General features: G+C 39.3%; 5 protein-coding genes and 1 pseudogene across 6 annotated transcripts in view; 5 read left to right on the top strand and 1 right to left on the bottom strand.

Moving 5' to 3' along the window:
- ero1a (endoplasmic reticulum oxidoreductase 1 alpha) overlaps positions 1 to 3,592 on the top strand; it is an 11,005-nt gene extending 7,413 nt beyond the window's left edge. The window contains exons 11-15 of the mRNA XM_053315002.1: positions 550 to 796; positions 1,552 to 1,621; positions 2,299 to 2,385; positions 2,538 to 2,674; positions 3,494 to 3,592. Coding sequence (XP_053170977.1) covers positions 550 to 796; positions 1,552 to 1,621; positions 2,299 to 2,385; positions 2,538 to 2,674; positions 3,494 to 3,554 — 602 coding nt within the window. The 3' untranslated portion in view covers positions 3,555 to 3,592. The remainder of the gene's footprint in view (positions 1 to 549; positions 797 to 1,551; positions 1,622 to 2,298; positions 2,386 to 2,537; positions 2,675 to 3,493) is intronic.
- Positions 3,593 to 5,777: 2,185 nt separating this feature from the next.
- Positions 5,778 to 63,592, top strand: pacsin3 (protein kinase C and casein kinase substrate in neurons 3). Of its 2 annotated transcripts, none has more exons than XM_053315004.1 (10): positions 5,778 to 6,165; positions 34,613 to 34,713; positions 35,979 to 36,135; positions 37,428 to 37,663; positions 38,095 to 38,250; positions 39,602 to 39,777; positions 43,803 to 43,923; positions 54,080 to 54,225; positions 57,174 to 57,349; positions 61,501 to 63,592. In XM_053315004.1, exons 2-10 carry the CDS (start codon positions 34,660 to 34,662, stop codon positions 61,614 to 61,616), a joined length of 1,338 nt encoding a protein of 445 aa, XP_053170979.1. In that variant the 5' UTR covers positions 5,778 to 6,165; positions 34,613 to 34,659; the 3' UTR covers positions 61,617 to 63,592. The 2 variants fall into 2 exon arrangements, with proteins under 2 accessions (XP_053170979.1, XP_053170980.1); XM_053315005.1 differs by lacking the exon at positions 5,778 to 6,165 and adding an exon at positions 18,746 to 18,808.
- Positions 63,593 to 68,866: 5,274 nt separating this feature from the next.
- On the bottom strand, positions 68,867 to 103,792 carry LOC128384128 (Golgi apparatus protein 1-like). Its single transcript, XM_053343746.1, has 26 exons — positions 103,475 to 103,792; positions 93,291 to 93,320; positions 88,497 to 88,583; positions 87,509 to 87,724; positions 85,810 to 86,013; positions 84,893 to 84,964; positions 84,596 to 84,782; positions 83,519 to 83,736; positions 82,646 to 82,767; positions 82,170 to 82,271; positions 81,353 to 81,506; positions 80,435 to 80,572; positions 79,623 to 79,709; positions 79,468 to 79,530; positions 78,326 to 78,439; positions 76,722 to 76,810; positions 76,397 to 76,514; positions 74,622 to 74,714; positions 74,289 to 74,426; positions 74,073 to 74,196; positions 73,251 to 73,393; positions 73,042 to 73,143; positions 72,813 to 72,920; positions 71,735 to 71,855; positions 71,454 to 71,560; positions 68,867 to 70,489 (listed from the first exon to the last, which is right to left on the bottom strand). The coding sequence occupies exons 1-26, from the start codon at positions 103,790 to 103,792 to the stop codon at positions 70,322 to 70,324; spliced, it is 3,423 nt and encodes a 1,140-aa protein (XP_053199721.1). The 3' UTR covers positions 68,867 to 70,321.
- Positions 103,793 to 105,357: 1,565 nt separating this feature from the next.
- Positions 105,358 to 112,647, top strand: LOC128362255 (troponin I, fast skeletal muscle-like; annotated as a pseudogene).
- Positions 112,648 to 113,279: 632 nt separating this feature from the next.
- On the top strand, positions 113,280 to 120,093 carry aph1b (APH1B gamma secretase subunit). Its single transcript, XM_053315206.1, has 6 exons — positions 113,280 to 113,550; positions 114,970 to 115,140; positions 117,283 to 117,356; positions 118,165 to 118,287; positions 118,446 to 118,573; positions 119,366 to 120,093. The coding sequence occupies exons 1-6, from the start codon at positions 113,438 to 113,440 to the stop codon at positions 119,531 to 119,533; spliced, it is 777 nt and encodes a 258-aa protein (XP_053171181.1). The 5' UTR covers positions 113,280 to 113,437; the 3' UTR covers positions 119,534 to 120,093.
- Positions 120,094 to 123,278: 3,185 nt separating this feature from the next.
- otog (otogelin) lies at positions 123,279 to 198,785 on the top strand. The gene is given in 57 exon segments (XM_053323138.1): positions 123,279 to 123,339; positions 125,133 to 125,197; positions 125,405 to 125,604; positions 126,943 to 127,000; positions 129,112 to 131,128; positions 133,180 to 133,281; positions 134,640 to 134,797; positions 136,473 to 136,594; positions 136,852 to 137,060; positions 138,282 to 138,412; positions 139,056 to 139,162; positions 140,846 to 140,955; positions 142,105 to 142,230; positions 142,399 to 142,507; positions 142,958 to 143,004; positions 144,063 to 144,208; positions 147,570 to 147,702; positions 149,510 to 149,691; positions 151,378 to 151,519; positions 152,029 to 152,241; positions 154,166 to 154,331; positions 156,051 to 156,125; positions 157,463 to 157,506; positions 158,162 to 158,327; positions 167,807 to 167,914; positions 168,613 to 168,751; positions 169,562 to 169,696; positions 169,794 to 169,940; positions 171,100 to 171,219; positions 171,413 to 171,529; positions 172,074 to 172,230; positions 172,556 to 172,582; positions 174,267 to 174,437; positions 177,455 to 177,733; positions 180,084 to 180,201; positions 180,856 to 180,935; positions 181,204 to 184,031; positions 184,323 to 184,500; positions 184,608 to 184,759; positions 184,861 to 184,950; positions 185,060 to 185,246; positions 185,474 to 185,694; positions 186,026 to 186,164; positions 186,684 to 186,872; positions 187,115 to 187,324; positions 187,454 to 187,558; positions 188,028 to 188,132; positions 188,248 to 188,349; positions 188,821 to 188,919; positions 189,925 to 189,965; positions 190,686 to 190,761; positions 190,952 to 191,130; positions 191,989 to 192,093; positions 193,017 to 193,136; positions 194,935 to 194,980; positions 197,759 to 197,838; positions 198,585 to 198,785. Coding segments are annotated over 57 exon segments (11,940 nt in total).
- The last annotated feature ends 31,215 nt before the right edge of the window (positions 198,786 to 230,000 follow it).

Consider the following 230,000-nt stretch of genomic DNA (forward strand, 5'->3'; position numbering starts at 1 on the left):
TTAAACTATACAGACTAGTGAAGTTAAAAGTGCTTTATAGTTACAGCTGATTGACAAACTGATAATAAGATAAAACACAAAGTTAAAAAATAAAATAATAATAACATTTTAAGACAAAACTGGAGAACAATGCACGCAAAAGAAAATACAAAAAAAATATATTTTTTTTAATAAAATAAGTAAAAATAAATAATAATAAAGTAAAGTAAAAAAAAAAAGTTTTAAAAGGAGTTAAAACATGGGTTAATATAGATTAAAAAGACAAAAGAAAAAGTAAAATAGAAGATGAAGTTTAATTAAAGCTGGACCACAACTAAACTAAGACAGATTAAAAAGACGAAAGAAATAGAAAATACAATTGATAAGAAGATAAAACTATAGAATGATAATAATAAGATAGTGTAAAATAAAGTAGACAAAAAATGAATAATTAAATAAAAAAAATAAAAAAAATTAAAAAGTCGGTTTCTTTCAAATTAGGATATTTGATGCTTGTAAAATGAGCCAAACAACAGAGTACAGTATTAATAGTCGTGTTCTTCTCCACAGACAGCTGGTTTCAGAGGAAGTGGGGTCACAACATGTCAGAGTTCATGCAGCGTTTCGACTCGGAGCTGACGGACGGCGAGGGTCCCAAGAGGCTCCGTAACCTCTACTTCCTGTACCTGATCGAACTGCGAGCGATGGCCAAAGTGCTGCCGTTCTTCCAGCAGCCGTCGTTCCAGCTGTACACCGGCCGACCGGAGGAGGACCGGAAACACAAAGAGATGCTGCTGGAGATCCTGGAGCTGAGCAGGTAGAGTCTGAGGCACCAGGTTTTACATTTAAGATGCATAGTGTTGGTAAAACTTATTTATTCATTTATTTTAATCAGAAATGTCGTTATGCATATCCTTGCTATATAAGTAGAGCTTTATAAAAGACATCAATACATATTTAGCATTTGTTAGATTTTAGATTTAAGTTGCATGGTGTTGGTAAAACTTGTTTGTTTATTATTTATTATTATTTTTATTATTTTTTGTAAACTATATAATCAGATATTTCTATATACTGTACATATCCTTGCTATATAAAAGATATCAGTAAATATTTAGCTTATGTTTATTATTTTAACATTTTTTTACATGCCTTTATTTTTTAATTTATTATTATTTTTTATTTTATTTTTATTTATTATTTTTATTATTATTATTATTATTTTTATTTTATTTGTATTTATTATTATTTGTATTTTATTTATATTTTATTTATTATTATTTTTATTTTATTTTATTCATTATTATTTGTTATTATTTTTACAAAAAGATACATTGCAGTATAATTGTTTTTTAGCATTTATGTTTATTTGCCATTCATTTAGTTTGGGTCATAGTTTTTTGGTACTTTATTGACTTTTTAAAATCCAGTAGTAAAGGTAATATATCCTTGCTGGTTTATACAATAACCTGTTACATTAACATATTAACATTTCTCATTATAGTAACTTGTTGTGTGCAGCTGTTATATTTCTAGTGTAACCTGACTGTGACTGTTTGTTGGCTCTTTCAGATCTTTCCCTCTGCACTTTGATGAGACGTCTTTGTTTGGTGGGAATGAAAAAGAAGCAGCCAAACTGAAGGTTGGCAACAATTACAAACTCTGTTCAGTCTTAAAATGTAGAACTAAATACAGTACGGTACAGTTTAGTTTATAACAGATAGTTTTTTAGGGAAATCACCTTGAGTCTCAGTACTTCATTACAGTCTCAGTACAAAGACATTTGATTGCTTCATTAACACCAAGGCTTTCTTCATGTTCACCCTTCCTCAAAGAAAAGAGAACTAAAGGACTAGTTCACCCTATAATTAACATCCAATCATTATCTACCGTCCTCATTTGAAACTCCACTGAAGAGTGTACTGAAATGAAACACATAGTGAGGACATGTTTGGTCTTCCTCAACTTCTAAAATATATCGACTTCGATGCTTTTCTTCTGTTTTGCATCAACCAAAAATAACCATAAAATGTCTGTAAACAGATGCAGAAACATGGTTGATTACTATTATTATATATACTGTAAGCTATTATTAATTACTACTACTAAAACTACTAATACTACTATCACAATTACTACTATGACTACTACTACTACTAATTTTATTTGTATACCATGTTGCTTTACAAACAAAAGAAATTCAAAATCTTCTATAAAGTCAATAGAATTAGCCTTTTTTTCTTTTATTATGAATCAGTTTCTTTCTTTTACCGTCAAAGTGAAACGAGTGTCTCTTTTCTTCTATGGTGTTACCGTCAGGAGGACATCAGACTGGCCTTCCTCAACATCTCCAGGATCATGGACTGTGTTGGCTGCTTCAAATGTCGACTGTGGGGGAAACTGCAGGCAAGTGGCTAAAAACCTTGATGCTTTTATATTAATAATGTTCAGTATATAATGAGAGGGTAAAGTTTAAATAATACTAATATATTATAATGTGTTGTGTGAGTGTATTGTGTTCTCTGCTCTGCTCTGATCCGTGTCTCTGCTCTCATCAGACTCAGGGATTAGGCACGGCGTTAAAGATCTTGTTTTCAGAGCGACAGATTGAAGCTTTGCCCACATCCAGCGCCCAGCGACCCAGTTTCCAGCTCAGCCGGCAGGAAGTCGTCTCACTGTTCAACGCCTTCGGAAGGTGAGAGTCTGTCGGCAGCGTAGAATAATAAAAACCATCTGTCAATATACCTTTTATTTATTTTACTTTTAACCCTCCTGTCGTCCTCCCGGGTCAAATTGACCCCATCTCTTTTGATTGTTCCTTTCCTTCCTCCCTGCCTCCTTACTCCTTTCCTTCCTTCCTTCCTCCCTCCTTTCCTTCCTCCCTCCCTCCTTACTCCTTTCCTTCCTCCCTCTTTTCCTTCCTCCCTGCCTCCTTCCTCCTTTCCTTACTTCCTTCCTCCCTCCTTTCCTTCCTCCCTGCCTCCTTACTCCTTTCCTTCCTTCCTTCCTTCCTTCCTTTCCTTCCTCCCTGCCTCCTTCCTCCTTTCCGTCCTTCCTTCCTTCCTCCCTCCCTTCCTTCATTCCTTACTCCCTACCTTCCTTTCTCCTTTCTTCCCTCCCTTCCTCCGTACTCATTTCCTTCCTTCCTCCCTCCTTACTCCTTCCTTCCTTCCTTCCTTCCTTCCTTCCTCCCCCCCTTCCTCCCTCCTTACTCCTTTCCTTCCTTCTCTCCTTCCTTCCTTCCTCCCTTCCTTGACCTGAGGACAACAGGAGGGTTAAAGACAGTCAGGACTCAAACTGAGAACACAGAGAGATAACACATGAACTATGAAATCAGTTGATTTATAGTGAACCTCTGACTTCATCTTAACCTTACGTGAAACTGAGCCAACGTTTTATATGTAGGTGTAGCAGCAGTTTCTAGGTGTTAGCTATGTGAGAATATGTTAGGACCAAATATTTGTGTTCCTGCTCCTGTGTGACTGTGACTGTCTCTTCATTAAATGTCTCTCAGGGTTTCCAACAGCATCCGGGAGCTGAAGAACTTCAGATCGCTGCTGGCGGAGGAGCGGTGACGGCGACGGTGATGAGAGGAGTCATCTGTCAACTCTTTAGGCCCTCGACTTCAAACCTAAACTTTTGTTTGTTTTCTGTTGCCATGACAATGAAAGTAGCATAACTTTAAGGAAGTATAAATCTTTATCACACCTTAATCACAGAAGTGTCACATCATAAAATATCATTATTAGCAACATATCAGGGTCCTATTGGTCACTATGGAGATCGTCACTATGGCAGCTAAATGGTGTCAGTGTAACTATGGGTCGTTTGTTTACCGGCTGAATTTTAGGCCTGTACTTGATTGTTGGCTGGGGTCAGTTTTCCACTTCAAATCTAAACTTTTGTGACCACTATAAGTCTCGGCTTGACCGTCCCGACTGTCTGAGTCCTGCTGAGAAGTCACTTAGATGAAAGTCAGAGGTGATGGTTGGTGACTGTGGGTTTTTTTTTTTTTTAGAATGAAATCTGACAAGTCGTACTGCATGTGTGAAAACCTGCTTTGAATAATGATTTCAGATCAAGTTAATTAATTAACTGCAAGTCTGCTTCAACGATCGTCTGCTGTTGTTGTTCAGTGTAGAGTTGAAACTGTTAATTGAATATATTAATTAGATGTTCGACTGAAAATTAATTAGCAACTGAGTTTTTGTTTCAGATTTTTTTTTAAAGCACAATTACTGACATTTGATTTCAGCTTCTTACTTGAGATGATTTGCTGTTTTTCTTTTTTTTCATAAATGAAACTGACTTGAATATTTTATAGTTTTGGACTGTTAGTCTCACAAAACAAACATATTGAAGACATCACCATGACCTCTGAGAAACTATTATCTATAGACTAAATGACTAAATGAGATATTATGCAGATTAATTGATATTGAAAATAACTATTAGTAGCAGTAAAGTGGTACTTCCTGTGATCATGCTGATGGGGGCGCTGTTTGTACAGAAAACTGATAAATATATTTTTCATGATGAACTCACCAGCACAGGTTAATGCAAAATATAAATTAAAAAAGCCTTGGAAAGTCTTCGGGAAAGATTTAATATAAAAATATATTCAGTGTTTTATGGTGAACAACTGAGACTGAAAAAAAGAGTATTTATTTATTTAAAAATGTTTTTATGAATGTTTTTATGCTTTTTAATGATCAATAATCTATCGTAAATTCTCATGTGATCATCCTCCTGCAGCTTTCATTGACTGCTTGTGTTTATGAACATTAACCCACTTCTGTCACTGGGTTAATGGTGCCTTCAGGTACACCGGGAGAACTCAGAGCTCCTTGTTTAACCTGTTTCTTTGACTGTTATTCACTTTGTTTACCGTCTGACATTTCACTATGGACCGACCAATAAAGGCAAACATGCCAAAATAAATAAATAAATGACTTTACCTGTTTTAATAAATCTGTGTTGTATTTTATAGAATCAATATAGATATTGATGGACCAGCTTATAATGAATGGATATTGAATTATTATGCAAATTAAAGAGCTATTTTCTGATACATACGTACATTATCAAACGGGGGGAAAAACAAGTAAATAAATAAAAACAGGAAGTGAGGAAACACTGTCATAACTCTCATGAAAATATGTAAATAATAATAATAATAAAGTCACTATAGAATAATGTGATTACAACCAGAAATGTAAGGAGAGGAAAGAAAAGATCAGACGAAAATAAAATAATAAAACAGACATAAAAGTTGGGTTGTGAGGAGGAAAGCAATCAGGAAATAAAATATAATATATAATATAATATAAAAAATATACCTGAATAATAATAATAATAAGAAGAAGATGCTTTATATATATACACAATTCAGAGTCATATCAGAATAATTACAACCAAATCAAGAAATAAACAAAGACAATAAATAAATAAATATGAAGTCACCCTACCTCCAAATTATACTGAACTACAATAGGCCTACTTGTTTACCTTCCATCACTGTACACTGTGTCTCCAGACTGTGATAGCGAGTTTTCCCACCGTCCTGGAAGGCAGCATTAAGCCTCGCAGCAGACAGTGAAGGGTTAAACTCTGTAATAGGATGAATGGATATTGTGGTGAGCAGCATCTGATTACACAGAGACGCCTGTAGGCATCAGGGAGAGAGAGAGAGAGAGAGAGAGAGAGAGAGAGAGAGAGAGAGAGAGAGAGAGAGAGAGAGAGAGAGAGGACACTTCACTATCCTGCAGCCTCAAACAGCCTCTGAGTCTCTGCTGCAGAGGAGGAGACGCAGTTTACTCCTCATCTGTCTGTTTCTGTGGAGGAATAAAAACTTTTCAGCCTAGCAGAGAAGGAGAAGAAGAAGAAGAAGGAGGAGAAGGAGGAGGAGGAACTACTAAACCGATGATTATCTGCTGGCTTGGTTTTGGTGCAGGGGCTTGAAGTCGGATCTTGTTGTCGTGTAAATGGCTGCGGGGGGCCCCGGTGGAATAAACTAACAGGATGTCGCAGTTTCTGAAGGCATAAAGGAGATTTACTGCTTTATTTTTCTACTTTTTAAACATTTATTTTTAAACACACAAAACCTCCTACCTACCTACCCTGACAGGAGAGGCAGCAGAGCGGCTGCAGCTCCAGGTGGATCCCGCTGTTGGCTTGTTCCTCCAGGTAAGAGACCTCACCTGTCTGCTCCAGCTCAGCATGACACAGCTTTTATTATTATATACACCTTATCTCACACTTTTTGTTGTTGCTGTTGTGTTTTTGGCATCAAGTATCGAGTTGTGCTGATGTAACACTGCTGACAGATGGTGATTAATGAGATTGTTGTCAGTATTGATCAGATATCAGCTCATTTAAACTCCTTTCTTTTTTCATTCCTGTGTGTTTTTGGATGGTAATGATCATGTTTGGTTGTTTGTGTCAATGCATTTTTATATACACTGATGCTCAGGTCAGTATTTTGAGTATTAGGCTATAGATTAGATTAGACTGCACAAATATACTGCATAGGAAGAGTCACATTTAACACATCCTCAGTTAACAAATAGTTTAATATGTTGCTGATATGCTCCAGTTGTGGTTTCATGATGGATTAACTTGTAAAGATGATGTTATTTCTTGGGATTTATTTATAAAATACACCAAAATAGTCCCTTAAAAGCTGCTATACAGTATTTAAAACTTAGTTAGAGTCATCAGTCTCCTTTTCCAGGCAGATAATGGTGTAAAATGAACCAGTTTTAACTCATTTTTAAAGCTGCATTGATATTGCCAGATACAGCCAGAAGCACATGCCTGACAAACAGAAAGCTTAAAGGACAAGTTCACAAGCTTCTCAAAACAACAGTCAGGAGCTCAAATGAACATTAAAGCTGTGTTTCTTGCTGTAATCATTCCTCCTGTTCATACTGACCATTACAAGATCCCTTTATAATAAACTTATAATGGAAGTGATGGAGGACTAAATCCACAGTCTGTGCTTAAAAAATGCATTTAAAAGTTGATCTGAAGCTAATATGAAGCTTCAGTGTCCAAATGAGTCAAATCTTCATCTTCTATGTTTCAGCGTTACAGTGTTTTTAGTAGCAAAGTCTTTTTGTTACTATACTTCCACCACAGCTCAACAGGAAACACTAAGAGGGAATCTGATGCTAAAAAGACTGTAAATGTGTCAGATATCACTTGATATGACTAACTCACACTGTTACCATAGTAACTATAATAACTATAGTAACTCACACTGATGAAGCTCAATAGAAACGGATCATCTACTTTTAAATGACTGTGTGGAAACACTGTGGATTTTGGCTCCACTATGATACTAAAAGCACATTTGAAAATCTTTTAATAGTCAGTATGAACAGGAGGAATGATTACAGCAAGGCAAATCTCTCTCACTGCTCATATTGATACCTGACTGCTGTTTTTGACCCTTCAGTTCTTTCACTGATGTTTTCTCTCCATGCTGGCACAGCCTTGAGATACCGTTAGCTTTATCAGCTTGTTATGGCGAACATGTCGAGCAGCCTTCGACCTTATTATTTCACAGCAGTCAGGCTGCCACCAGCTGTTTTTTTAGATGAATTGATTGAGTTGTTTGGTTTATAAAATGTCAGAAAAGTGTGAAAAATGTTGAGTCTGATGTTTTTTTCTGTCCTGACCAAAAGTACTACCCAAATATACTGAGTTTACTCTCATAGGTGACTAAAAAAACAGAAAGTATTCATGTTTAAGAAGCTTGAAATACAACATGTTCTCATTCTCTGCTTAAAAAATTACTCAAAATGATCATTCGGTCATAAAAATAGTTGGTGATTCATTCTCTGACAGTCAGCTGATCATTAAACCCTTTGACTTGTCATAGTGTGGAAAGCTCAGGTGTTACTAATTATGACATTAACGATGTTCAGGTGTCTCTGTAACCTTTTGATTTTCCTACTCTTGACATTTCAAACTGTCTTCTGGTGGATTTGAGTCCATCTGATGAACATAAGTCCAGCATTTACTCTCCTTTTTAGCTCTGTTCAGTCCATGCAATAGTTGTTTCCTTCACCAGTCACTAATGTTTTCTATCTGTCATGTGATGCTCTGCAGGTAGCCGACAGCGCACCTTGTTTTTGTTTGTCCATTTGCATCGATGCAAAAAAAACCCCAAACAAGGTGTCTGTATGAGAAATGAATAGAAGATTAAATTATAGAAGCTTAAAATAAAATATAAAAGGAATCATTCAGTTAAAAGCAGATCCAAAAACTGATGAGACTCATTTTGTGGCTTCGCCCGAGAAATAAATACAAACAACAGTCATCGTCTGTGCAGCCTCTGGAAAACACAGATCAAAGCTGATGACTTCCTCCTGCATGGTTTCGTGGTTGTGAATGATGCTAAATAAGCTGAAATAGTAAAGATGGAAGGCAGAGGACTGTAGTTGATTCAGAAAGCATTGGGCATTGATTGATTGGAAACATTTACGTTTACATGCACAAAATATTCCAGTTTTTGCCTTTTAATTTGTAAAAGGTGATATTCATACTAAGCTGTTAACATGACTAATAGTTGCTAATGGTTGTTTATCACATCAAAATATGGAAAAGTTGAACAGCTGGAGCCATTTTTAGTTTGAAAATCAGAGTTTTCCACTGGTGGCTGACCTTTACGATCATGTGAACACAGACTCCTTCTTTCATTTGTTCACCTTCTTGAAAAGGTCAGGCATTGTGATATTTGTGCATATCCCGAAAAACCTGTTGATACCCAAGTCTTTCAGCGTGTTTCTGCTTCCGACCAGAAATGTGGGCTTTTCTTTTAGACATGAATCTCTAAACCAGCCAACACAGAGCTGACTGTAAACAGGCGAGAAGCATATTGTGAATGTGCTCTATAATTAGGGCTGGGTATCATTTTAAAAAATTACAATACCAGCACCAATCTAAATACCCTTAAAGTGATACAGATAGCAACTGAGTACTTTATTCAATACCAGTCATGTGAATAGAAACATTAAATTACATAAATGCCACCAACTCCTCCACATCTAAATGATTAGATCTTTACATTAAAGCATTGTCAAAGTCTTCAAATTGTTATTTATTAAAGAAGAACGCTTGTGTTGATTGGCTATGAGCAAGTCTGTAGAAATAGTCATATGTTCCAGCTCTGGGTGCAAAAAGGATCGATTGCAGGTATCGTTTGACGGGAGACGTTTCAATACTACTTGGTATCAATGATAGCTTTAAAAGGGGGGAGCAGCTCACAGCTCTATGTTCTCTCAGTTTAATAATAAAATAAAGAATTTCACCTGTCTTTCAAGCATTTTCATAGATAAAAAAACAACAATATGTTAAGTGCTTTAGGGAATGGCCATACCTGTGCTGTGGGAACATAGGGCTTACTTTTAATGGGAGGAAAATTCCTTAGAAATGGGGAAACATAGTGCTGACCCCCTTTAAGGTATCAAATACTGATACCCAGCCCTATGTGTAAATGGAAATAGAATGACGTTAAAACCTGAGTAATATCAGCATATCTGACATGTTTTAACCACTTAACATACGCCCCTGTTTTTAGCCTAAACGACATGCCCAAGTTGTGAGCAGCACAGATCCCACATAGTTTGAGACTCAGAGATGTGTCTGGTATCATTGGAAAGGAAACACTCTCAGGATTCTTGTAAAAGTGTCTGTGTGATTCTGTGACTTACTGACAAAGAGTGGCAGAGGTTACAATGATGGGGTTGTTTACTCGCCCATAGGTTTGCCTTTACAATGACATGTGTACAGACATTCAGGGACCTCTCAGCAGGATATAGACACAATGAGGCCACAGCCACAGGTCTTGGCTTCATGCAGTCCAAATTTGGAGTCAAAAGACCAAAAGATGAATTTTGAGTTATTTTTCAACAGGTATGTCCATGCGTTTTCCTCAGGTCCTTTTTGGAGACTCCAAACACTTGGTTACCAAAGCTGTATAACCGCAATCAAACACCTATAACTTCACATCCCCTTTGCCTACAATCAAAATCTTGGTCTCTAATGAAAGCTGACGCCATATTATTATTATTATTATTATTATTATTATTATTATTATTAATAGTATTATTATTATTATTACATATAACCATATTTTTTTGTTTGGCCATATCTATCTATCTATCTATCTGTTTATTTTGGTATAAGTCATATGTCAAGTCGAAGAAGAACCAACCATGTACCAAAATGCCGAGTGCGTAATGATATATGGTTCAACTCTTTTACGCACAGGGCGCACGCCGGGCGGTTACGCTTGGAGTTTGTTTATGGACAGCCAAACCTGATAGCTTAGTGTCATACACTGTTGAAAACCTCGGACTATTGGCTAAAAGGTTATCAACTTCATTTCACCGAATATTTCCATAGGCTGGAACAGCTGTCAGTCAAAGCCATGTCCTTTGGAGACATGTACTGCCTAATCCTAAACACCGATTGGCTTGTGTGTGGTGTCGTCAGAAGCAGAAGAGGCTCACGGTCGTAAACATCTAGTCACGTGTACTCTGAGATGGACGTGCAGGTCAGGAAATGACGTAAACGGACCGTATATGGTTTGTTATTTGTGTTATTACGTTACGTGTTGGACTAAATACATGGACATATTGAGGAAAGTATTCCGGTTTTATGGAAACGGATTTCATATTTCACAAGAATGGATACTTGGCGAGCTGTACAGAAAGTCCTGAGTCATAAGATGATCGTTGTGGATAAAGGGAAGACTTTGAAGGTATGTAGGCATTATAGCTTTTCTCACTTAGCTGAGTGGCTAGCCGAGCTAATCGCTAATACTATTACGGCTGTGAGCAACCATATAAGTCGTGAGTGGTCTTGAATGAATCAGGAAGATCTAAGCTTTCCAACAATGCACAGCATGAATATATATGTTTAAGGGTTGGTGTTTAAAACATTCAGAAGAACTTGTGGCTACCTCCTAACATCCGTCCCGTCCCGTAGACGGAACAGCGTGCGTTAAGAGGTTAATGGGAAAATGCTACATTGAGAATAAAGCCTAATATGGATTATCCAAAAGGAATATCCTGTTTATGTGACCCAATCACATTTGGAGTATTGTCATATTTAGAACAATAGTGTAATATCAGTGTGCATGTAAACACAGTCAGTGCCACCTTCAGTTTTAAATATATTGGTGAGAGTGAGACTGAATCATACAGTCAGTGTGCTATAAACTCAAAACAGTGAGTTTAAAGAGGCTCTCAAAAAGCTGAGTAAAGGTTTTAAGTCATCAAAAAAGTACAGAACCACAGAATGAGGATGTAATTTGCCTCTTGGCCTCATAAAAAAGATGCGAGAAATGTCACTTACTGCCCTTCAAACATCCTTCTTATATGTATTTAACATTATAAAACATGTTCTTTGGGGTTTTGTGTAATTATGGTGACATAAATTCATTGATGTGCTGAAGCAGTCACATTTCTTATGACTGTTACTTTGACCAAGCAGACAGCGTGGAGCCCTCCAACCTTAAAAACCTCCATGTGAAGCTTTTCTGTGTCGTACATGATAGAAAAGTGAATATTTTTTAGATTTTAAAAGTGCTGATCAGGCAAAAAAAAAAGACATTTGAAGATGTAACCATGAGCTCTAACACTCTTTTCTTCATGCTTTCATTGAGTGTTGAGTGTGAGCAGACCTCTCAAGATTTTATCAGGTTAGACTCCTGCTGTCTTACAGTATATGAATCCACGTGGGGGGTTTCTGGGGGGCCTCTCTCTGACAAGCAGCAGTATTATAGCTGAATCCATAGGGGAGCGGTGCAGGGAGGCAGAACCGCCATACCCCCCCTCCCTCCCCCCCGCCTCCGAGCTTCAGGCTCTAAATCCTGCCAAGCAAGTGGAATTTTTATGGAAACATGAAATATGTCAGCGCTCAACGTTAACACTCCCACCCACTCTGTCAGCTCTGCTCTGATTGGACCACCTAGCTGCTCGTGCTTTTTAAAATTACACCTTTTAGAAAGTGAGTGAGGGTCATCCTGGGACAGCTAGGGCCAATTTCTACTTTATGATGAGCCAACACATGTATATTTATTATTTCTAGAGTTAGTTTAGGGAAGGTTGCTTAAGTACTATGGGGCATTTTAAACTCTCTTTGACCTATTAGAGTTGCTATAGTGACAGACATTTTATGTTCAGTGCAAAATAAAGGGTAATACCACCATTATTGTAAACTGAAAACTATGTAAAAAAACTCATTGATTTCTATAAAATCAAGAAATACTTCAGAAGTAATAACAAGAATGATTCCTTTAACCTTACATTCATATATTTGGTATAAAGCGATCACTTCAATCCATGCTAGATTATAATCTGATGTTTTTGCCACTTTTTTAAGGTTATTGTTCATATTTATAGCGGTAATGATGAGCTGATTAATCAATGATTCAATCGACAGCAATTTAATCTGCAACTATTTTAGTTTATAGCCAAAAACATGAAGAAACAAGATTGAACAGATTCCTTTAACGTCTTTAATGATCACTTCAATCCATGCTAGTTGCTATCAATTAGCCGATTAATCCATTATTCAATTGACAAAAATTTAATCAGGAACTATTTTGATTATCCAGTAGCGGTTTTAAACATTTTTTAAAGCAACAATATTGATACTTTGTTGGTTATAGCTTCTTGAATGTGATGATTTGAAGCTCTTCTGTGTCGTACATGATAGAAAATTGAATATTTTATATTGCTGATCAGACAAATATGGACATTTGAGGATTTCACCGTGGGTTCTTACAAATTATCATCTTTTTTTTGTCTATTTTCTGACATTTTATAGACAGATCATTCAGTAATTGATGTGAAAATAATAATACATCCCTATTCATATTATTAAGACCTTTTAGCTTAAGTCATGTTTTGTCAGAGATAAGTGAAGTCCTGGCTTTGTGCGGTCATACTGGACATGATGAGTATGAACAGCAGGTTCTGGGTTAATCTTTGGCTCTGCAGCGTGCCACGTGCAACAGATCCCGTTTGCAGCCTGCAGAGCTCGGTGCAGAGCTGGCATGGAGGCAGCACTGGCCCAACATGGCCTCACTGATGTGGTCACGGCTAGAGACGAGCTGGGAGAACAGCTGTGTGTGTGTATGTGTGCATATGTGTGTGTGTGTGTGTGGGAGAACAAGGCTGAGTTGTCCCTTTCTTGACTCAGTGTCCGGTGCTTCTCTGTGAGCTACTTTCGTTTTGTCTTCTGTCGCCTCGCCTCGTCTCTGCCGTCACACGGTCGGTCGGCAGGTAGACTCAGAGGCTCGGCTGTCAGACGTTAGGGGCGGTTGGGGCGAGTAGGCGTTTGAAAAGTTGACTAAGGAGCAGTTGTGTTCAGAGTAGGGTTTGGCAATTAATGGAAAAAAAATAATTGAAACCGACATTTAGAAACTCTAATCAACTTCATCTTGCTCATGTCAGTTAATCGTGGTATTCACTGTTGCCATGACAACAAAGGGTGCATATCTTTAAAGGGATATGAAAACTTGTCTCCAGTGATCATTTTAACTCAAACCATGATCTTTACATAGTTCTAATCAAGTAGACTAGACATTAACCACAGCTTCCTTCCTTCTGCTTTTCCTTTCTTTCTTCCTCCCTCCTTCTCTCTTTTGTTCCTTCCTCTCTCTTTACTCCCTTCCTTCTGTCCTCCCTTCCTCCCTCCTTCTTTCCTTCCCTCCTTCCTTTCCTCTGTCCTTCTTTCCTTCCTTCCTCCCTTCCTCTGTTCCTTTCTCCCTCCCTCCTACCTTCCTTCTTCCTCCCTTCCTTCCTCCTTTCCTTCCTTCCTTCCTCCCTCCCTCCTTTCCTTCCTTCTTCCTCCCTCTCTTTCTTCCTTCCTTTCCTTTGTCCTTCTTTCCTTCCTTCCTCCCTCCTTTCCTCCCTTCCTTCTGTCCTCCCTCCCTTCCTCCCTCCCTCCATCTTTCCTTCCTTCATTTTAACCCAAACCATGATCTTTAGTTTTTAATCAAGTAAACTAGACATTAACCACAGCGTCACACCTTAAAACATCTTTATTTTCACTCCCTAAAGATACTCGTGTGGGAAAATATCCCAAAATATTGTGTTCATCAAGGGTGGAGATAATCGTCCATTAATCATAATCGAGGTTAAAAGTTCAATTAATCGTGATTTAGAATCATAATCGCCCAGCTCTAGTTCAGAGTGATGCTGACATTGAAATCAAATATTGCAACATGCTGTCATGGATGTGATACTGCAGGAGCAATTACAGGTGCTTTGAAAACTGTCACCAATAATCATGTACAGGCGGAGGTAGAGCGGTCTTCCTCCAATTGGAAGATCGGTGGTTCGATTCCCGGCTCCTCCAGTCCACACATGTTGATGTGTCCTTGGGCAAGACACTTAACCCCAAATTGCTCCCGTTGCTGTGCCAACGGTGTATGAATGAGAATGAATGGTTAACTTCCCCTCCTGATGAACAGTTGGCACCCTGCGTGGTAGCTCCTGCCATCAGTGTATGAATGTGTGTGAAAGGGTGAATGACATGTGATGTAAAGTGCTTTGAGTGGTCGTAAAGACTAGAAAGGTGCTATATAAGTACAGTCCATTTGTGATGACCAAAGAGATTCTCACTCAGTTCAACTTCTATTAAACTCCAGTAAACCACAAAGTACCCTTGATGTACTGTTGATGTTCACCCACTGAGCACTTTATTAGGACCACCATACTAACTCTGGGTAAGACCTCCCTTCGCTCTCAAAACAGCTTCAATTCTTCGTGGTTCGGACTCTGCAAGACGCTCCTCTGAGATTCTGCTCTGTGTTGACACGATTGCATCACATCATTGTTGCAGATTGGTCAACTGCACAGTCATGCTGCAGACCCCCCCCCCCCCCCCCCCCGTTCTACCACAATGAACTCACAGTCCTGTTCAATAAACCCAGTTTGAGACGACTTTCCCCTCGGTGCATTATCGTGCTGGAAGTAGCCATGGGAAAGCGGGTAGATTGCAGCCATAAAAGGATGCGTGCCCGGTCAGCAACGATACTCGGAGAGAGGCCGCGGCATTCAGACCATGTTTTATTGGTATTAAGGGGCTCAAAGTGTTCCAAGAAAACATTCCCCTTCACGTTACACCACCAGCATTAGCAGCAGCAGCAGCCTGGACTGTTGACTCAAGCCAGGTTGGGTGCACAGATTCATGCTGTTGATGCCAAATTCTGACCCTACTATCTGCGTGCGTCAGCAGAAATTCAGATTCATCAGACCAGGCTTTGTTTTTCCAGTCTCCAACTGTCCAGTTTTCGGTGAGTCTGGGCCCGCTGCAGCCTCAGGTTTCTGTTCTTGGCCGACAGCAGTGGAAGCAGACATGTTCTTCAGCTGTTGCGGCCCGTCCGACTCGAGCTTGGACGTGTTGTTGTGCGGGTTGAGATGATTTTCTGTTATCTGTTGTTGTTGTTGTTGTTGTTGTCTTAACCAGGCAACAGTCTCAGCAGGCCAGGACTAAAGAAACCAGGAAATATTCAAGTTTGAGAAGCTGAAATGACTCAAAATGATTAGTCAGTTATCAAAATAGCTACCAGTTAATGTTATAGTTGGCAAATGATCAAGTTATTGACTAATAGTTGCAGCCCTAATGTGACCTGTCTCTGCATGCATTGTATTGCATTGCACTGCTGCCACGTATTTGGCTGACAGGTGTGCAGGTGTTCCTAATAAAGTGCTCAGTAAGTCATAATATCATAGTATTGATATTTAAAAGCATATTGACTGTTTCTATTTGGCCACTGGATTCAAGATCAATTAATTTGGATTCATTAACTATCTGACTTAAGTCTTAAATAAACATGCAATATAAAAATGAGACAATCTTAATTTTTGAAGAGGGTGAAAAAATAAACATTTCATAGAAGATTAAAGAAACCAGAAATATTCATATTTGAGAAGCTGAAAGCTGAGACTTTCTTTCTATAAGAAATGACTCAGTGATAAGTTAATTATTAAAATAGTTGCCAATGAATTTAACAGTTTGCAAGTAATCGAGTAGTTGACTAATAGTTGGAGCTCTAATGTGAACATTAACTGAAGCTTTTGACCCGTATCTACATGATTATATGCTGCCACATGATTAGATGATTTCATTAATAAGCAGGAGTTCAGGTGCTTATAATAAAGTGACATTTAAGCTTCATCACAGTATTGCAACAAGTCATAATTTCATAATATTGATATTTGACAACATGTAGTCTGTTTCTAATTGGTCATTGGAGTCAAGACCAACTCATTTATATCAATTAACTGTTTGACTTAAGTCTCAAACATGCAATATAAAAATCAGATATCTTTATTATAGTAGAGGATGAAAAATAAAAAAGATTTAGCAGATTACACTATCAAACGTGATCCTGTTGTTATTTTCATTTGATTAAAAGCTTTTATTTTTATTACCTTTTGAAGCCAGACTGACTCACTGCATTTGATTTTTATCAGGATCGCTGCAGGTAACGATCCAATGAATCACTTTTTATTCCCAGTTGATGCATCACTGCAGCGGCTGACAGACGAAGTGAGCGAATGTTTTGCTTTTGGTTTTCTTTAAACGGGTCCTTCGTCACGCCTCGCTTCTCCTGTGCCCTCGCTGCTCTCTAATGTCTAACCTCATGTCGTGCAGCAGCTTGAGTGGATGTTCTGTGTTATTTGATGTGATGTTCGTTACTGATGATTGTTTGCACTGTGGGAGAGAGAGAAGAGGAGGAGGGGTGTGTGTGGGGGGGCTTCATAAAACATTCAACATGAAAAAACAGTCATTTAGAGCAGTTCTGTCTGAATGTGTTTATCATATAAAAGATAAAGGAGCTATTTCGGTAGTTATAAGTTAAGATTTATAGTTATCTAATGATGGAAATCCCAAGTTTGGATCATCACCAAAACCAAAGCAGACGCTCCTCACTACAAAGTTTGTTATCGCAACAAGACTGTGTGATGTTTTTTTATTATTATTCGTCATATTTTGCATCATCATAACTAAGTTGGAAATTTAACCCTCCTGTTGTCCTCGAGTCAAGCAAGGAAGGAAGGAAGGAAGAAGGAAGGAAAGGAGGGAGGGAGGGAGGGAAGAAGGAAGGGAGGAAGAAGGAAGAGAGGAATAAGGAAAGAAGGAAGGGGGGAAGGAAAGGTAGGAAGGAAGAAGGAAGTAAAGGAGGAAGGAATGAAGGGAGGAAGGAAGGAAGAAGGAAGGGGAGGAAGAAGGAAAGAAGGAAGGGGGAAGGAAAGGAAGGAAGGAAGAAGGAAGTAAAGGAGGAAGGAAGGAAGGGAGGAAGGAAAGAAGGAAGGAAGAAGGAATGGAGAAAGAAGGAAGGGGGGAAGGAAGGAAGGAAGGAAGGAAAGAAAGAAGGGAGGGAGGGAGGAAGGAAGGAAGGAAGGAAGGAAAGAAGTAACAGTCAAACATACCTTCCAGACATGTTTTAGGACATTAAAAAAAATGTCTGCTTGGAATAATAAATTGTGTCTGACATGTTCAGTTACCTTGTTAGAAAATCTTAAAAATGACATCTGCTCCTCCTTCCTTGCTTAGAAGTTCATAACTTTATGAATATACACACATATTTCATTTTAAGAGTTTAATTAATGTGGGCATTGTTTGTGCAATGGAGGCTTCAAGTTTCCACATCACACTTGTGTAAGTAGAGGACTCGATCAAGATTGGCTCTAAACTAGCTAGTAGACCCTCCCCTTTAAACTCAGACCCTCAGATTAATGTGGAAATAAACTCTGCACATATATCATGCTGCACGGAGAGCCTCAAACATCCAACTGAAGGAACAAGAGGCAAAGTGGAAGTCATGAATAGCATAAGAAGTGAAATTAAGAAAGACATTGAGATAAAGAGAGAGAGACCTTTTTTTTCTTTTATGAGTATGGTCCGCTTTCTTCTGCATCATCTTAACTATATTCTACATTTACACATTACATATTTTCTCCACATCATGCAGCCCCATTGAAAGCCAGATTTTGGGATAATAAAAGATGAACCCTTGTTACTTACTACAGGCCAATTTAAGACTACCACAGTTTAATTACAGATTTTTTTTTGTCTTCCGTGCAGATATCGGCAACGCCTCATTTAACAGCGGTATTAAAATGAACTTGTACAGACTGGAAACATTTTTGAGATGGGCGATCCATCAGGGTTTGCTTTTATTTTTGCCTAAATGACTTTATAATTGTGTGTATTTACTTGTAAGAGGGAACTGATTTGAAAACAGTTTACCCCTAATCTGGAACAAACATGTGAGAATAAAAGCAGACTTGACATCTCGAACATGTTTTGAGTGAAAGTGAAACACAGAGAATAAATTAATAATACATTTTAATGCAAAATCACTGATGCGGTCTTTTTTAAACCTGACACCTCCCTCCCAACTCATTGCCCCAGCAGGTAATTTTAGAGGTGTGAGCTAACTGCTGTGACCTCCTCTTATAGGGGCCGCTGCTCTCTTGCTGTTTTATTAGACTTCCACTACAGGCTCCATGTGTGGCATTTCACCGAGACTCCCAGAATGTGCCACCTTCCAGCCGAGCCTTATAACAGGCGGCTGAACCAGTGTCTGTCTGCAGGATGAGCTAACCGCATGCTGCTGGCTACACCGCTGTTTAACAATCCTCTCTGTGTTTTCCCCTTTTTTTTTTTTGCTGTCGCATCTGCTCCTGAGGGATCCTTCTTTTCCTCCGTCTCTCCGTCTCTCTCTCAGGCCCGGAGACAAAAAGGCTGTCTTCTGTTTGGACATCTGTCCATCTCTGTTTTCGTCTCTGATAAGGTAAGATCTGCTGCTACGCTAAGCTTCTTCTCTTCTGGCTGACTTGTGTGTGATTCTGTGCAACATGTGTTATTTCTGCTGTGTATTCTCTGTATGTAATTATGTGTATTGTGATGCAGTAACTTAAAATCAGCACTACCACACATTAGCATGACAGCAGCAGCAGCTTGAGTCCTCAGTCTGCCTGTACAGGATGTTTTCAGGGTGCTGAGTGTTGGTCCGAGTGCACAATATTATCACCGTCCACATGTGTAAAACAGGAGAAACTACACTTGCAGTTCAGAAATATGCTTCGGGATGTGGTTATGTGCTTAAAGTGGGCGTTACTCAGCCTGTGTAATATCAGATGACTGAAAAACGCAGCTGAAACATCTCATGGGCAAAAACCAGCCTTAACATTTAACATACTGCAATTATGATTTACCAAATAGCTTTGTGTTTTGAATCCAGCATCCACACACACACACACACACATCTATTTTTATAGGCTAGAAAACCTCCTTTAACATGTGATTGAACCTGACCTGATTCACGTTGCACCAATCATTGAACAGTGGCATGTTTGCAGAGCGTCACATGACTCAAAACTAAAAACACTGTGAGCCGACCAGATGTTAAAAATATAAATTAAGGGATCAAGAACTCTACAAATGTAAGCCCTCCTGTATATTTTATGTCAAGCATGTCGGATTGGAAAAACCTGATGTTTCCATATTGTAGCAGCTGCAGCGGTTTTACAGTTTGGAAATCAGAAGACGGCGAAGGATGTTGAGTTTTGTCCAGTCAGATGTTGTAAGGATTGAAGTTGATGATGTCTGAGTGAAGCGGAGAGGTATCTATCATCCACTGACATCTGTTTCTGAAGCCTCGTCAGAGTCACAATGAGCAAAGCGAGACTCTCAGTTGCTGAATGGTGAAGTTAATACTGGCAGAATACTCCTCTAGTTACTAAAATTGCAGTTTCTACGAGCAAAGTGACACTGATAGTGTGAAGGAAGGAAGGAAGGAAGGAAGAAAGAAAGGAAGGAAGAAAGGAGTAAGGAAGAAAAGGAGGGAGGGAGGGAAGAAGGAAGGAAATGAGGAATGAAGGATGGAAGGAAGGAGGAATAAAAGGAAAGAGGGAGGGAAAAAGGAAGGAAATGAGGAAGGAAAGGAAGGGAGGAAGGAAAGAAGGACAGAGGAAAGAAGGACAGAGGGAAGAAGAAAGGGAGGAAGGAAGAAGGAAGGGGGAAGGAAAGGAAGGAAGGAAAGAAGGTAGGGAGGAAGGAAGGAAGGGAGGAAGAAAGGAAGGAAGGAAAGAAGGAAGGGAAGGAAGGAAGGAAAGAAGGTAGGGAGGGAGGAAGGACAGACGGAAGGAAGGAAAGAAGGTAGGGAGGGAAGAAGGACAGACGGAAGGAAGGAAGGAAGGAAGGAAGGAAGCTCACAATGAGCAAAAGGAGACTGTCAGTTGCTGAATAGTGAAGTTAATGCTGGCCTCTGTTTACTAAAATTACAGTTTTTATGAGCAAAGTGAGACTCTGATAGCTTCAGTTTGTGCAGGCAGATCAAACAGATGAACTCCACTCAGCTTTGTTCACTCAACTTGTCCGAGTTTCGTTTTGACAAACATGATGATGATGTTGTTGTTTTTGAACTTCACATATTTTTCCGTTCACTTCAGTTGAATTATAAGTGGAACAGGTTTTTTAGGGAAATGTTTGGTTCCCGTTGGTGACTCTGAGTCTCGTCTGTTTATCTTCTGATGACATTTAACAGAAACAGTGAGTATCGGGGGGGATTCACAGAACACTCACAGTCTGATAAACTCACAAACAAATTAAAACTGGGATGAAAACAAACAGGATGAAATCAGGTCATGCTGCAAAAAAAAAAAAAAAGAAGAAGCAAATATAGAACTCCAAAATGATAAAAAAGTAACTCCTAGAAAGGTTTAAGTTAAAAACAAGAAGCATATGCATTAACTTGGTTGTAGTAACGTACTTTAAACACTTATATCTAATCTAATTGAATCTTTTAGAGGTGCTGGTAGGCATGTTATACCTTTTGGATAAAGCCAGGCTCAGTGTTTCTAGTCTTAAATGTAGCTTGTATGTATTTTTCTAAGTGCCAACAAATCAAATGTGCAATTACTTTAGCTTTAAACTAGTAACACTGATCCCATTTTCATTCTCCAGAGAGTAGTTCTGTGTAAAGAAGACACCACCGAGCATGTTACAGAGCTTCGTTAGCTTGTTGTGCGACATTTCATAACTTCTTGACTTTGCTCTGAAGTTTTTGAGAACAAGTATTGTGTGTGTGCATCATCCAAAACCTTATATATATCTTGTTTCTCTGTGTCGTAGAGCTCCATTATTGTTCATAAACTATTTAAAAACACATCAGTGAGCCACAGAGTTGCCCTAGGTGATATGGTCCTCTGTCACAAACAGATTAGGCACATTCATTTGTTAAGAAACAGCTTTAAACTAGTAACACGGATCCCATTTTCATTCTCCAGAGAGTAGTTCTGTGTAAAGCAGACACACCGACGAGCATGTTACAGAGCTTTGTTAGCTTGCTGTGCTACATTTCACAACCTCTTGACTTTTATTCTGAAGTTTTTTGAGAAATTTAAAAAGGTCAAAAGGTTGTTATACTGTAGCGCTAACGTCCTTTAACATGCCGATACCGTTGGCAAGAAAGCGAATAAGGAAAGTGTTGAACTATTCCTTTAAACATCAGAATCCTGCCGAAGGACCAAAGGCTTGTCAGCATGTTCAGGCAACAGTTGAGACCTCTTTGATTGAGTTTAATTGTCCCCTCTGGCTTTTATTTAAAAAGAAATGGTAGCTGTGTTGCGAGTCAAGACTAATTAGTTTTACTTACAAAACTATTTTTCACCTCTTTGACACTTTGTTTGACAGCACGTCTGCATTCGACGTTTGAAGGTGATGGTGGTATATGACTTTAATGTTCCCTCCTCTTGGCTGTTTCGTGTGTGTGTGTGTGTGTGTGTGTGTGTGTGTGTGTGTGTGTGTGTGTTAACCTCACATTTGCGATGTTACCGGTGCTGATGAAGAAGTGAGTCCTGTTGGCAATTTAGTGAAGCTTCGGCTGCAGCTAAAGCCAAACACCAGAGTGGGTTGTAACATGGAAACAGGGCTAATAAAACAGCTTGTGGGCATTTCTCCAAACTCATCCAAGAAGGGCTTTTTTTCCAAAACACCACATTTACATTTACAAACTCCTTTTTAAAGAGACTTCACTTCCTGACGTGCCTCTGTTGCCATTTTTTCTCCCCGATGTCAGATGTCTTGTTTCTGCAAAACGAAGCATGATGATGGCTTTTAAAAGTAACCCATAATGTGGTTTATTTTTTGTCAACAGCAATCTTTTTGTAATGGTTGTGAGCAGGGTTATCTGTTTTTCTTCTTCTTCTATTCTTCTTTGAACAATACGTTTCTCATTGTGGAGAGAGACACAGCAGCTCTCTGGTCCACAGCTGCTTCTCAGGCTTTGATATAAAGCCAGCTGTTGGCAGAGTAGCAGCAGCTGGAGCAAAAAAAAAGAGAAGTATCTTAAAGAGCTTCTGTTTATTGATGCCTCTAGGCCCCCGATGTGCACCTACATACCCTCACAAACTCTGCTGGAATGCAGACGTAGCAGAGGAGCTTACAGGCTAATGCTGTTTGAGGCCTCCACGTGCTCCAATATGTAGAAGCATATAGGCTGCAGGGAAACTGTTGGTGTACATTAATCAGATTAATGACCGTGAGGTTTCCAGTGGGGCTTATGAGGTCTGGACCTGCCTCTCTATCTGTCACTCCCTCCTCCTCATCCCTCCCTCAGCTGGTCTCTCCCCTCCTCCTCTTCCTCCTCCTCCTCCTCCTCCTTTTTGGCCTGACCCACTTCTCTCTAAACCAACAACCAGGATGTCCTCCTGCCTCACCCTGTCTCTCTCTCTCTCTCTCTCTCTGTCTGTCCCCATCACACACCTCTTTAACAAGCATGAAGTAGCTGCAGATCTCTCCAGACTATGTATTACATGACAAAATTGACAGTGTTTCATGTCCGTGATCCTCTTAGTGCTTGTGAACTGAGATGTCCGGTCATGTTAAACAAGACTAGGTCCAAATATAGTATATGGCTGTACTGTGTTTGTGTCAATGTGTCGCCAGTTTAGAGGGATAATCAGTTAAATGGTAAATGGACTGTACTTATATAGTGCTTTTATAGTCTTTTTGACCACTCAAACCGCTTTTACACTGCATGTCACATTCACCCATTCACACACATTTATAGTGCTGGTGCAGCCATCAGGAGCAATTTGTGGTTGAGTATCGTACCCAAGGAAACAGTTGTAGTGTCTTTTCTGCAGTGGTCCCTGTAATATTTGTTGTTAAAGTGTATCGAAGTAACACTTTATTATAGCCTAACTACTCAATCTGTTGACTCCCATCTGCTCTGCATCTGTTTCTATCTATAGATTTCTGTAAAAACATGGTATCATCCATATGTTTATGTAGGGTTAGCATGCTAGGCTAACTGTCCGTCAGCTAGTGCGACTTTATATCTGTGCTGTGCCGTCTTTCAAAGTTACCCCTTATTTGTGTGCAGTCTGTGGGCTACACAGTGCAACACGGCTATGTTTAATGATGCTAGCGATGCTATCCAGCAGCTAGCCACCATGCAGGCTGGTGAAATGGATCCGTCACATCTCTTTTTTATTTGGTTGGTGCTCCTGTCAGTGTTGAAGCCTAAATATGAGATGATTTGCTTGGTACATGTGTGTTTTTAAAACTTATTTCGGGCCTCTGCTGTGAACGCCCCCCTGAGGATGTAATAGAAACTAGCTAACTATGTTTAATCATGCTAGCGATGCTATCCAGCAGCTAGCCACCATGCAGGCTGGTGAAATGGATCCGTCACGTCTCTTTCTTTTTGTATCCACGGGTTGGTGCTCCTGTCAGTGTTGAAACCTAAATATGAGATGATTTGCTTGGTACATGTGGGTTTTTAAAACTTATTTTGGGCCTCTGCTCTGCTGTGAACGCCCCCCTGAGGATGTAATAGAAACTAGCTAAACTAACTTCATCACTCAGTCAGACAGATAGACATTCAGGGTTACAGGGTCGGCCCAAAAAAAGAATTAAACTAAAACATAAATAGTGGTGTAAATCATAGTGTACATTGAATTGGAAATGACTGAATCACTTGTGGGTTTTTTTCTTTTTTTTTTCTTTTATATGTTTTTATTGTCACTTAACTGGCATCCAATGGTACCGGGTGTAGAAATACTGGAATTTGTTCTGGTGGTTCAGTCTACAGAGCTACAGCTGCACTGCTGATTTATAGCTGTTAAAAAAAAAAAGAAAAAGAAAAAACGTCCACGAAGAAAAAACACTGGAAAAGTTTTGTGCCAACAGAAACTTAAGGCAATAAAACAGATACAACCACAACATTTAAAGGACAACGCCACTGAAAATGTCTCTTTAGCATCATTGTCTCATCTTCTGTCGGTAGTTTGTTGCCTCACAGAGGACGGCAGCTATCGTCAGTTTGGATTCACTCCAGTTAACCCTTAAACAGGCAGGAGTAGAAAATGAGATGTAAAAAACATAATTTGATGTTACCAATTATTGCATTTGCACCTAAAGTGAAACATTTCGACACATATTTATGATATATTTTGGATTTTATGTGTTGTTTCTCCATCAGGATACGTTGCCCCTATTAAGGTATAACAATGGTCATACTGGTAAAAACAATTAAATGCTTTATTTAATAAAGAGAAGTGATACATCATTGCTTTCTCTGGTCATTAATATCACACACTGATGTTTTATCATTTTATATCAAAGTATAAACCTACTACAAGCTTCAATTCTACCAATCTAGTCCTCCCAATTCAAGGCACATACAATTAAACAATCACTTTAACCAATCATGCTGGGAGTTTAACGGTCTGTATCTCCTGGTGCACGTTGCCTGTTTAAGGGTTAAAAATGATTCACATGAAGAACCAGAGTCATGGCTAAAATGTGATAAGCAAACTTGTCTTTTCTTTATTTATTGTTTGGGTGGATGGGGTTATTTATGCCTCAACCAATCAGCACAGAAGGATGTATCCTGATGTCATTTCTAGTCAACACCAAGCCGCGTTATTGTTTGCTAGCTGTCAATAGAAAGTGAGAAATATGTAGATTGAAGAGTTGTTATTTCAGTGAGTCAACTTACAACAACTTCTCATATATCCTTGTTGATTTTTTGTTTCTATTTCTCTGTTGCTATGTTTGGAGCTCTTGCCAACGAGACTTTGTTGTTTTTTCCTCCCAACGGTGGAAACAGCCGTCAATGTTTATCTTAATGTGGAACTACTGCTCCGTGTGTTTGTGTGCTTAAATTATGTTTTATGTGAATGTCAGTGTGTTTTATCCACTGTATGTTTTCTTCTTGTGCACAGGTCTCTCTCTCTCTCTCTCTCTCTCTCTCTCTCTCTCTCTCTCTCTCTCTCTCTCTCTCTCTCTCCTCTCTCCTCTCTCTCTCTCTCCTCTCTCTCCTCTCTCTCTCTCTCTCTCTCTCTCCTCTCCTCTCTCTCTCTCTCTCTCTCTCTCTCACTCTCTCTCTCTCTCTCTCACTCCTCTCCCTCTCTCTCTCTCTCTCTCTCTCTACCTGTTTAAATAAGGATAAAATAAATGAAATGAGCTCAACGATCAGACCTGTTGGACACGCAGAAGATTGATTTTTGGTGTAGTATTCCTTTTAATTATACTAGTCTATGGGATAAGAAAGAATTTGTGGTAAGACAGCCACACCTCAGTACACAAGCACAAAAGGAAAGTGGAGGTGTACAAATTCTGTTGGGAATGACATTTGATAAGAGATTTATTTATTCGGCTGGTTTTCCGTGTGACTGACTGCATCCGTATTTTATGCACACATGTGCTTCTGCTTCATTGATTTGAGCTCGACAAACCAGCTCCACATGCCCCTTTAAGGCGAGCGGTGTTGCTGTGTGACAGAAACCACATCAGACGAGTGCTTGTGTGTGTGTGTGTGTGTGTGTGTGTGTGTGTGTGTGTGTGTGTGTGTGTGTGTGTGTGTGTGTGTGTGTGTTTGTGTTGTTGTGCTATCAAACCGCCTCCTCTTCCTTCTCGCTGCCCTGCTGTGTCTCTTTTTTTAGCTTGTTGAACCTTTGTTTTCCAGCGAGGGAGCTGATATATGTGTCTGTTTCACCACTCGGCTCATCCCAAACCTCAGTTTGTCTTCTCTTGCACATCCCTCATCTCGTTGCTCATCCACCACATGCCTCGCTCTCCTCTCTCGTCTTTCAGTTACTCGCTCTTTGTTTCCTCTCATTCCTTCTGCCCTCTTTTCAACAGTACCTCTGTCTTCTGTCGGTGAAGCCTGACAGGTCCACTGGCCTGTTTTGGATCAAGGATCAACCCTGTAGCTTTTAGATGCCTTCACATACTTAATGGACTAGATGGAAATGAGAGCAGGGGGCCAGCATGACTCCAGAGAAAAGTACACGTTTTAATGAAGACAGGTTTTGATGATTTAAAGAGTATTTTCTTAAGATCACAGAAGCCCCATCACAGCAGAGTTGTAAAATGGGTTATAACAAGAAAGTATGGGTAATAAAACAGCTTGTGGGCATTTATCCCAGTCAAATCCATGAAGGGAGTCAGTCCAAGGCAGGTTTGGAGAAGTATCGGCCCCATATCACCATTTTGAATGACAGGTAGTTAAGTGACAGGTAGTTAAGTGACAGGTAGTTAAGTGACAGGTAGTTTATAATTCCTTGCAGGATTTTGAGATAATGTGTGTGGTTAAACATTACATATGCCTAATTTAACATCTCCATCTTCACACTGCAAAAGCAAAATTTCTACTCTGCTTTTCTACATCTGTGCAAACAAGTTGGTGAACTTGAATATCAGAAACTCCCGTTGTATCTAATTACATCAAACTCTTTGCAGTATCTTCAACAGTTTGATGAACTTTTGGCCTCTTTTATTCTTTGTGTCGTGGAAATCTTTGGAGACTCTGGTAGGAAAATGTGATGTTGGCTTGAATCTGAAACCTCATATTGGCAAAACTTAATTAGGCCACATATTTAGGGTTTCCTTGTTTTTAAGACTTTGTTGTCTCCCCTCACGGCCCATATGTGAGTTTTCAGAAGTGATGACCCTGGTTAGCTGTCATCCTCCAGATTATCTCTCGTAGTTGATCATTTATCACCTTTACATCACCCCTTTGATGTCTATGTCCTCAAACATACCCCTGTAGCCTTACCCAACCCCTCCGCCCTCTTTCGGCATATTATTTATTTACACCTTCAGCAGGTCCCTGACCTCCAGGACGGTCTGAGGTTCTGGGTGATGTGTAAGAGACTGTGTGTGTGTGGTTAAACTGAGGGGACTGAACCCAAGTTTACGAGTAGTGACCAGGGGAATATAAACATCTCCAGGAAACACACACTTGCATAAAAACACCCACTCACATGGTAACGGGAGGGATGATGTCTCATGAGTGATGTCATTAACCACCGTGGATTAACTTCTGTTACGAGCACGTTAGTAGTTGGGCTCATTAAGAAACGAGAGCAGATGATGTGAAACCTCAAATGATGCAGAACCATGTGGAAAGTGTGATGTATGTTATTTACACTATATTTACACTGCAGGTTTCCCATTAACCCCTTGCATCATCAATGAATCCGGCTTAATGGTTTATGTCACAGTTTTAAAGGTAGCCAACTTAGCCAGGTGTCATCTACAATTAGCATGAAGTTAAGCTTGGTGTGCATGTTGTAATAACTCAATTTCGTTGATATATATTCGTTGATACAATGTTGATATTTTAGACATCAGGCAAAAATGAGAGCAGAACTAGCCTCACTTTACACTTCATCTAGACTCACAGGTCAGTCTCTAAACACTTCACTCATTAAGACTGAGGACGTTAGAGTTAGAAAAATAACCTGTGACGCAAAACCACTCCAAAATATTTAGGGTGGCCCTTCTAATAGGGGAAGAACAAGGTGTTTCTAGCAAGGTGTGTCATTTTCCAAAATGTAAGGGGTTGAAGTTTCCGTTCTTGCATTTAGAAATCCTCACACTTGGGTAGGCGGGGATCTCACATTGTCACTGGTGTCATTGGTGTCACTAGACTACACTGCATTCATGTCTAATGCAGATTTCTTAAACCTGTTATAGAGTTGGGTCTGTTCCAGGATGGTTTATCTTTTTTAGCTTTTAAACCTCCATGTTGTCTTAACAGTGAGTTCATAACCTGGATAGATGCTGCTTACTGCTGCAGTCATTCAGTATTCACCTCAGGCTTCTTTGTCTAGCTAATGAGTGTCTCAGACAGACTGTAATCCCTCTACTGCTGGCTGTGTGACTGTGTGACTGCTGAACACACACACAACCACACACACACACACACACACACACACACACACACACATATATATACACGTTGGACTCTTCTGTTCTGATCTTCCTTTATTTCTAACGGAGGCTGAGGGCTGTTTATCACTTTGGATCTGATAGTGGAGGCATCAGATAAAAATAAAAATCACCAAATCAAGAAATGTCGGTGAACTATAAACGTCTTTCAGTTTCGTATTTGTAGCATAGCAACTGTTAAGTAAACAAACACACTAGGTCAAGTATTGTACATAAAGGTGCTCTCTCTTTCTAAAAATACATCTGTGAAGGTACATAAAGGTGCTCTCTCTTTCTATTCACCTTTACAGCATATGAACTGATAATAGCAATCTTGTGACCTTTTTATAAGATAAAAAATAACATTAGTAAATCCTCTTTGAAGTCTCTCACTCTCACCAATATCTGAAATGTAATTTACAAGCTTGTCAACATCAGATGAGGCAGAAATGTAGAGCTGTAAGTCGTCTGCATAACAATAAACATGAATACTGTGCTCATACATGATGTACATACACATCTTCTTAAAAATACACTAGAAAACTTTGGTGCGACCATGAGGTTGACATTTTTAGTTTTTCATTCAGTCTAGTACAAACATTCATGTCCACCTCAAAGTAAACTGATCCCTTCACTTTTCTTCTAGTCTCAGTTCTCCTTTTTGTTTAGTAGCAAAAGTTAGCATGCTAATACGCAACACTAAAATGGTGAAGGGGTTAAACATTACACGCTAAACATCGGCATATTAGCCTTGTCATTGTGAGTATGCCTGTTACGATAATTACTTTTGTTGAAGTGAATATCTATTGGATGAACTTTATGACTTTACGATCATGAGGTTGACATTTTTGTTTTTTAGCGAAATGTCTCAACGGTTGTTCGATGGTTTTTCATTCAGTCTAGTACAAACATTCATGTCCGCCTCAAAGTAAACTGATCCCTTCGCTTTTCTTCTTGCCTCAGCTCTACTTTATGTTTAGTAGCAAAAGTTAGCATGCTAATATTGGTGAAGGGGTTAAACATTACATGCTAAACATCGGCATATTAGCCTTGTCATTGTGAGTAGGCCTGTTACGAAGCCCATAGACATGATGATGTTGGTCCAGCTCTTGTAACACAGAGCTGTTTGTGTTTTAAAGCTAGCAGACCGTGACAGTGTTTTGGTGTGATATTCTGGTTGAGTGGGAGTTTTTTGTGAAGACGCATGTTATAAAAGTGATGAAGTAGTTTGTAGTGAACTCTAGCTCTCTCTTGACTTCTGTGGTCAGTGTCTGCTCTCCTTCAGCAGGTAATACTGTAAGGCTAATACAAGTGTAGGCAGCCAAGCCTACTTGCTTTCAATGAGCCGCACCCAGATACTCTCACTCAGAAACACACACACACACACACACACACACACACACACACACACACACACACACACACACACACACACACACACACACACTGCTGTCCTGTAGGAAGTTGGAGCAGTAATTAGCGATGCATGGTAAAGTCAGTTTTCTCATACTCCCTCATGTTCTAGCATGCTGGTGGCAGATTCCTCCGCCGTTAGCATACTTTCCTTCACCTGTGACACACACACACATGCACACACACACACACACACACACACTGTCCTTCTGTTGCTTCCCTCTGTGCCGTACAGTCTTTACAGTGTGGGAGAGGAAATTAGAGCTGGGCTGCCTGAAGGAGATTAGTTACAGCGTCTGGGAAGTGTGATGTCGTGCTGTTGTGTTAATTAGCGTCAGCGTTTAATCTTGAATGTCACTCGTCCCATCATACTCACACTCACACTCACACACACTCACACACACACACCTACAAACACATTTTAGAACTGATCTCTTGTATTCAAGGCTCAGCCTGATGTGAGTAAGTGGCACAAGTTAGCGCTCGTCCACTCGTCAGTTTTCCAGTCTGATGTTGAAGTCTTGTAATGTGTTGTGTTTTAGTAAGAGGCCTCCTTCCTTGTTTGATCTGCTTCAATTTTTAACTTTTTAATTTTTTAATATTTAATTTTTAACTTTGAACTCAACACTTACTCCATTAGTTTCACATGAAAAGCCTGAATGCCAACGCCTTCACTGGCAGGTATTGATTATTCACCTGCAAGTAGGGATGGGCTTCAGTAGCATGTTTTTGGCTCAGCAAGTAAAAAGGTTCAAATAACTACAACTCAAAGATGTCCAACCAGAGACGGCGACTACAAGTAAGAAGCTACAGTATCTGTTTTTTATAGTTCTTTGCTAATGAGAAAGAGTGAGGATAGATAAAATAAAAGAAGAGATTAGTTAGCATCAGAGTTAAACAAATCTGGATATTTTCCAGACTGCAAATCAGATCCAAGATGAAAGCAGCTATTTGAATTAGAGCTACAAAGATTAGTTGATTTGGTTATTATTGAGTCAATTTATAACTATTAGTTTAGAGTAATGTTTTAAGGCAGGGGTGTCAAACATGCGGCCCGTGGGCCAGATACGGCCCGCCGAGGGGTGCGATCCGGCCCACTTGCCATCCTGTATTCTTTTCCTTCCTTCCATCTGTCCTTCCTACCTTCCTTTTTTCCTTTCTTCATTCATTCGTTCCTCCCTTCCTTCTGTCTGTCCATCCTTCTTTTCTTCCTTCCGACTGTCTGTCTGTCCTTCACTCTGTCCTTCCTACCTTTCTTCCTCCTTCCTTTTGCCTGTCTTTCCTTCCTTCCCTTCTTATTTCCTTCCTTCCTCCCTTCGTTCCCTCCATCTTTTTAATGATCCGGCCGACATGAGATAAAATTGGTCTATATGTGGCCCTCGAACGAAAATGAGTTTGACACGTCTGTTTTAAGGGGAAAAATTGAAGATTCTCTGATTCCAGCTTCTCAAATGTGAATATTTTGGTTTCTTTAGTCTTCTATGACAGTAAGCTGAATATCTTTGAGTTGTGGACCAAAACAAGACATTTGATCCCACTGGGCTACGAAACATAATTTTCAGACATCAGACCAAACAATTAACTGATTAATAAAGAAAATAATGAAAATAAACATTAGTTGCAGCTCTAATTGGAACCTAGAAGAAGTTTTTAGCTTCATAAACAGCTCAGATGTTGATCTTAACACCCAGAATTAAATCATTCTGGGAGTGAAATCGTAGTTTCTAAATTTCTCCAGTAAGGATTCAGATGATGTTTTTGTAGTTTCTTCCACAGTCTACAATCTGCAGATGCTCCAGAGACTCCGGAGGTTTCTACACTGATAGTAATAGCACACAGGCTTTCACCTTTAACTGGCTTTTATCAAAGAGACTTTAAAGAGACGAGACTTGAGTGTTTCTGGTCAGTGTGGAGCAGCAGGGTTCTGGTTTATTGCAGATGGAGGGTAATGTGCACTCAGTCGGGCCTGGAGCGGTGCGTGTTTTCCCTCTTAGGTTGTTGTGTCTTCTGCAGGAAGTTGTCTGGCCTTGAAGCGGGGTTCTCGTCCAATAGGAGGGCGGCAGGGAGGAAGTGGATGTATAGAGAAGTCAGGTCATGGTGAACCGTGGACAGGGTTCATCAGCAGATTGTGTGAAGTGCTGCTCAGCTGAAGACGTCTTTAAATCATGATGTTTGAGTGCAGCTGAATTTAAAATGGCAGGAAAAATCAGAACCCAACAGGTAAGAATTAATTCATATATAAATTTAGGTTTTTTTGTTTTGGCTTTATGTAAGTGGCCGCTTTCAGTGTCTTACCCAGCTGGAGAATGTCTTTACATAAAGGTAATTAAATGAGGTTAGCTGTTTTCTGTCTGTTTGAAGTCTTTGCTGGCTGTACCTTCATATTTAACAGACATTAGAGGTGTCAATCTTTATTCCTCACCAGGAAGAAAGAAACTGTTTTTTTCTAACGATTCTGAGGCCTGATGTTGTCAAATTTACAAGAAAGTCGCAAAATCCAGAGAAAAGCTGGTGAATTTCTTTACATATAGGTAATTAAATTAGATTAGCTGTTTCTGTCTGTATTGGAGGTGTCAATCTTTCATCTAATTCTCCAGCAGAAAGAAATAAACAGGTTTTTTTGTAGCAATTCTGAGGCCTGATGTTGTCAAAATCACAAGAAAATCCCAAAATCCTGAGAAAAGTTAGAAAAACTGAACAAATTTTTGTGTAAGAGAAATATATTTTTCTTTATTTTTTATCCTTTTTAATCGTTTTGAACATCTGACCTGTCCAGACCCCAGAGTTAAGACCCCCTGCTTTAATTATAATAATGATCTAAACAGTAGATTTTGAAATATCTGGCTGTGAAAAAGTATAATTTTGTCATTTTGATTGGACTTTAAGGTGCAGTAGAGTCTTCTGTCTGTTTGAAGTCTTTGCTGGCTGTACCTTCATATTTAACAGATATTAGAGGTGTCAATCTTTATTCCTCACCAGGAATTAAGAAACTGTTTTTTGTAACAATTCTGAGGCCTGAAAGTCGCAAAATCCTGAGAAAAGTTAGAAATCCTGAACAAATTGTGTGTAAGAGAAAACATTTGTCTATATTTTTTATCCTTTTTAATTGTTTTGAACCTCTGACCTGTCCAGACTCCAGAAGTGAGAACCCCTGCTTTAAAATTTCTGGCTGTGAAAAAGTATAATTTTGTCATTTTGATTGGACTTTAAGGTGCAGTAGAGTCTTCTGTGTCTTTGCTCAGACGGCTTGTGTGAAGTTTGATGACATATGACATAACTAAAAAATCATTTGTATCTGTGAGTTATTATCAGCAATGATTCTACGTAATTGATTGTGCGTCGTCTTTTGCGATCAATGAGGTGTGTGTGTGTGTGTGTGTGTGTGTGTGTGTGTGTGTGTGTGTGTGTGTGTGTGTGTGTGTGTGTGTGTGTGTGTGTGTGTGTGTGTGTGTGTGTGTGTGTGTGTGTGTGTGTGTGTGTGTGTGTGTGTGTGTGTGTGAAGCAGGACACGCTGACACAGATTCTTCTTGCCCCAGTAATGGAGCGGATGTGTTTGTCGGACACAGACGCTCCAGTTGTGGTTGGAAGAAGAAAAACTGGACAGCAGCGTGAGGCGAATGGCTCTGTGGGCAACGAGTGGGGAAGACTCTGTAGCTTCTCTGTGTCGGCTGACGTAGAGCTGCTGTTTGCCAGATGTTGAAACTGTAAAGCTGTGAGGTCACGGGTTCGATGCCCGAAATGCCAACTGTAAACTTTAAGATATATAAATATAAAAGAGTCATGAATTAGTGAAACTGTAACCTCTCTTCATAAAATGCATGTATTTATATTTCACGACATTCAGATTCAATTATTTAAGTTATATTTGTATTACTACTAGCATTTTTAAAGGGGTATTCCACCTATTTTACATATTGAGATCAGTAAACTATCCACTGGAAGGACTGCACAGCCTATCAGTTGTATATTATTGTACTACTGTGGTGCTAGAGGAGCATTGTTTAGTCTGAGAACCTTGAATCTGACTTTAAAACTATGTATGTGGAGTTTGAAAAGATAACATTTTTGGAGCTTAGCCCATATCGAAGATTAAAGGTCATGATATAAAGCACAAGTCCCCCAATTTTATAGAAGTACAAAGTCTTCCTGGAACAAGTAGCTATTCATTGATCTCTTTTTTTTAATTAAAGCTAGAATAAGTAAGATTTGCTGTTTGCAGGTTGTAAACACAACATTTAAAGTTGGCCCCTCTTCAGAATTGCATGTTCGTTAGGTTGATGTAGAGTCGCACCCTTCCCGCTGTTATTGGCTGGAGGTTACACACCCACTGCCCAAAGGTTGACACCCACATATTAAATGCAGAAAAATACACCTCCACATACTTCTACTGGGTCAGAAGTGACGATTGAAAGTAGATAATTATGTGTTGATTTTTAGAAATACCTTCCAGCTTTAATTTGTTAGTTAATTGACTGAAAAATGAATCAACACAAACATTGTCTTTTTCCAGCTTTGAGGATTTGGTGCTTTTCTCTTCTTCATTACAATTTAAAGTTGAATATCTCCTAAAATATGATGGCCATTTTGCACTATTACCTTTTTATATTTTAGACTAAATAACTAATCAATTTATAACAAATGATAGATTCATCTCAGGAAGTAAGTGCTAGTTGCAGCTTGAGTATGTCTCTGAAATCTTCTTTTTGAGTATTACCGTCCATCAGTTTCTTCAGTCGTTTGTCATGTTTTGACTTCAGCTTGAGGAAGTGTTTTCTCCTCTGAGGGTCAAGTTCAGTCTGTTGCTGGATTAATACAACATTAAATGATCAGTCAATCAGTAACAGAGCTGTTTTTTATAACCTGCTGTGTATAATTAAAGGTTTTTACATCCTCCTCTCTCTCCTTCTCTCTCTCTCTCTCTCTCTCTCTCTCTCTCTCTCTCTCTCTCTCTCTGCAGCTTCGTCTCTAGCCGCCATCATTCCGTGCTGTAAGGCCGACCCCAAAATGTCTTCCAATGGAGACCTGACCGACCTGGGGAGCTCTGACAGCTTCTGGGAGGTACAGCGGGAACACACACACACACACACACACACACACACACACACACACACACACACACACACACACACACACACACGCACACAACCTGCCTTCAAAAAAACTATTAACCTTGCATCTCATTTTCATGGGTGATAGTTAGCAGCTTGATCTTTGCAGAGCTAAAAGAGAGAAGGAAGAGTTAACCGTGAATTACAAACAAACAGGAGTTTCAGTATTAGTAAATGAGCCACAAACTGTCTGGTTTGTGTCTCGTCTCGTCTACTTGATGAGTTTATCAGAGCAGATGAGCGACTGCGTCTCTCTGCCATATTTATATAGAGACAGACACATAATGAGTCCCTGATGACGGACTGCTGGCTTCACGGCCCATCACTCGGAAAAACTGCACACCTTCAAATCCACTCACTATCTGCTCTGTCTGTCTGTCCTATTTTCTCCTTATTTCAGTCTTCTGCTGTCTTTTGTGTTAACATGTTTATATCTTACTACACCAAGCGTGGAAGTATAATAACCTTCGAACATTTAGGGTGATGGCATTGATCTCAAAGAGCAGCTGAGGCTGACCGGATTTCTGATGTTACATTTTAAAAGACATCCTGTCATGAATTGAACTGAAGTAAAGCTGCTATTATTAGTTATAAATTAATTGACAGTTCATCATTGACAGTTCATCTGCTAGCCTATTAATTATTTTAGTCACTTTTCAAGCAAAAAAAACCCTAAAATGATGGGTTTAGCTTCTCAAATGTGAGAATTTGCTGCCTTCCCATTAAATATCTTAGCTTTATGGATGGTTAGACCAAGAATAAAGATGATTGATCTCAAAGAGCAGCTGAGACATTTAAAGAGACATCCTGTCATTAGTTATGAATTAATTGACAGTTCATCTGCTCGCCAATTAATCATTTTAGGTTTTAGCTTTAGCTCAAATGTGAGAATTTGCTGCCTTTCCATTAAATATCGTGTGGATGGTTAGACCAAGAATAAAGAGGTCTCATTGTGTCCTTTTACCTCCAACACTGTTTTATAGAGGAAGATTAATCACTAATGAAAAGTATCAGCAGCTGCAGCCTTAAACTGAAGTGATGATCATGTTGATGGAGCTACTGGAAAAGTCAAACTTTCACCGTACGGATTCATCCTGATTTAACAGTAGAGAGGACTTTAGTGTGTGACTCCACTTCAGTATTGTTTCTGTTCTGTCGTTGTGTGTGTGTGTGTGTGTGTGTGTCTGTGTGTATTTGTGCGTGTTCACCGCGTAGCCGGGAAACTACAAGAGGACGGTGAAGCGGGTAGACGATGGCCACCGGCTGTGTAACGAGCTGGTCAGCTGCTTCCAGGAGAGAGCGAAGATAGAGAAGAGCTACGCTTTACAGCTGAGCGACTGGGCCAAGAGGTGGAGAGGCGTCGTAGAGAAAGGTGAGTTAAAATTTAAAATGTGTGCAGTTTTCAGCAGAGCATCAGCTTCTAATAGGAAGATAACACCTAATAGCTTCAGGGTTTGCTGCAACTAATGTATATATAATGTTTTTATTGGATTTTACTTTACACATACAGCACGAGAACATCTAGAGACACCACACACACACACCACACACACACACACACACACACACACACACACACACACACACACACACACACACACACACACCATAAGATCCATAAAAAATTATAATAATGAAAATAAACTAAATTAAATGACTAAAAATATTAGCGATAATGACAATAAACAAAATAAGCAGACATACCGACAAAGAAGTGCAAAAATAGCTGCACAGACAAATCGGCTACACAAAACCGATAAATAGATGAAAAAATAAATAAATAATAAATAAATAAGATAAATAAATAAAATAATAATAATAAATAAATAAGTAAAATAAAAAAATCTATAATAAATTAAAAAAAATAATAATAATAATATTAAAAATTAAACAATGAATAAATTCTTGCTGCAACTAATGTATTAATTATTTCAAATTTTTATGGAGCTTCATGTTAAAGGACTTGAATCCTGGCAACATTTTTTTTTCTTAATAAGACCCTCTGGAAAAACATCTGTTGTGTTGGAGCGGACAAGTTTAACATAAACTAGAAAATGTAATTGCTCATTTTCATTCAAGGGCCACAAACAGACCAATTTGATCTCATGTGGGCCGGATCATTAAAAAGATGGAAGGAAAGAAGGAAGGAAGGAAGGAAGGAAAGACAGGCAAAAGGAAGGAGGGAAGAAAGGTAGGAAAGACAGACAGTGAAAGACGACAGACGGAAGGGAGGAAGGAGAGACAGAAGGAAGAAAGAAAGGGAGGAAGGAAGGAAGGAGGGAAGGAAGGAAGAAAGGGAGGAAGGAAGGAAGGGGGGAAGGACAGATGGAAGGAAGGAAAAAAGGAAGGGAGGGAGGAAGGACAGAAGGAAGAAAGGAAGGAAGGAATGAAGAAAAAAAAGGATAGATGGAAGGAAGGAAGGAAGGAAAAGAACACAGGATGGCAAGTGGGCCGGATCGTACCCCTCGGTGGGCCGTATCTGGCCCGCGGGCCGCATGTTTGACACACCTGGTCTACAAACATGTCTCATTCACTCAGGAAGCACAGCATCACTAATTAAACATAATTAAGGTCAAAAGTCCTGCTGATGAATGATGACATCACACACCGATAAAGTAGCTAAATTGGACTATAAGAGTATCTATCTCTGTGTTTGTGACTCAGGGCCTCAGTACGGTACGCTGGAGAAGGCGTGGCACGCTTTCATGCAGGCGGCCGATCGGCTCAGCGAGCTGCATCAAGAGCTTCGGGAGCGGCTGGCGGGCGAAGACAGCGAGAAAATGCGCAACTGGCAGAAAGACGCCTTTCACAAGCAGATGATGGGAGGCTTCAGGGAGACCAAGGACGCCGACGACGGTTTCCGCAAAGCCCAGAAACCCTGGGTCCGCAAACTGAAAGAGGTGAGTGGTTTCTGATGTCGGTAGCACCCAAATATCAGTTTGAGCATCACCACTGTAGAAACTCAACAGAAATGAGAAGTTAATGTGAATATTTGCATTTTAAAGAGTTTGTGAAGGAATGTTTTGCAGTTTCTTTGCTTTGCTTCCTTGCTCATCATGAAATGGCTTTAAGATTTGGGATAGGATGCTACTTTGAATGGAGCAGTCGAGGCAAAGTTAATTACATTTGAAGTAATATTTTAGGGTTGTGTAGTGGTTTTGAGTGAATCATGTTCCTAAATTGAGATATTATTAATACCAGATGCATTGTGGAGTAAATATTACTATATTTAAAGAAAGATATGAGATCTTGTGAATGTAATAGGTGCTGTATTGATGTCAGTGGTAAATCAAAGTGTTAAATGTGTGTGTGTGTGTGTGTGTGTGTGAAGTTGGAGTCCAGCAAGAAGGGCTACCATCAGGCCAGGAAGGAGGAGTGGACGGCCGTTACCAGGGAAACGCACGCCAAGACAGACCCATCCAAGTCTCAAGAGGAAGTCCGCAAGTACACTCTCCGGGTGGAGCGCTGCAGCCAGGAGGCCGAGAAAGTACAAACACACACACACACACACACACACACACACACACACACACACACACACACACACACACACACACCGATACACACACACACACATAAATACAGAGTCCCATGCGTAACTCCACTTGTACTAGTCGGGGTGTGTCTGTGAGTCCAGAAAAACATACCTGTGTGTGTATGTGTGTGTTTTTGACTGTGAAACATGACTGGGCTTGTCTCCTCTGCTCTCCAGGCAAGGAAAGGCTGCCGGTCCTGGAGAGGGAAGTGAGCAACAAAAAACAGGGAAATCCTGAGACTAATTCAGTATCAGTCCGTGTTAGGCGGCCAAAAATGGTGCCCATTCAGTCCCATAAGTATTTCTTGGCTGGTGCATATCAGCATGCGGCAAACAAGGTTCCAAAGTGCCAAAAAAGCCCCCAAAAAAAGGCCCATTTAATATGTGCAGTAGTGTTTCCCCTTTGACCCCGCCCCGCAAGTTCCTGCTTGGCCCACAGACTTTACATTATAATGACTTTGTGGAAAGTTTTACAAATATTAAAACCTCCATGGATCCAAAATTCATAACAGAAAGAGTCATAATTGAGCTTCTCTGCTGTTCGAGGTGACCTGACAGCAGTTTTACAACTTTTTTTTCTTTTACAATGGTGGTCTATGGGAGAAGTGGTTTTTGGGACGCAGGGGGATTTTTCAGGGGGAGTGGCAACTCGGGCAATTTGGCTAATAGGCTGAGCGACAGAACCTTATACTTCCATGGTAAAAATGCTTCCTGTAAGTCAAAAGCAAGGGGCTCAATCTGCTCTCAATGCTTCATTTGTAATGTTAGTATCTACTTCTTCCTCCTCGTGATGATGTCAGATTGTCCAAAAGCCTTTGTCACTTAAGTTGTCTCTAAGGTTGTTCACTTTGTTGCATAATTCAGATTGATTTTGGGCTCAAACATGTAAAGATGCATTTGAGAAGTTTCCATTTACAGTTAAGGACAAGAATCAGGACAGCAGGGGCTCATCAGGAGGGAAGGCCTTAAAGAGACAGGAGCTAAAACGGCCTGTTTCAGACAGAGGCTGAACTGAGTGGCTGCATAAAGAGCCAGTATGAGATAAATAAGGAGTTTTTATTAACTATAAATCATGCAAAGATATTCCAGTAGAGCCCCAGAATATAAAGATAGACCTAGAAAAATGTGCCAATAGATTCCACATATTTCACTCCTTTGTCAAAGCATGAGTATTAGTCTGAAAATCACCTCCGACTTTCTGCAACATGGAGGCACATTCATATTACTTCATCTTTATTAGTGACTGTAGGGTGAACGGGTTCTTCAGTATCTCACTATGTGCTGCGTTTCGTGTGTGTTTCAGGCGAAGGATCGTTATGAAAAAGCCCTGGAGGAGCTGAACCGCTGTAACCCTCGCTACATGGAAGACATGGAGCAGGTGTTCGACCTCACCCAGGAGGCCGAGCGCAACAGGCTGCGCTTCTTTAAGGAAGTCCTGCTTGACATCCACACACACCTCGACCTGTCCAGCAAAGAAGGGTAAGACGCACACACACACACACACACACACACACACACACACACACACACACACACACACACACACACACACACATAAATCCTGAGGGAAAAAGGGTGATTAGATGATTCATGACCCATGACTCAGAACGAAGGCATGTAGAAGTGTCTCAGGTGTGTGTGTGTGTGTGTGTGTGTGTGTGTGAACATTTGTGTATGTACACAGGAGTTAATGGAAAACTCCCGCCGCTGTTGTCCATTAACTATTGACCTCTCATTCTATTTAAACAACCCTCTGTAACCGCGGCAACCGTGATTGGTAAAGTCCAACAGAGTCTAGAGATGAACTTCACATCTAGCTGTGATGAGATGTCCACTTCTGATCGATAGATATATTTACTGTTATGCACACATCTCCGTACTGTGCATACAAAGGTTTTATCACTACATACCTGGAACGGTCAAAAAGACTAATAAATAGTTAATATATGTTCTTTTTTTATTGTCTTTTTAATCTTTTAACTTTTTATCAACCCCTTATTGTGTGTTGGCCTTGTCACTACTCTTTGTATTGTGCTGCCGTTTCTTTGTCTGTCGAAGCCCTCTATTTTAAAAGGTGCTATAAAAATAAAGTTAAGTCTTTAAACTACCTAAAACTAACCTAAAACTTTCTAAAATGTGTATATTATCCACCGAAGTGTGCTGTACAGTATCTGTGACTGGATGTTGTAGGAGAATGACCAAAATGGGATTGCGAGGGCGTTGGGGTCACATGACATGATGCCTGCTCTGTTACTGACGTCTAAGGGGTTAAACGTAGGAAGACTGATGAGTTTAGAAGCAGTACGTGTAATTTAGGACGGCGTGTTCTTGTTGGAGAGAAAACAGGGGCGAGCATTAGAGCAGTATGGATTAAATGGAGCAGTAACTAAAGGTGGAGGTCAACAGAGAAGGACGGCATCTGTGGATGACAGCGGTTTGTAGGTCAAAGCTGAGTTTATTGTACCAGGTGATTTAGAAAAAGCCATGCAGTGATTTTACTGTATTTATTTGAATTGGTTTGTTTGCTTCCTACTTTTAGTGTAGCGTTGTTTGTTCTCCATAATCAAAGTGTACAGTTCAGTATGGAGAGCCCAGCCCAGCTAATGACCACCTGCCCTCCTAAAGTCCTAAAATCCAGACTGTCACAAACATCACTTAACTCTATTATTACCTGAAGTCAATTACCATGCATGACGTAGTAGTTTTAAACCTTTTTTTAAGCTCTTCTCCTCTCAAAATGAAGCAGCACCCACTCACTGCCTCTAATCACAGGTTGCATGCAAAGAGATTTTGTCTTTTTCATGTAAATAATTGTTAAAGGTCCCCAAGAGTTAGAGCAAAGCAGCATTTCAAGCAAAGGAAAGGCAAAGATAATAGAAAAGTTAGAAAAACAAATATAAATGTACACAGGAGAAATATGTTTTTTATCATTTCCTTTTCTAATAATACTTTCCGGAAGCCTCAGATTGACTGTTTGGCCTCATGTGGGGGTCTCGACCCCTTTGGGACCAGAGTTTATTTTAGTTTGAGTTTATTTGGTTTATAAAAGGACAGTGTGCTGCTTGGACATTAATCATTTACGAGAAATAAGAAGATGATTGCTCCATATTTAGAAGCTAATTTAACATCTGTTTTCCTGCAGTAAACAAGTAACCACGATAGTACACAGAACACAATATATAATCCAGTACATAAAGAGTTATAGAGCAACTAATAAGAATGCATAAAGTTTTATATGCCCTGAATAATTGTGAAGCACTGGTGGAATATAATTTGTGTTGACATAATGCTTCCCCTCACGTCCCCTCATCCCTGAGTATGAAAAACATCTCCCATCTGATTTATCTTGAAAATCTTTTAAAAAATGTGCATATTTGAAGTGTGTTTGCTACTGAATATAATCAGCAGGCTTTAAAAGGAAGTTCATCATTCAAACAGCCTTCAGGCATCTACCTGCAGCTCCTGGCAGTAGATGAATGGATACAAGTTTTTCCCTTCGTATCATTATCTGAGTGTAAACACACCAGCACAAAGCTGATAGAAAAACTGGCTCAGAAATATGAAACATACAATACTGTTATCTGAAATTCCACCTGTTAAAGAAAGCTACAGGAATTTAAAGGTGCAGCCCCCTGAACACACAACGTGTAACCAGAAGCTGCGTCTGGTAAACTACACTGAAATACTAACAGGAGAGCTGCAGGTCAGAGCAACATGTGAGGAAAGCCACAATCATGACTTTCAGCTTAGAGTTTTGGTTTTACAACAAATGTATGGCTTCTCATCAACCTCATTTGAACCAGGAGAGACCAGAGAATCAGGCAAAAAGAGTTGTTTATTATCCAGATTATATTGACGATTAGGTATTGTCAAAAGTCTCTGGCGCTTGGACTCTGCAGAGAGATTTTGAATTGAAAGACTTCAGTCCTGAGCAGCAGTAAGATAGATCAGACACTGGTGGTGGTGGCTGATGACTTCTGCTGATACTGATCAGGCTGACGAGGTTGATGAAGTGACGCCCTGATAAATATGAAGACTGGGTGGTGATGTGGAGGTAGCGGCTCATGACAAATGGCATCAAGAAAGCACTAAAGCAGAGAAGATGAACATTTAAAAAGATAGCTGCAGTATAATAGGCTGTCAATGAAGGTGTGTTGCTGTGGTAGTGGTTAGATGTGACTGGTTGATGTGAACAGCTGACGTCTTAATTGATGCCCCAAAAATGACAGCAAGGAAATTATTAGTGAGCTGTAAGAGGGATCAGAATGAGCAAAGGATGAGAAATTAAACTATAGACATGAACATACAAAAAAGAAAGTCCTGTCTGAACTTTCACTAAGCTTCATTTCCAGCTGCAGCAGACAGATGTTTTCAGCAAATAAACTCACCAATTCTGCTTCTCTTAATTTCTCTTTTTAAACATGATTCATACATAAATCAATTCCAGTTGTTTCTTCTTTGCGAGACTCGTGACAGATGTGCAGTCAACACTTTATGATGTTTATCCACATTAAAGGCAAAACTATTAATGAAAGCTATAAAACCTTTTAAAGGGGAACATTCTGGAGAAAGTGTTTAATTCATGACAGATTAACATTGTTCAGTGTAACATGCTGACGTGACTCTTGACTGATGGGATTATTGCTGTAGAAATGGACATTATACTGAACTGATGTTAACAGGAGTTTAACAGGGAGGATGTTTGAGTTTGAATTAACTGGGGATCAAAAATCAAAAGATAAACATGAGCCTGTCTCAAATAAAGGCCTGGTTCTCTCTTCCACTGACGTGAATGAAGGCTGGGGCTACGTTAACCCTCCTGTTGTCCTCAGGTCAAGGAAGGAAAGGAGTTGGTAGGTAGGTAGGAAGGAAGGAAGGAAGGAGTAAGGAGAGAGGGAGGAAAGAAGTAAGGAGAGAGAGGGGAAGGAAGGAAATGAGTAAGGAGAGAGGGAGGAAAGGAGTAAGGAAGGAAGGAAGGAAGGAAGTAAAGGAGTAAGGAAGGAAGGAAGTAAAGGAGTAAGGAAGGAAGGAAGGAGTAAGGAGAGAGGGAGGAAAGAAGGAAGGAAGGAGTAAGGAGAGCAGGAGGAAAGGAGGAAGGAAGGAAGGAGTAAGGAGAGCGGGAGGAAAGGAGGAAGGAAGGAAGGAGTAAGGAGGGGGGAGGAAGGAAGGAAAGGAGTAAGGATAGAGGGAGGAAGGAAGGAAGGAAGCAAGGAGGGAGCAAAGAAAGAGGGGAGAAGGGAAAGAAGGAAGTAAAAATTTAAAGAAAGAGGGAGGAAGGAAGGAAAGAAGGAACAGTCAAAAGAGACAGGGTCAATTTGACCCGGGAGGGGGGAAAAAAAGTATAAAGCTGGAAAAACTGGTTAACTGCTATTACTGTTAATATTATATGTGTGTGTATGTGTGTATATTAATGTATTCATGTTAATAAATCAGAATCAAATCCACTAATAGCAGCATTTAAAGAAGGAGGCGGGTGACTGACTCACTCTCACTTCGTCCAATAGGTTTAAAGACTTGTACCGAGACCTGGGTCAGACCATCCGAGCAGCCAATGACACGGAAGATCTCAGATGGTGGAGGAACACCCACGGACCGGGCATGAGCATGAACTGGCCACAGTTTGAGGTGTGACACACAAATACACACACACACACACACACACACACACACACACACATACATACACACAGTCGTAACCCTCAGAAATGTGTACTGACTAAATATCCTCATTTTCCAATAACATCCACACTGTCAAGGTCTAAAACTTGAACTAGTCAGAGGACAATGACGCACAAAATCCAGTATGACCCCCCCCCCCCCCACACACACACACACGCACACACTCTTCTGGTTGCTTTCACTTTCAGGATTATTTACTGTACATAACTTCATTCATTCTTTTTTTTCTCTTCAACATTTTCATGAAAACGAGTCATGTGCAGGCAGGACTATAATAGTTATTCATTTTGTGTGTGTGTGTGTGTGTGTGTGTGTGTGTGTGTGTGTGTCAAGAGAGACAAACTGAATATTAAACAGGCCTCTAGTGAAAGCCTTGTTGTGTGACTGAGAGTCCTGAGTGGGGTCAGGAATGTTGGAATCCCCACACACACACACACACACACACACACACACACACACACACACAGATCACACAGGTCTATTTAGTTGTCGGTCTGCAGCTCCAAAGTGAAATCTGTACATATCCAGAGTCAATAAAGACACGCAAATATTTACTAGTGTGTAGAAAACAAAACAGATTCTGGGAATGAGAAGCAGAGAGGAGAGCGTCTATTATAGAGTTTAACCCTCCTGTTGTCCTCGAGTCAAGGAAGGAAGGAAAGAAGGGAGGAAGGAAGGAAAGAAGGAAGGGAGGAAGGAAAGAGGGAAGGAAGGTAGGAGGGAGGGAGGGAGGGAGGGAGAAAGGAAGGGAGTAAAGAAGGACAGAGGAAAGAGGGAAGGGAAGAAGGTAGGGGGGAGGAAAGAAAGAGAGAAGGAGGGAGGGAGGAAGGAATGAAAGAAGGAAAGAAAGGAAGGAAGGAAAGAAGGAACAGTCATAACAGGCGGGTCAATTTGACCCTGTTGGACGACTGGAAGGTTAAATATGTTTTTTCTTTGGATCCTCTCTTGTTTTCTTACTCAGGAACATCAGGTTTATCTATCAGCTGTTATTTTCCTGCGTGTCATAAATTCTTTACTTTATTTAAACTTCATTGAGATATTTACAACGTCAGAGTGTGATCAATACGACTGGTGTGTGTGTGTGGGGGGGGGGGGGGGGGGGGGTGGTTGTTTACTTTAACTGCGTCCTTGCTCTTGCTTAGTGGCCTCTTCCTGACATTGAAATACCTTCCAGAGAGTGAAAACCTGATGCTGTTATTAGCTTTTTGAAGCAGCTTCTAAACAAAATACAGTAACCAGGCTCTCTGGGGACGAGAAAACAGTCAGCCAGGGCAGCAGTGTGGCTCATCGACGTGTTTTTAATAGTTTTTGCACAACAAGAGAAGTCTACAGCATAGAGGAATACGATATATCAGAGTTTGATACACACACGACACAATATTTGATAGTTAATCAGTTGATTGTTTATTTGACTCCGCACAAAAGATTTGTCGACCTTATGAAAAATAGAGGAAATCAGCAGACTGCTCCTTTAAGAAGTGATGTCGTCTTTTCTCAAGCAACTGATTTATTTGCTGTTTTCTTGACTAAAGACAAAAGTTTTAACCCAATTCAACAAGTGTAGGTGCTACTCAGTCATCTAAGTCAGGGGTGTCAAACATGCGACCCGAGGGCCAGAACCGGCCCGCTGAGGAGTGAAATCCGGCCCACTTTCCTTCCTGTGTTCTTTTCCTTCCTTCCCACCTTTCTTCCTTCTGTCCTTCCTACCTTTCTTCCTTCTGTCCTTCCTCCCTTCCTTCCATCTGTCCTTCCTCCCTTCCTTCCATCTGTCCTTCCTTCATCCGTTCCTTCCTTCCTTCTGTCCTTCCTCCCTTTCTTTCTTCTGTCCTTCCTCCCTTTCTTCCTTCCTTCCTCCCTTCCTTCCATCTGTCCTTCCTCCGTTCCTTCCTCCCTTCCCTTCTTATTTCCTTCCTTCCTTCCTTGCTTCTTTCCTTCCATCTTTTTAATGATCCAGCCCACATGAGATCAAACTGGTCTGTCTGTGGCCCTAGAATGAAAATGAGTTTGACACCTCTGATCTAAGTTATCTTACTAGGGATATTTTTATGATGTAATATTTTTAATGTCTTATTTGGCCTTTTTATTATTAGACAGCTGATGAGTGCAGAGAAACAGGAAACTGCTAGAGAAGAGCACTATGCATACATGTATTATGCAAATGAAATGGTAAATGAACTGAGCTTATATAGCTTATATTACACTACATGCTTTTACCCTTTCACTCACACACTCATACGCTCATCAGGAGAAGTTTCTAATCATTCAAACACTGATGGCAAAGCCTTCGGGAGCTATTTAGGGTTCAGTTTTTGCCCAGGGGACACTTGAACATGTGGACTGGAGGAGTCTGGGATTCTTCTGATTAGCAGTAAATTAGGAGACTCATGCAGGCTGTTATAGGAGTTTAGGGCATGGTGGCTGATCTGGTGTGCTGGATTGAACTGTAACGGAGCTCTGAGGCATGAATAATGTATTTCTAATAATCGTAGGTACTGTAAGGTGTGTTTAAGAAAAAACATCACTAATAATGTTGAGTACTGATTTAACCTTCCTGTTGTCCTTGAGTCGAGGGAGGAAGGGAGGAAGAAGGAAGGAAAGGAGGGAGGGAGGGAGGGAGGAAGAAGGAAGGAAAGGAGGGAGGAAGAAGGAAGAAGAAGGAAAGGAGGGAGGAAGAAGGAAGGAAAGGAGGGAGGAAGGAAGGAAGGAAGGAGAAGGAAAGGAGGGAGGAAGAAGGAAGGAAAGGAGGGAGGATGGGAGGAAGGAAAGGAGGGAGGGAGGGAGGGAGGGAGGAAGAAGGAAGGAAAGGAGGGAGGGAGGGAGGGAGGAAGAAGGAAGGAAAGGAGGAAGGGGGGAAGGAAAGGAGGGAGGCAGGAAGGGAGGAAGAAGGAAGGAAGGAAGGGAGGAAGAAGGAAGGAAAGGAGGGAGGGAGGAAGAAGGAAGGAAAGGAGGAAGGGAGGAAGGAAAGGAGGGAGGATGGGAGGAAGGGAGGAAGAAGAAGGAAAGGAGGAAGGGAGGAAGGAAGGAAGGAAAGGAAGGGAGGAAGAAGAAAGGAATGGAGGGAGGAAGGAAGGAAGAAGGAAGGAAGGAAAGGAGGGAGGAAGGGAAGAAAGGAAAGGAGGAAGGAATGAAGGATGGAGGAAAGAAGGACGGAGGCAGGATGGGAGGAAGGAAGGAAGGAAGGAAGGGAGGAAAGAAGGACAGACGGAAGGAAGGGAGGAAAGAAGGACGGAAGGAAGGAAGGAAGGAAGGAGGGACGGAGGGAGGGAGAAAGGAAAAGAGGAAAGGAGGAAGGAAGGAATGAAGGATGGAGGAAAGAACGACGGAAGGAAGGAAGGAAGCGAGGAAAGGAGGACAGATGGAAGGAAGGAAGCGAGGAAAGAAGGACAGAAGGAAGGGAGGAAACAGTTAAAACAGACTGGGTCAATTTGACCCGGGAGGACGACACAAAGGTTAAAACAAAAAAAGAAGCTAGATAGATGATAAAAATCTCAAAAAATGAAGCATTTGAGGCTCAACCACATGACACATGAATCATAATGGAGACTCAGAGTGATTTTGAGAAGATGGGCGTCTTCAGATTTATAAATTAAGCAAATATCCTCTCTATTCAGACGATAGAAATAGAAAAACAATGAGAAAACTATTTTAAGTTCTTTTTCATTTCCTCACCAAGGTTTGTGAGTTCTTGCCTGAGGATGATTTAACAGATTGTGATCATTTCCACGCAGGTCGTCTTTCCGCACCCTCCTCACCCTCCTCACCCTCCTCACCCTCCTCACCCTCCTCACCCTCCTCACCCTCTCTGCTGATGACTCACAGTTTGTTTCTATGTATGAAAAGCTCTGCTGGAACCAATTGTCGGGGTTATAATGGAGATAATAATCACCTGTATCCCTGCCGCTCCCGCGCCGATTCTAGTGTTGGCAGGAACACACTGGCTGCCGATGTGTTTGTCTGATCCTCAAATTTCAAATCATACAAAAGGAGTCGACACATAATACTCAAAAAATGCAGGAAGTAGAGCAGGGGTGTCAAACATGCGGCCCGCGGGCCAGAACCGGCTCACTGAGGGGAGCAATCCAGCCCACTTTCCTTCCTGTGTTCTTTTCCTTCCTTACATCTGTCCTTCCTTCCTTCCTTTTTTCCTCCCTAGCTTTTTTTTTTCCTTTCTTTGTTCCTTCCTTCCTTCCTTCTGTCCTTCCTTCATTTCTTCATTCCTCCCTTCCTTCCTTCTGTCCTTCCTTCTTTTCTTCCTTCTTACCTTCCTTCTTTCCTTCTTTCCTTCCTTCCTCCCTTCCTTCCTTCCTTCTGTCCTTCCTTCTTTCCTTCCTTCCTTCCTTCCTTCCTTCCTTCCGTGTCCTCCCTTCCTTCCCCTTCCATCAGTCCTCCCTTCCTTCCTTCTGTCCTTCCTTAATTTCTTCCTTCCTCCCTTCCTTCCTTCTGTCCTCCCTTCCTTCCTCCCTCCTTCCTTCCTTCCTTCCTCCCTTCCTCCCTTCCTTTCTTCCTCCCTTCCTCCCTTCCTTCCTTCCTTCCTTCCTTCCCTCCTTTCTTCCGACTGTCTGTCTGTCCTTCACTGTCTGTCTTTCCTACCTTTCTTCCCTCCTTCCTTTTGCCTGTCTTTCCTTCCTTCCTTCCCTTCTTATTTCCTTCCTTCCTTCTTTCCCTCCATCTTTTTAATGATCCGGCCCACATCAGATCAAATTGGTCTGTATGTGGCCCTTGAATGAAAATGAGTTTGACACCTCTGAACTAGAGCAACGGATCTTTTTGTTTTGAAGATTTCAGATGTTCTCAAATTCACTTCAGAAATCAGCTATCAGATGGTTGAACTGAAGGTGAGTCACTCCTTTAGCAATGACCATTTTTGAGTTTCGAGTGGTAACACGCTCCTGAATCTCCTTTTCAGCCGGTCTTACTTATTTAAGTTACAACAGCTGCATGTATGAGTGTTTTAATTATAAGTTCAGCACGGCGTAAACAGCTTAAAGGATAATTCAGCTGGAGGTTTTTTTTTCTTTGCTATGAAGTCAGGTGACGGTCAGGTGGCCGTTTAGTCTCAGATTAATGTACAGTGCACAGAGATTAGGATGTAGGCAGGTTACGAGTTCAGCTGTAACACAACATAAGTACAAACTGTGTCAAATAAGTAAGTTACAACACTTTAAGTCCACATATATAACATTTTAAAACCAATATATAAACAGTTAAATGGTTTATAACTCACTAAGATAACATATAAGATATTCCTTTATTAGTCCCAAGGTGGGGAAGATTACAGTGTTGCAGCAGCAAGTGGAAAATAGAAAGAGCATCAATAAAAAGAATGAAAGAACAATAAATAATAAGTGAGTACAAAGTTGCAAAAAAATGCTATCTTTATGCACAAGAGTAATACATACCTGAGTCTGAAATTGATGTTGCACAGATTTTAAAGTGAAAAACACTATAATGAAGTTGTTAACCCTTGTGTCCTCCTCCCGGGTCAAATTGACCCCGTCTCTTTTGACTGTTCCTTCTTTCTTTCCTTCCTTCTTCCCCTCCTCCCCTCTTTCTTTGCTCCCTCCTTCTTCCTTCCTCCCTCCTTACTCCTTCCTTCCTTTCTTCCTTCCTTCCTCCTTTCCTTCCTCCCTTCCTTCTCTCCTAAATTCCTTCTTCTTTTCGTCCTTACTCCTTTCCTTCCTTTTTTTCCTTCTTCCCTCCCTCCTTACTCCTTTCCTTCCTTCCTTTCTTCCTTCCTCCTTTCCTTCCTCCCTTTCTTCTCTCCTAAATTCCTTCTTCTTTTCGTCCTTACTCCTTTCCTTCCCTCCTTCCTTCCTTCCTTCCTTCCTTCCTTAACCTGAGGATAACAGGAGGGTTAATAGATATAAGAATAGGTTTGTCTGTCAACTAATATTAAGCTGTCTTTTTTGTCTACTAAAGCAAAATATCTACTTGTCCTGTGTCAGGCGCCAAAAGAAAGAGATGTATATTTTAAAGTGTTTGATTTCATGATGCTGCCGTCTAGCTTTGCATTAATTTGATGAAATACTGCTCAGTCATCTGCTTACATAGCTGGAGTCTCTTTTTCCATACAGCAAACCAAATCTTTTCATAAAGCAAGAATGTGTCATTCAGAGCAGACGGTCACACTGAGCCTGATTGCATCCTGCTACACAACAGCAACACACTCTGAGCAACAAGCTACATCAGCTTTCCTGCTAAAGTCTCTTTCTCATCTTACATACAAACATAAACACACATCTTGTTCTGCACCTCAGCGCTTCATGAATGAGCCACTAAACAAACAGTCACGGGGGAAAAGTGCTCCTTTAACATCAGATGTCAGGCTAAACAGCTAAACAGCTAATTATCTGCTCAGCTGCGGGGCATTAAACAGCACGTAAACGTCAGACCTGTTGGATCTGCGTTTGGTTGTTGCACTTCCCTGTAATCCCTGTTAGTGATTCACTGTCTGTCCATGACTTGTAGCTACAGCAGTTTATTTACTTTGTCTCTGTGCTGTACGATGTGATACTGTTGGCCTGCTAGCTAATGTCAATCAAACAAAGCTCTGAGACAGAAAGGAGCATTGTTCTTTTTTCTTTTCTCTGTTTTTCTAACTCTCCTCTCACTGCTGCTCAACAGGTGTCTGAAGCCTTATTTAAGCTTAAAATTAACTTTTAAATACATACAAGGAAATAAAGTAACACAAAAAATGACTTTGGTACTAAAAAGACTGTAATGTTGAAATATATCTACTTGATTTGACTCATTTGGACGGCTGAAGCTTCATATTAGCTTCAGATCAACTTTTCAATACATTATGCCAAGGGTGTCAAACATGCGGCCCGTGGGCCAGAACCAGCCCGCCGAGGGGTCCAATTCGGCCCACTTTCCTTCCTGTCTTCCTTCCTTCCTTCCTTCCTTCCTTCCTTCCTTCCTTCTTTTCCTTCCTTCCACCCATCCTTCTCCTTTTCTTTCCTTCCCACCTTCCTTCTATTTGTCATTCCTCCCTTTCTGTTTCCTTCTTTTCCTTCCTTCCTTCCTTCCTTCCTTCCTTCCTTCCTTCCTTCCTTCTTTTTGTTCTTCCTTCCTTTCTTCCTTCCTTCCTTCCTTCTTTCCTTCCTTCCTTCTTTTTGTCCTCCTCCCTCCCTCCCTCCCTCCCTTCCTTCCTTCCTTCCTTCCTTCCTTCCTTCCTTCCTTCCTTCCTTCCTTCCTTCCTTCCTTCCTTCCTTCCTTCCTTCCTTCCTTCCTTCTTTTTAATGATCCGGCCCACATTAGATCAAATTGGGCGGTTTGTGGCCTTTGAATGAAAATGAGTTTGACACCTCTGCATTATGCACATAACTTTGTATTGAGGACAGTTACATTGTAATCACATTAGCAGTGGATCTTATAATGGTCAGTATGAACAGGAGGAGTCATTACAGCAAATCCAAACCTGTTTCCTGAGTTCATACAGGCACTGGATCATTTAATTTATTTATTTAAAGTAAAACATATCCTTTAATGTGTGTTGTTAACAACTGTAACTCCTCCTGTGGGCAATCATAAGTGAAGGTCTTTAAAATATAATAAGATAATAAAAAGACAATGAAAGTAAAAACACAGTTATAGTTATAAATACGGTATGACGTCATAGGAAAAGTTGTAACTGCCGACAAATACTTCACATAATCTGCTTATCACTACGAAACTAAATACCTTTATATCTGCTTATGACCACTTTAGTGTGTTTCTAAGAATACAACTGCAGTTTGACATCAACTTCAGATGAAATTAGATTTTTGAATTCTTTATTTTCTTCATTCTGTGCAAAGAAATGAGTATGATGGAGTTTCTATAGAAGGAGAGAGATGGAGAAAAGGTTGACAGACAGAAGACGAATCTCATCTGTCCTCTGAGGAATCTCCAGGCGTTCCCACAGCGCTGCCGACATGCAAACAGAGAGCCTTTGTCCTTTATACACACACACACACACACACACACACACATACTTGTATTTCTGTACTTGTGAGGACTTTTTGTAAACTATATATTCATTCATAACTCCCTCCGCTGCACACTGAACCCTATAATGTATTTTTAGTATGTAAAGAGTAATTTAATGTTCTCACTCTGGAGGAAATCTTGTTCTCTTGTGCATGTGTGTCGTTATTTCTAAATATGTGAGGATATTTGATTAAGAATACACACACACACACACACACACACACACACACACACACACACTCTCTCCTGTACATTGAATAGGTCGTTCTATGCTCCACTCCAGTTACCTTCTTCTGTCCTCATGTGTTATTATGGCCGATGGGAGCTTGTGTTGGGTAGTTTTGTCTGGGTTTGTGATCTGATGGACTACATTGATTATCTAAGACAAAAAAAATGTACATTGGCGTTATCAGATTACATAACTTTATCTCTTCACAAACAAAAGAGCCACAAATCAGACGGCTCACACCTGACAATTGTGAGATAAATATGGAGAGGAGGGAGGAAGGGAGGAAGGAAGGAAGAAAAAGGAGTAAGGAAGGAGGGAGGGAGGAAGGAAGAAAAAGGAGTAAGGAGGGAGGGAGGGAGGAAGGAAGAAAAAGGAGTAAGGAGGGAGGGAGGGAGGAAGGAAGAAAAAGGAGTAAGGAAGGAGGGAGGGAGGGAGGAAGGAAGGAAGAAAAAGGAGTAAGGAGGGAGGGAGGGAGGGAGGAAAGGAAGTAAGGAAGGAAGGAAGGAAAGGAGTAAGGACAAAAGAGGAAGGAATTTAGGAGAGAAGGAAGGAAGGAAGGAAGGAAAGAAAGGAGTAGGGAAGGCGGGAGGGAGGAAGGAAGGAAAGGAGTAAGGAGGGAGGGAGGAAGGAAGGAAGGAAGGAAGGAAGGAAGGAAGGAATGACAAAAGAGGAAGGAATTTAGGAGAGAAAGAAGGGAGGAAGGAAGGAAGGAAAGAAAGGAGTAAGGACGGAGGGAGGAAGGAAGGAAGGAAGGAAGCAAAGAAAGAGGGGAGGAGGGGAAGAAGGAAGGAAAAATTAAAGAAAGAGGGAAGAAGGAAGAAGGAACAGACGAGGACGACAGGAAGAGCCATGCACTGTCCCTGTTAAATAAACAAATAAAATAAATAAATAAATAAAAATCTCTTCACAAACAAAAGAGCCACAAGTCAGACGGCTCACACCTGACAACGTATTACACCGTGGGATTATGTTCTCTCTGTCACAGTGGTGAGATAAATATGGAGAAGTCTTTGGTTCAGTGCCATATACTGTACCTCACTGTTAGACTTGAACACAACAGCGGAGAGTCAGAAATACAGGATCTGATTCTCAACATGTGACTGCTGCTATGATCCACGTCTATAAACCAGCTGATCGGAATAAGACCTGAAATGACACAAAATACACTGAATGCAGTTTAGAGGGAAACACACTTGTTACCTTTAATACATCATAGCACATAAAAACCAGCATGATGGATGTGAAAGGAAAAATAAGTTTATGTGCAGATGGATGACGAGCTGATGACATGTCGCTGCTTTCACTTTACTTTCTTCTATTTCTGTCGTAACGCTTTGAGTCACCACACATTCATCTCACATTCATCTCACATTCATCTCACAGTCTGACACAGATCACAGATTTTATTGCAGGCATTTTCACACAATGTGACACGCAATGAACTAAATAATCATTGTCGTCACACAGTCTTCTCACACTTACTTATTGTTCAGTGTCAAATTTGAGCTGTAAAAACACCCAAAATACCCAATTCCTTTTAGCCAGACTTTTCTTAATGTGACCGACCATATACACAAATATGGAATTAAAATGCATTGTTTTTAAATTATTGTGCTGTTGATACACATTTTGATATATGCAAATGTAAATTTGACACCAAATCAGCATTTTAACATGTTCAAATGTTCTCCTGGACTATAAAATAGTGATTGTGAAAGATTCAAGATTCAAGATTCAAGATTCAAGATGCTTTATTTGTCAGTCATCATCAACATGTGAGCGAGATATAGTACTCAGGTCTCAGATACTAAAATAAATTAAATCTAATTTAAAACAACCCCCCCCCCCCCCGTCTATTATTATCATTATTAAACAACAGTGTGTGTTTGTGTGTGTGTGCAGGAATGGTCTCCGGAAGCGAACCGCTCCATCAGCAGGAAGATGCGAGGCACACGCTCCGAGGAGAACGTGGTCACCCTCACCAACATCGTCTCCTCGGGGGGAAATGACATCCCACCCAGCCCCATCACCATCACCCAGGACAGCAGGTAGACAACCGCCTCCACGCCATCCTTAATGTCACGTTGATTCAGAGCCTATAATAATTGAATCTGTATCTATAAAAAGATGCTGAGTTTATTTTGAAGGGTGAAAGTGAGACTAGAAAGTGTTAAAAAAGAGTTTCTCTCTCGTCTTTCTTTTGCATACACACGCAGTACTAAAACACAAACACATGCACTAATTAAAAAGAACAGACTGCTTGCGTGTGTGCATGCAGGCCCTTACACACACACACACACACACACACACACACACACACACACACACACACACACACACACACACACACACACACACACACACACACACACACACACACACACTTGTTTTTGTTAAGTTTTAATACAGCGCGTACCTGTTGCCTATTTAGCCCAGACTGAACACACGACTACAATTATCTCTATTTGAGCCACCTGTGTGTGTGTCTGTGTGTCTGTGTGTGTGTGTGTGTGTGTCTGTGTGTCTGTGTGTGTGTCTAGTTTAGTTATATAGTTACCTGGTAGTCACCCTGAGGAGTTGACATCCTGCACATAACACACACTCTTAATTAGTAACTAGAAAGCTGACTCATTCTCATGCGAGTTAGAGACGCTGTTTAAATCTCCCTGCAGTTTGTTCCTAAAGAGCAACACCACTGCACACGTTTGGCTTTAAATCAGTTGCTCTACTTCTTCTAATCTAATCCCATCGTGTCTGAGTCTGAAGATCTGAACTCAGCACAATCTCTTCTTCAGCTAGAAACAGGCACTGAAGCCAATTTAAAGTCTGTAAATATGATTCTTTTGTATTAGAAGCTATCTGATGATGTTATCTTGATACATGTGACTGGTTAAACCATCCAGTTGATTCTTGTGAGGGAGGGAGGGAGGAAGGAAGGAAAGGAAGGAAGGGAGGAAGAAGGAAGGAAAGGAGGGAGGGAGGAAGAAGGAAGGAAAGGAGGAAGGAAAGGAAAGAAGGAAGGTAGGAGGAAGGAAGGAAAGAAGGAAGGTAATGGGGAGGAAAGAAAGAGAGAAGGAGGAAGGAAGGAAGGACAGAATGAAGGAAGAAAGGGGATGGAGGAAAGAGAGAGGAAGGACGAAGAGAGGAAAGAAGGAACAGTCAAAACAGACGGGGTCAGTTTGACCCGGGAGGACGACACAAAGGTTAATTAGGTTGTTTTGCCAAACTGTCCAAAACCTTCAATTTATTGTCATATATGACAAATAAAAACAGCAAATCACCACATTCAAGAAGCAGGAACCATAAACATGTGGCATACTCACTTCAAAAATGACTGAAATGACTGAAATGACATCATAGTTTATCAAAATATTTGCTGTTTAATCGACACATCTATAAAAAGTGTAGTCATGCATACAGCTCAATGTTTTCCTTCCATTCGGGAAACGTTTGAGGTCACTTCATAGATTGATCACCTAGCCTATTTGCTACCTGAAGACATATATTTATTGTCCACCACATTATTTCAGTTTCTCAATGTTCAATTTAAAGATTTTAGTGTCCTTATAAAATTCAGTAAATGGAACACGAGATAATATGTTTTCCTAAAAATCAGTGTTTGTACATTTCTGTACTTTTGTGACGAAGGCGGAAAAAGGAAGATGTCTGAAATCTCAGTTTACTGCTCACAATAAACTCACCTACTCTATGTTAATATGTGAGGAAATGGTGAATAGACTTGTTGTCCAATGCAAAATTAGAAGTTGGACACAAATAAAATAGCATAAAGTGAATACAATGAACTCTGTAGCAGACAGGAAGTGATTTCAAACACAGTCATTGTTATTTACTGTGCAGCTTCCTCCTCGTGTGTATAAATAAGACTCGTCTCCCTCGGAGTTCACCGTCGTACCCTGAACTCAGCGTCTGTGGTGTCTGACTGATACACACACACACACATACAACACACACATACACACACACACACACCCCGAAGCTCTACTGCTCAGACCTTTTCACACACTCAGGACGTCCATGATGACGCTCGCTGCGGTTGCCAGGGGCGACGTGTGACGCAGCTGCGAAGCCTCTGTTATCTGATTTACAACATCTCCAGTGAGGTCATGTTAAGTTTGAAGGAGGACATGTGATGCACGGTAACACAGGGAGACAGGAAAACACCAAAAAATGAGAAAATGAAAAAAAAGAACATTAAATTATTATTAAAACGTGTAGATTAGAAAGTAGAAACACTTTAATTGAAGAGGATGTTAATGAGATTTCTACTATTTGGCAATAATTGGTGTTCTTCATTAACTTCATGATGCTGCATTCAGGTGCTGTTGAAATAATAGGACAACACAAACCACCTATCACAGAAGCTTTTTCAGCATCTGGTTGCTGTCAGCTGAAAATATTGACCTCTCCGTCACCTCCGTCCTCTCTCTCCTCTTGCTCCTCTCTCTCCTCTCTCCTCTCCTCTCTTCTCTCTCCTCTATCTCCTCTCTCCTCTCTCCTCTCCTCTCCTCTCTCCTCTCTCCTCTCTCTCCTCTCTCCTCTCCTCTCTCCTCTCTCCTCTCCTCTCTCTCCACTCTCTCTCTCCTCTTTCTCTCCTCTCTCCTCTCCTCTCCTCTCCTCTCCTCTCTCTCCTCTCTCCTCTCTCCTCTCTCTCCTCTCCTCTCTCTCCACTCTCTCTCTCCTCTCTCCTCTCTCTCCTCTCTCTCCTCTCTCTCCTCTCTCCTCTCTCTCTTCTCTCTCTCCTCTCTCCTCTCTCCTCCCTCTCCTCTCTCTCTCCTCTCCTCTCGCCTCTCCCCTCTCTCCTCTCTCTTCTCTCTCTCCTCTCTCCCCCTCTCTCCTCTCTCCTCTCTCCTCTCTCCTCTCCCCTCTCCTCTCTCTCCTCTCTCCTCTCCTCTCTCTCCTCTCTCCTCTCCCCTCTCTCTCCTCTCTCCTCTCTCCTCTCTCTCCTCTCTCTTCTCTCTCCTTTCTCCTCTCTCAGGATGAAAAGCTATTCATCAGAATGGTCCGACGAGGAAAGCCCTAAGAAGGTTTTGGGCGTGAACGGCGTCGGGGAGGTGGAGGACGAGGAGGAGCAGGAGCAGGTAGAGGGGGTGCCAGTTCGAGCGCTGTATGATTACACGGGCCAGGAGGCCGATGAGCTCAGCTTTAAAGCAGGTATTAACCCGTACTAATGCTTGTAGAGGAGAGGCATCACAGGGGAGACGTACTGTAGGGTGATTTTTGATTTGTGGCTGCTGTTGTTTCATAAAATGTGCAAATCAGACAATAAAACAACTTTAATTTAAAGTTAAATCCAATCCACAAACTCTGTAACATCCTGTGCTTGTGAAAGTTGAAATGAGTAAAGTCAGGTGCTGATTTGAGTATTCGTTATGGTAATTTTTAAGATCTATTATCCCAATATTATATCTCAATGATCTTATTGTTATTATATCAAGATATAAAATATTTTTCTCTAAATTGTGACCAAAATATTTCATCTTGATGGGCTTCTATACAAATTAATGTCATCATGGTATTAACAGAAAGATTAAATACACATAATATTACAGTTAAAAGCATGATAACAAAAAATCACTTGGTAACAGTTCTGAATAACAAAGCAATGAAATAAATAGTTATTTTTTCATCTCTGATCCCAAGATAATTGAGTACCACAAAAAACTTGTTTTATATAGAAAATGTAATAAATTGCTGTTAACGATTATTTTCAGACAATCTGACAATGAATTTATGAATCATGTGTTATTCACTGCTACTGTATATTAAAAGAAAAAGAAATCCAGCAGTTATTCACATTTGAGGATCTGAAGCCAGCGAATGTTTGGCATCTTTTTTTTATTATTACACAAATGATTCATTAAGTATCAGTAAAAAATAATTGCATGCTAAGCCTCTATGCATGGTCTACTTAATGAATCAACTAATTGATTTAGCTCTAGTCGTGATTGAGTGAAAATAGCTTTGAAATATAAATATCAGCATTTTCTCTCAGCTTGTGTAGATGTTGTATTAAAATGAAATCCTGAAAAGCTAAAAGTTAAGAAATCAGATATTTTCCGGAGTGATTTTGTAGATCATGTAAAACTCCCAAATAAGCACAAACAGCCTCAAGAAATGTACGACAGATTTGCACATTGTTATGAAATCACAGCTGAAAATAATAAAAGAATAAATGTAAATTAAATAAAAATGTTCCTTATTTCAGTTCACCTGTGATGCCTCGTCTTAACACATTCACACACACACACACACACTGTCAGACATGAGTAATGATGATCAGACGCAGTAACACTGTGTTGCTATGGGAACACAACCATAACACACACACATTACATCTTAGCTCAGTCTGCATGTCAGTTACTGCTGTGACCAGTTCAACCAGTAGAAATGATCCCAACCCAGTCACAGAGATAGCTCCTCTGATTTTTACTTTTTATCACATGAATGTTTAACCCTCCTGTCGTCCTCCCGGGTCAAATTGACCCCGTCTTATTATTCTTTCCTCCTTTCCTTCCTTCCGTCTGTACTTCCTCCATCCCCCTTTCTTCCCTTCTTTCTCCCTCCTTTCCTTCCTTCTTCCTTCTTTCCTTTCCTCCCTGCCTGCCTTCCTTCCTTCTTCCTTCTTTCCTTTCCTTCCTTCTTCCTTCTTTCCTTTCCTCCCTTCCTTCCTTCCTCCCACCTTTCCTTCCTTCCTTCTTCCCTTTCCTCCCTTCCTTCCTTCCGTCTGTTCTTCCTCCATCCCCCTTTCTTCCCTCCCTTCCTTCCTTTCTCCCTCCATTCCTTCCTTCCTTCTTTCCTACCTTCCTTCTTTCCTTTCCTCCCTTCTTCCTTCCCTTCTTCCTTCCCTCCTTCCTTCCTCCCTCCTTTCCTTCCTTCTTCCTTCTTTCTAATTCTATGTTACAGTGAAAGATAAAACTGGCTTATTTCTGTGACTTTAAATGGATCATCTGTACAAACATTCAATATAATATTTAAAATCCCTGATAGCATGACAACTGTGTGTTTATTCCTCATTTAATGAATGATGTGAGCAGCTCAACATCATCGCTGCTTATCTGTTCTGTTTGAATCTAAAACTCAGAATAGATAGTCGAAGGATTGATGATTTCATTTTGACAGACTCATTTGTTATTGCAGTTTTCTCCTCCAGTTAAAAGTTTAAAAAAACCTACCTTATTAAATACTGACACAGGAAATAAAACCTATTGTGATGGGTTTTATCTTCTTGATATACAGAATGATTTTACATCTATCTGAATATCAAGAATGCTGCAGTGTGGTTATATTTTAATTTGAAGGATTATCATAGAATAATCTGATTCACACTAATATCACACGTTTATCAGGTAAGTATTTTATTTTGAAAGAACAAGAGAACAAGATCAAGAGGTGTTTTTTGTTTTTCTGTCATTTTCTGTCTTTAAGTTATTTGGTATAAGTATATTTTATTTATATGGTTCAAAATCACAAATTTGTCTTTTGACTGTTTCTGTCCAGCATTATGAAACCTTTTGTCATGTTTTGTGCTGGTTTGTGCTTGGTGCTGATTATAGTGAAGGTACACAATGTTTTAATTGGTTTACTTCCAATTAGTGTTTTTCCATTATAATATAATTTGAGTCTTTTATACTGTAGTCAGTGCACAGCAGATCAGCTGAATATAGATAAATGCATACAATTCAATTTTATTCTTCATATATGGATACAAAGAAGTTTCCTATAATAGATGAATAACAACTGAATATTTAACTTTGAAGAAAACTCTTATTATATACTATAATTACAACCCAGTCTCATGATAGTTTAATGTGTAGATTTATGTATAAAGACATGAATTTTCCATTTTTTTTAATTTATATTGCAATGAGAGGAATCTGAAATGGGAAAAGTTGTGTCCATGTCCACTTGGAGACAAAATAACTTTAAAATCACCTCATGAAGTTAAGTTTTGAAACATATCTCATATTTACACCTCACAGAACCACCCAAAATCCAACATTCAGCCTCTTTTCTCCAACTCCAGAGTAGTCATTCCGACTCTTCAGCTGCTAAATGTTTCACTTTGTCCACCGGCTGGTTGATCAGAGCCTGTTTGCTCCTGCTGAGACTGAACATGACATTAAATCTGCTGTCAAACCAAAATAATGAGCTGGAGGAGCAGCACAGTAGGTGTTTGGTTGGTGGGGCGTAGTCCTGGGTTTGGGTTTGGCCGAGGTTAACCAGGCTGCTCTGTTTCCGTGGTAACGCTCTGACCTGGTTCACATTGTCTGAGATTGAGTCCGTTAGTCCGTCCTCTGTGGGCATTCGTGCTCTATGGGGGATTAAAGGACATACTACATGGGGGGGTGGAGGGGTAAAATACCAGAGAGAGAGAGGGGGCATTAGATATTCAGGAGGGGGGGCATTTTACAGTAACATACCAGAGAGAGGGCATTGGACATTGGGGGTGGAGGGGGGTGGGGGGGGATTAATGGGACCTGCTGGGACCTGATGGGACCACAGAGGGAAAGCTCTTAACCCAGCTCAGCTCTGCTTAACTTAAACCAGGATCCCTGATCAAGTGGGACAGGTCACCTCTACTCTTTCACCTTCACCACCTCCTCCTCCTCCTCTTCCTCCTTCACCACCTCCTCCTCCTTCACATCTCCTTCAGCTCCTTCTCCTCCCCATCTTCTTTCACCTTCACCTCCTCCTCCTCATCTACCTCCCCCTCTTCCTCTTTGACATCCTTCGGTTCCTTCAACTTAAACTCCTCCTTCACACCTCCTTCACCTCCACCTCCTCCCCTTTCTTCACATCCCCTTTCCCTTTTCTTCCTCCACCTACTCCCTCCTCCTTCACCTCCTACATTTTTGTCATTTCATTTCATCACAGTCAGTGAGTTTTCTTGGAGCCACCAACCTTCACCACCTCTCCTCCTCCTCTTCCTCCTTCTTCACCTCTACCTCCTCCTCCTCCTCCTTCACCTTTATGTCCACCTCCTCCTTCACCTTCTCCTTCACCTCCACCTCCTCCTTCACCTCCTCTTCCTCCTCCTCCTCCTCCCCCTCCTACATTTTCCGTAGATTTCATCACAGTCTTGAGTTTTCTTGGAGCCAGCAGCCTTCACCTCCTCCTCCTCCTCCTCCTATGTTTTCAGTAGATTTCATTACATCTTCTCCAGTGTTCACCTCCATCATGAATGTCTTCTCTCCACTTTGTGCTTGTGTAATATATCAAATGTGACTTTTCTCTCCTCCTCCTCCTCCTCCTCCTCCTCCTCCTCCTCCTCCTCCTCCTCCTCCTCCTCCTCCTCCTCACAGGAGAAGAGCTGCTGAAGCTTGGCGAGGAGGACGAGCAGGGCTGGTGTAGAGGACAGCTGAGCAGCGGCCAGGTCGGACTCTACCCCGCCAACTACGTCCAGCTCGTCGCCTCCTGATGACCCGCCGCTCCTCCCTCTCTCTCTGGTCACCATGCCAACGGTACAACCACACTCAAGATGCCAGGACCAATCAGAAGCTCTTAGCGCTGACATGTAGACACGCCCTCGGTTTTGGGGTTAAAGACTGTAAAACTCGTCACTGAGTTTGTTTTCTGTTTTGTTTTTGTGTTCTTTTTTTTTTTTTTAGCTACATGAAAGACACTCTGGTTTAAAAAAAAAAGCTTTACAGGCAAAGATGAAACTCTGCCGACACGAACAGAAAGCAGACTGTAGAGAAACACGTCAACCATCGATATCGAACTCTGGACTGATTGACGTTAGTTTTTTTGGTTTTTGGTGACGAGAATAAAAGACTATCCATGTTTCATGAAAGGAGGAGGACGAGCTCAGGGAGGAGGGAGCTGAGGAGAAAAAAACACCACCGCTGGCTGTGATTGGCCGAAACACCTGTCAGTCAATTAAATAGACTCCAAAATAATAGTGTGACTTTTTCTGAAAATACGCTTATTTGCTCCTCCTCCTCCTCCTCCTCTTCCTCCTTCATCTTCACCTCCTCCTTGACTTTCAGTTCCTCCTCTTTCACATCCTTCACCTTCACCTCTTCATCCTCCCCCTCATTTCACCTCCTCCTCCTTCTCCCCCTCCTCCTCCTTGACTTTCAGTTCTTCCTCCTCATCCTCCTCCTCCTTCACATCCTTCACCTCCTCCTCCTTCTCTCCCTCTTCCTTCTTGACTTTCACTTCCTCCTCCTCTTCCTCCTTCACTTTCTTCTCCTTCACCTCCTCCTCCCTTTCTTTTAACCTTCTACCCCTCCTCTACTTCCTCCTCTTCCTCCTTCACATCCTCCTCTTCCTTCACCTCCTCCTCCTCTTCCTCCTTCTTCACATCTTCCTCCTTCATCTCCTCCCTCTCTTCCTCTCCCTCTTCTTCCTTAACTTTCACCTCCTCCTATACACCCCCCCCCCCCCACACACACACACATTTTCAGTAGATTTCATCACAGTCTTGAGGTTTTCTTGGAGTCAGCAACCTTTCACTTCCTCCTCCGTCACCTCCTCCTCCTTGAGTTTTGAGTCAGCATGTTGAAGGAGCTAAGACCTGAGACTCTTCATCACGCTCTTCTTCATTTTCTCCGCGGTTGAAACAAGGTCACGAAACGACTGTCAGTGCCTTAGAGGACGAGGCCAGAGACGTGTAGCGCCGCCCTGCTGTCTGACGGAGGAATTACAGCCTCCAGTCCGACCTCCTGACAGTCACCTGGACTTTACCTTGTGCTCCTCGCAGCTCCTGATTGGCTGTAAAACCTTTTCATCCCGCCTCCGAGTTTAATTAGCTTCACAATAAAATGCTTCAGTTGTGTTGTTAGATGTTTTAGGAGTGACACTGAAATCACTTTTTTCCTCCTCTTTTCTTTTTCTTTTATCTTTTTTAAAGTGATAGCTGTAAGTTTATATCAAGTCATGGACGGTGGAAACTGTTGCTACCTGTTTCTTTTAATTTTTTTTTAAAGAATTTTACAGTCGAACTTTTACTTTCTAATTATTTTTTTTCTTCCTCTTTTTAATTTAGCGCTTCTTCGTGCTTCATTTGAACTAGACTGACTAAAGCTGGGGGGGGGAGGGGTTATTTGGATCATTTAATCTGTGGAAGGTGGCTTGTTGCTAGTTTTGGTTTTGCTACGCAGAGATCGTAAAGCACCTCAAGTCTCCTAAAATCATGTGTTTTATTTTTTTCAGGGGAGGGGAGGGGGGGGTTCATGTTTTAAGTTTGTGGTTTGTTTGTAAGGGAGTCTCCTTTCCCCCCCCCCTGCTCGGCTAACCCACGTAGACGTCCAAAAAAATAACGTTAGAGAAGTTAAAGCTACTGTGCTGCTGCTCCTTTTTTTTTTTCTTCCTTTTCTTCCCAAAAAATTGTAACCTGTACAGTACATAAAGTTGAGGGAAGCAACAATAAAGAGCTTTCTACCGGTAGAAGTTTTACAGACTTTTGCTTTGTCTTCATGTCAGTTTTAATAACCTGCATTTAACCCTCCTGTCGTCCTGGAAGGAAGGAAGGAAGGAAGGAAGGAAGGAAGGAAGGAAGGAAGGAAGGAAGGAAGGAAGGAAGGAAGGAAGGAAGGAAGGAAGGAAGGAAGGAAGGAAGGAAGGAAGGAAGGAAGGAAGGAAGGGAGGGAGGGAGGGAGGAAGAAGGAAGGGAGGAAGGAAGAGGGAAGGAAGGAAGAAAGGAAGGGAGGAAGGAAGAGGGAAGGAAGGGAGGAAGAAGAAAGGAAGGGAGGAAGGAAGAGGGAAGGAAGGGAGGAAGAAGGAAGGAAGGGAGGGAGGGAGGAAGAAGGAAGGAAGGGAGGAAGGAAGGGAGGAAGGAAGGGAGGGAGGGAGGGAGGGAGGGAGGAGAAGGAGGAGAAGGGAGGAAGAAAGGAAGAAAGGAAGGTAGGAGGAAGGAAGGGAGGAAGGAAGGAAGGAAGGTAGGAGGAAGGAAGGAAGGAAAGGAGGGAGGAAGGAAGGAAGGAAGAACGGAAGAACGGAAGAACGGAAGAAAGAAGGAAGGGAGGAAGGATAGACAGAAGGAAGGAAGGACATAGGGAGGACGACACAAGGGTTAAACATACATACTAAATAATTACCTTATACTTTTGAGTGTAAATCTTATCGAGTTGAGCTAAAGCTGCTAATTTATCATCCAGCAGCGTCCCAATACTTTAAAGGACAGATTCAAAAATGTTCAAGTCTGTCTTCAATCAACAGTCAATCACTGAAACATGTTTTTCTTGCTGTAATCATTCCTCCTGTTCATTACGCTCCAATCATAAAGACATTAGTGAATAAAACCGTTTCCCATTATAAATCAATCTGAGGATCTTTGCATTTAAAAATACGTTAATATAAAGTTTTAAATTATGCTTATGTTGGAAATTACAACTTAAGTCCATCCAAAATTTGATTGATTATAAGGTTACATTGGAAAAAGTGTTGAGTGATTAATGTTTAAATATCGACATCAGCAAAAAGTAAAACATTTGTTGAGGTAGAGGGTTTTTAATTTCACCCTGTAGCTTTTTCCAGAGCTTCCAGTCCTATCCTACAGCTGTCTACAGTCAATAGAGGTTAGGTAACATCATTACGTGACGTGTAAATGGGAGCAGGAGGAGAGGAAGTTTAGGGGGTTTCATGGCGATACCTGAGTAACTTCCACTCACTGAAGAAGGTTATAAGATCTGGTCAAAAGCTCTGGAAAAATCTATGAAACTCTGGAAATCGGCTAAAATGCCAAACTTTTTTTTTTTTTTTATGCATCAGGACCAATTGATATTTAAGAACTCCCTATAAACATGTTTTAATATGTATTATAAATCCTCTGATTGGAATAATACATTGTTTTTTATATATATATATATATATATATATATAAACAAGTTAAGACTCATTGGAAATCAGTCAGAATCTATTGATATGTAAATACTGTTCATTTCAAAACTGCTGATACAAGCTGTAGTTGTACAAGTTTCCACGTCATGCTTATGTACATTGCATCATGGACCAAAACTGGCTCCGAGCTAGGTGTAATGTCACAGATCCTGCTTGTAAGTACACACTAAAACTCAAGTTTGAGAGAGATGAATGTAAAAAAATGAATCTGCTCATACATCATTCTGCACAGAGAACAAGAAAAACACATTTTTGAGTGGAAGGGGACTTTAAAAAATATAGTTATCAATATTGTTTCCATTGATGTTTGTCAGTGAGACAAAGGTCAACCTGTTGGGTTTGGTTTAAGAATTGAAAACCACTTACAGTATTTAACACGATCACAGCGCCCTCTGGTGTATTAAATTGCTTCTACTGTAGTTAGGAGCTGAACTCTTCCCGACTGTCTCTGTTACGCCTGAATAATTCAGTGTGACACGAGTTTTTCACAGCAGGCATTTTGACTTGTCAAGTTTAATAATAAAACTTTCATATAATGGCTCATTTAAAGTGTGTAAAGCATGTCAGTGAGCCAGCATACATGAAACTCAGCAGTTAGAAACATTTATAGCTCTGTATTAAATCCTCTCTGTGCAGTTAAAGGACAGGTTTATTATTTTATATGAACAGTGAAAGATGTTCTCCCTCTCTGTAATCATTCCTCCTGTTCATACTGACTAAAAGATTTCCTTCAAATGTGCTTTCAATGTAAAGTGATGGAGGACAAAATCCATTTTAAAGTAGATGATCAGCTTGTATTGAGCTTCATCAGTGTGAGTTACTATAGTTATTATAGTTACTATGGTAACAGTGTGAGTTAGTCATATCAAGTGATATCTGACACATTTACGTACAGTCTTTATAGCATCAGATTCCCTCTTAGTGTTTCCTGTTGAGCTGTGGTGGAAGTATAGTAACAAAAAGACTTTGCTACTAAAAACACTGTAACGCTGAAACATAGAAGATGAAGATGAAGACTCATTTGGACGCTGAAGCTTCATATTAACTTTTAACCTTTATGTCGTCCTCCTGGGTCAAATTGACCCGTCTGTTTTTACAGTTCCTTCTTTCCTTCCTTCCTCCCTCCCTCCGTCTCTTTCTTTCCTTCCTTCCTTCCTTCCTCACTCCCTCCCTCCTTTCCTTACTTCTTCCTCCATTCATTCCTTCCTTCTCTCCTTCCTCCCTCCTTTCCTTACTTCTTCCTCCATTCATTCCTTCCTTCTCTCCTTCCTCCCTCCTTTCCTTACTTCTTCCTCCATTCATTCCTTCCTTCTTTCTTTCTTTCCTTCCTTCATTACTTCCTCCCTTCCTCCCTCCTTTCCTCCCTTCCTTCCTTCCTTCCTTCCTTGACTTGAGGACAACAGGAGGGTTAAGGACATTTTTTTAAGCACAGAAGGAGGACTGTGGATTTTGTCCTCCATCACTTCCATTGTAAGTTTATTATGAAGGATCTTCTAATGGTCAGTCTGAACAGGAGGAATCATTACAGCTGTTTTTATTCCTTCCAGACCTCCTGAAATTTCCTTTTTACTGACAAATGCCTTCACTGAATTGATTTAATACAACTCTGTTTCATTTTAAAAACACTAGCCTGTAAACCAAGAACATGACGCTCAGTATTTAAAAACACTCATGTTGAGACGAAGATATGAAAATCAGCAGACAGTTTTATTAAATTGACAAATTTTTATCTGTACAGCAAAATCAAATCTCACAATGATAAATCTGTTACATCTTCATATTACATAGCATAATCTAAAAAGAAACAAATTGCACACCAATAAAGTTTGTACACGTAGAGACTTACATACAAAACTGGTTATGATAGCTGTTTTTTAATCGCCTGTTAAATCGCTCCGATTCAACATCCGGCTTCAGCTGACGCAGACAGAAACAAAAGGATCATTTTTAGAAAAGCTCAAAGCAGCGAGCTGTCGGTTTCTATCTGATGACTGATCCGCTCTGCTCTCACTTAAAAGACATTCCTCTTTATTTTTTTCACAGTCAAAATCCTTCGAGAATGAGTCCACAAATTATTTTTGCAACTTGAGCTTCGTTGACGTTTGTAAATGAGCAGAGAAAGTTTGACGGCTTTTTCTGCTTTTCATCATTTACAGAAATTAATGTGCAAGCTGCAAAATATTTGCAAAAAAGAAAAGTATGGTTATTTCTTTTCTTTTTTTTTAGAAAGTACATGAAATGCATTACATAAAGAAAGAGTCGACACTTAGAAAAAGAACAAAATTGCAACAAGAACAAAAAAAGAAAACAGTATAATTTCAGTCATCTTCCTGCAGCACAACTATCTGTTTATGGCTCTAATATCTGTAAAATACTGGCCGAGGGAATTTCTTTTGATTCATGAAATGTTGTGATATCAGAATAAATCCTTCAAAAACGTCCCTGCATCTGATACATCTTTCTTAATTTGGACAACGTCAGTTTTAAGGGCACTAAAACTCTGATACTTGAGTTGATGTTTGGATGGAAAAGCTTCTAAAAACCATGACTGGAGACTAAACATGATTTAAAAAATGTGTTATTTAATTGCAGATACACATGAGATATTAATCAGCTCAGGCTTCAGGTTGATGGTCACACACTATGTGGAAATAAATCACTTCTAAACACACACAGCAGCTTCTCGGTGGTCCACAGATCTCGCTCATTGTCTCAGCCTTGGGAAGTATAACTGCAGATATGACCATTTCTGATTACTACAGCAGTCCAACTTGTGTACCGCTTCATTCATAAAACAAGGAAGTACTCTAGTATCAATTTAGGACACGGGGAAGACATTATTCTTCTTTGTTAATATTAAAAGTAATGTTAAATATGAAAAAAGCAAGTATAAACCTTTTTGTAGGAGCTGTGTGAAAACTGATAAATGTATCTGTTGAGGCTGAAGACTACAAATTTGAAAATGGAGCCAGAAAGAAGTGAAGCTACTAGACATCTGTAGCTCGCTCCTCGAGGCTATATTAGCCACTATTAGCATAAAACTTTAACGGTCAGCGATCAGGTTGATTTGTGGGTAATGTAGGCGCAAGTTTTTGACAAGAAAGAACAATGTGCGGAATAAAAAAAGACAATATATCTGGATCTGCTGCATTAACTCTGATACTAAATGATCCATTCTGAGTCAGATATTATTAAATGTGATGCTAAATTAGAGGAGAACTCTTTAAAAACTGCTTTAATTAAATGTTTTTTGGGCTCTTTTGGGGCAGCAGAACAGGCAGGTAATGTACGTTAGCTTAATAAGAGCTGGAGCCAGGAAGCAGTTAGCTTAGCTTCACATAAAGGCCGAAAGCAGAGAGAGAAAAACAGCTAACGTGGCTCCGTCCAAACTAAATAATTCATCTGCCAGCATCTCTAACGCTCACTAATTAACATGTTGTATCTCGTTTATTTAATCCGTAGAAAAACAGACAACTGTGGTTTTTGGAGGGAGTTACATAGAGAAATTAGTGTCACCTGGCAACCTCACCATAGCAACAAGACTCCAGGAAGTCAAAGCATAGTTACAGCTTATTGTTCTAATTCATCACTTTTTGTCTTTTTCTCCTCATGGCTTAAAATGTTGAGAATAAAGACATTTTTGTAGTTTTTTGGACAATTGGACTGACTCATCTGGATATGTAATTACTCAAAACTTGCCCGGAAAAAAAGAAAAAAAGAAGGAAGAAACAACTCTACGCTGTATTTCAGTAGGTTAGCAACTCAGTGCAGGTTTAGGCTCAATAAATAAATGATCAGATATTTTAAGAAAAGAGAAAAAACTGCTTCTTTTTTTTTTTTACACACAAGTCTCATCTTTAAAAAGTCGATATGATCCACATGATCCATCATTTCCTCTGGAGCTGCACAGATTAGTCAACTAATTAATAAGTTAACTTGATCAACGAAAAAATAAATCAGCAACTATTTTTGATAATCGTTGAATCTTGTGCTAAACATTCTTACGTGCTTTTTCTTTATCTTACATTACAGTGAATTGAATGTATTCAAGATTTAAAGTGTTGGTTGGATTAAATAAGACATCACAATTTTCCGAACCGTTAATCAACAGATTAATTGATAATGGAAATAAAAGATTAGTTGCAGCTCTAACTTCCTCCCTCCATAAATCAAAGATGGCTGCTCATGTCTGTGCTGCTCTGTTTATGTGGCGAGTTGAGTCTGTTCATTAAAAAGGCAACACAAATAGTGACTTTTATCGTCTTTACAATCCAACAATTGAGATGAATAAAACATTTTGGCTTCCACTTGTGTAATCTGACCTCTCACAGCTGCTGACTTTCACCTCAGCAGCTGTGTTTAAGCTGCACAGCAACACACATAAAACTCATCCGAAATCAAGAATCAGTCATTAATCAACAATAAATAAGGCATAAAAATAAAAAAAAGTGCAAAGATTTAATTATTAGCATTTAAATGAAGTTATAAAAGAATAAAATTGAATGTGCACACAATGTTTCTGATAATAGAGACCAGCTTAACCTTCATGATGTGGGTCATAACTGGTCTAAAAAAGATGTTAAGAGTCGTACCTGGCGAGCTGGATGTGAAGAGGACGGGATTTTCATGAAGGGTGAGGAAAAAAAGAACAAAAAACATTTCAACAAGCAACAAGTTGATCTCAGAATTCAACCTTTAAAAGTTTGCCTCAATTTTCCAAGTAGCTTCTTGTGCGATTCAGGCAGCCGCAGTCACTTATAATGAAACGATTTCTTGTTGCTCTACATGCTCCAGTCTCCATTAAATATGACAAAAAAAACCCCCAAAAAGCTTCAGGATCTAACGCAGGGAAAGGGGGGGAAAGAAATCCTAACCTCAGCGAGAGAGAAGCAGCATCCCTCAGTCACACCATGAACAGCGCTTATTTAAGAAAACGGAAAAGATGCCTGACGATCTCGCATCCAACTCCAAACAAACGTCATTGGAGAAAAGCAGAATTTGCTCGGAGGAAGAAAAAAAAAAAAAGTACAAATGCTCCGATCAGAGAGACGATCAATCGAGGTTTGGAGATGCCCAAATGGAGATTTTAAAGGTTTTTCTTCGTGAGATTCGGGGACCGAGGAGGTCTAGATGTGAGCTCTGGCGTTGGCACTGTGCAGGTTGGCTGGTTACAGACCAGGCATCTGAGAGAGGAGGAGGAGGAGGAGGAGGAGGAAGAGGAGAGATACAGGGAGGTGCGAGGAGTCAGTCTTTTTCCGAAGGCGTCGAAGCGCTCGTCCTCTACCGGTCCTTCAGCTCTCTGGTCACCCGCTTGGTGATGCGACCACACAGCAGCCCCACCAGGAAGAGGATGCACACGCTCAGAGCGATCATGAGCAAGATGTAGTTCTTTGAGGGCGACAACATCACCTGTACGGCCAGGTCTGAGAAGCCCTCCGCTGGTGCCACCTACAGGACAGACGGAAAGATTAACACAGCGAAACTAAAGATGCTCAACTCGTTCCTTTCAGATCACAAGTGCCTAACATCTAAGTAAACTAATTGAGATGTCAGCACTCACAAATCACTGTATACAGGGGCATCACCGGGTATCTTGGGCCCCTTGAAAAGATATCACATCGGAGCCCACCACCACACAAGTCAACCATGCACTATTTCTGTAATCTGTACCCTAACACCTCTATCTAAGAAGGTGTGCAACTCTCTTGTAGTCTAAAGGCCCATTTATGCTCAACGTTAAATACGGATACGGACGGAGCCTTCTGTCCGTGCTCTGCGTTCATTTCGTCCGTATTTCTGCACGTTTCCATAAAGCTTACAGATACGGACCAAACGGAGCAGTACCACCAGAAACCATGGGGGGCAGTGTTGCTGTCACTACTCGATACGTAGCTCTAGTGAGACACGAAGAAGAAACAATGGAGGAACTTTTTGAGGAAAGGTTGTACGAGTTGGTTAGAAACTTTAAACATATGGTTTTTGTCTTTTATGCAAGAGGAACATTATCAATATCTCCTCCACAGTCGCCATGTTTGATTTTGAGTTTGTTGTTGTCATAAACGTTTGACTCGGTGCTGCCCCCTGGTGGATGTATTGGTGAACATCCATGCCAACGTAAAGGACGCATGGAAGTATGTGAGCAGTGACGGTAACATTGTTTGAAACGGACGGATACATTTTCGTATGTACGTTGAGCATAAATTGGCCTTAATACTAACTGTACAATATTTACTGACATTGATCTGTGATAATATAACACTGTGTAGTCATGCATGCAACATTCTGCATACAAATACAGTGTTAGTTTAATGCATTAATTTAATTGTGAGTAGCAGCCAAAAAAAACAATAAACAGCTTAATACAGGGAATAAAACATCTTTTTAAGAGGAGATGCTTCCTCCTGGTGTTTACCTTGGCAGCGTAGCTCCACATGTCGATGCGGTCTTGAAGTCTTTTCTTACACTCTGGCTGCAGACGGACTCTTTTGTCCTGCAACGCCTCCATCAGACACGACATCTCTGGACGGTGAGAAAGAAAGACAAATGTAAAATATGCAAACACACTCTGAAAGGTGTCAATCCTATGTGTTAATCGTCAAAGGTAAAGCCAGTAAGTTGATACATCTTTATGAGTCTGTACAAACACGAGAAACAACTAAGATGTGGATAAAATGATTGAATGAAAGCACCCACGTCTTCCTCTGCCGGGAGTGATGGCAGCACAGTGGTGTTTGAGGTCCAGAGCGCAGGCTGTGTGGAGGACCGGGTCCACAAAGATGTCCGCCTTACTCTCCTTCAGCATGTTCAGGACTTCCTGCACACGAGAAGAAGAAATGAAAAAATAACTTCTATTCAAACCAATGCCAAATCTTTTTTGAACTGAATCATCTAAACAGCTTCTAGATACAGATAATGATTCAAAGTCCAGGTTGAGTCCAATCTGTGAGACATGCTGGACATTTTTGAAGGTGAAGCCTCTTTTTTAACCTTAATAATATGTTTTATATTTGACCAGGAGAGTCTGTTGAAAACAGAGTCCTGCCTAAGATTGCTGAACAACTGTATTACAGACCAGCATTCACTAAAGAAATAAGAGTAAGGAAAATAAGTAAAAGCACTTATAAAACACAAAGGCAGTGTGTCACAATCTACTTTTGTGTTAGCTGAAATATGAAGTTGCATTTGTAAAATCTTTGACTGCTTTTAGATTTGTTTGTTTGTTAAACGTTCAAATTTAGCATCAGTTTCTATGTAGAGTTGTGATTTGGACTGTTTTACCTCTGAATTGGTAAGCTGACTTTCATTGTGGTGTTTAAAATAAGTTTAAATAAGTGAATCAGAGAGAAAAAAATGAATGCAAAGACACTTAAAACCTTTGGAATAAATGTCCAAAATCAAAATATTGGTCATTTAAAACATTTTTCCTACAGTTGTCAGACACCTGAACACACCAACAAGATGGATTTTTTTAATAGTCCCTGTTGGTGTAGAAACTGTATTAAAATAATGTAATAATGCAACTTTAATAAGATTTATAAGATGAAATGTGATGAATTAAGTCAAGTAGTCATCTATTTAATTGTCTTCAAAGTGTGTTAAGATGACCTGAAACCTGCAGCCTGCTTTTGAAAATATGCACAAGACTTTTAAAAAACATTATATCTTCCAATCTGTGTACTGACTGAAGATTTTTAATAAATATAAAAAGAAAAAAATCACATTTAGAGATACTTTTAGTCAAAGTAATCCTCAACTAGTGCAGCAAACGTACCTTTTTACAGCCCTCCTGTCTGATCTTCAGCAGGTTGACTTTCAGACATTCTTCCACCTGACCAGTTTGCTCCTGAGCTGCTGCCTCCTCTGCACACAACCTGGAGATCTGGAGGAGCGGGAAAACAGGAGGAGAGGACACGTGAAGGGAGGAGGATGTGTGTGTGTGTGTGTGGTGTGTATGGTGTGTGTGTGTGTGGTGTGTGTGGTGTGTGTGTGTGTGTGTGTACCTCGTCGGAGCAGTGCATCTGCAGCTGTGGGTCCAGCCTGTAGTCCAGCGCTGACTCCTGCAGGATTACTCTGATCTGGTCTTCACAGTCTGAAGACAACCTCTGAACCAAACACCAGCCAGGAAACACACAGTTTAACACGACAATCACTAAATATCACTGTTTTAAAGCCTCCTAGGAAACACACTGTGATGTCATTGAGGTCTCACCTGGTCTGCGTATTTGAGTTTGAGGCAGGCGATGACCTGACCCTCCAGCTCGCTGTCCTCGCCCGCCTTGTTCAGGATGGACTGGCAGAACTTCGGGATGTCGGCTCGACAAGCTTTCCTCAACACCGGGTTCAACCTGTAGTCTGGAGGAGGAAGAAGAGAGGATGATGATGAAGGTGTCAGTAAGGTCAACGTGGAGATCAGGTTATATGACATCTTGCATATTCCAGATGTTTTATAAACGTGTGTACCAGGCGAGGAGCTCCAGTCCTCTGAAATGAGGCCAACGCGGAAGTAACTTAGAACTGTATTCTATCAAAAGGCCACCAGGGGGCGACCGTTTTGGTGTCAAACGGACTTCCGTCTCAATACAAGTCAATGGAGAATTCACCAACTTCTCACTTGATTTCTAACCTCAGTAAACGTTTTCAAAATGTGTTTATGGTCTCAACCGCTAGTTTAAAGCCTTCTTCAATGCAGTATGATGTTCATTTGGGACATTTTGGCCTCCCTGATTTTATATGTGATGATAAAGCAGGGTATGCATTAGGGCGTGGCTACGTCGTGATTGACAGGTTGATTGACCAATGTCCCCGAGATCCAGCCTTCGCAACCATAGCAACCTCCCCACTCCGCCCATGGCCCCGCCTCATGCCCATATAAGTAGAATCCATGTTTTTATTTTTCCCAGCATGCACCTGAAATTTTCAAGATGGCGCTGCCTAGATTCGAAACTATTGGCTTCCGAGCAGCAGTCCACAAACCAATGGGTGACGTCACGGATGTTACATCCATTTCTTTTATACAGTCTATGGTGTGTACCTGTGTTCTGGGTGATCTGCCTCTTGGTGATCATCTGTTTACACTTTGGATCCATCAGCTCGCTGTTCTTGTTCTGTTTCAGACACTGAAGAACATTTCTGGCGTCGGCTTCGGTGCAGAACCGCTGCAGGAGAGAGTTTCAGTCAGTGACATCGCTCCACTTCCTGTCTTAAATCACAAGTCTTTTATCTCTCTCCTCCTCCCCCTCCTCCTCACCTTGATCATCTGCTTGCAGACTCTCATCAGCTGGTAGTCGAGCTCGGGGTCGGTCATCTCCACCTCCTGCAGCCGGAAGATCCGCTGGTGGCAGCGCTGACTGAGCTGCTTCTTCTGCTCCTTCAGACACTCGATCATCTGAGGAGGAGACGAAAGGAGGCAGATCAGAGGGAAGAGGGAGAGGTGGAGAAAAGAGAGAAGAGAGGGGGGAGGAAAAGATCAGACGGAGGGAGGGACAGAAGGAAAGATGAGAGAAGTGTTTTAAACATTTCTAGTATGTCTTCATATTTCTAATGTTTGCAGTGTGTTCGTAGTCCGTCTGATGTTTCTTACCTGAGCGTTACCGAAGGCCACGTTGGGACACAGGCGACTGATGTCAGACTTACAGGGATCGTACAGCTCTGGTTCCAACCGAATATCCTCCGACTGAGAGGAGAGGAGAATGAGGAGTTGTAAGTTTAACATAATAAAGTAGCGACAAAGTTTCATGGTGTTACATAAGCGAAAAACTTTACGGGAAAACAAAACTGCTGAAACTGGTCAAGAGTATTTTCACACTTGGCCTGATGTTACAGTTTTTTTAAGTATTATTAACAATATTTCTCCAGGATTAAAGCACGTTCGATGAAGTCTGTTAAATTAAACACTGTGAGTCAACTACAAAACATTGGTCTGAAGTTTGCTTTGAGTAAACTCTGGTGTGGACTCTGCACCAACTGGCCCATAAACTAAAAGTTAAACAACATAAATGGACTGAAATACACATTAACATTATCTGTCATTGCATGAAATCCTTTATTTGTTGATTTGTTTTAAGATATCAGGAAAAGTATAATTACATTTTTTTTATAATTAGCTGTTTCACAAAGTAAGTCAGAGCATTGCAGACCTCATATTATAACCTGCAGAGTCTACAGTCTTGCTATCAGCTGTGTGACACTGTGTGAACTTTGACACAGTGAAGCTTTGAGCTAACATGGTGATTTTAAAAGGAAGTGTAATGTTTACCATGTTCACCATCTCAGGTCAACCTGTTAGCATGCTAATGTTTGCTAATGAGCTCTAAACACAAAGTACAGCTAAAGGGGGGATGGCAGTGTTATTAGTATTGGAGGCATTTGGTCGTAAACTAAAGTAATAGAGACACTGAAACTGATTTGATTATGGTTATTATTACAATCCATCTGAATTTGATGCCAACTCATGCAGGAGGTGGATTTTATTCTTGTAGTGTTTCACTTCTGAGCATTTTATTTATTATTTTATTATTATTTAATTCACCGTGATCTATTCCTTCTGTGCCTCTGTCTTTATCTCTGTGCTCTTCATTGCTTACTTTTATCTGCCTCGTTTGGTTTTATTTCTTCTGTAAAGCACTTTGTAACTGTGTTAAGAAAAGTGCTATATAACTAAAGTTTATTATTATTATTACAAGTTCATGACAATCCATTCAATAGTTGTTGATCAATGCTGATCAATGCGGCTAGTGTGGCTAAAAAAAAACCTTTATCAGGACTGAGCACAATAAAAAATCAGTCATCTACTTAAAGCCTGTTAAATGCATGACGTAAGTATAGTGTTGTCATGGAAACCTGCAAAACTAATCTAGACTCAAGTATTATCTAGATGGAGTGTTTAAATTTGTGCTGAAATTTCAGATGAGTGGCAGTGAGTGAGACTTTGTGTGTGTGTGTGTGTGTGTGTGAGAGACATGACTGTTTTTATTGGTGTGTGTGTGTGTGTGCTTGCTATGAAGACCCAAACAGTTGCATTAATATAAGGTGATGAAAGTATAGTGTTGTCATGGAAACCTGTCACACAACTAATCTAGACTCAGGTGTTATCTAGACAGAGTGTTAAAATGCCTTTTAATCTCAGATGAGTGACAGTGAGTGAGACTTTGTGTGTGTGAGTGTGTGTGTGTGCGCAATGAAGACCAAAAGGCTTGCATTAATATTAGGTGACGTAAGTATAGTGTTGTCATGGAAACCTGCAAAACTAATCTAGACTCAAGTATTATCTAGACAGAATATGAGTGACAGTGAGTGAGACTTTGTGTGTGTGTGTGTGTGTGTGTGTGTGTGTGTGTGTGTGTGTGTATGAAGTACCATCTCCAGCTCCTCCACCCGCAGCTGTTTACGACACTTGAGAGAAACCCGCTGCTCTCTACCCTCCTGCAGCGTGTCGTTCCTCACTGTGGTGCTGAGACAGATGACCACGTCCACCCTGAAGGGTCAAAAACATCAAACATATAAGTTAGTTAAAATCAGATCTAATGGATGCAGAAAATGACTTTCTCACTAAGTGTTCTGCAGAGAAACAAAGAGGGGGAAAAAGAGCATCAAATGTGAGATTAATTCCACATTTAGGTAAAGACTCATACACACTTTCTTCTAATTCACCGAAATGTTCAACCTTTTCTGTCAAACTCACTTCTTTTTGATGTTTGGACACAGGCGCAGAACGTCCTCCTTACAGGCCATCTTGAACTTATAGGAGAAGCGGAAATCCTTCATCTGAATCTGTAAATTGGGAACAGGGGTAATGGAGATTAGATGAAGTCGCTCATTATACAGACGCACCTGCAGCAGAGCAAAACGCTGTCCAAATCTCAAACTCTTTCTCACTAGTTTTTATTTTTTCCATCTTTTATCTTTGTGCTGAAACTTCATTTCCTAAAAGGAGATAATTGTAGTTTCCCACTCCTATGATTACTTTTAACTTCTAACCCTCCTGTTGTCCTCCAGTCATGGAAGGAAAGGAGGAAGAAGGAAGGAAAGGAGGAAGGAAGGAAGGAAAGGAGGAAGGAAGGAAGGAAAGGAGGGAGGAAGGAAGAAGGAAGGAAAGGAGGGAGGAAGGAAGGAAGGGAGGAAGAAGGAAGGAAGGAAAGGAGGGAGGAAGAAGGAAGGAGGGAAGGAAGGAAAGGAGCGGGAAGGAAGGGAGGAAAAAGGAAGGAAAGGAGGGATGAAGGAAAGGAAAGAAGGAAGGGAGGAAGAAGGAAGGAAAGGAGGCAGGAAGGAAGGAAAGGCGGGAGGAAGGAAGAAGGAAGGAAAGGAGGGAGGAAGGAGGAAAGGAAGGAAAGGAGGGAGGAACGAAGGGAGGAAGAAGGAAGGAGGGAAGGAAGGAAAGGAGCGGGAAGGAAGGGAGGAAAAAGGAAGGAAAGGAGGGATGAAGGAAAGGAAAGAAGGAAGGGAGGAAGAAGGAAGGAAAGGAGGCAGGAAGGAAAGGAGGAAGAAGGAAGGAAGGGAAGAAAAAGAAAGGAAAGGAGGGAGGAAGGAAGGAAGGAAGGAAGTAAGGAAGGAAAGAAGGAAGGAAGGAAAGGAGGGAGGGAGGAAAGAAGGACAGAGGAAAGAAGGAAGGGAGGAAAGAAGGACAGAGGAAAGAAGGAAGGGAGGAAGGTAGGGGAGGGGAAAGAAGGAGGGAGGGAGGGAGGAAGGAGGACAGTAGAAAGGAAGGAAAGGAGGAAAGAAGGAACAGTCAAAACAGACGGGGTCAATTTAACCCGGGAGGACGACACGAAGGTTAAAATAAATAATGACTTGCTTCTTTAAAATGACTGTAACAGAGGTAGTTAGTTGTAGGCATGATAAACTTTACCTTTAAGTAAAAATAATTTGATATTAGTTATAAGTAAGCACTCATAGAAATACATCTCTGTTAAAGTTGAACAATCCTCTAGATTTATATTAATAAGAGAAAAATATGCAGAAAACTTTAAATCACATTCAAAATCAATTATTTACGCCTCAGCCCAATTAATCTCACAAGTTTTGAAGATATGCTACTACATAACGACCAACCAACCAGGACTGAAAAACTCCTTATAGTGAAAAGCAAATAGCTGAGAGCAGATTCATTTGGATTTATCTCCCAAATTAGTTCAGTTAAAAAATGTAATGAAAGTATTTCTGGTGAGACTGGAAAAAAAAACAGCAAGAAAGAAAGAATATCTACAGTATCTATCTACAGTATCTATCTATCTATCTATCTATGACGAGAAAGTATCTATCTATCTATCCATCCATGTTGTAACTGACCAGCTGGAAGTGCGTAACGCCGACTGAACACTTGTCGTTCATTTCCTTCTGATGTTTATTCTGAACCAAACACTCCATCAGGTCACCGGTGTCGATCTGGTTATCAGCGAAATCCTAGACACACACACACACACACACACACACACACACACACACACACACACACACACACACACACACACACACACACACACACACACACACACACACACACACACACACACACACACACACACACACACATATAATTATCTATATATCCAGAAAGGCAAAGTTAATAACTGGACTTGCTTTAGATTCATGAAGAACTGAAGGAGTGTATTTAATAACTAAAGAAACCTTTTGGATGAGAAGCAAAGCAAGTACATTTGCTGTTGATTTTTTATACAATACTTTGACCTGTGCAAGATGGATGAAATGGACAATGCTTTTGTTGGAGTAGGGACGGTGTTCAGGGATTGCCAGTAGGGATGGGTCACGATTTTCGAATATTCAAATATTCGTTACATTGTAAAAAATCGAATAGTTAATGCGACTTAAGCATAAATAAATATATGAACTATCGTCTTTTTATCTCCTCCTTTTTTGGCGTGCAGTTCGGCTCCTATCCGCACGAGGGCAGTATAAGATTAGCTATAGCGGTGTGGATGGGCTAATGTCATAGGGCTAACGTTAGCTAAATGCTCTTCCACAAATGGAGAAACATGCAGAGACTAGTACAGCCGTCAAAAAGTTCTGTGTGGAACAACTTCACTCAGGTATGTTCAGAATTTAGATGTTCAAAATCATTAAGAGTATCATTATGAGGTCAGCTCATTTCCCAATTTATTAAGCAGTTTGTGATGCTTATTGAAAGTTGTTTTAACTCGCACAAGCAAATTTGGACCTAAAGTAAACTATTAAACTATTTAAGAGTGTTTAAAAATGTAATGATATATGAGCTACAAATGAAGTAATACTGTGTTGAAACCCCTGTCCAAAACTCATACATAATGTAAAGATGTAGAGGATGTCAAGTGCCTGACCATGATGTTTTGTTTTTATTTATTTTATATACTGTGATGATTGATGTAAGTATAAACGAAATACTATGACCTGAATGAGAAACTTCACAGTGTAATGGAGCCTTTGTGTGTACATACATGGCAGTGAGTCTGGATGACGGGCTCACAGGCTCTGATCAGCAGCGCGTCGATCTGGATGTCCTGAACAACAAGACAGTTTACAGGTGAGATAAAGAAGCTTTTATATCATCAGCACCTCTCAGCTACTCAGGTTAATACCGACGAGCACTGACCTCTGACTCCAGCTCTGTCAGGTTGCCCACGACTTCCCTGCAGGTAGAGACCAAATCCTCCAAATGATCCTGCAGACACTCCAACTCCTGCACACACAAAACACAGATGTGGGAACTAGTCAGTCAGCAGAAAGTAGAGCTGGGTAATTAATGGAAAAATAATCCAAACCGACATTTAGAAACTCTAATCGACTTAATCTTGCTCATGTCAGTTAACCGTGGTGTTCACTGTTGCCATAACAACAAAGGTTGCATATCTTTAAGGGATTTGAAAACTCCAGTGATCATTTTAACCCAAACCATGATCTTTACATAGTTCTGATCAAGTAAACTAGATGTTAACCACAGCTTCCTTCCCCTTTTCCTTTCTTCCTTCCTCCCTCCTTCTTTCCTTCCCTCCTTCCTCCCTCCCTTCCTCTTTTCCTTTCTCCCTCCCACCTACCTTCCTTCCTCCCTCCCTCCCTTCCTTTCTTCTTCCTCCATCCCTCCCTTCCTTTCTTCTTCCTCCCTCCCTCCCTTCCTTCCTTCCTTCCTCCCTCCTTCTCTCTTTCCTCCCTTCCTTCTGTCCTCTGTCCTTCTTTCCTGCCTTCCTCTTTTCCTTTCTCCCTCCCTCCTACCTTCCTTCTTCTTCCCTTCCTTCCTCCGTCTTTCCTTCCTTCATTTTACATAGTTCTAATCAAGTAAACTAGACATTAACCACAGCGTCACACCTTAAAACATCAGTAGTGTAAACAACCAGCAGAGGGCGCTTAAAGATCAATCATCTGGTCAAAGCATCAGTTACAGTAGATATCAGCATTTATCTGCCCCACCTGTCCAGCCTCCGTCTTCTCGCTGCACCACTTGCCGAGGTCCGTGATGCATCGCTTCTGCAGCTCAGGGTCCAGCTTCACGTCTAGCGCCCTCTGGTGGAGAATCCTCTGCACCTCCACCTTACAGTCCCGTGATAACTGCACACACACACAAACACACACACACACAAACACACACACACACACAAACACACACATTAGTACTGGAAACAGATACTAGATTGATACTGAGGCTGATGTGATATTGATGTCTTGGATTGATTGTTTGATGTGAATTCTTTAAACTAATTGTGTGATTTTATTTGCTGATGTTGGGAAGCTTCTGCATATTTAAGCAGACAGAGTGATAAACTGGCACTGCTCGGCCTCGCTGTGGAGAAGGAAGTCACACACACACACACACACACACACACACACACACACACACACACACACACACACACACACACACAGTCTCACTCGCTTTTAACACTCTGTCTAGATAATATTTGAGTCCAGATTAGTTGTGCGACAGGTTTCCATGACAACACCATACTTACGTCACCTGATATTAATGCAACCGTTTTGGTCTTCATAGTCATGTCACACTCACACACACAAACACACACACACACACACAGAATCACCCCGGTTTATCAGTCAGGCACAGATTAAAATCTCATCTCAAACTGGATTGTCGATGTCATTTTCATCATCATCATCATCATCATCATCATCATCATCATCATGATCATCAATTAACCCCTTCACCAGGATCAATACTGACTGATTGCGGTGAACCATCGACCACTTACCTCCTCGTCAGTTTTTACCTGTCAAGTTTAAAAACATGAAAGTTGTTACAACAATAAACCGACTGAAAAATCACAACGCATTTTTTAAGAAGCAGCGAGAGCGATCACATGTCAGACATCGTACCCTGCGGCCCTGCTCCTCGGTGCGGTACGCGTGGCGGTAGAGGCAGGAGAAGACGGCGCCCGGAGGCATCAGCTCGCTGGTCTCGTTCCAGCTGTGCGTGCGGCAGAGTCGGGCAGCGTCGCCCTGACACTTCTTATACAGCATGGGATCCAGTCTGGGAGACAGAGAGAGGAGATTCATCTGTATGGGGCTATTGTCTCCTCTACTATACACTTTAGTTTGTAAAGAAAAGGCTGAACTACAGTATGAACACAAAGTTTCAGTATTTTAAAGGGTATAAAGGAAGGAAGAGGACTTATTCCAGTTGTTGTTGCTAGGTGATATCACTGGAGGCAATGGAGGACGTAAACCTCAGTCTTTGGACAGAGGACCAAACCATAATCTTAATCTTTGGGGAGATGGCTCGGTTCAAGTGAAGCTCGAGGGTTTGTTGTTGCTGTCTATGACATCACACAATACATGCTAGATGACGCCTCCGCTCTGACAACGTTGCCACGGCAACCTGTCAGATTGGTCATTAATGTGGCCCAGTCTGAACAGAGCCAAATCCGATTTGGACACTTGCTAAAAACAGTGTGGACAGTCAGGCCTAAAAATCAGATTTGAATCAGATTTGCCTGCAGCGTGAACGCAGCCGAAGATGTTTATATTGTTATTTATCCAGGAATGATCTACCTATGAACTATTATTTGTCATGCCAATATTGTTGATAACTGTTTGTGTAAACTGTCGCATTTAAATCAACTAACTGCTGCGATGATTTAAAAGCAGCTCTAAAGTGAAGAGCAGAAACTTCACTGCTGATGGATGAACTCACTTCCAGTCTCTGGATATGAAATACTGCAGCTCCAACAGCCGATGTTCACAGTCCTCCACCATCTTCTCTGTGTACAGATGCTCCATCAGGCACGACAGGATCCTACACACACACACACACACGCACACGCGCGCACACACACACACACACACACACACACACAGAAATACAGACACACACACACACACACACACACACACACACACACACACACACACACAGAATGAAAGACAATGAATTTGTGTATATTAGGAATTTATCACACAATCAAAACAGCCACTGATCATAATTTAAAGCGATATTTCAGAGGTTTCCATGACAACGCTATACTTACGTCATCTGATATTAATGCAACCGTTTTGGTCTTCATAGCAAACGCACACACACACACCAATAAAAACAGTCATGTCACACACACACAAACACACACACACACACCACTTTTGACTTAGCGTTTGTGTGTTTAACCGGCTCACATTGGGTCTCCGTTGCGGATGTGTTTGCAGGCGGTCTGGATGACGGACTCGCAGGCCTCGTTGAGCGCTCGGTCGATGCGGTAGTCTGCGCCGGGGTCGGCCGACTGGATCAGAGTCTGCAGCTGCAGCGGAAACAAAAGGTTCAGGAAAACATGTCAGCAGCAGGAAAAGTGATTTACAGCCTCAGTTACAGCCTCTACATGTAAATTAGAGTTTAAATTATAAGTTCATTAATCAATTAGTCGTTTCATAGAAAATTAATCAACAACTATTTTGATTGTTTGACCATTTTGGAGTGTGGGAGTCGCAGCAGAGCCGTGATTGATTCCCAGTTAAGACACTCTGGTAAGAAATGTTTTACATTATGGGCTTAAAACTGCCTTGAAATGTAAAATAACAGGATTTTAAACATGCAATTCAAAACGCGATTAATCGTGATTAATTACAGCAATTCTGTGATTAATCGCGATTAAAAAATTAATCGTTTGACAGCCGTAGTAAAAACATAATTTTGGGCTCTTGGGGATTATAATACACATTTTCACAGACAATTGTTCAAGAAAATAATCAGTAGATGAGACCATAATAATAAATAGTCATTAGTTGCATCTACAAAACTATTATATACCATATAAACCTATTCTGAATTGTTGAATTATAATTTTTTTACACTAACACTTATACATTTAAAGTAGTAGATTAGCACTAAAGTGTGATTCTGCATCTTTGACTGCTATAATTGGTCCAACAACAGAGAAATAGAGACTCTAACCAACCAAAGCAAACTTAGACATATTTTTCTCTGCTGGATTGAGACTGAACTACAGTATCTCTAGTAGAAAATCACTATAAAATTGACTCCATCCAACTTACAGCGGTCTGGCAGGCGTTGTCGACGGTGGTGCTGCGGTCGCCGCGTCCGATCTTCATCAGGCAGTGCAGCGTGCGGCCTTTGCGGTGCAGGCCGGAGCAGTGAGCCTCGATCTCAGTCCGACAGTGAAGCACGATCTCCGGACTCAGAGAGAAATCCTCCATCAGCATCCGCCGGTAGTCCAGCATCTCTCCCTGACACTCTCCGCTCACCGGACGACCTGCGAGTAAAATCAGATTATTATATAAAGAAAGTTGGTAGTAGTTGGTCATGATTTAATCACAATACTTATTGACTCCTGATGAGATGTTTTATATTTGCTTTCTGTCTGTTTGACATTGTGTGGGTATTTTTGTGATAGTTTTATGTTAGTTTTTTGTTGTTTTTTCTTTTTTTATTTATTCATTTTTTTAAATTATTATTTATTTATTTATTTATTATTATTTTGTTTTATTATTATTATTATTATTTTCCTTCTAATTTATTTTCTTTTTTATTTATTCATTTTTTATTTTCATTTTTATTTATTCATTTTTTATTTATTTACTTATCTTTTATTATTATCATTTTTATTTATTTTATTTTATTTATTTTTTTCCTTCTAATTTATTATTTTCTTTTTTTATTTATTAATTTTTTTTAATTTATTTACTTTTTTTATTATTATTTTTATTTATTTTATGTTATAATTATGATTATTATAATTAATATTATTATTATTATTATTATTATTATTATTACTATATTTTTTTCCCCCTTCTAATTTATTCTTGGTTATTGGTATGTTTTGGGTTTTTTTTTGGTGTCTAGATGTTTGTGAAGAAAAAGTTCATACCTTGTTTCTGTGTATTAATCTTAAAATCAATTTTTTAAAAAAGTGAAAAAAAAGAAAGGATGAACATAATAAAATATATATCTATTTATCTAAAACTGTATCTATCTGTATCTCTAGTTTAGTAGTTAACTGGACATTTTCAGCCTCAATTTTATCTTACTTTACTTTAATGATTTGGATGACTGAGTGAGGCGGGAACGGAAACAGGAAACAGATAACAGAGTAAGTCATGGTGGATCAGAACCTCGGTGCACGGCGGCCTCCAGACACAGCAGCAGGTACGACAGTCGGGCCTCGCGGGCTCTCGGCAGGTTGGTGTCCAGACTGCAGCGCTGCTTCCTCAGGTCCACTTTACAGGCTTTAGCCAGAGAGTAACTGACCCGGTAGTCCTGAGAGATCAGCTTCTGGCGGGTGGTCAGAGCGTCTCGGCACTTTTGGGGGGAAGAGAGGAGAGGAAGAAAGAGGAAGAGGAAAAGGGGAGTATTAGTTCATGAGTCTATGAAAGTCCTCTTTCGGGTGTTAGATGTTGAGTCTGTGTTACCTTTTCTGACATCGCCTCTTCAAACTTGTGATTGAACAGACACTTGTAGACTTTTCCTTCTCCTGCCTGAGTCTGAGGAGACAAGGAGCGAAGAGATAGAAACACTTTTATATCATTTTAAAAGAGAGTACTGATGGTTTTCATGCTTTGTTATAACTGTTCAAACATGTTTAGACTAATTTCACACAGGAAGCTATTAACTTTTACTCTTTTTTGTTTATCACAGCAGAAAATCTACATGCATTTTCAAGCTCGCTTAACAGAAACTGCTTTTACTGGATATATTATTTTCTATCAACATATTTGTATGAAAATCTAAAGATATCATCATCAAGATAAAGAAATCATATGTATCAGTTATATTCACACTCATCCAACGACCGTATTTATAAAACTGTATTTTAATTGCAAAAGATCATAAAGGAAAAAGACTATTAAAGTATTAGAGACACTTTAAGAGCAGCACTACTAACATTTAGCAACAAGGTAAATAATGATTAATAAATTAGGTTATACGAATTATTCATTTGTGAACATATCACCAGTTTTTGGTGCTGATTCAGCAATTTTTAAACAACTGAAACAAAGGAGATTTTTAACATTTCTCACTCCCACGCTTCGAAGTTCAATGAAAGTTAAATGTGTTTATTTTGATGCAGATTGCAAATATTCATAATTAAATTAAAGAGGCATAAACACTACAGAGTCTACTTTCTGATTCATCTATTTTCCAACAGCCAGAATCTACTGCTAGTAATTGTGGTTAAAAAAAATTATTCATATGTACCATTTGTGATTTCATACCTCCTAATTTGCTTATGAATTTGGATAGAAACAAACATGTTAATGAATGATACACATTTTGAAATCTTAATAACGTCTTCATATAATCTTTAAAACTGTATAATCATCCTTACGTTCTGACAGAATCTCTCCCTGTCGTCTCGGCAGGAGAAATAAAGATGTCGGTCGAGGTGGAAGTCATCTGACGACAGCTCCGCCACCCTCAGGATCGCCCTCTGACACTCCTCTTTGATCTGATGAGCCCGATCCCGCTGCTCCGCCTGCTTCACCAACTCCTTCTCCAGACAGGAGATCACTTCGCCCTGAGAGTGAACGTCCTGACAGCACATGAAACATCGTTCAATCAAGTGTAATAACTCAATCATCAGTCTGAGAGGTATAGCGACTCTTTGCTACACATGAAAGGAACAGAAGCAGACCTGTAGTTTAATGCTGCCGTCACCATGCTTCACTGTAGAGATGCTATCTAACCAGATGATGAGCGGTGCTTTGTGCAGAAGTTGAATCTAATTTATACTAAAAGTTCTGCCTAAAGATTTCAATTTTTGTCTCATCAGACCAGAAAATCTTCTTTCCTCTTGCTCTCAGAGTCCTTTTAAATGCTGTTAAACTCAAAGCAGGCTGTAATTATACTGGTGTAGAGTGGTTTCCGTCTAGCCACTCTATCACAAAAGGCCTGACTGATGGGTTGCGGCAGACGATTTCTGTACCTCAGTTAAAGGTTTTTAATCGCCTCCCTGACCAAGGCTCCTTTTTTTGGATTAATCTCAAGAATAATTTAAGCAAACACTTGATCATACTATGGGGGACAAGGGCCTTTAAAACCTGTAAATTCAATGAGACATCACAGTTTTTGATTTTTAGTGAACAAAAATATAGGTTTTATCCAGGCGCAGAGTTCCAGTCCTCTGAAATGAGGCCAACGTGGAAGTAACTTAGAACTGCATTCTATCAAAAGGCCACCAGGGGGCGACCGTCTCTATACAAGTCAATGGAGAATTCACCAACTTCTCACTTGATTTCTAACCTCAGTAAACGTTTTCAAAATGTGTTTATGGTCTCAATCGCTAGTTTAAAGCCTTCTTCAATGCAGTATGATGTTCATTGTGAAATTTTGGCCTCCCTGATTTTATATTTGACGATAAAGCAGGGTATGCATTAGGGCGTGGCTACGTCCTGATTGACAGGTTGATTGCCCAATGTCCTCGAGATCCAGCCCTCGCAACCATAGCAACCTCCCCGCTCCGCCCATGGCCCCGCCTTATGCCCATATAAGTAGAATCCGTGTTTTTATTTTTCCCAGCATGCACCTGAATTTTTCAAGATGGCGCTGCCTAGATTCGAAACTATTGGCTTCCGAGCAGCAGTCCACAAACCAATGGGTGATGTCACGGATGTCCATTTATTTTATACAATTAAACCTACAAAACAATAAAGAGTGCATGATGTGGAGGAGTCTGAATACTCTGTGTACATAGATCTAAAAATGGCTCCTACAGACATGTTTTGCAGGTTGCAGTGACTCCTCCGCTGCTAACACAAAAATAACACCTGAAATTGGATTTAAGAATAAATAAATCTATAAATAAGATTCAACTTCTGTAATTTAAGCAAACTTCCTCTGCTGCTAGACTCTCAGTCTGCTCAGAAGAACTATAAACTAAACTCCACTGAGCTTTTCATTGATCACCATCCTCTTCTTTGTAGTTCTGGTGTAAAAGAAAACGTCACACACACACGCACGCACGCGCACACACACACACACACACACACACACACACACACACACACACACACACTCTCTCTCCTCACCTTGTGTCCCACATTGATGCTGCCACACTGCAGGACGTTGATGTCGTCTTTACATTTGTCCATGAAGCCGCAGATCAGTCGGAAGTCGCTGAAGATGATACTGGTCATCTTGGTGATGTACTGGTTGCACTGGTACTCGCTGACGTTGCCACGGTGATCCACCAGGCAGGACACCAGGTAGCCCCGCCCACGCTCCTCCTCGTTACACTCCTTTATCTGAAGGCGTAGGATGAGGATGAAGGAAGCAAAGTTAGATTGAGCTGAGGGTGAAGAAGCCTAATCAATAACTGATACTTTAAAACTAAATATATTAAATTACTTTTTTTTTTTTTTTTTTTTTTAAATCAAGAAAAACTCCTATGGCAGAAAATAATGACCTTAAAAATTTGATTCTTAAACTTGAATATGTGAATAACTGTGAATATAATCACTCCTGAATAGGAATGAATGAAATTAGAGCTGCAACGATTAGTCAATTAATCAATTAATAATATAATAAACTTTATTTATAGAGCGCCCTTCATATAAAGGGATGTAGCTCAAAGTGCTTTACAGAGAAAAGTTAAAATACAATACAATAACACAACAGCAAATATACAAATTACATTTAAATTAATCAATTAGTCAATTGAAAAACATTAATCTGCAACAATTTTAATGATCAAATAATAATTTTAGTCAATCTTATGCCAACTATGCCAACCTGACTAATGCCAAAAACACACTGGTTAAAACTTGACTTAAATGTGACAATTTTCTCATTTTTGAATTAATATCTTTTTTAGACTGTTAGTTGGACAAAATAAGGAGATTAAATGCATCACCATGAGTGCTAAGAAACAGCAACCTTTTCACTATTTTTCAGCTTCAACTTTGACTTGACGATTAATCGATAATGTAAATAATCATCAGCTGCAGCTCCACAGTAAATAACTTCATTTAACATCACAGGAAACTGAACCCCGAGCCTCGTGTGGTGCAGACTGACCTCAGCGATGGTGCTCTTGCAGACCTCCATGGCCACCGACTCAAACTTGGGATCTGTGGTCAGGTTGAGTTTATAGTTCCACAGGAGCTGATGGAGGAGAAGGAGAGAGGGAGATATTTACTATTTCATACATGCACACAGTAATGACATCCAACATCTGTCATAAATTAGCAATTAATCTAATTCATCTGGAAATAAACCAAACAAACTTGTAACCATCAACAGAGCAGAGCGTGTGAGGACAGCTGATCCCCACAAGGTGAATTATTAAAGTTCTGGGTTAAGATGTGTGTCTTGGTTAAAGTTAAATTAAACACATAGTGGTTGGTGTGATTGGTTAAAGCACATATCACATAACAGCAACGTCTGTGGTCTAACTCTGCCTGGAGACCTTTAATGTATGATATGTGATGATTTGTGATCATATTATTTTCTGTTATATTGTGACATTTTAACATTTTTTAGGTGGTAGGTTTTCAATAAGCCTATTATTGAATGAATTTGAATTTGTGCAAACTACTAAACTACTGTAAACTAAACCTCTCCCTCTGCACCTCTTGTATTTGTCTCACTTTACACTATTGGCTATCAAACACACACAAGTTTGGACACACATTCCCAATCACATGAATAATAATAAGAGTCTCCAAACTATTGACTGATACCTTTTAATACCTCTCTTCACATTTCTGGTTTTACCCACTTTAGTCTATAGTGACTTTAATTTATTTTATTTTATTTTTTTAAACAAATATGTTTATTATGATTTTCCATAAACGTACAAACACTACAAACAGTGGCCACAAAAGTTACACATCACGCTGAAGCCCACTACCTACTAGAAAAGGTAATTGCATACAGTTGTATAGGTATACAGTGGTAGGTGTCATAGCACCTATATAAACATAAGCAGATAGGAGCACTCAGTCCATTACAACTGACAGTGATGCAACAATTGACAGTCTTTTTTTTAAAGTATATTTTTTGTGCTTTTTGCCTTTAATGTACAGGACAGTGGAGATAGACAGGAAACAGGCAGAGAGAGGGGGAATGACACGCAGGATAAGACCGCTCGGCTCGGGATTCGAACTGGGGTCACCCGCAACGAGGACTATAGCCTCAACACATGGGGCGGGAGCGCTACCCGCTGAGCTATTCTCAACCCCGCAATTGACAGTCTTGACAAAAAAATCTAATCAAAAGGATGCATACTTTCAAAATTAAAGTATTTAAAGTTTTAAAAATGTCATCCTATAATTGTAGGAGGTGTATTATCAATCCATTTAAGCAATATATTTTTCCGGGCAGCGAATGTGAGAATATTGAACAGCCTTCTTTGATAAGAGCCTTTAATATGAGGGCTAGTCAATCCAAGGAGCAGAACCTCAGGCACAGGGTCAAGATGGACATCAAAAATCAAATTGAGTTTATCAGTAATTTTACCCCAGTACAATGACTTTATTTTATTATTTCTTCATTTTATTTCTTTAAATCTTTTATTACCTTTTATTTTATTTGGTGTCTTCCTACTTCTTACATTTTTTATCCTACCTCTGGGGTTTCCTCACTGCAGATTCATGAGAGTTATGATAGCGTTTCCTCCCTTCCTGTTTTTGTTGAGTCTTTTTTTTGTTCGCTCTTATTTTATTTTTATGATTTTTTTTTACCTCCTAAATGACAAAAACAAGTCTTTAATATTTTAGTAAAAGATTTTCTCCCTACATGCTCCCTACAAGATTCATTATATAAAAATCTCCTGGCAGGAATAATAATAAAATGTCTTCCTGATAAAGACCCACATCTGTGTGACTCAAATCATAATCTCTTTTATGATCCATTTATATATTTTTTTTACAGTTAAGATCATATACTTTCAGAAACTTTCTCCCTCTTGAGCATTAAATGCATCAAACGTCATGAAAGCAGCATGGAGCCGGCTGTGATGCAGAGACATTTAAGCTCCCTGTGATTAGAGTCGAGATGATGAGAAGAAGACAGCATCTTTTCATCCCACACACAAACAAGACATGTACTCGTTCAGATGCTGCTTTCACAACAACAGCACTTAAAGGTGCAGTACGCTCATAAAATGTGTATTAAAAATGTTAATATGGGAATGTTCAACCATTAAGACATGAAACAAGGTGCATGTTTAATTGGGTGTTTCCATTAGTTTTAGATTGAGGACATTTCAATTTGACTTATTTAAAGCAATTGTGATGTTTTTTTTCCACCACTAGAAATTAGTCAGTACAGTACTGTTGTCCTTGAGTCAAGGAAGGAAGGGAGGAAGAAGAAAAGAAAGGAGGAAGGAAGGAAGGAAGGAAGGAAGGAAGGAAGGAAGGAAGGAAGGGAAGGAAGGAAGGAAGGAAGGAAGGAAGGAAAGAGGGAAGGAAAGAAGGAAGGAAGGAAAGAAAGGAGGGAGAGAGGAAGGAAAGGAGGGAGGGAGGAAGGAAAGAAGGAAGGAAGGACAGAAGGAAGGAAGAAATGGGGATGAGGAAGGAAAGAAGGAAGGAAGGGAGGAAAGAGATAGGAAGAAAAGAAAGAGAGAAGGAGGGAGGAAGGAAAGAAGGACAGAGGAAAGAAGGAAGGGAGGAAGGCAAGAGAGAAGGAGGGAGGAAGGAAAGGAAGGAAGGAGGGAAGGAAAGAAAGAAGGTCGGACAAAAGGAAGAAAGAAATGGGGATGGGGGAAGGAAAGAAGGAAAGAAGGAAGGGAGGAATGAAAGAGAGAAGGAGGGAGGAAGGAAAGGAAGGACAGAGGAAAGAAGGAAGAGAGGAAGGAAAGAGAGAAGGATGGAGGAAGGAAAGGAGGGAGGATAGAAGGAAGGAAGGAAGGAAGGAAGGAAGGAAGGAAAGGAAGGAGGAAGGAAAGGAAGGAAGGAGGGAAGGACAGGTTGTGAATATGTGTCTAATAACTTATTTTACATTATATATATTTTTAATTAAATGACATTCAGTTTTCACCGTGATATGAGAGGTTTTGTAAATTCTTGTCAAAAAAGTCAAATTACATTGACCATGACTCCCGTTTATAAAAGCAATAAAAGGGGGTGAATGCTTTTTATAGGCTCTGTAAAATATGAAGAGAGTTTGGATTTAAAGTCCATGGCAAAGTCATTCTTCCATTTATTTTAAATGTATAAGACTCTCTCTGGGTCATTAACACAACATGATATTTTAAAGAAGAGCCACACGGGAAATAAATAAACCCGCTAATCCAGATCAATTTAAGCAGCTGAACATCAATCCTGCACATCTTCTCACAGCATCACTACCAAAACTAAGAATATCAGTCACTTTAGATTTATTTATTGATGTAGAGAAGTTTCTATAAGCCTCATTTTCCCCCTTCAGATTCACTTCTTTCTTTCTTTCTTTCTTTCTTTCTTTCTTTCTTTGTCTTTCTTTTTAAATTTGTGTGTTTATTGTTTTTCTGCCAGCGAGGCTCCAGCTGCAGCAGCCGCAGATAACGTCTGACAGTCAGGCCGACAAAACAAGAGAGTCTGTGTGTGTGTGTGTGTGTGTGTGTGTGTGTGTGTGTGTGTGTGTGTGTGTGTGTGTGTGTGTGTGACATGTTAATCGAACCAAGTGCTTTCCGCTGCTGTAATAGAGACAGTCCCAAGCACTCCATTAACCTTGTGGTGTTTCATAAACCTGTCTGCCATTAACTGCTCTGAACTCTGAACACTGAGGGTTTATCATCTGGAGGACGCTGCTGAGACGAACAGAGGGAACTTCTTATAGCGCAAAAAATAAAGAAAAACCAGCAGACGACTTAAGTCTGTGAAAGTTTTCAGGAAATAAAATGAGTTCAAACCTACAGAGCTGCTTTTATATTCGAATAAAGATCCAAAAGTTTCTAAAAAAACTCCACTTTGATATTTTCATTTAACCCTCCTGTTGTCCTCGAGTCAAGGAAGGAAGGACAGGAGGGAGGAAGGAAAGGAGGAAAGGAGGGAGGAAGGAAGGAAGGAAGCAAAGGAGGGAGGAAGGAAGGAAGGAAGGAAGGATGGAAGGAACGAACGAAGGAAGGAAGGATGGAAGGAGGGAAAGGAGGGAGGAAAGAATGAGGGAAGGAAAGAAGGAAGGACAGGAGGGAGGAAGGAAAGAAGGAAGGGAGGAAGGAAGGATGGAGGAAAAAACAAAGGTAGGAGGGAGGGAGGAAGGAAAGACGGAAAGAAGGAAGGAAGGGAGGAAAGAAGGAACAGTCAAAACAGACAGGGTGACCCGGGAGGACGACACAAAGGTTAAAGGAAATATGAATAATAGTGCATGAGGCCATAAATAATTAATCAGTTTACATATTTCCATCAATGTACGAGTCATCCAGTATTTCCTCAAGGAAGTGTTGGAACATGTAAATAGAGAATTTAGAGATATTATCATCCAGTGTGAGAAAAGGGCAAATTTAAGGGGAAATTTAAGGGGAAATTTGAGGTTGAAACTCCTCCGTGTCACAGGTACTGTAGAGGTCCTTGTGTTCATATTATATAAAATCCTGTTTCACTAACCTACAAAGGGATTTATGTCAGTGTGACGAATATAAAACGCTCCGCTCTTCTGTTAATTATTAACCTTGGAACAGTAACACTACATGTGATATAGCATGTTCACCGTGGCAACACCGGTTAGAAAAAGGTCGTAAATCACCCATTTCCTGCCTGCCTGTCCTTTAAGTTAGCTAGTAAAAATGTTCTGTGTGTGTGTGTGTGTGTGTGTGTGTGTGTGTGTGTGTGTGTGTGTGTGTGTGTGTGTGTGTGTGTGTGTGTGTGTGTGTTTTAAAGCAATACTCACATGATTGCAGTCAGGAGCAATCTCACTTTGCTGCAGACAGAGAGAGAGACAAGAGTCAAATGTAGTCTTCTATCAGGTGAATTCAAACATTTGTAAACACACAGTTAAAATAGAAACAAACATGATCATTTTTGATTGGATTCCTCATCAGGAAATTTACTTCTTGACATTTTGAATGTGTGATTAGACTTCTCACACAATGCTCTCAGGTAAAAACAGTGTTTGGTGCCAGTGAGGTGATGCTTGAGATGTTTAAACCAGTGCACAAACACCTGGAATTAAAGGATTAGTTCAATATTTTATTATAGAAAATATACTTATTTGTCCTCTTTTTGGGATTGAGCTATACCTAAACCAACTCAATCCAAAATGTAATCTTTATTTAATTAAGCAGTCTCATTGGGATTAAGATCTAATTTTAAAAGAGACACACAAACTACACAACATTAAAACATGAGATAATAAAGACTTAATATCTTCAAGAGGAATACAAGACTGTAGCTTAAGGGCAGTTTGCAGTTTGCATAGTACCTGAAACCAACTCTGCCATCATTAGTGCGATCATGTGATATGTAAAGTTAAGTAATTACTGGATGTAAATGAGAGAAGAAATGCAAATTAGTTTGGAACCTTATAGATGAATATTTGTCAGGAAGTCCATCCAACCGTGAAATACAGAGAAAAATGACGAGTATCAGATTTTGTCATTAGTGATAATAAAGTGTATGATACAGAGGTCCAGGTGTGTTGTCATGGATACTGACATGATTTATAAGGGAGATCATTTCTTATAAAGCAACATTTATCTCTCATTTGAACATTTATTCATTAGTTCATGTAGATATTAGAATATAAAATAAAGATATTTGATGAATAAAGTGGATTTAATTGGTACTGTGACTCCATTTAAGTCCATGTGTGCTCCTAATAAGGCCATATCATGATTTATTGACAATATATGAAAAAAATATTAACTTCAAAGAATTAAAAACAGCAATATATGTATTAAGTAACATGTTAAATATTAAAAAATGAGGAAAAGAACCCTCCTGAGTAAAATCTTAAAGACTGTGTTAAGTGAATTCAGACATTTTCTTCTAAACACATTAAATAGGTCATAAATGTATTTCTAAAAAAATGTGTAAAAAGCATTTCAACCATTTAGATTTGAATTGTGGAGCTAGGCTTCACAAACTGTGTTTCAAGATTTCTGTGTTCAGGATTTAGTGCTGTCGAACCTGTCCCCGAAAATGTCCCTGATTTTGACACCGAATGGGGGGGGGGGGGGGGGGGGGGGTGCACACAGACTCAAACGTCAGTTATTACGGTAGACATTGAACGCATCGCCAGAGAAGCCATTGTATGACGTACAGACGTTATCAAGACGCACGACCAGAAGCAGCAGTGTCAACAGCAACAACAATCTAGAGGCAGCAAAAAGAAGAGAAAAGACCAACGGCAGCGATAAATGGTATGTTGTGTATGAACTTATCATTATTTTGTGTGAACTGGCAGTAGACTTGGCTGTGTGTGTGTGTTTGTGTGAAGTGACGTGGGCAGGTCTGACAATCACAGCGGCGTTAGCATAAACCCGCCCCTGCTGCTGTAGCGGTATAAATACATTCAGCGCACACTACTACTATTCAGTCCACAGTTAGCCAGTTAGCTGAGTTAGCCGCCGAGCTAGCAGCGGAGTTAGCAGCAGAAAACTCTCAACCGTCTCCTCCATGTTTCTGCTAGAGGTGGTGACTTTGATTGACAGGTGACACTTGACAGGGGGCGTATATTTGGCAATTTTTTAAATTTTTAATTCTTAATCAAATTTGGCAGGGTACTTAACAACACACTTTTCTGTGGTGTGTCGAACACAGAAAACATATTTATTTTTACTTTACACAGACTTTAAAGGCCTGACTTCAGATGTAACCTCCTTTGTAATCATCAGCATTTTCAGCAGTAACTGTAAAGGATCACAGTTACAGTTATTTTGATATTAAATTACATAACACTGTGTCTCCAACACTGCCAATCAACATGTTGTATCTCATTTGTAGAGACATCAGTGGGATGAAGCTTCCAGACGTCTTATCATCACTGAGAGGTTTCCAGCTTTAGTATTGCAGAGACTGTATGAAAGGTAACAGGCAACACACACTACAGTCAAATAAAACTACACACAGATGTAAGGCTGCAACAATTACTTTCAATATCAATTAAACTGCAGATTATTGTTTCAGCTCATCCTTTTGTCTAAATTTTAGTTTGCATCATAAAGACGACAGCAGCCTCACTATGATCCAGTGTATCAGGAGAAATAGTACCAATATCACACCAAAGCTTTTTTTTTTCTTTTTTTAATTCCTAAATAGCAGCAGTTTAACACGAACGCAGCAGTGACAGCTCTCTTCTTTGACTCTCCCACAACATCCTCGACTATCAGAGGAAGCCAGCAGGAGAAGCTGTTCTTACAGCTTCACACCACTTTCGCTGTGAAAAGACATGAAAGCACTTCATGTTAACTCTGCTCTGCCCACGGGAACAGAGACACACACACACACAAAAAATAAAATAAAATAAAAAAAGCCTTCTTCTGACTTCAAACCGTCATTTGCATTAAATGTTTCAGAGACAGAGGAACAAGTGTAATGAGGAAACAGACTCTCGGCAGCCTCCGAGATAAAAAAAAATTAGCAATTAGTAAGACTATGAGTTATTAATTAAAATAGAGCTGCTCCGTTCAGATCAAAGGCTTCTGAGACAAGCCCAGATTTATTAGCTAAACTGATCAAACTGAAGTGATAACAGAGACTAATTGTGTTTGGGTTAAGATGATACTCAAGACCAAATATGAGAGATTTGAAAGTTCACAGTGTGAAACAGAGCTGCTTGATATTGGAAACTATTCACCATTATCACCGTTTCTCTCTGTGATATATATACAGGAAGTTACACCAGATACATTCAACCTGTTATTCAAGTATAATTATTATTATTAAATATACAATTAACAATCATAATTATATTTTTTGGGGTAATTTAAAAGTTTTTCCTAGTCTAATTAAAGGAAAAATACACCAAAATCTATTTATTTCTATTCTAATATCAAAATCCAATCATGCTTTCTTCCTGTAAAATAAAATATTGACGTGTACTTAAACGTAGGCTTGAACCGACCAATTTCAACCAATAATATGACGTCCAACCCATCAATTAATCTTTAACTTTGAGCTAAGATTCATTATGAAACGCCCACTTTTCAACCTTCAAATCAAACTCCTTCACTCAGAAATACCTCACCATACCGAGGAGGTTTGGATACTTTTGAAATGCACATTAATCATCACCTTAATATTTTAATTTCTCATTTTGCCAGCCGCTCCAGGATTTCTTCATGTGTGATTATTGTGGCTAGAAATGCTTGATTTTGTAGTGCTTTATGGGCTTTTTTATGCTGTAAAATTGTACCTAAAAAGGAAAATACTATTTCTTTCTACCAATGAAGAGTCATATGTAATCACCCCCTTAAATAAAAGGCATACTGCACACCACAGAAACAACTATATGTCAGTGCTAGTTGTTCAATCTATTTCCTGAACAATAAAACAATGAGCTCAAAGCTTTATATGAAAAAGAAGGATGGAAAGGACAGAGGAAGGAAGGAAGGAAAGGAGGAAGAAGGAAGGAAGGGAGGAAGAAGGAAGGATGGAAGGGAGGAAGAAGGAAGGAAGGGAGGAGGAAGGATGGAAGGGAGGAAGAAGGAAGGAAGGAAGGGAGGAAGAAGGATGGAAAGGAGGAAGAAGGACAGAGGAAGGAAGGAAAGGAGGGAGGGAGGGAGGAAGGAAGGGAGGATGAAAGGAGGAAGAAAGACAGAAAGGGGGAAGAAGGATGGAAAGGACGGAGGAAGGAAGGAAGGAAAGGAGGAAGAAGGAATGAAAGGAAGGAGGGAGGGAGGAAGAAGAAAGGACAGACAGAAGGAAGGACAGACAGAAGGAAGGAAAGAAGGAGCAGTCAAAACAGACGGGGTCAATTTAACCCGGGAGGACGATAGGAAGGTTAATGAGTTAATTAATCAGAGGTGGGCTGAAGTTATAAAGTGGTATAAAGGTTTTAAATTTGATGTAACTTGTATATTTTATTTTGGTATAAAAGCCAAACTAGGGACTGAAGCTGGAAAGTAGCAACAGCTATAATAATCTCTGTAAGCAGAACATTAGTAGCACTATGTTAACTTTCAAATAAAGTGAATAAAATAAAAAGATAAATTATTTTGTGAAGTGAAAATTAAATCTCAAGGCTTGTCTATAAGAATCTTTAAGTGAAAACCACTGAGTCAGCCATCATGTTGCTTTCACTGAGCCTGAACATTAAATACTGTCTCATTTTCTCTTTATTAATGTGTTTTTCCAGCTTTCTTACTTTGCTAGTGCTTTTATTTAATTGTACACAGGGCGTTGGTGTAATAGCATGTATGCTCAGGGAACCCGATCTGTATAAATTGTTTTATTTTGAAAATATCTAGAGACCTGAAGAGAGAAAACTGTACAATACTGAACTAAAAAGAGTGGAACAAAAGTCTCAAATAGATGATGATAGTGTGAATCAAATCAAGTATGGCAGAACAAAGTGATATCTTACATCAGTGTGTAGTGAAACAACCACAGTGAATCAAAATGAATTAATTTGACACAAAGTAAAAAAAAAAAAAAAAAAAAGCTGCAGTGACAGAAAACAGAAAACAGCCTCCTCTGTCTCTCTGGCTGAGAGTCTGAAGCTGCTCCGCTCTCTAATAGCATCCTTTTCACGCCGTCAATCCAGAGTCAGTTAGTGACAAGACTGACGCAATGACCACAAATAAAAAGTGTCCGTGGCCGCCGGCGCGTTTGTTCGGAGGCTAAATGACTTCCTCTCTAAGCAGTTGGCTCGTAACTGCAGTGATGCTTCTCACACGTTTCTCAAATGTTGGATTTTGGGGCTCAAGACCACCACAGATAAATAACGCTGTACCATAACCACACGCTGCTTTGCTTTAGGCTCTGCTGCTGCTACTGTGTGTTTGTGTTTGTGTGTGTGTGTGTGTGTGTGTGTGTGTGTGTGTGTGTGTGTGTTTCTCTGGAGAGGAGGCAGATTTATAGGAGCCATTTACCTCTTCAGGAGGCCGCAGCTGTTATAGAGTTGAAGCGATGTAATTATCTCAGTAAAGAGGGCATCGCTCAGGGCGGGTGGAGAAGGAAGGAGAGTATGTGCGTGTGTGCGTGTGTGTGTGTGTGCGTGTGTGTGTGTGTGTGTGTTTGACGTCAGCATGGTGGAGGAAGACGGATGATGACAGCATGGTGGTGTGGTACCAGAAGTAAAGGAAAACACACCAGGTAAAACCCAGAAGGATAGCGAGGTTTTCACATCCTTTCAGTTTGTTTACACACATATTAGTGAATTTATAGCTGCAATAATTAGTCAATTAACTGATTAGTTGATTGAGAGAAAATTAATCTAACTCTTTTGATAATTGATTTATTGTTTTAGTCATTTTTTAAAGCAAAAATATCAAATATCTGCTGGTTCCAGCTTCTCTGATTTGATATTAAAGTGAATATCTTTGGATTTTAGGATTGTTGATCAGACAAAATATGACATTTGAAGATGTCAACATGAGCTCCAATGAATTGTAACAAGCTATTTTCATAACTATCTGACATTTTACACACAAAACAATCAATAAAATCAACGGCAGATGAACCAATGATGAAAATAATCTTTAGTTGCAGCCCTTACTGAGAGTTACTGAAGTAAAACACATTAAAGTGACTGTTTAAGATTATTATTAAGAGATGTATTTTAACCTTTTTCCTCCCTTCCTCCCTCCTTTCCTTCCTTCCCTCCTTCCTTCCTTCTTTCCTTCCTCCCTCCCTCCCTCCCTCCTTCCTTTCCTTCCTTCCTCCCTCCCTTCTACCTTCCTTCCTTCCTTCCTTCCTCCCTCCCTTCCTTCCTCCTTTCCTTTGTTCTTCCTTCCTTCCTCCTTTCCTTTGTTCTTCCTTCCTTCCTCCTTTCCTTCGTTCTTCCTTCCTTGTTCCTCCCTTCCTTCCTTCCTCCATCCCCCTTTCTTCCTTCCTTCTGTCCTTCCTTCCTCCCTCCATTCCATCCTTCCTTATTTCCTCCCTCCCTTCCATCCCCTTCCTTCCTCCCTTTCTCCCTCCCTCCCTCCTTTCCTTCCTTCCTCCCTCCCTTCTCCCTTCCTTCCTTTCCTTCCTTCCCTTCCTTCTTCCTTCCTTCCTTCCTTGACAACAGGAGGGTTAAATAAATCAGGAGCCACGATGATAGTGAAAATATGATTGACAGAATATAAATTTTGCATTAAGATGTTTTACTTAGATATAAAAATGCTTATTTCCGTATCACATTTAAACTCCAAATGTATTCAGACAGTGAAGAAAGGCAGAGAGGATCTATTCATGACAGGTACTACAGCTGTGAACACCTTGTAACTCTCATTCAAAAAGGATGAATGCCAAAAATGTTCTTAAATCACTCGTACAGGTATTTTCTCCATTGTGAGTCTACCAATGTCATAGAAGTGCAATGCTTAAATAAGTGCAGCCATCTTTTAACATGAGCATATAACATTAAAACAAAAAAGGCACCGCTTCTTCTAAATTACCTCCAACATATCTCTGTCGCACCTGTGCTGAATTATTCACCAACGCTCAGACACCAAAATATCTGTGATAAGCTAAAAGTGGCTTCCGTGCAGAGTAACTAGATTTCTGCATCGCTCAGGGCCGATGGCGGAGGAGGAGGAGAAAGTAAATGTGTGTGTGTGTGTGTGAGTGAGTGAAAGAGGGAAAGCTACAAAGAAAAAGAAAGCGAAAAAAAATGGACAGATTAAACTGGGTCATCAGACTTGTCATCGCCACATCTGATATCTTCCCCTAAAGATCAGAGTCCAAAACAACTGCAACATTCAGCTAAATATCACAACAGGATTATTTGTACAGTATAGTGACACACTTCTCACTTCTCACATTTAACACCTTCACAGTTTTTCAAGTGTCTTTAAAAAACAGCAGTCAGGTGTCCACAAGAGCTTTTTCCCTCGCTGTAATCACTCCTCCTGTTCATACTCACTATTAAAAGATCTCCTTCAAATGTGCTTTAAATGTAAAGTGACGGCAGCCAAAATCCATATTTAGTGTGAAAAATGGATTTAAAAGTAGATGTGAAGTTTATATTGAGCTTCAGCAGTCTGACTTAGTCATATTAAGTGATATCTGACACATTTCACTGTTGAGCTGTGGTGGAAGTATAGTAATAAAAAGACTGTAACTTCTTTCCTTCCTTCTTCCTTTCCTGCCTCCCTTTTTACTCCTTTCCTTCCTTCCTTCCTTCCTTCCTTCCTTCCTTCCTCCTGTCCTTCCTTACGCCTTCTTTCCTTCCTTCATCCTGTCCTTCCTTCCTCCTTTCCTGCCTCCCTCCTTACCCCTTTCCTTCCTTCCTGCCTCCCTCCTTCCTCCTGTCCTTCCTTACGCCTTCTTTCCTTCCTTCCTCCTGTCCTTCCTTCCCCCTTCCTGCCTCCCTCCTTACCCCTTTCCTTCCTTCCTTCCTGCCTCCCTCCTTACTCCTTTCCTTCCTTCCTTCCTTCCTGCCTCCCTCCTTACTCCTTTCCTTCCTTCCTTCCTTCCTTCTTCCCTCCCTCCCTTCCTTCCTCCCTCCCTTCCTTCCGCCCTGCCTCCGTACTCCTTTCCTGCCTCCCTCCTTACCCCTTTCCTTCCTTCCTTCCTTCCTTCCTTCCTTCCTTCCTTCCTTCCTTCCTTCCTTCCTTCCTTCCTTCCTTCCTCCCTCCCTCCCTCCCTCCCTCCCTCCCTCCCTCCCTTCCTCCCTTCCTTCCTCCCTTCCTTGATTTGACTCATTTGGACGGCTGAAGCTTCACATTAGCTTCAGATCAACTTTTAAATACAATTTTTTTTAGGACTGTAGATTTTGTCCTCCATCACATCCATTAATAGTATGAACAGGAGGAATGATTACAGCAAGAAAAACAGGTTTTAATGTTCATTCAGGCTCCTCACTGTTGTTTTAAGACACTTGAAAAACTTGGGAATCTGTTTTTTTGTCATGTGGGCAGCAGATCTGTAAATAGATTGTGTGTGAAATGTATAATTTTAAATCACAAAGTTTAAAAAAAAGAAAAAAAGAAGAAGCAGAAGTCGACCTCAGGAAGGTTTGTGGTTGTGGTTGACCTCACCGCCAAAGTCATGTGACAGCCGGATGACTGAACACGCACTGGCGGCCGAGTTGCACCTTATACTCAGGTTGATAATTAGTGAAGTGAGGAGCGTTTATAGAGCACAGCGAGGTTTGTTCTGCACAGTCTGCAACTCAAAACAAACTCAAACCTTTGTCTTAAGAGAGCTTGCTTCTATTATGATGTTACTGTCAGCTGTTTTTAAGGCCAACATAAAAAAACACACATACAACTAACATCTAAAGTCAGAATCTACTTTGTTTTTTGACGAATTACTTCCTTGTTTAGTTTGGAGAATTTCAAAATAAAATGACAAAAGTAATTTTAAGTTTGTTGAGTTTGTAAGTTTAGAAAGGTGTGTTTTTATAACCTTTCTTTTATGTTATTTCTGCTTTTTCTTTTTCCATTTTCTTCCTGTAAATTGTTGATTCTGTGTCACAACATCTTTCTGTCACTGGAGGCAGAAACTCTTTTTCTCTCTCTCTCTCTATAAAAATAGATTTGATGTCGAGACACTTACAACAATAAAATCACTTTTATTTACCAGCTCCAGGACTGAAAAGATCCATTTTAGTAAGTAAGAATGAGAAATACTGTTTAATATTGCAACATATTATTATTATTTTACCAATGAATCCATCTGTTTATTATTTGTACAGTTATCTGAACAAATCCTTTGGTTAATAAAATATCAGAAAATAATGAAAACTGTCCATCACAGGTTCCCATACGTATTCAGATTGTGTTGCTTTGTCTTGTTTTGATCAGCAGTCAAACATCTTCAGTTTACTGTGATGGAAAACAGAGCAAAGCAGCAAATCCTCACATCTGAGAAGCTAAAGGATCAGATCATGTTTAGCAATTTTAATCAGTTATTGTTTCATTTTCTGTCCATTAACTAATCAATTAACCCATTTCTACTCTAAAACTGAGCATTTATTCAGCTGCATTTGCTTTCTTGGCAAAGCGATCAGAGCTTCATGCTGGAAAACATGTTTACAGGGAATCTGAGCGGTCAATTTAATAAATAAAATATTTACAAAATCAATATAATTAACACAGATTTCATTTGTTTGACTAATGACCATGTTTTTTCCCTAAAATCTTGTATACAGCTGGTTGAAAAGTCTTTTAATATATACTGACATCTAAACATATGAGAGATATGAGAGTCTTTTGTTACCTTTACTCTTTAAATTAGTAATGCTTTTAAACTCAGCAGTAAAACAGAACCATATTTACACTATTTATATTGACTGCTGGATTAATTAATATAATCTCAATACTGCAAGTAAGTAAAAGTACATAAACATAAAAACTGCAAATCACACTCCTGTAAATTGAATTTTGGACCAGGATTGGCTTCCAAAAAAACAAACCATGACCTCAGACACACGCCCTAAAAATCAGATTTTCACTGAGCTCAGATTAATTTTCCACTCTAGGAGAAAGAGATAAATGTGGAAAACAAACTCTGCACAGAGAGGCTCAAACATGCAACCACAGGAACGAGAACAAAAACAGATTTTAGAGTGGAGTAAGTAAATTACTCCTCAGTGATTATGCTTAATTGTTGTTTTTTGTAGTTTCTAGCTTGTCACACACAGCTGTGAAATCAGGAGGATAACACGAATGACTTGATCTGGAGCTAGTTTACTCTACTGTGTGTGTGAGTGTGAGCTATGTGTGTATGTGTGTATGTGTGTGTGAGAGAGAGTGTGTGTGTGTGTGTGTGTGTGTGCAGCTGGTGTAACCCGGGCAGTGGTGCAGGTGATGGAGATGTTCACCTCTGCACCAGCGTGTAGCAACGTACAGATGTTCACCTCTGCACCAGCGTCCAGCCGGGTGTACATGTCTGACCCACCGGGGCGACACACCCAGCTGATGCTCCTCCTCACTCCTCCTGCAGACCGGAGCTGATCATGCAGCTCTGCGGGACGCTCCTTACCTCTCTGCGGTCTTGCAGACACTCCAGCACGGCCAGGTTGTTGGTCCAGGTGTGTTTGGGGCAGAGTCGGGTCAGGTCCTCCCTGCAGGCCTCCTCCTCCGACAGCTTCCAGCCAGTCGCCCTTCGAGGCTGTGAGGCCCCAGCACCGGCGGCCGGGGCAGGTGCATCCTTTGCCGGGGGGTCCACGGCTCTGATGACGGGCGGGTTGGGGGGCTCTACGGGGCCGCTGGCTGCCTTCAAGCCCAAAACGGAGCCGAAGCTGCAGAGACACACTGACGACAACAGCAGCAGCAGCGGAGAGCGACTGTACGCCGCCATCTTCACACCACTGTCAAGCTCGCACTAATTAAACTGAGGCGCTTCCGGTCAACAAATGCAAAATAAAAGCCCGAGTGTCCGATACTAAACAGCACTTCCGGTGACATTATGAAGGCTCATGTCATCTCGCATGATAATAAATTAAAACAAATGTCTTTAAACCATTTTTTTTTAACAAGTACACTGTTAGGTTGAAATATAACGCCATTACATATACTACAGTAAGGGTGAGAGGTGTATGGAGTTAAAACATGACAACATTTCAGGAAATACCACATTTCCCAGAACAAAAGAGGGTTTTTTTTTTTTTAAATGTTGTGTTTTGCACCTCAGGGACACCATACTGAATTTCTTAAAGGTGCAGCATGCATAATTTAGTGGCATTTAGCAGCAACGACTCGGCAGAAGTGGAATATAGTGGAATATATTCATAAGTATGAGTTGCCTAAATACATCTAAAATATCTGAGGTATAGAAATGAAAAAAAAGTGCATAACAGTTCATGTGTGTGTATTGATCATTTGCAAGTGTTTAAAATGTTAATTGCACTTGGGATAAAAGACTAAATATATATAAATATTCCTGGTTGTCAAAGGAACTCTGTAGCGTAAAAGCTCAGACTGGTCAAAGAGAGGATGAGAGCTGTCAGCGACAATACTCCTCGCTCTTCTTCGTCCTCTCATTGAACACAATGGACAAATTTAACACTGACTCTGAGAGTTTCACAGCTACCTGAAGTTCTTTTATACACTTGCAAGGTTCAGGTGAGGGGAGTAGGTATTCAATTGGTTGCAATCTACAACATCAACACTATATGGCACTAAATCCTGTACACTGGTTCTTTAAAATCTTCAAAGTCTTCAAACATTGACTCTAAAATCTTTACCCCTTTTTTTTTTTAGATGAGTAACCCTCCTGTTGTCCTCGAGTCAAGGAAGGAAGGACAGGAGGGAGGAAGGAAGGAAGGAGGGAAAAGAGGGAGGAAGGAATGAGGGAAGGACAGGAAGGAGGAAGGAAGGAAGGAAGGTAGGAGGGAGAAAGGAAGGAAAGAAGGACAGAGGAAAGAAGGAAGAGAGGAAAGAAGGGAGGAAAGAAAGAGAAGGAGGGAGGGAGGAAGGACAGACGGAAGGAAGGAAAGAATGAACAGTCAAAACAGGTGGAAATGAATGAGGGGAAGGAAGGAAGGATGGAGGAAAGAAGGAAGGTAGGAGGAAGGAAGGAAAGAAGGACAGAGGAATGAGGGAAGGACAGGAAGGAGGAAGGAAGGTAGGAGGAAAGAAGGACAGAGGAAAGACAGAGGAAGGAAAGAACGAGAAGGAGGAAGGAAGGGAGGAAAGAAGGAACAGTCAAAACAGACGGGGTCAATTTGACCCGGGAGGACGACACAAAGGTTAAAGTATTAGAAAAGTTTATTTTTGTTTTGCTTCATTTTACTTAGTTTATTTCTTCAGTTTAGTTTTGATGAACACAAAGCAGAGAAAACTTGATCCTTTAATAGTTTAAGAGTGTTTGTGTATCTGTTGTGTGCATATCTGTCCTTCCTGCCAAGGGTGCAGCTAAATATAATGGGAACCAGTTAGAGCAATAAATCCTCCCAGTTTAGAGCTGACAGCTGCTGGGAGGCTTTTTCTGGTTCTTCACCAGCTACACACCCATCATGCTCTCATTTACAAGATATTTTATGGCATTACTGTAGTATATTACTGAGTATTTCCACTTTCTGCTGCCTTTTTCTTCCACTCCGCTACACTTCAGAAGGAATATTGTACTTTTTTACTCCACTACAGCTACTGGTTACTTTTTAGATTAAAAAATTTAAACAAAAACACATCGCACAGGTTCATAAAATTAAACACATTTTAAAGATTAAACCAATATTTCACAACTTTTTTAGCTTTGCAGTCTATGAGCTGTTAATTAGTTATAAAAGTTCCTCTAAAGCAGGGGTGTCAAACATGCGGCCCGTGGGCCAGAGCCGGCCCGCCAAAGCGTCCAATCTGGCCCACTTTCCTTCCTGTCTTCTTTTCCTTCCTATACCCTCCTGTCATCTGTCCTTCTTTCCTTCCTCCCTTTCTTACTTCTTTCCTTCTTTGTTTCCTTCCTTTTGTCTTTCCTTCCCTCCTCCCTTACCTTCCTAATCCTTTTTCCTTCCTAATCCTTTTTCCTTCCTTCCTTCCTGCCTTCCTGCCTTCCTGCCTTTTGTCTTCCCTTCCCTCCTCCCTTGCCTTCCTAATCCCTTTTCCTTCCTTCCTTCCTTCCTTCCTTCTTTCCTTCTGTCTTTCCTTCCCTCCTCCTTTACCTTCCTCCACCCTTACCTTCCTAATCCCTTTTCCTTCCTTCCTTCCTTCCTTCCATCTTTTTATTGGTCCGGCCCACATGAGATCAAATTTGGCTGTATGTGGCCCTTGAACGAAAATGAGTTTGACACTCCTTTCTCTAAAGAGTGATTTCGTAACTACATTAACTTGGAAAAACTTTCTAAAATTAAAATTAAATTAAATCTGATATTTACATTTATAAGAAAAAAGGCGCATATTGTGTTGTCTTTGATTATATTACTTTTACTTCCATTCAGCAAGATGTTTTCGTTCCTCTTCAATATAAAATTTTAACCACTTTTTAACGTCACTATATACTGTAATGTGAATAAAGCAAACTCCAGAGAGATGAAAGCAGCAGTCAGTTGTTACAGACTGCAGCTGAGTTGATTAACGCTGATTCAGCAGAAATCCCTCCAAAAAGTGAGCTGTCATTGCCTTTTATAGAGCGGTGTGTTGGCTTTATTTTCTCTGGTGGGGCTAAAGGCCAAATATTGCAGAACAAAGACCTTCTTCAACATCAAACACTATATCTCAGACATATATTTTAAAAAGGTTCAGTAACTTCTTAAAACAGCTGGTCACGGGAGTTTTATAGGAAACGTCACTCAAACAGAAGGACTTGTTATATAGGGACTATTTTCAGCTGCGGATTAACACACATTTGGTGCTTAAGTGAGTATTTCTGGCTGCAGGATGGATGTGTTTGTGGTGATGAAGGAATAGTGGTTTAACCCTTGTGTCGTCCTCCCGGGTCAAATTGACCCCGTCTCTTTTGACTGTTCCTTCTTTCCTTCCTTCTTTCCTCTTTCTTTAAAATTTTACTTCCTTCTTCCCCTTCTCCCCTCTTTCTTTGCTCCCTCCTCCTTCCTTCCTCCTTTCCTCCCTCTCTCCTTACTCCTTTCTTCTTTCCTCCCTGTCTCCTTACTCCTTCCTTCCTTCCTTCCTTCCTTCCTACCTACCTACTCCTTTCCTTCCTACCTACCTACTCCTTTCCTTCCTTCCTTCTGTCCTTCCTTGACCTGAGGACAACAGGAGGGTTAATAGTTTTCATAATATTACATATCATATTATAATATCACCAGTTTTATCCTTTAAGAGAACATAATTTAAGATAAGTCCAATCCTAAAAAACCTAAACTAATAACATGTAGAGCTCTTGTTATGGCTGGAGATGCTTCCTGAAGAAAATTCCTGGAGGATTTGTGTTTCAGGCTCAGCTGCCGCCGTCGACCCTTGTGTCTGGTATTCAACCGACAGCTTCTGAGGACAACTGCTGCTGGTGGATTACACACACACACACACACACACACACACACACACACACACTGAACCGACATCTATAAAGACACCCTGAAGCATTTCCATTCATCTCTTTTCTCTCCTTCCGGCCCGCAGGCAGGAGTCAGCTGCAGTCAGGATGGCAGAGTAAGTTCTTCATCACATTGACTTTCTGAATCCATAAAAAACTCACAGACAGACAAACTCTAATCTTTGTCCTTATGTTTTCATTTTTCTATATAAAGAAAAAAGATGTCGACCAGCCGGAGGATGCATCTCAAGGTACAGTAACATGGTGTCGATGAAAACATTGAGCTTTTAGAGTTTCAGATTTGGGCTTGGTATTTTGTTCTCCTGTCAACAGTCAGTAATGAAATATCATCATCATCATCATCATCATCATCATCATCATCATCATCATCATCATCATCATCATCATCTTCATCATTATCATCATAAATTAAACAGTCAACTTTTGAAAACAATACAAAATAATACAAAAATATCTTTAAAAATAGTTTTAAAATGTACATTTTGTATTTTTGTTGGTTTTGCATCATTTTTTACCAAAAAACTGAATGCTCCTGAAAATGTCAAATGGTGTAACCACAAAAGAATGATACATATTAAATATTTTATCTACCTAGAGTGTATTTAAGTGGACTTATACTAATAATTACTTCATTTAAAACATGTAAATGTTTCCTGATCTCCATGGTTACCCAGATTAAATGTAATATTTAGAACAATTGTTTTCTATTAGCTTTATTTAATATAAAAAGTTATAATGTAAGATCATGCCAAACTAGTTGATATGGTGTTTTATTGACTATTTACTGTTTTTAAGCAAGTTGAATTATGTGGTACAAAGTTTTTATGGTTACACCACTTAGACATTTTTGCCATAATCCTCTAATATATTCTCTCAAAATGGATTAAAAGCAGAAATTTTATGCTGGGTCCACAAAAAAAAGGACATTTATTTTCACATTTGAACAACTTTAAATTTGACTAAACCACATGGACACAAAAAAACATCATTGACAGACAGTCATATACAGCGCTGTGCAAAAGTGTTAGGCACTAAAAGTAAAGTGAGGAGGGTTTCAAAAATAAAGCCATGAATAGTTTTTATTCATCATACTGTATAACTACAAAGTTCAGTAAACAGAAGAAACCTAAATTAAATCAATATTTCTAGTGAGCGGCTTTGCCTTTAAAACAGCAGCAGTTCTACACCTACACGCAGTTTTTCAGGTACTGGGTTGTTACCACAGTTGTTCTTCTACTATGGATTTCGGCGTCTCAGCTGCTTCTGTCTCTTCATGTAATCCCCGACTGACCCCATGATGTAGACATCAAGGCTCTGCGGGGGTCAAACCATCTGTTGCAGGACTCCTTGTTGCTGAAGATAGTTATTTATGACTCTGGCTGCATGCTTGGAGTCGTTGTCTTGTAGTAGAATAAATTTGAGACTCCTCCCTGTTGGTGATGCCTCATGGATAAGAATCTGAACATCTAAAGTGCCCAAAACTTTTAAACATTATTGTATAAGTTCATTGCCCTCAGAGGATTAGAAACGTGTTTTTCTTCTTATTCCTTCAGTTGGATGTTTGAGCTTCACCGTGCAGAATTAATTTAATATGTGTACCTACAGTATGAGCATGGTTCGTTCCTCTTCCTCCTCAGAGCTTGCTGCTGCAGATCGGAGATGCGATGCTGAAGGAGGAGGCACAGGAGGCCGAGAAGGAGAAGATGAGGTACGTGGAGGAGAAATGTCCCGACCTCTCCATCCCAGGCTGCATGCAGGAGCTCCAGGTAAACCTCGACCACATGGATGACAGAAACACTCAGATGCTCACAAACATGACTGATGTTGTTGTTAACAGGATGAGTGCTGCGACTGAATGATTTAGAGTTTTAATTCAAGCTAACTGGGTACATACTGTACTTATCAGTTACATCTAAACACTTTATATTCTAACATAGCTTTAAGGTATCGACCAAAATGCATTTGTGTAAAAATCAAATCATTTAGATGATGATGAGTCGTGGCATTTTATGCAATTTAATGCTTCTATTCACATGATGGGAATCGTATAAAGTACCCAGTTGGTATCGGTATGACTTTAATCCTTTGTCTGCTCAACCGTTTGGTGGAGGTCCCTTTGTGTCATGATATCTGGTCAAAAACAAAATCTATTTAACCCATTAAACTTTTTGGGCCAATCTTTACCACTTGTATGAGGAATGTAATGCACAGACAGAGCATCAGATTGTTCTATGGTTGCTATAGATACAGGTTGTTCTATGGTTGGTATGGATACAGGTTGTACTAATGTATAAATGAAGAATAACACAAATCACTGCTGACATAAGAGATTCCTGCTGGAGACATATTTGAACTTGAGTTTCATTTTTTCATCTTGTACACGAACAGAATGAGTCTCTAACATGTTTTTTTTAAAGGTTTTGAACAAATGAGGTCTGTAGAGGTCTGTAAAACATAACATTTAGGGTCAATCAGAAAAAAAAATCCATGTTTTATGTTGTCATGGCCTCAAAGAGGTAGGAAAAGCAAAAGACTGATTTTTTTAAATAGCACTTTCTTGGTGTGACCTACAAAGGGTTAAGGGTACTGGGATTGGTACTGGTATCGTCATTTTTTAAACAATGCCCAGCCCTGATTATCAAGCATTCCACAGCAGCTTTGACAAGTCTTTGAAACTGTGCCATGGGTTGAATGCTAAAACAAAGTAGTGTTCAAATGTGTTCAGTCCAAACAAACTGGTGAAAATCTGTGTTGTGTTTTAACTGGAAAATACAGATATATAAAATCCAATGAAGATGTTTTTCAAAAATCCATTTTTTGTTTACCCAACTCCTCACTTCACACATAGTTTGACTAAATTGCACACTGTATGCTGTAATACGTTTTTTTATCGCTTGCTGTGTCAATCACCACCACTGTGCATTGATTTATAGAAAATAATCCTACTGTCATCTCCCCTGTAGTGCAGCAGTACAAATATCTTGGTACTGTGATCAACGACAAACTGTGCTTTGAGCTCCATGTTGATGCTGTGTGTAAAAACAAACATCAGCCTATGCATTTTTATCATAAGCTTCACAGTTTTAATATCGACAACACTTTTATGTTTTATTCCTGTTTTATTGAATCTGTCTTTAGCTTTTCCTTTATCTGCTGGCATGGGTCACTTTCTGTTCAACAGAAAAATCGCCTGCAGGGTATTGTAAAGGTGTGCAGCGAAATTACTGGTACATCATTGGAAGACCTCCATGACCTGTATAAGGTCAAGTCCTTGAAAAAAGCCCAATCAATCTTGGTAGAGCCGACCCAATCCCCTGTGGTATAAATTCATGCTGCTACCATCAGGACAGAGAAACCATCTGACACCATGCAGAACTAACAGGTTCAAGAGGTCATTTATTCCTGCTGCTATCAGCCTTGTAAATGACACTCTTAAAATGTCATTTGTATTTGGTTTGTTGATGTATTTATGTCTGCTAGCTAGCTGTGAATCAAATTGGCCCCAGGAGGTGATAATAAATATACCTTGAACCTTGAACCACACCACTGTGCTCTGTCTGCAGACTTTCTCATTGGTTGACTTTTATATACAGCTCTCTCTGGGCTGGATCCTCTTTATCATGTGTAGAAATCAAAATCAATATAGTCTGTTCTCGCATGCTATATCACACGTTAGGATGCAGCTGGGCAAAAAAAGCTTTTGAATGAGTTTAAAAAGTACTAGTAGGAGGCAGAGTCAGGATGTGTGCAGGTGTACTGGGTGCCATCAGGAACTATCCACTAGTTGTATGAAACCTATTAGTTCTGTTAAGGAGGAACAGATCTGTATATTCAAGAACAGGTTAGCATTAATCCCTATCACACAACATCACAGGTGAAACAGACATGAGGATTTCATTCCAGGCTAATTTTTCTACTACAATATGTTGCCCTCTCCTCCTTGAACATGTGCAGTAGAGACCAAAACAGAGCTAAAAAGAGAGTGAATGTTGGAATTGTGTGTGGGTGGATAGACTCTTAACTGCAAATGAAATACTAATGTTATTTTGTGTTTTCCGGTTTGTCTATTGTTTGCTAACACATCAGCAATTTCTTAAGGAGATATGTCGGTCTTGTGTTCACTTGGTTCTGCTGCCCCCAAGTGGCCAAAAAATGAACCCCCCCCCCCCCCCCCAAAAAAAAAACATGAATGTAGCTTTAATCTAGAAGTCTTGAGAACAAAAAATCCTGTCTGGGGATATTGTGTTGTATGCAAATAGCTTTATTATCTTATGTTATATTCAAACACAATATAATAAATAAAACTGTTTCCATCAGTAATATGAAGACTCATCTACTGCCTCTCTTTTCCTGTCTATGACTCCAACAGGAGCTGTGTCGGAAACTTCACAAGGAGATTGATTTGGTGGATGATGAACGATACGACATGGAGATCAAAGTGAACAAGTCCAACAAGGAGGTACGTCATCTAGTAGACGTCAAGTTTGACTTAATTTAATATCATGTAAACTGTAAAACCCAGTAATGTATTCTTCACAGTCAGTTTCTTCTGTCTGTTTGTTTAAACTCAGACACTCAGTAATTAAATAAAACATCATAAGACAATGTTTTACACCATGTTTTATTTAAACTAGAGCTCATTTGAATCAAAGCTCCAGATTGTAAGAAACATCGACTGCAATGTTTTGGTTTGCATCTTTAAAACAACCTGTCTCATTTAAGCAGATCATAGATGTTTAAATATTCACACTATACAGCTACAGATGGTTCGAGTAACTGTCTTTTCTGATAGATCGACGACCTGAAGTTGAAGGTTCAGGACCTGAACAGGAAGTTCAAGAAGCCGGCCCTGAGGAAGGTGAGGATGTCAGCTGACGCCATGCTGGCTGCACTGCTGGGGTCCAAACACAAAGTGTCCATGGACCTGAGAGCCAACCTGAAGCAGGTCAAGAAGGAGGTGAAAGAGGAGGTGAGTGGTTCAGATTTTTACATTAGACACTGAAGGACAGTTTCAGCATGATGATGTTTGATGTTTTCTGTGTTTTTATCACTGAAATCAAGCTTTAATGTCGTAATGTGCTTTAAATGTGCCTGGTTTCTTTCAGGAGAAGCAAAGCGACTGGAGGAAGAACATTGAAGATAAATCCGGGATGGACGGCAGGAAGAAGATGTTTGAGACAGAGGCCCCAACTCCACTGTGTTGATCTGCTGTTGACCAGCATCATTCATGTCTGTGTGTTACTGTGTGTCTGTGTTTCCACATTGTTGAATTGAGATAAAAAGGAATAAATCATGCAGTGTTTTTGTGTGTTTCATGGCAATAATTTAATAGATAATTTCATCCTATACGATAAAGCAGGACAACAACACGTTAAAAACAAACAAACATTGATAATCAAAACACCAAAGAAAACATTTTACTAAAAAAAAGAAAACAAAAGTCACTTAAAGAAAATACATTTTAATAAATTTGAGAACCTTGGACCAGAACAGATGCAGTGTTTCAGTGCTGCTTTCACAAAACACACAACAAGTATGATACGGAGTACAGAAAATGACATAACCATTAATAAATAAATGCAGAAATATAGCCTAGAAATACAAAAAAATTATAATTAAATGTAGATATACAGAAATAAATAAATTAAATATTGTAAAAAAATAAATGAAAGACATTAATTAAACTATGTCCTTGTTCATTGCCAAGATTTATTTAGTACGGTCATGAGGCCAAACGGGCCAAACTCTTTTTTTGTCTTCTCGGTCACGTGATGACGTGTGACGCCATGAGCTGGGTCACGTGATGACGTGTGACGCCATGCGCTAACCTGAAGCAGCTAAACAGAGAAACCAGATCAGCGGCAGCAACGGCGACTAAAAGCAGGATTACTAACAAAGTAAGAAGAGTAACATTTAACTATCTATTCAAAGAAGAAGACAAGGCTTCTTGTGGCGCTGCTGGCCGTTTGAGTTCCCCCCAGAAAAACAGCCAAAATGACGGCGGCGGTGTTTTTCGGCTGCACCTTCATCGCTTTCGGCCCAGCTATCGCTCTGTTCCTGTTTACCATCGCTAAGGAGCCACTGAGGGTCATTTTCCTCATAGCAGGGTGAGAGTTAACTCCTTTTGATCTCAGCAGGGTGGGCAGGGGTCTTATCTGTGTCATAGTGTAAAGATAATAACACTTTTGTTGAGTTTAAATCGATGAATTGCTCGTGTTTATCAGAGCTAGCCTGCGAGCTAACAGGCTGCTTCAATGGAGAGCTGTTGTGTAGTTCCGTTATCGGACATTGTGCTATTACACTTAATTTATTTCTTATTGTTAGACCCATACACACTCACAGTCACACAGTCGAACACATACACAGTCACACACAAACACAGACACACAGTCAAACACACTCAACACACACACACATACACATATATACGTTAGGGGTGTAAATCACAAGGGATCATGATACAATATCATATCATATCGATTCAATGTGTGCCGATATCACAAAGTTGGCCACGATACGATTTAGATTCAGGATCCAGCATCGATATGAGACGATATTACAGCTGATTTAACACAATGACTTCCATTCATGTCAAATCACTAAAAGCAACTAAAAGCTGAGCTCAACCAGACATTTAAATGAAAACTAGCCTATTTCTTTCTAATATAAACAGACCTCCTGATCACTATAAAGTGCCATATTTTTATATATTGAGCTTGGACAATTTTCACATCCTTTTAAAAGAAAAACTGGAAGAACATTAAGTTTCTATTTTTATACATTTAAGAAGGATTTTTGCTTCTTTTTCAAAACTGCGGTGTAAAAAACAAGATGACCCGCCTCTCTTTGCCCAAAAGATGAGCAGCAGCAGCAGTGATCATGATACAATATCATATCGATGGTCGACCACGATAAGATTTCAATTCAGGAACTAGCGATATGATGAGACGATATCACAGCTTATTTAACACAATGACTTCCATTCATGTCAGATCACTAAAAGCAACTAAAATATCAGCCTCAAATCAAACTTTATTAGCTGTTCTGAAACTTTCTATCACATCACTCTGGTAGTGAAATTATGAAGAATATGTAGTATGATCAAAAAGCTCCAGAACAGCTACTAAATGGACCTTAGAGGTAAGGTTGTTCACATTTGAATTCACATATCTGGCACATTGTTATATATCAGAGCTGAATGGAGCAACGTGCCGTTTAATGTCAAGGTTGATGAAAATGATCCTGTGCCCAGTGAGCCGTAAAGGACACTTCCACCTTCTTTTGTGCTTTAAAATTCAGGCCAGCTTTGTTCCTAAAATTGGACGCCCCTGTTTAAGTTGAAGGCCCTGTGTGAGTGACCTACTTTTAGAGCACTTATTTAGACTGTTTCAACTTGTATGTCTGTATAAATATGCATAAAATTGACTGTTACTGGGTTGAAATCATACAATTATACATTCAGAAACTGTCTTTCTTCATATAATAATAGTTTTTTGTGTGTGTGTGTCTTTCTTTTCCCCTCTCAGAGCGTTTTTCTGGCTGGTGTCTCTGCTGCTGTCCTCTCTCGTGTGGTTCATCTCGGTTCAGATCAGTAACAAAGAGAGTGCGACGCAGCAGAAAGGTCTGCTCATCTTCGGCGTGGTGCTGTCCGTCCTGCTGCAGGAAACCTTCCGCTTCGGTTACTACAAGCTGCTCAAGTAAGTCGCAGCGTTCACAGCTTCTGTGTGCAGGTTTTAACACAACGTTGCTCTTTAACACAGTTACTATTATCACGTCCTTCATTGTAGAGCTTTTAGTTCTCCATGTGGTTCATTATATTGGCAGAAATGTACTTTCATAAACTATTAATTTAATCTTTATTATCTTGTTTCTGACAGAGGGGAATTTTTACTGCTTGTATTTAAAGCTGCAACAATTAGTTATTTAATCAATTAGTTGATAGCTCTCCGGCAACTATTTCTTATAATCATTAATGGATGAAGAAATAGAAAAATGCTGCTGGTTGTAACTTCCTAAAAGTGATGATCGCCAGAAAATTCTTCTCCATCATTTTTTTTTAAAAGGAAGAATGTCAAACGTGCTGTTGCAGCTCCTCAAATGTGATGATTTTAGTTGATCCACGGAAAATTGTTCCGCAACAATTTTCTTATATTCAAAACTTTTTTTTTTTTCATTTTTGAATCAAAAAATTTAAAATATGCCAAAAATGTACTGTGTCTCATATGACAGTAAATTGAACGTCTTTGGATTTTGGACTTTGGACCAGACGTTTGAAAACGTCATCGTGGGCGTTAAGAATTTATAACGAGCACGTTTCACAGGTCTGACATTTTAATTGAGATAATGATGCGTAGATGAATTTATAATGAAAATAATAATAAATAATAGCTGCATGTCTGTAAAATATTGACCAGAATAAATCAGACTGAAATATATGGAAACTTTATTTATTCTCATGAACACATTGTTTTATAATTACTGTTAGAAGTTTAATCTGACTAAATGAATAGAAACTCAGATCAACTACAACCAATCGTCCCAATTCCTATTCATTATTTATTCCTATTTATTTATGTATTCTATTCTATAATATATACCTTTATTGTATACAGTTTTTTTCAGTTAGTACAACAAATCAAGAATAAACAAGAAATAATACCATACATGTGCTAAAGATTATTGTCTTGATTAATCTGTCAATTTGTTGTCAGAAAGTAGATATCTTACATCTTATATTGTCCAAAATCCCAAGATAGTGTCTAAACTTTTGACTGGTGCTGTGTATGACTCATAAAATCTCCCACACAAGCTAGAAAAAACTAGAAGCAGCACTTTTCTTCTTCTTAAAATGAAAATGTTTGATTATCAGAATAATTGCAGATTAATTTTGTATTTCAGTCGACTAAATGCTGCAGCTCTAAATTTGAGTTTTCCAACATTTCCTGTCTCTATTACTTTGAGGGACAATAGTGTCTTTTTAAGTATCTTTAAGTATCTTAAATTATTAGTTATGTTTCCACTGTGCACACACTTCATACTCAGCCTGCTGTATAATGTCTTTAAGCATCAGCTCAGACACTGGAGGCCTCTGTTTAAGTTTTAATGTCAGGACTTCTCTGCAGCCTAAAAAAGACTTTCAGGAACTTTCTGGTATGTTACTGAATTGTTGTCTTTAAACGTGCAGAGACTTGAAACTTATCTGAGTTATGAAAATTCATCACAGAGCACAGAAAACCTGTCTGATGACACAACTATGACAGTATATGGATATGTGAAAAAACATGTTAAATCTCTGCCATGCTTCTTTAATGTTCAGGCAGCTGACTGGCATGAAGAAGACAGAAACTCCTCAACAACTCACTTTATTGTTGGAGTTTGAGTTAAAAATGTCAAACACATTTTAAAAATCTGTTTTGATTAATTTATAATTTTAACTTTATTTTAACTTTATCACTGTGCAAAAAAACTGTTAACATCTAACCAAGAAACGGCATGGTCGACTTAGCAATTAATATGTACAATAACCTTTTACATTCATATTTTTTTTTACATTTTGTGTTCATCCTCTTCCTCCTCCTCATCCTCCTCATCATCACAGGTTGATCTGTAGTTTCTCAGTGTGTTTGTCTTCTTCGTTCTCACGCTGTCACCGTTTGTCCCACTTCTTCTTTAAAGGCTCATTGTTGCAGCTTGTATCGTCTTCCACTCGCTGACATACATATTTCCTATTGATACTCCTGTTTACAGCATCACAAGGACACTAAGAGCTGAGATAACGGTGTGTGTGTGTGTGTGTGTGTGTGTGTGTGTATCTGTGTCTGTGTGTGTGTCCCCTGCAGGAAAGCAAATGAAGGCCTCCTCACTCTCAGTCAGGAGGAGACCATGCCGATCTCCATACGGCAGCTTGCCTACGGTACAGTTAGTCTTTTATTTTATTAAACCCTGACTGTGTTTGTCTGGCGCTTTAAGAAACTATTAATCAAACTTTTCAGCTACTGGACAAAATGTTTTTTGTTCACACAAGATGAAATTAGAGTGGGCATCGTAGATCAGCTGTGGTCTCAACATCTTTCATATTTAGATTGAGAATTTGACCTATCACAGTTATATCAGTATCAGTCAATGTGCCGATATATTCTAATTGTTACATTTCCAGTTTCCTGCTTTAGATCACTGATGTCATTCTATTCTATTCTATTCTATTATATTCTATTCTATTCTATTTACTATTCTATTCTATTCTGTATTCTATTCCATTCTGTATTCTATTCTGTTCCATTCTATTATATTCTATTCTATTCTATATTCTATTCTCTATTCTATTCTATTCCATTCTATATTCTATTCTGTTCCATTCTATTCTATTCTATTCTATTTTATTCTATTCTATTCTGTTCTATTCTATACAATAAAGTTTACTGTTAACCTGTAAAATATCATACCTTCATACCTTCATTACATTTGATGGATCATTATAAAAAAGTGTATGTTTATCTATATATTCTGTATATTATCAGTCAATATATCGATATCTGAATTTGTCACTTTGAAGCATCACAACCCTTTTTCTCTCTTTTCTGGCATTTTTACATCCAAAACAACTGATTTAGAAGATAATTTGCAGATGGATCAATAATTAAAATGATTGTTAGTTTCAGCCCGACATGCAGCGGTCAGATTATAGTTTAAAATGTCTGTTGTTTTTTTTTGTTGTGTCTCAGTTTCCGGCCTTGGCTTCGGCTTCATGAGCGGAGCGTTCTCTGTGGTGAACATCCTGGCTGACTCAGTGGGACCGGGGACTATTGGTATCCACGGAGACTCACAGCACTACTTCCTGTCCTCAGGTGCCAATTCCCCCACAGACAAACTAATCCATCTGCCATTAGCTACACTTAAAATAAAACTGAAAATATTCCCACTCTTTTTCTGTTCTGCAGGTTGTTTAAAAGTCCTGCATGTCGCACCACATTTTTAACCCCCCCTCCCTTTTTTCCCCCTCCAGCCTTTATGACCATGGCCATCATCCTGCTCCACATGTTCTGGGGTGTCGTCTTCTTCGACGCCTGTGAGAAGCAGCGCTGGTGGGCGGTAGCTGCCGTCGTCGTCAGCCACCTCTTAGTTTCATGTCTGGTGAGTGATGAGTGGGAGATAAAAGTCTGTGTAAGGACAGAAAATCAAAGCAGAGTGAGAAGTGTGTGTGTGTGGGGGTGTGTGTGTGTGTGTGTGGGTGTGTAGAGGATGATGTTGAGAAAACTAGAGGTAAGGTGAGTATGAGTAAAGTGGGACAGTTAAGTTTAATCATTTATCTTGTATGTATAGCGAATCATAATAAAGTATAAGACCAAAAAAATAGGTTCTGTGGTTATAACATCACTTCATCAAGCTTCAGTGAGGTGAATGGTGTTAAGGGATCAATCAATCAATTAATCAATCAATCAATCTTTATTTGTATAGCGCCAAATCACAACAAAGTCATCTCAAGGCATTTTACACATAGAGGAGGTTCTAATTGTTATTGCTGATTTTATTAATACTGTGTTCTTAATTCAACAATTTCAAGTGTTTTTTTTTAATCTTAATCATTATTGTAGATAATTACATATTATTAGTGCGCTTTTAATTCAACAATTTAATGTGTCCCATTTTACATATAGGTCCTGGATAAATTTGGTATTGGGTCAACGTGTGTTTTGAAGAAGAGTCATCTCTCCTGTGTTTAATATCTTTCTTTTCTCTTCTGTATAGTACAGTAGAGCTCTTAAATGATTTAGAATAGTATCATATGAGGGACTAAAGTGTTTGGATCGTAATTAAAAATGACGCAGAAACCTGATAAAAGCTGGAAAACTGAAAAAAAGCAGGAGACGATGTGATGTGTGCTCACGTTCAGTATTAATTCCTGTTTCTCGTCTTCTCCCGCAGACCTTCCAGAACCCCGAGTACGTCGCCAGTCTCGTCCCCACCTACATCATCCTGTTGGTGATGGCCGTCTGGGCGTTTTACTCGGCCGGCGGCTCGCTCAGGAACCTCAAACTCTGCCTCACCTGCAAAGACAAGGACTTCCTGCTGGCCAACCACCGGCCCAGATAACGCAGCACGCCAAGGGCAGCGTGCAGGACTCTCTATCCAAAGATCACCCAGTTCACACACACACACACACACACACACACACACATATGCTGAACACAGTGAAGAAGGAGTGTTAATCCTCTTGTTAATCTACTTTTTCACTGCTTTACACCCACTGGGGGTTTTTCATCATCTAAATCGTCCACAAGGAAAAAAAAAAAAGGTAAAAGCAGTGAGTGTTTTTTCTCAGAGGAGACGAGCGAACACGGGAGATTATTTTTATCTCTGACAGTGATTCATGTTTTGCTCAGAAGCTCAGTTTGTACAGATTTAATTCACATCTGATAAAAAAAAATAATAATAATAATAATAATAATAATGATGTGGCTTTTTTCTTATCTGGTCTTCTAAAAGAAACAACAGGTGAATAAACTAAATTCAGTCTTTAATTATTAAACAGTCAAAAGCTTCAGATGTGTCAAATCTTTCAAATGGTGGATTTATCATTCATGAACAAAAACTCTTTGTGTATATATGTATGCATTTTTAAATCCCTGATGTGTAGATAGTCACAGGTTTTCATCTCTTTTTTTCTTTTTTTCCCCCCAAGTTATGATATCACCATGTTTAGTCTTTGCCTTTGACTTTAAATGAAGACAGACATTGACAGCAGCTGAGAGGAGACTAAAGAAATATAGATTATGTCATCATGAATTATGGTGAAATGGCCTTAATCCTAAACTGGAGTGTTAATCTACTAATTTGAAGGCAGAATAAGGAGAATTTGCACATTTGTGGTCATTACTATTTTCTCAGTATCATTTCAGATTTAGCAGATTATATGCTTTCTGAAAAAAACACTGGAAACAAACAGGAAGTTGATCATGAATTCAGATTTCACAGTTTTCTTTTTATCTCTCTAGGTATGAAGATGATAAAGTCTTAATCTGAAAGTAACCAGAGTCAAATAAAAGCTCCCAGTTTCAGTTTCTTTTTATACTCTCTCACTCTCCTGTGTGTAATCAGCATTATTAACTCATAAATAAGAACACGAGCTGGTGAAAGTGATCTTTGAATGGTCAATTATCTTTGTTGCCTTTTTTTCTTTTTTTTTTTAATTTTAATGTTTTAGCCGTTTTGTGGCCAAGCAGAGGAGTTAATGTGACGTGTTAGTCATTCCAAATAATGAATGTTTTCTTTTTTTGCACCTGATTTTTTGTCGTCGTCGTCCTTCTTGTACAGTTTGTGTAGATCACGTGAGGATCGGCTGCGTTTGAGCTGTGAGTTGTGACGTTGTGTGTTCGGCGTGTCGCTCTCCTGCTTCGGGCTGACGCTGTGACTCCAGACAGGACTGAGTCTGAAGTGTTAAAGCGTAAAAAATTGGATGTATGATTGATAGGAAGTGGCATATATGGGCGTGTTTGCAATACAACATCACCTGCAACTGCTCAATGGTTAGTGTGGATCTTTGTATTTTTTAGTTGATGCACTCCAAATACGTTCATCTTATTTTAAAGAAGTCGACTGGTGTTCTCTAACATCTAATAGACAGCTGAGGTTGCTGATATTTTTCTCATATTAAACAGAATTACCACCTAATTCAGTCACTTTCCACATGCTCATTTCCCATCAGGCTTGGGGGCAGGCTTAGTCCACGCCGATCACACGACTTGCACCTTTAAACTCAACGCTGCTCATCCCACTTTTGATTTTTAGGCTTTTAAAGGGTCATTCCAGCCATCTTTGGTGGTTCACCTCTTATGAATAAATAGGTTTTTTTTGGTGTGCGGCTTCTCCTCATGTTTTTACTTTGACTGAAATGCCTCAGTATAAATAGGAAGTATGTGAGAAATGCATGTACTGTACTGTAAACATCAAACGGACTGTATCTGAATATTATGATAATTAGATCAGTTAAAATTGATCTTAACTGCCGAGTGAATTTTTTTCTTTTCAACTCAAGATTGAGGTTAAAATAGCTGGAATGATCCTTTAAATCAGACTTCTTACAGTGAGAGATATTTGTCGTCTCTATAATGTTTATATATCTTTTCATGTTCGTGTCTTTTAATCTAAACGTCACAATCTGTTGATTTCATGTTGCTGCACATAAACCTGTTGGGAGGAACAAGCTGATAAAGTTGTGGTCATGAACTATTAAAAATTAAGTGAAAGAACATTTTGGGTTTATATACACGTTTACTTTATGACTTATAAGAACTTCTTTTAACTCAGAGATCTCAGCAGGGGTCTGAAAATGTTTAAAATAATGATTACATAGAAACGTCATCGTTAAATAAGGTGTTTCAGAAAAGAGTGACTCTCTTAAAGCTCAGTTAAATATATTTCTCTGTTTATAATGTGTAATCATTAAATAATCATTTTGAATGTTGGGTGATACTAATTGGTATCGATTTATTCTGATTGAGTAGTAATACCCAGCCCTGTTTAAGATTTTTATCTTTTTTTCCCCTTTTATTAGATTTTTGTATCGCTTGTTTCAGTTTACATCATATTTAAGATTAGAAATGCTCTACCCAGCTCCACTTCAGCCTTTTTTTTTTCTTTTTTACCTTTGTGTCGTCCTCCCGGGTCAAATTGACCCTGTCTGTTTTGACTCTTCTGTCCTTCTTTCCTTTCCTTCCTCCCTTCCTTCTGTCTTTCTTTCCTCCCCTCCTTCCTTCTTTTCTTCATTCCTTCTTTCCTTCCCTCCTTCCTTCTTTCCTTCATTCCTTGCTTCTGTCCTTCTTTCCTTTCCTTCCCTTCCTCCCTCCCTTCTGTCCTTCTTTCCTTCCCTCCTTCCTTCCTCCCCCTTCCTTTCCTCCCTCCCTCCTTCTCTCTTTCTTTCCTCCCCCCTTCCTCCCTCCTATCGTCCTTCCTCCCTTACTTCCCTCCTTCCTCCCTCCTTTCCTTCCTTCTTCCTCTCTCCTTTCCTTCTTTCTTCCTCTCTCCTTTCCTTCTTTCTCCCTTCCTTCCTTCCATCCTTCCATCCTTCCTTGATTTGAGGACAATGATGACTTGAGGTCATCATTGTCATCAACCCCAGTAGTCAGTAGTCTAAACATAAAGCCACTGATCTGTTTAAATAATAAATGCACGGCAGCTCAACAGGGAAACTCTAACTGCTAACATTTAAATGCATTTTAGCTCAAAATAGAGGCTTTTGACCCCTATCATTTACATCGAAAGCTCATTTGAAGGAGATATTTTAATAGTCAGTATGAACAGGAGGAATGATTACAGTGAGGGAAAACCTGTTTAAATGTTAATATGGACGCCTGACTGTTGATTTAAGACACATTTGGAAAAACTGCGAACCTTTCCTTTAAATCCTGCTGCAGCATCTAGTTTGACGCAGAAGCACATAAACAGGAAAAAATGTTCTCAGTCATTTGGGACCTTTAATGAACAGTCTGCAGGGCACAAAGCAGGCGCCAGGTTTCGTTTGTGTGTGTGTGTGTGTGTGTGTGTGTGTGTGTGTGTGTGTGTGTGTGTGTGTGTGTGTGTGTGTGTGTGTGTGTGTGTGTGTGTGTGTGTGTGTGTGTGTGTGTGTGTGTGTGTGTGTGTGCATGCTGCAGAGAGATGCTCGCTTTCACATCCATTAAGAGAAGAAGCTGGAGGAGAGGGTGTACGTGTGATTAAGACCCTGAAAAGAAATTCGATTTTTTTCTTTTTCTTTTCTACTTTGCTTCCTAAAACGTCCCTCCATCTTTCCCCCCCTCTTCTGCCCTCCCTCTCTCCTCCTCTCCTGGTCTTGTTTCCATTTATGAAAGCAGACACCTTCTGGCTGGGAGACACAAAGCCTGTCGGGGTCTCTGAGGGCTCCGGTCAGTCAAAGGCTTTTTTTTATTTTATTGGGACAGACAGACAGTCGCAGGAAGTGTTTCCTCTGCCGAAAACCAGACTTTCACATGCTAATACAAGGCTGTGCAGCTGGTGACACCGGGGTCACCTCCGCAATATTAAAGGGGGGCTTTTCTCCTGAGAGTTGTGTTTCCTGTCAGGTATTAGGAGGCTGTGTGCTCGGGTTCAAACCAGGTCGTCACGGTCTGAACACGAGTTCACCTGATGAGACATAAAAGGTGGACAAATTTAAGGTTTTGGAAAAGGTTGAATAATTTTAAATGATAAGAGAACAAGAAAACACACTAAAGCCCCCCAGAAGCTTGTTCATTACATCAAAAATCCAGATGTTGCATGTAATGATCATTCGTTCATCCATTTAGCAACTTTTTTATCACTGTGAAAGTTTCTAGTTTGCAAAGTTGCCATTTTGGCCTGCAGGTGGCATTAGAGGAAAAATTAGATAGTAAAAATTAAAGATCCTTAAAATATAGAAACACTCTTGATTTTAATAATATGTGTCTTCTACTTCTATTCTCAGGGCTTTAACTTTCCACATCACAGTTGTGTAAGTTGCATATTGGACCACTATTGGCTCCAAAATGGTTGTGATGTCACAAATGATGCTCAAAGCTACACACCCTCAGACTGTGATATTACGATGGTGTAAGTTATATTAGTTTGAGGCTGTCAGATTGTGAATGTGTAGTGAATCTACATCTGATGCAGCAAAGTCACACTAACTTCTTTTTTCCTTTCATCACCATTGTTTCATTTTTGTGTGTGTGCCATGATCATATTAAGGAGAACAAGTGTGTTTTCCCCCTGAAGAGTATTTAAAACTGCACTTACAAAATGTCTTGCTGCATTTAAGATCAGAATTTCTCTTAAATTTCAGTCAGAATTTTGCCAGTCAAGCTGTTTTTTGTCTCCAAAGCTCTAAATTATGTTTATGTTTATTATTTTTTATTATTAAGAAAGGGGATGGAGGACGGAAGGAAGGAAGGGAAGAAAGGAAATAAGGAAGGGAGGAAGGAAGGATGGAGGAAAGAAGTAAGGAAGGAAGGTAGGAGGGAGGAAGGAAGGAAAGAAGGACATAGGAAAGAAGGAAGGAAGGAAGGAACGACGAAGGAAAGAAGTAAGGAAGGAAAGAAGGTAGAGGAGGGAGGGAGGAAAGAAGGAGAGAAGAAGAAAGAGAGGAAGGTAGGGGGGAGGAAGGACAGAAGTTAGGAAGACAGGGAGATGGAGGAAGGGAAGAAAGAGAGAAGAAGAGAGGAAGCACAGATGGAAGGAAGGAAGGAAGGAATGAAGGAAGGAAGGAACAGTCAAAACAGACAAGTCAATTTGATCCAGGAGGACGACAGGAAGGTTAAGATCTAGGACCAACCATTTTTGATAGACGACCAAAGATGTCACTGTTTTTCCTTCACAACTGTCAACTTTCTTTCTTCTCAGACACAATCATGCATTTTTGAGTGGAGGGGGACTTTAAAGGGGACTTTTCATATTTCCATTTAATTTCTAATGTGGTGCAAATTGTACCATGCTTTTATTGTATAATATGAATAGAACATTTAGATTGATTTACTGTGTCAAAGAACGCTTTTGTTGTGTTTCAGTCTCAGTCAAACCACCATCTGCTGCTCAGCGGTAAGAAATGAGGATTCATCATGTGAGAAATGCAAAATATTGTTTTTATTCTAACTTCCCTTTCAGAAAAAAAATGCTCCTACTAATTTTCATCTTGTGTGATAACTTCCTTTCTCTCCACATGCAGCTGTAATTGCTCCTCAGACTGTCGACCACAAGGGGGCAGTGTTCAGCACTACACGATTAACACCTGTCAGCTTCACATGTTTTACACACATCTCTCTGTGTTTAGATTCAGACTTTTTTTTTAAAACAAACTAATTGCATTTCTCTGATTTAGATGTTTGGTTTGTTATATTTGCATTACGTTTAATTTTATTGGGAATAACATCACAAATTTAACGTTTAACACGAAGAAGTGGGTTCAGTTTCACCTGGTGGCTCGTATTTCTGCAGCAGGTTAAACTCACCACAGCTGAAAAGCAGAGGACCCATTTACCTCTGTGCCTTCGCCCCGCCCACCTGCGCGCTCACCTGCGCATATTTTATGCTAATGAGCAGGTGCAGCGGTTCTTGAGGCGCGCGGCGGGCCGCTCGGGGATGAGCCGGATGGAGCAGCGCAGGGAGCAGCGGGAGTCCAGCCGGAGGGTTTTCACCAGGTGATGCTGTCCAAACCCGACTGACTGCGGATCCGCGAAACACGAATGGATCCCTATTTAAGAGTCAGCTGGAAAAGGCTTTTTCACTTATTACCTTTGTATTTTATCCTAATTTATCAAGGTGAGTCTCCTCTGAGGGGGGAAACCTGCACACCACTCTGAATCTGCTGTTTATTGCACAAGAAAAGTGAGGAAATGATGTGAAAATGGGAAATACAGAAATAAAATAATATTTATGGTTAAATAACTTAAAATAAAATCATATAAGACAGTTTATCTTCCATCCACATGTGCTTTATGTGGCAGCTGCCTGTAGCTTAAAATGTTCATATTGATCTTAAAGTGGGTTTGCTGATCATTATAATTTAGAGTCACTCTTTCTCTTTAGTTATTTATTTCTGTATATGTTTATTTATTCCTTTATTTATTTTCTTTGATTTCAGCGCAACTTTCCTGGAGTGTTGAGAGAGTGAACGTTTCTAACTGGGATGATTTTAATAAGTGAGTTAATTTTTAAACATTTAAATAATAACAGATGTGTTAATATTGTTTTTATAATTTTATCATGAAATTTTCTTTTTTATAGATGTATTATTTATATGGTATGATGTTATTTGTATTATAGGGTGTCTGGTTGTGTACACTATTTATAGTCAGACTAATGTTTCCTGCCTTGCTACTCATATAGTTTATAATTTAGAACTTAAAATAATATTAATAATAACAATATTCAAGGTACATAATTATAACCAGAGCTGAAATGATTAGTCAATTAATCCATTAATGAAATAAATGAACAACAGATTATTAAACTGCAAACATTTTGATAACTGATTTATTATTTAAGTCAGTTTTTGGTTAGAAAAATGTCAAAGTTTCAGTGGTTGCTGCTCACTATATTTTCTGTTTGATTAATAAATTAATAATTAATAATTTACTGTTCTGTGAAAGTAAATTGAGGGAAGATTTTTGGTTTTTGGATGCTTGGTCGCACAAAACGAGCAATTTGAATATGTCACCTTCAGAAATTGCAAAGGTGATTTTACCTGTTTTCTGACGCTTTTTTAACCTAACAATTAACCTTAACCTAACTGGTTAATTGAGAAAATAATCATCAGATTCATCAATAATGGAAATATTGTTAGTTGCAACTCTATTCTCTAGTTTTCTTAATTGTGAAGAGCAGCCAGTCATTGTTAGGTTGGTTAATAGTTTGTTTTTTTGGGGCTGTTTGGCTCTCTGGTGGTTTAGTTGGTTCTTGGTTGGTGGTGGGTTTGTGGAGTCAGGGGGGCAAAAGCAACAGCGGGGACAAACCTCTCCTTGTTCTCTCTGTCCCAGCAGCGGGAGCAGCGGGATAAAGCAGCAGAAATGGGACACCGCTTCCCAGGGAGGGCAGGTAGGCAGCCGCATTGATCATTGATGCTGATGGAGCTGCTTCATGCGGCGAACACACAATCAGAGATCACCGAAAAATCTGTAACAATCACACCAAAACATCGCCGGAGAAAAGGAAAGACCTGACAGCCTCTATTGCCATAATATAGGCTACTCTCAATCTTCCAGTGTTTACAGTAAAACATCCAATATTGTCACTACTTTGTTTACAGATGTAGATGCACATACAATAGATATATGTTACACTATACTATTTAAATAGGGAATTAAGTAAATATATAGGCACAGACATGTTTTCTGAATTTTTCACAATTTTTCCAATTAGTTTAAAAATGTCTTTGCACCTGCTATATTTTGTGTTTATGACTGTAAAATGATTTTGGTTTGATCCAAATGAATTTATATTAAGTAATACTATAAGTTTGAGTCATGTTTCACTGTATAGAATCCATGTTTGTTGAGTCCAAACAGGCTGTAGTTGTGCTAAAGTAATATATAAGTACTAAGTATAAAGTTTAAATATAGTTATGTACAAAGTTAATATGAATAATAAGTATTTTTCATTCAAATTTAAAATTGCATATTTCCCATAAGAACTGACCGATGCTGTAGATGACACATAAAGAAGACAATATTTGACCTGACAATCTTCATTGTTCCCCGCTGACATGCACTTTCTTTTATTCAGGCTCCTGTCAAACCTCAGTATGCAAAAGTGAAATAGCTTCACAGTGACATTTTCTCCTCAGAAACAGACATGTGAGGGAGTCCCAGCAGGAATATACAGTAGCTGCTCTGTTGTCTCCCTCTTTCCACTATGAGAACCCCTATCAGCTTGAATGCGGTCGCTCCTTTTGTCCCGTTTCCCTTTGGCTCAGAGAGGCGTGAGAATCCGGTCCAAACTATAGAAGTTGGTAAACGAACAAAGCAATTAGTAGCACAGGTCGCAGGTCACAGGTGTCGAGATCATATCTATCATGTCTGATCTCTGAACAACACAAAAACTTTACAGTACAAGTGGTTAAATCATTGTGTTGTGACATCTGGGTCGACTCTATTGTATTTGTGCTTGACCTGCTCGATCTTGATATCTCTGATACTGATCCGCGATTAATAATTCATAGCCACTCAACCCCCCAAATCCCCCTACCCATCACCTTTGCCATCTGCTTTGTTCCTGCTCTTTGAGATGAAAGCCTTTGGTTTGAGAGCTCAGGTATCCAGAGAGGCTCAAAGTGTAGAAACAGCATTTGAATGAATGCTGATGTATTTTTAAACCAAAGCTTCTGTTACTATTTATGTAGTAAGTCCGATATCTGTGAGTCTGATTTAAAAATAAGACACCATGTTGGTGCCAGAACACACCAGAAATCAGTTTTATTCTTGGAAAACCATCTGAAATCTTTTAAATGTAAAATGTTGTCATCAATCGTAAATAGAAACACTTTTATTTGGAGGAAGTATTCACATTTTAGACCTGCAAACTTAATCCATTCAGCCTAGAAAAACCTCCCCTTGCAGTATCTTATAGAACAAAGATCCTCCAAAATGGGAAAACACACAAGCTGGAGGAGGAAGAGGTGGTGTGGGGGCCGTTGGCGGGTAGGGTTGTCGACCTGGATGGGAAAGCTGTGTTGGAAGTCACAGAGGAGTCATTAATGAAGGTTGGATGACAGGTCTTTTCTCTCGAGCCTCTTCTTTTCCCAGCGCTGCCTCGGTTCCATCCTCACCAGGCAGGAAACAATGAGCGTAATTCTGGGAGGAATTTTGCCCCAACAAAACACAGAATTGTAATAGTTTAGGGTGTCCCACATTTTTAATCAAATCTTTATTAATCTGTCACCTGAGAGCTGAGCTTGTTTCTCAGCTTTGCTTGATATTATATTAAACTCTTGGAACTTAAGTGGGATTAATTAAGAGAATCAGACTGCGTTACAGACTTAGTTTTGGTTTGCTGAAATCGGCTCCTTGCTTACCTTGCCAAATGGTGGCAAAGCCCGATATGAAAATGATTAGATTTAATATATGTGGTATCGAGTTGAGGCTGTATTACTGATTGGTTGCAACTCTTGCATGAAATTCCTGTTGATGTGAAAGTTTCTCTTTTTGAAGGACCTTCAGACAACAGCTGCTGTATTAGAAACCAACACGTCATCCTCCAGTCGATCACCGGTCAGCCGGACCGCCACGTCCAACCTGACGTCCAACCTGACGCCTTCCAGCTCAGAGAGGACACTGACCTCTGACCAATCGTCTGCAACCACAGTGCCATCTAGTAAAATATCAACTTCATCCATCCAATCAACAACTAGCCGATCATCAACCACTAAATCACCATCCAGCCAATCTTCAACCACCAAATCACCATCCAGCCAATCAACAACCACTAAATCACCATCCATCCAATCAACAACTAGCCAATCATCAACCACTAAACCACCATCCAGCCAATCTTCAACCACCAAATCACCATCCAGCCAATCTTCAACCACCAAATCACCATCCAGCCAATCTTCAACCACTAAACCACCATCCAGCCAATCTTCAACCACCAAATCACCATCCAGCCAATCTTCAACCACCAAATCACCATCCAGCCAATCAACAACCACTAAATCACCATCCATCCAATCAACAACTAGCCAATCATCAACCACTAAACCACCATCCAGCCAATCTTCAACCACCAAATCACCATCCAGCCAATCTTCAACTACTACAGCACCACCCAGCCAATCAACAACTACCAAATCATCATCCAGCCAATCTTCAACCACCAAATCACCATCCAGCCAATCTTCAACCACTAAATCACCATCCAGCCAATCAACAACTACCAAATCATCATCCAGACAATCATCAACAACTAAAGCACCAGCCAGCCAATCTTCAACTACCAAATCGCCATCCAGCCAATCTTCGACCACCAAATCACCATCCAGCCAATCTTCAACCACCAAATCACCATCCAGTCAATCTTCAAGCACTAAATCACCATCCAGCCAATCTTCAACCACCAAATCACCATCCAGCCAATCAACAACCACCAAATCACCATCCAGCCAATCATCAACCACTACAGCACCAACCAGCCCATCACCAACAACCAAATCACCATCCAGCCAATCTTCAACCACTACAGCACCAACCAGCCCATCATCAACCACCAAATCACCATCCAGCCAATCTTCAACCACTACAGCACCAACCAGCCCATCATCAACCACCAAATCACCATCCAGCAAATCTTCAACCACTACAGCACCAACCAGCCCATCACCAACAACCAAATCCCCATCCAGCCAATCTTCAACCACTACAGCACCAACCAGCCCATCATCAACCACCAAATCACCATCCAGCAAATCTTCAACCAGTAAATCACCATCCAGTCAATCAACAACCACCAAATCACCAACCAGCCAATCTTCAACCACCAAATCACCACCCAGCCAATCTTCAACCACCAAATCACCATCCAGCCAATCATCAACCACTACAGCACCAACCAGCCCATCACCAACAACCAAATCACCATCCAGCCAATCATCAACCACTACAGCACCAACCAGCCCATCATCAACCACCAAATCGCCAGTCCGACAGTCATCAACCAAGACAGTGCTACGCAGTCAATCGTCAACCAGCAAAAAAACAAGCACAGCACCATCTAGCCAATTAAGAACAAGCGCAGCACCAGGCAACCAGTCATCAGTTAGCTCACTAGCATCTAATCGATCACCAGCCAACAAAGCACCAAACAAGACCAAATCTAGCCAATCACTATCCAGTCAAACACCACTGAGCCAATCATCAAAAAGCTCAAACAAATCCTCACTCACCTCAACATCCTCTAACCAATCACACACCACTAATCAATCCAAAAGCAGCTCAAAAACACCACACCACCACTCGTTCTCTAGCTTTACGTCTCCTAACCAACCACTGTCAGGTTCAACACCACCTGACCAATCCTGGACCAACTCAGTGATACTATCAAACCAGTCGTCATCCGGTTCAGCGTCAGCAGCTAAAGCAGCCTTTTCACCAGACGAGCGTCCAGTTAATATTTCACAGCTCACCAGACAGACGAAAGAAGCTCTGAGGTCGTCGATTCGTAGGACTCAAGGTAGGTTTACTGCATTTGATTTGGTACTACAGCATGGATTGTCCAAATTATTTTACTTATTTTATTATTATCTATAATCCTCAGACTCAAATATATTTCAGCATTTTTTGAATTATTCTAACAGCATGATTTTGCTGGTTTTGAGGGTCCTGGTGAAAATTGGTACAATCCCATGTGTTCCTTTCTATGAATGAAGTGGCTTTAAAATAATGGGTAGACATTTTTGGAAAATACACTTGCCAGTAGTTAGATGAGGAGATTGATCCCTCTCTGGATATGTTGGTCAAAGATGGCGCCCAGTTATTCTTATGCAAGTTGCTCAGTGACACACAAAGCCAAAAAGGTCATATAGCAATAATCATGTGTCTCTTTTAGACTTTATAAATGTTATGGGACCAAATGGATCAAATTCCAGCAATGAAATTAATCAATTCACAAGAAAAATGTATTCACTGTTTTAGAGCGGCTACTTTTCCAGTGATTGTGTGCAGGAAAATGCTTTTTAGGCTAGTGTGCATCACAGGATGGACCCAGAAGTTGTAGTTGCATGATTTGACCACTATGTCAAATTGGCACTGTTGCTAGGGGCTTTTTCTGTGCGCTAAGGTTGGGTCCGTGTTGTTGCTTTGTTGTGCATGTTGTTTGTTATTGTTCAAAACTGTGGTTAAGGTCTGGTTAGGTTCAGACACAAAGACACATGGTTAGGGTTGGGTAAAGATCACTCGTGAGAGAGCTTTCATGAATCTAGGGTTACCATCTAGACATGAATGTGTACTAAGTAGAGTTAGAGCCAGAAGTTGATAGCTTAACTAAGCATAAAGACTGGTAGCAGGGAAAAGCTAACCTCATTGTTCACGTTTGCAAATGCATTTAGCAACACATCTGAAGTTCTGTAATAATATATTAATACAAATATATTGTTTGTTTAATCTGTACACTAACCGAAATGTAAGATTAACAACAGCCTGGAGCAGTGACTTCCTGTTGTGTTGTCAGTGTAAAGCTTTACCAGGCAGCTAGCAGAGACTTTAGGTAGTTACAGAACATAACTCCCTTTGACCACAACTTGTTATTTTCACATTTCTGTTTGTTTACAGAATAAAGACATGAGATATAGCCTGTAACTTAAGAGTAGAGAGCCAGGAAAGCTGTTTCTCCACATCTGTGGTCTTCATGTTAAGCTAAACTAATCTCCTCCTGCCAGGTACAGCAAGCAAGAAATCTAATAAGTGGTTTGGAAAATATTGTAGTTACTATGGATATAAAACTAGCTAACATCATTTGCTTGTCTAAGATGGGATGCAAACCCAAATCTCTGTTGTCGAGGTCGAACAGTTTACCCACCATACACAGTTTTGACTGCATATTCGGTTTATTGGGCCACACTAAATAGAAATGAGTCTCTTTATCTAGTCTTTTACCTGTTTGGGGTAAAGCATCAGAGACCTGACATCACTCTGCAGGAGTTGTAGATAAAGAGCTCTCAAGTGTACAAACAGTTTCCTCCTGATGCCATTTTTGAAGGGCCATAGACTTGTGTAATGTGTCTTTAAACAGACCAACAAGTAAGCCCTCTGTTTTACTTTCCCCCCTCCGTCTGAGTGAACAGAAGGAAAATAGCTTTTATCTGAATCATCAACCCCCCCAACCCCCCTCCCACCCAGCCTCCCATCCCCTGTATGGTACCTGTGCTTGTGTAGGACGTGGCTGACTGAGCAGACATGCTGTAAGCCCACTGAGCAGATGTTGTTACTGCAGGATGAGGTGCCATCGTTTGGTGTTTGGTGGTGCGTTCACTGACTGGAACATTTGTCTTGGCCCCACAGTAACGATATAACCCCCACATACACAGAGTCAGCTGTCTGTATCAGGGGTTTGTGGCATTGGTGTATGGTTTTGTGAGATATAAATATATTAAGTTTATATTTGTGAATTACTGCATCGTTCAGAGTGGGATTGGATGTTAAAAAGCATCACTGTACTGTGTCATCTTCAGGTTTCCAGTGTGACGAGCAGCTTATATAATGGTTTATTTTCTTGTTTTCTTTCAGCGGAGGCTTGTGCGTTTCCCTGTCTGAACGGAGGACAGTGTGTTCAGTCGGAGTCATGTGACTGCAGCTTGTATCAGGCCACCGGACACAGATGTCAGACAGGTAAAACACACAGCTATCAAAAAAACAATCAGCAACCTAGTTCAGATTTATATTCTAACATTACATGAACAACAAAGCTTAAGTAAAGTTAAATGAAAAAACTGTTTTCCTTTATTGCGTTTTCTTCAGTTTATCGCCTTTTTTGGTTTTATGGGTAAAAATCTGTTATAGTGCATTAACACTGAATGTTATTACACTTGTTTGAAAGAAATAATTTAGTTCATGTCCTTTAAAGAATCATAATGAGACCAAATATGAGAAACGATTGCAAGGAACTACTTGATATATAAAACACTCATTTTGCGTAATTTTATCTGTTATAGGGAGTACCAAAGTATTATCTTTGTAAAACAAGTCAAAAATCTGCCTTCTACCTTAATCCTAATAGAATTTAATTAAAGTTTAATTAATTTAATTGCAATTCAAAATTTGCACAAAAAGGGTTAGGGTTAGGGTTAAGACCTATATTCAATATTTCTACATGAACTTTCTGAGCTTTTTTGGGTTGACAAAACATTTACTGTTTAGGTCTCAGTGCTCTCATCAACCTTGTTTACAGCTGCTTTCAGCAAACAGGACCTTCACAGCACCAAATGGCAGAATAGACTAGCTGGTGAAGAAAGTGAAACATTTAGCAACTAAAGAGCCAAATATTTTACTCAGGAGTGAGTGGAGACCAAACAAGAGCTAAAAGGGAGTGAATATTGGACTTATATTCAACAGGTGCAGGAGACACAGCTCCAAATCAATAACAGCTTTATAAGATGATAATATGTCAGCGTTGTGTATCAGCTTATTGTGTAGTTCTTCTTTTCCTTTGTGACTAGAAACAGATTAACAGAGCCAGGGCTGCAGCTAACAATTATTTTCATTATGGATTAATCTGCTGATTATTTCCTATATTAATCAATATATCCTTAGTTATAATATGTCAATAAACTTTTCCTACAGCCCAAAGAAATGTTCTTAAATAACTCGATTTATTCAACCATCAGTCCAAAATTCACAGATATTCAGTTTGCTCTCATATGTGACAAAGAAAAGCAGAAAAATCGTCACATTTGAGAAACTGGAACCAGTCAATGTTTTGCATTTTTGCTTGAAAATGACTTAAACGATTAACCAATTAGCAAAAAAAAGCTGCAGATTTTCTTATCAACTAGTCAATGAGTTGATTAATGTTTGCAGCTCTAAATGGAGCATGAATAAAGATAAGATGTGCTGGCTGAATAACAACCAAATGATTTTCTTAAGATAGATGTTCGCAGTGACATTTCTCGAGCATGAAGTAAATACTTTTAAAATCATTTCTTTATACTGATGCTCATCTTTTTCTCTGCCCTGACTCATCTGCTCAGTTCCAAATCCCGGCTTTGAGAGGGAGATGACGTGCAGGACGTGGGGTCAGTACAACTTTGAGACCTTCGACGGCCTCTACTACTACTTCCCCGGCCGATGCACTTACACCCTGCTGAAGGACTGTGAGGAAACCACTCAGGCCAGCATCGTCGTCCAGGTAAGATCAGACTCACCCGCACCAGCGCAAAAATAAATCCTCCTGCCTTAAAAGCTGCCCAGAAGGTTTCAGTTCAACGCCTGCTTCAAGTCGAGAGAAGTTTGGACTCATCGGCATCCTGCTCTAAAACACACTCTCCCTTTCTGACCACTGCGAGGTTCAGTCTCAGCCCGAGGAAAAGATTTGCTCTGAAGATTAGTGAAAGCTATCTGGTTATTAGAGTCAATTACCATTAAATACTGCAATTACCCACTATGCCTTGAAAGCATCTGCAACAGACCGAGACTTTGTTCCTCTGAAAAGGCCGCAGATACAGTATCTGTGTATGGGAAAACCAAACAGGGGACACAAAAAGATCCAAATGCATTAAGACCATTGATAGTAATTTAGTGATGATAATGAAAATAAAATAAAATGGTATAAAATAAAATGTAAAACAAGTTGGATATGTGGAAGCAAGACGGACAAAAGATGACATTTTCTTTTTTTAGTGGATGAACTCACACTTTCTTCAGGAATGCTTTAAATGGCAATCTGAGGTTAGAGTGTGTTTAATAGTTTTGAGGTCAAGTTTCAGCTTTCTTTTAAGCAAAGCTGACTCCAAAAGGGTTTTCTCTTATTTCTTTTGATTATTTCTTTTTTTTTTAAAAATCTTTAGCTGGTACAGTAGACGCTCTTCTTATGGTCCAGACATTGTATGACCAAAATTACGAATCTAACTCTCTCAATCTGTCAGACAAGTAATTTTAAAAAACATCAGACAGGTTTTAAAGCATTAACAGAATAAGGCTGGTGTTCTTCTACATTTTTCCAATTCTCATGAATAGACGAAAATCACTAAATGTGTTTGTCTGCCTCTTACGACGTCCCTACCCTTAAGCTCATAGCTTCTACGGAGGAATTAAATATTTAGAAACACCTTACAAATATATTATTTAATTCTTAAAAAGGCTCAGGAGTTTCCTAAAACAGCTGGCCACTGTAACTTTTAGCAAATATTACTAAAACAGATGGAAACAGTGAATTTGTCGGGGACTATTTTCAGCAGCGGATTAATACACATTTGGTCCTCTCATTAATATTTCTGGCAGCAGGACAGTGTGTGGGTGATTAAAATAAACTCAATGTGATGAGGACCACTTATTGATGTATTTTTAATGGTTTTTGGACAACAGTAGAGCTCAAAACAGACAAATTAGATGACACATAGCACTTGTTAATCATTTCATCCTTGGTTTGGATGTTTTTTTGGGACTTGACTGACATTTTGAAACATGTTGTCACCATGTCACATAAAATAAGTTAACTTAAAGCAACCCTTACTGTACCTTTGTTACATTTTTACACATTTTTTTGTTTAGGTTAAAATGCTATTAATAAGGTAATGGCACTCTAAAATGTTAGAGAGATCCACCAGGCATAGAAACTCATCATCATTAGTCTCATCGGTCCAAGAACGGGGGTGGGACATAGGAGGGAGGAGGGGTTGTTGCTGTTCAAGTTTTTTCAAAGTGCTGTGTGAAATGCAAGAAAGGTAAGAGAGTCGCTTTAAAGAGAAATCAGACTCAGTGATTCCCTGTAGAGCTAATTCAACACAAACTGTTTATTTGGAAGCAACTTTAACATAAATACACACATTATAATTGAACGTTGATATTAAACTTGCTATTTACAGGTCCACAATGACCCGGGTTGCAACTCTGCTCCCTACACCTGCCAACGGTCCGTCAGCCTCTTCCTCCCGTGGGAGGGTGAGGTCCGGCTTCACGCCAACAATGTTACCTTCAAAGGTCAAAGGTCAGCAGTGTAAAATAAGACAAAGCATCTCTTTATATGAAAATATATTGATGTATTTATGCTCTTTCTCTGCATTAGGCATTCTTCATATTATTTTACATGTATGCAAGATGCTCTAAAAGTTTATTTTATAACTCTATATGTAGTTTTCATTTGTGTAACATCTGTTGAAACACTGTATATATCAGCCAGTCTGAGCTCTTAACAGAAGAAAGGTAGTATTTGTATCATTGTGGATTCACTGTCTCTGTATCCAGTCTGCAGCTGCCTCATCACATCCACGACCTGCAGCTGGAGCAGATCTCACAGTACGTGCTGGTGACGCAGCAGCATGGCTTCACGCTGGCCTGGGAGGGACAAAGTGGCTCCGTCTACATCAAACTCAGCCCAGAGTTTGTTGGCAGGACCTGCGGCCTGTGTGGGAACTTCAACGCAGACGTTCAGGACGACCTGAAGACCAGCTACGGTGAGATCGGTTTGTCTGTGACATTATAACGCAGTCAGCAGGGATTGGGAAAAGTTGAAAAGTCTTATTGATGTTCGACAGCTTTTCAATGAGTGGATTTCAATGGGTAGTTAGAAGTACAGTCACATCTCACGTGCTTTAAATGATTTCCAGCAAGTTACTTAACCTGGTTATCACTCGGAAAATCAGACCATGAGGTGTGAGAGCAGCCTGGCTGGTTCTAAAGTTTCAGGTCACCTGTATCAGCTTGGGTATTAGAGGACTAGATTATAATCAGAGAGCACCAAACCACATGGAAACCTGGTGTAATCACATCCAGAGAGATTGGTATCTGTGTTGAGAAACCTCATTAACAGAGAAATATAAATGCAACACATACAGCCAATTTATAGCTGCCACAATGACAGACATCAGATTCAATGTTTTGGCATTGCATGGACAGTGGCCATGGATTTGTTAATATGATATTTTGAGAAAAGAAACTCGAATTTCTGAGATTGAAGTGTTGCAAAGTGTTGAACTTTGCAAGACTGGAGAGACGTCGCTTGTCGTGTATTATGCCTGATGTGGAAGAACTGATCAAATTGTACTTTTCAGTTGGGTTTTGTAATAAGGAGATACTTGTGTAACCGAGCACCCATTCTTAAATAGGTTATAAAATAAAAACATGGAGGCTCTGCTGCTTGAACAGGACGGCCACACATTTATTACTCCTCACTTTTCTAATCACACGTCAATCTCTGCACATCCACATACACTCACTTCCGTTCTACTCCTTCAAATTTATGAGAAATAAACTCGAATATTCTCTGACATTGTATGTTTTTTTTTTCCCGAAAGTTTGGGCTTTGAATGATCTGGTGATTCTGGGCTAAGATAACAAGATAACGAACAGATGGCTTAGAGTCAAGCTTTCAAACAGTGAAGATGTGGTTTTATTTTGACTTTTTTTTTCTCATAAATTTGTGACTTTATAATTGGTTGTTTCTTATATTTGAAAAGATGAAAAAATATTCAAAGGGTTGCTGCTCAGTCTCAATTATCTGATTTCGGCATGTCCATGAATGCACCAGTTGACTTGAGTTTTTAAAAACATGTATTGCATTACTACACTACACATATCGTAACTAAGCGAATGAAGCTGATTTACTCCTTAAATATACTGGACTAAAAACTTTCGATGATGTTTTTTAAGACACAGCCTGTTTCCTTCTCTCCCAGGTATTCTGACTCATGATATAGAAATGTTTGGGAACAGCTGGGTGGAGTCGGAGCCACATCAGACCTCATGTCCTACAGTGTCGCCTGACTTCTCTTCACCTTGCGCTGCAGTCGATTTTCATGTCATGGTGGTAAGTTTCGGATACAGACTGCAGGAAAACCTCCTCTAAGTGTCATGTCAGTGATGCAACTTAAAGAAAATGAATGGTTTAAATTTACTGTACATTTTGAATGATGAGTTGAACTCTGAATGTGTGCTAATGAACTCTGGTAGGAGGTGCATGGTCATATCTTATAAGCACGCACTAATCCTTTAAAATTAATTTATCCTCTTATTAATTAAACATATTTATGAGCGACTGGTGAAGGACGCTCAGATAATTGCTGCTTTTCACAATTTATGTGCTTGTTTGTAAACATTTAAAGTAAGATGTGTGTTTGTAATTTATTTAATGAAGTGTGTGCTTGAGGTGTTTTACCTTAGACTGCAGTTTTTTAATAGCTTGTGGTGAAATAAAAATAAAAAGTAAATATAATTAAAAGTGTTAAATTAGAAATGAAATAAAAATATAGAATAAGACAGATAAGACAGGAGAATAAAAAAAATACAGTGGAGTGTAAGATATTAAACTAAATTTTGATTCAATAAAAAGCAGTCACAGAAAAGTTGAAAAAATGAAAAGACGAATTTCTTCTGAGGGAAACCATTCAAGTGACCTTAACCTTGACCTTGACCGTAAACCTGTCTCTCTGTGTGTGTTTCCGTGGCTGCAGAAGGTGGAGGAGGTGTGTGCCATGCTGCTGGATCCGCCTTTTCAGAGCTGCCACGAGTTTGTCAGCCCGCTGTCCTACATGGCCAGCTGCTCCAACGACCTCTGCATGTAAGAACAACTGATTCAGATCGGCCTGCTGATATGTTGTGTTCATTTTGTCGAGATAATGGCCTTTAATGAAAAGTCGGGAGGTGACCAAAAATCATAATAAGGGTTTATCTGCTGTGGACCATTAATATCCACAGTGAGTTTGGGAGAAATCTTTTATTAGAATTAATTAATTGAATTAGTCGTCCAGAATAGAAATGATTCATCCTCAGAGGAGCATGAATGTGCTAAGTCATGGTGAGCTCTTGAGATATTTATTTTGCATAAGTAGTAAATGGTAAATAGTAAATTGACTGTACTTATATGGCACTTTTTAGTCTTTTTGACCACTCAAAGCACTTAAGCATTTTGCCCAAAGACACACTGACCCAACTGGAAATCACTATGGGTTATCTTCTGGGGACCAAGACTATCTACCATGACCATGATAATCTATGGACATCTGGCCTGTAGTTGTTGTGGACATTGATTTGGCTCACCTTCTACTAATGAGACCAAATGCCCACTAAATATTGATAGAAATAGATAAAACATCTTGCTATATATAAAATGCATTAGGAAGATCAAACATTTCAGTTTCTGTGAATATATGTCTGATTTAAAAATGCTCTTCTCACATTCACACACACATTCATGCACTGTTGGCACAGCCATCAGGAGCAATTTGGGGTTAAGCATTTTGCCCAAAGACACATCGACACAACTGGAAATCACTATGGATTATCTTCTGGAGACCATGACTATGACTATTTCTATATATTATATGAACATTTGACCTGCAGTTGTTGTGGACATTGATTTGACTCACCTTCCACTAATGAGACCAAATGCTGCCTCCTTGCTTTATCTCACTACATATTAATAAAAATAGATAAAACATCTAGCTATATATTAAATGCATTAGGAAGATATTTGAAAGTAAAATCAAACATTTCAGTATATGTGAGTATATGTCTGATTTAAAAATGCTCTTCTCATATATTCAAGTGTATTTCTGAATAATATCAGAGGCAAAAAACACATTTCAATGAACATTTTAAATGCAATCACTACACAAAGGAAATATATTTGAAATATGGTTAAAAAACAGACAGCTGATATATCTTTACTTCTCATACGGAAGTTCATGCTGGACACCTGATGCACCTGATGCACCCGATGACCCCAGGTGTGTTTTTTTCCTTTACAAAAAGAGAGAAGAGAACATTTTACTTCCCTCCAAGTGTTTTCCTTCACTGGCTCAATAGGAAACCTGAGTCGGACAGACGCAGGAGTGCTGCACCATCTCCGGGCTCTGATCCAGAACTGTAGTCTGGCATCTGGAGCTGAACCTGTGGGTGTGCAGGAAACACTCAGAGTCAGCATTTACTCAGTCGTGAAAGATATACAGCTAATGAACTGATATGATCTGTTTGTGTTGTGATAATTAGAGGAGAATTATGTTTCTTTATTGTGGGGCACAATCCAAAAATTCTGGATCCGAACTTTTTTAGCTACATTAGCTCTCACATAAGTGGAAGATTTGACTAACTAACACACAATATTCCAGTTTTCTTCCACGATGGAGACAAAGCAGGCGGGTAGTTGGTCACTCTGAGCTCAGTTCAGCGTATCCCTTCTCTGTGGCCACACCTTTCCTGGCTCCGCTCAAAAAGTCCTCCTCTGTTTGTCCCTCCGTTGAAGGTCGGGTCCCAACGGTGATGTGGTATGCCAGGTGTTCAGCGAGTACGCCCGGGCCTGCGCCCACGCTGACCACCCACTGCACGACTGGAGGCGGCACATTCCTCAGTGTGGTACGTTTCCTCTCAGCCAGGTGTTTGGTTCTGTGTGCCGCGAAGGGCTGAAAACGCTGTGAATCCAACTAAAGAATACACTCAATGAGTCTGCTTTTTGACTCTTCTCTGGTTGCTATGGAGAACAAGTTTAACATTTTTTGTAATTCCATAATGTCGGACTTATGAAGTACTCGTTAAAATAGTTATTTTTATTATCAAAAAAGTCATTATTCTGGGATATGTTAGTCATAATAATAAGAGAACATTTATTTGTCTTGAATGCAACATGCCTCCATAAGTTTTGTAAATTGATTTATTTATTGATTTTATGGATTAAACAGACACATAAAAAGACAAATATCCAATTTATAGCATGTTAAAGTGAAAATACCTATTTCCAACAGGTTAAAAGAAACATTAGACTATATAGTATATAGTATAATAATAGATACATATTAGTACAGTTCATTGTTAATTGTTGGATTCATCTGCTTCATAGGAGATTTTGGAGTTGGATTTGTGTTAATTTTATTTTATTTGCTTCATTTATTTATGCTTGACTATTGTTTTTTTATTTAGTTTTGTGTATAATATTCCTTTCATTTTATTTTGCTTAAATGGTGTAAATTGTCTCATGTGAAGCACCTTCAAACTTTGGTTTGGAGAGGTGCCATAGAAATAAAGTTTCTTCTTCTACTTCTACTTCTACTTTTTCTTCTTCTGCTCCTCCTCTTCCTCCTCCTCCTCCTCCTTCTACTTCTTCTACTTCTTCTTCTTCTTCTTCTTCTTCTTCTTCTTCTTCTTCTTCTTCTTCTTCTTCTTCTTCTTCTTCTTCTTCTTTTTTACTTCTTCTTCTACTTTTTCTACTTTTTCTTCTTCTTCTTCTGCTCCTCCTCCTCTTCCTCCTCCTCCTCCTCCTCCTTCTTCTTCTTCTTCTTCTTCTTCTTCTTCTTCTTCTTCTTTTTTTCTTCTTCTTCTCCTTCTTCTACTTTTCTACTTTTTCTTCTTCTTCTTCTGCTCCTCCTCCTCTTCCTCCTCCTCCTCCTCCTTCTCCTCCTCCTTCTTCTTCTTCTTCTCCTTATTCATAATAATATTTTGTGTCTGTTTTTGTAGTAGAACATGTGTTTAGTTGTTGACGTCTGTTTCACGTTTCATTTTTGCGACCAGTGAAGCAGTGTCCTTTGGGTCTGGATTACATGGAATGCATCAGCTGCTGCCCGGCTTCCTGCAACCTGGAGCGGACGTGCATCGACAGCAAGCTGGCCTGCCTGGATGGATGCTACTGTCCTGATGGTGAGTTTGTAAATCAGATTCCACCCTTTAAACCTTAAATAACCAATAAATACACTTCTATAAAATATCACCAATTAACAACTTGAATAGACATGAGAGAAAGTCCCACATTTTCTATCTCCTAAATCATCTCCAGGTGATATAAAGCTTCTATCTGTCTCTCCTCAGGTCTGATCTATGAGGACGGAACTTGTGTGACGCCCTCCGACTGTCCCTGTGAGTATCTTGGCATGTTTTACCCGTCTGGACAAACGCTACAGGAGGAATGCAACAACTGGTGAGCAGCCTTCGACTTCTCTGTCACTTCCATTCCCATTTTAATCAGACTGTGGATGACGATATTTGTTACCTGGGAAGTTATGTATGCTCTGTAACTTACATTCACTGTGATTTCATTACATACATGTTCTGAAGGGTTAGGGGTTACCAGAGAGGAGTACCGGTTTTATAATTTTGCAGTATTTAAATAAAAGGTGTTCAAATCCTGTTTTCACCTATAACTGTATTTCACTCCACTTGGACCTTAAATGGACCGCGCTGCATCACACGTCATCATCATACATAAAAATCAGGATATTGTCCTGCAGAGTTTATACAGTCCTTTTAATCTCCTCAGATCTGACCACCTGGATCTGTGTGTCCAGTTTCTATCAGTGATCCTGCTGATTAGTGCAGCCTTTCATGTTTTCCCAGAGCCACCTGTGTACGTCTCTGCTTTCTGTTTCAGCACATGTGTGGGTGGAGTGTGGAACTGCACCGACTACAGCTGCCCAGGTTTGTCTGCTTTGTCCTCTGTGGGTGGTTATATTTTTACTCACTCTGTACTGCAGGTCTCGGGGTCGAGCTGGACAGAAATGTAACCAGCTTGCATTGTGGGTGACCAATTCTGCACAGTTGATTTAGTAGGAAACAGTTTTATGGTCGCTAATATGATACTTTCTCCCTTTGCCTTTTTTTTTGCTCCTTAACTACGATAGTTCTGCATTCCTTGCCATTTTATTATAGGCTCCTTTGAGATGATCCAGAAGTCGTTTTTAAGGAGCAAGAACTTCTTCCTTGTTCCCTAAGTATGGTACAAGGAGATAGGATAAGTCATTTAAGGCCAAAGCTTCCAAGTTCAAGAACAAGACAGATGGAAAAAAAGGAGGTTTCAGGACAGAAGAAAGAGGAAGGTTAATATTTAAGGAGTATAAAAAGAACAAACCTCCTAATTAGGATGTAAACAAGGAAACAGAGTCATGGTCGCTAATATGATACTTTGTCCTTTCGCCTTTTTTTTTCTCCTTAACTACGATAGTTCTGCTTTTTCTTCATTCCTTGCCATTTTAGTATAGGCTCTTTTGAGATGAGCCAGGTTTCAGGGAGTAAGGACTTCTTCCTTGTTCCTTTAGTATGGTACAAGGAGATAGGAGATAGTAATTTAAGGTCAAAGCTTCCAAGTTCAAGAACAAGACAGATGGACTCTTGCTTGATAGGGTGAAAAAAAGGAAGTTTAAGGACAGAAGAAAGAGGAAGCTAAATATTTAAGGAATATAAAAAGAACAAACCTCCTAATTAGGATGTAAAAAAGCTGTCACGTTGCTTTCTGGGCAGCAAAAAGGAAGAAAGACTTAGTAGTTAAAGAGCAATAAAGACTGAACAGGCATTCACATACTGCAGTTATTAAGTTACTGACATTATGCTTAGAGGCTTTAACTCAGGAAATATGGCTTTGGCAAATCAATTAGAAGAGCTTCCACTGATTGGTGGTGAAGCTGTTGGGCGAGGAGCATGTGTCCAGTGGTTACCATGTCGCTATAAATGTATGAAAAATGTTTCACTCCTCGCTACAGGTGAATGCTCGGTTACTGGCGATATGTATTTTCAATCCTTTGACGGGCGGATCTACACCTTCCCAGCGACGTGTCAGTATGTCCTCGCCAAGAGTCACAACTCGGGGAGGTTTACAGTCACCATCCAGAACGCCCCCTGTGGAGCTGTGAGTCGTGTTTAATCTGAATTACTTTTACTTTACTCTAAAAATAATATCCTTCTTGTTGAGTTTAGATTTTTTTTCCCTCCTTCTGCCTTTGAAAAAAGTGTCTCTACATCTTGATCTTGGAACAACTCCTCCACTTTAGCCCTCTGCAATCAAACTGTTCATGCCTGCTTGGCTTACAGGTTTCTGCAATTTGTCTGTCATGGAGATCATATCATAATTTAAGTGCTCAATAATCCCTGCTGAGCCCAGGTTGTTTTTGTTCAAGAGCCACACTGCGGCTGAGACGGTGCGCGAATGAAAGCCTCTAGGAAACGTCTCGATCAACCCCGGGCAGATAATGAACATGAAAAACGACAAAAGGCTGAGAGCTTCTTTTCCTTTCCCTCCCCCTTCTCTCTAAGCCTCCAATTTCCCAGCAGCCTTTGAGCTGCTCAGCAAACAGTGTGGGGGGGGGCGGGGTGAAGGGGAGGAGGCGAGATATAAGATGTCCCACTCATCAGAGCAGAGGCCCGAGACCTCTAACAGCCAACTGAACAGGATTACCTTATCTGGCCTGACTGACAGAGCTGTGGACGGCTTTGTAGTGAAGAGGGAGGTGAAGAGAGGCACTGGAGGGGTGGGGGGCTTGGACAGAGAGAAGGTTATGCGAAAAACAGGAGGTGAATGATGGGAAGAGTAGAAGAAGGAGGGGAGAGGGGAGGTGGGTGCTAAAACCTCTCGGTTATGGGGCTCTGCCACTTATGAAAGAGGCGATTCATAGAGGTAGATTGCTTACTGTCAGCGACGCGCAGAGCAGGCTTCCTCAGTTTAAAAATATCAGAGTGGCTGAGCTGGAAAGTAATTAAGAGAAAGTAACTAATTATACTGAGGAGAGATTTGAAGTACAGGTGGTTTCTTTGCAGTTTGTGACACTTGAAAGAGGTTTTAAATGGAAAATATAAAATACACTCAAACAATATGAATATGACTGTCAGAACTTAATCTAACAATTACACATTACTATACTAGATATTTATTAATAGACAGACTGACAGGGTATTTCAATAATCCATTATTTTAATTATGGGAAACTCAGAAGCTTCATATAAATCACAAAAAACAAATGAGGCATATATTTTTTCTGATACATCGTACCAACAGAACAACAGGATATTATAGGTAGTTACAGAAGACAGAGTAAGATTAATCATCTATGTATTACAGAGAAAAGACAAAGCTGATACATAACATTTTTCTCTATGCTACTATACTACTACTTTTAATATCCACCCGAAAGAAAGACAAGTGTCACTGTGATGATGTCACTGCTTTAACACCGACTCTACTCAATCTGTAGTAGCGTAACACTACAGACAAACTACCAATGTACAGAACAATATAAATATTTATCAAAGCATGAGCTATTACGTAAATAATATATTCTTCACACCAATTCTTTACAAAAAAAATCTCATCTTACAATTAGACCAAATTTCCATGTGCACGCAAGATAAAGACAAATGTAATGTGCCTGTTGCCATTAACCCTTGTGTCGTCCTCCCGGGTCAAATTGACCCCGTCCGTTTTGACTGTTCCTTCTTTCCTTCCTTCTTCCTTCCTTCCCTCCTTCTTTCTTTCTTTCCTCCCTCCTTTCCTTCCCTTCTTCCCTTCCTTTTTCCTTCCCTCCTTCCTTCCTCCTTTCCTTCCCCCCTCCCTCCCTCCTTCCTCCCTCCTTCCCTTCCTTCTTCCTTCCTTCCTTCCCTCCTTCCTTTCCTTCCTCCCTCCCTCCCTCCTTCCTCCCTCCTTTCCTTCCTTCCTTCTTCCTCCCTCCCTTCCTTCCTTCACTCAAGGACAACAGGAGGGTTAAGTTTGCTGAACACATTCATGCTCTCCACAGATTAAATCCTTTTGTTGGAAATGATTCTGTCGCCAAACTCAAGACAAATGCTTCACCTTTTATTTCACTCTCAATTTTATTTAAATAGCACCACAGTCACAACAGAAGTTATCTCAGGGCATTTTTCACATAGAGCAAGTTTAGACCGTACTCTAATATACAGAGATCCATGTTCCCCCCATGAGCATTTGGTGACGCTCATCATTCTTGAGTTCATCCTTACTTTTCATGGTGTGTTCACACCAATCACAAAGCAAATTTTCACCTGGAATCCGTGTCTGTTCACGTCTTTGCGTTGGCTTTGTATGTGTTCTCGCCTTGTGAAAAACTTGCTTTGAGTTTGGTGTGAAAACGCAACAGTACAGCCCACGACTGATTCATATAAACTCACATCTGCACAGACAGCTTGGTCCATGTCACCTCACCAGGTATCCCAGCATGCTTTGTCCAGCCAATTAGTCATTTTGCATATATTAAAAGTTTTGTGTTTTGGGGTGTAATGCACATTGCAGCCTCTAGGGTCTACTGCTGGGGTGTTAGTCTATTCATTAAGTTAAAAAAAGAGAGATCTTCTTTGTCCACCACTGCAGTAAGTAATCTCACAATGACAGTTCATCATGTGTCATGAAGCAGACAGTGTATTTGAGAGGTACATCAGGTATCCCAGCATGCTTTGTGCAGCCAATTAGTCACTTCCCATAGCCATTGAAGTGCAGATTTTGTCACCAGTCATTTTGCATATATTAAGGGCCGATTTCCTGGACAGGGATTAACTCTAGTCCAAGACTGGAGTTGTTTCTCAATGGATATTTCCACAGAATCTTATCTTTAGTCTAGGACTAGTCTTAATCTCTGTCTGAGAAACTGGACCTAAAAGTTTTGTTTTTCGAGGTGTAATGCACATTGCAGCCTCTAGGGTCTACTGCTGGGGTGTTAGTCTATTCATTAAGTTAAAAAAGAGAGATCTTCAAGAGAGTCCACCTTTGTCCACCACTGCAGACAATAATCTGACAATGACAGTTCATCATGTGTCATGAAGCAGACAGTGTATTTGAGAGGTACACCAGGTATCCCAGCATGCTTTGTGCAGCCAATTAGTCACTTCCTATAGCCATTGAAGTGCGGATTTTGCCACCAGTCATTCTGCGTACATTAAAAGTTTTGGTTTTCGGGGTGTAATGCACATTTCAGACTCTAGGGTCTACTGCTTGGGTGTTAGTCTATTCATTAAGTTTAAAAAAGAGAGATTTAGAGAGAGTACTTTGTCCACCACTGCAGACAATAATCTGACAATAACAGTTCATCATGTGTCATGAAGCAGACAATGTATTTGAGAGGTACATTGTTTGTATTTTCCTCCCTTCCTCTCTTCCTTTCTTCCCATTATTCCGCTCTCATTGTGTGTCCTGTTATGTGCCTGAATTGCTGCAGTTTGGGAAAAATGCCAGGGTGCTTTATCAAGCCGTCTTGTCTCAATTGCAGAATTTGGACGGGGCCTGCATCCAATCAGTTAACCTGGTTATTGACGAGGATCCAAGAACAGAGATTACACTGAGCCATGTTGGAGAGGTCTTCATGGCCGGACAGTACCGCATCTCCCTGCCCTATTCGGACGGTAACCTTCTCATCTTTTATCACCTTCTAACATTGTTCACATCCGACGCTCGTCTCCTTTCAGTACTCTGCAGGTCAGAGTGGAGAAGGATTGAATGACAGCTGTTATCTATTCTATCTATCTATCTATTGAACGGAAATATTCTCAATACTTTACTGGGTTAGCGTTGCATTGTGTTGCACAAAGTACCTTCCCTCTGAGTATTCCTCATTTTTCATACCAGTGTTTTCAGCACTGTAGTATTCTGTTGGGGTCGGCAGTCCTTTGTGTGTTTTTGTGCTGAACTGTGTGAGAATGATCAGATATTTTGGTACCTTGAGGAATACAAACAACACTACTACTTACAACACTTCATGTCTTGTTACAAACAGGTTCTGGTTACAGGTTACAAACTAGTAATTTGTATTCCTGCCTCAATTTAAGTGCTTTTCTGACAATGCAAAGTACTCTAGAGACATAAAATAATAAATAAAAATGACTTTAAATCTTGAAGTGCAGACTCAACCAGATCCATAACTTTCATAAGTTTAAGATTTCATTACAATCTTCTTTACATCAATAATCATTTCAACAATATCAAATGGTTTACTCATTCCAGCTTCTAAAATTGAAGGATTTGCTTATTTTCTCTGATTTGTATCACTAGAAATTTAATATGTTTTGGTGTTTGACTTGTGCTCTCAGTACTTGCAAATAGCATTCAATGAGCTAAATGGTCAATCGGTTAATTGGAGAAATAATTGATCACATAAGTAATAATTAATTGTAGTGCTTTGCCCAAGACTCAATAAAAGTCACTATAAAAACAGAACAGGAAAAACACAATTTATGAATTGATCTATGAATTGTTTTTAATGCTAAGCTTTGCCGGTTAAACTGACATGGTGATGCAGGAGAAATGATTATTATAAGTGATCTAAAACAGTAAACTTTAGGTTTTCTTTAGGCTTCTTTCCAGAGCCGCCAGCATACAGGGTGAAATCATCTAACCTGATGCACCAGATAGTTCATCACACAAAACCATCTGAGAAGTTAGGGTTAGAAACTGTTTGCAAAAGGGCAGACACTTACCTGGCAGGTGACTAGATCAACCCTCTGTCTATCATCGACAGTCACTGTTTACTTTGTGAGGCAGCTCAATTGAGAATCCTCACAGGACGCTGATTGGTCCGAACCACCGGTGCATAACTTGAAGCTTTACAAGATGGAGTCTTGCGTGTTATTGTGATCTTGTGAATCCAGCTGTCTCACAAATTCATCATTCATCATCATCATCATCATCATCATCCCTCAAATATCCTGCAGTGCTCACTTCCTCTTGAAGGCACCTTGTGAAGTATTTGACCACTAGTGGTGCTATGAAGGTGTTTGTATCTTATGTACATGATGCAAAGTCCTGTAGATCAACAGGTGGCTAGCTGTTGGTCGAGTGATTGGAGCTCATGCCATGTACGCAGCTCTACTGCTAAATAAAGGCACCTATGCGAACAAAACCTTAAAAAAAAAAAAGAAAATCCTGCACAGTGCTCACTTCCTCTTGAAGGTACCTTGTGGAGTTATTGACCAGTAGTGGCGCTAAGAAGGAGTCCCTATTTTGTTTGTATCACATGCACAATGATGCACACACACATGTGGATGATACGATGCAAAGTCCTGTAGATCAACAGGTGGTTTGCTTATTTAAAAAGTTGCTTTATGTGGAAGGCACAACATGCATTAGGAAACATTATTTTCTGGATGTGTTGATATTAAGGTGACCTTTATCTCCCTAAATGTCCTCCTCCTCCTCCTCCTCCATCTCTTACAGATATCTTCCACATCCAGGAGCTCTCCTCCATGTTCCTCCAGGTGAAGACGACGTTCGGCCTGCGTCTGCAGTACAGCTGGAAGGATTTTCGTCTCTACCTGCAGGCCGACGAGCTGTGGAAGGACGACACAATCGGGCTGTGCGGCACCTTCAACGGCAACATCCAAGATGACTTCCTGTAAGTGCGCGCCGGCCGGCCGGCCATTAAGCCCTCCCGCGTCCTCCGTTAACCCCACCCGCAAAAAATAAACAGAGAGACTATACTCCTGTTTCAGAGGCAGAGAGGGAGGTGACGGCGAAGTGCTTTTTTCTCTCACTCACTCTCTCTCTGAAATGCAAACTGGTCTGGCGGCTCGGCATCAAAAGCCTCGCTCTCTGATCAGCTCTTTTAGGCGGGCCAGATGAGCGCCCAACTGGACACGCCACTTCACAACAAGGAATTTACTGTTAGTGGAATAGGGGCTCCACTGTATCGTATCGTAATGGCCAGCCATAAAGGGCGGATGTTGTCTAACAGCTGTAAATGGATATACATCACAGTAGGCGCCTGAAGTGGTCGTACGCTACTAGAAAGAAAACTCACCTTGACTGAAGCTCTCCAGAAGCGACTATGAAGACTTGTTGAATCCCGTCTTTTGTATTTTCTCTTCTGACTTCTGTGTTGTTTTGGTTTTACTTGCCTTAAAGCTGCAGTGGTCAACTTTAATGGATTAACAGGGTTACATTGACATATACATCTCAGAGACAAAGGTAGCTCCTTTTTGGCTGCTTTTATCATTTTAAAATGAAATATGTGGAAACCATCTGACCAATGAGGGCCAGGCTGAAATGGGAGGCAGGTCAATTGTGCTTAAGCTTCTAGCAGTATCTAAGTATAAGTTTGCTGCCTGGTTAGAGTCCATCTGCCTGCTTCATCAGACTGCAGAGGAGGACTAAGGAGAGGAAGATGCTCCTAAATGTGCTTCTACATAATCTTTGTTGAGTTGGATTGAAAGTTGACTTTTCAGGAACATTTCAAGATGGTGCAACAATTATTTTTATTTTCATGAGTGTGTTCATGCTTTTGGGCTATTATAATGATTCCCATGTTGATGAGTATGAATGAAAACGTCAATAATTATGACTGAACTATTTCATACCAATCCCAGCCTTCAAAAACATTGAGCAAAATAATGTCAGACTGTCTTTATTGTCCCTTAAAGGTGTATCGGTTTGCAGCCAGGATATACAAAATGCATAAATCATATATAAGCGCAGTTTTGAAACAGCTAGAATTTTAGCTTTTCGGCTGCCTTTTAGTTGATGGTTGAATCATTACTGTTTGACTAACATTGTTTCAATATAGAATCAGCCTAAATGTAGCTGCAGACTGACTTTTAGATCACGCTTGATATTTGAATCAGTATTGCTTCAGTGTTGGTTATAGTTGAAAATCCGAGTGCTTTCAAATTGGTTTTAATGTGAGGCGTCAACGACATTTAAGTGTTGTTTCAACCTCATTTTTCTATCTGGGTAGTTTTGATTGAGCCAAACAATACACACAAAAAATTGGCTTGTAGATAAAGAAGTACTAGACTAACTATTATTGCAAGCAGGTATATTGCTGTATAATAGATGTACAGGCTGGTACATTTTAAATGGTTGATTAAAACAAGCAGATAGCATTAACATACTTACATTTGTTGGAAAAGTTGGGAAATATTCTGAATCAGCTACCTTTGAAACACAATGATGATAGCAGATCATCCACAGGGGCGCCTGGTACAGTACGACCCAGAGACTTCACAGTAGCAACACTTGATTGCTCAATTATCTGTTTCACCTATTGGGAAATGAAGGAGTTTGCTATTTTCAATCTGGTAATGAAGCTCTTGTCTTCCATCAGGTCTCCATCCGGTATGATAGAAAGCACTCCTCAGCTGTTTGGAAACGCCTGGAAAGTCTCGTCAGCGTGCTCTCCCAGCCTGAGCACCCCTCAGCTCGACCCATGTGACACCCACCAGCAGGCCGGTCAGTTTCTTCTCTTGCTTTCTCTCTGCTAGGAAGAAATAGTCAATACAGTATATGATACAAGATATATGATGAATGAAGCATGTTTTTGATATTGTGGTGGCTATATGAGACAAAGATTTATATTTTTTAAGCTTACAGGAGCTCTGATTGTGAATATTTAAAGTATAAACCTTGAAAATGAATGAATTGGATTGGTCTAACCCTTTATTTCCTTTACTTTGCACCACTTTTTTGTAGCTGGATCACTGATTAAGTACTAAAGTAAAGATTGCATTTATTTTCAGTGCATGTATTTAAGAGTCTGCAGCTGTTTCATGCATTGCTTTCTTCATCTTCCTTTGTGAAGCAGCTGCAGCTAAATTAATCTACACAAAGAAGTAGAATCTGCCTAAATGAGTAAAATCTATCTGACTGTAGACACGTTGGCAGTCGATTATAACCCGTTGTGTTTCTCCTACCGAATCTTACCTGTAACGTGATGCCAATCGGCTCTGTTCCCTGCGCAGTGGCCTATGCCTCAGAGATGTGTGACGTACTGAACCAGGATCTGTTCTCCGCCTGTCATGAGTACCTCAGTCCGACGCCCTTCCATCAACAGTGTCGCTCAGATACCTGTAAGTGCGGGACACCCTGCCTCTGCTCTGCTCTGGCCCACTACGCTCGTCACTGCCGCAGATTCTCCATCATCGTTGACTTTCGATCGCATGTTCCTGACTGCGGTGAGTGTTTTGGATATTTACAATCCAACGTGATGACTCATTTATTTCCTGCAAGCTTGGTTTGTTCCAGGATTCACAAACTAGTTTTACCAACAGCTGGATTTATGAATTTATTATGTTGATGTGTTCAAAGAGGGGACGGATCATCGGGGGCCTTCCTTGACATTTGATTAGCCATCCATAATGCAACTGCCTCTTTTGTGTTATTGTGCCCTATATCTCATCTCACTGTTCAAATCAGAGAGTATATATTTAGTTTGAAATGTTCGATTACCTGTTTTATGACTTCATTTATTCCCATTTGGCTAATAAGTAGTTACAGGAGGAATAAGGGGTGACCATAAACAAACATTAATAAAAATATGTGTTACTGATGTGAAGTGGCTTCTTGAATATTTACAGCTGTTTAGTCTTTAGCTTTTTGTGCAGAGATCAAATTAAAGGTGAACTTCAGTCATTGAAGTGACAGAATCTGCTCTCAATCCTTTTTCTGATGAATAGCAAAGAAATTACGATTTTTCATGTGTTTTTATGCAATGTGAAAGTAACACAGAATATGGCATAACTTAACTATAACCTAAGCTGAGTTAAACATACGTTGGTGCTAAAGAACTTACAGGCAGATAGGCTGAATGAAAGTGATCGAAATATCTACTTTGCATTTGGTAGATATATTGACACACAGATACAGGTATATATTAATGTATATTTATGTGTGTGTGTGTGTGTGGGTGTGGGTGTAGGCCAACGCCAATGTTTTTAAAGCCATTATCTAAAGATCAAATGTTAATTATTTTGTGCTCTCAAGAAAACAAGCTTTGTTGCCTTGAGATAACGAGATAATCTACCTATTATCTATCTATCGACCTGTTATCACAAGAAAACAAAAGGTTGTTACTTATTATGTTTATCAGAGACCAGGAGCGTCAGGCCAGCAGGTAGAGATGGCATCTTAACAACTATAGCAAATAATTTAAATGAAAATGGCAGAAAATGTCAAATCAAATCAAATCATGGAGTATTCCTTATTGATCAATGCATGCTTCAATCAAGCTCTAACGTGGCCTGGTTCTTAAAGGGGAGGACTATCTGTTGTTTCAGAACCATGGACAGCGCTGTTTGTTGTACGTTACGATGTGACATGATACTTTATGTTGTAAGAGTTCTGCTGGTTTGGCATGTCGGAGACTGACTTTAACTGTATGATTTTAGGTTATTTGCAAAGATGTATGTTTGTGCTGCACTGTGGAGGAGTCAGACAGAGAGAATATGTAAAGTATTATATGTAAAATGTATTCTTACATTTTGAAACAGTAGACTTATGTTATTGTTATTTAGCTTTACTGATGCTATAGACACTCATTTTTAAGTTCTTCATAATTGTCCCGTGATCTTGATCTTGATAAAACAAAAGTAATTTCTTATGATACATTTTCTCGTTATACGGATAAATCAGCCTTTTGTTTCCTCAAGATAACGAAGATAAATTAACCCGTTATCACGAGAAAATGAGCTTTGTTATCTCAAGATAACAAAATAATTAACTTGTGATCTCAGATAACGGCATTAAAAAAATAATTGCAAGCATGACCGTTACGTGTGAGATATTTAACTTCGGTAATAATTAGGATTTAGCTCAAGCAAGGCTGTGGATTCTTAGTCTTGTTGAAGTGGTAACATTTCATTTGCGTGAATCGGCATTTTAGAAAAAATCTCTGCTTGAAATTGTTAAATCTGATAAAGACGTTAAATGTGATGATGTTGAGACATAACAACAGAGTATTCTAATAACTTTCTGTAATAATTTAATCAAACTGAGCAGATATCTCTCCCTGTAGAGTGATAATAAGGTAATATGTTAATCTCAATCTCAAATCTGAGCCATTCACGTGATTCTTGCTAAATCTTTCCATTAACGCTGCAGCGGTCACCTGTCCCGCCACCATGCAGTACGGCACCTGCGTGTCTTCCTGCCAGCGCCGTTGCTCCGCCCTCTCCGTCCCGCAGCACTGTGGGGAGGAGTGTGAGGAGGGCTGCGTCTGCCCTCAGGGATCCTTCTACAACCACCGAACACACACCTGTGTGCACAGGTAAGGCTGGCTGAGGGGGAGGCGGAAATCATTCAAGAAAAACTAATCTTAATCAACTGTCTTTTACATTTTTTTCTGCAAAATGGCAACAAAAGGAGAGGGATATAACACCTGCTGTAACAGAGACTTTACTATAACATTATTTTTTTACTGTATTTAGTCATTTTTCTGTGGTTTTAGTGTTGAGAACAGGAGGCAGGTAGGAATCAGTGACCAGGTGTCCTTGTTGTGTATCTGCCTGCTGCGGTGCTGTGGAGGATTATGAAGCCCGTTAAACAGCTATCCGACTGGACTCACTCCACCAAACAAATCCTCTCAAAGTGATATTTGTATCTGCTCTGAAGTTTAGGTCAGCCTTTAAGTGGAAAACCTTGTATCGTTCCTGCAGACGTTATAAAGCCAGAGGACCTCAGTAATTGGGCTCTCCCTTTCAGGCTACTCTGCCTTAGAAGACATGCAGCTTAATTCCTCTTAAATGTCCCAGGTTTTTACATCCTAGTGCAGCACGGTGCCTTACTTACCATGTGATAGAGTTACATCAAGGAATTCACCGTGAAACCCCCCTTTCATTCCCACTCGGGCTGGGGGACGACACAGATATCTGATAACCAGTGAGAAAGAATTTGTAGTACAGAGGCCGATGTGTGGCGCTGGCCTATATGTTACAAAGGCTTTCAGCGCCCGCTAAACAATTTACAGCAGCGTAAATCCACTTTAAATTTTTTATTTTTTTAGATATTTAAAATTTAAGTTTGACTTAGCAGGAGAAGGTTTGTTATGGATCTTCATTCATTCTCTAGCTCACTCAACCACTGCTGCTCTCTCTCTCTCTCTCTGAGCCAGGGAGAATAGGCCAACTGTGTGTTTATAGCAACCAACAAATTCTGCATAGTGTGTCTTTAACCCTCCTGTTGTCCTCGAGTCAAGGAAGGAAGGGAGGAAGAAGGAAGAAAAGGAAGGAGGGAAGGGAGGAAAGGAGGAATGAAGAAGGAAGGAAGGAAAGGAGGGAAGGAAGGAAGGAAAGGAGGGAGGAAGGGAGAAAGGGAGGAAGGAAGGAGAGAAGGTAGAAATGAAGGAAGGAAGAGAGGAAGGAAGGAAAGGAGGAAGGAAGGAGGAAAGGAAAGAAGGAAGAGAGGAATGAAGGAAAGGAGGAAGGAAGGAGGAAAGGAAAGAAGGAAGGGAGGAAGGAAGGAAAGGAAGGGAGGTAGGAGGGAGGGAGGAAAAAAGGAAGGAGGGATAAAGGAAAAGAGGAAGGAAGGAAAGAAGGAAGGGGGGAAGGTAGGAAGGAGGGAGGAATGAAAGAAAGGAACAGTCAAAACAGATGGGGTCAATCTGACCCAAGAGGACGACACGAAGGTTAAGACAACACAAAGCTCTCCTTAAAATAATGAATTAAACAGTAATGAACAAACTGAGCAGCATCTGGTTTACATCAGCAAAAGGCTAATGTGTAATTTTGGACTCGGTAAGACTTCTAACAGACAGATGCTGCAGCTCTCAGATTCATTTTGATGCTCTCTCTCTCTCTCTCTCTCTCTCTCTCTCTCTCTCTCTCTCTCTCTCTCTCTCTCTCTCTCTCTCTGTCTCTCTCTCTCTCTCTCTCTCTCTCTCTCTCTCTCTCTCTCTCTCACTCTGAGTCACATAATTGCATCAGTGATCTAAGTTGGTCTTGTCTTGTGTTGTGTTGTTGTGTGTTTGTTTACTGGTGTGTTTTTCCAGGAGCGAGTGTCCCTGCAGTTTCCTCGGGGCCGATTACGAACCGGGAGATGTGATCATGACATCAGCAGGTGTTCAGTAAGATCCTCCTCTCCATCTCTGTCTTCCTCATTTTAACTCTCAAAACATTCATACATACAAAGGATTAAAGGATTGTGCTCATATCTTTCCCATAAAGACATGTTTCTGTTACTTTAGGTTTCTAAGTTAGAGACAGCAGAGAAAACAACTGGAGGCTGTAATTCACTTAGTTAAGAAAATGAGAAGCTACAGTCAGAGCACTGCTAACAGCACAGAGACAAAGCTGTCTACTGGTCAAGTTTCCAGTTCACTGTGGGTCAGATTTCTTCATGTTTCTGCAGTAAAAAGGCTCGGTGGTTAAAACCCAGACATGCAGACAAAGCACCCCTCCTTTTTTTGTTTTTAAAGCAGCACTTGTTCTTCAGAATATTAACTGTAAACAAAAGTAAAGGTCAAATGCTTCAGTAGTGCTCCCTGTACTGTAGCAGCTACAATATCTGATATAGCCCACAAAATGAAATTGTTTGATATTGCAAACAACATCCTGAAAATGTTGCTGGTCTGCTCATCTTACTAGTTGTGAACAGAAAAAGATAAGGCACGAGAATGGTAGAATGCTAGAGAGAGGGAATAGTGGAAAAGAAGAAATATTTCTGAATGTGAAAAATATATGGAGAGACTATCTTCAAGAGAAAATTGCATTAATTGAAATGTATATTAACCTCCCATGTAAGTTTCTGGTTCACTGTAGATCAGATTTCTTCATGTTTCTGCAGTAAAAAGGCTCGGTGGTTAAAACCCAGACATGCAGACAAAGCACCCCTCCTTTTTTTGTTTTTAAAGCAGCACTTGTTTCAGAATATTAACTGTAAACAAAATTAAAGGTCAAATGCTTCAGTAGTGCTCCCTGTACTGTAGCAGCTACAATATCTGATATAGCCCACAAAATGAAATGGTTTGATAACAACATCCTGAAAATGTAGCTGGTCTGCTCATCTTACTAGTTGTGAACAGAAAAAGATAAGGCACAAGAATGGTAGAATGCTAGAGAGAGGGAATAGTGGAGAAGAAGAAATATTTCTGAATGTGAAAAATATATGGAGAGACTATCTTCAAGAGATAATTGCATTAATTGTAATGTATATTAACTTCTCTGAAATTGTTTGATAGTGCAAATAGCATCTGGACAATTTTGCTTAGTTGTTTACGGAAAAAGGTTACAAAAATGGTGCTAAAGAGGAAGAATAGTGGGGGGAAAAAAATTCTAAATATGTGAAAAGATGAAGAAATATTTAGAATAAAAATGAGAAATGAATAGACTGCAATCACACTGGTATATTAACCTCCCATGTCATTTCTGTACTTACCTTTGTTGTGTTTGTGTTCTCCTGCAGACTCTGTCTAAATGGTAAACTGGTGTCCCAAACATCAGACAGTGGTAAGTCACTTATATCAAAAATGTTTGGTCAGTTCATTCTTGTTCGTTCTTAAGCTGATATCCAGCAGGAAGATGTTCGACATGTTACATTATGTTGTGATTATTCTATTATAAAATTGATAATCGTACATATTTGTGTGTGTGACTCAGTCTCTCTCCTACTCTTACACTATGTTTTTTGTATTTAGTCGACTTTAATTATAATAAGCCTGAGGAAAGAAGGAAGGTAATGGGGAGGAAAGAAAGAGAGAAGGAGGGAGGGAGGAAGGACATACGGAAGGAAGGGCAGATGGGAGGAAGGAATGAAGGAAGGAAAGGAGGAAGGACAGATGGAAGGAAGGAAGGATAGAAGGAAGAAAGGGAGGATGGAAGAAAGGAAAAAAGGAAGGTGTGAAGGGCAGATGGGAGGAAGGAAAAGAAGACAGGAAGGAAAGTAGACCCCTCGGCGGGCCAGAAGAAGAAGGAAAGATGGAAGGAAGGAAGGTAGGTAGGAAGGAAGGAAGGAAGGAAGGAAGGAAGGAAGGATGGAAGGAAGGAAGGAAGGAAGGAAGGAAGGAAGGAAGGAAGGAAGGAAGGAAGACAGTATTGGATCATAGATACTCAGAACCGAGCAGCACTCGTCTTCATTGTGTTTTCTTTTCTTCTTTTCTTGCAGACAAGTTGTGTCCAGCAGGTCAGCTCTACCAGAACTGCTCCGAGGGAGAGGACGGCCTCCTGCCAGGAAGGGGCGTTGCCTGTGAGCACACCTGTGAATCTTACCTGCTCAACCTCACCTGCTCGACACATGAGCCCTGCGTGGCCGGATGTACCTGCCCTCCCGGGTGAGTGACGCTTTGCACCAAAAAGAAATTACTAACATGATATTTAAAATCCTTTAAAGTGAGATTTTATTTTCCATTTTTGTGCACATATTGTTCTATTGACAGATAGTTCTTATTGTACCCTTACCCTATTATCCTATTGCCCCTAATTTGACTGTTTATAAAGCATTAGGTATAAATGATCTTTTGACCTTTTTAGCCAACTTCATTCCAACTTCATACCACAGGTTTTACACATATTCTTGGAAATGATGGTCAATAGGCCTCATTTAAATGAAACAATACCTCATTTTTGAGATAACGCCTGTTGACCTGAGTACAACAGAAGGAGACCTAAGTACAGAGACCTGGTCACACAAGAAAGAAGAGGCTCGGTGATGTAATGACTCATCTTGGCTGTTTACTAACCCAAGACATTATGTTCCTTGGATTGGATTGCTTTGTCATTTCATTCAATTAACCCTCCTGTCGTCCTCCCGGGTCAAATTGACCTCGTCTGTTTTGACTGTTCCTACTTTCCTTCCTTCCTTCCTTCTTTCCGTCTGTCCTTCCTCCCTCCTTCTCTCTTTCTTTCCGCCCCCTACCTTCCCTCCCTCCTTCTTTCCTTCCTCCCTCCCTCCCTCCCTTCCTCCCTTCCTTCTTTCCTCTGTCCTTCTCTCTTTCTTTTGTCCCCCTCCCTTCCTCCCTTCCTTCTTTCCTCTGTCCTTCTTTCTTTCTTTCCATCCTCCCTCCCTCCTTCTTTCCTTCCTTCTTTCCTCCATCCTTCCTTCCTCCTTTTCTTCCTTCTTTCCTTTCCTTCCTTCTCCCTTCCATCCTCCCTCCCTCCCTCCTTTCCTTCCTTCTTTCCTTTCCTTCCTTTCTTTCCATCCTCCCTTCTTCCTCCCTTCCTTCCTTGACTCAAGGACAACAGGAGGGTTAAGATGAGAAGAATCTCTCTGAGCTAAAGGAGCTTGTGGTTAGTAATGAGACAATATGTTCACACACTTAATTCAACAGACATATTTTTTACCATCGTTCTCATAACGGTCTCATAACTTCTTCTCTTTCCTCTGGTAAATCTTAATGTCAGCAAACAAAATGTGGTGATTTTAGTTGATTTACTTCCTGTGCAGCACATCCATACATTTCTTTGTAAGACGTCATCACTTGTCATATCATGTTAGCAATATCAAGCTAAATTTATAGCACATTTTCTGTGTTGCAACTGCCGACTGGCCCTGAGGACATTACTGTGTTTTTATTTTTACTGTTGACTTGCTCTTTTGGGAGTGGTGACATTTTTATGCCTTAATTCTTCAGTTGAAAATGGGGAAATGACAGAAAATGAGAAGAGAGAAAAATGAGGAAAGACAAGCCATGACCAGAGATTTCTTTTTCTTTGACTCAGAGGATGATGAAGGATTTTATTACAGAAATACAAACAGCCCCAAACATCTCACAATGTGTCACTGACTCTCCAAATGTTCCTCTGCTGATTGTTTTCCACTAGCTGACTGCAGCTGACTGGTTTGCTGTCAGGTACAAAGGCGTTTAAGTGTGTGGAGGTGATTCATAATGATGCTGAGAAAGAGCACAACCTTTTTTTTTGCTTGATAAATAAAGGTTACAAAATGAGTGAGTAGGCTCAGTGTAACCTAAAGCTGTGAGTTCACCAGACTGACTGTGTCACTGACGCTGAGATCAGGAAGAGGTCAGGCTGCAGGGACTGTTAAAGACTCTCAGAAAATGTCACAAGAGTCAGAAATAATCCTTCTCTTCCTCCTCCTCCTCCTCCTCTTCCTCTTACTGCTGCAGAAGGATAGCTTTGGGTGAGTGACCAAAAAAAAAAATCCCCCTAACTGGTGATGCTGGTCAACACATTCAGCATTATTTATGACCTGTGAAATACATGATGACCATTGTTTGCTCACTATAAAGTAATAAATCTCACTCCTAAATCACACGTAATAAAATGGCAGACACAATAAACTGTGGGACTCTAATGTTTCAGACACAGACTCAAACCCTCAAACCACCAAGCATGTGTTAAAAGAACTGGATACTGTGGTTTTTTGCTCACGGGGTAAATACGCTGATAGTTTTCAGGCGTCTGAGTTTTTAATCTGTAGAGTATGAGCAGGGGCGCCAACAGGGATTTTGGGGACCCATGAAAAGAAATCACATTGGGCCCCACCACCACCACCACCACACATTAGCAACACCAACCACATGTAATTACTGTAATCACACCTCGACCTGCGAAGGCTTGATACTGTGTTATAGTCCAATAATAACTGTATAATATCTACTGACATCGAGCTGAGGAAATAGGAGGCAGGAGACAGGACTGAACCATTTCATTTAACCCTCCTGTTGTCCTCGAGTCAAGGATGGAAGGGAGGAAGAAGGAAGGAAAGGAGGGAGGGAGAGAGGAAGGGAGGAAGGAAAGGAGGGAGGGAGAGAGGAAGGGAGGAAGGAAATGAGGAAAGGAGGGAGGGAGAGAGGAAGGGAGGAAGGAAATGAGGAAGGAAGGGAGGAAAAGAGGGATCAAGGAAGGACAGGAGGAAGGAAGGGATGAATAAGTAAGGAAATGAGGAAGGAAGGGAGGAAGGAAGGAAGGTAGGAGGGAGGGAGGAAACAAGGAAGGAGGGAGGGAGAAAGGAAAAGAGGAAGAGAGGATAGAAGGAAGGAAGGAAGCAAGGGTGGAAAAAAGGAACAGTTAAAACAGACGGGGTCAATTTGAACCGGGAGGACGACAGGAGGGTTAAGCAGAGGGGGGTATTTGGGCAAAACAGAGGATTTGGGTGGTTAATTTTTGGCATAAACAAGAAAAGTGATATTTTGAGATTTAAAGAAATATATGTGGTTAAGAAATAACAGCCAATATGCTGAATTTGGAAAATGACAAAAACTCAATACCAGTAAAGAAGTTACAGTTTTGCAATTTAACATCTAACCAGAAGCCTAAAGATATAACTTTATTCATATAGCACAGGCCAGTACAGTTCAAAGTGCTTTACAATTAGTTGATTGACAAGCTGATAATGAGACAAAACAAGTGACAACATAAAGAAAGGTAATGAAAAAGAAAGAACTAATTAAAAGACAAAAAAATGCACGCAAAAAATGTTTAGAAGATTTAAATAAAATAATTAAATAGATAAGTAAAAAGAGAGAGAAAAGATTAAAAACTCAGTTAAAATAGATTTTTAAAAAAGTAAAATAAAAGATTAAGTTTAATAAACGCTGGACTAAAAGTAGGTTAAAAAAAATTAAAAGAGAAGAAACAGACAAATAAAATAAGAAAATAAAACTATAGAATATTTAAAATGAAACAATGTAAAATAAAGTAGAAAAATAAAAAGATAAAAACATGTAAAACATCAAAAATAATACAATAAAATAGAATAATAATACTATATAGTAGATATATAACGCTAGACTAAAACAGTATGTACAGTAGATTGAGTCAAGCATAGATAGATAGATAGATAGATATACTTATATACTGATCCCAAACTGGGAAATTACAGTGCAGCAGCAGCAGCATTTCACACAGTGACAATAACAACATATAATATAAAAGTATAAAAAACAAACTATAGATAATAAAATAGCAAAATATCAAATGAAATAAAATAAATAAAATGTAATGTACAAACGTATATACAACTAATTGGCAGTGTTGATTTTAGTGCGAAGTAAAAAGTGTGCGATGTGTGTTACTGTGTGTAGAAAATAAAGTGCGTAGTGACTGTAAGTTATGACCAGAGTTATTTAGCTGTTATTATACAGTGTGATGGGCAGTAAAGATTTATTGTATAGTTTTCTTGTTGTGTTATTGTCAGACATTAAAAACATTTTTGTACCACTGCAGTGACATATTAATCACTGCTGGTAGCTTTTACACAAGTCTCAGATCATCTGTGGGAGACAGACATCCTTAAAAACCTGCAGATGAGGTGGCCAGACATCATCAGGTAGATTACAGTCACCTGATCCCTTTAATCCCTTTTGGCTGCTGGCATGAAAGGAGGGTTAAGTGGTTTCATTCTGTGACATCAACCAGAAGTCATCCTGATAAGAAGATGCACAGGCAGGGGTCAGTTTAAACATGTCGAGGCTTATGACACACGTCTGCACAGATATGGTCAATGGGCTGCATATATAGAGCTTCTCTAGTCTACCAACCACTTAAAGCACTTTACGCCACATGCCGACACTCACTCAGTCAAACATGGATTCATACACTGATGGTAGAGCGGTCGGGAGCGATAAAGGCAAGGCAGCTTTATTTATATAGTGTTTATAACATTTAACAGTAAGAATTGGAAACAAAAAACATAAAAACATGCAATTTGAAAAATAAAATCAACCACTAATAATAAAAAATACAAAACAAAGTACAGAAATATAGAAAAATAAAATAAAAACTAGAATAGAATAGAGCATTAAATATAAGGTTGCAGCATAAAATAATGATTTGCTTGAACCCTCCTGTTGTTGTTGGGTCAAGGAAGGAAGGGAGGAAGAAGGAAGGAAGGAAGGAAAAGAAGGAAGGATGGATGGAGGAAAGAAGGAAGGAGGGAGGGAGGGAGGGGGAAAGGAAAAGAGGAAGGAAGGAAACAAGGACAGAGGAAAGAAGGAAAGAAGGGTGGAAGGTAGGGGGAGGAAAGAAAGAGAAGGAGGGAGGGAAGAAGGAAAGGAAGGAAAGAAGGAAGGAAGGAAGGGAGGAAGAAGGAAGGAAGGGAAGAAGGAAGTGAGGAAGGGAGGAAAGAAGGAACAGTCAAAACAGACGGGGTCAATTTGACCCGGGAGGACGACACAAAGGTTAAACTCTCTGAATGAAAAAATGAAAATGTCAAATAAATACTCAAGTGAAAGCCTCTTCACGTCAGTCCTGGTCTATAAATAACACCAACAGTTTTTTGTTTTCGGCCTGTTGCTCAGCGCAGTGTTTCATCTGACATCATCAAACACACACTGACAGACAGGAAAGGTTATTCAGGTACAGAGATACTACACAGTCATTTTGAACCTGCGTCACTTCTTCTGCAGACTTCACCAGTGTGATTCATGGATTCCTGTTTGCCACGTTAAGCAACATGACCTTTTATAATGACATGCAGCACACTTTAAATGTTGTCATGGTTTCTGTGTTGTAATAACTCTCTGGAACATGATAGTAGTTTTCAAGAGAGACCTTCCTTCCTTCCTTCCTTCCTTCCTTCCTTCCTTCCTTCCTTCCTTCCTTCCCACCCTCCTTTCTTCTTTCCTCCCTCCCACCTACCTACCTTTCTTTCTTCCTTCCTTCCTTCCTTCCTTCTGTCCTTCTTTCCTCCCTCCCTCCTTCTCTCTTTCCTTCCTTCCCTCCCTCCCTCCCTCCTTCCTTCCCACCCTCCTTTCTTCTTCCCTTCCCTTCCTTCCTTTCCTTCCCTCCTTCCTTCCTTTCTTCTGTCCTTCTTTCCTCCCTCCCTCCTTCTCTATTTCCTTCCTTCTTTCCACCCCTCCCACCTACCTTTCTTCCTTCCTTCCCTCCTCCCTTGCCTTTAATATCATTCTCTGTGTAGACCTGAAAAGATTTTTAGATGTGTCTTTGTAGAAACACAATTCTACCCTCACACGTTTTATAATGTGTATATAAAGATATTAGTGTATGCAGATGATGCTTGTGCATATATTAGAGGTGAAATGCGAAAAAAGTAAATTAAGTGAACATCAGTAGTATCAGTCACACCTTTGCTAACTTTGAAGGGAAACTGTAATGCATGAAACACTTTGTCTGAGCTGTGAGGAATTAACCAAAATGATCACGCCCTATTTTTCCCTCTGATGAAGGTGAGCATTAACCAAAGACATAAAAATGATTGGCAGATATAAAGTGAAGACCTCAGCTCTGTTTCGAGCGTTCTGCTTTTCACTCATTGAATTTGTTGAACTGCAACAGCATGAGCCACATTTTCCACTTCCTAGTTTTGTATTTCCTAAAGCAGACAGAAAATGATAAGCAGGTGCTCCCTCTGCTGTATTAATAGCTACACTTGGATGATTATCATGAAAACGGGTAAAAAAAAAAATCCCAACTCAAAGTCATCTGCAAGGTATTCATCAGCAGGACTTAAAAACCTCTAATGGGAAATAATTAGCTGAGGTGCTGACAGATGAATCCATTGTGTTTCCATTCACAATGGCACACTTTGTTTATGATCAAAATGTCGACCATTCATTCATTCCTCATTCTGTGAAAATTAGCCCAGCTGAACTCATATGAACCTGGACTTTGGGACCATACAGCATACCAGAATTTGGTTCTGGTTACAGCGCTTACATAATGTACATACTGTACAACCGTATCTGATGTTTGGCCAGTTTGTAGACACTGGAAATGTTTGGGGTGTGATAGATAAATACAAGGGGAGCAGTATTGAGAAAGAAAAGCACAAGATACCAAAAAACCTTCCAGGTAGTTTTCAGATAGTTGACGAGCTCGGAGAACATTTAGGGATTTGGGCGATATTTGGTCCTACAACCAAACCAAGGAGTAGCTATATCTTGTGTAGTGTTTTATTTAAGAATTGTAGAATTAGAAAAAATGGTGAAAGGAGATTTCAGGAAAACTTAAACTGAGTACTAACTAACATGACTGGAGTACAAAGGTTGATTCATGCTCAACTTGCTTCCAGGTCTGGAAACCTTTGCAGAGATAAATAGGAAAAGGTTGAAAATGAAAAGCATTTTATATTTTAATGTGAACTATATCATGATTTAAGATATTTTTAGATACAATGTCACCTGATTTGTATGTGATGAGTACAGGCTTCTATATGCACTTTCCAATAATTGATTGTATTAGACAGAAGTGGGGTTACCAGCCCTCTGTAGCTCCTCACAGCTCCAGGTTACATTAGCCGCTACTAGCATAAAACACTCACATCTCTGTGACTGAACTGTTGGCGGTTGAGTTGCCTTGTGGTTAATCGCAGCTCCAGGGTTTGACAAGGAACAGGAATGCATGGGAAAAAACACAATATTTCATCCTCTCTTTCTCATTTTTGTTGGTAGCTTATCCTTGTGCCATTAGCCATCAAAGAAACTGCCTGTTCACATCTTATTAGCATTGCTTTATAACAGAACAGCATCAGCACAAACTAGATTTACGAAATTACACGACTAGATTTTAACATTTATGATCGCTTCAGATGATACGAGACACACATTTGGGTCAAATAATCCACCTCATATAAACCTCAGGTAATTCCACAATATAATATCAATTTGTAACCTCCTGTTTACACCAGATACATTTAAGTCTTAAACAACTGTCTTCACCTGGAGCTTTACAGCTTGAGCTTGCTTCACTTGTGCGTCATACATGCATCTCAAAGCTTATTTTTATGTTTCTAGTCTGTTTTCTTTTGGTACCTACTCTACATCGGCTGTGTGTTGGGCTGACTCTGTTGTTTGAGTGAATTATTATGTTCAAATCGAGCCAGGTAGAGCCAGGACACCTGTCTTGCTTCCTGCAGAAGTCCTCACTTTTTTCCTTATTATAGGGAATTATTTCTACAGAATGTTTCTGATATTTGATCAGTTATACATTCAAAGCTGTGTGACCTGCTTATTAGCCTGTACAATGATTTCTGAGCAGGTGTACAACACCTGGCACAGCTCAGGATGTATCTCTCACAGGAGGCAACCCATTGCACCGTCTGGCTCACCAGTTGCAACACTATGCAACTACATCTTCCTCCGGCAGTTTTACATCGCCACATAGAATGAAGCTCAAAATGAGAGCTATGTTAACGAGGATTTATTCATAATGTGCACGTAGGTCAGGAGAATGAATGATTTTAGCATCTTTGATCAGAGTAATTGATACAGTAGCTTGGCGGAAGGATAAAGGAAGCTGTTAACACAGTTTTATCTGGGGTGTAACTCTACTCAGATGAACCTGAGGTTTGTGGCGGGACCATTCAGTATGTCACTTCATTGTCTGCAGCCTCGCCAGTGGATATAGCTCAACCCTGGATATTACAAGATACTTATCAGCTTCGTCTCGCAGAGTGGAAAGCAAATGGCGGGATCCACACAAAGACTGTTTCTCTCTCTATCTCTGAGAATCCTAATTGTCTGGTTTTCTCATGTAGCTTACGAGTGTTACTGCTTTTCATCCACAGTCGCCCACCCCCGAAACTCTTTCTCTCGCTCGTATTCCTGGCAGCGCTCCGCTGTGGAAGCTAACCTGTCTTGGCTCTGCCTCTGTCGTCCTCTTGGCACAGGACAAGCCTCATATCTTGGTTAGAAATGAACACAGGAGCTTCAAATGATGATTATGTTACAACTTGATTGCATCCTGGTACACCACAGTTCTTGAATAATAACATCCATCACTCCAAATTAGACTCTACTGAGTTATGGGGCTCTGTCATTGGCCCATTGATGATTTACATCAACAACTCATCCAGGTGTATTCTCACTATGATTGGCCTTACTTCTTAGATCTGCAGGTGGTCATTTTTGGTCCGTTTGTGAGAACTTCAGCTTACATTTCTGAGAAGTCCCTGTACCTGAATGTTTGTCGGTGACTCCCAGAACAAGTGTGTGACTCCTACGAGCAGTTTTAGACCTCTCATGTCTTTGAACATGGTCTGGTTAGGTTCAGCTCTACTACCTAAGATAAGGCAAATCTGAAGAAGGTAGTTGATAGGAGATGGGATGTGAACAAATGTCATAATCACACACTTGACCGCCTCCGTAAGAGGTTTTTCCAGCCATATAAAAAACACCAGGCTAGTTCTGACATTACTTGCAAGAAATCTCAAGTAACATACAGTACCAGGTAATTTAAATTAATTATTAGGTAGCCAATTTAGTCTTTTGATATGTTTGTTACTCATTTTGGAGGTGCATGTTCTTGAAAGTGAGTATTTATTCACTAAATGGTTTGCAGCATTTTGCAGCAGTCTTTGAGAACTGCTTGATGTTATATTGATATATTGTTATGATTTGTTAACGAATGCCTTCCTGCAGCATGCTCAGTGCATGTCTGGGTTGTTCAGTGTCTTTTTGATTTTTGATTAGTTTTACAAGAAGGGGAAACCGCATCTTTTCTTCTCTACACAGTGTTTTCTATTTCTATTTCTATTTCTGCTTGGATTCTGTCCTGATTGCGAAGTCATCTATAGTAGTTTTCTTGTTACAGCAGAAATATATTTATGGTATGGTGTATAATATTTAGGCACGTGTTTTTATTTTATAGACAAAAAGCAAAAGTGAATTAAGCATCTTGCTCATGGATGTTTAAACATGATACATCCGAGACCCTAAACATCCTGAAAGAAAGAGCCAAAGTTGCAGGTTTTAACTCAAGAAAAAATGTTGAAAAAAATGAGTTTCATCAAAATCTGTTAAACTTAAACCACCATATCTGAGCTCTATTATCAGCAAGTGCACACTTTTAAAATGTTTTGTCCGTAACAAAATCTGTGTTTGTCCCATAGCTTGCTGAAACATGGAGATGAGTGCTTTGAACCTGCAGCTTGCCCCTGTCTGTGGAAAGGAAAGGAGTACTACCCTGGCGACAGAGTCTTCTCCCCCTGCCACCAGTGGTAGGTTCACATGTTTTTCGAGATCTAGCGTCTGATATTCCACGTCAAAAATCACACCAAGCTTTTATAGAAAACGTTAAGTTGAATGTCTGGTGTTTCCATATGGTGACTGTGTTTTATGCATTCATTTTTCTTCCTTACTTCGGTGGGTCTTCATCGAGTTTTCCATGGCACACACATAAATTTGTATTTCCCTCAACAAGCACCCTCCAACAATATCTGTCAGAATTAAGACAAATCTCCAACAATGTCGCTAATTTATCAAAGTCAGATTTTGCCTGAAAGCGATGAATCCTGAGATTGTCAGAGCAGCGAAAGTGGCCACCTGATATCCATAATTCTCTGTTATCACGGGGCAGAAAAAGGCCTGGAAAACAGAGCGGGCCCTTGTATGACTCTTTGATTCCCTCGGCTTCAGGCTGTTCATCACTGGTGAAAGGAAACACTCTCCCAGTGATCTCAGTCTTTCTCCCATCCTTCCATTTCTTCTTCAAGCCATAGCCAGGGAAGAAGATGTAGATGACAGCCTAATAGTGCAATGAGCGGTGATTCAACCTTTGACAATTAACTGACCACTTTTCTGCCTGCTGTAAACCCGAGGCTCTCCACAAAAGGAGGCCATTAGACGTGGAAAACTGTCCTTGCACTAAGTGGGAACAAGTTGATGCTGAATCACTGATGCTTTGCTGTCTTTGTAGTGTTTGCCAACACGGGACGTTCCAGTGTGTGTTTCATCCCTGTCCATCCATGTGCACGGCTTACGGTGATCGCCACTACAGGACGTTTGATGGCCTCCTCTTTGACTACGTTGGTGCATGCAAAGTCTATCTTATAAAGGTACTGGGAATGTTTATTTGTAGTAAAAGCAAAACTGTGGTTTATCATACTACAGACAAAGAGAGTGAAGGGGATACAAACATCTAAAAAAAACATAGTTATAAATAGTGTATTCCATTTCTGTAAAGTCTGCTATATGCAATTTTTTCACAGCATTTTCTAGTTAGCATTGTCCTCTTGTCTCTCACAATGACAGCTTATAAAATGATTGTGGTAATAAAGTGTAGAGAAACATAACACACTGCAACCAATGCCTCTTGAGTTCTTTTAACTGGAAATTCTGGTATCTGTATTTTCCCTTCATTTTGGGTCTAAGTGACAAAAGGGAATGGACATTTTTGGAATTGGTCCTGAATTGAGTAAAGGCGCTGCAATGTGACCCCTAGGGGCAATTGCACCCATCAAAGTACATCCACCAGAAGTGCTTGTTTTTACCACTGACAGGCTCAGATTGTTATTATAAGTGTCTGACAATAAAAGTAAACACAGGAACGAGTTGCCTATAGTAGCAAATTTTAAATGCATTTCTACTCAAAATGACTGTGTGGACATACTGTGATTTTGGCCCCCATCACTTACATTTTAAGTGCATTATGAAGGGATCTTCTAATGGTCAATATGAACAGGAGGAATGATTACAGATAGGAAAGACAACCTGTAGTGTTCATATGGACACGTGACTGTTGTTTTAAGACACACTTGAAAAATTGTGAACCTATCCTTTAAGTCATATTAGATTCAGTGTCAACAGCAGTTCTCAGTGTTTCAGACTTCTGTAGTCCCTGTGAACATGTTTTCTCTCCTCCACAGTGCAGCGCTGATGTGATGCTCAGTGTAACAGCTGAGAACGTCGACTGTTTCGACAGCGGAGTCATCTGCAGGAAATCACTGCTGATCAACATAGGGAGATCCTTCATAGCATTCGATGATGACACCGGGAAGCCAGTAAGAGTCACTTTTCAATAGATTCTCTAAATTTGCTAAATAATCATACCAGCACCACATAATCCTTTAAAACTATCTCTCCTATTTCTCCATGCAGAACCCTTCCAGTGTAATTGACAGGAAGCAGAAGATGTTCATCTGGCCTGCTGGATACTTCACAGTGATTCATTTCCCCGAGGAAGACGTCACTGTCCTCTGGGACCGTAAGACCACCATTCACATCCAGGTTGGACCGCGCTGGCAGGTAGGATTATTGTTCACTGCCTTTATCTGACTGGACTGTGCAGGGGTGTAATGTTACGTTAAGGTTAACTGTTTTTTTGTGCTGTTTTTTTAAGCATGAAAGAAAAGTGTATACAATCAAAACTACCTGTCTCCCCTTGTGAAGAGGATGTATAATATTTGAAGTTTATCTTAAATGATCATCCTTGACATTGAAAACAGCAATTGACAAAACAATCTCAACTCAAGCTCCTCTTACACACTTGTATTGGAGCTTTTGACCAAATCTGTTCCTTATATTATCATAGAACTGTAGATGTTCAAACTTTACAATATTCTGAGCACATTGAAGACTTATACCACATTTTCACCTGCTATTATGAACATGCAATCTGTGTTGAGATCTCAGTCAGGTGTAATGTGATCTGTACACTGTGACTCGACTTGTCCTGTTAGTTAGAGCAAGTACGGAAAAAGCTGTAGTGAAGTCTTTCCTTATAAAAAATGAATGACACCAATCCACAGCATTGCTTTCACTGACATGGGAGACACCACATTTGTTAATGAGCCCACCATCCTCCTAGCTAATTTGCATATTGAAATCCAATCATAAATTGGGCACAACTGGGAAAAACTGGAACACATTTTAATACTAGGGGTAAATGCAAAGACCCATAAATCACATATTATTATCTAGATAATGTCTCCAGATACAGATCACATTTTGATAACAGCCGTAAATGAGACCTTATTGTCAACCCTGACTTAAAAGTTGAGCCTGTTGAACCCATAACTATATTTACTGATGAAGACCTTTATATGGTTGAAAGCTATGTGATAAGCAAGTAAGCAGATCTTGAGCTGAGACTGTTTGGTTTGATATTTAAAGTGATTTGATGTTTGCTTTTATGATGATGCTTTCACTGAAAATCTAAAGACGTGTTTCATTATTTCTTCCTTGCTTCCTCGATGTAATGCACTCAGTTCTGCCACTGCTGGTCAGATGTTGTATTTCAACAACACATAGACAAACACGGACCGTTGTACACATCTACTCTGTTCAAAGCAGAATAAGCACCAAACAGACATTTTAAGCAGATATAACATTTAGGATATTAAGAGGATATTGATGTATGTGAGAAAAGATCTGGCTGAAGTGGGATGTTGGTGATTTTTTTCAGGGGAAGCTAAGCGGACTGTGTGGGAACTTTGACCTGAAGACGGTGAATGAGATGCGGACACCCGACAACATCGACTCCCCAACTCCACAGGAGTTTGGAAACAGCTGGACTGCAACAGAGGTGAGCTACGCAACATCTGTATCATCATTATCAACCCTGAGAAGCCTTTTAATTAGTCAGTTATCTTAAAAAAACTGATCAGTGTTTTGTTATTGTTTGTTTTCAACACTTTCATCCTTTTATAATTCATTAAACAAGCCTTGACCCTTAATTTGCAATCATCGAACACATCTGTTTGTGTCTGTGTGCTCAGTGTGTGAACAGTCCAGATATCAGACACCCCTGCAGTCTCAGTCCTCTCAGAGAGCCTTTTGCAAAGAGGCAGTGTGCTGTGCTGCTCAGTGAAGTCTTCCAGGCCTGCCACCCAGTGGTGAGTAACGGTACTACAACACTGCTCAGTCCTGCAGCTTGTGTCAATCTTCTGATTTCAAACAGATTGTCTTTAAAGTTAATTAATTACATTTAACCAAATTTAACCCAGTTTGGTGGTGTTTGCACTTCATAAAGGACAATATTTTTTAGATAATTAATATTTTAGGTAAATGAAATGAGCCAATAGATACATAGATAATATCAAGAAAATAAATTAGATGGATTTTTGTTGATACTTTGAATGTTCTTTGTGATCTTCTGATTTCAAACAGATTGACTTTAAAGTTAATTAATTACTTTTAACCAAATTTAACTCAGTTTGGTGGTGTTTGCACTTCATAAAGGACAATAGTTTAACATAATTAATATTTTAGGTAAATTAAATGAGCCCATAGATAAATAGATAGATTGAAGTATTACTTTGAATGTTCTTTGTGACTCTTTCTTTTGACTCTTGAGGTTTGCATAAGAATAGAAGCTTTTATACTGAATGTATTTTTATTTTCAGTGAATGCTTAAAAATGTTTTTCTTTTTCTTTCAGGTGGATGTTACCTGGTTCTACATGAACTGCTTGGCAGACACGTGTGCCTGCAGCCGAGGAGGCGACTGTGAGTGTTTCTGCACCAGCGTGGGAGCGTACGCCCAGCGCTGCTGCCACCAGGGCGTTCCTGTCGACTGGCGCACCCCGTCTCTGTGTCGTAAGTCAGAACACAGGGAGTAAAAAACCTTCATTATTTCTATTTCAAGCATTATCCCAGAGATCAATATCTTTTTAGATAAATTGGTATCTCATTTTATGACTAATGAATTCTTGATGATGTCGTCTTATTTCCTGTCTTTCCTTTACTATATGTATTTCTTTTTCTTTTTTCTTTTTATATGACTTTTTTAAGTTGTGTGGAGGTCCACTGAATAAGAAAGTGGCATTTATTTGTCTTGCATATGAAGCATTTTGTAACATCTATGACTACTATTACTATTATTATTAACTGTCTTTCTTCATGTCTCTTCTTCTCTCTGCAGCCTATGACTGTGAATTCTACAACAAAGGTACAACATTTTCTACACTGACCTAAAAGCTACATCACACAAACACCTACATCATTATTTACTGAGCTTGATGTAGAAATGATGTGCACAACACTATCCAGGTTTCCAAGGTACTGATAAAATATCCTAAGTTGATCCTGAGTGTTGATGTGATGTCAGAGGGACTTTTTTTTAAAATAAAAACATTAACAGGATATTTTTCTTGCAAGCATGAATTAAAACCATCATGAGATACAGCACAGGTACAGATAATTTGAAGAACTTTAAATCATACATAAGACTTTATCATCTGTGATCAGTCAATGGGTTGTTATTGTTTACATTAGTTATTAGTATGAGTAGTTATAGGACTTAGTTATAAAGTTATAGGAGTGTGTTCACCTCCAAGTACGTCAGTTGGAGACATTTGGACTCACGTTTAGACTCATATTTCACAATACTGAAATTTAAAGGATGATACAAATGTTTTTACAAATTTAAGCTTACCTGTTTTTTTTGTTCTATCCCTCCAGCGAATGGTTTTGAATTAAAATGCATTATCTGGAAATTGTGTGGCATAGTGTGTCTTTTAAGTGCAGATTAACTTAACTATTCACTACCTCATGACAGACTCAGACGCATTATATTGAAGCGATTGAAGTGAAACTTTGAAACTCAATCCAGGCTTCTGAAGTCAAGACTCACATAAGACTGGAAAGCAGTACATCAATTCAAGTTTTAAAGAATAAATGAACTTCAGTCAGGAACACTCTAATCATAAATCAAACCATTTATTGCAAACAAATGGAAGTATAGTTTTACTTGGCACTGAAGACTCCACTCTAAGATGCTCCTTGGATTAGCTAGCAGCATGCTCAGCTAAAACAGGCAGCGCAATACAAAACCCCCTGCGGAGTGGGGCAAAGCAAGATATAAATTTCAGGTTGACCCTTGAGTCATGATGCCAGAAAGGTGGAGGTTGGGGTGGTGGAGGCAAGCTTTGCCAGCAGCAGCAGGAGCAGCATGAGCAACAGTTGGTGTAGTAAGATCAGTGTAGATGGGAGTCATATTTAATGCCGTGAGAATGGCTGTGATTGATGTTTGACTGATAAGGTATACTGATTCAATCAACGGCTGTCAGCTGATTACAGCTGGGGCGTTTGACTTCTGTGTCCTGCATGAACTCAAGCATTGCTTCATTTATATAGCATATACGTGTGTTCTTATACAAGTCTCACTTCCCCTTCTGTAACAACTTTAGATTTGCGGTCATCGTGCATCAGATGTATTACAAAACAAGCTTTCCCAAATCTTTCACAACTGACCAAGACACAAATTTTGCTTATACAACATAAAGCACATGACTGATGAGACATCCAGATAAGACAAAACAAGTTGATTATTGTTTAAAAAGGTCATAGATAATAAAATCGGTGATGAAACGAATGGCATGGATTAAATGTCTCAAGTTTTAAGAGTCTGCTAATTGATTTTCATATGATACGTGACATGGACGGAAACCAGTAGCTGCTTGTAATTCCAGGGAAAAAATACATCCAAAAGAATTCTGAACCGAGCAATATGGTTTGCACGATGCTCGGCTGTGATGTGAAGTATGTGTGATTTGTTGCATAATGAGTTAAAACTGCATCACTACTCTGTAATAATAAATCCCTGCTGTACTAACATGACCTCCTGTCTGCAGTTCTTGGTAAAGGCCCCTTCAGGCTGATCACCTTCAGGGATCGGACGTCGCTGTTGGCAGCAACCAGGTCCAGTGGCTCCGTTTTCGTGCAGAAGGGAAACCTCAGCACCGCAGCTGGCTTCCTCTCGCAGTTCATGATGACGCCGGGCCTCAGCAGAGCCCGACCTCACGGTGAGGTTGTTTTATTCAGACTGCAGGATTCAACTTCATTTACAGAGTGGGATTTATTTCAATGCAAAAATGGTCTCTGAGATTATTTTTTCCTTTCTGCAGCACTTTACCTCCTTCTCTCTGCAACCTTTTCCTACAATTTTGCTTTGGAAAACATTTCATTTGATGTTTTTCAGCTGCCAGAAGAAGTTTTATCTGATCATTCGATTATGTAAAAAAGTGCAAAAAATTGTCCATGAAAGCCTTTTTTTGTATATTTTGTAAATTTCACATTATTTTCATAAATAGGGGCACCTTAACATAACATAGGCACTGGGACTGGGAGAGTGAGGAGGGCCAATCTTTCTGCATAGCTGATCATAGTCTACTTTTAACAAAGGAAAGTTAAGAGAAAGATCGCTCTCTGCTTGCATTGGTGACAGGAATAGTAAGAAAAAGTTATGTTGAACCAAGAGTTTAAGATGTTCAACTTTCAATGTGTTCACTTCAAACTCCCAAAATTGAATCACTCCTGCTACAAAGTCCTCTTCAAAGTCCATGTTTCATCCTTTTTGATGTCTTTATTTTACAAGAATACGCAGCTAGACATCGAGCTGAATCACAACTTTTGATGCTGCTTGGTACTGCAACACCACATTCAAACACAACCTATGTAATGACGTAAATTGTGCTTTTACAAAGAGTTTGAAACACAGCCAGAGGAATTACTCCTCACGATGTCTGCTCCTGCATCACAGGAAGCTTTCATTCTCCTACATCAGGTTTAGTGTGTGTGTTTGTTTGTTTTTTAAGCTTATGTTTCATGAGGCTCCAGTTGAAAGCCCAGGGGGTCGGGGCTTAAGCATCAGTAAGCCTGTGCATTAAGGCACCATAGACAGTAAATGGCCTTGAAAGTTTGTAATCTAAATTCATCAATGTACCGACAGTAAGCTCTCTGTCTGACATCATTAACGCATCCTCTGGGATACCATGCAGCAACTGTACTGAAGAAAGATTTCATCAGTATTTCTTGATTGACAAGATCAGTAAAAAAAAAAAAAGTAATCATTCTTGTAGTAGTGATATTTCCCTTTATATGTATATTTATCAGAGATTAAAGTATTTCTGAGCTGTGAAGAATTTATTTACTCGATAAGGTCCACATGGAAACAAACACTAGATGCAACAGATAATTGAAAGTGCATATTTAAATGGAGCAGTGTGGAGGAATTTCCTCAAACAAGACCTTGGCAATCATGGAAAGGTCCCTGAAGTTGATGTCTGGGCTAGTGTGGGAACCCTGTGGTTAGTCGAGAGGCTTTATAGTTTTATTTTACACTCATTTAGTGTCACTGTAGAAAAAAATAAGTGTCTGCATTACTAATGCAGGATACAGTAGATCAGTGTAGTGAAAGGGAATGTCTGTAGTGGACTTTGGGAAAGTTTGATGGTTGTGTAGATACCGCAGTGATATGTTTTCCTGTCAGCAGAATACAGGAGGCTGCTGAGTGAAAAAGAGTCACACAAGAGTCAAAAGTATCTTGTCTCCCACACAACTTTGCTGTATTCCAGCTGGACTGTGAGAAATCAGTTTGTCTTTAACCACAAGTCATCATACCTTAATGACAAAATAGGCTGTTTCCTTCAAGTATCCAAGTGAAAGTTTCAAAAACGCTTAATATCAATGTTTTCTGATCTTCCACTTCCATGGAAAAGGTCTGGTTAAGGTTGGGCATTTAAAACCACTTCATTAAGGTTGAAGAAAGATTCAATATTGATTGGTATGAGATACGATGAGAAGTGTAGTCTCCAGTGTAAAACTCACGCACCATCTGACCTTCTCCCTGAGCACTGAGCATTTTAGTTGGTACGACAACATTACGCTTTTGTAATTGCAACCAAGAGAGGATACACATTATTCCCATCATTGCAAGAGGTCAGTTGAAGAAAACGTAATGTGGGGGATGTTTTAATTGATTTTTGGCCACTTGAAGGCAGTGAACAAAGCTAAAAACACCAATATGTCATCACCTTTAAGTTGTGATGGCAAATGTGTCAGGAAACAGTTGCCTATATAAATCCAGCAGACATGGAGTAACATTGGTTTGGTCTCAACCAACTCCTGAGAAAATGATCTGGTCCTTCAGCTGGTGGCTCTCCAGCTGGTCGTCAACTTTGTCTGTCTGCTGTTGTGTCCGTTGGTGCTACGCAGGTAATGCACAGCAAATTTATTCACTGACAACAGCTGCCTGCTGTGGCTTGAAAAAAGGCAGTGAGACTGAACCGAAATAGAAATAGCTGAAAGACACTAAAACCCTCCAAAGAGCTAAGGAGAACTGCAGTGCCAGGTGATAATAATCTTTGGGTTCATCACTGCAAATATTTATTTGATTTGGACCTCAGTAGTAAAGTGTATAATAAGGAATTTTTAAATGCCATCTTAGTAATGATGATTCCCATATTTCCATAATTGTAACAGAGCTACCATCCAAACATTTTTGTCCCATCGATTGTGTGTTGTAGAGGTCAGTCAATATTGATGTAATTGAAAAAAATTAAGTTCCAGGTCATTTCCACCTCATTGAATCATATAGTTGACTCACTCTGTTTCCTTCCTATTCGATGCTTTCTTTCTTTCTGCTCCTACTTAAAGTCAGCCTGCCGCCGTTCTCCTCTTCCACTGTTTCCTCTGCGTTTGACAGTGTTTGGAATGATTTGTGCGTCCCAGTGAAAACATTGATGGAGGAGATGGACGGTGGGGTACAGGGATCAGATTGCCAAATGCTAATATAGCAACCTGAGCTACAAATTGAGGTGAAGGCTGGTGAGCAAGCCAAGCCTGGGACAAGCTGGTCGGTTTAGTATGTCTGAGCTGCGATATCTGCTGCAATCTGGCTGCTTCTCAAAATTAATTTTAATGCACCATTTTCATTCAAATTAAATTAATCTGGGTACTCTGTGGGGTGTCCACTAATCCGAGGGTTGGTGCTTGGGTGAATGTTAATTAACTATGAATCATTTTGTTTTCATCTTCACAGACACATCACTGGTTTCCTTTGAGGCCGCAGACAGACCCAACTACTTCCTGTATGCAAGCCCCAGTGGTCAGGTCAGGCTGGCCAAGTGGGAGGAGAGTGAGGCATTCTGGGACGGGGCAACCTTCGTGCTCCACAAGGACACCTGGATTCCCGGCTTCGACTCACTGGAGTCTTACACCAAGCCCGGCTTCTTCATGCATGCCACCCTGCCTCGCCTCCACCTGCTCAAATACAGACACAGCGACGGCTTCCGCAAAGCCACTCTGTTCAGACTGACAGGTCAGCAACACTGATATGACCCATGTGCAGTAAACACATCACACACTGGTGTTACTGCCCTCACACTGAAAGACGCACTGTGTCTCCAGCAGTGAAAGCAACAGAAAGATTGTTTTGCAATGATGGTGGGACGGCGAGAGATTAAAAGTGGATTTTAATCAACTTTGAAATTTACTGAAAACTTTCAGCCTTTCCCAATGTCTTTTTATTTAGCCTCATGGGAACTTATGCAGAAATATTTGTGCAATTGCTCAGACTAACACTTAGATGATTCAGAAGAAAAATGAGGCCAAAAAAAGCATTAGAATATCACTTAATCACAAAATAAAGATTGTGTGATTTAAGAGAAAAGAGGGAGGAAAATTCATGTGACTTGGATCTTATTTTTATAGTTTTTTTCCTCCATTCCCATCAGTAATCATGAGTCAGATCATCAGGTTAATAGCTAAGAGATATCATCATTTAGCTAAAACTGTGGCATAGTTAGCGTGTTACAACAACCTCTAACCTCAGTTATTACACTTTTACACTATTAGATTTTTCTCTTGCATTTCTCATTAAAAGAAGTCATACATTTGTTAAAGCCAAGTCAATTTTTTATTTATATACTCTAATCCAATATCAAAAATCACAAACTTGCCTCAGAGGCCTTTACCGTCTGCACTGCAGCACACAACACCCTCTATGCTGAGACCCTCAATTTGAATAAGAAGGGTTCCCTAAAAACTTCCTTTAACAGGGAAAAGAAGGGAAGAAACCTCAGACATGCAATAGATTTCATTTGTCCAGATTAGACTAGAGAGCAGAATTACAGTATGGATGTTAGATAGCATACATACATGTACAAGTTATCATTAAAGGGGAGCTATTATGTTTATTTTCAGTCATATATGTAATAGTACAATATTGAATGTGCATGATTGAAAGTGTAAAATAATGAAGTAAGTATTAGAGACAGAGGCTGAACTGAGAGGCTTCATGAAGGGCCAGTATGAGATAAATAAGTCGGGTTTTTTTACTGTAAATCATGCAAAGCTACTCTTATGGTTACCCAGAATAAAAATATAGAGCTGGAAATTAGTACAACTTTTTTTTCTTTGATAAACTCAATGTTCATCTGTAACACCGTTTATCAAAGCAGGAGAGCTGAAGTAAAGCTGCAGTTTTACTTGATGAGAATTGAGATATTGTCATTAAAAAGGCATGTTGAAGCATTTCCACGTTTTTGCGGTTTAACACTATATTTTTAACCTCACTCAGCCATCAATGAGTATCCAGGAGGTTCAGCTGGTCGTCAGCGCTGCTCTGTAGGGTCAGAGGTCAGCATTTGTCTGCCTGCATACTCAGCTCAGAGAGCAGCTTGGTTGATCACTGCTGCTAAAAATACAGCAGCATTTGTTTTAGTTGATGGAAAAGGCGGCGCAGCGAATAGCAGATTGAATTTCCTGCTGACAGCAGTGAATGCTGTTCACGTTCAGAGCAGGAGACTGGATACGTTAGACAAACACTAATGGCTTTCTAAATTCATCACATTACTGGTCTATGAAAACATTTATGGACCATTTTTAGCCAGTCCATATTTGTAATGTTATACACTTGTTGTGTAACCACATCAAGTTTTTCTGCCATCAAAGTGATTTTTCTGCTTACTGTCTGAGCAGTTTCATGAGGTGTATAATAAGTGTTGACAATGCTGTAACCCACAATACAAATCCATCCAAGTATCCAAAGTTTCCAAAGATACCAGATATTTAAGGGTGAATAAAGGTGAAATGTGGATAAATTGATGAATGTAACAGAACAGTTTCCATTTGAATGTATTAATACAACCATTAAAACTTTATGAGAAGTTTGGATTCACCTATTTAATCAATCAATTAATCATTCAGTCAGTCTTTATAATTGCCAAATCACATCAAAAGTTATCTCAAGGTTCTTTTCACATAGAGTAGGTCTTGGATGTACTCTTTAATTCAACTTTAACCCAATATTTCCCCATGAGCAGCACTTGGTGACACCAGCAAGGGAAAACTCCCTGGCCAGAACCAGGCTCTGGGTGGGCCACCCTCTGCTGTGACTGACTGGGGTTGAGAGAGAAAGAAGGAATGAGAGAGAGTATGTGCTAGAGAGAGAGAGAGGAGAGGGAGATCAGATTACTGAGATCAGATAAAATACGTAACATATATTTCAGTATCATGTGGTATTATGCTTCTTGGTGCAGCGCAGTAACAAATAGATAGACCTGGTTCTGAGAGATTAGAGTTTTATACCAAACTCAATTCCAATACAATGTCGTGGTCTCGTGATCTTGAAGCAAAAGTGTCAGATATTTATGTGATTTCTTTATCAGGCCCCAGCCCAGACACGCCGCCGGGTCCTCGCTGTCAGTGGAGATACGACTCCTGCATCACCCCCTGCTTCAAGACCTGCAGCGACCCGTCAGCTGAGGCCTGCGTCGCTATCCCACAGTGAGACCTTTGACCTCAATCTAATATCTTAACACAGCTCCAACAGTTAATAGAAAGCTACTCTCTACTGCACATGGAGGAATACATCAAGCTTGCACTGACCTTAAACTAAACATCAGAGTACATCCACCTCTTATCTGATGGATTCTTTGAGAGAACAGTCTGCAGAAACTGTAACCATTTTTTTATTTATTTAAAATGAGAAGTGCATCCCAGAATCTCCTCACCTTTTAAAAACAGTGTTTGTTTCATTATATAGATCAGAATGATTAGTTTCAGTAATCAACACTGTATTGCATTTCCTTAAAATCTTGACTACCATTATACATTTTACTGTTTTCTCTTCTCTCTCTCTCTCTTCCATAAATCTGATACAATCTCAAAATGTTCCATATTGCACCATATTATTATGGACACATTTATTAATCAAACAGATGATTGGTGTCAAATTTAGTGAACAGGAAACACTAAAAAGACGTGTAGCTGATGTCTTCATGACCTGACAGAAGGAATGACATCTGCTGTATTGTTTCAGTGGATATTACAAGCTCAGACTAACAGAATGATGCTAATGGTAGATTAAGACTATACATCAAGTTTGACAGTTTTAATTAGATCTTTTCTCTTCATAGCTGTTTGTTGCTCTCTGTGCAGAGTTGAGGGCTGCCTTCCTGTCTGCCCGCCACACATGGTCCTGGATGAGGTCACCCGTCGGTGTGTCTATGTTGAAGACTGTGAGTGTCTCCTGACTGATTTCAGATTAAACAAAGACAAATTTAACAACCTTCTTTTTGTTTTTGATGTTATTACTTATGCAGAATACGACAAAGCTGCAACATGAAGACAAATGCTCAGTGAACAAAATCCCAGGCGATCATTATGTGAAGTCATTTAACTGTATTTTAGGAGTAATTGTGGGATTTTCTGTGATATTTTTAACTATGGCAATCATAGCATCCCTCTCTCTTCTCTAACACAGTTTTTTTTTTTTTTTGGGTTTAGGCATTAAGGTTCCAGTTGTCACAAAGCCTGTAACACCGTCCAGTCCTCAGCTTACATCTGCAGCTGTCACCTCTGCAATCATCACAAGCCCTGCTGCCTCCACCACGCCTCCCAGCACCACCATCACCACCATCACATCATCTACCCCTCCACACACGGCTCCCACCACTCAAATCACCACCATTGTTCCTGCTGTGAGCACACAGACAACCTCATCTGAGGCACCACCCGCCCCAGATGAGACAACCCAACCAGCCACCACTTCTTCTTCTGCAGCTCCTGAACTCTCCACAACAGCAGCACCCCCACTTCCTCCAACAGCACCCCCTGCTGTCAGACCAGAGGTAGTGGAGCCGCTGTCTACAGTAAAAGTGACTGAAGGCCATCCCACAGATGTAACAAGCGCAACAGATTGGACAGTCAGCCCGTTCAGCCCCAGCACGTCCAAGACGAGCAGTGCTCCCTTTGCCGTCACGGCTCTATTCTGGCTCATCTCGTCCACCAGGCCCACTGAACCCCCAAAGCCACTCTTCACCACCACAGGAACCACCCTGCAGCCATCTACCACCACAGCACCAACCACAAGCTCCACTGAGGGGTCAACCACCATCATCACCTCTCCCCATGCGGTTGTGCACCCAACTGATGAGACAACAAAGGCCACAACACCTTCAGCCGTAGTTACTCCGATTGTAACTGTTTCTAGTCCAGGCCCATCTGAGGTCTCAGAGACTTCAACAGTTACAGAAAGGACTACTGTTCCCAGGACAACCACAACCACGGTGTACACAGACACCAGCACAAAGCCTGTAACAGTGGAGAGAGTTCCTCCAACAACAACTACGCCCATCCCACCTGGTTTACCAAGCACATCCTCCACAACCACTTCCCCTCCCCTGACCTCACCTCTTGTTGAAACAGGACCTGTAACTCTGTCAACAGTCTCTTCAGCAAAGACCACAGAATCAGTCACACCAGTCGCACCTTTCACTACCAGTAAAACAACATCTTACATGAGTCCAGAGACAACAATACCACCTGTTGCTGTGGTAACCACAGAGAGGATTGTTCACACCAGCCCTACTGAACTGACAACCTCCAAAACGGCTCCTGAGTTACCAACATCAACCCCAGTCCATGTTGCACTGACTACAACTGCACCGCCTGCTACCTCAGCTACTACAGACTGGCAAACATCGACAAAGAAAGTAACCGTACCTGAATCCACTGCGTCCGAAATACCTACAGTTACCACAACAACAGCTGCACCTCCACCTCTGAAGATTACAGACACTACAACACTTCCTACTGTTTCCACCTCCACAACCTCTACTGAGAGGACCTCCTGGTCTACTGCCATCCCAACAACAGCCAGAACCACTGAGACCACAACCTCAAGACCTCCAGAGATTTCAGAAACCTCCCCAGGACCTTCTACTACAACAAAACCAGCTGTACCACCAGTGTCCCGTACAGAAACTACTACTGTACCACTGTCACCAACAGTAGAGAGCTCCACCCATCCTGTATCTACCACACAGACCTCCGAGCCATGGCGACCACCCCACTGGGAGACCTCCTCCACCCCAGTCTATAGCCCCACAGCAAAGACTACACCAGAGGTCACCTCTGAAACTGTTGTCCCTGTGGTCAGTTCTACTAAACCTACTGAAGCGCCTCAACCTCCAACAACAACAAAGCCAGTCATCACCTTGGCCACATCAGCTGCTGCCACAACCACCGCTGCCACAACTACAGCACCTCATGAAATCTCTTCTACCACCACAGCCACCACAACCATAAAAGTGGTTACACCCCAGCCTCCACTGGTGCCTGGTGCTCCTGAGACACCATTCACCACAATCCCTACAAGCCCTCCACCCAGTGATGTCACCACCACACATAGACCTGTCACCGTACAGCCAATCACAGAGACGATACACCCAGTAACAGGCAGAGTGGAAGTGTCAGCAACAACAGCTACAACCACACCACCTCCATCTTGGTCTCCGCTACACACAACTACTTCTGCTGCAACTCCAAGGCAGACGACTTTTGGAGAAAAAGTCACCACACGGCTGGTGTCGACTGCAAGAGCTACATCCACACCAACGACTACAACCACCACAAGGACGACCACGCTCAGGATGACACCCAGAGTTCCTGTCACAACAAGAGTCACTCCCAGACTCACGTCGACTGGGAGGTCAACCATCCGGCCTGTCACGGCAAGGGTAACCATAGGAACTAGACCCACAACAGTAACTGTTAGATCAACCACTCTCGGATCACCAACTGTCACGCCAAGCCCCAACACAACAACTGTGTCAGAAGTCCCATCTACAACCGTTGCAACATCTGTTGAGCCGGTCACTACAGTGAGCACGACAGAGCGTGCCGAGACAACCACTACAGCTCCCGGCACAGCAACCACAACCGCCTCAGATCGAGTGCCTGTTCCCACTCTGACAACAGTCACGGTATCTACAGCTGTGCCCACAATGTCCACTAGTGAGTCTACAACTTCTGAGAAAGCCATGACGACCAATGAGACTGAGGCATCACCATCACCATCCACATCCCAACCAGTGACTACTCTGCCTGATGTGCTGACCTCCTCCCAGCAGCCTGATATCCTTACTCCCACTACAACTTCACTCCCAGCAGCCACATCAGTCCAAACTACCACTCTGGACACAAGGGATCATACCAGTCCAGCAGCAACGACGCCTCCTGTACCAATGTCTCCTTACACACCATTGGAAACGACCAAATACACAACAGAGGGCACAACACCCATGGCTGTATCACCAACAAGGATGTGCACTGTGGGTTCTGTTACTTTACGTCTTACTTTTAATCTTATAATTCATAATGAATCACAGGACAGCTCCATAATATAAGAATATTTCCAATTTCAGTTTCCTGTCCATTTGTGAACTTAAAAAGTCACAAGGACACAAGGATGCTCTGAAAGCTAAAATGAAAAAGTTTTAATCAAGCATTAGGGTAGCAGACATATTTATTTATACCATGTCCTCCTTACGATTAACCTCTGTGCTTTATTTTTCATTTTTGTGACTTCTGCTTTTTCAGTTTTTTATTAATTTTCCCTCCAGCCTCCCTATGCAGAGATTGTTGATGAGTGCACCAAGTACATCTGCGTCAACCACCAGCTCGTCCTGTTCAACAAATCCCAAAGCTGCCCCTTCAACCTCGAACCGCCTAATTGTGGCCTGCTCGGCTTTGCCATACTCGTCAATGGAGACAAGTGCTGCCCTCAGTGGGACTGTCCATGTGAGGAAAACACAGAGACGTTTTAATTATATTCTTTGTATTTGTTTATAATCAGGTGCCAATTAAGATTAGAGAAAACTCATCGTCATCTCTCCTGTATGCTGCAGGTCGCTGCTCAGTGTTTCCAGACCTGAATGTGATCACATTTGATGGGAACAGTGTTGCCATCTACAAAGCTGCCTCTTACATAGTGACCCAGTTGCCCAATGAGACCGTCAGTGTCCTGGTCCAGGAGTGTCCTGCCGACTCTGAGTCACTAGTGAGTCAATATCACACTCACAGGGGTTCTTGAAGTGAGATTTGAGTGCAAGTCACTGATTTTGTTTGTGAATTCACCTGATTTTCTTTCCCTTTGAGAAGCTCCTCTGGAATTTCACCAACCTGTGTCTGGTGGCGCTCAACATCACCCACAAATCCAATCACATCATCATCAACAGGCTGCAGAGGAGGGTAGGCAAGATTTTTACTTTATATGTTACCTGTTGCATGAGCACATTAGAGCTCGACTATTTATAAAACATATCTCATACTGTTCACTTTTCTTCTCCTTTTTGTCCAGCTCTATGTCAACTCACGCTACGCCAAGCCTCGATTCAAAAAGTTTGGCTTTGAGATCTACGACACTGGCAACATGTACCTGATCCGCACCCCGGCAGGTCTCAAGTTGCAGTGGTACCACAGCACGGGAATGATGGTGATCGACACTGAGAACTCCGGCAACAAACTTCCCACCAAGGGCCTCTGTGGTATGAATAGTCTTATCGTCCTGGACTGGTTATTTGTTGTATTTGCATTGTGGATACTTCTTAATGGGCTGATCACACCGAGATGAAAGATGCAACAAGTGTAAAATTGTTGTTTCCCCAAGGTTTGATCATTTGAAAAGGGAGCTAAACATGGAGCTCAATTATTTCTAGAAGCACTAAGATCTTCTCTATCTGTGTTTTTGTGAACCCTCTCACACCCACCCAAGGTTTCTGTGACGGAGACCCAACCAATGACCTCACTTTGGCCAATGGCACCACAGTGGGCCGGAGTGAGGATCCAGCTGTGTTCATTGACAGCTGGCAGGTTCCCAACACCACCAGCTACGTCAGTCACAGCCGCCGCCGCGAGCTCAACTGCTCCACCAGCGACTGCTCTAGCTGCCTGGCCATGCTGCAGAACCCCACCTTCTCCTCCTGCCATGCCTTCGTATGTTTGACCCATCTGTGAACTCATTTCCTGGTTCCTTTACATACACAGGGACCAGTATCTTAGTAGTTTACAAACTAGCCAGAGACTGTATGAAACCCAGACAGGATGCTAATCAGGTACAAGTAATACAGGTTGTATTTCTTGGCAGGATTAGAAGGATTAGGACTCCCTAGAAATATTTAAATATTTAACTCACGTAAGCAGCGAGTGCCACACACTGGTTGTTTACGTACTCCGAGTAAATATTTAAATATTTCTCTTTGACTTCTATCTAAGTGAAAGACTTTTCATGAATCATTCAATTTATCTGATTGTTATTTGTTTCCAGGTCCCGCCGAGCACATTCTGTGAGGTTTGGGTCCGAGACTCGGAGTACGTAAACAACCAGTGTGTGGCACTCGCTGCTTACGTGGCTTCATGCCACAAATTCAACATCTGCATTGAGTGGAGGAGTCCAGATTACTGCCGTAAGTTTAGTGGCTGCTGGTAGAACATACAAGTACTTTCAGTTTCTCTGTGAGTGGGAGTGAAACAGTTCTGTGTACACAGCCTGAAACAGAGACTGTACAGAAGCATTACACTGTTAGCTGAGATGTAGTTAGCATGTTTATGCAGGCAAAACGTGGATCTGTGACAACAGCAAAAGTAACTGGTCAAACAATGTAATGATATTTGATTGGACTGTAATTGAAGCCCAATGCACTTATTAAATATGTATTTAAGGCTGCCAGCACTTGAATGACATGCAGTATCACTGAATCCTAAAAACACTAAATTAATATATTAAACTGGAATATTAAAAAAATGGTTGCAGAGTTCAGCACTCTAAGCAACCACTGTCCTCTTCTCAGGACTGTGAAGTATTTTTTTTCATTCAGCACAATCCAGAACATTTGCTTCCACCATTATCTTTAAAATAAAATCTAGTAGGTAGTGAGTAAAAAAATGTGTTTGATCCACTCACAGCTTTGTCTCTCTTCTTGCAGCCTTCGTGTGTCCCGACACTCTACGATATCAAGCTTGTCTACCTGCCTGCACATCTCAGTCCTGTCCCAACCACGACTTCGACTCAGACCCAGATCAGTGCTCGGGCCTGACCGAGGGCTGCGTGTGCCCTGAAGGAACGCTCCTCCACCGGCCGTACTCCGCCCTCTGCATCCCCCCCGATAAGTGTGGTAAGAACACTTTTTACCTACAGAGCAGAAGCTGTTATGAGACATTATAGAGGGTTTACACACCTTAATGACCATGACTTCTAATCCTTTTAATTTATGTTTTGGATTTAATATAACTTGCAGAACCAAAACTTTATTTTTTCATTAGACAGTACCTGTTGTCTTAGTGCCTCAGTATTGTCAGCTCTTTACCAGTGAACTAGATATCATGGTTTTGTGTGTGCATGTGTTTGTGTTTACAGCCTGCACTGACAGCTCTGGCATCCCTCGTGCAAACGGCGAGATGTGGAAGGCTTCGAAAGATGCCTGCTGCATGTACCGCTGTGACAACGACACCATCGCTCCTGTGGAGTACAACTGTTCCAACACGGTGGACCCTGTGTGCCGTCGAGCAGGGGAAGTGATTATCAGCCTGGCCGACGACACCAGCTGCTGCCCGCACAAAGTCTGCGGTGAGTAACTGATTCAGTGTTACTGTCACATCAGCGAACCTTATTGTTTAAATCTGGGGCTCATTTAAGATGCAAATGTTAAAAGAATTACAGTGAGATGATGTGACTTGTGACTTTGTGACCCTGCAGTGTGTAACCAGACCCTGTGTGACCTTCTCCCTCCTGAGTGTAAATATGGGGAGAAGCTGGTGTCATACTACAGACAGGACTCCTGCTGTCCAGACTACGTGTGTGGTGAGTTTCTGCCTAATCAATACACTCTCTCATGCATAAACTCACTGAATGATAGACCCTGATGATTTTACTGAGTGTTAAGACAGAAAACCTCCCTGTATTAAAAACAAAACAACAGGCTCTATTGGTGGAGGTGTGTTGTTTCGGGGATCTGTGCAAAGATGAAATACAACCCACTAAGCCCACTTTTAAAAACAGTATTAGTAACTTTCATTAGATCATTAAATACTACAGTCAATGACATGACTTTAAGTCAAGTACAGAAAGCATGTTCTATTTATTTTTGCAGGACATTTTCACAAATCTTTAATATTTGTCTAATTTGGTTTGGTTGATATATTCATCAAGAAAGCAAATAAATGTTATTCTCAAAATGTTGAACTATTTCTTTAACTTTTTTGTATCTGTGTGTGTGTGTGTGTGTGTGTGTGTGTGTGTGTGTGTGTGTGTGTGTGTGTTTGTGTTTCAGAGTGTGATCCTGATCTCTGTGAATCGGACGTTCCTACCTGCAGAGAGGACCAGACTCTAATTGCCACCAGAGCTGATGGCAGCTGCTGTTTGGCCCACATGTGCAGTCAGTTCGAAACCAAAATTAACGTCTAACTTCTGCAAATATTTAAGTCAGTGAATCATCAGCAGATTTACTTAAAGTCGTCAGTGTGATGAATGAAGTGTGTGTTTCCATGCAGTGTGTTCTTCCTGTATGGAGACGCCTCCTCTCTGCCAGGACGGTGAGGTGCTGACGGTGGACAGTAACACAACCGACCGCTGCTGCCCCACATACCAGTGTGGTCAGTACACACACACACACACACACACACACACACACACACACACACACACACACGCTCACACACACACACATAGGTTTTATATTAATATTTTAACCCATTCTAACACTCGTACTCTCTTGAGAAATCAATCTCTCTCTGTTTGTAGTTATTTTGCTCAATGCCTTTACACTTTTTAAAACACATTTCTTCATTTTTATATTCTACTACATTTACAGTGGTCAATGTATTAGCATATAAATATGTCACCAATCTTTTCTTTCCTATTTTTTTCATCTTTTTTGTATTTTTTCATGTCTGTTATATTTCTGATTTTAATGGAGGACATGTAAAGGGTGGACTGAGGAACTGATCTGAATGTACTCATTTAGTTTTCAATAAAAATCTGTGTGTGTGTGTGTGTGTGTGTGTGTGTGTGTGTGTGTGTGTGTGTGTGTGTGTGTGTGTGTGTGTGTGTGCGTGCGTGCGCAGTGTGTGAGCCCTACAGGTGTTCTCAGCTCAGTTGTCCTGTTGGGATGTCGGTGATGTCCGTATCCAGACCGGGTCGCTGCTGTCCCAACCAAACATGCGGTACGGCTCGTAAAACCACTAAGAACAGCAGAAATGTAATGATATGATATGAAATAATAGGATAGGATAGGATAGGATAGGATAGGATGGGATAGGATAGGATGGGATAGGATAGGAAAGGATAGGATAGGATAGGATAGGATGGGATAGGATAGGAAAGGATAGGATGGGATAGGATAGGAGAGGAGAGGAGAGGAGAGGAGAGAAGAGAAGAAGATAGGATAAGATAGGATAGGATAGGATAGGAAAGAATAGGATGGAATAGGATAGGATGGGATAGGATAGGAGAGGAGAGGAGAGGAGAGAAGAAGATAGGATAAGATAAGATAGGATGGGATGGGATGGGATAGGATGGGATGGGATAGGATGGGATGGGATAGGATAGGATGGGATAGGATGGGATAGGATAGGATGGGATGGGATAGGATAGGATGGGATAGGATAGGATGGGATAGGATGGGATAGGATAGGATGGGATGGGATAGGATAGGATGGGATAGGATGGGATGGGATAGGATAGGATGGGATAGGATAGGATGGGATAGGATAGGATGGGATAGGATAGGATGGGATGGGATAGGATAGGATGGGATAGGATGGGATAGGATAGGATGGGATAGGATGGGATAGGATAGGATGGGATGGGATAGGATAGGATGGGATAGGATGGGATGGGATAGGATAGGATGGGATAGGATAGGATGGGATAGGATAGGATGGGATAGGATGGGATAGGATGGGATAGGATAGGATGGGATGGGATAGGATAGGATGGGATAGGATGGGATAGGATAAAATGAAGAAACAAAATGAAGAAATGATCAGATTATCTCTATTTGTTGCGTCTTGAAAAGTATGTTTTTGTTTTTAAATGAATGAGATCAGATTCATTTCAACATAAAAGAGAATTTAAATAGCTAAAATCTGACTTTTTTTGGTTCTAGTAATCCAGAAACATTCGTGGTTTGAAATGTGGAGATAATGATTCATGTTTTCTGTTTTCAGAGTGTTCCTGTGACAAAATTGCCTCCCCTAAATGTGACTTGGTACGTCCTGACTTTTAACATTCAATCTGTTGGTTTGGACACCTACAGCAATGATATATTTTATTTTGTGATGTACAATACTTATGATATATTAAGGAACTCTCTGGTTTTCATGTTTTCACACTAATCGGAGGACATCATGTTTCAGCTGAGAAGGTTTTAACCCTTGTGTCATCCTCCTGGGTCAAATTGACCCCATCTGTTTTGACTGTTCCTTTCTTCCCTTCCTTCCTTCCTTCCTCCCTTCCTTCCCTCCTTCCTTCCTTTCTTCTGTCCTTCTTTCCTCCCTCCCTCCTTCTCTCTTTCCTTCCTTCTTTCCTCCCTCCCACCTACCTTCCTTCCCTCCTTTCCTTCCTTCTTCCTCCCTTCCTCCCTCCTTTCCTTCCTTCTTCTTCTTCCTAACTTCCTTCCTTGACTCGAGGACGGCAGGAGGGTTAAATTTCTTTCAGCATTTCTAGAACCTTAAAAATAAACCTTAAAAATACACACAAATAATTTTTAAAATGGCAATGAAGCTTTAATCTTGCAACATAATGCAACTTAAAACAAACTCTATGTGCTAAACTGTGTTTTAAATTACATTCTGATTAATTAATGAACTCTCTCTCTCTGTATATTTACATGTAGTTTCTGTATGTGTGTATATCTCTATTATGTCCCATGCATTGCCTGTTTTCTCCGTTTCTGTAACACTAGCTCTGTTCTCTTCGTGTTGTGCAGGGAGAGGCTGCCCAACTGGACCGAGCCTTCCTGTCCGACCCACAGAACCAGTGTGCCTGCAAAAGATACAAGTGTGGTGAGTGCTGCTGTGAGGAAGGTCGCTGGTTCAAATCCCAGCTGGAGGAAAAACTGCAGGAAATTGTGCAGCTCCATTTACTAACATGCTATGAAACTGAATGATGTTCTCTCTCATGGCAAAATGTTAATTGAAAGATATGGCAAATTGCAGAAACATGGATATACTGTGTGTGTGTGTGTGTGTTCAGTGCGGGAGGCGGTGTGTGTGTACGGTGAGCGGGGAGTGTTACGTCCAGGTCAGACTCTGGTGGAGCACGGTGACGACGGCTTGTGTCACAGCAGGCAGTGCAGCCGCAGCCTCGACCCATCCAGCGGCTTCCACCTGCTTCGCACCAGCAGCACCAACTGCTCCGCCCAATGCCAACCAGTAAGACCACAACTCACACACCAGTACAACCCTCGACAAACAGATCAAGGCCAATTTTGTCTTTTTCTTCATCTCTCTTCTTCTCTCCAGTCCTCCCTCTTCCTTTTTCTTGTTCAATAAAGATCCGAATTTAGAAAAGAACCACAGGAGCCAAATCTCCGAGGTCCACAGATAAACTGCTCAAGTAACAAAGATGTTATCATCCAGCCAGAGGGAGGTGCATGATTCACTGATGTTTCAAGTCCTTGCAAATTGATTTTCACAGGATCTTAAAATAAACTGGAACAAAATTAAGTAGAAAATAAACCCGAGGCTCTCTAAGTTTGTGTTTGTTTTACCAACATGCACCACATTTGTTTTGTGATCTGTGTTAGTAGCAAGGGCGTTGAAGTGGGTGGAGAAATTGGAATAGTGTACCAAGGCCCCAAGCACGGGGGGGGGGGGGCTGGGCTTTTGTTTAAATATATTAGTTATAAAAAAACGACATCATAAATATAAAATATAAAATAAAATCAAAGTTGCTATGAAAGTTCAATAATAAGGTTGCTTTAATTAAATTAAGACCTGCACCCCCTTGCAAAAATGCAAAATGGTTCATTCCGCCTGGTAGGACTCGCTAACTGTGTTTGGGGGGTGGCGGGGGTGGGTTTAGGGTGGGGAGGGGGGGCCCTTCAGGAGGCTTATGTATGGGGGCCCAGAATTTGGTGCTACGCCCCTGGTTAGTTGTGTAGTATTGTCCACACAAAATTGGTCATTTTCTCTCCTGATTTTATTGCCTCTAATTTTTCTGTTTTATTTCCGATTTCTTCTTTCTTTTTTTTTTTAACAAATCTAATCTTTAATGTTTGTGTGTTTCAGAATCAGATCTACATCCCTCCCAAAGACCAGTCGACATGTTGTGGCGTTTGTAAGAACATTTCCTGCCTGTACGAACATGAGAACGGGACGACGGCTCTCTATAAGGTAGGGCGAGTCGTTCTGGTCAGAGTTTCACAGCTGGATGACAAATTATACATTTTATACATTTTATACAACATATATATATTCATTATTATTATTATTAATGGAACACTTATCCTGAATATAAAACTATTTTAACCCTCCTGTCGTCCTCCCGGGTCAAATTGACCCCACTCTCTTTTGGCTGTTCCTTCTTTCCTTCCTTCATCCCTCTTTCTGTAATTTTTCCTTCGTTCTTCCCCTCCTTCCGTACTTCTTTTCTCACTTCCTTCCATCCTTGCTTCCTTCCTTCCTTCATCCTTTCCGTCTTTCCTTTTCTCTTTCTTTCCTTCTTCTCTCTTTCCTCCCTTCCATCTTTCCTTCCTCAATCCCCCTTTCTACTGTCCTTCTTTCCTCCCTCCCTCTTACCTTCTTTTCTTCCTTACTTCTTTACTCCGTCCTTCCGTCATCCCTTCCTTCTTTCCTCTGTCCTTCTTTCCTTCCTTCCTCCCTCCCTCCTACCTTCCTTCTTTCCTTTCCTCCCTTCCTTCCTTCTTTCCTCCATCCCCCTTTCTTCCTTCTATCGTTCCTTCCTCTCTCTATCCTTCCTTCCTTACTCCCTTCCTTCCTTCTTTCCTTTACTCCCTTCCTTCCCTCCTTCCCTCCTTCCTCCCTCTCTCCTTTTCTTCCTTCTTCCTCCCATCCTTCCTTGACTCGAACACAACAGGAGGGTTAATCACGTTGCTTCATTGCAGTTTTAAACAAATGGATGAATAATTATTGAATCTATAATTCTAAGAATTTGAGTTTCGAAATGATGCCTTGGTGTTACATTAAACAATAATCTCAGACTGTGTGGGTTCACTTCTTGTTGGTCACGCAACCTGAGTCAGGGGAGCAGAGTTCCCGTCTAACAGCCCTCATGTTGATGTCTCTGGCGTTTTCAGCCGGGGAAATCCTGGGTGTCAAACTGCCTGAAGTTCGACTGCACAGACACTCTGTCTGGACCGACACTCATCTCTTACTCCTTCAGCTGCCCGCCTTTCAACGAAACAGAGTGTATGAAGGTCAGCGTGACACACACACACACACACACACACACACACACACACACACACACACACAATAACACACACACACACACACACACACACACACACACACACACACAATAACACACACTCACTCACACACACACACACACACACACAATAACACACACACACACACACACCCACACACACACACACACACACACACACACACACCCACACAACACACACACACACACACACACACAAACACACAATAACACACACACACACACACACAATAACACACACACACACACACACACACACACACACACACACACACACACACAATAACACACACACACACACACACACACACACACACACACATACATACACAGACACACACACAAACACACACATACCAAGGCACTTACACATACCAAGGCAGGGTCCAAATGGAATTACATCATCATACTGATTTATTTGTCAAGATCTCATTAAGCAACTTTTAACATTGTTATTTTCTTCCATAATTGAACTGATTGACATACATATTTGGAAAGAAGAATCATGAGATGGATTAGATGAACAGTGAGGCTTAAATTTATGATGTATGATACCTTCACTCTTATAATAATAATAATAAGACATACAGATACTTCATATCCCCAAAACCACTAGAGAAAAAAATACACTTTCCATGAGAAGAAAAGAGCAGAAATTGTTGACATGTTTTAACCCTTAAACAGGCAACGTGCACCAGGAGATACACACTCTTTAACCCTCCTGTCGTCCTCCCGGGTCAAATTGACCCCGTCTGTTTTGACTGTTCCTTCCTTCCTTCCTTCCTTCCTTCTCTCCTTCCTTCCTTCCTTCTCTCCTTACTCCCTTCCTTTCTTCTCTCCTTACTCCCTCCCTTCCTTCCGTCCTTCCTTCCTTCCTTGCCTCCCTTCTTCCTTCCTCCTTTCCTTCCTCCCTTCTTTACGTCCTTCCTATTCTCCTCCTTCCTCCTTTCCTTCCTCCCTTCCTCCCTTCATTCCTTCCTGTATGTGTCTTGAATTGGTAGAACTGAAGCTTGTCGTAGGTCTTTACTTTGATAGAAATGATAAAATAAGTTTAGAAACTAGGAGATTAATGACCAGGGAAAGCAAGAATGCATCTTTATTAAATCAAACATTCAATTATGTTTGTTTTTTTACACCTCATTCTCCATTCCTGCCTGTTTAAGGGTTAACATATAATGATAGTAAAACTTTTTTTTTACCTAAAGTTGTTCCATGATGGTCTAAAAAGTGTGTTAAAGGTTAAGTTGTATGATACCTTCACTCTTATAATAATAATAAGACATGGAGATATTTCATATTCCCAAAACCACTAGAGAAAAAATACACTTTCCATGAGAAGAAAAGAGCAGAAATTGTTGACATGTTTTAACATATAATGAAAGTAAAACTAAAAAGTGTGTTAAAGGTTAAGTCTTATACACTCCAATAAGTTTCTCACGCTTGTAAAATAGTCTGAACTTAGTCACTACAAGGTTTGTGTTGATTTTTGGCCTCTGGGGACAAAAGTGGTTTGTGGTTTCCCAGAATGAAGATTGCATTTCTTATGAATATCACCGCCTTGTGTTGTAAACATGCTAACATGTGTTTCTGATTTGGGAGCAGGTGAACGAGAGGTGCTGCATGTATTGTTAACACTGGCTCCTCTGGTCCGACCCGGTGGCAGGCATTAGCTATGTAGAAATATATATACTGTAACTATGTAGAAATAGTCAATTTTTTCACTGATCTCATTTTTTAACATTTTGACGTTCGTGTTCACTCAGATCGGTGGAACTGTCGTAAGTTACATGGACGGATGCTGCAAGACGTGTGAGTATTTGATCTGAGCGTAGCAGCAGCAGTTGTTGTAGTTAGCGTAGCGCCGTAGGCTGCAGATGACACTGAAGAGCGCCTTCACCTGCCGCTCAACATGTCTCCAACATGTTTGCCCTTCAGTTTGTCCGTTCCAGTCCAAAAATCTACCTTCGACCACGTTGTGTGTCTGAATTGGCTCGCGTCTGTTGTTTTCTGTTACATTTTGTCTTCTGTTTATTCAGATTAGTGAGATCTGTCAGTGTGCTTTTCAGTGAAGAAAGGTCTTGTGAGTTAAAAAAAAAAGAAAAAGAAAAAAGGCAATGGATGACCTTTTCAAAGTCCCAAATGATAGCTGGTAGCTGTCACTGAAAAGCATCTGAAGACATGCAAGTGGCTTTGTGGTTCATGTGCTGCAGCTTACCATCATGTACCAATCCCACCAGGTACTGGATTCTCTCTGTTCCCTTTCCCCGTTAGCCCCTTGACTCCCACAGTTAACACAAACTGTGAAAGAGGTACCAAAAACAACAAAGCTTGTCAGTGCTATTGTTGATATTCAACAATGTACTCCCTCCAAAATATTACATTGTATAAAACACACACAGGAAACCCCAAAGTCTGACTGCAACCTCCTCCCGTCAGCAGGACAGTCCTCTCAACTGTCGTCTCATTTCAGGCTCTAACTCAGAAATGAAATCTGTAGGCTAAAACAATCACATCACATTTGTAAGATTTATGGTGCTGATGGTGCTCTGTCCTCGCTTCATGAAGCCATTACATTCTAGCTTGTGAGTTTTATTTTTTATAGGTTAACAAGAAGTCAAAACAATGTAATTTAAAGCTGTTAAAGTAATTTTACACCTTGAAATGAGGCGGGGACAATCCTTTATGTAGGCCAAAGAATGATGTCACACTTGAGAGGACAGCAATGAGTATGTACTCCCCCCGCCCCTCCCTGTGGATCAGGATGTACATGATAAACCTTTTCCCCATTTAGCACTGTCTGGGCAGTGCATTGTTGATTGCCAACAATGTGCTGTTGGTAGTAGTCCAGTAGTCGGGCTTAGACGTCTGCATGTGTCAGTAGATACTGATGTGGGTTGGTGACGGGAGACGATCTGCATGCTGCTGCTGCTGCACCACAGCTGGAACTGAGGCTGCTATGTGAGGCATTTTACCCTCAAAGAATCATCAGTCAGTAATGTATGTAGTGGGAGGTGTTATGTTTGGCATCCAGAGTTCCTGAAGGAAAAGAAAGTCTCGGGGTTGAATCATCAGTACAAAAGATGAGCACTGTGTTAGAAATTCTTTTTTTTTCAGAATAAAAGGTTAAGGCTTAACAAGAGATGTAAACTGTTTCCCTAAGAATCATTCAATCACAGAGCTTAACCTTCCTGCTGTCCTCAAGTCAAGGAAGAAAGGGAGGAAGAAGGAAGGAAAGGAGAGAGGGAGGAAGGAAAGGAGGAAGGAAGGAAGGAAAGAAGGAAGGTAGGAGGGAGGGAGGGACGAAGGAAGGGAAGGAGGGAGGGAGGAAGGAAAGGAGGGAGGAAGGAAGGAGGGAAGGAAGGAAAGGCAAGAAGGGAGGGAGGAAGGAAGGATGGGGGAAAGAAGGAAGGTAGGAGGGAGGGAGGGACGAAGGAAGGGAAGGAGGGAGGGAGGAAGGAAAGGAGGGAGGAAGGAAGGAGGGAAGGAAGGAAAGGCAAGAAGGGAGGGAGGAATGAAGGAAAGGAGGGAGGGAGGAAGGAAGTGATCTTTGTGTTTCTAAAAACGGATGAGCTGTGCCCCAAATCCATACTCCATACTCATTACAGTATCTACAGTACTAGATACTACTTATCACAGTATACTGTTTTTGGAGTTAATATAAAACACATGAAGCCTACTACACATCTCACACTAAACAGACATAACATAAAACCTCTGCAACAGATGTCCTTAAACAACTGGCACATTTAAAAATGGGGCTGGCACTTTGTCTGTGTCGATAATGGGCACGAAATCTCTAGTGTTGATGTAACATATGATCTTAAGCATGATCTTAAAAATAAGAATGGTCAAAATCGAAGTAGCAGATAACCCTTGGTGCCTCGTACGGATCAAGCTCTAAAACCTGAAGCCTTCATTTCACATAATTTGAGAACTTGACGTCTCTTTGCTGGACTCCGCCTGTCTGGAAATGCCACATCTTAATCCTTCACAACTCCAGTTTGTGATGTAAGACTTATGGTATAGAGTTTGAGTCTCCAGTCCCATCATCATGACATCATCAGGGTTATCAGGGTCTCAGACTTCACATGAATCATCAAGAGCCAGAGAGGATATTATACACTGAACTGATCTGTGATAATAAAACTGATCTTTGTGTAAAATGCCAAACATAACAGCTTTATGTTGCATGGTTGTGTTAAATTCCAGATTGCACAAGGGTTTAATCAAATATTAACTTTCAGATGCTAAAATTTTATAACAGATTTGTTTGAAACCAGTTTTTGATTTTTTTTTTCATCTTATTTTGAAGAAGCTTCATTTGTTGTTGCTGCCTGCAAAACTTCTGCTTTCTAACAATACATTTATTTTCTATTTAGCTTATTTTCTACTTTATTTCTGGACTTTTATTTTCTTCTCTTCCTTCTAACTCATCCATCCACTCTGCCTGTTTGTCAGCTTGTGCATGATCAGCAGTTTTTTCTCTCCTCTCCTTCCTGGTGTTTTCTGCGTCTTTCAGCAGATAAGATGTTTTGCTCTGGACGAGTAATGTGAATCTGATTTGGTTTGTTGTATTATTGTGAACAGGTAAAGAAGACGGGAGGTCGTGTCAGAAGGTGACGGTGAGGATGACCATCAGGAAGAATGACTGCCGCAGCAACCGGCCGGTACGTTTGATGTGTGTTTGTGTCCGTTGTGATTTGCTGTTGTCATTTAACCCTCCTGTTGTCCTCGAGTCAAGGAAGGAAGGGAGGAAGAAGGAAGGATGAAATGAAGGTAGAAGGAAGGAAGGAAGGAAGGAAGGAAGGAAGGAAGGAAGGAAGGGAAGAAGGAAGGATGGAACGGAGGAAGAAGGAAGAAGGAAGGAAAGGAAAGGAAAGGAGGAAGGAAAGTAGGAGGGAGGGAGGAAAGAAGGAAGGAAGGGAAAGAGGAAGAGAGGAAAGAAGGACAGAGGAAAGAAGGCAGGGAGGAAGGGAGGAAGGGAGGAAAGAAGGAAGGAGGGAGGGAAGAAGGAAGGGAGGAAGTAAGAAAGGAAAGGAAAAGAAAGGAAAGAATGAAGGAAGAAAGAAAGGAAGGAAGGAAGGAAGGAAGGAAGAATCAAAACAGACAGGGTCAGTTTGACCCGGGAGGACGACACAAAGGTTAAATATTGGCCAGTATGATTGTGCAGTATGAAATGACTATATGTGTTTCTCAAAATGTAAAAAGTCTAAAATTTGACTTGATTAACATCTGGAGAGCTCCGTCATGGTGCCTTGACTTTGTAATTGAAGAAGCAGCAGATACCACATACTCCAGATTAAGAACAATAAAAAGCAGGGACATTTTATATGGAATAACTTCTACTTCAATCTTGTTTGTGGTGCTATTTTCACCCCTGCCATCTTCTGTTCTAATTGTGTCTGCCCTGCAGGTGAACATCGTGTCATGTGACGGGAAGTGTCCGTCCGCCAGCATCTACAACTACAACATCAACACCTACGCTCGCTTCTGCAAGTGCTGCAGGGAGACGGGGCTGCAGCGGCGCTCCGTGCAGCTCTACTGCAGCGGCAACGCCACCTGGGTCAGCTACACCATCCAGGAACCCACCGACTGCTCCTGCCAGTGGTCCTAGACACACACACACACACACACACACACACACACACAGACAGTGTTCAGATCTACATCTTCTAAAACCACAAGACACTGAAGAAGAGAAGAAGAAGCCTCAGCCATGTTGCTACAGGATGTTGGGAGAGTGAGTTACTGAGCTGTGACTGGCAGGACTGATGCAGAATGTGTAACGGGCTCTGCTGGCCGTTAATTATCGTACAGTAAGTTGTTCTTTGGCGCCTCTGCTGGCAGGGAGGTGGTACTGCAGGCCATTTAGTCTCACTGACCTTTGACCTCTGACTTTATATTTACCTTCAGGTGAAGTAAGTGATTTATTGGAAGAAATCTGTGAGGCTCCAAGATCCAAATGACTTAAAAATAGTTGTAATAGTATCACAAGTTGTTCAGTGTATCATTTTAACATATAAAACTAAAAAAAAAATCTAAAATAATTAAGATTATGCAGTTTATCCTACTTCATTAAAAAACTGATGGTCAGTGATTATTGTGCAAAATTTCATAATAAAACCAAGCAGCCATAAAAATGTTTTGCTTGTTGTCCAACTGACATTGAATTTCACTTCTTGTCCACTATAGAAAACATACCAACAACACTGACCTTTTTTTCCTTCCTTTCAATTATAAAAAAACTTTTAACAATACATTAAAAACACTTTGATATAATTTTAGACTGCAAAAGCAAATGTGAAATACTCAGTTGAAGTTATTCTGTTGTCTCTCTCTAATGTGCTTATAATTAATTGATGTTGAAATGATACATAAACACCTTCAAAACACTTCTGTGATGGGACCACAGATGATTTGAAGTGTTTTTACTGTATAATCCTGCTGCTCTGCCGCCTCCCTGCCAGCCTGCAGAGAAGAGAAAAGGTTCAGTGAATGAAAGTAAAATGATCTTTGGTTTTTTAGAGTAAGACCTCATGTCTCCAGAGCTCTCCTGTGAGCTAAGTTGGCTTAAAAATAACACACATTTTTAAAAAAGGTATTTTTAAAAGGTTTTTTAAAAAGTGGTTGTGATGCATAAAATCAGGAAACAAGCCCTGAGGTGTGATTGTGTTCAGAAAACACCTGGTTCAAGTCCATCATCATCATCCTCATCATCACCATCCATTTGTGTCTTGTTTTTGTAAATAAGTCAATTTCATAACTTTTAAATGATTTGCAATATCAAATTCTTAGATATTCCACTTGTAGAAAGACGACAATAAACTGTATATTCAGTGATGTTAAATATACTTAATATAATCAATACTAGTGAGCTGTATTACGTGATTTGAATCCAGCTGTATGTGGAGCACTTTATTTATTTATTGGAGTTTGATAGAGCACAGACACTAAGAGAAGAGAAGAAGAACAAACAAACCAAACTGGATCCAAAACTTTGATTTGGATTTATTCCTGATTTACAGAGAAGAGTGACAGTGAAGTAAGAATCAGGAGAGCACATCAGCTTTCACTTCAGAGGACTCAGCAGCGTCTCTGAGTTCTTTATGTGTTTGTCAAAATCACACAGACCCACCTGGATAGTCGACTTAAAGAGGATTTGTATCATACAAATGTACATTTTGCATTTTCAATAAATATTTCATTTGGAAAGAGTGATTGAGTGTTCTTCATAAGACCACAGGACAGCGTGCAGTAAAAGTTATGTTAACGTTCAAGCAGGTTTTTCTGCCCTCTAGTTGCCAAATGTCAAAAATTGCAGCTTTAAAATGTCTGAATCTCATGTCAGGTTTTGTCTACTTTCAGTGTGATTTGAGTGATTAAGATATGATAATAAGTTGTGAAAGCTGTAACATCAGAGGATTAAACTTAACATGACGAGCTGCAACTAATATAACTAAGTGCATACTGTAGATAGTTCCTGTCACACATAGCATTATAAGACACAGGTGTAAGATGTAGAAAATATAACAAAACATTTTCCAGTGACAAATACACAACTTCTTCCTTCCTCCCTTCCTCCCTCCTTTCCTCCCTCCTTTGCTCCCTTCCTGCCTTCTTTCCTCCCTCCCTTTCCTTCCTTCTTCTTTCTTTCGTCCCTCCTTCCTTCCTTCCTCCCTCCTTCCCTCCCTTCCTTTCTTCCTTCCTTCCTCCTTGCCTTTCTTCTTCCTTCTTTCCTCCATCCTTCCTACTTCCCTTCTTTCCTTCCTCCCTCCCTCCCTTCCTTCCTTGACTAGAGGACAACGGGAGGGTTAAATGAGAAAAAGCTGTTAAAAAAAAAGCCCACTGTACACTACCTGCTCAGCTCCAAACAGCAAACAGACACAGTTAGCTGTAGACTAGCTGGTGAACATAGTGGAGCATTTAGCAGCTAAAGAGACAGATATTTCTCTCAGGAGTTGGTTGAGAGCAAAAAAAGAGCTAAAAGAGAGAGAATATTAGACTTATAATCAGCAGGTGGACAGAAACACGACTCCTAATGAATGATAACGTTGCTCCGTGACTGCTGGATGTGGAAATAAACAACTGTTTGCTAACATATCAAGTTAAAAGGTGATCATATGTCAGTGTTCACAACTTGTTTCTGTTCTCGAGTGGCCGTAAAACCCCTAATGCAGGATTAAGGTCTCAGATATTTTAAGGATGCGTGCAGGGTGTTAGTTGTGTTAGGTTCTTAAATATTAAATTCATATGGTGTCTTCTCTCTGCTGTCTCCACAAGCTCCTGCCACAGTTTGCAGGTCAATACATATGAAATTCTGCTGAAATCTTTATTCTGAAATCTTTAGCGGACGTTTGAAAGCAAGATTTGGGAGCGCTCAGACCGACCATATGAGAACATTACAGTTACTTCTTTAATTTCAGAGAGTGTCCAGTATCAATCAAGTACTTAGCCAGATGTGTAAAGAAGGATAGTAAAGCTGTAAAACCAGTAAATCTGCTCTTCCCCTCATATTGGTGTTTCACAGCCTGCTCAGACTCCAGACTCGATGGCTGGTTGGCTAATTACATGGCGCGGCGTGTTGGCACGGGCAGACGGGAAAGTGATACTAAAGCCTTGAACCCACAAAATCTGGGGAACAGTTTATAGCACACATGTAAGCTTGGTCACCACCGATTGTATCCGATTCTTCCCCGAGACTGAGCGAGCTGCCAAGAGGAGATCAGGCAGGCCGAGCTGAGACTACAACAAGCTGTGATGTCAAGAACGGCTCGGCAATACAGATGGTTTGGTTTGGTTTATCGACAATAGTGTTATATATGTGTAAAATATACATCAGCTTCCTGTCTGTTAAAGAATAGACTTTAAAATATTCCTGTTGGTTTATAAAGCATTGAATAGTTTAGGTGCTAAAATACCATCCAGGTCTCTCAGGTGGTCTGAGGCAGGTCTGCTTTCTGCTAACTTCCACAAAACTGCAGATCTGCTCCAAATTTCACTTCTTTTAAATCACAGCTGAAGATTTTTCTGTTTGCGACTACTTTTTATTAAAAATCCAAATGTTATGGTTAATAGTTTACACTGGATTATAATTTTTTATTCTCCTGTTTTTATCTTGTCTTATTCTATGTTAGCTTAATTTTACTTCCACTTTCACTTTGAATCATATTTAAATGTTGTTTTTATTTTCCCAAGTGTTGCTTTTACATCCTGTCTTGATGCATTTTGTGTTATATGTAAAGCTCTTTGAATATCAGACAGTGTAGAGCAATGAAGTCTTGTTTGTAAATTCATAAATGTTTAGGTGCAGATTAAAGCATCACATAAAGTTGTTGTTAAGTAAAGATTAGTTGTAGTTACTAAATATTTACAACGACTAAAAGCCAGGTGAAACTGTTGCTAAGCTACCAAGTGAGCCAACCAGCTAAGCTAATATTAGCTTGCTGTCTGATCTGTAAACACTTTTCAGTTTCACAGAAAAAACACACCTCAGATTACAAAACTTTATGCCAACAATGTTAGACATATATCACCAGAAACACAAAAAAAAATTCACAAAGAATTGGCAGATTTATTTTATCTTTTGACCCCTAAAACTGTTATATTACAGCTCTTGATGCTACAATTACTTCCTGTTTACATATTTGGCTGCTTCTTATTGCTCCAAATGTAATTCAACATTATTTAGTAGTTTGGTTTAGGCAACAAAAGCACTTTAAGGTTAGTGAAAGATTATGGTTTCACTTAAAGGTGCAGTTTGTATAATTTTGTAGCATCTAACAGAACAAACTTGTTAGAAATGTAATATAATATCTATAAGTATGAGTTAAATAGTGTTTAATCACCTGAAAATAAGAATTGTTATGTTTTTGTTACCTTAGAATAAACCCTTTATATCTACATAAAGTGTTGGTCCTCTTCCACTGAGGTCGCCATGTTGCACCACCATGTTTCTACAGAAGCCCAGAATGGACAAACCAAACGTTGGCTCCAGAGAAGGCCTTTCATGTATTTTACGGACACAACTGGAACGCTAGATGCCACTAAATCCCACACACGCAACCTTTATTTTGTTAATAAACTTTAGTCGTTATTAAACTAAGACCAAGAACTTCCCCAAATATTAGATATGTGCTGCTGGTGCCTAAAGATAAGCATTAAAAAAAGGTTAATAATGCTGCAGTTTACAAAATCAGACAATGTACTATAAGATCAAATGTTTTGGTGGAGAAAAAATAGGAATATGTCACCAACAAACATTTTACTTCTTCTCAGTATCAACATTTTTGCGACTAACCAGACACATTAATTTACAACACTATGTTGCACCACCATGTTTCTACAGAAGCCCAGAATGGACAAACCAAACATTGGCTGCAGAGAAGGCCTTTCATGTATTTTACGGACACAACTGGAACGCAAGATGCCACTAAATCCTACACACTCCACCTTTAAATGCTAATACACTTTTGTCGTTATTAAACTAAGACCATGATCTTCCCCTAACATTAGATATGTGCTGCTAGTATCTAAAGACAAGCAGAAAAAAGGTTAATAATGCTGCAGTCTGCAAAAAAAAAATAGGAATATGTCGCCAACAAACTTTTTACTTCTTCTCAGTATCAACATTTTTGCAACTAACCAGACACATTAATTTACATCGTTTTCTCATTTTTGTGACCGAAAATGTCCTTTTGGTGCTTTTATGTTCCGATTAAAGCAAATTTACTTGTGAAATTTAGTAGGTAATAATGTCAGCTGACCAGAGAAGTCTGACCTGAATTGATCCAGTTACACCTCTCCTGTTCGCCTGTACTGAAGGTTTGAGAAGGGCACATAGTGATCGTCAAAGTGCACATGACTACTGACGTCCAGGCGGCTGGACGGACTCCAGAAATGCTCCTGATGTCACCAAACATGCAGAAAGAAATCAAACTGAGGCTCAAGTGTTCAGACCACGTCAGGAAGGTATGATGGCTGACATGTTAATACAGCAGCGTAATGTTGTTGCTGTTTGGATTTCTAGATGAAGTCATGCTCTATTTTTATTCTCTGAAACACAACGGCCAAAATTGATGATGATTAAAGGAAAACACTCATCTGATCTCCAGTTAAAGTCAGATTATAAGCAATAAAAACCCACTAAGGACGGTGTACACTCAGAAAACCCAATGTGCATAATACAGATTTTAAACACTGACATACACGAATGAACCAAGGGAGTAGATTAGACTTAGAAAAACAACCCAAAAACAAACAGTAAGTTTCACTCTCCACCAGTGTTGTGTAATGAGGGTTGGGTGTGTGGGGGGCTGTGTGGGGTCGACTCTGGTCGCCCTGATAATCCTGCTACAACAGCTGCACCCCCAACCCCCAACCTCACACCATGTAAGAGCTACAAGTTGATATTAATGTTGTTAACCAGCAATGTTTCAGCACAGAAAGGCCCTAAAACAAAGGAACTGACCAAAGATTAAATACAAAAACATGAAGAAAATGTAAGATTTCTGCAGCAAATAACAGACAAATTTACAGTATTGTATTTATTAGTACTTATCTTATAGCACAACAGCTCTTGAAGGATGACACCAGTAGTTTTTTTATATTTTATGCCATTTACACCAAGTCATATATACTTTACATCAAGCACACTTCTCAGCTAGCCATTCTGCAAAACACGCTGTAGTTTTAGAGGTTTAAATGTGTATTTTATTTCCTGTTTCCAGCATCCATTGGTATGAAAATCTGCTTTCATTAAACTGAATTCATATTAAGTTGCATCATTTCTGTTTGCATGTCATACCTCTCTCTCTTTACCCTTGTTTCTTGTCTCTCTGCACTTTTCACCACTGAATAACAAATATTAGTAATAAAAGGTTGCATTATTGTTCCGGCCAAGTGAAACCAAACATATAAAATATTTAAAAAACATACTAAATGTGTGCATCAAGTGACAATGTAAAACCAAAAGTGTGTTTATCTATCACAAAATATGTGAAACTTTGACAAGAATTCATTTTTATGTTCATTATAATCCATTACACAACTAAAGCACCTTTCAAGAATCAGCTCATTGATTTTTATGGCATATAGAAATGAATAGAAACAAATGGATCTCCCCAGCTCTAGGAAAAATACCTCAACTAGTAAGCTATGTGCAACAATACTTTAAATTATATCTTTGTCCACTTGTTTTCAGCAGAAACGAGCAGTGAAGACAACACTGAAATATCATCAGCTTTTGAGTAATATGTTGAATTTGTTAGCTAACAGTTGCTTATTTCCAAATCCAGCAGTCCATTGTCCACCTGATGAATGTAAAGTCAAATATTTTCTCTCTTTTAGCTCTTTTTTGTTTGCTCTCTTCCAACTCCTGAGGGAACTATCTGTCTCTTTAGCTGCTAAATGCTCCACTATGTTCACCAGCTAGTCTACAGCTAACTGGGTCTGTTTGCTGGTTGGAGCTGAGCAGGAAGTGTACAGTGGCTTTTTATTTTACAGTTTTTCTCTGAAAATGACGCTATGAGAGCTCTGGGAGTGAACCAGAACAGTAAAGCTGCAGCCGGACAGCTAAACAATGAGCTGAAACTCACTATAAAGCTCCATAAGACTGATAGTCGCTGATAATCCTCTATATTCATCGCTAGGAGCCAAACACAGATTACACACCGTCATTAGATCCATTTTTTATTATCAAAAATGTTGATTATAGCTGATTTAAAATAAGGTTTTCATAATTAAAATGTAATGAAGTGGTGATATGCTTAAAAGGCTGAAGGATAAAAGGGAAGGCTCATATTGCTCTCTGCTATGTACATGAAATCTTCACCCAATAAAACGTGAAGATTTTGGGATATCCCGGCCAACATGCTCATTAGCACTCCTCATGTTTCAGATCTCCTTCCCAGCTCACTGCTGAGCTTGTCAGCAGAGACCCAGCCAGAGAGAAATGCATCGTGGGTTAACGCTCGCAGTGACATCACTGGAAAGTGACTGTCAGGTTGACGGGCTCAAAGCAGCTGCAGAAACACACACACACACACACACACACACACACACACACACACACAGTCGTCCTGGTGTGACACAAGTGAAACACAAGAGAGGAAGGCGGGTCAACATACTCCTCTACAATCTCATTTTCCATCATCATCATCGTGATTTTCTGAATGTAAAATATGTAATGTATTTAAATTATTTAAATATGAATGTATCTAATACTTCTGATATTATGCGTAAATAATAAATTGAGTTAATGTTGTTGAATGGAAAGGATGTTTTTTATATAACTGTATCTGTCTCTTTCTATTTCTGTATTTATTCATTTATTTTCAATGGAGCATTTTTTAAAAACTGTCTTTTAACATATATATATATTTGTTTATAGTCGTCAACATACTCCTCTACAATCTCATTTTCCATCATCATGATTTTCTGAATGTAAAATATGTAATGTATTTAAATAATTTAGTTAATTTAATTCAATATTAATTTATGTAATAGTTCTGATATCGTGTGTAAATAATGAATTGAGTTAATGCTGTGTGTACACATATATTCCAAGACCAATATTATGAATGGAAAGGATGTGTTTTATTCATTTATTTTCAATGGAGCATTTTTTAAAACTGTCTTTTAACATATATTAGGGCTGTCAGCGTTAACACGTTAATCGCGATTAGATTAATGCAATCCATAACGTGTTAATTTTTTTAAAATTGCATTTTAATGTTGCAAACCTTTTTGTCCCTTCTACTCCCCCGTAGACGGCTCCTCTAGCTGTAGCGCTATTCTTTGAAGTGGCCTCCTGCAGTAAACCTACCGCGCTGATGGAAAGTAAGAGAGCTACTGGACTTTTGAACGGCTTGTTTAACTTTAAAACACTTCCAGACGCTTCAGTTGACAAGTCAAAAGTAAAATGCAACCTGTGTCAAACGGAGTTTAACTACCACCGGAGTACGTGGAGTTTGAGTTAGCACCTCCACGCTAAACACCCAGGTGCAGCCAAGCGAGCCTCAGCTCCACCAAAGGACCATTTTGGAGTGTGGGAGTCGCAGCAGAGCCGTGATTGATTCCCAGTTAAGACACTCTGGTAAGAAATGCTTTACATTATGGGCTTAAAACTGCCTTGAAATGTAAAATAACAGGATTTTAAACATGCAATTAATCGCGATTAACTAAGGAAATTCTGAAAAAAAAAAATAATCGTTTGACAGCCCTAATATATATATATATATATATATATATATATAAATATATATATATATATTTGTTTTTAGTCGTATCTTCTGTTCCAGGAGTTGCAAAAGTCATTTCGTTGTACTGGAAATGTGTAATGACAGTAAAGACATTGTACAGAGCTGTGAGGAGCTGCTGGTTGTGTACGTGTCTTTTGCCCATTTAAATGTTTTTTCTTGAATCAAAATCATCAATATTACTTAACACAGAAACTTTCCCAGATAATGTAACAGTCCTACAAGTTTATATTATGACCCCCAGCTTCAATTAACTCAACCTCATTTCTGAGAAAGGCCATGAAGAAGAAGAAGGAGGAGGAGAAGAAGAAGAAGAAGGAGGAGGGGAAGAAGAAGATGTATTTATATAGTTCTCATGAGCATGAATCAGAGTGTGGTGAATTCAAGAGGTTTCATCACTGAAGTTGTGCCATAGTTCTCTCAAAAGTGAATCAGAAACTAGAAGTGAAGTAATTATTTGTGTATTTGTCTCCTCACAGTTGGAGGTGCACATGACTCTATTGAAGCTCAGTAATTGGCTATTTCTTGCACAGTCTTGTACCTTTTCTATTTGCTCTAACAGAGTTGTTGTTTCATGCTTTATATCTAAAGCTTCTTTGGAAGTGCTCAAAACGAAAGTCATGTAACGTTATCTATGGGGGAAATAAATGGGATCCTTATTTCTGGAACAAGGAGCAAACCCCAAAATAACCCCTCCCCTCTGTGCCCACTTTATTTTCTCCCGTTCTATTACAGTAAACATCACGTCTGCATATATTTTGGTCAAAGTTGTTTGTCATCGCTGCTTAGTAACGCAGTTTAAGTGCAGATGGATTTGAAAAGTTTGAACTGTTTAATTCAATTTTAACAAAGAAATATGCAGACTTGACTTCGACTATCAGGGAAGTTTAACCCTTTCATGCATGAACTATAATAAGCTCAGTCAGTCAAGTGTCTTTATTTCTCTTTAGGACATCATAATAACACTCAATCAACTGATTTACAACCCAAAAAGTCACTGCAGATAGGCAAGGCAAGGGCAAGGCAGTTTTATTTATGTGGCGCATTTCATACACAATGGCAATTCAATGTGCTTTACATAAAACAGAAAAACATGCAATTTGAGAAACATTAAAACATACAATTAACCACCCCCCCCCCCAGCCCCCCCCCCCCCCCCCCCACTAATAATAAAAACAAAGTACAGAGAAATAGAAAGAGAGAAATAAAATGCTAGAATAGAGCATTAAATATAAGATTGCAGCATAAAATAATGATTTGCTTTAATATCATTAAAAGGACATAGAGTGCAAATTAAAGATTAAAAGTGGTAGTGTATGGGATGAAGCACTAGTGTCCACTGTGGTCCAACTATGCCATCAAAATCCATCATCATGCATATATATAAGAAAACAGCTTTTAAATAGCCGTCCACTGCAGTGACCCCTATGCACATCAGGGTTAAAGTGTTTGCAGTGTTTCTTATATTTAGTCTGCTCTAATTCATATAAATAGGATGATCAAAATATAAGAAACAGCCTCCAGCATGACCATAAATGACAATAAAATAAAGCAACATCTCTCTGCATGTATACTGCATTAGTTTTATCTTGAGCTAAGGTGCATCTTTCAGGGTTACTTTGACACAATAAAGTACAAAAAAAGAGAGAATTATTTCTGAAACACTGTGAAACTTGCACAAACAAACTCATCTTCAGTCCTTTTAAGAAATTAAATGTGTCATATTATTTAGTGTCTTTGCATCTGACTCAGGTCAGATAGTTGAGCCCAGAGTTCAAACTAAACATGATGAAGCAGCTTTTACACAACTGGAACAAACTACCAGCAGAACTGAAATTATTTTTAAATCCAGGTTAAAAACTCTTCTCTTCTCCTGTGCTGTTGTCCTCGAGTCAAGGAAGGAAGGAAGGAAGGGAAGGAAGGAAGGAAGGAAGGAAGGAAGGGAGGAAGGAAGGAAGGAAGGAAGGGAGGAAGGAAGGAAGGAAAGGAGGGAGGAAGGAAGGAGAAAAGGAAGGGAAGGAAGGAGGGAAGGATGGAAGGATGGAAGTAAGAAAAGGAGGAAGGTAGGAGGGAGGAAGGAAGGAAGGAAGGAACGGAAGGAAGGAGGGAAGGATGGAAGGAAGAAAAGGAGGGAGGAAAGGAAAGAAGGAAGGGAAGAAGGAAAGTAAAGAAGGAAGGGAGGAAGGAAAGGAAGGAGGGAAGGAAGGAAAGGAAGGAAGGAAGGAAGGAAGGAAGGAAGGAAGGAAGGACAGGAAGGTTAAAGCACTTTACATTTTAATCTTTCATTTGCACTCTATGTCCTTTTAATGATTTTAAAGCAAATCATTATTTTATATTTAATGCTCTATCCTAGCATTTTATTCTTCTCTTTCTATTTTTCTGTACTTTGTTTTTATTATAATTGAATGTTTTAATGTTTCTCATATTACATGTTTTTCTGTTTTATGTAAAACACATTGAGTTGCCATTGTGTATGAAATGCTCTATATAAATAAAACTGCCTTGCCTTGATGAAATGTTTGTGTGCGTTCAGTAAAACTTCCACATTCATGCCTCACCGAAGCGCTGCTGCTGCTGCACTTGTTGAACTTCAGTCATCCGACCCGAGCTGCTAACTGTAACTGTAACTCTGAACACTGAATACCAGCACATACAGTAACATGATATCTACTTCACAGTCACTGCAGTTATTTTTCTCTTTCAGAATGAAAGTAATCTGAAATGTGACTCCCTCACGTGTCCTGTATCCACGCTCGCTCTCCGTCCAGTCTCATATGTGGAAAGATGAACTTCAGCTCTGCACTAAATGTGAGTGAGAGCTGCAGAGAGTTATTGGTTTACCTCTGAAACAGCTTTATTACTCTTACACATATCCAACCGGAGATGGAAAATCACCTGCAAGGAGCACCTGCTGTGATTTAGAGTCTGACTAAATATGTACAGTATTATATTTCTACATATTCTAATATATCTTGCATGATTATATATAGTATCAGGAATTTATGTATATTGCAGATTTATTATAAAAGAGATTGTTTATTTTTAAATTTGATTTTTATCACTTTCACCATTATGCGGAATTTCTCCCTAGATAGATCAATAACCTTACCTTCTTTTATTAATAATTGTATAATAAATACATTTATAAGTAATCTGATCTTGTACTAACATTTCACAGCCATTGTCTAATATAATGTGAATGTGACAAATAAAACCTTGCTTACTTTACATATATTAAAACAACAGGGAGTACTGAAAGGCATTTGGTGATTCAACTTATTGGTTGAATGCAGAGCTGAAAAGTAATTAAGTGTATTTATTTAAGTACTCTACTTTTGTTCTCTGCGTGTTTTTGGAATTTTGAGGTTCTGGTGTTTGAGTGTTCAGAGGGAAATATTGTACTTTCTACTCCACTACATTTATTTGACAGCTTTAGTTACTTTTCATATGCAGATTTGACACAATGGATAATATAACAAGCTTTTAGATTACAACACATTGTTAAAGAAACTAAAAGTGTGTAGTCAGGCTCACATTTCAGATGTCTATGAGTTGTTAACAGCTCCACCAAATAGTGATTTGTCCCTCTAAACTTCTCACATGGTTTCATTTCAATAAATAAATGTTCAAATGATCCAATATTTCACCAAAAATCAAAGATTAGAGAAAAAGTCCAAAAGCTGAAAACACATTTATGTATCAGAAGTTAGTTTTTTCTTCTTTCCTTTCCCATGAATCACAGAAAATTAATTTGCAAATATTTTGATAATTAATTGATAATTAAGCCACTTCTGTTGCAAGACAGTTGTATATCTTTGTAAATTAAATGTTATATTAATAATAGGTTTTGGACTTCTATTTGAACATAATAAGCAATCTGAAGATGTTAGACTTGGTTCTGGTAAAGTATGATGGGTATTTTCCATCATTTTTACATTTTTATATACTAATAATTTCATTTAATATTTAAATGGATAATGGACAGCAGCATTAATAATGTCCTGTCAATTAAGCACCTTTAGAGGAAAAGACAACAGCAGATTTTGACTTTGACTTCCTGTTCAGGTCACATGCTCATAAAACATGTCAGCACCGTTACAGCTTCAATCGCCGCTCCTTTTGTCACCGTGTCTTTGAACAGGACGGCAGTGTCACTCTGATTTAAATCCATGTAGAGGAGGAGTAGGGGGAGGAGGTGGGAGAGGAGGAGGAGGAGAAGGAGGAGGAGGGGGGAGTGAAAAAACATCCCAACGTCAGAGGCTGCTGATGACAAGGCCAGACCTCGGCCAGAGCCAGGTGACGTCCCGGGACAGAGAGAGAGAGAGAGAGAGAGAGAGAGAGAGAGGGAGCTGGACATTTGTCCCCGCTACAGGAAGTGACCTGATGGCTTTGTCACAGCGGGAGCAGATAGAGAGAACAGGTTGAATTGATTTAACCTTTGACCCCTGAGAGGAGAGAGGTGGATCTGATCTGTTCTCAAGACAGAAACACAGAGAGGAGAGGAGGGGTCAGACGGCTCGACGGCTCGACGGTGCTGCTTCCTTAAACTATAAATCAGGATTATTAGTTGTTAGGTTCTGTAGAGGTGGAAGTAAAAGGAGAAGTACCCTACTGTAAAAATACAGTACTACAAGTGAAATACAAGCAACACTATTTTATTTATTATGTATTTTAAATTATTATTAATGCAGTAGCATGTATGGAGCCTGTGCATCTTGAGGCTGGTCATATTGGAGCTCATTTTTAATATTTTATATACTGTTGAGCTTTTATAATTGATCATTTAAATATGTTTGTGTATGTAAAGTATACAGCATATTCAAATATAAGGCATATATATAGAGAGCTTTTTATGCGACCAATTTTAATTTTCTGGATTATGAGAGATTTAAATGACCCAAAAATGTTACATGTGTGTTTTGTCATAAATGGTTTATTAAATTTATATCAAATTGATTTACAAAACAGACAGGATTTTTGTATTAAAATAACGAGTTTTCTGCTGTGTGTTGATCTTCATATAATTTCCCTAATTTTTAAAATTAAGTCATATACCATGATAATTCTGGGATAAAAACATTATATAATAATTACTTACATTTTTTTAATGCATCATATTTTCTAAGTTCTGTATGTAAAATTTAATTATGTGAAATAATGAGCAACTATAACTGTCAGATTAAAAACTAATATTTTATTACTCAAAAAAATGTTTTACTAATACTAATAATTATCAGCAATAAATTATTATACTTAAATCAAACTCTTGAAAGAAACACCTGAAAACTTGATCATGACGTTATGAGTACAGATTCACAAAAATGTGAGAAAATTGCGAAATCTATGAAAACAATGTGGTTTTGTCTCGGCTGTGACTCACAGCGTCAGTTATTTCATAAGAAAAGGGGATTACTGAGCACTTTCAGGAACGATGACTGCAGAGTTCACTTTGGTGAAAATTGACTTTTTTCACAGAACACAGGAGTCACACATGAGTAATCAGAGGTGGAGTTCAGATCAGAGCGAGCAGCAGCTGCTACCGCATGTCGGCCTGCAGCCACAATCACACAGTTACTGTCTGTGTGCTCGTTACAGTTACACTACTTTATATTGATTTATAGTGTATTTAAACAGAGTGGTTTTTAATGTGAAAACAGTAAAATAAATCACATTTACAGACAAACACTGCTGAGTGGCTGCTGACATCTATAACATCTTTATAGCAGTGATATAAAATGCTTTGAGATGTTTTTCCGCCACTGTTGTTACAATATTTAAAAAATGCATCTAAAAACTTGTGTTATAGGTTACTAGTTTTTAGCTATAGAGAGCTCCATAAGTCAGAAAAACTAATTAAAAATCACATTTGTCATGTTTGTTATTGTGTGTTTGTAAATCAGTACACGATGCAGAGACTCTTACTTACATCAGCATCTTTCCACCACGCTGGATAACGCAATGATGCAACAGGTTTACAGTTACTTCCCTTCCTGTTTTACTTTTTTACTTCCTTTTTAGTTCCTTTTTTACTTCTTTTTATTTCCCTTTCTTTTTCATTTTTTACTTATTTTTTACTTCCTTTTTTACTTCCCTTCCTGTTTTACTTTTTTACTTCCTTTTTTACTTCTTTTTACTTCCCTTCCTGTTTTACTTTTTTACTTCCTTTTTAGTTCCTTTTTTACTTTTTTATCTTCCCTTCCTTTTTTACTTCCTTTTTACTTCCTTTTTTACTTAATTCCTTTATTGCTTCCTTTTTTGCTTCCTTTTTTACTTCCTTTTTTACTTCTTTTTACTTCCCTTCCTTTTTTACTACCTTACTTCAATCTTTACTTCCTTCCTTCCTTATTTTTTACTTTCTTATTTCCCTTTTTACTTTTTTTACTTCCTTACTTCATTTTTTTTACTTCCCTTCCTGTTTTACTTTTTTACTTCCTTTTTAGTTCCTTTTTTACTTCCTTTTTTACTTCCTTTTTTACTTCCTTACTTCCTTTTTTTACTTTCTTATTTCCCTTTTTACTTTTTTTACTTCCTTACTTCCTTTTTTACTTCTTTTTATTTCCCTTTCTTTTTCATTTTTTACTTATTTTTTACTTATTTTTTTACTTCCCTTCCTTTTTTACTTCCTTTTTTACTTACTTCCTTTTTTACTTACTTCCTTCCTTATTTTTTACTTTCTTATTTCCCTTTTTACTTTTTTTACTTCCTTACTTCCTTTTTTACTTTTTTAATTCCTTTTTTTACTCCCCTTCCTTTTTTACTTCCTTACTTCATTTTTTACTGTTTTACTTCCCTTTTTACTTCCTTAGTTTTTACTTTTTTACTTCCTTACTTCCTTTTTTACTTCCTTACTTCCTTTTTTTACTTCCCTTCCTGTTTTACTTCCTTACTTCATTTTTTACTGTTTTACTTCCCTTTTTACTTCCTTAGTTTTTACTTTTTTACTTCCTTTTTAGTTCCTTTTTTACTTCTTTTTACTTCCCTTCCTTTTTTACTTCCTTTTTTACTTCCTTCCTTCCTTATTTTTTACTTTCTTATTTCCCTTTTTACTTTTTTTACTTCCTTACTTCCTTTTTTACTTCCTTTTTTACTTCTTTTTACTTCCCTTCCTTTTTTACTACCTTACTTCAATTTTTATTTTTTAACTTTTTTTACTTCCCTTCCTTTTTTACTTCTTTTTACTTCCCTTCCTTTTTTACTTCCTTTTTTACTTACTTCCTTTTTTACTTACTTCCTTCCTTATTTTTTACTTTCTTATTTCCCTTTTTACTTTTTTTACTTCCTTACTTCCTTTTTTTTACTTCCCTTCCTGTTTTACTTCCTTTTTTACTTCCTTTTTTACTTCCTTACTTCCTTTTTTTACTTCCCTTCCTGTTTTACTTTTTTACTTCCTTTTTAGTTCCCTTTTTGATTCTTTTTACTTCCCTTCCTTTTTTACTTCCTTTTTACTTCCTTTTTTACTTCCTTCCTTCCTTATTTTTTACTTCCTTTTTTACTTCTTTTTACTTCCTTACTTCCTTTTTTACTTCCTTACTTCCTTTTTTACTTCCTTTTTTGCTTCCTTTTTTACTTCCTTTTTTACTTCTTTTTACTTCCCTTCCTTTTTTACTTCCTTTTTTACTTACTTCCTTTTTTGCTTCCTTTTTTACTTCCTTTTTTACTTACTTCCTTTTTTACTTCCTTTTTTACTTACTTCCTTTTTTACTTCCTTTTTTACTTACTTCCTTTTTTGCTTCCTTTTTTGCTTCCTTTTTTACTTCCTTTTTTACTTCTTTTTACTTCCTTACTATCTTTTTTACTTACTTCCTTTTTTACTTCCTTTTTTACTTACTTCCTTTTTTACTTCCTTACTTCCTTTTTTACTTCCTTTTTTGCTTCCTTTTTTACTTCCTTTTTTACTTCTTTTTACTTCCCTTCCTTTTTTACTTCCTTTTTTACTTACTTCCTTTTTTACTTCCTTCCTTCCTTATTTTTTACTTCCTTTTTTATTCTTTTTACTTCCTTACTTCCTTTTTTACTTCCTTACTTCCTTTTTTACTTCCTTTTTTACTTCCTTTTTTACTTCCTTCCTTTTTTACTTACTTCCTTTTTTACTTCCTTTTTTACTTACTTCCTTTTTTACTTCCTTTTTTGCTTCCTTTTTTACTTCCTTTTTTACTTACTTCCTTTTTTACTTCCTTACTTCCTTTTTTACTTACTTCCTTTTTTACTTCCTTTTTTACTTACTTCCTTTTTTACTTCCTTTTTTACTTACTTCCTTTTTTACTTCCTTTTTTACTTATTTTTTACTTCCTTTTTTACTTCTTTTTACTTCCTTACTTCCTTTTTTACTTCCTTTTTTACTTCCTTTTTTACTTACTTCCTTTTTTACTTCCTTTTTTACTTACTTCCTTTTTTGCTTCCTTTTTACTTCCTTTTTTACTTACTTCCTTTTTTACTTCTTTTTACTTCCTTACTTCCTTTTTTACTACCTTACTTCAATTTTTACTTTTTAACTTTTTTTACTTCCCTTCCTTTTTTACTTCTTTTTACTTCCTTACTTCCTTTTTTACTTCCTTACTTCCTTTTTTACTTCCTTTTTTACTTCCTTTTTTACTTACTTCCTTTTTTACTTCCTTACTTCCTTTTTTACTTCCTTTTTTACTTACTTCCTTTTTTACTTCCTTTTTTACTTACTTCCTTTTTTACTTCCTTTTTTACTTACTTCCTTTTTTACTTCCTTTTTTACTTCCTTTTTTACTTCCTCTTTTACTTCCTTTTTTACTTACTTCCTTTTTTACTTCCTTTTTTACTTACTTCCTTTTTTACTTCCTTTTTTACTTCTTTTTACTTCCCTTCCTTTTTTACTTCCTTTTTTACTTACTTCCTTTTTTACTTCCTTCCTTCCTTATTTTTTACTTCCTTTTTTACTTCTTTTTACTTCCTTACTTCCTTTTTTACTTCCTTTTTTGCTTCCTTTTTTACTTCCTTTTTTACTTACTTCCTTTTTTACTTCCTTTTTTACTTCCTTTTTTACTTACTTCCTTTTTTACTTCTTTTTACTTCCTTACTTCCTTTTTTACTTCCTTACTTCCTTTTTTACTTCCTTACTTCCTTTTTTACTTCCTTTTTTGCTTCCTTTTTTACTTCCTTTTTTACTTCTTTTTACTTCCCTTCCTTTTTTACTTCCTTTTTTACTTACTTCCTTTTTTACTTCTTTTTACTTCCTTACTTCCTTTTTTACTTCCTTTTTTGCTTCCTTTTTTACTTCCTTTTTTACTTCCTTTTTTACTTCCTTCCTTCCTCATTTTTTACTTCCTTTTTTACTTCCTTTTTTACTTACTTCCTTTTATAATTCCTTTTTTACTTACTTCCTTTTTTACTTCCTTTTTTACTTCCTTTTATAATTCCTTTTTTACTTACTTCCTTTTTTACTTCCTTTTTTGCTTCCTTTTTTACTTCCTTTTTTACTTACTTCCTTTTTTGCTTCCTTTTTTACTTCCTTTTTTACTTCCTTTTTTACTTCCTTTTTTACTTCTTTTTACTTCCTTACTTCCTTTTTTACTTCCTTACTTCCTTTTTTACTTCCTTTTTTGCTTCCTTTTTTACTTCCTTATTTACTTCTTTTTACTTCCTTACTTCCTTTTTTACTTCCTTTTTTGCTTCCTTTTTTACTTCCTTTTTTACTTCTTTTTACTTCCCTTCCTTTTTTACTTCCTTTTTTACTTACTTCCTTTTTTACTTCCTTACTTCCTTTTTTACTTCCTTATTTACTTCTTTTTACTTCCTTACTTCCTTTTTTACTTCCTTTTTTGCTTCCTTTTTTACTTCCTTTTTTACTTCTTTTTACTTCCCTTCCTTTTTTACTTCCTTTTTTACTTACTTCCTTTTTTACTTCCTTACTTCCTTTTTTACTTCCTTTTTTACTTCTTTTTACTTCCTTACTTCCTTTTTTACTTCCTTTTTTGCTTCCTTTTTTACTTCCTTTTTTACTTCCTTTTTTACTTACTTCCTTTTTTACTTCCTTTTTTACTTCCTTTTTTACTTACTTCCTTTTTTACTTCTTTTTACTTCCTTACCTCCTTTTTTACTTCCTTACTTCCTTTTTTACTTCCTTTCTTACTTCCTTTTTTACTTACTTCCTTCCTTATTTTTTACTTCCTTTTTTACTTCTTTTTACTTCCTTACTTCCTTTTTTACTTCCTTACTTCCTTTTTTACTTCCTTTTTTGCTTCCTTTTTTACTTCTTTTTACTTCCCTTCCTTTTTTACTTCCTTTTTTACTTCCTTTTTTACTTCCTTACTTCCTTTTTTACTTCCTTTTTTACTTACTTCCTTTTTTACTTCCTTTTTTACTTACTTCCTTTTTTACTTCCTTTTTCACTTCTTTTTACTTCCCTTCCTTTTTTACTTCCTTTTTTACTTACTTCCTTTTTTACTTCCTTCCTTCCTTATTTTTTACTTCCTTTTTTACTTCTTTTTACTTCCTTACTTCCTTTTTTACTTCCTTTTTTGCTTCCTTTTTTACTTCCTTTTTTACTTCCTTTTTTACTTCCTTCCTTCCTTATTTTTTACTTCCTTTTTTACTTCCTTTTTTACTTACTTCCTTTTATAATTCCTTTTTTACTTACTTCCTTTTTTACTTCCTTTTTTACTTCCTTTTTTACTTACTTCCTTTTTTGCTTCCTTTTTTACTTCCTTTTTTACTTCCTTTTTTACTTCTTTTTACTTCCTTACTTCCTTTTTTACTTCCTTACTTCCTTTTTTACTTCCTTTTTTACTTCTTTTTACTTCCTTACTTCCTTTTTTACTTCCTTTTTTGCTTCCTTTTTTACTTCCTTTTTTACTTCTTTTTACTTCCCTTCCTTTTTTACTTCCTTTTTTACTTACTTCCTTTTTTACTTCCTTCCTTCCTTATTTTTTACTTCCTTTTTTACTTCTTTTTACTTCCTTACTTCCTTTTTTACTTCCTTTTTTACTTCCTTTTTTACTTCCTTTTTTGCTTCCTTTTTTACTTCCTTTTTTACTTCTTTTTACTTCCCTTCCTTTTTTACTTCCTTTTTTACTTCCTTTTTTACTTCCTTCCTTCCTTATTTTTTACTTCCTTTTTTACTTCTTTTTACTTCCTTACTTCCTTTTTTACTTCCTTACTTCCTTTTTTACTTCCTTTTTTGCTTCCTTTTTTACTTCCTTTTTTACTTCTTTTTACTTCCCTTCCTTTTTTACTACCTTACTTCAATCTTTACTTCCTTCCTTCCTTATTTTTTACTTTCTTATTTCCCTTTTTACTTTTTTAATTCCTTTTTTTACTTCCCTTCCTTTTTTACTTCCTTTTTTACTTACTTCCTTTTTTACTTCCTTTTTTACTTACTTCCTTTTTTACTTCCTTCCTTCCTTATTTTTTACTTCCTTTTTTACTTCCTTTTTTGCTTCCTTTTATACTTCCTTTTTTACTTCTTTTTACTTCCCTTCCTTTTTTACTTACTTCCTTTTTTACTTCCTTCCTTCCTTATTTTTTACTTCCTTTTTTACTTCCTTTTTTGCTTCCTTTTTTACTTCCTCTTTTACTTCTTTTTACTTCCCTTCCTTTTTTACTTCCTTTTTTACTTACTTCCTTTTTTACTTCCTTTTTTACTTACTTCCTTTTTTACTTCCTTACTTCCTTATTTTTTACTTCCTTTTTTACTTCTTTTTACTTCCTTACTTCCTTTTTTACTTCCTTTTTTGCTTCCTTTTTTACTTCCTTTTTTACTTCTTTTTACTTCCTTACTTCCTTTTTTACTTCCTTTTTTGCTTCCTTTTTTACTTCCTTTTTTACTTCTTTTTACTTCCCTTCCTTTTTTACTTCCTTTTTTACTTACTTCCTTTTTTACTTCCTTACTTCCTTTTTTACTTCTTTTTACTTCCTTACTTCCTTTTTTACTTCCTTTTTTGCTTCTTTTTTACTTACTTCCTTTTTTACTTCCTTTTTTACTTCCTTTTTTACTTACTTCCTTTTTTACTTCCTTTTTTACTTCTTTTTACTTCCTTACTTCCTTTTTTACTACCTTACTTCAATTTTTACTTTTTAACTTTTTTTACTTCCCTTCCTTTTTTACTTCTTTTTACTTCCTTACTTCATTTTTTACTTCCTTGCTTCCTTTTTTACTTCCTTTTTTACTTCCTTTTTTACTTACTTCCTTCCTTATTTTTTACTTCCTTTTTTACTTCTTTTTACTTCCTTACTTCCTTTTTTACTTCCTTTTTTGCTTCCTTTTTTACTTCCTTTTTTACTTCTTTTTACTTCCCTTCCTTTTTTACTTCCTTTTTTACTTCCTTTTTTACTTCCTTTTTTATTTCTTTTTACTTCCTTACTTCCTTTTTTACTTCCTTTTTTGCTTCCTTTTTTACTTCCTTTTTTACTTCTTTTTACTTCCCTTCCTTTTTTACTTCCTTTTTTACTTACTTCCTTTTTTACTCCCTTTTTTACTTCCTAACTTCCTTTTTTACTTCTTTACTTCCTTTTAATGATTTACTTCTTTTTACTTCCCTTCCTTTTTACTTCCTTACTTCCTTTTTTACTTCCTTTTTTACTTACTTCCTTTTTTACTTCCTTCCTTCCTTATTTTTTACTTCCTTTTTTACTTCTTTTTACTTCCTTACTTCCTTTTTTACTTCCTTACTTCCTTTTTTACTTCCTTACTTCCTTTTTTTACTTCCCTTCCTGTTTTACTTTTTTACTTCCTTTTTAGTTCCTTTTTTACTTCTTTTTACTTCCCTTCCTTTTTTACTTCCTTTTTTAATTACTTCCTTTTTTACTTCCTTCCTTCCATATTTTTTACTTTCTTATTTCCCTTTTTACTTTTTTTTACTTCCTTACTTCCTTTTTTACTTCCTTTTTTGCTTCCTTTTTTACTTCCTTTTTTACTTCTTTTTACTTCCCTTCCTTTTTTACTACCTTACTTCAATTTTTACTTTTTAACTTTTTTTACTTCCCTTCCTTTTTTACTCCCTTTTTTACTTCCTAACTTCCTTTTTTACTTCTTTACTTCCTTTTAATGATTTTAAAGCTGATTATTATTTTATGCTGCAATCTTTTTATTTATGTCTTTCTATTTTTCTGTACTTTGTTTTTATGTATGTTTTAATGTTTCTCAAATTACATGTATTTCTGTTTTATGTAAAGCACATTGAGTTGCCATTGTGTATGAAATGCGCTATATAAATAAAATTGCCTTGCCTTGCCTTGCCTACTTCCTTTACTTTCTTACTTCATAACTTTTTTACGTAGTAATTTTTACTTTTTTACTGGGAGAGTAATCAGATTACTAATAAAGTAATCACATTACAAGTAATCAGATTACATTCGAAAAAGTAATCTGATTACTTGTAATGTGATTACTTATTTAAATAAGATTACTTGTAATTAGATTACTTTTGAAAAAGTAATCAGATTACAAGTACTTAGATTACTTTCAGAAAAGTAATCGGATTACAAGTAATTAGATTACTTTTGAAAAGCAATCCGATTACTTGTAATCTGATTCCTTTTTAGTTCCTTTTTTACTTCCTTTTTTACTTCCTTCCTTTTTTACTTCCTTCCTTCCTTATTTTTTACTTTCTTATTTCCCTTTTTACTTTTTTTACTTCCTTACTTCCTTTTTTACTTCCTTTTTTGCTTCCTTTTTTACTTCCTTTTTTACCTCTTTTTACTTCCCTTCCTTTTTTACTTCCTTTTTTACTTACTTCCTTTTTTACTTCCTTCCTTCCTTATTTTTTACTTCCTTTTTTACTTCTTTTTACTTCCTTACTTCATTTTTTACTTCCTTACTTCCTTTTTTACTTCCTTTTTTGCTTCCTTTTTTACTTCCTTTTTTACTTCTTTTTACTTCCCTTCCTTTTTTACTTCCTTTTTTACTTACTTCCTTTTTTACTCCCTTTTTTACTTCCTAACTTCCTTTTTTACTTCTTTACTTCCTTTTAATGATTTACTTCTTTTTACTTCCCTTCCTTTTTTACTTCCTTACTTCCTTTTTTACTTCCTTTTTTACTTACTTCCTTTTTTACTTACTTCCTTTTTTACTTCCTTCCTTCCTTATTTTTTACTTCCTTTTTTACTTCTTTTTACTTCCTTACTTCCTTTTTTACTTCCTTACTTCCTTTTTTACTTCCTTACTTCCTTTTTTTTACTCCCCTTCCTGTTTTACTTTTTTACTTCCTTTTTAGTTCCTTTTTTACTTCTTTTTACTTCCCTTCCTTTTTTACTTCCTTTTTTAATTACTTCCTTTTTTACTTCCTTCCTTCCTTATTTTTTACTTTCTTATTTCCCTTTTTACTTTTTTTTACTTCCTTACTTCCTTTTTTACTTTCCTTTTTGCTTCCGTTTTTACTTCCTTTTTTACTTCTTTTTACTTCCCTTCCTTTTTTACTACTTTACTTCAATTTTTACTTTTTAACTTTTTTTACTTCCCTTCCTTTTTTACTCCCTTTTTTACTTCCTAACTTCCTTTTTTACTTCTTTACTTCCTTTTAATGATTTTAAAGCTGATTATTATTTTATGCTGCAATCTTTTTATTTATGTCTTTCTATTTTTCTGTACTTTGTTTTTATGTATGTTTTAATGTTTCTCAAATTACATGTATTTCTGTTTTATGTAAAGCACATTGAGTTGCCATTGTGTATGAAATGCGCTATATAAATAAAATTGCCTTGCCTTGCCTTGCCTACTTCCTTTACTTTCTTACTTCATAACTTTTTTACGTAGTAATTTTTACTTTTTTACTGGGAGAGTAATCAGATTACTAATAAAGTAATCACATTACAAGTAATCAGATTACATTCGAAAAAGTAATCTGATTACTTGTAATGTGATTACTTATTTAAATAAGATTACTTGTAATTAGATTACTTTTGAAAAAGTAATCAGATTACAAGTACTTAGATTACTTTCAGAAAAGTAATCGGATTACAAGTAATTAGATTACTTTTGAAAAGCAATCCGATTACTTGTAATCTGATTCCTTTTTAGTTCCTTTTTTACTTCCTTTTTTACTTCCTTCCTTTTTTACTTCCTTCCTTCCTTATTTTTTACTTTCTTATTTCCCTTTTTACTTTTTTTACTTCCTTACTTCCTTTTTTACTTCCTTTTTTGCTTCCTTTTTTACTTCCTTTTTTACCTCTTTTTACTTCCCTTCCTTTTTTACTTCCTTTTTTACTTACTTCCTTTTTTACTTCCTTCCTTCCTTATTTTTTACTTCCTTTTTTACTTCTTTTTACTTCCTTACTTCATTTTTTACTTCCTTACTTCCTTTTTTACTTCCTTTTTTGCTTCCTTTTTTACTTCCTTTTTTACTTCTTTTTACTTCCCTTCCTTTTTTACTTCCTTTTTTACTTACTTCCTTTTTTACTCCCTTTTTTACTTCCTAACTTCCTTTTTTACTTCCTTTTTTACTTTTTTTTACTTCCTTACTTCCTTTTTTACTTCCTTTTTTGCTTCCTTTTTTACTTCTTTTTACTTCCTTACTTCCTTTTTTACTTCCTTTTTTGCTTCCTTTTTTGCTTCCTTTTTTACTTCTTTTTACTTCCTTACTTCCTTTTTTACTTCCTTTTTTGCTTCCTTTTTTACTTCCTTTTTTACTTCTTTTTACTTCCTTACTTCCTTTTTTACTTCCTTTTTTGCTTCCTTTTTTACTTCCTTTTTTACTTCTTTTTACTTCCCTTCCTTTTTTACTTCCTTTTTTACTTACTTCCTTTTTTACTACCTTACTTCAATTTTTACTTCCTTTTTTACTTCTTTTTACTTCCCTTCCTTTTTTACTACCTTACTTCAATTTTTACTTTTTAACTTTTTTTACTTCCCTTCCTTTTTTACTTCTTTTTACTTCCCTTCCTTTTTTACTTCCTTTTTTACTTACTTCCTTTTTTACTTACTTCCTTCCTTATTTTTTACTTTCTTATTTCCCTTTTTACTTTTTTTACTTCCTTACTTCCTTTTTTTACTTCCCTTCCTGTTTTACTTTTTTACTTCCTTTTTAGTTCCCTTTTTACTTCTTTTTACTTCCCTTCCTTTTTTACTTCCTTTTTTACTTCCTTACTTCCTTTTTTTACTTCCCTTCCTGTTTTACTTTTTTACTTCCTTTTTAGTTCCTTTTTTACTTCTTTTTATTTCCCTTTCTTTTTCATTTTTTACTTATTTTTTACTTATTTTTTTACTTCCCTTCCTTTTTTACTTCCTTTTTTACTTACTTTCATTTTTTACTGTTTTACTTCCCTTTTTACTTCCTTAGTTTTTACTTTTTTACTTCCTTTTTACTTCCTTTTTTACTTCTTTTTACTTCCCTTCCTTTTTTACTACCTTACTTCAATTTTTACTTTTTAACTTTTTTACTTCCCTTCCTTTTTTACTCCCTTTTTTACTTCCTAACTTCCTTTTTTACTTCTTTACTTCCTTTTAATGATTTTAAAGCTGATTATTATTTTATGCTGCAATCTTTTTACTTACTTCCTTTTTTACTTCCTTACTTCCTTTATTACTTCCTTTTTTGCTTCCTTTTTTACTTCCTTTTTACTTCCCTTTCTTTTCATTCATTCATGAATGAATTCATGAATTTTTTTACTTCCTTCCTGTTTCACTTTTTTACTTCCTTTTTAGTTCCTTTTTTACTTCTTTTTACTTCCCTTCCTTTTTTACTTCCTTTTTTACTTACTTCCTTTTTTACTTCCTTACTTCCTTTATTACTTCCTTTTTTGCTTCCTTTTTACTTCCCTTCCTTTTTTACTACCTTACTTCAATCTTTACTTCCTTCCTTCCTTATTTTTTACTTTCTTATTTCCCTTTTTACTTTTTTACTTCCTTACTTCCTTTTTTTTACTTCCCTTCCTGTTTTACTTTTTTACTTCCTTTTTAGTTCCTTTTTTACTTCTTTTTACTTCCCTTCCTTTTTTACTTCCTTTTTTACTTACTTCCTTTTTTACTTCCTTACTTCCTTTTTTACTTTTTTAATTCCTTTTTTTACTCCCCTTCCTTTTTTACTTCCTTACTTCATTTTTTACTGTTTTACTTCCCTTTTTACTTCCTTAGTTTTTACTTTTTTTACTTCCTTACTTCCTTTTTTACTTCCTTTTTTGCTTCCTTTTTTACTTCCTTTTTACTTCCCTTTCTTTTTCATTCATTCATGAATGAATTCATGAATTTTTTTACTTCCCTTCCTGTTTTACTTTTTTACTTCCTTTTTAGTTCCTTTTTTACTTCTTTTTACTTCCCTTCCTTTTTTACTTCCTTTTTTACTTACTTCCTTTATTACTTCCTTTTTTGCTTCCTTTTTTACTTCCTTTTTTACTTCTTTTTACTTCCCTTCCTTTTTTACTACCTTACTTCAATCTTTACTTCCTTCCTTCCTTATTTTTTACTTTCTTATTTCCCTTTTTACTTTTTTTACTTCCTTACTTCCTTTTTTTTACTTCCCTTCCTGTTTTACTTTTTTACTTCCTTTTTAGTTCCTTTTTTACTTCTTTTTACTTCCCTTCCTTTTTTACTTCCTTTTTACTTCCTTTTTTACTTCCTTACTTCCTTTTTTTACTTCCCTTCCTGTTTTACTTTTTTACTTCCTTTACTAAAGTAATCTGATTATTTGTGATCAGATTACTGTCTTACTTTGCTTTTTTCTAGAAAAGTAATCAGATTACAAGTAATTAGATTACTTTTAGGTTACTTTTGAAAAAGTAATCAGATTACAAGTACTTAGATTACTCTCAGAAAAGTAATCGGATTACAAGTAATTAGATTACGTTTGAAAAGCAATCCGATTACTTGTAATCTGATAACTTTCTTACTTTCTTTTTTTTTAGTATATTTTGCCACCCCCCCCCCCCCAAAAAAAAAAAAAAAAAAAATCAACCAGAGCAATATATATTGGGAGAGTAATCTGATTACTTTAGAAAAAGTTTTTACTTCCCTTCCTGTTTTACTTCCTTACTTCATTTTTTACTGTTTTACTTCCCTTTTTACTTCCTTAGTTTTTACTTTTTTGGGTTAAAAAGTCATGTTTTTTTTGTTTTTTGTTTTTTTTGTTTGTTTTTTTTTTGGGGGGGGGGTTACATTACTTTGGTAGATGGCTAAATTTCAAAATAAGATGCTCATGATTCTCAGCTACTGTTGTAAGAAGTCAGGAGGAGATGTTTGAAATGTATGACATTTGAAGTGAGTCTGTCCTCCCAAGAAAAAGGACCCACATTTTTTGGGGTCAGCCCTTTGTTCCCACAGCTCTACTGTATGTTCCCACATTACTTTGACTTTGACTTTTTTTTCAAAATTAGGCCCTATGTTCCCACAGCTCTATGTTCCCACAGCTCTATGTTCCCACAGTTCTATGTTCCCACAGCTCTATGTTCCCACAGCTCTATGTTCCCACAGTTCTATGTTCCCACAGCTCTATGTTCCCACAGCTCTATGTTCCCACAGTTCTATGTTCCCACAGCTCTATGTTCCCACAGTTCTATGTTCCCACAGTTCTATGTTCCCACAGCTCTATGTTCCCACAGCCCTATGTTCTCACAGTTCTATGTTCCCACAGCTCTATGTTCCCACAGCTCTATGTTCCCACAGCTCTATGTTCCCATAGTTCTATGTTCCCACAGCTCTATGTTCCCACAGCTCTATGTTCCCACAGCTCTATGTTCCCACAGTTCTATGTTCCCACAGCTCTATGTTCCCACAGCTCTATGTTCCCACAGCACCACATTTCTAAGAGATTATTAAAATTTAGCTGTGTGGCAACGTAGGGCCTAATTTTGAAAAAAAAGTTATAAAAGTGGGAACATAGAGCTGTGGGAACATAGAACTGTGAGAACATAGAGCTGTGGGAATATAGGTGCTGTGGGAACATAGGGCTGTGGGAACATAGAGCTCTGGGAACATAAAGCTGTGGGAACATAAAGCTGTGGGAACATAGGTGCTGTGGGAACATAGAGCTGTGGGAACGTAGACACATATATTTGAGAGACAGATAACGTAGCAGCTGTAGTAATTATGACCCAAAGCAGATAGCGGACTTTGCAGGAGATGTGAGTTCCTGTATATATGTCTAGCCTGTCCTTTTCTCCCAGGTCTCCGTGGTGATGGAGGTCACGTCGTAGCACAGGTCTGTTGTTTTACCCATACTGTATTACTTCATTACTGTTATTTGGCTTTCTTAATTCTGCACACACATCTGTTTCCTGTCTGTCGTCTCCCTAAAGTTTCTTCCCCTTTAGTCCCCATTAAGGGTTTGTTTTTAAGGGAGTTCTTCTTAATTCAAATTGAGGATCTAGGCACAGAGGATGATGGGATGTTGTAAAGTTTGTAAAGCTCCTTGAGGCATTATTCTGATATTATGCTTGACTTGAGATTGCAGTTCTCTAACTCGTCTCCCACTTGGTTACTCTTTAATATTTCATTATACAACATAGAATGACTTTTACAACTGAAGTAATAAACCACAAATACACTTCACATAAAAATGATAGTCTCTTAAAACATCACCACAAAGTTTAACCCTCCTGTTGTCCTCAAGGAGTAAGGAAGGACAGGAGGAAGGGAGCAAGGAAGGAAGGGAATGAGTAAGGAGGGGGGGGGGGAGAAAGGAAAGGAGCAAGGAAGGACGGAAAGGAGTAAGGAAGGAGGAGGGAGCAAAGAAAGAGGGAAGGAAGGGAAGAATGATGGAAAAATTAAAGGTAGGAAGGAGGGTGGGAGGAAGGAAGGAAGGAAGTAAGAAAGGGAGGAAGGAAGGAAGGAAGGAAGGAAGGAAGGAAGGGAGGGAGGGAGGAAGGAAGGAGGGAGGGAGGGAAGGAAGGAAGGAAGGAAGGAAGGAAGGAAGGAAGGAAAGAAGTATGGAAGGAGGAGGGAGCAAAGAAAGAATGGGAAGGGAAGGGAAAGGGAAGAATGATGGATTAAAGGTAGGAAGGAGGGTGGGAGGAAGGAAGGAAGGAAGGAAGGGAGGAAGGAAAGGAGGAAGGAAGGAAGGAAGGAAGGAAGGAAGGAAGGAAGGAAGGAAGGAAGGAGCAAAGAAAGAAGGAACAGTCAAAAGAGATGACCCAGACCCCAATTGCATGTGCATGAATTACAGAGTCCACAGAGTGAAGGAGAGAGGCATGGTTAACTAATCTGTGTGTGTGTGTGTGTGTGTGTGTGTGTGTGTGTGTGGTGTGTGTGTGTGTGTGTGTGTGTGTGTGTGTGTGTGTGTGTTTGTGTGTGTGAAGGTGTGTGTGTGTGTGTCTCAGCAGGCTAGTTGAATCCTATTAGAGCAGTTAGTCACACCCATCATAGCGTGTCCAGAGGTCAGCCACCTCGCCGTGCAACAGGAAGTAGTAATTCACCAACGGCCAGCAGCAGCGTCACTCAGCCTGTCCCAGAGAGAAGTTGTACACCTGTCGAACTCCACCTTCACTCCACCGTCACGTCGCTACGACTTACAGCAGCTGCCTGTTGAAGCTCTGCAGAACCAACACTTTTAGACTTAATCCAATCTCAACCTGGATGTCTTATTTTCCATCATTTCGACTTCTGTTGTGTTGTCTGTTTCTTATCTATATGTTTGAACTATTATTATAATATTTTAATCATGCAACTTATCATAACTAAGCCCCAATGTGTTTATGTTTCTTAAATATTGACCAAAAATAACTAATGTTCCCATTAACCTAAATAACTTAACTGAGGTGTTTTAATGTGAAAGTTGGTGATAGTTGATAGATAGGTGATGGGTAGTAATTCTGTCTTTTGAATGTTGGATATAAGTTTTATAATAATGTTAATGTCACTTTAACTTGTTATTCCTTGAATTTATAAATAATAGATATTCTCGTGCTACCTATAACTCAGAAAATGCAAGAGTTGAAATATACAGTATAAGACAAGTAAATGAGCTGCTTATTAAGGGTCACAATTTAAAAAAAAACATTTATTTTTCAAACACTTGTAGCCCAATTTTAACCTTGATGTTAAGAAATCTTTTCAGCAACAAATCATCAAATCTGTGTGATTGAGTAGTGACATTAACAGTAATAATAATATCAGCAGAAATCTACATGCATTAAGTGGGTTTGTCTCCATTTCAGAAATGTTTCGCTTCTATTATGTGCTAAAAACGTATTGAATCATGAAGTCTCCATAACATTTAATCAAATTTGACATTTTGTTTTGTACCTTTTGTAGTCAGAGGATCTGGATGTGGCTCCTTCAGATGTGCTGCAATAAAGAAAAATCTGTGAAAAGGCACAAAAACTTCACAGATCAAAGAACTTTTAGGTTCTTAAGTGTCCAGTTTGCTTCGAACAAACTAAGAGGTATGACGTGTTTGACCACATCAAAGTGAAAAAATGACCCAAGTACAATTGAATCAGACTTAGTGACTAAATCATGACGTACATGAAACATGAGATCTTTATAGAGCCATTAGGAGAATAGTTAATACATGAGACAAACAGAAAAGTGATACTTCCTTCATGTTTCCATTGTCTGAGGTTTAACTGGAGCTCTTTTAATTACATCATCTCTTTGCTTCTTGGCCCAAAACTGAAAAATAGCTCCACTTATTTTAATGAAGCAACTCCAAATATTCTCAAAACAACATTAAATGCAAACATAGATTTATTTAAATTATCTTTTCTTTTTCTATTCTGTAAATTCTGCCAAAAAACTGGGCTGAATTCAGATGGAAATCATAAAACTTTGGTCCAGTCTCTCTTCAAAGGCATTCACATTGCACTAATTTTGGTTTTACATTTGAAATCTGATGTTAGAAGTTCAACCTCCTCCTGCTGTCACACCTACACACACTTAGCAAATTTCTGTGTAAAATGGCTTGTGACTGCCAAATCTTCTGTTCGTCAGTTACAAGAAATGTTAAAAGAGGATGTAAGACGCTTTTAGATGATCCAATGATGACTTAATTTGAAGCGAACCGAGTCTGAGCTCTTACTGTTATGTTGTCTATACTCCCCATTGAAAATTACAGGAGGAGTAAAACATCAAAAAGGGCGCTGACAATGAAGAGGAGTTAAAACACATCGTAACCCAGACGACGGTCAGTTTGCTTTGACAGCTAACAGGAGTCATAAAACTGAGGGGGGGGGGGGGGGGGGGGGTACAGTGCTGGGTGTCTGATCTACGATCCATCTGGTATCTACATCCAACAGGTTCGGCAGGCAGGACGTCACCCTGTCCCGTCCAGCGTGTCCCAACATGTCCACCGCTCACTGAGGATCAGATCAGATTGAGCTTTCATGGTTTCCTCGTTTGAGCTTTGAGGATGACGTTGACGACAAGTAAAATGACCGAAGATTTATTGGTGTTTGTTGTTCAATTGAAAGGAAAACAAAATTAAGCAACTGACAAAGAGAGATTTAAACGTTTATTAGATAATTATTGGTTATGTTGAAAGTCAGTGGATTATTTTAGTCAGTTATAAAATACAACTACCAAAGATTTAAAGTAGGGCTAGGCGAAAAATCAAAATCACGATTAATTGAACTTTTAACCTCGATTACGATTAATGAACGATTATCTCCACCCTTGATGAACAATATGTGTTTTCACAGTTCCTAACCCTAACCCTAACCCTAACCCTCACACATGAGGATCT

The sequence above is a fragment of the Scomber japonicus genome, chromosome 1, assembly GCF_027409825.1.
Source record: "Scomber japonicus isolate fScoJap1 chromosome 1, fScoJap1.pri, whole genome shotgun sequence".
Classification (NCBI taxonomy): domain Eukaryota; kingdom Metazoa; phylum Chordata; class Actinopteri; order Scombriformes; family Scombridae; genus Scomber; species Scomber japonicus.

Excerpts from the sequence above, each read along its gene's own strand:
- aph1b (XM_053315206.1), top strand. The coding sequence starts at position 113,438 with ATGACGGCGGCGGTGTTTTTCGGCTGCACCTTCATCGCTTTCGGCCCA. Across the intron at positions 115,141-117,282 it reads GGTTACTACAAGCTGCTCAA|GAAAGCAAATGAAGGCCTCC; the intron begins GTAAGTCGCAGC and ends TGTCCCCTGCAG. Across the intron at positions 118,288-118,445 it reads GCACTACTTCCTGTCCTCAG|CCTTTATGACCATGGCCATC; the intron begins GTGCCAATTCCC and ends TTCCCCCTCCAG.
- LOC128384128 (XM_053343746.1), bottom strand. The coding sequence starts at position 103,792 with ATGGCGGCGTACAGTCGCTCTCCGCTGCTGCTGCTGTTGTCGTCAGTG. Across the intron at positions 82,272-82,645 it reads ATCCGCAACGGAGACCCAAT|GATCCTGTCGTGCCTGATGG; the intron begins GTGAGCCGGTTA and ends GTGTGTGTGTAG. Across the intron at positions 74,427-74,621 it reads TGGCCTTCGGTAACGCTCAG|ATGATCGAGTGTCTGAAGGA; the intron begins GTAAGAAACATC and ends TCTCCTCCTCAG.
- pacsin3 (XM_053315004.1), top strand. The coding sequence starts at position 34,660 with ATGTCTTCCAATGGAGACCTGACCGACCTGGGGAGCTCTGACAGCTTC. Across the intron at positions 54,226-57,173 it reads ACCATCACCCAGGACAGCAG|GATGAAAAGCTATTCATCAG; the intron begins GTAGACAACCGC and ends CTCCTCTCTCAG. Across the intron at positions 57,350-61,500 it reads TGAGCTCAGCTTTAAAGCAG|GAGAAGAGCTGCTGAAGCTT; the intron begins GTATTAACCCGT and ends TCCTCCTCACAG.